This window comes from Erithacus rubecula, assembly GCF_903797595.1.
Source record: "Erithacus rubecula genome assembly, chromosome: 3".
Lineage (NCBI taxonomy): Eukaryota > Metazoa > Chordata > Aves > Passeriformes > Muscicapidae > Erithacus > Erithacus rubecula.
This window is the reverse complement of record NC_136689.1, coordinates 85,528,173-85,813,286: the sequence shown is the minus strand read 5'-3', so window position 1 is coordinate 85,813,286 and position 285,114 is coordinate 85,528,173. Positions and strand designations below refer to the sequence as shown.

The following is a 285,114-nucleotide window of genomic DNA, read 5'->3' as shown; positions in this document are numbered from 1 at the left end:
AAAACTAAAACTGAGCAGACCATGAAGACTTCCCAAAGAAACTTTTTTTTTTTTTTTTTTCCCCAAGAACTGCCTGTCTTTGGCTCAAAACAGCTTCCTCTGGTGGGTGGAGCAGCTCAGCAGCTGGCAGCACCATCACATTTTTTCTGTCAGAAGTGCACGGCCACAGTCCACTAAAGTGGACATCTCTTCAGGATGTAAGATTTTCCTGTGACATCTGGAAGATCACCATTTACAATTGTCACTGTCACTGGAACACTGCTGATAAAACAGTTGTGACAGTAGTCCACCATGAAGGAGCAGCCCACAGTGCTGCAACACATTTGGAAAGACCACATAGTCATGTGGGCTGCTCGTGAGACTAATATATCCAACACACTGAGTTTCCTCAAGGAAAGAATACTTCTCTGTTGTTTGATAGAGTTATAGAGAAGTCTAGTTATTTTAGCACTCTTAACAGAGAAGGACAGTTTGTTTTCCTCTCTAGCCTTCAAATCCCTTTAATAATTACTTTGTTAGAAGAGAGGAATGGCTGGCCAATAGTGAAATCTGTACAGACAGCAAATGAGAAATATGAGGCTGAGTCTGACAGATCCATTTAACCTATTCTGGGTAAGCAAGATATAGAGAAGAGAGAGACAGAGCTGCCAGAAGTTTGAACTGCAGATATCCTTCTATGATACTTTGTGACTGATGGGGAAACCACTTTTCCTTACCATGTTGAGCCTTGACTCCATGCTACAGACAGCACACCTCTGCACCTGGTAATGATTCCTTCAAGGGAATGAATCATCATGGACATGGAGTGCTCAGAACATTACCCAAAATAAAAATAGCTACACATCCTCTCCCAGATTTATGGCCCTCACTACAGAGTATCTCCTCCTTTGCCTGTATTTTCCCCTGCCCTATGCCCGAGTGCTACCTTGTAGAGCACCTGGTAGAACAAGAAATGATAGCAGTGGTCAGAGTTCTTTCCAGCATATGACCCTCACAAAAACAGTTAGGCTGCATTCCCCTGTCCAAAGGAACAGAAAAGGCATTGAAACAACTGCTACAGTTGTGTATTTCTGGTTGCAGAGATGGCAAAAAAACACCTTTCATTGAGGCAAGTAGGGATGTCTTATGTTCATCTCTTTTCAAAGGGATTTTGAGACAACATTGGTCTCTATTGCAGAGCAGAAGTCCTCGGATTCATTCCATTACTCACAGAGCCACCAGGCTCTATGATGTATCCTTTTCCACCAGACATCCACTTGTTGGATTGATTCACCCTGGTTTGAAGAGCCTGTGATGAAAACATGATGCAGGCATACCACACTTTGCTGAAGCTGAAAGTGCTCTCAAGGGCCAGGCAGCCTCCTCCCATGACTACCACATCAATGCACATGTGCTTGCAGCCTCTTTGATGACTGCTGCCAGCTAACAGGAATTAGCACTTACTGGAAACCCATCAAAGAAGGACAGATATGCACTGTGCTACCCTTTCTGGAATCTCCTCCTTTCAGGAGTTTCCACATGCAGATGTAGAATTCAGCTCCTTCTTTCATTGGCACAGAATAACGCTGCCCCAATGTAAATGGTAATGGATGAAAAATAGTTTTGATTTAGTTATCAAAAGCTGCACACTCCATGATTCAAGATTAAACTCAATATAAAGACTGGCCAAAAAAATTAACCCATAAAATAAATGCCTACTGTACAATTTGTCAATGCATCTTTACTGCAAAATACAGTGAAGCTGACCCTCTTTGGGTTTTTCCTATGTGGAAAGAACCTTAAGCAGCAGTCTTGAGTGAAGAAAAGGAACATGCCAGTGCAACAGAGGTTTGGGGGTTTCAAACAAGAACACAAGACATTGTGGGTTAATTGACCTATAACTTTTGAAAGGAGATATGAAACTATGATTTTTGTATGTGGTCTGTGGCAACAAATTACCTGCATACAACTAGTTCCTGTATGGTAAATTATGTGAGACCAAGAACTGAAAGTATGGTGTGTGCATTTGTGTGCATGAATATATATATACATTATTAATTATTATTACTACTACTACTACTATTTAGTATCTTTTTATAAACATGATGCAGTTGCAAAGCTTCAAGCTTCTGCTGAACTGAGTAGGAGGATTTTGAGCTATATTTCTTGCAAGTCAAAATAAACCATCAGAAGGCAGTGTGTTAATGGTTCAAAAGAGACATAAGTAGGAGCATAAACTTTTCTCAAGTTTCCTAAAAAATCCCAAAGAATAATTAAAAAGGAGGAGAAAAAATGTTTACACTATGGAAGCAGTGTATCTGAAGAAAAAGATGTTTTCTGAGAAACCTTCTTTCAAGTCATTGCAATTCCCTGACTTTCACAAACACTTCATGCAACAAAAACAATCTCATCCATGCTACAGATAGTGAACATGAGAATTTTAGGGCAGATAAGCCTTGAAATATATTTCAGCTTGGCTACCTGTCACACTTTGCTTTTTGTTTCTGATGCTGACTGCTACCATTGCCCTGGCTGCTGGCAGATTTTCTGTGCAGTTCATTAGTTTAACTCACTAGTCAAAGAGGTAAAGTCCACCACTTCTGGAGCAATGGCCATTCAAGCAGAACACCACATGACCACCTAAACTGATCTCTATAACTCCTGCCCCCAAATCCCAGACAGTGACTTTTGCATGAATTTCTAAATCCATTAAGAAAGACTGAAAATATTTACTACAACAGCTAATGTGAGAATGCAAGCATCTTAAAGTAAACCTTTGAATGTTTAATTATTTTTTTCACTAGCCTTTTCTCAAATCTGCTCTTCTCCAAATTAATGTGAATCTGGATGCTTTTAGCTTTTCTTCCAATCACTGCATCTCGTTATGATATTGTTTTCTGTGGGGTTAGAGTCATTTACCATTGGCAATCACCTTAAGTGCCTGTAATTATGAATCCTACAAGATACATCAGACTAATTTTCTCACCAGCTGTTTTGTTTTTTTTTTTTTTCCAGACCACAGAATATTCTTCTGTTTTCTGGCTGCAACCTCATTTAAAACTATTATCATTTATGAGGCTGTGATCCTCGGGTAACAATCTCACTCAAGCTGCAAAGGACTGTCCCATGCTCAATCCAAACAGGAGAGCCATGTTAATGCATGCTTGTGGCATGAGTTGGAGCCTGAATGTTGTGTAGGGAGGATCAGTTGATTCTGGGCTGATGATCTCCTGGTCCTCCAATAAATACATCATCTCTGAACACTGTTTCTCTTCTCTCTGTGAGGTGAGCCAGAGAATTACAGCGCATGAATCCAAGGACACAGATAGAGTTGCTCTACTGAGGGGCTACAGCCAGCACGCAGGTAGTGCAACTACCTCTGCCTCCTGGGGACAGCATGTGAGGAGCTCTGTACAGTTAGCAAGGCACAGGGGCAATAATCTCCCCTGCTCCCTTTGCAAATCCTCTGCTGGCTGGCTTGTGATTACTGTTGGTTGTGGGTGAAGTTGTGTGAAGTCACACAGAAGAGCTTAAAGCTTGTATAAGACATTTTGTTCAACAGAGGCTCATCTGTGGACCATCACTATGACTATTCTTCTCTGCCACTGAGTAGATTTTCTAAGATTTATCCATCCTTACCAAAGTTCTGGAAAAACTATCTGATCCAGCCAGCAATAGCACACTACAAATGAATCAAAAGTCACTAGTAGGGAGCTTCTGCAAACTGAAAACTGGATACTTAGTGCCATCTTTTTCCACTTAACACAAGACATAAAAAATCAATCACCTTTTGGCAAAAGGCAATGAAAAATGTTAAAATCTATTCTATACAAGATTAGTATAGAACAGGTCGGTGCAATTTACAACTGAATCATTTCAAGTGACTATTACTACTTGACAGGGTTTAAAACTCGCATCAAATTAATGCACTCTGAATAGCCAGCCTTATGGTCTGTCATCATGGCTTACTGTTGTAAAATGCTTCTTTTGAAATGCTACTAACATAAAATCTTCTATTGAAAGAATCATCTTTTTATTGGCAAGATGATCTTGAATTTAAGAAAAGCTGTAGAAAAGTTAGGTACAATCAGTCATATTAACTAACCACTCTACTCTCCAGCACCAAGTTGTTCACAGCATGAAGAACAGCTAAGTAATTCTGAGCTCATAGAAAAGCCTATCTAAATTTAACTGCTGTATCATGTTAATGAGAGATAAAACGCGCTGCATCCACAAACAGATGGTGCTAGCCCACATTAATAAACTCACTGGAGAACTTAATATGCTTAGATTTAGATGGGTTATTCCACTGGATGACGCAGCCCATGACGCATCCTGAAGCAATGTATCTGTATTTGGCAGCTCTTTATCATCTTACTTGGCTCTCCTGGATACACCGTCTGCTGTCCCTGCGTCCTGTCCTGCCTCTGGGCAATCCTGACTTACAGACATACAGGTGCAGCCCTTTGTGGTTCTTTCTTCTGGAAGCCAAGAACACTCACTGTGGCACAGTCCTATTTTGTAGTTTCACACAGTCCCTGGATTTTACTGACCCCATGGAAGATCTGTGCATCCATCGGTATTTGGAGAGCAGTTAGTGTATCCCTGCTCTCCCCAGCAACATCCTCACACATACTCCTTTCCCCAGCAGAGTGTGAGGAGTACAGAGGTATGAAAGATATGGATGCCTGTTTCTGCCTTGCCCTGCTCCATCTGAGGGCTGCAGCTGCCAGGGAACTGGCAGGGGCAGAGGCATGAGCTGGGCATAAGGCTGCTGGCACCACTGTGACTCCCATATGGGCTTATTTTGGCTTCAGGCTGTGATTTTGCCTCCCTAAAATCCAAGGAAACAGATTGAATCTGGACATTTTTGCCCAGGGATCTTTTGGCAGCTCATCCTATTTGCACTTCCAAAACCATAAAATGTTTGTATACTATGCCTTGCATATTTAACCAGTGTTATTAGCTTATAGTAAATAAATATTATTTATTTATTATAATAAATATATTAAATAAATATTAAGTATCATTCTACTTCAGAAAAATTGAATTAAGAATTCATGTGATTGGAAAACAGTATTGGATGCAATAGGATTGTGCTATTAATTTCATGAAGGCTGCTTCTGGTGATATCATTCATATGAATTTGATTAATCTTATCAGCAATCTCTATGACTCAAAATGACTATTTGTTATGCGAATAATGAACAAAGCTTCCTAAAATAAATCTTTGGATACTGTTTTCCTCCTCTTCTAAATAATGTTAATGTAGTACTCCTTAAACAAAGGTTGCCTAATACAAAGCCTCTGTAAATAAGTACAATAACTTAGAAACGAGAAATCATAGGAAGTGGGTGGAAGAGAACAAGTGCAAGCTACAGTTCAAATGTGTTGGAATTCAAAAAAATATTTTCGTAAGATATTGCAATATTTGCACAAAGACACAAGTGGAGTATTCAGAAAGCTTTAGATGTTCTTATCTACTTTATAATGGGATCTGGAAGACTGGAAGTATTTATTCAGTGTCCTAACTTGCAGATATTATCATGACTGTCATGGAGCTTTAGCTGCTATATAGCTGAGCATGGGGTTTACATGGGGACAAAGAAATATTCCTTCTTTTGAGCATAAGTACATCTGAAGAACTTGGTGAGCATGTGTAGTCTACTTGCAAACCATGGGTGTACCTGAGAAGGCACAGATAAAAAATCAGGGATTTCATTCCCTACCTCCCAAGATTATCTTATGTCAGGGGCATACTGTTTCATTTCCTGAGGATTGCACTTTTTTGACAGAACTAGAAATATAAAATATTTTCAGCCAAGACATTCAGAGAGAGAAGAGGGAGAAGATACATGAACATGAGAAAGAAGTGAACACATATATAGAGGGGTACAATCATAGTGAAAAACTGAAAATGTCTGCTAATTTATTTTGCACCTAGTTCCCTTTATGTGTGCTCTGTTTTTAACTTCCTATACCTTGTGTGTGTAGCTGTAGGATGTGGTTTTCCAAGTAGGAACTGAGAGAAGTGCAGTCTAGATATAAACCACCCCTTAGAACCACATAATTTTAAATGTCTCTGAGATATAATCAGAACTAGTATGGACTCCTTTCTGCATTTCAGTTTAAGAAAAACAAGAGAGAAATAAAATACATGGGACCTACTGGGATAATATTGATCAATTGATCAAGTATGAGGCAAATCTCAAATTGCACAGGAATTTGCTCCACAGTCTTAAATCAGCCTTTGAATGAGGTGAGCAAGGCTCCCACTGATCAAAATTTCTTTTCCTCAATGGGGAAAGGATGAAATCAGTACACTCTGCACCTTAAATTCACTCACTCTCATAAGGCTGGGTATTTCCAGTAGTGTGCAGGAGCAGGGTTTGTGCACCAAGTGGGGAGAGCTCAGCACCTGGCAGTCTGTGACACCTAAAACATCAGCCTGATCCTGCCCCAATACTAAGAGACCATCATCAGAGGGAACTAAAGAGTTTCTTGCTGAAGCCAAGATCATGTGTGAACTATGACTGTGAATCCTGAGATGCAACACAGGTATTAAGAGAACAATTATTGAAAATTCTGAATTACATTATGCTATGTTTCCTAATAATTTCTGAATGAGGGAAGTATCTTTCTGCTTTTTAACTATTAAAGCAAGAAACTGCTCTTCTTCCCATAGACCTGCCACTAACTTCATCCATTCCTTTCCTGATTCAAGAAAGTCGGATAGTGTTTCTTCACAAATCATAAGAAAAATGTTAGTGCATTTTCATTGCAAAAATTTGTACTACTTCTAGTAATTCCACATGAACTTTTATGCCTTTTCCCTTCACAAAATACTTTATTTTCTTCAAATTTTTTTAAAACCTTTCCTAGTTCAAACACAGAATAGATTTATGATGAAAGCCATAAGGGAAAAAGTAAGAAAGAAAACAAAACAAAAAAAAATCACCCTACAGAACAGGTGAAATCAACTGTAGAAAAATTGTTTTAAGGGTGGAATTGTACCAGAATCATGCTTGAATAGGTATCAGCTGATTCTGGACCAAATGGCCATCAAGGTCAATGACCATCATGAAAATCAAAGCAAGGACTTTTTCTAGGCAAGAATTTTTTTTTAAATTTTGAAATAAAGTTCAGGGCTACGGTCAACATATTTGCTTTTTATGAAGACTTATTTGATCTATTTTTGAGAAAACCACTTCAGTTTCACTGTTAAATATTGAATACTCCTTTTCCTACTTCAAGGCTCACAGAAGCAGATTTCATAATATTTGTATGCTTTTTATGTGTGAGTCCTCTTATTTATACAGCACCCTATAAATCATATAAAAGAATGACAGAAAGGACCAATTAAAGTTTTTTCTGGGTAGAATGGCTCTTAAATGGTTGTGCAGTCTCATTTTAATGGTTTCAGGTTCCACAGTTTCCCTGAGGAGATTATTTGAGAGCTTACTGCAATTTATTCTCATGATAGTCAGATTCAACATTTCCTTTTCCAGTTGTATCACAATACACTTACATCCAACATAATGTATCACATATTTTCTCCTCTTGTGATGCAAGATAGATTCCATAAATCCTGCAATAAATTTGTCACCTCTCCTTATGTCCTTACAAGTCTGTATTAGCTGCGTTATGTAGCACATACCAGCTTGAAAGCAACATCACAGTAATGCCTCTTTAATGATTTGCACAAAAAAGTAGCAGTTGAACACCAATACTACTGACATACTTTATTCAAGCTCCAAATTAATTCACTAAAATGATCCATGTTTTTTAAACAATTCTATGGTTCCATGTATTTTAAAATACTGCCCCTTTTTTTATGCATGCCTGCAGAGTCTTAACCCCATCCTCTTAGGGTCATATAACAAAATTTCAGGAGCAAGATTTTTATCATGTGTCTCCAGAAGGACTCAAATAAATGTTCCAGTTCACTACAAAGTAAGCAGTACTTCTGTGTGTGGCTGACTCTGCCCTGCCATGTAGGCTGGTCCCTTCACCCCTCTCTTTGTCATGTGCCAAACTTGGTTTGCCTTCAGATTCCTAGCCTGCCTTTCCCATTCAAGTCCTGCCACGGGATTGCCCCATTTCAGGACTCATACTCGGCTCCTTCACTGCACAAAATTTTATTACACAAGAAACAGGGCTTACATTCATCTTTTTACAATTTCAGATTAAAGGGACAACAGAGATAGGGAAACACATTCCTGCAAATTTAAGACTGGTAGGTTGTACATTTTTTAAAGTTACCTGTCTTCAGTTACACTGATCACAGCAGAAAGAACACATTTGAAGAAAACAAATGATAACAAGAAACCAGGAAAGCACCCCCTAACATCTTAGTTGTTTATGTATGTACATACAGCCTCTAAAACAAGGTAGGAGATGGTCATCAAATTACAATTCATAGAATATTATCCCTACTGAACAAATGAGTTCTATAAAACTACAAAGTCTCCTGGAAACTCTGTCAAGTGTTAATGTACTAATTAGAAAATAATTTACTAAACCCATGAAAGCAGTAATAAAAAGTTAGAATATTGCTGATTCACTCAGTAATACAGAACAAGTGCTCTAATAGCAAAAGTTTAAGAGCCAAAAGACCAGGCAGGTGCCTAATGTTTCATTAGATTTTATAACTGAGGAAGACACTACAATTACCTAAAGCTCTGGTGCAAATAATAATAATAATAATAAACCATTTTTGGAAGCTGGCCTTAGAAAACAAATAAAACACAACCAGCAGAAATAAAGAAGCCTGATTACATCTCACAGCTGAACCCATTCCAATACCCTCGTTGTCCCTTGTGTCCTACACCTTCCAGATGGGGAAGGAGGGCGTGCACCGGAGCGCTCTGAAGGGCCAGGTGCTGGTAGCCAGCGGCCACCACCTCGTCCTTGCTGACCTGCAGGACAGCTTCCACTGGCTGAAGAGCCTGGAAGATCCCTCAGGGGAGCTGCAGTGAACTCCTGCCTGGCTACGTGGCATGTGAGCCCTGTTAGAGAGAGACTCTCCTTCATTCTGCAAAAAATCTGTCGTTCATTACTGAAATCAGCCCCGTATGGCTGAACTAGCAACTGGCTTGAAGTCACTGCAGGGGGAAAAAAGGTGAGGGCAGCCGAAATGTTTGGAATGCAGCTAAAATAGTTCAGAGAGTTTAAGGTTAAAAGGGATCATTGGATCACATTCTCTGACCAGAGGGCAGTAAGTCTTACTACCAGTCCCAAACAGAACTAAAGAGCTTGTTTGTGACTGAAACCATTACATTTGCATTACATTATCTCAGCTCCTGACTACTGATTCTTCTTTTATGTTCTTTTCTACCATTTTAAAAAACTTTAGCACAGCAAATCTTGCAGATCTTTTTGACAAATCGACAATGTGTTCAGAATGTATCATTATAAGAGACTTCCTCCAGCACTATAATGTTCTGGCAGGTCTTTCCTGCACCACTGGATCTTTAATGTCAAGAGGCACACACCTTGTTGTGGGATCAGTTCCCATTGATACCCACTGTAATGCTGGTAGTACATCCAAGAGTCAGACTGGACACACTGCACTTATCCGTAACAGTTTGCTTGACAGGATTTTTAGACAACTTTTCCTAAGACATAAGCTCATTGCAGAGGCACGGCTTGTATTCCTGGGAAATTTGACAGTTAATTTGGTCTGCATATTTGGCTGTTTGAAAGTGTTAATTTTACTAAGCAGTCCAGATGACATTGCAGTTGCTCTCACAGTAGTTTACTAAGTGACCATTTAGTACACACATAGATTTTATTAACAGTGAGTTTATTTTGGATCTCTGGTACAAATCTTGAAAATGCTGAGTCTGCAGAAAATTTTACACACCAAAACTATGAAGATTGGCCTCTGAAAACTCTTCTATCTTTCAGAAGTCAAAAACTACTTCTCTATTTAACACATTCAACAGCATTAGCCATCAGAAATACATATGGTATTTACCAAAGAACTCAGAAAACATTTTGCAGTTCTAAGCCTATTAGATTAAAAACAGAATTCATGATGTTTCTGCAGTTACTTTTATCAATTTAATAATAAGTATATCAGAATTGTTTTATAAGTCGAGGTGACTGACATCAAGGATATCTTACTTCTTTCTTTATCAAACTATTTTAATATATTTTTCTACTGTTTTGCCTGTGGTTTGTCAGAACAGTCAAGAACAGTACAGGGCATACGGCTTGGTCTTTTGAAAATAGACAGAACACGAATTACTTTCTTTACTTCTTAATAACTTACTTCCCATTTAAAGATTTATTAAACCCCAAAAACTCAGCTACTTCCTCAGCCAACTCCGCCAAGATCCCACGGTGCAAATTAGCCAGACTTCATTAAAAACCGTCTAGCTTTGCTCGGAGCAGAGCTTTCCCCACGGACCCCAGCAATTCCACACCTGGCGTTTCCCAGGAGCGGCGGCGATGCTCCCGGCCCCGCGCTCCGTTACAGCCGCGGCTCCCTCGAGCCGCCTCCGGCCCGGAGCGACTCCCCCGCCCCGCCTCGTTCCCCTTTTTCTCCAAATCCCCCTCCGCTGCCGTACGCCCAGCGCAACCCCCGCTCGGGATTCCAGCGAGGTGCCAGCACCTGCAGGCCCCCCATCCCCGCCACATTCCCGCTCCCACCGCAGGGGATGCGGCCCCGGCAGCGGGCGGGCGGCGCCCCTCACGCCGCCGGGCGGGGCCGCGCTCCCGGCATGCCCGACGGGGCCGCTCCGAGGGTGGGTAGGTGGGCGGAGGGAAGGAAGGCGGGAGGGTGCGCGCCCACCCCGCCGCCGCTTCCCATTCCCAGGCGCTTCCCATTCCCACCCGACGCGGAAACCGGCGCGCAGCCGAGCCGCTGTAGCCGGCGCGCAGCGCGCATGCGCGGGCGGCCGGGAGGGCGGGGGCCGGCGTTCAGCGGGGAGCGCTCCGGCCGCCGGTGCCGCCCGCACTCCGCGCTGCCGCCCGGCGCCGCCGCTACTCGGGACCGGCGGCCGCCGCGCACAGCCCGCGCCCTCTCCGCCCGCTCCGCGCCCGCCCGGTGTCCTGCCCCGCCATGAAGTTGAGCAGCCGCGGCCGAGGATGCTGCGCGGGCGGCAGCCGGGAGCGCGGGCCGCCTCCGCGGAGCCCCTTCGTGCACCAGCTGCGCCTCAGCCCCCTGGAGAAAGCCAAGGTAGGGGCGTGCGGCCGCCGGGCCGCCCTTCGCCGCCGCCGCCTCCTGCCGCGCGTCCCCCGCCGCGCACCGGCTGCCGGGCCGCGTCCTGCGGCGGCGGGGGCTCCGCGCCCGGGGCTTTGTGAGCCGGCGGAGCCGGGCAGCGGCGCGGGGCGTGTGCGGGGCGAGGCCGGGCCGGGGGCTGCGGCGGCCGTGATGCTGTAGTGCGGGGCGTGCGCCTCAACTTGTGCTCCGATGCCTTCGCACAGGGAAAAGAGCTGTTGGTGTTTTTTGTTTGCTTGTTTGTTTGTTTGAGGGGTTTTTATGGGCTTTTTTGGCATGTTGAGGTTTGAGAGGTTTTTTTCCGTTTTTCTGGTATTCAGGGTTTTTTTATGTTGTTTTTTTGTTTGTTTGTTTTTGGGTTTTTTTGTTAAATGAGGGGCGGGGGCGCAGCCCTGCGGAGCCGCTCTTTTTCAGCGTCAAGTCAAGGTAGGGCCGAGCCATCCCAGTGCAGCCGAAGTTTTGCCCCTGGGTAAATAGTCCCTGCGGCGTAATTTAGGTATTGTGCAGGTAGCGGTGAGACTACAGGAAGCGGTATTAAAATGCAAATTTGCTGTTGCGTGGCTTTTCATTTCGTTGTTTGGTTTTAGGTTTTTTTTCCCCTCCCCGTGCCTCTACCTCGCTCAGTGGGCAGTAAGTGGTTGGATATTCAGAGGGCATGGCTCTTGTCTTAGGCTTTCAGTAAGATCTGGGTCACTTGCTGGAGGAAGAAATACCGTCAGAGGCTCACCTAATGAGGGGCTGGCCGTTTCTGCCTCTTCCATCACTGTAATACTAAAGCTTTGTAAAGCTGTTGTTTCGGGAGCCTTCAGTGCCTGTTAACATTGGAAATTATGTTTCACTAATATTGAGCCTCTTGGGTCAAGGCGCTTTAGATCCAGCTTTGATTTGCATTTGAGTGAAGTTCGTTGTTGCACTGCCCTGTTGCCGCCCAGATGCTTAACACAAGATATGTATGGCCTGACTTAAAAAACATCAGAATGTGCCTCATGTTGCATATCAAGCAGCCCAGGAATTATAGTACACTCCAGTAGAAAAGATGCTCACTTTTTAGTAAGCTGCCCACTATGTGTTCAGTGGTTGCTCATAAATTGTTGCTTGAGCTGGAAAAGGGAGAAAAAGCTTGTGTCATCTGCTTCATTTAGTTTATATCTAGAGCTTCCTCAATTAATTGCATAGTTGTAAAGGTTTCCTTTCCATGTACTGTACTTTGTTCCTGAAGTCATAGTTAATATGCAGTTAATGAGGTAGAAGTCTTTCAGGCAGCACAGAGAAGCGCATGTTCATATGGACTGGGGTTGTCTCCAGTTATGACTATTGTTGCTTTCTATTTGGTTATTTATAAGAAATTTTAAAAGCGCTGCTGGGAGAGGACAGCAGGCTCTTGTTTTATGTTTTTTGCAATAATAAGTCTCATAGGACCTACTAGCATTGCTGATCTGATGTTAGTCCTGACTCCTTGAGGAGCTCTGTCAGGCAAGTGACTGGTTGTAGAGCACCTGCTTTCTGTGTGGGCTGCCCTGCTTCTAAGTATGAGATGAGCTTTGCCAATGGATTTCAAGGATTTGTTATCCTCAGTGAAGATGAGGAGATGTGTTTAAACGGCTGTGGTTTGTCACAGTGCACAGGCCGAAGGAACAGCCTCCTCACCAAGGAGTGTCTTGGACTTGCTTTTAATCGAGCAGCCTTTCACTGATATACAGCATCATTGAGTTCTTTAACCCAACACTGCAGCAGTTTCATGAAGGCAAAAGCCCATAAGCTGGCATACAGAACTGTGGTAGATTTTTTTTCTTTGCCTTAGTCATGCTTTTCCAGCCTCTTTGCCGATTAAAAGTTATGCTTGAGACAGAAGCTGCTGAAGCAGAGCTGTGGAACTGCTCCACTAGAGAAGAAATGCCCCCCCAGGTGTTTCACAGAAGTGTGCATTCTCCTCTGTACAGCCTTGGAGGGCTCCGTGTGAACTGTTGCAGCTGAACTCACTTCCTGTTCAGCTGCAGGCATGTATTGTGTCACAGGCTTTTCTGTGTGTCCTGGGAATCTAACGGGGCTTTCTGGGATTGCACAGGCTATCGAGGAAGGTCAGGAATGTAGGTATGAGTAGGGGACCCGAGGGACTGGGAGACAAGGCTGCTTTGTCCCATGGGCTGGTGTCTGTTGCTGATGGTCTGCCAGATAGCCCCGTTATCTTCACTACAACCTCGTCCTGCACTCTGCAAGGGGTTAGATTAGCTTTTTTTGTTCATTAATGCAGCTCAAAAGTAGATGCTTTTTAGTATGTTCCAGCCTGAGACTGTGGGAGTGAAAGAAAGGTAGAGAGGGTAAAAAAAACCACAGGAAGAAAGAACAACAGTAAAAAGAAATACTCTTGACTGTCAAGGAAGTGTTCACGTCGCCTTTCCTTGACTTTATAAAAACTGGGAGATTACAAGAGCATAAAAGCAGTAAGTCTGTTTCTGAAATGAGTCTCATCAGTAGAAATTATGGCTATTTTACCCTAATCTGAGGGCGAAGTAAGAGTCATTCTTGAAGCTACCTGTTTTATTCCAGTACTATAATAAAAAGATTCTTTCTGGGAGAAGGACAGACATGATTTTATTAACCATGGATTTTGCTCATACTAACATTTTCTGGGCACCTGTCATGTAAGTCCAAGCTCTTGATTCAACTTGTTACCACTGCAGAACAGGCTGAAACATTGCTGGAGCTGTCACTAAGCATCTGTAGCTTTTCCCCCTGCTACTTCAAAATACAATACAATGCCATTTTCCACTATTCTAGTGTTTCTGGCCCTTTTATTTCACCACTGCTGGTGTTCATTTGGTGCCTTGGTGAGCTGATTTGGCTCATTAAACCAGCATATCATTGTTTTTGTGTTCTGATTATTTTCTTTTGCTGGATGGCTGTGTTTTTTCTCACTAATGAGCTATATTGGCTCATTGCTAGCTCACATAAGTGCTAGAGCTGACTCAAGGGGAGGATTGCAGAGAGAGTGAACAGCAGAGATCTGTTAGATTGGCTTAGCTGCATAGGAAAATTTCTTCTGCTGTATTTATCTCCATGGATGTGTCTGTTGGGGAACTTGCAGAGTGGGAAAATGGGTAGTGAGAGAATTGTTAAGGGATGAATTCCTAGCTCCTTCACTGCCATCTTTGAGTTGAGCTATAGGGATGATAATAGTGGGGAAGTACAAGTGTGGGATAAGATGTAATTTCTATCTGATACGTGTAAAAGAAAAATCAAAATCTCTGCCATGTCAAATAGCATTTCCTTTCTCAGTATTGTGACTGCTACTTTGTAAAAAGCCATGGAAATTTTGTTGGGAATAAACTGGTTTTAGTGATGTTTCTTATGGTATTGGTAATTTCCAGGTTGCATTTTTTAAGCTTTCCTATGCATGAGAGCTCTGATAGTGGTTTTCAAGTTAGGAAAGACCTAGAGAAGTAGAAACAAGGGTACTCTGTGATTCTCTTGCTCAGTGCTTAGATACGTGGGACTGGATATTTTAGAGAAGTGGAAACTTGAGTTCATGTTTTATACCTTCATTGTGAGATCATACTTAAATCTGGATGCAGTCTCTCTAAACAAGGAGAACATACAATACCTATTTAGTTTAAATGACTTGCCTTACATTTTCTGATGGAAGAAGGGAGATCAGTTTCCCAGGGCAGCCTTCCATTGCAAGCTGTCCATAGGTCTTTCACAGTATACACTGCAGCCTTTGAAAAATTGAGTTGGATGCTGTAGACCAGCAAATGTTAAATAAGCTGTAATCGACCCCCTCTTGAGATTTCTTTGGTTGTGAGCTGAATCCCTCAAAGTTCAACTCCAGGTGGTTCTTTAGGGGTTTTAAAATGTATCTCAAAACACAGGTGTTACGTGACTTACAACTTACTACCAAGCAGTATTCCTAATTTTCATGAAAGACATGTCTCTGTCAGCATCCCAAATATGTCATAATGTGATCATCAAAACAGTGTTCACATAAGGCCAGAGCCAGAGTGTATGTCTCCTGCATTCTGATCTCTGACAGTGGCCAGTGAGGACAGGATAGCCTCATTTTTTCTGTCTGACACTGTTGCTGTACATAGGTGGTTTTTCTTTTTAGGACAGAAGCTTTCTTACCTGGGAGATATCTGAATGTAGATATAGACTGAGCTAATTTTCAGATGTCAGCATCTTTCTTGATTCCTAACTTTCTTCAGGAGGTAGACCTACTTTTCTCTCCTGCCACATTTCTGTGTGAACAGGTACTGAGCTACTGCCTGCTAAAAAGAAGCTGGTGTCACAGCCAGACTCTGTGCATTTGGTGTGTTTGCTTCTTGCTGGCCATTGCCTGGTCTCTGGAAGACCAGGAGGCCTTTTCTGTGCATTTATGCCATCTGTTATGGCATTATGGATGCAACTTCTGCTTTCATTCTGTGGCATGGCACTAAGATGATCTTTAGCACAAAGGATTGGTGAAGAGAGGCAAGGGATGGAATCCCTCACTACTAGTCACCTGCCATTCAGCTTTGCCCTGTTGTAGGAGAAGACTTGGAGGAGTGAGAGGGAGGGAGATGTGAATCCCAAAGATGTGTGTCCTCACCTGCATTTTGTTTCACTTATTTCTTAGTGGCTGCTCCTTCTCATTTTACAAACTTAGAAGGTGGCTACTCTCATCTCCAGAATGCTCCTCTGTTTGCTGCCAGATGTGGTGATCTTGTCTGAATGCAGAGTTGTGTGAGATGGTGTAACTTTGATGCTCATCTGACCGTTGTAGTGTGTGAAGTTTTACTGGTTCATCTGGGAAACTAGACTATCTAAGAAAAAAAATTTCTTCTTCTGTCAGTTCTGCAAACTAAAGCCAAGTCTCTTCAGGGGCTGGATCCTGTTCTGGAGAGTGAGGTTGTGGTTGTTATGGGATGATAGTGCCGGTCTGAACCATCAATGTAAGATCCAGCTGCAGTGGGCTGGAAGCTTAGGGCTTGAAAGTGATATCTTGGGCTTTTCTCCTGCTGTGTGTTCCCTGCACCTACCCTTCATTTACAGATTTATGCACCTACAGAGTGAGTTGGTTGTTGAGCTGCTTTGGGAAGTGAGAGGAAGTGGAAAGTGACCTGCATGATGACTAGATCTGCATCAGGGAAGAGAAAAATATGAATTAATCTTTCCACAGCAGCCTGGAGATGCATCAGATTGAGCACAACATGAGACAGCACCTTATGGCTCGTTACTCATCCTTGCCCAGCTATTGTGATATTGAAAACTGTGCTTTTTTTTAACCTTATCTGGCATATCTGGAATTTAACAGCATCCTGCTGTTTCTACCATTGGATATTTTTAAGTTTAGAAACAGGATCAGTTTCTAGTAATCACTGACCTTTTAAGTCTGAAGTTGTGTTGGAATAATGCTTTTCTAAAATTATTTTTATTTTGCAGATTGCCTTCATGACCTTGACTCTGTTTCCTATCCGGCTCTTTTTTGCTGCTTTTATGATGTTGCTGGCCTGGCCTTTTGCGTTCATTGCTTCAATGGGATCTGACGAGCAAGAGCTTGAAAAACCCCTCTCCTGGTGGCGAAAGTGAGTCACTGATGTGGTAAAATACTAAGAGAATCATTATAGAGTTCAGCAGTTTGAAATAGAGGAGATGGGAAATACCTTTTACCTGTCTCAGAGATCTACTTTTGTCTTAAAAAAAATATATTAATATTATTCTCTTAATAAAAATTATTAAACACTTTCCTCAGCTGGGAAACTAGAAATGCCTCAGCTCTTTGATTTGCCAGGTGACCCAAGAATTGCAGTGGTAAACTCTGGCTTCTTATCTTTATTGAGGATGTAGTGTGAAGCTTTGTTGTGGCATCTTCAATTGCATTGATTCCTGTAATGTCAACTTTTGATTGTGAAGATTGACTTTGTGGAATGTGCCTGAATTTCATATTCTAAATTTTTGTTGTAAACTGCTTCACCCCATTGTCTTCTACCCTGTGATGAACTGACAAAACCTGTGTTGATTCCCTGAGGGCTTGCCCCATACTTTGGTGCTTATTAAAAGTCTGTGGTTGCTTTGATATTGCAGTGCTAATTAAGGTAGAATGTAAGACATTGTCCTCCCATCCATGAAAACTGCTATTTGAGGAGCAGGACTGGAGGGGTGTATCACCTCTTATATAGACAACTTTAAAATTAGGAGCTGGCACTACCATGAAGGATGCTGATTGTGTTTTGCATCACAGGAGGGAAGGAGGTTGAGAACACAGAGGCATATCACTTTACATTTCATTTGGAGTAATACCAATGCAATAACTAATGGAATAATTGGCTGCCTTCAGTCTTGCATACAGTTATTTTGAATCTTTTTTAGCTTCTCCCTTTTGCATTTAATCCAGTTTTCACTGTTACCCTGCTCTCCTTCCTCCAATCCCTATAAGTGTTACAATGTGTGGTATTCAATTTTTGTACTTTGTTCAAAATTTCTTTTTGTGCCTGTCAGACAGTTTAAAAAGACCGACAAACAAAACTCTACCAAAAAAACCACAACCTTTCCACCCCACAAAAAAAAAATCCACAAGAAACAAAATCCAAATTACTTCAGGACAAGATTGGGAAAGTGAAGAAAATAAAATATATCCATAGCTCTTATATGTATTCTGTAGGCCTTCCTATATTTGAGAATCTCTGCCCTGCATTTGTCCCGTTTTGTTTGGGTAAACTTGAAACCAAGAATCCAAGTAAGTGCATTCTGGTGATATCCTAATAGCATATTTTAGGACTCCATTTTTTAGAGCTTTTTAGGGGTTACTAGAAAACCTTGTTAGGCATTGTGTAGAAGAAACTTAAAAGACGATCTGTATTAAAATAAATTTTGAACTTAATGCCAGTCTTGGAGACTGTAATGAATTAGTGTTCAGGTATAAAATGAAGTTGAGCAGTGTATTACCTTGAAAGTGGTTTTAAATCAGCTGAGAAAGAACAAAGTGTGTGCAGTGCTCCAGCTATGTTTTAAGCATCATATCCTATCTGAGCTTTTGTCATGCAAGTAATTTTTCATTTCATTATTTAAAGGTGTTCCTGTGGCAACATAACTGCTTTCCCATTTCTTTACAGGATAGTGGATGTTTTGCTGAAAGCAATAATGAGAATGATGTGGCTTGCTGGTGGATTCCACTGGATAAATGTCAAAGGCAGGCGGGCATTGCCAGCAGAAGCAGCAATATTAACAGTGGCTCCCCATTCTTCCTACTTTGATGCCATTCCAGTAACTATGACCTTCGCCTCCATCGTGATGAAAGCAGAAAGCAAAGATATTCCTGTTTGGGGAAGTAAGTTGGTAGATACTTTATTTTTCAAGAACAATTAAAAAAGATTGCTTAAGAAGTTCACTGAGTGTGTGTGTTAGAGGGACTGAAACAGAAAGGAAATTTTCCTTTAATATATGGTGAAATTTTTTTTTTTTTTCCTGGTCTACTCTTAATGTCAATAGAAAAAATTGGGGCAAGAGGGGGAGGGGAGTGTTCTTTTTCCACTTTCTCCAAAGTTGAATCCTCATATGAAGTCAAAGCAATCCTACATGGTTTAATTTGCAGTCCACTTGTAACATTTTAAGACCTGCCAGATGGAAAAGCAAATTAGGATGGAGTTATGGAAGCAAAGGTAATGCTAGGAAGAAAGTCTGCTAAGATGGTGCGAGTTGGGGTGCCCTGCCAGGAATGTGTTTTTGGAATGTGGTCTGCTCTGAATGCTACCCTGCCTTGAGGGAGTGCTGCTAATCCTTCACACATCAGTAATTTAGTTTCAGGCAGAGTGTGAGAGATGAGCACAAGAGCAGATTGTTGTGCACTTGGATATAGTAATGAGGAAAGCAGATGCCTGAGTCAGTAATGGTTGAATACTATCTTTGAAATTATTCCTGTAAGTTCTCACAAGTGTTTGAGACACCTGTGATTTTTGGTACAGTTGTGACAAGCAAAAAATTGTGTAAGCTTTTGGGCTTGTAGACTTCTCACCAGAGTCTGTGTGGAAGCATTTTGAAGAAACCCATCATCTCATGTCTAGGATGAGCAAAGTTCAAAGAATATTCCTGTGTCTCCTTTTGTAGATTTTTGAATAATATGAAAGTGACAAAAGATTTTACTTTGACCATGGGTAGGAGTCTTAAATTTAAAAGTCTAAACAAAAGCTTTGAGTTCCTTTGCAACTAAGTGGAATTAGACTGCTAGTTCTAAATAAAATAAATTTAAATAAAATTTAGACAATGTGTTTTAATTGTTTCAATTCAAAACCAGAAGCTAAGAAAGGGCCACAAAGAGTGAGTGGTTAGATGTAGAATTTTCATTTAAGGAATCTTGTCATATAAGGACCTGCCAGTATGAGGTCAGGCCCAGTCTGTAGTTGTGTCTTAATTCCATTGAATATCTTAGTGATTAGAAATTTGTGGCAGTGAAAAATCCATGTAAAAATTAATAGATACTTTGAAGAAAAAGAATAAGCTCACAGGCAGGCTGTGTTTTTGAAAACAAGAGCATGCAAACAAGCATAGTGTGAAAACAAAAAGAAATTGAACTCCCTTGTTCAGTACTGAAAGAGGATACCCTTGTGAGACTGTAGGTTGGCAGTCCTGTACAGCATAGGTGTTTCCAGGCCAACTTGGGCCTTAGGAGAAGCGGGGCTGATTTATCTTCTTTCTCAGGTGCCTCAGTTGACTATTTAGTCATTGCTGACTCAGCAAAATAAAAGCAGTCTGTGTCTCTGACTTGAAGGTGGTCTGTCTGGAGGACCCAAATTGCATGAGGTAACTGCAGCCCATGTTGTGCTACTGCAATGTGATGAAATGGCAGAATGGCATTTGACAGTGCTATAATGGCTACTTAAGTAGCCCACGTAGCAGATTCAGTGGGAGCTGGGAGACTCTCTAGGGATATAGAGATTGTAGTTCCCCTGAATGTAACACAAATAATGTGTATCAAGTAGATCAAACTATTTTCTATGTATCTAATTTGAGGTGACTTTTACAGTATTTCATTGAAAGTCTAGACTTTCTACAATGCATTTTAAAAATTATTCAGTTCATTTAGTTCGTAACTAAATCCAGTTACAGAAAAAGAGAACATGTAGTGATTTGATGGAATATTACTGGAATGTCCAGTGCAGTCAAATAAATGAATGTTTTGTCTTGTATAGTTGCATTTTCTTAATGCTGTGAAGCCACAAAAGTTAGGTAGTCACTTGTGAAGGGTTCACAAAAATGCCACAGAAGTGAAGGCATACCAAAGGTCGTAACTGGGACTGAGAGTTCAAAAACCATTTTTGTTTTTAGGGGTGGACTTTTATATGAGCAACATTAATTAAAGCAGTTTATTTATGTAAATGGACCTTAACAGAGAGGTACCAATAACTATATTGATTTGTTAGGCTTAAAATTTAGTAAGAACTTTCCAGTAAAACTGGATTTATTTAAAACAGTGATTTATTTGTCTCTTCTACTGCTTTGAGAGAAGTTTTCTGTGAAGCAGATAGTGTTGACTATCCTCACCTTTGATCCAGTATTTTAATCCCAATGTTATTTACACCTCTCTACATGCACACACATAAAAAAATCCATTTCATGTTATTGGACCACTGATATTTCCTTTATGCTTATGTGATAATGTGCTCATGTTTTTATTGGATTGCCTGGTGAATTGTCAACACCCTAGACATTCATCCAGAATTTATCTCAGAGGTCAGAATTGTGTTGTGTTCATTGGTTTTGTAAGTCTTGCTAGCTTGGTATACCATCTTCAGTAAGGTTTTGGAGCCAGTCACTGATAATCCTAACTTTGTTATCTCTTGAGTCTTGTTAACAGTTATTCTGAATCTTCTGGGATGCTTTGAATAAAATACATTCATTTAACTATCTGAGCAGACTTAAACATGTAAAAAATGAAGTGGGAGAGGAAATATAAAGATAATCTCCAAGGATGAGGACTTTGAGTAAGGAGTACATCTTCATCCAGTATATTAAAGTATGATATAATTAAATTGGCTTTTTAATGACAGTGTTTATTGAGACATTGTACATTGTATACCAGAGGGATCAGGTGCTTTAGCATGCACAAAATGATCTGATTGCTAAATGGTTACTAAGATTGGTTCTGCAAGTATTTTAATAGGTTTCTGGAGCATCTGCCTATGTTATTGTTCCCTTATTTTGCCGGTTGTGGAATATTAAGCTTCTGATCCACTTGAAAGTCCAGATGATTAAAAGCCTGTTCTTGATGGGATTGAAAGTACCCCACAACTGTGTTTATGTGTGAGGGTTTTATTGCTTTTTAACTTGAAGGCAGCTCTCATCATTTGCAAAGTCCAATTTCAGAAGCAGACTTATGTCTTGTGACTCTTACAGGTACCTTCATCCTTTGTAGGAAAGCAAAGAAAACCAGATTTTAAAATGCTCTTTGATTTTGGGAGAAGACTTAATAACTCTTCAGTCAGTGCTTAGTAGTGAGAAAAATAATCCATTTGGCACACACACAAGGTTAACAAACTCTGGGGAGGAACTGCTTGCCCAAGTATAAACTATTTCAATGATCATTAAAAAAAAATCAGTATCTGAAAAGTAGAGAATGCGAAACAGATGGAATCTGTCATGATGCTGAAGGAAGATGTATGTTTCCAGGGTTTTGGAGACGTGAACTTTGCTGGACCACTTACAGTCTTACAGTGGGAAAATGACTTGTAGGAGTCTGTTATACCTTACATGGTCTGAAGAAGTCAGATCCATTTATCAGTACAGATCCTTAAACTTTACTGTTTTGTCTACTGAATCCCATTTCAAGTCAAGACAAGGTTTGTGCATAAATTCTGGGTAGTTATACTTCCCTGTCTTATTTTTGGCTGTTGAAGCACCCTGGATAAAAGTGGTTTTTCATTGCTGAAATGATTGGTCCTGCTGCAGAAACACTTTAGTAAGAAAGAAAAGGGATATATCGATAAATGTGAATTGATGGGGACTTGGGACCACTTTTATGATTTGAACATTTTCAGTGGTCTCAACTTTTAGAAGTTAATTTAAACTTTAGGCAACTTCAACATCTCTAACACCACTCTCTGAAAAGGAAGGAGAGGAAATTGGTTCCTGTGAAATGTACGGAATGATATGTTACCTTAAGTTTATAAAGGGGAAAGAGGTAATTTGTGTTTGGCAGAACACAGCAAACCTACAGTCAAAGGGAGAATCATATAGTACTATAAAACTATCAATTCTGTTTTAGATTTTATTTTTTTTTTTTCTGCATCTAGTGAACATGTGAATTTTTGTTCAATCTCATTTTTTGAAAGTGCATTATGGGCCTTTCTCAAGCATCATGACTAAAAGATGAGGATAAGTAATTCAGGGGAAAGTATTTGTGCTTGTGTAGCTGGGTATGTTTTAATCTCAAAAGATGTCAAATTACTCACCAGCTCTGTTGTGTAACCTAATCCTTTAGTCCTGCATTCTAAGTGCCCCCTCACCTATTCCAAGCACAGAAGAGAAATGTGGTAGACTTGTAGTTCTTCTGTGAGAATCTCACATTTGAATGTTTCTGAGATTCACTGAAACAGTCTGTAGACTCCTTATGAAAGGCCTGTTCTCAGGTGAAGGCATCAGATTTCTTATTTTATACACTGTAAAACAGGGATTTAAACACTGAGGTCACCAGGAGAAATGCTAACATTCTATGCTATGTCAGCATTGTAGCCTGCCTTGAGTACACACGAGTTCCCCATTTCTGAGGAGCATCTTGAAGTTGTTGTCAAGCTTATCCATTTCATCTTCTGCTTTAAAACCCTCTGTTTCAAAATTGATTGTTTTCTTTCAGACTCTGAGCACCCAGATGGTCCTGCAATATTTCAGTCTTACTGAAGCTCTCTGAGAGACTTAAAATACTTGTATTGTCACCTGTACTACATGTATGTGTTTGTCATTTGGCTTGGAGTCCTGGAAAATTCTGTAAAAATTATTTCTTATTTAAACTGCTGCTGGAATGATTAAACTGCCATCACTAGTTAGTATCATTTATTGAAGTTACAAACTGTAGTATATAGGAAACCTTTGAATTGTCAATTGTGCCTGACTTAAATACTTTTTAGATTGGCAGCAGAATGCTAAAACATAAAACAATGTCTTCATACAGGTTTTGGAGGTGTGAGAGCAAACAGCAATCTCTGAGATAGAAAAGTCTTTGTCCCTTAAGAAGTCCTTAAAGGAAATAGGTCACATTTTGAAAGACCAATCCAAATACCACAGCATTTACTTCTGTTACAGCTAAAGAGGACACTAATTATTTACTTCCTGCTACTGACCTTTCTTTGTCCTATAGGCTACATTGTTTCCTTCCTTTCCCTTTGGAAGTAAGGAGGAGAACTTTCCCATTAATACTGCCTCTATCCCAGGAATACTTGGTATGCTTTCAGTCAGGTGGTCCATCTGGTAAGCATTTAGTCAAACTTGGAGAAATTCTTCTTGACGTACATTTATCTTCAGTAGTTGATTCAGACTTGAGTCAAATATTATACATTTATTATACAGAAATGTATATATAGTAAGATACTACCACCAGCTTTTACAGAATATCGTGACCATAGTAACACTTCTGTAGGAGCAATGTAATTCCAAGTGCAAAAGATCCTAATTTTGGTTGTATTAAGTTTTGTGCATTGATACAGCTTTGTGTATATTCTTGAGTTTTTCCATTTTTAAGGTCTGTGTCCATATACACAGGAAGTAACTGTAATCTAGAACCTTAGTGGTTTGCTTCCCTCATAACTTTCAGAAGACTTTTGAGCATATTGCAGATTTCTTCTTTTCTCTACACTAAAGAGCAGTTTTCATATTAGATGTTACCTCATTAGAAAAGTTTTGAGTTCAGAACATTGTAAGCATGTATGTTTGAATAAGGCAGTTCTTGAAAATTAAGCCCAAGATAGCATTTTTTAACTTTTATCCTTCATGGGTTTTGTACCCCTAAATACACAATGCACATCATGGGGACTGCTGTTTTTATTTTCTTACTAAAAAAAAGCTGTAGAGTAAATACTATAAATGGATATCCCACTGCAGGCTACTTGTACAGCTTACCTCCTTGTTAAAGGCAAGCAGAGCTGGTTGTGCTGCCTCTGTAGGATTCCCTTAGAGTGTCAGACGAATGTAGTGATGGGGTTTTGTGTTCTTTAGGGGAGAGGCTAAGTGAAAGCTTCGAATTCAGCATTCTCTACTTTTGCAGCTGTCTCTTTGTTACTTTCTGACTCTACAGTGATGAGAATGTAACTGCCCACTCAAAAATGTATGGATACATTTTAGATGAATTGTGTGTAGTGCCACCGCTCTGTTCCATAGCTTTTTGTGTTCTCCGGTGCCTTGTAGAACCAGTGGTGATGTTGCCAGTATGAATGGTTTGCTACAATACTTTCTGCTGTTGTGTGTTATACAGCACTTTGTGTCTTGAATTGAAACAAGATTTCCTCATACATACTTGCCTGCAAAGAGAGAAGGGAAATAATGTTTTCCCTGATGTTGTCCTAATAATCTTAAAGACACCAACTGTATGTGTTCAGCTTATCAGGAAAAAGAAAAGGGTTTTGCTTATGCATTGAGCTGGTGCTGAAATTGATTGCATGGGAGTTATGATTCTGAAATCAGTTGGAGCTGCCACCCTGCTATTAATTAAAGCAATACTGAGTTTTTGCAGGCTCTCTTTAAAGAGGCTGTTTTGAACAACTTTCGGTTGGTTAGAGTTTCTGGCATTTTGGCTGCCCTGAGAGGCAGAGGTTTTAATTATTTACTGGCAGCACTATTTAAATTGAGGCACCTGCCTAAGAAAGTAGAATGTAGCATGTCAACTGTCCTCAAGACTTCTTTCATGATCTGAAATTGGGGATGAGAGTCACTAGATGAAATATGACTGACGCTGCTAGAGAAAAAGCTGGAATAATTTTGTGAATTGATGGATTGTCTGTCATTGCCCACTAGATTTGATAATTCAAGGGTAGTTTTAACGGAGCAAGAGGAGCTAGGCAAGCATATTTATCAGAATATCTGAACACTTGAGCTGTGTTCTTCACTACCTGGTTACAGCCAATCAGCCATTAAATTGCTGAGCAGAGAAAAGGATATGATTATGTTCTGTTGATTGAACATGTTGCAGAGTTCTATTTGTTTCCTTTAGTTTCTCAGTATGCCAGCTGTCTGGAGCATTTTATCCATTCACTTCTGGCCTGACCTTGCCCTAGTCTTGCATCACACACTACCTTAGGTACTGTCTCCCTGAATTTCAACTTGACTTCTGACCACAGTCTCATCTTGGCTGCCAATTTGGTGCCTTTCTCAGCTTCTCTTTTGAGACCTTTGGCCTTGCTCCTGGCTTTCTGGCACAGATTGAGTTGGTACAGCCTTTGAATTTTCAGATTTGTGTGTTTACTGAACATGAAAATATGATGAGAGTAAAGGTCTGTGTAGCCTTGTGCTCTGTTTTCAGAAGTGGTTGAGAAAAGGCTACAGAGTTAGCCTTATCTTGGTGTGAATTTTCAGCTTTTTACTGCTGACTGAGGGTTTCAAGTTCACATAAATTGTTGGATTAACCACTAACAGCCTGGTAGCTGGTGTCTCACAGGATCTTCAGTTGCTGTTTAATATTAAAACAAGAACTCTATCAGCTTTTTATTCCAATGCCTAAGGAAGTAAGGCTTAATATAGACACCCTAATAGGCTAATTCAACAGGCAGGACAAATCCATAGGGAGCTAGGATTTCAGTTGCCTCTCTCTTTCAGCGTACCACAGTAATTTTTCTTTACATGAGTGTGTAGTGCTGGTCATTTGTAAGATAGCTCACCTTGTGTTCCTCTGGAGCTTAGTAACATCACAATAGCTTGCTTTTGGGGAGGTTCTAACTGTAAAGCTCCCAGTTCTCACATCTTGCCTGTACAGTTTTCAGATACAAATGACATGAGTGTAGTCTGATGTTTGCTGTCGCACTGCCTGAAGAAAAATCTGTCTGCTCACTTAATTTCATGTGTTATAAATAAGACCCTGCTTGCAGTATGTCCTCAGAAAAGAGCCTGGGAGTTCTGGAATTATCTTATTCATTCCTTGGCCTGAAGTAACCTAAATTCTGTCATTTGGGCCTAATGTAAAAAAACTTCCAAGTGAGGGCTGGGGATGTTGCATCTTTTGCCTTCCTTTACTTTATAATGTTTTTGCTATGGAATAGTAATTTTCAAGATCGAAGCAAACTCAGGAGTAGAAGCACTAAGAAGATAATGATACCAAGTATTGTTTCCCATGTTATTTTTATTACTTGTTCTATGTTTGTGGAGTTTTTTTTCACTAATCTTTTTGTGTTAGTCTTTTTGTGGTTTGTTTTGGGGCTTTTTTGTTTGTTTTTACCTTGCCTTGGCAGTAACCCCAGCTGGTGAAAAATGATCATTGCTCCCCTGACAAGCATTATTCTATAGATATTGTCTAAGAGCAGGCATGTAGGAAAATGTATAAGAGTAAGGTAACTTTGCTGAGTTCTGAGGGGAGACTGTCTCCTGAGCTGTGGCTACTTGTGGAATAAAAGTAATAGTTCAGAGGCTGTCTGAATGTTTGGGAACTTGCTGTAAGATTTGACAGATTAGTTTCTCAGAACCTTCAGAACTGGAGGATTTTGGTGAATTGGTGGCTCACCTTCCAATGGGATAACACTATAACTAGCAGCTTTTGCAGAGCACAGGGCTGTAATTCCTTACACTGCTTTTTCTTCACACTTTAAGCACTGACTGATCCATTAACGTAGCAAGTCTATCCTTGACAAAAGCAGATTATACAGTGTCAGTGAACTCTTCTCACAGTGGCTGAAAAAATGAAAACTGTATTTGGGCCAAGTAGAATAGCTAATGGTTTAGTGACTTTTGAACCTTCAAGTAAAATTACATGATGCAAAAATTATTAAAATGTTTTTGGAGACAGCCTGCTTACATAAAGGCACGAAGCACGCTATATTTGAAAGTGTTTCTCTTGTAGTGCTTTTGGACACTTGCAAATGAGCTATATGGGCTTCTTATTATTTTGAAAGTTATCTTTGGTGTCCTTGTGACAGACATGAATGGAGAATATCTTGTGGATTGATTTCCAATTTTTGTTTGTGTTCATTTTGTGTCTGGCTATGTACAAGAGGTTTCCCACTGAGCCAGGAAGAATATGTCTGAGATCTAATTCATCTGGTATGAGGAACAGGCAAACAAGTGACAGCTGAGAAAATGAGCATGCCTTTCTTGTTGACACTGTTTCTTCACAAAAAATAACATCAGTGTATATAACATCTTTGATGGTCTACCTTTAGTGGAGCTGAGCTGTCATAGAAGACAAAAGCTCTAAAGACAGAGACAGTTTGACTGGCAGGATGTCTTTTGCAAGCACTTACGTAGCAGGGAGATTCCTGCTGCTTTGTTGGGTTGAGAGTGGCTATAGATTTTGTGATTTTTGTGGAAGGAGGAAATGGCCTAGAGACAGCCACAGAAAACTGCATAACATGTACCATCTTGTTTTATATTATCTGTGTTGTATGTATTGAGTTGAAAAAGTGCAAAATGCCAAAATTGCGAAAACTGTTTTCTTCACAGAAACTTATGAAAATATTTCAATAAAGCTACAATAATTCAGCTAAGTATTTGGTTTTGCAGTGTAATATAATAAAGTAGTTATGTTCTTCCAGCAAAGCTTTTTGTCCAGAGGACTAATGGCGGAGGAGGGTGGGCGATGCTAGTGCAGGGATGTATGGAGGGGGTGGAGGATCTTTTTTTAAACAAAGGGTAAATAAGGACTGGTCCTTGTTTTTGTTTTCCCTCACTTCAGCTCTGATCAAATATATCCGACCAGTATTTGTATCTCGGTCAGACCAGGATTCTCGCAGGAAAACTGTTGAAGAGATAAAGAGGCGTGCCCAGTCTAATGGTAAATGGCCACAGGTACTGTATTCTGCCACTCTGTAAGAGATGGTATTTGGCATTTCCAGGCTTTGGATATGTAGTTTACTTTTTTCTTAGTGGGTGGCTTTAGGTGGTTTGGGGTGGTGTGTGTGAAATTTCCCCCACTCCCTCTTTTTAGAAGATAAAATGTAAGATTCTCGTCTGTGTCTCATTACATTGTGTTTCAAGGAAAACTGGGTAAGTACATGGGTAGACATTTCTTAAGTGGTATGAAATGGACAGACCACAGCAGATGAGGAAGTCATCTAAGAAGAAAAAAATTAAGTACTCACCAGAATACCTGGAGAACACACCTGTGAAGGTGTGTTCTCACCCTTCACAAGATTTTGGGGCTGGCATTGTTAGAGATGTGATACTGGGCAAGGCAGCCTAAAGAATTTGGGTGTTTCAATAACAACCTCTATTAAAACACATGATGAATGCATGGAAAAAATAAGTGGCTCTGGGTTTGTATTCCGTGCACTTAAAATGTGGCTGTTTATAATGTGCCTTGAAAGAGAGTAATGGGAAGGAAAGGATCACTGTTTAAGATCTCAGATTCCTAGAAGCATGTGATTATTTTGGAAATTTGAAGCATTCCTGTGATTTTTTTGAGATTAGGGTACTGTATATTTTTTTATGAGATTATTGCTGCAACAATGCCTCTTCATACCGCACTACAGAAATATTATAAACAGCTATAAACAATGTGCTAGGTGATATATAGCTTTTGCATCGACTTTCATCATTAGATTTCAAAGTAAGCTTGGACAGAGTGAGCTATAAAACCAGTAATGTTAATTCTAGTCCATTGCTTTGTTCCCTTATAATATGAATTTGGGGAGGGAAGGGCTTTGTTTTTGTACAGTCTACCCTCTTCTACTGAATTGGTTCAACCTAAGTGTTTTTTGCTCTTTTTTGGTTTTTTTTTAGAATCGTGTTCAGATATTTTCAGTCTCTTTCTTTTGGGCATCTGTGCAGATGCCAAGTAATAGCAAAGAAAAATAGCTGTCTTTTCTTAACCTGTAAGCAGGTAGCCTGGAAGCAGGAATTTTTTTCTGGTACAAAACAAATTTGCCAGCACCAAAATCTTCAGTGAGAATACTCGTACTTAACCAGCATTTCCAATCACTGTCCCAATAAACAGAAATATTACTGGAGGGCAAGAAAGATACAAAATCAAAGATAAAGAAAACTATTTTTCCTATTAAGGTAGAACTTTACTTGACATCTTTAACACCTGTTTTTTTTTAACTCTGAACTGTTTTTCCCTGAGAATATTTTTGCTATAATCCGTTAATAACAGCTTTGAAGTGAGGTTTATAAATAAATTCACATTTAAATAGTTCTTAAAAGTCAACTTTTTTTTTTACTTCAAGATAATGATATTCCCCGAGGGCACTTGCACAAACCGATCCTGTCTAATTACATTCAAACCTGGTAGGTATTATGCTCATTTCTCTGTTCTCTACAGAATGTCCTTGTATCTTCATTTTCTGAAATACACTTGCGTTTTAATTTGCTTGCTGTTGCAGAAGTTGAGGTAAAAATGTGCAGTAGGGTGAAATTGGGATATAAATTTTTGTTGGTGCAGGAAGATTGTAATTGAATAAAACCTTTTCAATAATTCAGGTTTTTTCTTGGCTTCTGAGATGCACATGGGCTGGAGGAGTAATGTTTCTTCAGGGGTTTTTGTTTGTGGTTGTGTCTTTTTGCTTTTTTGGTTTTCTTGCCCCTTCCCTTTCCTATTTGGGTCCGTCACGTGACATTTAGATACTCATTGCTGCCTTAAGTTTTATAGTATACCAATTTGAGGCTGCCCAGTGTTTGTTGTTGTGCTGTATCTGGCTGATTCCTCTCTAGCTCTTCTGTGGAGTTGCATTCTGGTGAAAATGGCATGAAAATGTTTCCCATGTAACACTGTTAGAGAGGCTGCCATTTTTTACAGTTTTTATGTAACATCCATGTTCTAAGCTCTTTTCAGTAGTATCACCCTTTTAGTTTATCACATTAGTAGAGGGTGTAACACTCAGCATTGCTGCAGCTGTAAACTGCAGTTCCAGTAGGGAGAAATGCCAGTACTGCAGTAAACCACTAGCCTTTAATGTGAACTTGCCTTTATCCTGTAGATAGCAGGTGGTCAATGAAGAAGCTTTAGTGAGCAAGGTGGTTGAGAATGGGTTTTTTGGCTGCCTGGTTTCTGGTCTTACTGCGTATTTTGTTTGACTTGCAATTTAAATATCACTCTTAGAGTATTGTGCAGTCAATCAGCATTGTGGTTCCTTTCACTGATTCATTTGGCTGATCAGACTTTTCTCTCAGCTCTTTCCTTTTCAGTTGAGTGAATGGGGATTGGGGAAGCATCCACTTCTGCAGCTCTTTGCTCTCCTTCTCTCTCCACCTGAATCCTGACTGTGCTTTGAAACTGTGCCTTCATGTGAAGCCCTGATTTCCTGCCCTCCCTCTGTGCCATAGACATTCCAGGCACCATGTATTTCATCCTTACATTCTCACTCTATCTTCTTCTGCTCTGGTCTAGTACATGCTGCTGTCTGCCTCTTGACTGTCTCACTTTTCCTACTGAAACTTGCTTCTGTATCCATCCACCTTCTAGAAATCCTTTGCCTCAAAATTCCTGTCTTATATCACATTACTTTGGTCTCTATTCAAGTTAGTTCTATCAGGATTCCTTTCCCCACTCTACTAAAATGGCCTGTGCTCCTTGCTCTTACTACACATTTTCTTGGTTTTGTGTTTGTATTTAAATGGTGGTGTTGTCATCTACCACTCAACTTTTATCAGCTCTGGATTATTTCAGTAGTTGCTTAGACTGGTCTTTGAGGCTGAGCAGAAGGTACCACTGGTCTCCAAATCTCTTAAGGACTCTGTACAGACCACCTGCATTTAGAGACGATTATACTCCATAAACAATTATTCCTTTTATGTCTCAACAGTTACTTTGTAAAGCAAATGTTGTGCTAGGAATACAGTGTACTCCAATTATTCAATTCTTGGAGTATTATGGAGACCTTAGTAAATTGTAAGAATAACATACTTTGAGTGAAACACTTAATTTATTAATGAGAGAGAGATGCTAAAAGAAGTCTTGAACAAGATAGTTATCGTGCTTACCCAGTCTTGGTATTGGAAACCAAGACAATCTTTAGCAAATGATATAGAACTTGTGCTGCTTATTTATCAGAACTGTAGTTTTCCCATGAAGCAAAGTAATGCTTCTGAATAATAGCTTTAGTTCAATATAGCTCTAGTTCAATTTATAACTATTAGTTTTCCCATAGCTGCAGAATAGAAGTGACATTCTGTTATTTCAGAGATTATAAATTGTCCATAAATAATTGTTGTTCAGATAAAAATAGCTTCTTTTACATAAGAAAGCCTAAGGTCTTCACCAAAAATATTGTTGACCATGGGGAATAAATTAACCATCTTGTGTATGCTCATTTTTAAAATTCATTTATTGAGCTGAATTTGGTACTAAGCTTTGACTTGAGTTAATGATAATATATGTAAGTGGTAGATGATAATTTAGATAATGTAAGCAAACGTTTTTAATTACCTATCTGCTGAAAAGGAGGCTATATATACATTGTCATTGTCCAATGCTTGCTGTTTTGATTATTTTTGAAGCTACTTTCAGATCCTGTTTTTTCACGATCAGCTACTTCCTATCAGTCTGTTAGTTGTATATTTTTTTTCTTGTTGCAGTAAATTTACTCTATACCAAAATGCACTGTAAATTAATTATGTATCATATGTGCCTTCTAGGAGCATTTATTCCTGGGGTTCCTGTACAACCAGTGGTTTTACGTTATCCAAACAAACTGGTAAGTTCAGCTTGCAGTGTTGGAAATTCAGGGCATTTTCCTTTTAAGTGCATTGGCCCTTGTGTAACCTTTTAGGTTTAAAAATTCAAAAATCATTGCTAAGTTATTGTTAGTTAAGTATTTGTTCCTTAAGCCTCAAGCAATATAGGAGTCTTAACTGAGACAGTTAAAATGTTTCTGCTCTGAAAGTTGTTCAGGTTGTTACAAGAAATAATCTACAAATGATGAGACAAATGGCAATTTCTGTCTAGGATCTGCGTTCCTAAGTGCTCCCTGTTCCTGCAGTGTGTGCTGGAGAGTTTTCTTAATGTCATTTATTGCTGGAAGATGTTTCTGCATCTCCTGCCTTTGGGGGTGTTAGTCACAAATTTCTGTGACTGGCTGAATGGTATAGGATAATGTGTTGAGGACCTCTGCACCTTTTTAAAGTGTCATCTTGTCTGTATTACATTCACTGTGCCCTTGGCTAAGGAATTAGCTAATTCGGACTAGTCCTCCAATGTAAGTTATATTCGGGTAAAATGCAGATTATAATGTTTATTTACAATAGGTGAAGTTTCTTTTTGAGCCCACTGGGGCTATTTTCATGTGCAGTCTGTCCCCTTCTGATGTAGAAGCTCCTAAGGGAGGGTGTGAAGAGTGTCAGAAATAAAATAAGGACCACCTGGTCTCTCTTATCAATGCATGTCACATCAGAAGATCTCTGACTAGCCCATTAATAACCCCTTGTTCTAAGGAAGGATTTTGATTCTTCTTGGTACCTAAGTAGCTTACAAATATTTCTATCCACCGTTCTTTTTGTCATTTACAGGTTTATGTCACTTACATAAAACATATGCTTGATTAAAAAAGAAAAGAATCCTAGCAAAGTTAATATACACAGGCCACCATTCACTCTTTGCTGAGACAAAGTGTAATGGCAATCAAATAGTTTGCAGTAACTAAACTCAAAAATTATCTTTGGAGATGCTGTGACAAGAATAGCAGCCTGATATGCTTACATAGTGCATTGTAGCAGGCAGCCTGGGACTTTTCATTACATAATTGTTATATTTTCAGGAAGAAAGATTCTTTTCTAAAAATAGTTTGAGGTTTTGATGGCACTGCCATTTAAAATGGCAAACATGCTTATGGCTTATGTCATACTTAATATGCCTTATAACTTTGTTGATGTTAAGCCCATAGCAATATAGAGCTATCAAATGTTATTTTGTAAATACCTTCAAAATCCAGGTGCATACTGAAATGTCATCATTGCCTGTAGTACATAATATGCAATATTTGTAAACCAATAGTAAATGTTCCTAATATTTTATTAACAGAAATTTTTGAGCTTTTAACATTGAAGTAAACCAATATAAATGTAAATGAAAATTTTGATCGTTTTTGTTACTACAAAACTCTAATAAAAAAATTGTAGCTAGTTATATAGATATCCATTGTGAGTTGGCATGAGTTTGTGTATGGGACTTTACTTTTTCCTACTACTTTTAATTGCTGTAAAACACTTAGTTTTCAGGGCCTTACTGTGTCATTTAACCTCCTATGATCTAATTCCTAGAGACCTTGCAAAGGTCTAAGCATTAATGACAGGGGTAGTAATTGCTACCACTGCTTTATTTTTACATGAGCTTGGGGGTTGCAGAAGAGTTGCATCAGAGTTAGGAGAAGAGGCAGAAGGAATATGGTGTGGTACACAAAAGTGAGATTTATTTTGGTTAGGATACAGAGTTAGATTATTTTGTTTCAATTACTGAGGTGTTCTTATCTCAACCTACAAGGCAAGGCTTACCTTTTCTTCCCAATTCTCCTGCCCACCCCAGGGGAGGAGTGAGCAAGCTATGTGGTACTTAGTTCCCAGCTGGGATTAAATCACAACACATGTGAGAATAGAGTAGGGAATGAATATTGGTTCTCATACACTAAGATAACATTTTTAGCAAACTTTAATTGTCTCTGGCTTTCTATTTGCTGTCTTGTTTGACTGATGCATATTATAATTTTAGGTTTAGAAAGGAACTTCTTCAGATTTTTGCTTAGCCAGTGAACTCCAGATATACATTGTGTGCAGTCACCCCACTGTGTTTTGCTTGAAGTGCCTGCTCTGATCTGTGTTCAGAGCTTTGAGTTGCACAGTACAGATGAGAACAGTCTTGGATTTAAGTGCACCTGGCTGTTTTGAGGGGCTTTTTGAGATTAGAGCCTGGGGTGAATGTAGTAGGTGTGTGCACTCTGGCATGTTTATTTCATTGTAGTCTATTCAAGAGCTAGGGAAAGCACTACTGTTCTACAGTAGGCTGAAACATGGCAAAAGTGAAGAAGTAAATTCGGGGTTTTTTCTAGTAAATAAATCTAGTTCTGGTTGCTGTAAAGAACTCTGTTTTATATTTTTTATAGAGTTGCTCTCTGAGTAGCAGTCATTTTAGGGCTTATGATTATTTGCATTAGATGACATCTCTGGTCCTGTATCAGTGCTTTTTAGTAGTAATATTTTAGTATGTTGCTCTTCTTGATGCATTAGCAGAAAGAAATTTAAGGCTTAAAATGTTTAGACGAGTTATTCAAAATTTTCTATTGGTTGTCTAGATTGTTAGTATTTTAGGTATTGGTTGCCTGACATCTATTACCTATATTCTAATTAGAATAAATGCTCTGATGTCTTCACATATAAGGTTCTCTACTGCAATCCTTTCTACAATTTTCTATTTTTCTTTGTTTCTTCATTTGAATTTTCTGTCAGAGTGCTTTAGTTATGAACTTATGAAAATATTTAAACTGTATACCTGTTTAAATTTCACAAAGCCATTTAAAATATGTTTTACATCCAAATGTCTTCCACAAGTAACTGTTCTATTTGATAAGAGGTTTGGCAGCAGCTCTTGTACAGTTTTGGTATATCAGGCTTAACTGAAGCTGTGAGAACACAGCCCATCTCCTGTTTGAAGGTTGGCTTATGATTCTCAATATCTTCTTGTGTAAAATACAAACTGGAAGACGGCTCGTCTCCCTGTTTCCTCCCGTGCTGAGGGGAAATAACAGAGGGAATAACATTCAAGGTCAAGTTGGATGGAGCTCTGGCCAACAGGATCTAGTTGAAGATGTCCCTGTTCATTGCAGGGGAGTTAGAATAGATGGCCTTAAAAGGTCCCTTCCAACCAAGTTATTGTATCATTTTATGTACTTCCACACAATTTAAAACATTCATTACTTAGATACAATAGTTTCAAAGTGTATTCAGAATGCTGTCCAAGATAATGTTGTCCAGAAGCGGAAGCTGGTAGCTGTGATAAATATATAATATCAACTTAGTTACCTAAGGAAAATCCTATTTCCCTTTGTCTGCTTGTTGTTTTTATCATAAAGATACTGACTATGCTGGTAGGAGTCTGCTAGGACATGTGAATCTGCCTGTTGCAGATCAAAATCCTGTTTTCTCCCAGGCAGCATTTGTGGCCATTATCCCTGATGCATCCTGAAGTTTTGATCAGAAGCATGATACCTGTCTCCTGTGACATTCACATTGGGAATTTCTTGCAGGATTGTTGGTAGATAACATGGCTTACTTGAGTAAGACTTACCAGCTATTCAGCATATAAGGCTGCATTCTGAAAATGCCTATGCATTGTTCAATGATCCAGACACTTTGTGGAGATCACATATTTTTTTTATCTCCCTCTGCACTGTTGCAATTTAGAGAGCTGAGTTGGAGATGTGTAGTGCTTGGTGTTCTAGAAGGCAGATTTAGTCTTTAGATAAGTTATCAGCTATCTACACTGGTTTCTCACAGTTTGTAATGAAAGTTCCTTGTGGGAAAGACAAACACCATGATGTGTTCCCTTGCGGTGTTATCAAAGACATCAAAATAGCCAGAAACACTGTAACAGTGAAACTATCCACATTGTAGTTCTACAAGATCACTATATGGAGATGGAGTATTTTTAATGCAGATAAATTGATTCCTACAGATAGACTAATCCTCTGTCATATTTTGTTTGATTGAAAGTAATTGTTAAATGTCAAGTTTTAGAATTTTAGTGGATCTTTATGACATACTCTCCAAGCTGTTGATCTGTCATTAATTGCGTTTTTTGCCTTTTATGAGTTGGTTTGCTTTCTTGTATTTTTACTTTTGATGGCCTTTTGCTCCAAATGGTAATTAAAACTTGAGTTTAACTTGATTTTTCGTGATCATGGCACATGTGATCACCTGAAATCTCTAGAATGGGTTTGGATGGTAGCATAGAACTGAACTGGAACATGTTTGGGAGTTTGAAAAAAAAGTATTTTTCTGATCAAGTCTTTCAGAATCCTGATTGTAATGAGTCTTGTTGTCTTACACTTATGACTTGAACTCTTCTTCCCAGTTAGAACAGAACTAATTTCCAGGTTTTTAGATTGTTTCATGTACACTTACATCACATCTCCAAGTAGTATGATTATGTTTCTCTGTGCTGTTTGATAGTGTTATTTAAAAATGGGATGACTTTTATTGCCATATTCCTGCCTTTTATATATTCTTTTACAGGTCTCTGTTCCCTTTTTGCATCTTGCTAACTTCTTTTACTGCTGTTTGTCCTTTCTTACTGTTTAATTTTGTCCATATAGCTGTATGAAAGATGGGCTGATACCTAACAGGGTTAAGAACTTTTGCCAAGATAGCATAGAAGTTTCCATGAAAACTTCTTAGTCCTATATTGTCAGTTATGCTGTGTGCAATGTAAAAAGTTGAAAGCACAATAATTAATTGCAAATTTCACACTTCTTTTCTTAGGACACAATCACATGGACATGGCAAGGGCCAGGGGCGTAAGTGGTTCATGTTTTATTGCTTTTATCATTGCTTTCTTCAATTAATTTTTATTTATATGACTTAGATGCATATATAGTCAACCATTTGCTATTTATTTGATTATTCTTTAGGATTCATTTCTCTTTTATCTATTATTCTGTAATTATACTAATAGTCATTAGGAGGAATCCAAGTGTAAACAATATACTTCTGCTTCTATGATTCTGTTGGTTTGCAGAATGAATTTTGCATTTTTATTTCAATTTTTTTTTTTTTTTGGCCAAGTGCCTGAAGTAAAACAACTAGCTTCTGCTCTACATGTTCTATATACTGCAAGTGGATTTGGTATCTTACTGTATAAAATCTAGGGATATTGTTTGAAATTGGTGTAATCTCACGAAAACAGTTGACCCATTCAAAGAATTTGGAGATGCTGTTTCCATTATCTTGTCTGAATATAATTTTGACCTTTTTTTTAAACAGAATCTTATTCTGGAAGTTCTTAAGCAAATTTATATAATATAAAATATTAAACAAAGCATTTCTTCCTTATTTAAAAAGTTTTAAGCATTATTTTCTCATTGGGATTTGAGTAGAAATTCCAAAATGTTGGTTAATGCTTTGTATTGTTTTGAACATCCCACGTGAGATGCTATATTTTAGTAGTAATGAGGAAACCATGGGGATTAGTCAAGGTTCAAGTAATTTAGAATTTTGTCATTTAAGTTTTGCACTTAGGAACCAGGTCTAATCAAGGACATGATTTGGAGACTTGAGGAAATTGCTGATCACTTCCAAAGTTTCAGCTTACAATTAATTTGTCTCTTTGGAAATAGAGTCCATGGTTGTGTATAACATAAATAGACACTGCAGCATTTGTGGCATAAAGGGATTTCTGTTTTCATGATCTCCTACCTCTTCCCTTGCATTTGCACTGCTATTCATATAAAAAAGTAACTCAGCCATAGGAAGAAAGGCGAGTAGTTTACTTCCACTTTAGTATCCAGAGGACTCAAGAATATATAGGAGGAGGGAAGAAACTTGTAGGTGTGTTGCTTCAGATCACTGTAATGTCTACAAAACCCTTCTTCTGAAGTGTTGACCTCTGCTAATAAAGTTACATTAAATTAAAGCTGAATCAGAATCTGCCACAGCATGTGATGTTATACAAATTGACTGGGTCAGTTTAAATTACAGCTTGGCTTAATTAGGATTAATTCTCCTGGGTGACCTAAAATGTATTTGTGATGTCTTAGCAGAAAATACCATTAAGACTGATAACAGGCTTCCTTTTCTCAGCAAACGTATATAGTGTTAGCCAAAACATGATCTGGAAATGTTTCTCTATCTAGGAGTATTCTGTTTATTTAAAGGTGCTGTAGCTTGTCAGATGGTTTGACAACTTGATACATGCAAACTTAAACACTTTCTTACACTTATTGAAAGTAATGTTTTTACTACTGTGACAGTATTCAGAGCAGATCAACTGAATCTTCCTTGAAAACAAAAAACTACTGTAGTTGAGTTTGATACAGTTCTATCAGTTTTAAATCTTTATTTAAATTCAGGGTTTAATCTTTGAGGATTATAGCGATGGCTGAAAGAAAAGTTTACTTGTAACTTACTGGAGGTTTTTAATGCTCTTGAACAAGGACCTAGAAACTAGACTTTGTGTTTCTGTCACGGATGTAAATTTCAAATCACAGGCTGCATTGTTGTTCCTTTTTTTTTTTTTTTTTTTTCTCTAGTGTGTTGGAAGCTCAATAAGGAGGAGGGTGAAAATGTTTTGCAGCCCTACATGGTTGTATAAAAAAAAATGAGTGGGGTTTTGCTTCTAGGAACTGCACTTTATCTGTATCAGAGGATTTTTGACCAGTCTTCCCCTCACAATGATTGACTGCTGTATCTACTTAGCTACTCTGTGAAAATATGGCTACTTGACACTGCTCCCTAATTTAGCCTTACTAAATCCTTTCCTGGATTTGAATCTTAATGCTTTCTAAGGTCAAGTTGATTCCAGTTATCTTGTATCTTAGGCTATTAAAACACAGGTACTGCATTCCATTAGCAGGCTTTGGAAGTATAATGAACTTTGGTCCCGATCTGAGGTAATGATAAAATCTAGAGGTTGCATAATTAATCTTGTCAACTCTGTGCTGAAATCAGCATTTTTCTGAAACAGTCTTACTCTTCCTTTAACATGTTATGCATATATTACCTTTCACTGCTTGTCTTCCTGATTTTGACTATTTTAAGATGTTAATTCAGTGTAAACTACTTTTGTTCCACCTTACAGAATGTAATGTGTAGAAGTACTTTCAAAGGCCTTTTCTGTTAATTTTTATCTGAATATGTTTGTACCTACATGTAGGGTGCTATGCAAAGACTTTGGAGCATGATGTATTATAGTTTCATTGCCTTTTTTTTTCTCCATCCTTCCCTATCTTGTTCCCCTTCTAGGTTTGAAATTCTGTGGCTTACTTTATGTCAATTTCACAATTCCGTGGAAATCGAGGTCAGTAAAAAAAACTTCAGTGTATTGAAGCTGTTGCAGAATTCATAATATTGTACTTAATTCCGTAGTAAAAGTTTGCATTCACATCTTGTATGTCTCTGTAAAAGAAGGTTAAGATACCACATATATTTTCGACAAATGGCTTCTGCCTCTGAAAATACAGTTTCAAAAAAGAAATAACAAAATACAATTTTCCTGTTGGCATAAGACTTTATTTTTTTACTGATTTGAATTGAGTTGATACATTTCTGGCTCAGTTTAAAGAGTCTTTTGTGAACATATTTTTTGTCTTCTAATGGCCTGATTGCTGTTTCGAGTAGTGTACCAACTTTGTATGTTAGACATTCAAGTGTGTGAATGCTGATGTACAAACTGAGGACTGTCTCGTAGAGATACACTGTAGGTGGTTTCTCGTAGGCCACAAAAGTCATTTAATGCCTGGCTAATATTTTTATTAGGCTGCACTGTTAAGAATGTGAAATTGGAAAACACAAAGAAAACTTATCTATATTCTTAACTTTGTTTTGAGGAAAATACTGTAATTTTAAGGCTGAAGACTATTGTAGTGAAAACATGGAAACAATTACAGCCTTTCCTTTCAACTTGTTGTCCTTATGTATTTTACACAGAGTAATGACATGTCCACATTTTTGTGGACAATTACAGTATTTGAAAAGTGTTACATAGGATATTTGACAGATGTTGTGCAATTCTTTTTTTTGAATAATGAAGCAGCTATTTATCTCTGACAGATGGAACTGATGGCAGGGTAAATCAGTAGGAAGAACTATTGCATGTTTGCATACAGTGTTACAATAGTAACATATATTGCATGCTAATAACTGTACTTGCCATTGCTCTGTGTTTGCTTATTTTTGCAATCAATTATTCTCAAAATTGATGGATGTGCAAAACACCAGCCACTCAATAGTTGTATATGTTGCAAAAATTTGTGGCTTATGTTATCAATTTAGTTGGATGAAAAACAAATGTGATTTCCAGAATAGCGGCCTGTGTTTTGCAGAAGGGCTAAGACAAACCAGCTGGCTGGCAGGATTTCTACCCTCTCTCAGGAGCATGGTTTTCTGCCCTAGGCAAGTAAAATGGGTTCTTTCACACAGGAGTGAACACTGCTGAGCTTTCTTGATTTTTGAGGCAGCAGCTGCTAGCAGATGTTGAGTTTCTGTAGCTCTTACAGATCTTGCATAACAAGCTATGATCTTTTGTAGATCTTGGGGGGAAAAAAGCAAACTGACTAGTGACCTTCTGAAATACTCCATCCTAAAACAGGAGTTGGCAGATGATAGAGGAGCAGTCTGCAAGATTGCTTTCAAGTATGAGGCAGAGTATTTGAGAGCTGCTTGTTGAATCTGTTTTTGTAAGGAAGTGCAGTGAGGACTAGTAACATATAGGAAAAATTAGTTGTTTTGTGTTCAAAGTCTTATTTTTCCCCTGGTCTCTGCAGCTTATTGATTGATACTCCTGCTCTGTTCCATCAACACATGGCATATACCTACCAGGCTGGATACCACAGTTAGAGCTGGTGATCCAATAACTCACAAAACAACACAACTTCAGTGTTGGTTTTTTTTTTGTTTTTTTTTATTAAATGATAGCCAGTAAGATTTAACAGCCAGCAATCAGGATCCAAAGTTAGCTAGTCTGGGCTTCTCTGCATATGATACATGTTCTGGTATATTGTGTGTCCATCCAGTATGTGTATTGAGAAGCAAGCATCTATGTAGGTTTTATAGTAGATTTCTGTAAATATTGGCCCATCCACCCATCCTGTACTTAGAACTGGCATGCTGGCAATGTTGTGAAGAAGAAAGAATATATGATCATCTGCACATGTAGTTTGTTTTGGCTCGTGTCTGTTTGTTTTACTGACCTGTCAACTTCAGTGTTCATACATCCACGACAGTCTGCAGCAGCTGAGAATTCTTCTCTTAGTTTTGTTAGTGATGTTGAAATAATTGTGCTATTTATGTCAAGTTAGGCACAGACATGTAGAGCACCTCTGAAATCACCACATATTCAAACTTCTCCTGTGCTTGGACAAATTACTTAATAGCCATTTAAAACACAAATAAGTGGAATGAGGTTTGGAAGCTGAAGGAACAGTCTTTCCATCTCTAACTTCACAGCCTTGGTGGTTTTGTATATTACGTGTGGCTGGTGTACCTGCTTGTAGTGTAAACCTGGAAGACAGGAGTCATGTTTTCAGCTGCAATGGTGCATATATGGAAAATTCCAGCAAAATTCAGAATAAATCCAGTATTTGTCTGTTACAGGAAACAGATCAATGTCTAATGGCAGTGTTTGGGTACTGTTGATCATACTGTTATGTGATTTTAATAATACAGCTAGCTTCGTGGTTATCGAGAAGTATTTGCTGAAATTATAAACTTGAAAATAGAGACTAACAACTGTATCCAGTTGTTAGTTTCTGTTTTAAAGACCAGTGTGAAATTTCTGGATCATAATTACCATTTTCACTACCCATAGGTAATTATATGTACCACAACTAAGCTTCTTGCAGCATTTTTTTTCTAATTCAGAGGCTTTGCACGGGATTGTGTAAGCATTTTGCTCAGTGCATAAATTATCTCATTGTGATGTGCTACTAAGAGAGTTGTCTGTCTGGTAGGAGTAGGAGTGGTGATCAGAGTGCTCCCTTCTTGTTCCTCCCATCTGAGAAGTTAGTTACTTGGCAGAACGAAATGTTTTGAAGTTTTTTTATGGGTGAGACTGGCCATGATCTTGGGGCTTATGTAATTTTTCAATGGGCACTTAAAAACAGCTTAAAATGCTGGAAGATATTTTAATGTAGGCCATGCCATTCTGAAAGCCACCCTTTCTGTTGTGGGTCTCCAGCAGTTCTGGTTTAATTTTCCACTTTCCAACACCAACTGCTCTGTGGTTCCCTGGTCATCTGCATTCATTTAGATTTTTTCTTTCAGTGCAGTGTTAATGGCTGATGTCCAATTTGAAGGGAGAAAATTTTCAACACATCTAATAGCAGGAAATAAAAACATTTCTACATACATTAGGCAGTCATACATGATTTCAAAAAGTGCAGAGGGGATAGTAAATACCTCTTGTCCTTAAAATTTGGATTCTTAATATTTAAGCTATAGAACAATAGCACGTGCTTTTTTTTTTTTTTTTTTTTTTTTAATCTGGAAAGAGTTGAATAATACAGGATGTAAGTGAGGTTTGTGCAAGAAAATGCTAATACTTCTAAATTATTAAATTCTGAGTCTCACTTAGGGAATTAGGATAAAGCTTTGCTTGGATTCCATGAGGTAAGAAATGAGCAGACCCAAAGTTATATGAATTTCTAGGACCCTGACATATCCTTAAGTATTTAGAAGTTTAATTTTTAATATTTTCTGTAGTCTTAATATAATTTTGTGAATAACAACAAGCTGTATACAAATTTCACCATAGTGCTGTGAGAGATTGTTTAAAATGTTAAATATTTTTGGTATAATTCAGTTTTCTGTATGCAGTTTCTACCCGTGTATACTCCTTCAGAAGAAGAAAGAAAAAATCCAGTGTTATACGCCAATAACGTCAGACGTGTAATGGCAGAGTAAGTATGTTTCAATTCTGCATAAAAATAGATGTGTCATTTTAAGTTTAGACTGAAGAAAAGATCAAGTCAATGTGGTTGTCTGCCTACAAAGAGCCTTTTAGTCTGCAGGAGTGTCTGCAAGACCTCTTACATAGCAGTTACTTTCCCCTCTGAGGAGGCCAGGGAGCCACAAACGCAGCAAGAACTGTAGGGGTTGATGGGTTTGGAATATTTTTTGGGGTTGGTTGTTTTGGTTTGGTTTGGTTTTTTGTTTTTTTTTTTAACATGCCTTCAAATGACAAGCCAGTTGTGCTTGCTCCAGTGGGTATTTAGTATTTTGGGGGAAGGATATGGTTGAATTTTAGGTAAGTTAATGACCTGAATTTTGTGCTATTGGGGTTGCATTTTAAGCTGTGACTGTTTTAATGAGGTTAAGAGTAGTTTCATGTAATAATTGTTAGCCTGTGGCTATTTCAAACAATAAAGCACAATGAAGTGGCTTTACTTCCATTGGAAACAGAGGGCTGATGCAATGCAAATTAATTGAAGTTAATGTTAACATTTTTCTGTAGGTTATAATAAAGGCAACATTTAATATTTTCACTCTTGTTGCATTTTTATTAATGTCTTTTTATTTTATGTACTTTCAGTAAATCCTCCATTAGTCAGTAGATAACTCTTTTCCATATTTACACTGAACCCTCACACCTGTGGTCACTATGAACTCTTGAGAGGTTTATGTATCTTCCTAATCCTGATTTTGAAAGAACTTGTAAAATTGTAATTCCTTTGTTTAACTTCTCTTCTGTTTTCAAGTGTCCAATTTAAGCCAAAAGCCAGTTTGTAGGTAGTAACTGAGAATTCTTGTCTGGTTGAACCCAGGTCTGTTAATTTCCTTAAGGATGTTGGGACAGTAATTTAACAATAGATCTATAATACAAAAGTACATTCCTCACAAGAGAAAATAACAAAAGGACCTGTTGGAATCATCCTGTCTTGGAGTCAAAAATCTTTGAGGCACTGGCCTCTAAGACTTCTGTATTTAGTTAAAGACCATCACCTGGCAGGCGTTGTCCTCAGATTTTGTGTAGAAGGCCAGGTTACTAAATCTTTGTTCTGAACTCTGCTCCAATCACATAACAGAGATTGTTTGCTATAAGGAAAATTTTTGAAAGTGTACGAAAGTTTACAAGTGACATGTCACAAGCCTTCCTTCCCAAGTGCACTTGGGAGGAAAGATGTGATTGTTTCTCCCTCCTACCCCTGAAGAATTAAGCATTTGTGGTCACAGAAGAGGAATGGCAGATGTAATGAGAAGATTGTCAGAAAGATGTCAAAAATGACTTGCTTTGGGATGAAGCAGGGGCTCTGGAAGCTGTGTTGATGTGAATGGGAAAACAAATGTGTTTGGCTATCAAAGTTTTGAAGTTAAAATGCAGATGGGAATGAAATGATGTTAATGCGTCGGTACCACATTTAATTGTAGAGCAGTTAACATCAACATAATTAAAAATTATTTACTTCTGACTGCTTCTAGGTGCTTTCTTGTTGTGTCAGTTCTCCAGATTTTCCCAGTTTATTCGTGCAGCTAGCTTTTGGTATAGGAGATTGCTTTACCAGCTCAAATGCTGTCAAGGCTGTTCTGGAGCTGTACCAGTTGCAACTCAAGTACCTCAGGTGCTGTTTGGTGCTAGCATTGCACTCTGAATTGCTGGATAAAGGACAATATTGCTGCTTTGTCTAGATTTGTCCTGCTTTTCTTGAGGATTGAGTCAGTGGCAATGTAGCATCTTGTTTTCAAGAGTTCCTTTTGGGATCTCTTTAAATGACTGCTTACACCTCCTCCCCATCATATTCCTCTGGAAGAAGAGTCTAATTCTGCTGGATATTTTACTGCATCAAAGGTGGCACTCCCAGGTAATAATGTACTTTTGAGTCTAGAACCAATGTTGTTGAAATCTTGTATCTTGCTCTTGATTTCAGAGGGGGTTGATAGAAGTTGAGTGCAGCAGTAGATACAGTTTCTACTCTTAAAATGGTTTGCCTGCATAATAATTTTTATTTGTGAACAGCTTCTATGTAGTATTGAACACAGCATTTGACAAGATGTCTGTATCTTATTTTGCTTCTGCTTGTTGGCTCTGAAGAATTTTTGGTTTATCCATATTTAACTAACTTTGCTGTGGGTGGCCACAGATGTGAGTGATGGTGGTCTTTAGATACTCAATTTATATATATCTATTTATATATATATATATATATGTGAACATGAGCTATTTTGTTGAGGAGGTGCTGTCATTCACAGAGATTGCTTCTTTAGGACATTAGTTTCTTGTATGTTGGATGAATTTACTTGTCCAAAAAGGGAAATCCAAAGTGTGCCTGTGTTATCAGAACTGAAAGTACTCCTACAGGGTAGGCACTGCTGCTGAACACGCTTGCCATCCTTTGGGTCATTTTCTTAATTTGCACAAAAGGTATGTGCAGAATAGATTAATCTGCTGTTTAAAATATGGCCCCTACTTATACCTTAACAATATGCTTCACTTTTAATTTTCTCATACAATCTATTTTTTAATAAGTCTGTTTTCTTTGGTCTTTCTGGCCTTGTTCTCACTCCTACTCATCAATGCCTGTGTCACCCACAACATGCTATCAAGAGTTGTGTTTAGAGTCACTTTCATAAAGTATGGTACTGTTCTGAGCTTTAATTCACTTATTGTGTTCTTTATTGCTCTAACAAAATTCTGAAACCACTCTACTAATAAATCAAGCCACAGAGGTAAATATTATATTGCCTTACTTTTGTATTACTTAAGCAAAATAATCGTTTTGGTCTTCATATACATAAGCTATTGTCATATTATGTTGATGGTAGTCAACATGGATTGTTTTGGTCTGTTAATTTATTGAGTTCCACAGTGTCTTCTATATATTTTCTACTTGAGTGTCAAACTTTCTGGCCCATGTTGTTTTTTGGAGGGTTTTTTTTTTTTTGTTATCTTCAAATTAATAAGTAAGAATTTATTGGAACTATGTTAAATTGTAAAATTGTCAGCCACTTGAGACTTCAATCTACTTGAGACTTCAATCTCAGCTTTTTTAGAATTATTAGGAACAAATCACCTACCTTGCTATCACATGTTTTTATTTATTTCTAAATATTTGTCAGTGGTATCTTTGCCACTCTTAGAGCATTGGGAAATATTCATAAGATATGTTGTCTTAATTGTTTCTCATTGCAAAGTATTGCACATGACAGTGTTTTTTATTGCCTAATGACAATTTTGCTATCCTTAGATAGTAGTTAGTTGTGTTATTTCTTGCATTTTTTTCTTATGCTTTAATAAGTGTTATGCTTCTTAGCTGCATCAGTTGCAACTTTTTATCCAGTTTTACCTTTCTTTGTAGTTTTGCTGTGTCATACTTCCTAATTTACTGATAGCTATCTAAAGAATGACTTGTTTTGTGGTTTGTTTGGAGTATTTTCCCCAAAAGAAATATATTAGTAGCCTCTTTTCATTGTGGAGTTGTACCTCATTTGCTACTGTTCTTAAATGCCTAATTTTCATTAGCAACTGTATTCTGAAAGACATCTCTTAGTTGTAATCAAAGCATTGTTTAGGGTATAGAAATCCTGTTTGAAGAAAAAAGTAAATAACTTTTACTCCCACTTTGGGGGGAAAAAAAGTTTGTTACCCTGCTGTTCTATAGGACTCAAATATGTTTGAAAGAACTATGTCCGTAGCTAAGCTTTTAGTTAGTTGCAAAATTTTTGTTCATTTTATATCAATGCATTCACTGGGTGCAATACCAGCCAGTGGTAGTGCAGGCAGGTGATGGGGAATATCTGCACTGCAGGCTCTTTGTGCAATTCTAAAGTAACCTCACCTGTAGTTATAAATACAAGCTGACTTGATGATGGTACACAGACCCACAGGCCACCTATTAACATGCAAACACAATTTGTTTTCCTTTAGTTTTAGTTTCTCCTAAAGACTATCTTCAAAATAGGGAAGAATATGGTTAGCTGGTACAAGTTAGGAAAAAATGGAAGACAAAATATTGCAAATTTGCTAAGTTTTTTGGGGTTTTTTTTTGCATGTAGCAGATGTTGAGACTGAAACTTGTTGAAAACCAGACACCTTTACCCCTTTGTTTTTCAAAACTGTAGCACCTCAGAACCGTAGTTCTTTTGGTACTCCTGATTTGAGCATTTTCTTTTCCTAGATCTTTTGAGTGTTAAACTCAGCATTGTAATAACATGTGTGATGCTGTCCAGGAGTTCTGAAGCTTCATTTTTGATGAGCCCAGAAAGGCAGCCTTCCTGTAGAAACAGCAAAATATCATAGTCCAGTTTGCATTTTTCCAATAATGTTGCTTTTCTTCCTCACTTACAGATATGTGTAGAGATGTGTTTTTATATTTACAGGTGATGCTGAAATTTATTAAAGTGCAGCATGTTAGACATGGAACTGCAAACATCTGTCCTCCTGATGTTTTCTGTCAGGTGCTTGCCAGGATCACTTTCCCCGTGTTGCAGCATGTCATACAGTTAAAGCACTGACTTTACCAGCTTGATATATGAGCTTTACATTTTGCATTTGAGAAAGTAGTACTTTTATCCAGCATGCTGGTAAAGGCAAAAAATATTACAGATAGTCTTCTGTGTCCATCTTCCCTTTTGTCATCTTCTACACAGTCAAAATCAGGGTTTGTTTTTATTCTTGGAGGCTCTGACAGCATCAGAATGTGATCTTTGCCATCATATGTGATAGAGCAATGCTAGTTGCTGAAGAGTAGCCTTGAGCCTGTGAGTTTACAGTAGCTTACTGGTCTGACTTGTGGCTATTTGTTGTATTCAGTGGCCTGTTGAATCTAGCTTTGGAAAAACTGCTGTGCTCTGTGCCTGTGCTGTCTGAAGTTGTGTGTGCAATTCTGCACAGGTACTGTTTGAATGCTCAGCATTCAACTTTGAAATCCGAACTGGTTTTTTGGCATTTTTGTCCCATTAAAGGCGTAAAATCAGTATAAGTGGAATTACTGTAGTACTGGAGTTAACACACATCCATTTGAACCATTGATGGTGAAGGGTCTAGAGGGTAAATCAAGTGAGAAGTGGCTGAGGGAGCTGGGGCTGCTTAGCCTGGAGAGAAGGAGGCTGAGGAGGACCTTACTGCTCTCTATAAACTGCCTGAAAGGAGGTTGTTCCAAGCTGTGGGTTGGCCTCTTGTCTGACACAGCCAGTGATAAGATGAAATAGCCTCAAGCTGCTCCAGGGGAGGTTTAGGTTGAAGATCAGGAAGAATTTCTTCATGGAAAGTGTTGTTAAATATTAGAATAGGCTGCTCAGGGAGGTGTTCAGGAAACAACTGGCTGTGGCACCATGGTCTAGTTGAAAGGACAGTAATGAGTCAAAGATTGGACTTGATGATCTCATAGGTATTTTCCCACCTTAAAGGTTATGTGCATTGCTTGGATTTCAGGCCATATACAAAAATGGAGATGAGAAATACATTGTGCACTCTGTTCATTTCTGTGAACTCTGAGTGTGGCAGGTGGCGAACATAATCACAGAACAGGGCTAACTCTGCAGCTTCTTGCTACGTTTATTTTCTCAACAAAGAAATAATTTTTTTAAAGTTAAGTAATACTTTGCAACAGTCTGGTTTGAACTGGTTTTTGAAAGCTAACAACACAAGGAGAACCTCCTTTGTTTTTTACCCTTTGAAGATTTGTGTTGGTCTAGAAGATCAACAATTACAGGACCCATTTTCAAACAACACCAGGCAAAAATACAGCTGTTGCCAACTTCTTTTTCTGCCTAAAAATTAAACCATTATGAGATAATAGATTCCTTATGTGAACTTCAGATTCATGACTGGACCTTCTCTTGCTTGGAGAATGTCACAAAGTTGTAGACTGAGGAGAGAAAAGGGACAAAGGGACCATCTACTCTGGCCTTCCAAAACGAAATAGTTGGCATCTCTTCAGCTTGGGAAAGGATGGGGGGGAAAAAAGAGTGGAGGGTTGTTTGAAGGTCAGGCAAATCTTCAGTGTTCTGGAAAAGCATACTAAAGTTTTGCTTTTCATAGCAGAAGAGATGGAAAGCACTCAACAGTAGATCAGCTGAAAGTAAATGGAGTAAGTCTTTAAAGTGTGCAAAATTGTGGCATTCATTACCAGATAGCTAAAATTACTTCATTGGAGCTGAGATGTACTGTAAAAAATGTGGTTAATTAGTGGTACCAAAAGTCTCTGGTTCAGGAAGTTAGTAGTGTCTGTACACAAATGTCCACTGTGTTTTGTGTGTCTTTTTGCTGAACATCTGATAATGAAGAAAAATACCAAATTAGATAGAATCCTAATGTTTTTAGTACCCAATACAGATTGTAGTTAATTTAAAGGGTTTTTTTTTGAGCAGCCTGTGAAATATTCCCTTGATTAGTTCACAGTTCTGCTTATGAACAATGTAAAACATTTTGAGAATGTTTTTGTTGAAATGTAAATTTCGAATGTCACAATATTGCCTGTACTAGTTTCTCTCACTTTACATAATATTCCAGCAGTCACATTCTGTTTTGTGTTTGGCATTTTGCATGCATAGTGGATTGGTATGCAGAAAATGAGGAAGTTAGTAATTCATCTTATATTATGACTGCACAAATGTTAGACATAGGGAGCTGTTTGGTGTAAGACACCAGGATATAACAAGTACAATTGTTGTGTTTAACAGACTGGGTTTGCAGGAAAGCTTTTGGGGTTTTGTTTCATTTGAGTTTATATTTTCAAGTAACTTGCTGACTTTGAAACTTAATGTAGTGTGATATCATGATGGGTAAATAGCCAGCATCTTGTAGAGGACAAGGAAGGAAAAAGTCTCAGACATTCATGTCAGGCCATATAAATCTGCTGGACTTTTTAAAAGGCTGAGCTCACATTAACTGAGTGGAAAAGCAGAGGTAGTTTGAAGAAAAGAGGAGGGGAAATGTTTCAAATGAAGTTATGGGAAAAGTTGTTTTATTTTTAGTTTATTAAAAACATGTGATTTGCATCTCAAATTGAAAATACCTTTTTGTTTTCTCCAATTGAAGTAGAAGATGATTGTCCTTGAGGATAAGTTAGAATAATTTGATAGCTGGTTCTGTAGAAAAAAAATCCTGTGAGTTGCAGTTGTACTGAGGCCTTACAGTGAACTATAATATGCCAAGTTTAATTCTAAGAAAATAAAAAATTCACTAGTCTTAACATAAATAATGAATTTTATATGTTCCCCAGCTTCAGTTTCTTCAACATTCTGAGCTGAAATCAAAGTCCTTTAAGCTGCTACCTCTATACAGCTTGTAATTTTTCTACTGAACTCAAGAGCCCCTTGAACTCCATCTGGCCTTGGCTGATTCTGTGATTGAACTTTGCTTTGAGCAGAAGTTCCTTCCTTGCTTCTGATCTTTGTTATTGTCAAAGTCTGGATGTATATGTACCCTGTTTAAGTTAATTTGGTTTTTTTTTAAGTCCAGCAGCTTGAAAATTACAACAGGTGAACAACAAAAGCTGCTTTTGTCTTTCTGAATCCCATTTTGTATGTGTTGATGTGAAACATACATGCAAGTATTAATTATAGTGGGGATTTTCCTTTACTGATAGCAATATAAGTCTGACCCAACTATCACCTTTTTTGTAAGGGGTAGACAAAGCTATAAAAAGATGCAGGTTGTGTTTCCCCCTTGTGGTTTGGCTGAGTCTGAAATGACCCTGGCTTTTGTTTGAAATTTATTTTGCATCTTAAGTTTGGTTTTGATTTTTTTAATTCCTCTTTGGCTAGACTCCTTCAACATAATCTAGGACCATAATTTAGCAGCTATTTAAATTTGGCATTGCTTCTGGGCTGGCAGTCAGTCAGACTTCAACCCTTCCTCCAGGTTGAGTGCCCTGATCTTTCTTAGTCATCTTTCTTTTGATGTGTTGGAGAAGCATCTTGCTGTTGGTTTTAACAAGCTGTTGTTTCTTGCTTTGGCTTGCCACCTTATGGTTATGTTTTAACTTGCCCATCTCCTCTGTATCCCTTTAGAGAATGCTTGAGTTTCTTTTGTTTCTTTAAAGTCTTTATTTTAATTGCCACACTTAATCCGTTTCAATGACACTAATTTTTTTTTTTTCCCTTTCATAATTTAAATGTCTTACCACTTCTTGTGATTACCTAATATGTCCCACAGAGGAGCACTGTTTCAGTTTCCTAATTTATTTTTAACAAGCTTCCCTTTTTGCATGTAGTTCCCATGCTTCAACTGATTGTCTGTACATTGTGTATTTCTGTTACATGCTATACTGAGTGTGGCCTGGAGAACTAAGGAATTTTGGTGTAATGTGCTTGGCTGGACTAGGTCCTTGTTTATTGCCCCATTGTTTTATGGAGCTGCTCTGGGTAGTACTACCTGTAGTATGTCCTTGTTGGAGACAGTTGGCATGGATGTCTGTAGGGATGATTGAGTGCACAGACAGTACAAAAGAGGGGAGTAGGAAGTAACCTCGACTGGCTGGACAGGCTCTACTTCTTTCATCTACTCCTTTTTCTTCTTCTGAGGAAAATGGATTAGGGATTGTAAAATACCAGTGATTTCATCTTGTATCATGCAATACTATATTGAATTCTATAAAACAAAAGTCTTGACGTGCTTACAAAACCTGATCTCTAAGTCAGGTTGAACTTGGAAATGGATTTAAATCCCCACAGCATGGAGGGATTCTTCATCTGTATTTTGTGCATTTGTTGCTATGTTAACTGTAAGTCTGTGGAGGAGCTAAGGTATCAGAACAATCTTGTCCGTTCCATTAAGGTGGTTTACTGATTTACAAATACTGCTGGAACACTTCTTAGGAGGAGTGGATTGATGAAGCAAGAAGAGATGAAGCAGAGAGAATTTTGGAGTAACTGGATTTAATTGCTTAGATCACCAGTATGAGGCAATTTAATCTTCAACACTCCGCTTTTAAGATGACTTTTCTATGTACATAAATCATTTGGTTTAGTTGGCTTTCTCCTTTTGTTCCTTTCTCTTTGTTCCTCCTTAGGAAGGGGGAGGCTGTTCAACCAAGATCACTACCTTCTAATTCCTTGTTTTGTGCATAAATAGCTTATAAATACTTTTTTTACCATATTTGGTACTTTTGAGTTTGAATATTTACTAGTGAGATGGTCTTCCTGAATGTTTAACCTTCTCAGCCTTAAAGAGAAGAGAGAAACCCTGATCAGTACTTGTTAAAAAGGTTTAGTGCATATCTATATATCCAAATTCCTGAAGTTAGATAATTGATTGGTGGACAGAATAGAACTGGCTTATGTTATTTACCTTGATATTCAAAGGCCTTGGAATGAGATTCTGAGGAAGAGACTGTTTGATAGAAATGGTTTGCTTTAGTAATAACTATTACAGATCAAACCATTTCTAATACATAGAAATGAATGCAGAGTTTTCATCAAAATTAGTGTGGCAAGCAATTGTCAAGATTTCATCAAAATAGAAAAGGTTGCCTAAAGGAGACAATGTTCCTTGCTACCATAAGTAAAATCAAGTATAATAAAAAATATGGCAGGTGAGTAACTTATATGAAGCTGTGTCGGCTTTCTAAATTGCATCTTATGTTTGTATGCTGAATTCTTAAAGACCTCTTTCACACCTCAGTGTCATTCTCTCAACTTTGCCACAGCAAATGCAGGGCAGCTACAATATCAGGATTTCCATCAATTATCTTTTGATGCTACAATTACTACAGAGCATCGAGTTAGAAGTGAAGCAAAAACCAATACTGAATTGTTTGGTGTATGAAGGCTTCAAAGTATTTTTTTCTGCCTTTCTTATGTCATACATTTAAAAATAACTTGTTTGCTTAGAGTTTAACACTACTTGTTTTTATATATTGTATTCTAGCTGTTCTTTATAGAGAAATGTTACCTTTTTGATAATATTAGCTGAAGGTAAAAGCTGTTCTGCTCAGGTGATTTTGCTAACACATTAATAAATCAATAGTAATAAAAATATTAGACACAGTTGTTAATAAATGTGTATTTTTGTTCTAAATTTAAAATTTTAAAACCCTAGTTATTCACCTGTATAATTTATATCTGTGAGAGTCTACACATTGCCTAATTTTTACCTTGTGTTCTTGCATATATTCATGGACTTGGTCAAAGCAGATGCACTGCTGTGGATCAAGTACCATATTTCATTCTATGTAAACTTACTTTTATGGGGTCTTCCTTATAGTTTTTCACAATAGAGAGCATAATTGTTACAGGATTTCTTGCTGTGAAAAAAGTGATTATTCTGGTCAGTTTTCTTAGAGTGTCTTGTTTACAGTGTTTCTTTGGTTTATTCAAGGGCGTTGGGAGTTTCAGTGACAGACTACACATTTGAAGACTGTCAGCTGGCTTTGGCTGAAGGACAGCTTCGTCTACCTTCAGATACATGTCTGTTAGAATTTGCAAAGCTTGTGAGAAGCCTTGGGTGAGCATATACAATATTTATGTGTAAGGTGCATCTTTATTATATATCTATGTTCATATTGTAACAATTGTCATGTAACAATATTGCATTTTTGAGTATAAATGGAATGTTATTGTCACACAATCAGGGAAACATCAGTATAAAATTAAAACAGTACTATACTTCGCTTGCAAGCAGCACCCCTGAATTCTAGTGAGTAGAGTAGGTTGTAAAGTGTTTATTTTCCATCTGACAAGTGAGCAGAGTGAATCTGAAGCCTTCATGAGCTAGAAGGCACTTTCTGAAGAGGATCCGGAATACTGTGGGATTCCTAATATTTGATAGAGTTAAGAGTCAATTGGCTTTTCCTGTGACATCTGTGGAGGTTAAACAAGTGCTACCAATAGCAATCTTGTGACTGGATTAACCTTGTAATAGTGAGGACAGATGGGTCACCCTTTCCCAAGAGGGACAAGGTGGTGCTTGATCTTTTGAGCAGGTCACTACCAGATGGCTTTTCTAATGCAGCTGTAGGTCAGTGCATGCAGCAAGAGTCCTCTCTTCTTTCTCCCCATTGTGCCATTTCCTGCTGGCTTTGGAACTTTCTGCTGTTTTCCAATTTTTCTCCTGCTTCTCCAGTGATCTTATTGAGCAACCATGAACTAAATGTACAGCCTCATCCTATTAACTCTCAATATGCAAACAATTTTTCATTTGCTTGTCTGATCATCTGAAAGTACAGAGCATAATTTAATGTTTCCATAAAAATGTATTTTGTTTCACTAATTTTTCCTTAGTGTTCAGCTTGTGTACATAAATGAAAGTAAAGAAGAAAAAGCTCTGTTGGAGTATAAGGAATGTAGGACAGCACACTTCAAGAATTCAGATGACAAGCATATATTAATCTATTGTCAGGAGTTCGATCTGAAAAGCTTCCATTAGGATAGGAGAGACTTCTAAAGGAAAAGAAAGATTCTCACTTTGTTTAAAAGGCTCTGAATTTACAGTACTAAGGAAGAAAAACAAGCAAAACAAACCAACCATCCACATCTGCTATTATGCAGTTGATAATCCCAGGATTCAGCTTAATCCTCTTGTTAAGTTGTCTGGCTTCTGTCTGCTCAATTTAAAGCTGTTCTTTCAAACTATGCTTTTCTAGGGTTTTGTTTTGGCCTCAAACAGTTACATGCATTTGTGAGTGAGGTTCACTGCAGCCCAGAAGCTCTCTCTCTGGTATGAGCAATTGATCGTGGTGAAATATAATCCTCTCTGAATTTGGGCATGTGCCAATAAGAAAAATATTATGATGGTATTTTTTGAGCACAATTGGATGAAGTTCTTAATATGACTTCATCACTAATGCACATTCAATAATAATGTAGTCATTTTGCTGTTTATTCAAAGATTTTGAGGGCAGGGAGGCATTAAGATCATCCACTATCATCCCTAAATAACTGGAACAGTAAATTTTATCCAATGGATTTTTCGTCCAGTGTTAATACTTGTTTTTGAGCAATGATGTACTTTCAAGGTAACATACAGTTTTAAGATTCCTGTACTAAGGCAAATTCAGAGTTCTTTTTGGTGTAGATTTTTTGAAATCAACTTACACCTCTGTTTGCTATACTGAAGAGTTACTTCTGTGCACATTGTGTCTACAGGATTCATTATCACTGTCTGTAAAATTTGCTAAGCCTGTGCTCAGCTGGATGGGATCCAGTCCAGAATCCATGCAGGCAGAGCAGTGAGTTCTCATGCTCTGTTAACAGAGCTGTACAGCTGGCTTGTAGCAAACTCTGTGATAAAATGACTGCTTTATCAATGAGATCAGTTGATCATAGACTTATATTCTCAAATTGTGCATTAATTAATTACTCCTCAAGGAGTCATGTTTCTCTTCAGTCTGATAATTTATGTCTGACCACCAGGCTAATTGCTAAACTGTGTGCTGTGTTACAGCTTTCATATTTTCATACATTTTAAATCCTCTGCTTCGTTTGATGATTTATGCTATAGTTAATTACCCCATTGTTGAAAGTGAATCTCTACTTGAGTTGGATCTATTACCATGTTCTGGACATTGAATCTTGTTTGGATTTTGTGCCTTACTAAAGACCTCTTTGGATATCTTCTTCAGGAAGTGTAATACAGTTAATTAAATCTAGTCTCTGTCTTTTTTAAATACCTCTCAAGAGCTGCTTTAAGATAGTTGCCTGCAAGGAGATCCTTGAGTTCTGATTTTAATTAATTTGCTCCTATTGTTTCAAGCTTCTGTTTGTTCTAATTCCCAATATTACCTCATCAAGTTGACCATGAGAATCCTTTCAGTCAGTGCAGCTGTAGGCTACAAAGATCTGCAAGGACCTCAGGCCTGGTGCCTGTCTATTCTTGCTCAACAGTCTCTACCATCCAGACTACATTGCAGACTTCTGCTCTCCATGTGTGCCTGAAATAGTGGTCCAGACTGTAGGCAGAACTTTGTGTCCCCAGAGTAATTGTCTTCACAGCTAACTACCTGTGCTGTGACTTCAGAGTGTTCAGAGGTCATCTATAACAAGGGAAAAAACTTCTGGAGGATGTTTACCATCTGCATTTGTCATAAAAGCAATGCTCTCCACTACAGGAGGTGATCATGGATCAGGGATGACAGCAAATGCAAACCATGATAGCCTCTGCTTTTCTGGATCAAGGGAGGCTGTGCAAAGAGAATTCAAGAATGTCAGTTTTGCAGTTTTTCGGTATACTTGCTCTATGATGGCAAGAAATTGCAGAGAAGTACATCAGCAGACATAAAACTCAATGTATTGTGCTTTTCTGGCTTAGGGCATGTTTCTGTGTGCTTGCAGTTTACAGTAGCTAGCTACAAGATCCAGCTGTTCTCCCAGCTCTCTGACACTAGAAGGTTTTTCACAGGTTCCCAGCATGCAAGAAATGAACTTGTTTTCAAATAGTCAAATATAGCTAAAACTAGCCTACTTGCTAAAAATAGTGATAATTATATTGTAAAATATTATACCTTCAGGGATCTGGTTTTCCTTGTGAAGTGTGCTGTGAAGGATTTAATGTTCAGAGCTGTTAATCTTGAAAAATGTCTTTTCCATCTTCATGGACTTAAGAATACTTATTGTTCTCTTTAGTGACCTAAAAAATGAAGCAAAACACCACAGTAGTAAATAATTTTATGTATCATAGAGCCTAGATCCTGCATGGAAACTATTAAGCCAACGAACATGATTTCATGAGGGAAGACATTTGCTGCTGGCTTTCTATAATTTAAGGCCTTCAATAGGATAAAAGTAACAATTGTAAAGGAATTGGGACATTCAAAACTTTTCACATTGCTTCAGAACCTGTTATGAGATTGGCACTTGACTTCTGACGACTTCAGTTTAGCAGCTTATGGTCATTGACATATTAATTACTTTCTGGTTTTGAAGGGCTAGAGGGAAGTGAGCCTACCTTAAATTATCAGAAGTGCAATGCTTCAGGTTGAAGCAGTTTCTCACTGATCCACGTACTGCTTTTGAGATTGCCTCACATCTCTTTCTAGATTTACAAAACATAAAAACCACAAGATGCCTGTAACATTTGTGGTGAGCTGTGTTACTTCCCATTCAAGATTTTGCCTTCCAATTTCTATAGCTTTTCAGGCTTAATTACTGGTGAAGAGGAGGTCTTGCATGTCTTGAGTGCTGCTCACCAAATGAGTGCTCCCTCAGTTCTAGGAGCTGAATTTTGAGACAGTTCTTTGTAAACAAAATCTCTCTGATTTAGAGACAAATGTTGCACTACATATTCTGCGTCAGTAGGGGCTTATCTCAAGGGAGGATTTAGGTGCCAGCTGTCCTCGTGCTACAGTTAAAATCCACCTCAGCTACTACTCTGGGATGCATTATCAGTGGCCACTTCTTGCATGTAATCCTGCATGTGAGAAGATGAGTTCTGTGTGCATCTCAGATCCTCTATGGATTTTTTTTGTTGTTGTTGTTCCTTCTACTTTTCTACTTGATCATGGAAAATTAATGTTTGCAGAAGGGTGTCTCACTCTTTTACACTGTCTAGGACTAAATCTTAGGTGCTTTAAAGCTAGGGTGGAGAACTTGTGAATGTTCTACAGGAGCCATGGGTTTCTAAAAGAATTCTTGTCAGGTCTTATAATTCAGAAATCCAGATCTTGGCATGGTTTAGTTAGTGCATATCGGTAAGTCAGTATAGGTCATGACAGACAATGTGGGAGCTGTATTTTTATTTAAAAGTTGTGATGTTCACAGTAAGCGGTTAAGTTCTGGAGCTGATGTGTCAGATCATCTTCCTAGCAGAAATGCTCTTTTCTTTTTTATAAGCTCCTCATAATGCTGATATTAAGCATTTTATTCATTCTTGTTACTGAGAGGAAGCTGCTGAGGAGTCCCAGCTGCAGTCTGGAACAGTTCTGGTGTAAGCTTCTGAGTTGTGTGAATAACTACTTTTCCTTGTCTGCAGCAGCAAGCAGCAAAACAGGCAACTGCAGGAGGACATTGTAGGAGACTTTACTTGCACCTTTTGTCTTCTGAGTGGAAAGATTTCCAAGTTACCCTAGATTAGTTCAGAGGAGACCTGATCCAGATCTGCTTGATATTGTATTAGGGGAGAAAGCTGCTTTTTTTTGCATCGTGTCTGCAGCACCATTTATTTTATTCATAGTAATATTATTCAGCAGGGCTTTTTTGTTTGGGATTTTTTGAGGTTTTGGGGTTTTTTTGGGGGTGTTTTTGGGGTTTTTTTGGGGGGGGGGGGGGGGTATTTTTTTGCGCTTTTTTTTGGGGGGGGTTTTTTGGGGTTTGGTTTTTTTTTTTTGGTTTTTTTTTTTGGTTTTGTTTTGTTTTGTTTTGGTTTTGTTTTTTGGTTTTTACAAAGCCAAAACAGGAAGCTTGACTTAGGCAAAAAAACTAACCAACAGCCATGCAGTAGATATCTAGGTAAGATTAAAGCTGTTCATTCATCAGTCAAAGTCTGGTTTTGCGATGGGGAAGGACTGAGGAAATTCTGTAGCTGTAGGAACTGTAGAAATTTTGTTTGGATTACCTCATAATGGTGTCCAACTCAAGACTGAATGTGAAAAATGAGGACTGATAAATAGGATTAACAGTATAATCACTATTACATAATCCTGATTTTTTTTTTTTTTTTTAGGTAAGATGCATCATGTCCTTCCTGTTCAGTGACATTAGTAAATATGGAAACATAATTGGTTTATGTTAGTGTCCTACAATACAGCCATATTTGGGTGACCTAAATTCCACCTAGTTCTCCATGCTTGGAATTTATTAGCTAGTTCTAGACTGTGTTTCTTCCTGTTGAACTGCTTACATGTATGGCTTGTAATCAAGGTAGACTAAAGGACTTGAGTTTGCCCAGGATTCTTAAGCCCTTGCAGTAATTCCTAATGCAGCTTGAGAACTAATGGGGGCTTTAAAATACAGAAATGCATTATTTTATAATAGAGTTGTGTAATAATTCTCTATCCAGACTTTGTAATGCTTTACACTGTAATAATCCATTTTTTCATTTGATACTTTGAAATATGTATTGTTAAAACTGGGTTGATTTTTAAAATGTGCAAAAATAATATGCTTTATATATAGGCTAAAGCCAGAAACACTTGAAGATGATCTTGATAAATATGCTGCAAGTGTCATGAAAATGAAGAAAGAAAAGGTTGATCTCAAAGAATTTTCAGCCTACTTGGAATTTCCAGTTTCTCAGACATTAGAAAGTATGTTTGCCCTTTTTGATGAGGTAAGAAACAACATTAAATTCAAAAACTTTACTACCAAAACTACGTTTGGGTAAACTCCACTTAGCCTACTTCTGATTCAGTTGAATTTCCTGAGATTTGATTTCTAAGCATTTCACCTTAAAATTTGCTTACTGCACTTCCCTTTCAGAGAGGTAAAGGCACCTGTCATCAGCTAAATAAATCATTCCCTCAGTTAGAACTTAAAAGGAATATCAGCTGGACAAAAACTTTTTTCTAGGTGCAAAATATGAAGAGGAAGAAAGGCAGGGTCAGGCTAGACCTCTGCTGCTACTTACTGCAGCTGAATACAGTCTCTGTTAGCTGATATTTCATTTACCTTGTAAATAAATTACTTGTTCTTCTGAAACCTGAAGAATCTTGGCAAATGAGCCCGTTTTTCATTCCTCTGGCAATCAGTCAGAATGGAGAAATGACAGTTATCTTTGTCTGGATGAGGTGCTGTCTGGACCAGAGGCTGGATATGTCCACAGTGGAGCAGATGTCATATATTCAGGGCTTAAATTAGGGTGCATTGTTCTCTGGTTTTCTGCTTTTAATTTCAGCCCAGTGATTCAGATGGTTTAATGGAAAAATCTTAAATAGGCGAGTGAAGGGTGACAGTAACAGCACTGTCTTCCAAGAGTATTTAAACTGTGACTTTTGACTGGGACTGTGAAAAGAATCTGCAGAGGTTTCACCCAGGTTCTTGTCCTCATGTGATTTCATTTCAGCGCGACTTCTTTTTTTGTCATAGCACATGGAACAATCTTTCTGAATATTCTGCATTTTTAGCAACTGTTAGTTATTTATAAAAACTCAGACAAACTGCACTATTTTGAGAGGAGGTTTTCCTTCACAGAAGGAAGATGGTGTAATTGACATTCGGGAATTTGTCATTGCTCTGTCAGTTGTCTGTAAGCCATCCAAAACTCTGGAAACAATTCAGATGGCATTTCAGGTAAGCTGCATTTTCTTGCTCTATGTAGTTTACTTATTTTTAGAAATTAATACTGGCATTAGACTCAGTAGATGTTTCCACATTTCCTTTTAATACTTATGTTTTGAAACAATATTAATAGAAGGTTAAATTAAGAGTTTGTGTTAACAGGGAATGCATTGCAAGTGTAAGTTTTGTAAAATTATTTGCTGTTTGAAATTGTTCTTTGTATACCTTTGGTAGAATCCTTTTTAGCAAATTAAGTCTCAAACCTCAAGTCCTTTTATTGATGCCTCTAAACAAACAGTCTGAGTTTTATAATGTTTCAATCAAATCTAATTTTTCAAATGAATAAAGTATTTTTTAAAATTTCCTGCATGTTAATAGAGATTATTTTTTATCTCCTTTTTTCTTGTTAAAATTTTCTTCCTTCTTAGTCTTACCATATATGTGTGGTGGTCCTGCAGTCTTTGTCCAGACTTGATGCTTCCCAGAAGTGCTCCTGATCTTGCTCTAGCCTCAGTGGTTTGTTGTAGCGTCACCATAGATTGTTAATGCAAGCTTTTTGGGAAAGTGACAGCAGCAATGCTTAACCAGTGGATTTCTGACACCTTGATTTATGAATTTTCAATTAATTTCTTTAATATTCCTGTTTCAACATATGAACTCTGCTGCATCCTGCATCATCTTGTCCCTTTGCCTTGAATTCACATGGTCTTTCACATTACTGAAACTGAGAAGTGCTAAGTCTTGATGCTGTCTTCACTATGGAATGCATGAAGCTCAGAGCATTCAGTTGCATGGTGCTACATTGCCTTATTTTCTGTGTAGTTGTGTTCAGGTTCTTCAGCATGACAACTTTAACTATGTTTTGCTGAAGAAATAAGGCTCCTGTGAATGCTTAGTGTTCACATGTATCATTCTTACTCTTTGGCCAGAATCCAATACATTTGGCAAAGGAGGAAGGAGTGAAAATATTTCATTCCTAGAAATATTGTGGGAAACCTGCCATTAGTAGCTGCTGTTATTTATGCTGCTTCTGAGGGAAAAGCAGAAAGAAAGGTCCCCTGACTCAGTCTGTTTCAGCTATAAAATAGCTTAGAAAATAGTCAGGTGCTGTTTGGTCAGCTCTGTCTTCATACTAAAATGAACAAATTTGAAGCAAATGTAAAGGGGCTTTGGGAATTTTTTTTTAAATTTAGCTGTTCGTGTTTCATAATGTGCAATATAATTTTGTCATTTGAGAAGGAAAAAGCTCAGACTGGATGGTTATTTTCTTTCTGCAAGCACTTGAAGTTAATTAAACTGTTTCTTAGGAGAATTTATGTTCTTCAATATCTGCTTCACTCTCCAACTCATAATACATAACTTTGAGTCACTTTGTTAATTACAAAATATAAAGTTAGCTGAAGAACTTCAAAGAAGCTCTATGCATGTATGAAGAAGGGGAATTACTCGGTGAGGGGAAACAGGTTTGCTCCATTTATCCTGCTAGTGATAATTTGAAGGATTAAGAAAAGTCTCAAGCTGAGGAAATTTTGCTTATTCTAGGATTTAAAAAAAAAAAAACAAAACACCTTGTTTAATCCTTTCCTACCTCCTGACTTCACATACAATAAGATATTCACACAGCTTACCTGGAACCATTGAAGGACATAGCTAGTACATGAGTTTCTGGCTTTGAACAGATGCTGTCCTCTGCCATGTGCTACTTCCTTCTGGAAAACATTTCACATTGCAACATTTCACCTAGCTACAAGTTTTTAAACTTGCTTAGTACCTGACTGAAGCACTTGAAAAATAGTATCATTATATGGAGTTCATAGGAAACTGGCGGGAGTGGGAGATTCATGTGAAGGCTGAGCTGCCATTCAGGGCCTCCATAGGCTGGAGAGTTGGGTGAAGAGAAACCCAGTGAGGTTCAACAAGGGCCAGTGCAGGGTCCTGCACCTGGGGAGGAAAAACTCCAAGTCCCAGCACAGGCTGGGGTCAGACAGACTGGAGAGCAGCTCTGTGAAGGAGGACCTGGGAGTCTTGGTGGGTGACAAGCTGACAATGAGCCAGCAGTGCCCTGGTGGCCAGGAGGGCCAGTGGGATCCTGGGGTGCTTTGGGCAGAGTGTGGCCAGCAGGTGGAGGGAGGTGATCCTGGCCCTCTGCTCAGCCCTAGTGAGGCCACATCTGGGGTGCTGTGTCCAGCTCTGGGCTCCTCAGCACAAGGAAGACAAGGAGGAGCTGGAGAGGGTCCAGTGGAGGCCACAAAGATGATTTGGGGTCTGGAGCATCTCTTCAGTGAGGAGAGACTGAGGCAGTTGGGAATGTTTAGTCTGGACAAGAGAAGACTGAGAAGGGATCTCAGTAATGTCTCATACCTCAAAGGGGGTGTCAGAACAATGGTGCCAAACTCTTTTCAGTGGTGCCCAATGACAGAATGAGGAGCAATGGCCATAAACTAAATTACAAGAAGTTCCACCTCAAGATGAATAAGAACTTATTTATTCTGAGGGTGGCAGAGCACTGGAACAGGCTTCCCAGGGAGGTCGTGGAGTCTCCCTTTGTGGAGACATTCCAAACACACCTGGATGCACTCGTGTGTAGTTGGCTCTAGGTGTACTCTGTACCCCTTGGCAGGGGGTTTGGACTAAGAGCAGCACTCTGGTTTAAGTGCTACACATTCCCTTCCAAACTGCTAAAGAAATGAAAGGCTGTTGTAAATCTTGTCAATATGGTGTTTATATTGACCACCCAATATTACCTGACTACTTTTTCTGTGGAAATGCAGCAGCTTTTGTTAAAGAAATATTCTTTGCCCTATTCCTGTGAAACAGCATGCAGGTTAGGTGCCAGGGGCAAAAAACAAAATTCCCAATTTGAGCATATGTTTACTTCCATAGAACTTCAATATTTTTATTCTGCTGAGGTGTGCTGTCTTGTGGCAACAGCTTCTGCTTATGTGAAAAATACATATTTATGCCTGTTTTGTTCAATCTCATCAGCTCCCACCTTCTTAGTGATGTAGAGAAATTAGAAGAATGTTTCCAAAACAGCACTTTTTACACGTTTTATGGGTTTTTTTATATTTTCAGTGTTGTCATGCTTGAAAAGGAGACAGAAATGTTTCAACAAGTCTTTTCTCTCACTTCACATTGTACAGGCAAATTGAGTTATTTTCAGGAAGCTTAATGAAGCTGCATTTGGTACAAATGTTTTGAAGTATTCAGATCCATTTCTCAGGGCAAAACACTGTACATATACAAAGATGGAATGAGACTATGAGCAGTTATTCTTAGTTATCAATCTGTCAGTAGTAAAGCTAGCTCTTTCTGCAAGGTCACTCTTTAGTATGTAAGATTATGCAAAAGATTGTTTTCTACAATAAATTCTTGTGCAAAATTACATGCCCATCACTGGTGTATAGGTTAGGATTCTCCTGATTAATACCATTCAGATACAGGTGTTTTATGCAAGCTGGGTTTTGGATTTTGGTCAAAGGAATCTTGAGTTTTACACCTGGCCAAGTGGTATCTGATTTAGGCTGACCTAAATATATCTCCCACTATCGCAAACTGTCTTGGAGTTTAGACACATAGCTCAATGGACTGAATATTATTCTCAGTTATATGTTTGCAAAACATGTTAATGTTTGACAGTCTTGTTACTGAATATCACAGTAATTCCAGTGGTTAGGCATGTAAATGTAGGACTTTTTTCTGATTATAGCCAGCTTTATTTTCTAAGCATACGCAGGTGAACTGATGATGATATTTTTTTATCCAGACAAATCTGGAATCCTCAATATATCTCATCAGTCTGAGAATGACAAGAATTTCTAATATTAAATTTTTATTTTGCTTTACTTCAATGTAGTGCTGATTATAGGAGTTGGCATTCAGCTTTGCAATGATTTATCTTACTTTTTTGATCCATAGCTGTACCAGTCAGAAGGAGGAACTGTAACAGAAGAGGATTTAGCTTGTATTCTGAAGACTGCCATGGGTGTGTCACAAATTGATGTTACACATCTTTTTAGAGCTGTAGATGAAGAAGAAAAAGGAAAGATAACATATGGTAAGTATTCTGACTGCATCTGAATTGTCACAAAATGCCAGTTGCCTACACTCATGTTAACAAAACAAGCAGTTCTATTTTTTATCAAACTTTACCTTTTTTAGTTGGCTTGGTGACTTGAATACTGATACCAACATTGTAAACCAAGTAAATTCACATTTTAAAAAAGGGTTTCACATTTGGTATCAAATGGCATGTTTTCAGTTTTCCCTTCCACATTAAGTCACATAGTAAGAGAATTAGCTCCTTCAGCATATTCTGTTCTGTGACTTCCATGTACGTGGATGTCTTTTTAAAGAAAGTTGCTTTAGCTCTGTCTTGTTTTGTCTCTTGTGTCTGGGAGCAGGAATGAGGGGTTAAGCAGGCTGCCTTTCTATAGTCTGTAATGTAGGTGGAAAGGAGGTGAGAAAATTGCATTTGCAAAATTGAGACCAAGGTGAATAGATTCTGCTGAGAGTCAGAGTACTTATATGTTACTTCAGATTTTATTTTATGCAGTAAGTTTCCAAATTTAGTTGTATCATTTGAGTATGAATTGAGTTGTTAATATTCAACATACTTAGTATCTCCAGTAGAGAACATACCCTGTTCTAATTTTCCCTCAGGTTAATCACTATATATTTAATTTGTAAAAATCTTACTAACTAATACATCAGTGTTACTAAATCATAGTTTCTACACTAGTAATTCCTCTGTTTTAATCATACAATATGTATGTGAAGCTTCAAATACACAAATATTTTAGACTTACTGAAATCAGTATCATTGCCACTGTCCTTTCCTTTTTTCCTGACTACTGTCTTCTCTCCTTGCTTCCTGCTATACTACCCCTTTACTTTCTGTGCCTCTCATCTGTCACATCCCAGCAATTCCACATCCATCCAGCTCCTTGCTTTTTTTCCTGCCTATTAGTGTTGCTCTTCCTACTCATAATATGCAGCGACTCAGCACTTCCCCCCACCTCCCAATCAGCAGCTTGAAAAATACCAGCACACATCTTAAGCTGGTAAGCATAGCAGAATTTTAATTTTGGCACATTTCATTGTTTGAGAATAGCTAAATTTGTAGTCATGTCCAAGTGAACTCAGACCAGGTCATGTGAGTTACCAAAGAATTCATATTTTAATGTTCATCTTTAATAGTTGCATTTAATCTGCACTTTTTCCCTAAGTGGTCATTGTATGTTCTCATCACAAGAAAATCTGGACCATTGAGCCACAGCAGTGGCTACTGGAGTGCTTGGCACTATTTTATGTCCTGTAGTCAAGAACAGTTTTTTGTGATCCAACACAAAGTAGGTAGTAAAATGGTGTTTGCACAATTTCTTTGAAACTTTTATTGTGCTTTTTCTGAGGTAAGTGCTCATTTTATAACAGAAACATGTCATTTTAACATATCTGAAGATTTAATAGTAGGAGTAAATATCCAAGTTATTAGATTAGAGAAATAGAAGTTGTAAATAAATTTCTGGTATGGCATTTCTATCTTAAGTTCCTGCCATAAACATTCAACTTCTTGCCTTTCCTGAGAATGTATGGAACTTCACACATGCTCAATTTGTTGCATGTAGTTACTAGAAAGGAGAGATGAAAAAACTTGCAGACCACCTGAGTCTGAAGATACAGTCCAGACAAGTTCTGAGAAATCAAAACATTGTGTCTGGTGGAACTAATGTTACTTTAGATACACACAGCAGAGAGTGTTGGAATTTAAAGCAGGAATATTAATTTGAGTCTTACTTGTAAGAACAAAAGACAAAATACCTAAGGTATCAAACCTGAATTGCTGCACTCACGGCAGAGTCCGTGAAGCCACAGATCTCATCCCAAAGGAAGAGCTCAGGTTGCAGGTAAACAGAATAATCAAGAGCAAAATCGAGATTGTGTAACTAGATTTGTAATTGTGAATCCGAGTTATTGGAAACCTGGATTTTGGTTGCATGGTTGCCAAAGATCTATGTATCAGTGCTCTTAAGCAGTGTGCAGTTGGTTTAGTTATTCTGATGTACTTTGATTGCAAAGCATGTTCTAGTCTAATGTAGATAGAGGCAAGATTGATCAGTCTTAAGAAATGATTGTGGAGAGTTTAAATAGGTTCTCTAGGAGGGCATGCCAAATTCTAGGAAACTCTCCACCAGCTCTTGATTGAATTGTCTATCTGTGAAAGTGTTCTGAAGACTTGCTGTAGCCAGAAAAAAGCGGGGGAATTGGCCATATTGGCTGTATCTCTATGGATGAAGAATCAGGAAAGGAAGAATTATTTGCTTAAAATAATTATATATTAACCACAGGATTATCCTATGATTTAGCTTAGTGGAAACAAAAACTAGGGAAGATTAATGAACACAGAGGTTCCAGGAGGAGCATCAAGTAGTTAGGAGTGTGGGAAAAACTTCTTGAAGTAGTATATATGCATACTTAGTGTGAAGATGTAGATGTGAGTCTTAACTCCACTTTGGGTTCTTTCTTCATATCTCTGTTTTTGGTGGAGGTGAGAAGTCACCTTCTTCCCCAGGTTAATGACTGAGGTGATCTTTTCCTTCAGTCTAATGCTTCACAGTTGCTTTCAATTTGAACTCCAAGATGAGACCTGTGATTAGAAGTTATGCTGGAATAGTTGGTTCTTTCTACATCACCTTGTTTCACATTTCTGATAAGGCAAATGGGATTCCAAGCACTTTTCATTGCACTCTGCTGAGTACAGCTTCAAAAAATATTCTTAATACTTTCAGGACTTATTTCAGCAGGACCTAAAATGAGATCTATCCAAAAGATTACTCTGTTCAATTTGGATTCTCTTTTCCTCATAAAGACCTTATTCATTTATATGATCCATCAGTCTGTTGTACATTGTTTTTCAATATAGATGGTAATGTTTGTTTTCATGACCTAAACTTCATCAACTTTTGTTGAAGTTATAGGTCCAGAATGCTCTAGATCTGTATAAACTGTGGATAAAGAATACTCACATTTTTGAGTGGAAGGATGAAGTTATGTTTATTGCCTTTTCCTTGCCTATCCCTTCGCAACAGTTCAGAGGTAGGGTTGCCCTACAACTTCAGTGCCCCTGTAAGCTATATGGCATTCCACTGCCTTTTGCAGTATTGAAAAATTATGTCATCTCAAAGAGTGGCAGAGAGGGGAAAGCTGCAGTGTTTCCCTTCTTCCATACCTGCCCATTTGTAGGAGACACTCCTTTGAAAGACTTCTTCAGGTGTCATCTGCTCTGCTCTTGGGAATTCACATCATCATCTGATCATGAGCTCTTCTGGGATAGCACAGTGAATTTGAGTGGGAGGTGTGTGATACACTGTAGGTGCCTGAATTAGTGAAAACATTCACATCCAGATTTTTCTAGTGTCAGTTTACATTATAAGAATAGTTTCTTGTTGCTTGGATCCTGTATGGTATCTTGTGTTCAAATCCTGTCTGAATAAAGTTATATGGGCAAATTGAGACAAAGTTTGTGTCTGATTTTCAACACAAAATGTTACTTCTTGATGTTAAGGCTTCCCTACTCCCCCAATAATTGATCTGACTTTTTTTATTATCCTGTTGTTATCCAACATTAAAATCAGGATTTTTTTCCTGTGTTATAAATGATCTCCTCAATATTATTCTCTAAAATATTGAGACTTCTAAAATGCTGAAATCTTTCTTGAAAGCAGAAGGCAGCCATGACGGTGTTAGGTTGAAGCAAACCAAGTGCAAAGCATTAAAGGGCATGTTTGCAAAAGACTTCTAAGAATTTAAGAAATGACTACTCTTGATGTTCAGAGATCTTCAGCTGGAGGGCTTCTGTATTTCCCTAGTGAATAATGAAATGCTGTGTCAGGGTGTGTGGTGCTCATCATGCATTTTAATACAAATCTGAGCTGTTTACCCCTTCATACAGCTTAGCTCTGGCCTGAAGTGTTTTCAGAGGGCTTAGATAACTCTTTGCAGTGTCTCAGCTCTGCAGATGTGGTAAACTTATGCTGAGAAGCTAAAACAAGCACTGGGGATAGCATTATGTTAACTGCTGCTATTTTTCTCCAAAGAAATCATGTGATTATATATGTGTAAGTATTCAAATTTAGCATCCTTCTGTTTCAAAGAGCTGATTCTGGGCAACAATTTTTTTTTTAGATGACTTCTACACATTTGCTGTGTTGCACCCACACTTTGCAGAAGAATATCTCTATGCTGATCAGATGGGAGCTGAGAGTGGCTTGGAGACTTCATCTCTTTCTGCTCCTAATGGTATCTGTACTGACTTCAGCCCTGACAGCAGTGGAGATCGAAGGAAACCCTTGCAGAAGAAACTGAATTAACACTACAACTGTTACCTTCCTCTCCTGGTGAGAGGGTTGTATTTTCTTGGGATTTTCATAAGTCACTCCAATTATACAGCAAATACCAGTTTTGTGTGTGAAAGTTCTACCTGAATACCATCTTTAAATCATATGTGCTATATTTAACAACATCTTCCAGGTTATTTTGGGAAAGGTGTTTTTTGGGGGTTTTTTTGGGTTGGTTTTTTTTTTTTTTTGGAAAGGTCTTTGAAAGGCAAAAATGTGAATGTGCTTCATTATTAATGTTCATATTTAAAAAGAAGCGGCACAACTTATTTATATTCCATTGGCTAGTTCCATGTACCAAGTGTCGCACAAACTGTGCATGTATAAAGAAACTGTAGCTACTATGGTGTAAAGTGCACTTTGGTGATTAGTGTTTTCCCTAGTTTTGGGGATGTTTATTTGGGGCCAAACTTTGCTGTCCATATCTAATAGTCAGTCTTGTTGATTTCGGTGGGATAATTCTTTTCAGCAAGGCAAGCATATTTGGCCCTTTGTTTTGGTTTCAGTGAACAGTTTGGAAACAGTAATACAAAAACTTGCTAAGGATTACTTTTTATTTTTATTGCTGAACGACAAAGTTGTTTCTCTTTCCATGGTAGAATGAAAAGGAAAGGCTCCTTATCTCTCACCCCAACACTTTTCTACTGTAATCTTCCGGATGCAATTAAACATGAATTCTTTCCAAACTGACATGCCACATACTGTTTGAAAATACATAACTGAACTGTTTGTGCTTTTCTCTTATAACCAATTCAGATCATGTCCACACAACATTTTATGGGAGATGTTTACAGAACTATATTTGATTTAGATTTATCAGGAATCACAGGTTTCTTTTGTAGCAAGCCTGTACAGGTAACATAGCATGGAATACATCATGAAAACTTTGGAGTATCAGCACAAGTTGGAAAAGGTTGCAGTCACTTCAGAGGCCAACCCAGCAACAAGTTGCAGACCATCATGGAGAAGTGCTAGTTAAATATCTATAGCAACATTATACGTACTTCATAGAACATACAGAATAGTTTAGAACTGTTAAAAAAACCCACCACACTTGTATTAGTAAGACTTATGGTTCCTTTTGTAAAGCCAGATGCCTTAATTGCTACTGGAGGTCTCAGAGAAAAATCTAGATGATTATAAAGCCACAGAGATTCATTGATTAGGAAATGTGACAAAAGCCTCAAAGAGTAGGAAAGAGGACTCTTACAGAATAACTGTAAGAGATGGCAACTCTGCTTCCAAACAAAAAAATCTTTTGAGTAATTTTTGACTAGTTTTGTAGGGTTTTGTGCATGGAAAACTATTGAGATTTGAGTCTTCCACAAAGGAATTTAAAACTAGATTTGAAAGAGAAGAATTTTAGCAAAAGACATCTGTTTGTACCAAATGCTTTTATAACTATTTTTAAATAGCAGGAGGTGTTTTAAAGCTCATTAGGGTATTGGAATGTGTCCTTAGAAATCCCAAACTATATGTGGCAGGTCTCCAAACTGGAACTGGCTTTAATAAAGAGGGTAGGAGGAAAAACTGTAAGAAAAGATCCTTTATTGGGGGTATGTGGAGGTAATAATTAAATTTTTGGTTTATCTAGGTAACAAAAGCCAAGCGCACAGGGCAGCAGCAGACTGGCTGGCAAGATCTGAATTAAAACTGATCATGAAAAATAGGAGAAATTGATTAAAAAAATAAGGCACATGAGAAACTACACTTAAATAAGAATAGTCAGATACAAAGAGGGGGGAGTGAGTATTACTGTGCTATATCTTAAGACAGGGATAACACAGAATATGTCAAACTGAGCACTGTTAACTCTTTGCTGCAGAAAAGATTCTCATGATGGAGGGATGCATCAGCATGTGGTCTGTGAGAAGTAGGGTGGTATTTCTGTGTTAGTAAGATGTGATAAAGTCTTACCTGGGGTACCTGTTCCTATTGGGGCACCTGAGAGAGATGGGGTGTAACGGAATAAAGTCTAGAGGACAGAAAGTACTCAAAATGAGATCAATAGTATCCTTTAATCTAAAGAAGAGGAGACTGAAGGAAGATGTGAACAGTCTTTAAATATGGAAAAAGTTGCTATAGAGAGAAAAAGGACACTTCTCCACAAGGATGGTAGATGCTGGCTATTAATTGAAAAGGCAAGTTAAGAATTAGGAAAAGTCTCATACAATACACCTTGTTAAGCAAAGGAGAAGGGTTATCTCAGGTGTGGTGAACAGCCTGCTTTCCTTCACTGGAGTTTCTGAAAACAGACAAGACAGACAACTCCAATAGAGACACTTGATTTTGTTGATCATGCCCCAGGGTTACTGGGAGATATCTCTGAGGTCTGTTTTCTGTAATTATACAGTATGTAAGGGAAGGCAAGTGTAGTCTGGATCCCTACAAGACAAGGGCATGTGGCTCAAGCTGGCTATATAAGATAGTTATCTCTTGCTTTGGATGTGAACTTGGGAGTTCGAGAATTTCAGAATGCAGGGAAGGACAGAGAGTTCCCCAACCCATGCCTGAGAAGAAGAAACAGGTAAGCTTAGAATCCCATGGACAACTCTGAAGTGAGAGAAGCTCCAAAGGAAGAAATATATTGACCACATCTGTGAAAGAGCAAAGAAAGCTGATTGAAGCTGCCTGAGAATGATTGTGTCTAATTTGCATGTGTGTTGTGAGTAACTTGCAGGGGTCTGTCTTATAAAAGCCCATAGGGTCATTGATTTCTTTTTTCTATTTATATTTGTGAGGTGTTTTGTAACTGTGATGAGTATAATAGCTGTACTTGTGTGCATCTAAGCTGTACAGAGTACATTGAAGGGTGCTGCAGCCTCTAGTAGGGCTTTAGGGGCTGGTCCCTTAAACAGGCACTAGTCACACTGTGTGGTGAAGAGGTGCTGAAAGTCTGTGCATGAGTGAGCTCAGTCCAGAGCTGCTGCTGGAGAGGCCGGTGACCAAAACAAGTCACAAGCAAGTACTCTTGGTGAATCAAAACTCATTTAAAAATGGATGGATTAAATCATTAAACAAAAAAAAACCAAAAAAAAAAACTGCATAAGACAAAACAACAGATTCTGGAAGGAAATGTGATTCTTCCTCTTTTGAAAAATTACTGAATGAGATAAAGACATAATAGAAAGAATGATAAGATGAAGGATCAGCCTGCCTGGAAACATTGTTAGATCACACATCATGTCACAAAAGCTGAAATTAATTAATATAATTCCATTAATTTTAGCATTTGTAGTTGTAGTATATAATACTAGACTGCCTTGTAGTGAGAGAGAATCCACATTACAGGGTGCTGAACTCGGGCTCCTGAGGGCCAAGGCCTGGAACACATCACATCACTGCAGCAGTACTCATTAAAACTCATCCGTCAAACCCCAGCTGCAGAAGTGTTCCAGTGTTCCCAATGAAAAGCTTTTCTAGAGGCATCTGACTGTGGAGCAGCTGGGTTGTGACAGTCAAGTTTCAGTGACTTGATGCAAAGTCACAGTAGAAGTGAAAACTTCCCTCTTCACCAAACAATAACGTGAATGCTTTCAGTTAAAATATTACCGATTTATAGGCAGATTGTTATATTTTAACAGGTAGTATCAATACCCCCTACATTTACACGGAGACTTATGCAGAAATTACTTTGGTTCTTTGCAACTATTTAACTTGAATTATCCTTACACAAAAAATGCAGGGGTGTGAAGGCATTTGACATTTCTGATGAGCATTTTTGTACTCTTACATAACACTGCCATCCCTTGCCAGTAGAATTCTTGCATCAACCTGAATTTTTACATATTGTATGAGATACCCAGCCAAGGCTGCTTCTCTTCTGCTGGGTATCTCTTCTCATATGCCTAACAAGTATTTAAAGTTACCCAGAAAACCACAAAATCCAAAATATCTGAAGTTTTGGGGAGTTGATTTGGTTTTTTATTGTTTCGTTTATATTTTTTCAACCATAATGAAACCCTACTAAAACCAAACAAATATTTAGTAGGTGCAAAGCATGTTTAAAACAATCTGAAACAATATGGCAAGTGTTATTACAGATTTCTGGGGGAGTCTTTTGCTGCAGCAGATAAATTTAAAAGGCTTCACAGGAAATTTATAGGTCTTATAGAGAAACTAGGCTGTACACTTAGTTTTATATTAATTAATTACACTATATATTTTGATGCGTTTATTGTAGCTAGAATGATCTAGGTGTGATAAATAGCAAGCAGACGTGTGTGTGTTTGCTAATCCCATTTTCAAGGTATAAATCCTTAGGTCACAGGGGTTGAAAAGGACACGTGTGCAGTAGGGAAGTGATGCAACCTCTTTAGTGACACAGCTGCCAGAAGTAAACAGCTAAGTGTCACACAGAGCTCTTTATTAATATCTTCATGCAAACTGAATACCTTTGTTAGCTAATTAAAGCATTGGGGTGGTTGGAGTATTTCTGTATTCATAAAATGCAGTAAACATTTTCCTGGAAAAGTCATTACTGCACTTTAATATGGGATAAATTCTTAAAGCAGGTGTGGTTTTATTTATTTATGAGTTCCCTGATAAGTTTGTCTTTAGGCATTAAATTATTCTTCCTACTTTTATATTACCATGTGGTAACTATAGCTTCTGGTATTAACTGTTTGAGTCACCTGCTCTCTGCTCCTTCCAAGATATCATTCTCATTAAAGGACAAATAAAAAAGAATAAATGAAAACAAGCAAAAAAACCTGCCCTGGCTTAAAAAAATACTAATTGCAGAACTCTAGTAGCATATGCTGCAGATTGTGTGATCTCAGAAAAAGAAAACCTGTAAGCACAGCTTTGCATATGTTACAGGACTAAACTAGGCTGGAGAAAGAGAAAAATTCTCATTAAACGTTCTGACCAACTAAGTTCAATTTTTCTTTAGGTCAGAGTGTGGGTCATAAGACTTTATGATATGTTGCATTTTATTTAATGTGAAGCCTGTTTCTTTTCTCTAGCAGAGGTTTCATAAGTGCTCTAGAAATAGGAAATGACAAATATGCTGGCCAAGACTTCTACATTAGCAAAATTCAAATCTGGCTCCTAAAGCCATATCGAGGCACAGAAGTTCCTTGTGAACCAGACACTTCAAAGAGTTTGCTACTTTTTAGGTATCTGAACTTCAGCTGATTAGGAAAATTTAAATTAACAAATTATTCTGAATAGATCATAACCTAAAAAAAGGAAGAATACAAAACGGAAAGTAGGAGTTATCATCAGTGCTGTTGATAGTTAATTACTAATTAATTAAATTATTAATTGATCAGTCCAGCAAAACTGCAAGATCCATTTCACATATGAGCAGAAAGGCTGACATGTTCATTCAGGTAATTTTGCTGTCCTGACTAGGTAAAATTTAAGCTGGGTGGTCTTTGCTCAGAAGGCGATTTTTTGAAAGTACTGCAGCATCTTGAAGGTACTGCAACATGCCAGTAATGTCTTGGTCACTGGCAGTGTAGACAGTGAGATTTCATCTTCTCACCCTCCCTTTTTTCTTTGAACTATGGAGAAAAGTATTCAAACCATGACAGGAACCCTAAGATCTTCTTACAGGTAAAAACCCTCTGGCACACCTCAGAGGCACAAAGGTGATCATTCTGTGGAATAGCTATGGTGGTGAACTGGGTATAAAATGCTGGTCAACACCTTGTGGTCAAACCGTGTATAAATGGTAATACTGAGGTAAAACTACAGAGGGAACACAGCAGCAAACAGGGCATTCTTTAGATGTGTTTGGACTTGGGTCTGTGAGTATTTCCTGCATCTCCTAGTGCCCAAGTCAAAACAGTTTCTTTCTCTAGGAAACATTCCAGGTTTTCTTTAAATATAATAAAGACTTTGACTTCTTCAAGTGGAAGAGTGATTTCTTTTGTAAAAAGCAGCTTCTTTTTCCCCAGATAGTGTGATGGGCTTTATCATGTGTTAAACTGAAGGGGGTGATACCAAGAGAGCAAAGGATATAAGAGGCTTATAAAACAGAGGGTTTATGTTTCTGTGAGATATGCTGAGACATTTCTACACAGTGGTTGACACTGCCTAGATTGTCTTGCAAGTTTGTTATGCAAAATCAGTTTACTAGTTGTGTGGTGGCAGTGGCTTTCCTTAGCAGGGTAGCAGAGCAGAGTACTCCTTTGCATGCCAGCTTTGGGGTATAGATGTATTCACAGTTTTCAAATGATCAGTGTCGGGAACACCTTAGCAATGATTGCACCTCAGTAAGTTATTCCTGTTACATAACTTAGCTCTTTGGGGTATTTTTTTATGAATACATTTATCATGCTTTATTCTGAGCTAAGTTGCACAGAGCCATATGAACATCAGAGCTCACTTGAGACAGCTTGGGGATCTCAAAAAAGGTGCTGTATGATAATCTGTTGGTAGAGTGTTACATTTCAGTTTTTTCACACTTTGACCAAAAATGTCAGAAGCAAGAAAAAAAAGTCATGGCTTCTGTAATTCTCTATTTTTATACTATCAATGGGGTGTTATTTAAGAGTGCCAGTTCTGAGCCAAAGTCAGCTGAAGAAAAATCAGTCTGAACTTCTGATCCCAAACCAGCAAGTAGAAAATCCCATCCATGCCCAGCATGGCAGCAAAGCTTTTACTCTGCAGTTGGCCTCTTCCCACAGTAAAGAAGGATCTTTTCTGCCTCTTGGGCTGGTGAATTCAGTTTACTGGATCCCTAGTTCTTGCTTGTGCTGTCTGTTCTTTGTAGGCTTGTTGCAGCCAGAGGGAGACACTGCTGCCTCTTAAGCTGAAATGACATTCATGTACTTTTCTCCCTGAGCTGAGAGCAGCAGGTGAATATTTGAGTCCTGTTCTAGTAATACTACCCAAAACTAAAAGCCCATGTACTATTTTAGCTCATGCCTGCCATCAGGTACAGAACTGCTTTTTCTTTTCATACACTTCAACCATTGAAGGTGTATCTAGGTGACAGCAGGTCTCAAAGAGCTTATGAGATTGTCCTTGTTCCTGTGAGCAACAACATATTAAATTAGGAGTATTAGAAGTTTACAGCAAAACCTTAAATTGGATTGACTCCTGACTTGCTATATATATATCTCTTTCAGTGTGAGCCTGTTCACTTCCATGTTCAAAATGCAGGATCTATAAATGTGATTGCAAACAAAGTCTTCTCATGGGTACTGAAGAAAGCTGATGCTCAGACACTTTTCATCCTACCATGGTACTGGAAATGAAATTCATCTGACAATAGGTTGTTGCTAAGTCTATGAATGTATATGGGGAAAACCCAAATACATCTTTTATTCACTATCCAGCATGAAGACAATTTTTTATTTTAAATGCTAAAGAAATAAACTTTGAAAGATCTTTTATGGCCTAAGTATATATTTTTTTGTCCTATGTTTTCTTTTATAATGAACTTCGAGCAAAATATTTCTTATATTTCAAAAAGGACATTTAGGTTAGCCAGTGCTGTATTTTCCAGACAACAAAAGCAGTTTTAAAGTAAACATCTAAAAATGAAATTGTATTTTTAAATATGAGACTTAGAATTCCTTTAAGTCAAACATGTCTCCTTAGCAACTGTATATACTTAGACATAAAGCAAACCCATTGCAGCTGCTTGTCTCTGTAGTTGTTTGTGTTTGGTGATTTGTTTATATTGCTTTTTCAGATTGCTGTAAGGGTATTAAGAGTCCATGTAAATCAGCAATGTTAGAAATAGAAGTCAGAAGTAAATTTCTTTAGAAGTGATAGAATTTGTTTCCTGGAAGAGGACCAAGAGTCAGCATCAGCTAACCTTCTGTTATGTACTATACTACTTAAATGTTGCAGCGTTGTGCTGAAAGTATTTGGCATCTGTTAAATAGGACCACTTTCTAAACTTTTCTAATTCCCAGCATCTCTCCAGGTGTGAGACATTTCTAATTTGATCACAGGTACTAGTTCATCTTTTTTTGAAAAATAAAATTGAGTAATCAACAAGCTGAGAAATAACTCAGAAAAAATATTAGTTTTGATCTCTGTTGTTGAACTTGCATTGAGGATATAATTTTTTATATTTTGGGGAAAAAAAATATCACAATGGTTTTGAATACACTTGAAACTTTAAATGCAAAACCGAAAAAGTTAACACTGAAATTATCAACATATTGAACTTCCTTATACTGCTACTGAATACAAGTTAGGCACTGCCATGAAAAGGATGCTTTTAGCTGGAAACCTGTGTTGACAGAGCAGAAAGCTGTTTTGTAGGGACTCACTTGTAAGGTATCACGTGGTTGTTCCATCAGTGGTACAACTTCTGTTGCTGACTTCAAGGCAGTTCAAACAGACCTGGTGTGTTTAAAGAAAAAAAAAGGTTTTTATTGTAAGAGCCCTTGGATGTGCAGTGTAAATCTGTAACAATATATAGTGCTACTGGATAATAATGATCTAAATGCATATTTTCAGCTGTAAATTTCCCTCATGTGGCTCTAATGATATGTGTACATAGATTATTACCTTTGCACTGAACTGACTATACTTCATAAAATGAAGAGCAAAAACAAGTATTGTACTAAAGATGACCATACCTTGTGGCTCCAATTGTGGAAATACTTTTGCAGAATGAAAGGTATAGCTTCAGTGTTATAAATTTGATTTTTATATTTTTTATTAACATGCATGGAAGACTAAGGATAATATTTTTTAAAAATGAACTTGGTTTTTGTAATTTTTTCAATGTTTAAAACTATATGATTTAACATTACCTCTGAATGCCAGTGATCAGTAAATTTTTAAAGGAAATACCTCAATTTGAGCATTCTTCTCTTGTTACCTGTCTGATAGGTTAAAATGGACTTCAGGGTGTGATGAAGTGAGCATATGATGTAGGTGCTTAAACTGTGCTATAGTAGCTGTATGGTGATTTACTGAAAGGGACCTAAATGATACACTACAAGTGTTGAGTGCAGTTACACAATCATGGCTCATTATGCCCAACTGGACATTTTCCTCATGAATGGCTTGTAAATTTAATTTTCAGCGTGAAGCCAAATTAAAAAACGAAACAAAAAATACTTGGTTTCCTCTGGATTTTTTTTTCACTTTTTTTTTGGTTTTTTTTTTTTTTTAAACAACAGAGTTTACAATATGGGAAAGGATAAAACTGTAATTGTAAAACTGATATTTAGGCATATATGTTCATGTGTGTTCTCTGTGTCAATGTGTGTAGAAAAACAGTGTCTGTTTACCTGACACCTGGGAGGATGAAATACAGGAGTTTAAAGGGAGGGAGGGGTGGGAAAAAACCCAAAAACATCAGAATTAGCTCTGGCTACCTATTTTCATCCAGGAAACAGACAAGAAGGGATCCAACACTCCAGACACCTATATACCTGGAAAAAATGATAATAGAGGGTGGAAAAAAGCCATCCTTTGAGGTCCAGTGGGTGTAAGCCAAAGCATTAATATGAACAGTATAAAGAATAAAAGTGAAACACTGGGGAAGCTCACCAGAGAAATGACAGACATTCAGGATGATATGAAGATTTCAAGGCGAGGCTTACTAGTGTTTTACCCAATGTTATTCTCTAATTTCAAGTGATGGAGTTGTGGTTAACCTCAGCTGGCAACTAAGTATCACACATCTGATTACTCACTCTCCCCCCACCCTTGGTGGGAAGAACTGGGAAAAAAAAAAAAAGGAAAAACCTGAGGATTGAGATAAGAACAATTTAATATTTGAAATAAGATAAAATAATAATGAAAAAGGTGAAAAAAGAGAGAACTAAAACCCAAGAGAAACAAGTTATGCACAACATAATGACTTGCCACCCTCTGACCACTGCCCAGCCCCTCACTGAGTAGTGATCTGCCCCGCCCAGCAATTCCCCCCAGTTTATATACTGGGCATGATGTTTTATGGTAAAGAATATCCCTTTGGATATTCTGGTCAGCAGCCCTGGACATGCTCCCTTCCAGCTTATCATGCACCTCCTCTGGCAGACCATGGAATTCATCCCACAAATGGGTTTGCCTTTGCCCAAGGCAGTAGTAACCCAGATTGCTTTCCCCAGCACATTTTTTGCATGCATTGCAGGAACTTTATCACCTTCCACACGAAAGAACATAAAAGTTTTGATTGGGTAGGGCTAGCCAAATTGGCAGGTTCTCTGGCCTTGATTAAGCATGTGGCCTTTGCTAAATATGTATCCCAATGCTGGAAGATCCCACCTTGTTCTGCCTCTTCCTCATGTTCTTGTGGTGACCTCAGTTTGTTCTCCTTTACTAAACAAGATGACTTTTGCATCCATGTCTCCTCGTGTCCAGGGGCAGCCGATATCAGCACAGGTTGGTGCTGTGCCTGTCACAGGGCTCAGAGTGGCTGCAGTGCCTTTTCTTGTCATCAGACCGAGAGACCTTCTCCCTTGAGGGTAATGAGTAAGGTTGAAGAGGACCCAGCAGGCCCCAGTAGACCCCAGCATGTTGCAATCATTTGTGTCTCTCTGGAATAGACAGGGCACCAGCATCCTTCTTCCAGATCTTACTAGTTTTTCCACTGTCTGCACTTGTTCAAGGGTGAAGTTCCAATATTTTGGAGGTGCCCGCTGTCCTGGGCACCAGCCCATGTTCCCCCACTGTAGTGGGTTGGCCTGGATGGATTCCAGGCTCCCACCAAAGCCTTTATCTCACATCCCTCCACAACTGGACAGTAACAAAGGATTCATGAACTGAGATAAGAATTGGGAGAGCTCACTCATGGAACACTTGTCATGGACAAAACAGGCTAGAATTACAGATGTTAATTAATTTTATCACTAACAAAGTCAGAGCAGTATAAGAAGACTCCCTGGGCTTCCCTGGAGTCCCAGCTTCCTCTCAGGTGTCCATCTACTACAGTGTCAGACTTCTCCACAGGCTGCAGGTGGATCTCTGCATCCCTGTGGATCTCCATGGGCTGCAGGGGCACAGCTGGCTCACCATGGGCTGCACCATGGGCTGCAGAGGAATCTCAGCTCTGGTGCCTGGAGCACCTCCTTCCCTTCCTTCTTCACTGATCTTGGTGCCTGCAGAGTGGCTCCTCTCATGGGTTCTCACCCTGCTCTACTCTGGCTGGAATTACAACTGCCCCAAAACTTTTTTTTTTTTTTTCCTTTTTCTTAAATATGCTATCATAGAGGCATTCCATTTCTATTTGGCCCTGCCTTGACCAGCAGCATATCCAGCTTTGGGACTACCAGGGATTGGCTCTGCTGGACATGGAGGAAGCTTCTGGCAGCTTCTCACAGAAGCCATCCCTGTACCCCCCCACCTCCTGCTCCCAAATCTTGGCCATGCAAATCCAATACATCCCCACATCCCACCACTCAGGAAGTATCCAGTCCCAGGGCAGGTCTCTGGGTAGGATTCTTAAAGCTGTTTGACCTTAGACCAGACCTGGAACACATGCAGGAGACATAGCAATAGGAACAGGCTAGTTTGAACAACCAATTCAAAATTTTCAAAAGGTGTCTCCTCCACGGATTGGCTCTGCAAGGAGAAAAGGTAAAAGGCATAATTATTAATAGTTTTCCACAGATGGCTCCCAAAGTCCAGAGCTGACAGCAGTGCTGAGTCCAAACACCAGGTTAGTTCCATGGTCAGCCATTCCATCATATCATACAGAGTTGCAAAGTACAACCAAATTATAACTTTGGCTCTGTCCCCACGGGTGATAAACAGCACAACAGGGAACATACACTACAAGTAAGGGAACACTTAATGCAACTTTAAGATAAAGCACACCAACTCTGAGACCAAATAAATCAACTGTGACCAACAATTATGAAACTAATATAATGAATACTTGTATTTGTTGTAATGCGTTCTATTCAGAGTTGTCATTTGAGATCATCGAGTCCAACCTACGCCATCAGCCAGACCATGGCACAAAGAGCCAGGTCCAGCCTTTCCTTAAACACCTCGCAGGGATCCATCATCCAACTCCATCTCGCTGGGCAGCCCGTTCCAATATCTAATCACCCCTTCTGTGAGGAAATTCCTCCTGAAGTACAACCTAAACTCCCACGTGCAGTTTAAGGCTCGGTCCTCTCATCTCGTTACCTGGGAGAAGCGGCCGACCCTCACCTGGCTACAGCCTCCTTTCGGGAGTTGTAAAGGTGCCCCCCAGACCCTTTTTCTCCGGGCTAAACACCCCCAGCTCCCTCAGCTGCTCCGGGCTGTTCCCCCCCATCAGCGCCCTGCCCTGGGCCGGCTGCGGCCCCTCAGCGTCCCGGGCCGCGCGCACCGCGCCCCCTAGCGGCCGCCCCGCCGCTCCGCAGCGCGCGCCGTGGGCGGGGCCGTTCGGTGCCCGCGGGGCGCGCGCGGCTCCCGGCGCCGGGGGGAGGAGAGGGCGGGGCCGGGGCGGAGGGGCGGGGCCTCCCCCGCGCGCGCCGGAAGTGACGCGCCGTCCGGTGGGGCGGGGTGGGCGGTGCGTGGGGGATGCGCGAGCGGCGGCGGCGGATCCCGAGCGGGGCTGCGGCGGGGGGCGGGGGCGGCCGCTGGCATCGCCATCGGCACTGTCAGCATGCTGAGCCGCAGCTCCTTCACCAGCCTGGTGGTGGGCGTGTTCGCCGTCTACGTGGCGCACACCTGCTGGGTCATGTACGGCATCGTCTACACGCGGCCCTGCCCGGCGGCGGCGGACGGCGCGGCCGGCGGCTGCGTCTGGCCCTACTTGTCTCGGAGGCCCAAGCTTCAGGTGAGCGGGGCGGGCACGGCCCTCGGCGCCACCCCTGTCCCTGCCCCCTGTCGGTGCCCTCTGCCCCCGCTCCTGGCCCTGTCCCTGCTCCCTTCCGAGCCAGCCGCTCCCACGCCCTCTCGGTAGTGCTAGGCCTTGTGGAGAGCTCCCTTGGCTGGCGCGCGGTTGGGTTCCCGATTTTTACTGATTTCGTATATCTGCTGTCACACACGCACTGCTAGGAGCAGCGTTGTGGAGCAAACGCTGGGCCTGTTCAGTCTAGAGAAGACTGAGAAAGTGTCTCATTGATTCGTATAAATATCTGGAAGGACGGGCGCCAAGGGGATGGTGCCAGACTCTTCTAAGTGGTGCCTGGCGACAGGATGAGGAGTAATGGCCATAAACTAAAACACAAGAACTCTCACTTCAATGTGAGCAAGAACTTCATTATATTGAGGGTTGCAGAGCACTGGAAGAGGCTGCCCAGATGGTGGAGTCTCCCTGTTTGGAGGCATTCCAAACCCATCTAAATGTGTTCCTGTGTTACCTACTCTAAGTTACCCTGCCTTGGCAGTGGGGTTGGACAAGGTGATCTCCAGAGGACCTTTCTAGCCCTGACAGAGACCCTTTCCTTTACTGACAGGGTCTCGGGTTCTGTGAAATGGCTCCACTTCCTTCAACTTCCAGAACAGGTCATCCCATTAAAATGTGTTTAATGTATTTGTTTCTGCCCCCAAAAGGAGCTGAAGGACTTTTTTTTGAGTACACTATTTTTTTTCCCTGTGTGTACAACCTTCCTGCAACTGGGAGAATTAGTGAAGCTGAAAGACAGACCTGTATTCTAAATTTAGTTATGCATGAATTTATTTCCATGCTCCTAATTTCTCTGTGCTGTGTTTTTATTTCAGTTGAGTGTGTACACTACCACACGGTCAAGCATTGGTGCTGAGAGTAACATAGATCTCGTTTTGAATGTGGAGGATTTTGATATTGAGTCCAAATTTGAAAGGTAAGGATCTGGACCAGTAGTATCCAAGGTATCAGAGTTCTTTGTGGATTCTGAAGTGTGCATCCTAACTTGAAGTGGATGGAAGTGTGCATGGAGCCAAGACAGATTTCAGTATTGGTTAGCTTGGATCAGCACGTTGTTCTCAGCCATATAGGCAAACATTTTGCAGAAGTGTGCCTTGCTTATAATAGTAAAAATTACTTTCCATTGAGAAAATTTAAAGAAAAATGTGCCTGGAAGTGCTTGAGATTTGCCTATAATCAATAGGTAGGGCACTGGCTACATGTTTTGTTTTGTTTTGTTCTTTATTGCTGTTGCTTCAGACCAGAAACAGGACTTGGGCATCAAACTGTGGTCTCCTGTCCTGTGTCCTAGCAACACACTCTTCCATAACTATTTCTCTGCTAAAAATCACATGAGAAAGGAATCACTTCCTTTCTGATAGTCTGGGGTTTGGGAATCTTCAGAAGGGATATTGGTGCCAAGACTGTGCCCTTAGAGAATTTTTTAGTAGAACACTGCACTCTACATATGCCTCTGAGCAATTAAAATGGCTGGAACTACTTGTTTTGTTCTGCATATTTGCTGTCTCACTTTCGTTTTGTTTGTTTAAAGTAATTGCCCAATTCTTGACTCTCTCATCATAGTCTCCAAGGTTATTTTACTCTCTTCATTTTCTATGACTAAAGAACTTGTTGGTTGCAGTTTAGGTCATATTGAACTTCATCTCTGACAGACCTTATAAGAATTGTTTAACTGACAGGGTCTGCTAAGCCATTGAAATTATTCAGAGCAGAATAAGCTGAGCAAGACTGCAGGAATAGAGGAGGCATTATGCAAGGGCACGAGTAGGATGATTTCTTGGCTAGTACAATGGGAGTGACTTCATGGTTTGGGGCTGCAGTTTAGAGTTCTGTGTTTGGCATGTCATAGCTGAGAAGATAATTTATTAATGCAAAGTACATGGCAAAATGTTATGATTTTCTTTTCTTCATTGTGTATATGATCTGTGATGCATCTTTAGCACATAAAGGCTGTTTTTTTTACAAGTGCTGTCATAATTCTGTCCCTGTGACCTATCAGTAGAGGAAAGCAACAAAAGAATTGATGATGCAGTCTTATGTTATCTAGGCAATGAAGTAGGAAGTGGACAAAGGTTAAACTATCTTAATATAGTACTGAAACTTTGGAAATGCATATATTGTGATATGTACTGGAGTATAAAAAACTATCCCATCCAGCCATGGAACATATGAGCCAGAAATAATTGTGTTCCAGGCAAATGTTTAGTAATAGCTAAATATTTCAGCATGTACTATGTCATCTCATAACGTATTTATTTTGTATTTTAGGACAGTGAATGTCTCTGTACCAAAGAAAACCCGAAATAATGGCACATTATATGCATTTGTATTTCTTCATCATGCTGGCATTTTGCCTTGGCATGATAGTAAGCAGGTGCATGTGGTAAGCCCTCTGACCACATACATGGTCCCCAAACCAGAAGAGATTAATTTGCTCACTGGTGAATCAGCCACACAGGTAGGTGTGTGTTCCACCTATAGAAAAACATCTGCAAAATAAGTAATTTTTTTAATAGACAGTTCTAGTGTTAGTATCTGCTGTGCTTGCACCTTTAAAGTAATGATGATACAACAGAAAAAAAAGTCAAAATCCTCTTCTTGATTATGATGCAGACCACTCAGCAGAGCAGAGGCAGAGCTCTTTAAAACACTGGCTAGTTATTAAAACACTTCCCTAGTTGGCAATAATTGCTTCACTTCAAGGATTCATTGCTTTGTAACAGCATGGTGCTGCTTTCTATAGTGAATTGAATTAATGTGAAATAATAAACTTTGCTGTTGTAAAATAGCAGAATAAGATATGAAGACAAACAGATAATGTTTGGTTGATCATCCACATCCTTTTGCCTGTTTTGAAGTAACATCTGATTACTGTAAAACGCTAATTTCAAAGTGATATTTTTCTTACTAGTATCCACATTCCTAAGGTATGAAGGTTAGTTAGATGAATATTCCTTCTTGATGAACAAGGCTGTGAATAGACACTGATGTTTTCCAGTGTCAGATTGTAGTGAGCCTTTAAAATCCATTGCTGTATTTGAGTAAAATACTTGATCTGATCAAAATTGAGGTAAATTGTTTCTTAGTGGGCTTCTGTTTTTTGATATAGTTAATGACTCCCTGTATTCTGTGAGCTAGATTATTGACCTCTTCAAAATTTTGAGTTGGTTAGCAGTATGTATTTTTCTTCTTTTTTAAAAGCAAATTGAAGCAGAAAAACAGACCAATGCCCTGGATGAACCTGTCTCTCACTGGAGGTCAAGACTAACCCTAAATGTCATGGTGGAGGATTTTGTGTTTGATGGGTCATCCCTCCCTGCTGATGTTCACCGTTACATGAAAATGTAAGTCGATGACTTAATTTTGTCAGATATGTTGTTAAAAACTTATGGCACATTTCATCAAAAATCTTCCCTGACCCTCTTTAGTATTTTATATTTAAATGGGCAGCTAGAGACAAGAACAGGTGCTCTTACTGCTTTTATTTTGTTAGTTACAAATTGCTGCTAAGATATATGTACTAGAAAGCCTTACTGGAGAAGCCTGGTTACTGGGCAGCTCAGAGTTTAGAATGCTTTTTCTGTGTGCAGTTAACTTAGTAAGGCAAAGAAGGACTACAAAGACACAGGCAAAATGCTACAGTAGATCTCAAACCTATTTGTTTTCCACCTGCCCTTCTGGCCTTCAGAGCAATTGCTATCCCTTGACCTTTCCAATTATCCTTCACCTGCAAGTTAGACTGTACAAACTGGAGTGCTGAAGAGGCACTGCTGATGTCCTAGGATATCTTTTTTTCCCTCCCTTTACAATTTGCTTTATTTTACTTTGACAGTGTGTGTTCCTACATTGTGTCATTTTCCTCAAGAAAACCTTAACAAACAGGGATGGGTTTTTAGGTCTCTAGGTACAGGCAGTAGCTTCTTACCTCTTACTTCAATTGATTCCCATGTCAAGGGTATAAGTAGAGCTGTGTAGCCTTGTGCTGCTGTATGTTGATGCCTTTCTCTACAAGTACCTTCTTAAATTCAGAAGTAGTTGGTTAACCAGCACACCCCAGGGTTCTGGAATAGCTTTCCAGCCAGGGGTTGTTGGACTGGGGTTGATGGATGAGGAAGTTCTTTCTTGTTCATTTGCATCAGTGCTTTTTTGTTACTGCATTATACAGGAAAATAGAAACAAAAATTATATTAAATAACCTGCTGCAATTTCACTAACTTCACTAATAGCTTTAATCATAGTTATTACATAGAAATCTAAATTGCTTCAGTTAAATAACCAAGCACTGTTTCTGAGCCTCAGTTTAGTACTTTTCTGTGTTACTGTTGGACGTTGTGTGTTTAATATGCAGTCTTTCTTAGCATGCATAGAGACTTCTTTCTTTTGTCAACAGCTAAAATTCAAATTTCAGGCTTTAAAAATCTCCATGCTGCTACTTCCATAGATTTTTACTGAGAGCATCACAGTGTAGATAACTGCCTTTCTAGTGAAGACTTTTAAGAATTTGTCTCTATTAGGGGATTGGGCTAAATACTTTTCTAAGATGCTGACAAAGCAACTGCATGTAGGTCATAATTTGCTGGATTACTTTACAGTAACCAATTTGGTAGAAGGCTTGAAGGCTAGGAAGTTTTTACTGGATTCATGCAGGTTGGTGAGGTGGTATAGCAATCTAAATGGGAGCTTCTGTAGTTGGCAGAGGAGATTTTTGCTCCTTGTACAGTCCCTCCAGTGGGATATGACCTTCCCATTTGTGCATCAGCCATCACATTCTTGGTCCCATGTTGGCCAGAGCATGATTGATGTCCTGCAGGCATCAACAAGTGGGGGAGATGGTGGAAGGATGTCATGGTCACAGTAGGAGGGGGATATTTGAAACAAAGGATACAAATATATGGTGGTAAACTTCAGCATGTTTCTCTTCCACAGACTTTTAAATTTCCCTTGGTCATGCAGAAGCTTCAGCATCATCACAACCAATTGCATTCGTATTTTTATTTGCTTATTCTGTCTTTCTGCAGAAGAGTGAAAATAAAATTTTTCAATACTGGTATCTTTCAATGAAAGAGTGTTTCTAGCCTAGTGGCTAATTTCCTACTGTGTGTTAAAAGAAAATATGCCTGAGAAGATGCTGGGAAATTTCTACATGGGTAGATCTGAAAGTGATGAATGAGTGCTAATTTGAATAATAGTAGTTTTCTTTCTGGATCACTATAGTGATAAAATCCATGTTTAAACATCCTAGGGTTCAGTTGGGGAAGACAGTGCATTACCTTCCAATATTATTTATTGATCAACTAAGCAACAGAGTGAAAGATTTGATGGTGAGTAATAGAATACTTTTAATTACATTTAACAGTTTTAACAGTAATCCTCAATGTTGTTTTAAGATTTTTTCATAGGTTGTTTGCTGTAATGGTAAGGTATAAATGCACAAACAGACTCAATGACCATTTAACTTAATGTGACCTACTGTGGTAACTGCAGAAGCTGGATCTGGATTTTGAGTCTTCTCTTTGGCAGAAGTATCTGTCAATCACTGTCTTCTGTTCCACCAAAGTTGTTTGGATTCCACTGCTTCTGCCTTTTGGGTGGATATGGAGGACATCACTGTAGCACCAGCAGTGGCAGGAGCAGTCTCTTCAGTAGTTTGACTTCCTGGTGTGAAGAAGTTGTGCTATCATCTCAGAGTAGCTTCTCATATCTTCTAGGCATATTGACAATATCCACAGCTGATAGTGGAGATAAGTCAGGAACTATTTTCTTTTTCTCCTCAAAATTCACTTGTGGTTAAATTTCTTGGTGCTGCTCTCTAATGTTAGACTAACTTGACCACCCAGAAGTTTAGTGTTACAATATGTTCAGTGATTTTGTGCACTCAAATAAAGCAAATAAATCAGAAAATCAGGGCTTTGAAATTTCGGTAACGAAATTACAGAAGGATGAAGTTGCGTGAGATTTCTGGAGATTGCTAGTCCAATTCTCCTTCTCAGAGTAGGATCACATGGAGTGAGTTTTCCAAGACTTTTTCTAGTTGAATTTTGGTTATATCCAAGGATGGAGAGGCCACAGTCTCTATGGACAAGCTACTTTAGTATTCAGTCACTCCAGCAGTCAAACAAAACAAAATTATATATATAATTTTCTGTATTGAGTTTTTGCCCAACTCTTGTCTTGTAGGAAATCATGCAGTTCCTTTGCTGCAGGTTACGCATGGCAGTCCCATGTATCTAAATCATGTTGATCTTAGCAGCTCTTAGTTAAGCTTTGCAGTTCTTTGCACTTGCACTGACTGGAATTTGGTAATTGGAGTTACTGAGAACAAGTCTTGGTAAATGTCTCATAATTCTTACATGAGCTCATCTGGATTATGCATCTTCTAGCCTTTGTAGATGTAAACTTCCCATAAACCTTCTAAATTGTCTCTCCAATTCATTATATTAGCTCAGGCAAAGAATTTTGTTACTTAGTGTTCAGGAGAATCTTTACAAATTTGTGTCCCTTCCACCCCAAATTTGTGCAGCAAAATAAACTCCTGGGCGTTAGTTGCAAGTCTTAACAGCAGATTGTTTTGTCCAGTATTTCTGTAGATATACATTTGTAATGTCTTTATTGTTGTCCTTTGTTTTGTCACAGCTCATCCAGTTCAGTACATTCATGTGGCCTTTTAACTGGTCAAGTCATGTACCCTGTTTATAAATAAATTCAGCATTCTCATGTTACTAATGACATTGCTGCAGTTGTCATGCATGCCACAATTAATGCTGCTGTAACCCACTGCCTTAGAAAGTCATTAAAGATGCTGGGAAGTGCTGCAAAGACTATACCACTGAAACCTGCAAACTTCCCCTTCAGTGCTGGCTTATGTGATGTCTTAGTAGTGACTGGCCAAACTGGTCTCAAGCCCTGCAGAAAGAGTGTTCTTGTAGTAAACATTCTCTGAGAGAATGAGGGGTAAGTGAAGAGCAGGAAAGAATAAGGAGAGAAAGTGGCACAGCTTTTGTGAAGCCAGATTAATATTTGACTGTAAGTAAGGGCACAGACAATGTCTGTTTCTATGCCTGACCTAAAATCATGGAGCTGAAGATACATTTTTCCTGGGCTGTATAGATAGTCAACTGACTCTCATTTTGATCAAGATGTAGGTCTTCTGTGGTTAGTACTGCAGTCTAGAGATTGTGTTCCTCATCTTCTTAGATGTGCTTAAATGCTGGTATTTTGGGGATTGCACAGAATTTATTAAAGAGACAATTTAAAAATTCATACCACTGAACTTGCAGTATTTGCACACTGTTTTGTAGTATTGATGAAGTAGAGTGCAAGAAGTAATGTGTGATGCTCTGATGCAAGAGTAGGTTGTAATCAGGGATTTGGTCACTGCTAGCTGTCAAAGGCTTAGCAACCATCACACTCACATGGAGATTGTGAGGCACCACTTGTGGGCTTTAAGTTGTTTATTGAGAAAGAATTAATACTTCTAATCTTGCCTTTATTTTAGCTTTTGTTGTTGGAGAATTCCAATTTCTATCTTCTATAATAATCAAATTTTCTTCCCTACACTACCCCTAATTTCTCCATAGTAATTCTTTGTCTGTAGAGAGTGCATTTGCCACATGCTGCAAAATTTTTATTTCTTGTCCATCCTCTGCAGATAAAATTTCTTTTCCCTTTCTCCCATAAATGTTAATGCTGTCTTTGACACTGAGAAATTGAAATGAGACTAATTGAATTACAGGAATGCTTTGAAAAGGAGAAGCAGTCTGGAAGATGTTTATATAGTTTCTGGTAAACAGCTGTAGAATCTTGCCAATGTTCTCTACATTCAGCTGTAACCACACTTGATTTTTTGTTCCATTCAGTTCAGAAATCCCTGACACTGTTCTTGTTTCCCAAGCTTTTCTCTCTGCTGTATTCATAAAACTTTCTCAGTTTCCCTTCCTCTCCCTCATGTGCCTGCACGTTCTGCCCCTCTGAAAAGCTCACACGATCTTAGGAAAGTGGTGAAATTGAGATTTGTTCTTACTCACTGGAGGAAAGAGTGATGGGAGAATAGCCCTCAGTTCCCATCTAAGTGATAAGTGGGGAGCCTAAAACCATGTTCTGTGTTGCAAGAACTAGAAGAAGTCCATTCACCTCAGTTAGGTGTCAGCTGACTCATTACTGTAGAAACAGATGCAGTGTGAGTAGCAGGTCTGAGATGGGAATTATTATTGGGAGTAATTAGGAGCCTGGAGCGATAGGTCTTGAACTCTTGCAAGGAGTGCCTGCCAATCTGTCCTCCTGAACTATCCTTGGACATGTAAAATAGACTGCCTGAACTTGTTCTGAGATAGCTGCTGAGTATTCTAATGTCTGAGAAGACAAGGTAGTTTTTGTTGGGTTTTTTTTAATCTTTTTGAGAGGTGGAAATGGACAGCTATCATGCAGAAAGAGCTGAGGCAATTTAAGAATTTTTTTTTTTTTTTTTCACCTTAAGTAACATGTAAATGATACAGTAGGATTAGCAGAGATTTAATTTTTGGGCTGCAGGAAGAAAGTTTTTGTGACACCCCAGATCCCAAAGTTATGTTACTTAGCTTTAGGTGTGGTGTTTTCATTAGTCTGAGCTAGGGGCATTGTCTTGCTTCCCTAGCCTTTCAATTTCTCTCAAAATTAGCCTCAATGAAGTACATTTGTGACTGGCCTTTGGGATACAATTTGTTTGTTGATTGAGTTTTTTGGGTTTTTTTGTGTAATATTCTAGTTTAGGTAATCTTCACATATGCATTCAGAGAAAAACTGTCAAAAGAGGTATCTTAAGCACACTTTTCCCACTTTATTCTGCCATCTCAGAGGCATTTGTATACAGGAAGAGGGAGGTTGCTATAGGAACTTGAACAGATCAAGCTGCTAATTTAACATTTCCTGGGAAAAACAGAAAGACTTAAGCATGGTACAGAAGTCTAAGATCTTATTCCCTTTAAAAAAAAAATAGTTCTTAGAATTGTGGGATCAAATTATAGTGTGATACAATCACTTTATTTTAAAAATTAATGGAAGTAATTGTTGCCATTTTTCTGCTATTAAAAATGAAACATGTCTTTTTAAAATGCAGGTTATAAATCGTTCAACAACAGAGCTACCTCTTACAGTGTCATATGACAAAATATCTCTTGGGAAACTCCGATTTTGGATCCACATGCAGGATGCTGTGTACTCTCTCCAGCAGTTTGGTATGCTTACCTTTAATAACTTGAGGCCAAGAAACCACAATTAACCCTTAATTTGTTTCTTTTATGTACATAGATGACACTTTTTTCTGGATAGCTGGTGAAGAGATTTGATGCTACAAATCTTGTGTTGCTTCACCTTAATATGAAAATATATGTTGACATGTGGTAGGGAACAAGAATGCAGAAGTGAATTAACCATATTTAAGATTAATTTTATTTGGATAGTAGTCTGTAAAAGCATTAGAGCACGTAATCAAGAAGAGTATTTTCACCATGGGTTTCCCCTATCATCCATGGAACAGAAAAGTTGCATCAGTGGATAACTTTCATATAAGGTATACACAGCTGCTCACTGTAGCCATATATCTGCAGTGAAATACAGGCCATAAGAAGTAAAATCCAACTGCTTCTCCTTAGCTTAGGCTAATGTATATTAAAGCTAGAAGTATGTCTGCTAAACATAACTGTCTTGAAAGAGTCAAGTAATTGCTTCCTCAGAGTTTGTGTGGGGCATTTGTCCACCCTCACCTCTCCATAATGTTTCGTGAGCCTCCTCAGAATTGAAATTTTCATATTCTATGCCTCAGTTGTCTTATGATAGACATAGATATCAGGATCTCTCATCCCAAGTGTACCTCCTCTGCCTGGAAAAAAGGCCTGTGTAAGATGCTGCGTGTTTCCCCTAAGTATGTAGATAGTAGAACATAAAGTTTGAAATTTTCCTATTGGAGTAGTTTCTGGAACAGTCAGATTAGTAGCAAAAGTCCAAAATCACTTGAGAATGGCCACAGTCTTGCTGTGATGGCAAAGTAAGTTGGTCCTAAACTCAAGCACTATTGCCATAAATGCAGCATTGTGTAAATCCACACATCTGAGAACTGTGGACTTCAATTATCACGTTTCTCACTGACTTTTGTTGTCCTTTACAGTGTAGTCCTTTTCTCCTTTATCAGCTTTTGATGTGAAGCTCACTCTTCCTGTGTATCAAACTAAAGTTCAGAGGCCAATTTGATTTAATGTGTCTTGTCATTTGTCTGTCAGATGGTCAGCTTCACAACATGTTAAAGGCACATTGCAAAACATATTGTAATTTCGTAAGTTAAAGTCTTCTAACTGATGAGTTTTGGACAAGCTAAACAACTTGCCAAAATATAGGTAGATTAGGATTTTACCAATAAAGCTTCCATTATGTTTTGGATTTATGATTCATTAACAAAACTTGTGCAGGTGATGTAAGATTCCTTTCATACTGAACTTGAGCATAACAGCAATGAACTGTCTGGTACTTCTTGCACAGTGACTTGTTCTTTTTTGTAGGGTTTTCAGAAAAGGATGCAGATGAAGTAAAAGGAATTTTTGTTGATACTAATTTGTACTTTCTGGCTTTGACATTCTTCGTAGCAGCATTCCATGTAAGTGGTTTAGGTTTTAGGAAATATATAATATGAAAGAAAAAAGAGGGGAGGGGGGAGTGTGTCTGACTTTCAGGTGTTTAATTTATTAAGAATTATTCTTGAAAATAATGATTTCATTAGAGCAGTGAAGCATTATCTGGTACAAGTCAGCTATATTTCCAATACAGAATTAATATAAAAACCTTAAATAAGACAGAAATTTGAGATAATTATACAGAAATTACCAGTCTTGACTGAAATACAAAATATTACCTTCATTATCACTATTTTTTACATTGTAGTTGAACCAAAGCCCCTATAATTAATATGCCTGTCAACAGTAGTTTAAATTTTGTTGACTTCTCACAAGATTTACCACTCCAGTGGTATAGCTGGGCCACCTATACTAGGGTTTGAGTCTCTAACTTCTAATCCCTTGAGAAATTTAGATCAGCTGATGCAAATTGCTTCCAGAAATGTTCCTGTGAAGTGTGGAGTTGTTTGGGTTTGTTGTTGTTGTTGTTATTTGTCCCTTTCTCAGCATTGGGTTAAATCTGAGTCTTGGTTTTAATGAGCAACTCTTTTTTTTTTTTTTTTAGACATTGGGAATATTTTTGTAATCTGCAATTATATTCAACACAATTCCCATACTCTGGGAGAGATAAGAACTTGCCTGTAATGTTGTGTTTCTTTATATTTACATTACATACTCTTAACTTGTTTGGAAAGCCTTTGACTTCCATAACATATTAATTTAATTTTTTTCACTCTGTTTATCAGGTTACAAGATAGCTGTAGACTGGGACAAGCTTTTCTGATACTTTTTTCTTTTGTGTATCATTTTCCCAAATAGTAATTTTTAAAAAACAAACAGAAAACCAACTATCTCCCATAAAGAAACAAACCCCCCAAAACAACTGAAAATTTCCTCATTAAAATCCACTGACCCAAGAATTTCTGGAATCTGTTCAATACTTTTAGACACTGAAGGCTTAAAGGAAATACCAAAAACTATACTGAATGAAAATACTGAAGAAAATAAAAAAGCTTCCTGCAAATAAATTGAATTTTAAAATGTCCTGGAAGTTTAGATCAAGTTAGTGACAAAACACGGAGAAAACCTGGCTTGCTGTATAGTATTTTTGATATCATCCAAATGTAAATTTACTATCAATCCAATACAGAGCTTCTTTAGCTTAATTTACTGTGCTTTTTCCTAGTCTCCCAAGGAGGTGTGTGGTTCCTCATGGTCCTCATTCTTCACCCTCTGTGCTGAGTTACCCTATATTGTCCATATACCTATAGGACAATGACTTTCTTTACAGGACACTGATTTGTGCAGCATTGCAATAGTAGTATTTGAAACTCATCCTGTCATTTTGCCCTGCTTTCAGAGCTTGGACTTCTACAACAATTTTTCTTTTTGGCTTTTATTTGTGAGCCTTAATTTTCCTTTCTGAAGCTTCTAAAGCGAGCTTTTTTAATACCCTGTTGAATGCATTGTTAACATTTTCAGTCTCTAATTTGGTGCATGTTTCAAGCAAATGAGTATGTTTCTTCCTATTTGCAGCTTCTCTTTGATTTCCTTGCATTCAAAAATGACATCAGTTTTTGGAAGAAAAAGAGGAGCATGATTGGAATGTCCACAAAAGCAGGTATGGACTAGAATGCAAAGTCTATATGCTGTCTATTTTATGGTGAGTGTTTCCAGTCTTGCTCTAGTTGATGCTTTGTAGGTTTACAGAGATAGCAAAATGAGATGGTTTGTGTACGAAGAAGAGATGGCTGACAGTCTACACAGATGGTTCTAACTTGGTTAGTTCTGTGCTCAGGTTTCACTTGAGTTTATGCACTCACATCACTACTGAACTGTGACTTGCAATTGGGAATTAGATTAATATTGAGTCAGTTACCATGTTTTCCTTGCTGAAGGAACACAGAAGTACTTTGAGAAAAGAAAGAAGACCAGAGAAAGTTCTGTGGGTGGAGAGAATGTGCTTTCATGAGTATTTATGTTCTGCAAGCCCCTTATGTTCCTTGTGGATAACTACAGGTTCCAGAATATTTGTGGGTGGAAAGTTCTGTATTGTAATGTAATGCTCCTGCTTGATTTGGGCTTTGATGTAAACAGGAGCAATAGAGGGATGGGAGGAGGGGGAGACATGGGAGGGTTAACTTGATTTGCATGTAGGAAAGATAAGAGAAACATAGTGATCTGACATCCTGCCAAGCCTTCCTGGAAACAGGTGAAGCTGTTTCCCATAGCTTGTTTCCAATTTTGATTATGAAGCAAAATTGTAAACCTGGAGTCACTTGACCTCTGAGACTATCCTTAATTCTGTCATGTTTACAGACAGATTAAAACATGTAAAGAATATCAATACCTGGGAAAAAAGAAAGGCATTTTAATTTATGTTGAACAACATTATTTATCATGTGGAGAATCCATGTATCATTTTTATGAGAGTGCATTTGTTTTTTAAAGTAGTTGTATTGCTGTTGGCATGTGTATGCAAAAAAGTTCATAAAAGTTCAAAACAGTCCATGGAATTTCAGAAATAAGAGTCATTTGCCAGTTTCAAAACTCAGTAAAGTCAAATTCAAAAGACTTAACATTTACAAATAATAAATTAGTTTCAAATACTGACTTATCTCACAGCCTTTCAGCTTCCTGGAGTCAAGAATCATGAATGTGGTTCCTGATTGCACTCATATGTTGCTGAAATGCTTCAGTGCAGAGGTTTTCTCTAAATGTTCCAATTTTTTCATCTCCTGAGATAAGGATTGCATAAAATTTTCTTGTTTCCTATTTGCCCAGAGATCACTGGCTATTTCTGGGACTACTAGATATATCAAGATGTACACAGAAGAAATTTATGCTCAAATTGTGTAAGACAGAATTGCACTAAATAGGCCATCAGTCTCCTGTCATCTCAGCTGTTCATTTAAATATTAATAAGCCTTCCATTTTCATTTTTTCTCTCTAGTGCTTTGGCGGTGCTTTAGTACTGTGGTGATATTTCTTTTCCTTTTGGATGAACAAACAAGTTTATTGGTGCTGATCCCAGCAGGCATTGGTGCAGTGATCGAGGTGGGTTCTTAAAGCTGTAGCACCAGATACCAGTATTTGCAGCAACATCCACGGTTTATGGTAGAAAAAAATGCTAAACTAGTTACTGGAAAATTCTGCTGTAGCTTGCATGTCCTTGGCTTTCAGTGACAGAGGAGCTTTCCCCCTTGGTCAAATAACTAAACTGAAAGTATAATTTTTTTCTGAGATGGTCCAGCTGATAGTGTATAAACCAAGCAGAGAATGATGCTGAGGTTCCACCTATCACATCACCCAATAGGCCTCACTCCTGGCCAAGCAAGTATAACCATGTCAAGAAGCCTGCACAGAAGTATTGTCAAAGAGCAGGCTGTGTGCCCACAGCCAGTGCCAGGACTGAGGTGATTGGGGAAGCAGGAAGATGAGGAGACTGCTGCCTGTGTGTATGATTCCAAAAGTCTGCATCTAGTCAGTGGGTTGCAGGTTGCACAGCTATCTCAAAGTGTCAGCAATCATATGGGTAGTACATATCAGAGGAATTTGTCTGCTAGGAAGAACTTTTTACAACTTGGACTTAACTCCTGTTTCTCATGCAGTGCTAATGTAAGAAATAATTTTCTCACTTGTATCAAAGGTAAAGGATCGTCTTTACCCTATTCTCCTTTTTTGGTTTTGGAATATATGATGAGTGACAAGAGAATATTGGTGTATCTAAACTTAAACAAATGAACCTTGTCCACAAAAAGCTTCAGGGAGTGTAGCTCTCCTGGGGATCTGCATTGCCTAAGATGTCAAATCTGTATGGCAATGTGGGTACATGAGTAAATTTTCAGGTGAACTGAAACTTCTGTTTTACATTAGGGTCAGGCTGTTACAGCTGTACAGTAGGTAACCAAACAATTCAGCAGATTCACTGATTTTTGCTTGTAGTCCAGTACTGAAATATAATGACCATGTAAGTGCCAACTTAGTCACTGTTAGGAGTTCTGAGGCACCTTCATCAAAGGCACATAAAAACTTGCTTGACTGGTGACTACTAGAATTTTCTAAATGCCTGGCCTAGGGTGCATGTTACTGCCAGCCCCACTTAGGCACTGCAATTCAGATATCCTGAAACAACTACATTACTTCACTTAAACTACCTCATCTGATAAAGAGGCTTAATAGTGCAGGCTCACGTTATACTTGTTTGATGACAGACATTTGGTTTGTGCAGACACAGGCAGTGTGTGGGTAGGTATTCTGGAATTTTGAGTCTAATTATCTGAATCCTTCATAAGATGTTTCTTAAAAGATAATAGTCTTTTATGTGCATGTTCTGTTTTTGCTAATCACAGCTCTGGAAGGTAAAGAAGGCTTTGAAGATGACAATCAGGTGGCAAGGTTTGAGACCCAAATTTCAGGTATAGTAGACATTGCCCCATTAATGCTCACAGTCTTGCATCATCCATCTCTTTCCAGGTTACTGTGCAATTTGACTTCTAGTGAAGTGAACAATTTTTTTTTTTTATTGTAAAAGTTTCCTGTGTACAGCTCTTTGAATGACTTAATCCAGTAGGAGGATGAGCATTTTCAAATCTGTTTCTTTCTTTGAGTTCTTTGGAAGAAGCAGCTATTTGTATGTATTTATGGTACAAGAAACTTCAGAACTACTCTGTCAGTCCTGCTAAATCTTTATAGATGGGACTGTGCTGCTGCAGCTGTGTTGGAAAGCCATTCTTAAGTGACATCATGTTTTGTAATAAAGAAACTGGCTTTTTCATGAACCTGTAGGTCTAACTTCTCCATCATGGAAGTAACAGGAGATGTGGCATGTTCAAGGGACACTCTTCTTCTGGGTAAAATGAAGTGCTGAGACTGCAGAGTTTGCAGTGGCAAAGTGCAGTTGACACTGAAAGTTTATCTTGTTGGTATAAGAAACCATTGTTTAATATTCAGTGTTTCTTCCCAAGAAATGCTGGCATGTTGTGCTGCTTGAAGTCTATGTGTCTGGAGTGACTGACTCTGCTTGTTCCTGTGTCAGTAATCAAGGAACTGTGTTTACATAGACAGAATGTCCAGACATGTGGAGATGATCCTTAACTGACCTCTTCATAGTTACAGCTTTTCATAAATGCTTCCTCTGTCTGACTAGTTTTTGGCTACTTGACTTTGCTTTTGCTTTGCAAATTCTGCTGTCTCAGCAGCACTTTTTTAAGCAAAGAAATCTTGGAAGTTTGGTATAAAATATGAGGTTAAAGGTTAATTTTTTTGTCTACCCTGTATTTAGTAGGTTGCACAGGACAAATATGTGACTCTCCTATATAGAAGCTTTTAAAAGCTTTGTTACCTGCTTAATGTAGGGAGTTGGACAGCAAATGCTTTCCCCATCTGGTCTGATGTGATTATGGTTTTCATGTGTCTTGCAGTTTGGTGCATACAATGACTCTGAGAAGAAAACTGAGGAATATGATGCCCAGGTAAGAGGGAATCCTATGACTTCTGATCTACGAAGTCTGTCTTTCACCTGTTGATTGACTTATTTTGCTCTTTTCTTCTGCAAGTGTGTTTTCCATGTCCTCACAGTTGTCAAGTGGATCATCATTGTGTAGGTGTAGTGAATATTCATTCTAATAATTTATGAAAGGAAACAGTGAAATAGTTCTTTTGGTTGTTGAATCTGGTTGCAGCCTTGCTCTGAGAAGCAGAATTGCAAGTGACTTACATGAAGAGATCTGAAACTGTTACCACTCACTATTTTAAAACCTGATATTTATACTTGTTATTTGTGCTTGTTACTTTTACTGAAGGAAAGTTCATGTGGTTCCTGATTTCTGAAAGGAGTTGAACATAGATGACAACATTGGTGCTAAGTAGGGAGCTACTTTTAGACACTGATCTTACTGCCTACACTCTAAGGTGATTGCTTGTCTGAACTGGGCTTTGAAATTGTCACCACCACTACTAGAAGTGGAAGCATAATGGAAATTATAGCAGACATTTGGGAACAGAAGATGATTTTCAGGAAAATATGATGTGTCTGTCTTTTATTTAATGCCATGAAAAATCTGTTCATAAAGAATGTAAACTGACAAACTATTTTTCTTGTCTATTAGGCTATGAAATATTTGTCATATTTGCTCTATCCACTGTGTATTGGAGGTGCAGGTTACTCCTTGCTGAATGTCAAGTACAAAAGGTACTGTAACTATGTAAATGATATGGAATTGAAACGTTCCCCATTTTTTCTACATTATGAAATGGTTATGGAAATTGGTTGTTAGTTTGATGCATAAGCCAGGAACTGGAAACTTCTTTGTCCTATCTAAAGCTGAAGAATCTAGATGGTTTTTAACATCCTGTAAGCAGCAAGCTGTTGTATTTCACAAGTAACCTGATACTACTTTAGCATAGAATTCAGTAGCTTACATACATGTCAATCAGAAGAGGAGGAAGAAAGCTGCCATTGTTATTCAGAGGACCAGTTGGTGATAGGAGAGATTAAAGGAATTCAGTGGTTGAACCTGTCCAATAGCAGAGAGGAGCAAAAATCCACAAAAATTATTTGCTTTGAAGAAGAGGCTTCTCTGTTCCAAAATATGATAGCTATGATGGCAAGCAAGCAAAAGCATTTTTGAGAAAGGGCTCTTTATTCCTTTGGAGCCATGGACTTCCTGCAACTTAGTAATACTTCAGCAAGAATGGACACTCAATATTTCGTGAACAGATGAAACTCTTGTCACCTTTCACTCAGCTGGTTCATTTTGTGTTGGAGAGATGCAAGCAAGTGTTCAGCCATGAGACGCTGTTCTAGAAAAAACCTGCAAAGACAAGCATGGTGATTGCCATATAGGCATTTTTTTATAGTCCTGAGGCCCAGATGGGTTGGGAGGAAACAGGCAATAGTAGTTTTTCCTAATGTTATTTTCAGCTGTTGCTGCATACACGAGCCGTAGCACTCATTCTAGAAACTGGGGCAATTTCTGGGCTATTAGAAAAGCAGTTTTTTCAGAAGGTTTTTGTCTTAGTAAGCAACTAACAAATATGCAGCGTTTTTAAATTCTGCTTTTCTGATAAAATTCTTGAATTTTGTATTAGTATTGTTTAGTATTCCAAAGTACTATATTTCACGTGTTTTATGAGCTGCAGCTTAAGGAAGTGAAACCAATTCATATAATAGAATTCTTGGCATTGTTAAATCGGTATGGAAATGTGACAGAAGATGTAATCTTAGCTGTGGAATATCCTTTAATCTTGGAGGGATTTTTTTTTTCATTCTTTAAATGCTTGTGGATTACTGAAATGCTGCTACAACTGTAATGTTGCTATAAATGTGTCAGTAACACAGCAGTGCAAGTTTAAAATTAATGATATAACCATGGCATGACAGTTCTCAGCTGTTCTCAGGATTGTAAGCAGAAATATGGAATTCGATCATTGTCTGTAGCACTACTGTTATTTTGTTAAGATTATGCTCCATTGAACATCTGGGAAGGTTATTAGATGTAAGGAGGGAAAAATGTAGATTCCTTGTATTTACTTTTTTTTTTTTTTACTGTTGTGGTTTTCACTGAATGGTACTTGTTTGAAATTTGGTAAGTCCTTTCTGTGCCATATTAAGTGACTCTTTAATATTTAGAATACAGTGTTACCTTTGCAGGCCTTAATACAGTCAGGGTTCAGTGCACAATATTACACGTACAGTGCATGTATCTCATGTCAGTTACCTGATTATCAACACACAAGTCTTTAAATGGTCTGTAAAAGTATAAAAACAGGTGATAAACCTCTCAAAATTCCTTGTATGGACTAATAAGCATCATTTGGTAAAACTACCTTCTCTGGAGCCCCTCCTAATCCAAGGAAGATGTGAGGTATTAAGTTCTTGCATGGAGTCATTTGTAACATAACCATTTCTTGGAGCAGTCAGTGTACAGTGGTGTATAGGATGTGTTACAAATTTGGCTGAAGAAAAATGTAACTGTGCTCTCTTCTTTGTTTGTAGCTGGTACTCCTGGTTGATTAACAGTTTTGTCAATGGTGAGTCCCTTCTGTCCTTTTTTCTATTCATATTTCTTGAAATGAGGGCCAGGACCCACAAGTACAATATTAACTGCTGTCATTTGGATCAGTGTAATATGGAGCAATAACTTATTAAATTATCACAGTGATTGAAAAAGGGAGAAGAATCAACCCAAAGTAAACAAAATAATTGGATGCATCTTCAGTCTTTAGAAAAAAATAGTGCAAATTACTAATTATGAAAGTAGAGTTGTGAGATAAACATCTGTGCATTTGTTTGTTTTCTATATTTCATCTTCAGGAGTGTATGCTTTTGGATTCCTCTTTATGCTGCCCCAACTATTTGTAAACTACAAGGTAAGATTGAAAAGTGATTGAAGTCTACTTTTCTAGTCTCTTCTTCTAGACTTTATTACAATTTGATATTTTTATTTTTAGATGAAATCTGTTGCACACTTACCTTGGAAGGCTTTCACATACAAAGTAAGTAAAGCTGTAATTTAAAGTTGGGTGCAGGCATTTTGAAAATTATTTTCTGTAAGAAGCAGTCTAAGAATAATTAGCTTAAGGATGGTACTTTTTTTGTTTTAAGAACTAAACTTGTTTGCACCTGTCCTTAAAAAAAAAAAAACCACACTGATTTTAATTTTTCATAATGACTTCCATATGATGAGAATAGAATACTTGCATCCTAGTTTTTATAATAACACTGCTTTTTGTATTGTTATCTGTCTTGCATGAGTGCAGATGTTGTTCCTGCAGATAAATCAGTTTCAGTTTAATGCATTATTTTAAGAAGATGTCAGTGAATCACTGACAAGTGATAGTTCCCAAGAAACAGTTAGGATTGCAAAAAGACCTTATTTTGGCAGCCTTCAGCAGCTACCAGAGGCTGAATTAATGTGCACAGTTCTGTGCCAGGGTGGTTATTGTGAACTTCTGGGCAAATGTGAGTGGGGTTATTCCATGAGGGAAGAAAGGCTGCACTGTGGTGTCCCCACTGCCTGGACTGCCCTGGTAGGAAATAATGCAGTCCTGCAGCCAAGTTCAATAGCAGACCTTGGAGGGGAAAGTGAGTGTATTTAAAAATAAAATCAGCTCACTGACCCTTGGATAGCTGTGTATATCCACCAGCACCCACTTGTGTGTCCAAGGTTCCAAGTATCCCAGTCAGGATTCCGTGTGGTGATATGGGATAACAAGGGACACCCACTGCTGGGTTTCCACATCTCCTATGTTCTCCTTCAATTAGGAACTACATGCTAGTTTTGTTCTTGTACCCCTAAAGAGCTGGTAGTGTTTTGACTATAATTTCCCACCAATCCCAGCCATTAGAATTTTTGTACTGTGCTTTGTTTGCCCAATCTTTGTGTCCTGAGAAACCCTGGCTGGATGTGCTGGGATCAAGACCCTGATGCTATCACTAGGTACCCTTTTTATTGTGCTTCCACTCATAAATGCATTCATTTTTTCTTTGTGCTGATATATTACAATTCTCCAGAACATCCGTACTTTAAAAGGAACAGTGTTAAAAGCTGCTCAAGAAACAGTGTCCAATTCTGAACAGATGGTTTGGGACAAAAGAACTAAAACATATACATCTAAAGAGACTTCAAAGGCTTTTCCATTTCTCTGAGCCTATAGCATTGTCCAGCTTCCTGCAGCCTTACTGTTTATAAGGAAACGGTGCATCTAGGAAAACAGATTGAAACGTAGCTGACAGCAGAATAGCAAATAAGCAGTGTTTGATGTGGAAATAGAGACAAAAGTAACAATAAACACAGTATTTCAGGCATATACTAGGCAAATCAGCATATTTCTTAAGAGGAGGGAGCAAAAGGTATATCAGTGAAGTAATTTCACAATTTTGCTTCACCAGAGAAAATAACTGAGCAGAGACATCAGCAGATAAATAAACAACAGAGGGACTTTATTCAAGTAAATAACCTTTAAATCAGTACAACCTTGCTGAACAGCCTTTTCTTACAGAGCATTTATGGTTCCTGTTTAGATGCCATAGGCTACCCACAACAGAGGTTTGTGTATGTGGAGAAATAAGTCTATTTTTATTTTCAATTATGTTTAATTTAGAGAGCTTTGGAGGGAGTATTTTACTTTTTCAAATGGATATTTAAAGTTGCTTGCTCTCTTCTTCACTTGAAGTGGAAAGAAGAGTCTGAGGGCTCACCTGTGGTCATGTTTTAGAGAGCTTTGTTGGGTTTTTACCTAAGTTTGAACTCTGATTTTTCCAGTTTCTGTGGGTTTTATGTTTTTGCCCTTCATCGTTAATAAAGAGTACCTTCACATGACGTAATCTGAAAAGAAAATTGAGAGCACTAGTCTGAACACTATTGGATGGGCTGCCTTGATGCATTCACTTACACTGGCTTATGAAGACTGCCTGTGTGCCTGAAGGATGCAGCATTTAGCTTTTTCTTCTCATTGTCATTGTAGAATCACTCACTTGGGTGTTGACTTGGAAAGGCTGTCTTTTCCAGCTTGCCAAAGGTTGTTTTTTTTTTTTTTTTTGCTCCATGACAAACCTTTGCACAGGCTTGAGAAGTGCCAGCCAAATTCTTCAGTTACTTCAGATTGATGGATTTGTTTTGACCTGACAGAAAGAGCTCTCCTGTGGAAACTAATCAGAACTCTCTTCTGTCCAACACCCCCATTTTCTGCTGGTATTTTCTTCCATCATGTAAACAAACGTTGCCTCTTTTTGTACAGTGAGTTTTGTGCTTACATCACTTGCCTCCTTCTTATGATATGGATTAGCATACAGCTTGTTAAACTGAAGGGAGCCACGTTACTGACTCAGTCTGTTAACAGTGAATATTCTTTGCTGGATTTGTTTCCTGGTGTTTTTAGGACAGTTTATTGCAACATGAGTACTAGAGCTGGTGCACTGTAAGAGTTGATGTGTGCAGCCTCCCTGTTAGGCAAGAGCCAGATCCAGAGGAGTTGGCTTTTGGTTAAATTACCTTTCATTATTGCTGCAGAAATAGAGCCTATAGTATGCCTAGTTGATTGGAAATGGTGTAGAAAATGATCCATCCCTTATTCAAGACATGATTACTTCCATGAAAGCATATTTTAAAGTCTTTCCAAGGCTGCCAAGTTAATCTTCTTAAGAGCAATAAATTAACAAATTTTTACACAAATTTCTACAGAAAACGAAAATGAAGTGACATTTTGTAAATCTTGTCATTTGAGTAATGAATGAACAAAAAGTCTGGGGGTTTTCCAGTTTCTTTTGAAGTTTTCTCTGAAATTGAGTCTGTGTTTTTCCCCTCCCATGACAATACTCTCACTTACCCAAAACAGTCCTACTTCCCTTTTACTTGTAACTTGTGGTCTGTAGTAGACAGTATGATCTTCATTAAAAGAAGGCATTTTAAAGTTTGCACTCAGTAGTTTTGCAGCATAACATTTAAGTGTTGTTAAAAATATGGAGGAAGTCTGTGTTCCCACAGAAAAACATAGGAAACTTCTGACTTTGTATGACTGACGACTTCCTTTCTTCACAGCCAACTAACATATACTTTTTTTTTATTTGTAGGCATTCAACACCTTCATTGATGATATATTTGCTTTTATCATCACTATGCCAACGTCTCATAGACTGGCATGCTTTAGAGATGATGTTGTATTCCTGGTCTATCTCTACCAAAGATGGTACAACTTCCTTTAATATTTGTTACAGTTTTTACAATGCTGTAGATGGTTGCAGTCTTGTTGCTATAAAGAATTATAGATTGGGATAGACTTGGAGCAGAAGTTTTATACTATAATAATCTATAGTATAATATAGTATGGTCTGGATAATGTTAGTTGAGTATATGCCTAGTGAAGGGAATGGTGAGCAGAGCACCCTGCAAAGGAGATCTTAATACAAATAGGAGAAACAAAAAGATTTCTCCATAACTGACAGTAACCCTGGGCATGGTACAGAATCATCAAAAAATTCCTCTTCTCACAGTACTCAGAATTTTTGTCAGTTACCCCTTTTCCCTCCCCACAACATTGTTCTTTCCACCAGATTTGGAAGTCACAACCCTCCCCAAAAAAAAAAAAAACCAAACAAAAAAACCCAAAACCAAAATAAAAACCAAGAAAAACTAAAAAAATAAAACCACACCAAAACAAAACAATCTCTCCCACAAATCAAATGTGAGACGTAAATATCTGAAGTAAGGGGAAGGAGATAAATTCCTAAGTTTGTATTCACAAACTCACTTAGGAGTTCTAGGCTTCTAACCCTTGCTGAGGGCCACATCTTCATGTGCTCAGTGTCTGAGGCATATTCTCCAAGGTGCTCTGCAAGGCAGTAGTGAAGGGTATTGTCTGATGGGGGACTGCCCTGCTCTGCTTTTCTATTTATCTGGATTGCAAAAACAGGTAATCAGGTTCTCTTGTAAATTGAGTACCTGTTGAATTTTGGATTCTTTAAGTAACTAAAATCAGATAGGGGAGAAAGCCATATGCACTACTTATGAAATACTGTTCATAGTGAAGTTAGAGAAAGTGTAATCTTGTTCCCAAGAATAAACATTTTTGTTTATTGTTATTTTTGTAGAAATTAAGCAGTCAGAAGCTTCTGATAGGGGCCAGGCATGGGTTTCAAGTTTGAGAGGTTGGATCCTGGATTGCTTTAGAGAAGAGTCCAGCCAAGCTTTAGGGACCTAATGCATCTCTTAAAAAGTTCTGTTATGACACAATGGTTGAGTCATATTGTGAAGAAGCTGATATGTCTGTACAAATTTTTAAAGATGTTAGGTTTTGCCACAAATGGGAATAGAGAATATGATGACAAAGAAATTTACTTTTAAAATTAAGCATCACAGAACTACTTCATTCCTTCAGATAGGAGACTGTAATGTAACTAAAGATTTGGTTTTTTCCTGCCAGGCTTTATCCTGTGGATAAGAGCAGAGTTAATGAGTATGGAGAATCTTATGAAGAAAAGTCAAAAAAAAAAAGCTCATAGAGAATAACTAAGAACTGAAGAAGATTCTGACCCCTGGACTCCTACTTGCTTTGTGTATTATCTCGTCTTAAGGAAGGAAAAACTTATTTAATAAGAGTATTTTTAAAGCTTATGACAGAAATACATGGACAATACATCTTCTTTATTGCCAAAATCTAGTTTTGATACCCTCCTCTTTCAAGACCCTCTTTTGTCCTCACAAGGTTTACAGTCTGCCAGATGATATTATATGAACTTCCTGCATTTCAGCTTCTCTTCAGTGAAAACCTAAGCATCCTGACCATTGTAATTAAGATCCAAATCTGTGTTTTTAAGACAACTCACAAACTGAAACTGTGGTGCCTATGCCACTAGGCTATGAAAACTGAAAAAACAAGACACTGTGTTACAACAGAATCAAGGATTATTGCCAAACTGGGGGCTGTCAAAAATAAAAGGTATAATTTTGGATTATATTCTACTTACAAATCATTCTCATTTCGTAATGGAGATAATGGAAATTGTAGAAATGATTCATTCCTAGCTGAAAAAAATACATTGTTGGAAATATAGGATAAGGTAGGTGGTGTTGTTAAACTTCAAATCCTGCCATGTTCTTGGCCCACAATATGGCAGAGGGTTTCAGTTTTTTTGAGATGAATGAAGATGTGAATAAAACTGTAACATGGTTTCTTTCAATATGTATGCAAGTTTATAGAGATCCTTCTGCATTGTTGACAAACCTGATTTCTTGGCATAGCAGGTAATCCTGTAATGCAAATCATTGTTATGTGATGGGAAAGTCTCTTAACGCCTCTTCAATTCTTCCTGGTTTGGTACCACAGTGACCTGTTAGGCCAATTCTGTCATGTTTCAAGGGGAATAAGTGCTCAGTCTTTTCTCCTCTCTCTCCCTGCCCCATCCTGTTTTTTAGATGAAACACACATCATTCAAATGGAATTATTTTGCTCCAGTACAGGTTCAACAAACTACACAGATACAGGGGAGAAAAAAAATAGCCTGGTAAAGAACAAATCATACCTTTTATACAGTTTAAAATCTGATTTCCATGGGAATGGAATTCATTAAGGGAGGTATTTTGATCTGTTTCTTTCAAATTTGTAAAAAAATAATCAGGTTGAATTAGACAAAAATCCAAACTCCACAGCTGTATCTAGAAACCACTCTTAAAATTGGTTAGAAGAATTTTAAATTTAAAATCTTCAACGATTTTTAAAAGCAAATTTCTTAGTAGCACTAAGGGATATAGAGAGTGCATTCCTTTCAGCAGCAAATAAAATACAATTTAAAACATCTAAAAGGCAGAACTATAGTTTCCAATTCTAGTTTTGCTTTGGTAAGTTTACAAATAAACCATAATGATTCTTAATTGCATGCTGTTTGTACAAGACTGTTTAACCTCAATTTGTTGTAAATTGAAAATATTCATTGAATGACCTTGAAGAACATAGGTCAGCTCCTGTGTTCTGTAACTACTTTGTGAAGTGGATTTCATCCAGTTCTGATACTGCAGAAGTCTGAACGTATAAGCATTTGGGTCCCAAAAAGATAAGTGTGCCTGCCTATTGTGTTCTGCTACAGACTACAGTCTTTACTATACTGAAGTCCTCCTTACACACTGCTGGCAATGGAAAAGAGTCTTGAAGTGAATATTTATCTCCTGTTAATGTTAAAGGCTCTTTATGCTGTTACTTGTAACTACAGATTATTGATTTTAGCATTAAACACACCTGAGTAAGTCTATGCAAAACTGGGGTTGCATTTGCTATATCTTTTATCTGTTTTTAATTTGTTTGGAATGAGCTCTTTGCAGTTAAGCAAACTAATATTTCACAATAAGTTAAATGTGTGTGAAAAGTTTTCCTGATACAAAGAATGCATATAGCAGGTTCCCTTTTTGTGCCATTTCAAAACAACCAAGTCATTGGTTCTTCTAGAGTAGCTGCTCAAAGTCCAGAATACTGTGCTTGGGTACTTCTGATGTTCATTGCTTGTTTTTGTATACAGCTGTTGAATAATTGCTCTTGCACCTTTACATACTGTGAGTTTACTGGTCTTCTGTCTTGCATTTCTTGACACTGACCTCATGATGACCTATACAATAGTCATAAAGCATATAAAATTAGCACATTTAAAGTCTTTAAAATGACCAAGACTTTCCTGTTCAAGTAATTGTTTTATGCATTCCATTTCCAAATAAAAGACTTGGTATATGGGATAAAGAGTTACCTTTTCTTACTGGAAAGAAAGGCAGTAAAAAAACAGTAAGTAGTAACTTTGGAGATACTGCATTATATGTTTTAACTTTCTAGTTGTGGTAATGACATCAGCTAAAAATGTGGTTCTGTATGTGAATCAATGGATAAACAATATCTAGAATCTCTTTAAATGTCCAAGAGTAACTTAAAAACTTCCTCACTTCTAATAGGATTTACTGTTGCAAGCAACCAGGTGACCATCTCACATTCTCATCTTCATTAAGCTTGTAATATCTTTGGAAATTAAGATTACTGTGATTTGGGATTGGGGCTGTTTTATAATTAATTAAGAAAACCATCATATGCTTCTGGAAGCTGCTCTTGCCCAGGACTTAGCACAGCAGTCCTGATTCTCTAAGGACATAAGTGACAAAAGGCAGACTTGCCTTGGATGCACTCCATGGCACAATGCCTCTGAGCTCTGACAAAGACTGTGCTCTATTCCTGCACAGCTCTTCACTTCCATATCTTGCTACTTCCTGCTCATCATTTCCTACTGCTATTCTCCAGGAGGTGACCTTCCACCTTTTGGACTTTTTCCCCAGGAGCTACCAGATAAATGGGTTTACAAAACAGCAGCAGCACAGGCAGGTTTTTCTTACCAGCCGAGTTCAAGAAGTTTGCTGTGCTGTGCTTCCGTCCCTCTGGAGCAGGGGCTATGGATGCTGCTAAGCTGTAGCTTGGCACCAGTACATGTTCACTTTTAACATGATGCTCCAGTAACTCAGCCACAGCACCTACAGCTCAGCAACACAAGCATTAAGACACATAATTCTGTAGTTTGTCTGCAAGCACCATGCTTTCCAGTTTTTTCCATCAGAAGATAAATCTCGAAGAAGTGGAATGTGGCAATTTCTTGGTAATACTGGTACCCTTTTGCAGCTTACAGCTTTTTCTTATAGTACAGTTTAAAGCAGGTGGGAAGGGACTTGAGGAGGCTGCCCACTACCAGGACAGCCTCTTATCCCTCTTACAACACTAATTTCCTGATAGTCCTGTGAAAGACCCTCTGAGTGAATAAAGCTAACTATAGGTATTGAGAAATGGAAGCAGAAAGAGCCCAGCCTTCCCAGATGCCCAACGACAGTCTCTGACTCCTCCCCCTCTCCCACTAAGAGACCTTTGGCCCTGTGTGAGGATCGATGCACTTTTCCAGTGGTTACAGAAAGAAGACATTAAGCTGTTAGAGAGCATCAAAGGAGGGCAATGAGGATGGTGAAGGGGATGCAGGGAAAGCTTTATGAGGAGCAGCTTGAGGTCACTTGGTCTGTTCAGCCTGGAGAAAAGGAGATGGAGGGGAGACTGCATCACAGTCTAAAACATCCTTGTGAGGGGAAGCAAAGGGGAAGGTTCTGATTTCTTCACTCTCATGACCAGTGAAAAGACTTGAGTAAACAGCATGAAACTGAGTAAGGGGATGTTTAGGTTGGCTGTTAGGAAAAAGTGTTTCACCCAGAGGATGGCTGGGCAAGGGAATAGGCTCCCCAGGGAAGTGGTCACAGTACCAGCTTAATAGAGTTCAACAAGCATTTGGAAAAAGCTCTGAGGCACATGGTGTCAGTCTTAGAAATGGTGCTGGGTAGGGCCAGGAATTTGACTTGATCATCCTGATGAGTCCTTTCCAACTCAACATGTTCTATTATTCTATTTAAGAATTTTCTCTTAGTATAAAGGGAGAACTGTGATGTTTCCCTTTTAAGGATTTTTGGAGCTAGTCAGTTTGCTTCAACTTTTTCTTTAAGCTGTTCTATTTCTTACTGCTCCTTTTAATAGTGGGTCCCTAAAAATCTTGCTTTTATTGGGTTTTTAAAAATTATTCTTTTTAAAACTCCCCCTCCTTTGTCAGAAGGAACAAAATAGATTCAAAAGGCGCTTTTGACACTGGGATACTGTGGCTCATGCCTGCCTATGTTTGGTTAAAAGAGTAGGATAGCTTCTCCCCTGGTGCCTCCAGCTTTCTGTTTAGTGGTGCTCTGTCCTTATAGTCCTTGACATATGGTACCCATAAAATGTCCTGCAAGCTGTTTTGAGTCTATGTATGTATTCGAGTATAGTTGCCTCTCAGTTTCTGTCCTCTAAGGTTCTCTTTTTTCATCTACAGCTCCACAGTCTGTATTAAGAGAGAGCTGATGGTTGGCTTTATGATGATTTGTCCTATTTCTTCCACACCTGCGAAGATTTGTGGACTTACTCTTATATTGGACTTTGAAAAGTTGACTCTGAACGTTTTTACCAGACATATTTGACTGTAGCAGTCTCTAGCCCCAAGTTAGTCTGTCAAGCAGCCTAAAGCCAGGTAGGTGTGTCGCTGGTGTGGTTCATCTGTGTTCTTTGGCCCTGCTAATCACAAGCCAAATGTGACCAGGGAGCAACTGGGAATGAAAAATGCCAGTTTCCCCACTCATGAGATATTAGACAAGAAGGGGTTAGAATGGATTGCAGGTCAGAAATTAAAACAAAATATAAAATAAAATAAAATAATAAGAAAAATAAAACCCAAAAAAGAATAATTATGCAAATTTAAGCAATTATGCCACCAACCATCAGATGCCCAGCCTCCTCCTGCACACCTTCTACCCCTGCCCCCCAATCTCCCCTCACTTTTTATGCTGAGCATGACACCATATGGTTTGGAATATCCCTTGGGTCAGTTCGGGTCAGCTTTCCCATCTGTGTCCTCTCCCAAATTCCTGTGTACCCCCAGCCTCCTCGCTGGTGGAGTGGTGAAGGGAGCAGAAAAGGCTTTGGTGCTTTGTAAACAATGCTCAGCAGTAACAAAAACATCTCTGTTATCAAGACCCTTTCTGGCACAAGTTCAAAATACAGCCCTGTAATAACTACTATGAAGATACTTGCCTCTGCCAAAACCAGCATGGAAAATTAATTTCCCCTCAAACTCGCTAACTGAAAGGCAGTGTGAAACCTGAGGAAGAATGTGCCTTAGGAAGAGAGAAATGTGATACATTTGGGCATGGCTGGATACCAGCCAAGAGGCTGAGATAAGGATCAAAGAACTTGGGGAGGAAATACTGGGACTGATGTGTGTAAAGCAGGTAGGGAGAAGGTGAATCAAACAGTAAGTCTGGGGCTGATGTTAGAAGAGTGATGCCATTCTTGGACCATCACACAGTGTGAGAGACAGAGTGCCTGGAAAAAGCATTTAAGAGGTGAAAGGACTGCTGCAGCTCTGAGGGAGAGTCCCAATCCAGAGGATTGTGGTGGACAGACATGGGAAGATCCAGAACCACCTAAGTCTGGTTTCTGTGCTAACAGTGCTAGAAAGAGCTTGTTTCCCCAGACCAGGTGCCCTCTGCACAGGGTAAGCGAGGGAACCAAATCACACCTCCATTTACCAAGACTATTGTAAGGAAAACAAATACTGCAGATGCAAGCCAACAAAGAGAGCAAATTACTATCACAACAGGCTTCATTCCACAGCAGATAAAAGTCATGACATGTGACAGGTGCTCTAAAAAGGGATTACACCTAGCACTGGTTAAAATGAAATTATGTCCTTGATTAAAGGCACATGACATGTATGATCTGTCTCAAGCAGTAGCCTCAGGTGAGGCTGGCAACAAGATCAGTCACACCAGCTGAAGATCCCTAGTTAGTAATGACTCAGACTGATAGATATGATGGGCCAAAAAGGGGTGTTACTCTGACAAATTATGCTGGGTCTGGCAAGGACAGAGTTAGCTTCTTTCAAAGCAGTCTGTGTTCTGCTTTGGATCTGTGACTAACAGACAACACACCCACGTCTTGGTATTGCTAAGCAGCGCTTGGACAGCATCAGGATTTGTTTTTTCCCCACTCTGTCTCCACCATGAGGAGACTGGGGTGGGCAAGAAACTGGGGGTGGACACAGCTGGGACAACTGATCTGAACTGACCAAAGGAACCTCCCCTTCTATAATATAATGTCATCCTCAGAAAATGTAATGTTTACTCCTCCAATGTGCCACAGTTATCCATGTGCCCTCTAAATCCATTCTCTACTACAGAGTTGTGAATTTTCACAGCTGAGTCCTCAGATTTACTGCTAGGTAGTCCCCATAATATTCTTTGGGATCCTTAGTGTCAGGTTACGTATTTTCATAGCTTGTGATACAGAAACATTCTAGCTTGACATGGGTAATCACTGAGTTCTTCATCTTATGACATTTCTTGTTAGAGTTTCCTTTAGCCTTTTCAAATGGAGCTTTGAAAATAGAGGCACATTTGCAGAAAGCTTGCCTCTTTAAGTGGCCATTCCTGAAGCTGGACCCAAACACATCTCATTTCCTTTCACTTTGTTGCTTGACCATAAAAGCAGTGCTTTATTTTTAACATTCCATTATCATCGTCCATTCCCAGGACAACTCACTTTCACAGAAACTGGTTGTGAAGCAGCATGTGAATAAGGTTAAGCATGCCTTGAAGCACAAATTTTGTTGAGGAGAACTGTGACCCCATTATCTGGCTTCCTAGTAAAAGAGTGGATATATTGTAGTGAGCAGAGAGAACTTTTCACTAAGGGTCATTAAGGTGATTAGGGAGCAGGACAATCTGACATACGAGGAGATTGTGAGACAGCTGGGATTGCTTAGCCCAAAGAGGAAAGGCTCAGTGGGGATCATATCAAAGTGAATAAATACAAGATGGGTCCAAACTCTTCTCAGTGGTATCCAATATCAGCAAAAGAGGCAGTGGACACAAATTGAAATAGAAGAGATCCCATTTAAGCACAATTAAAAAAAAAACCAAAGTGTGATAAAGCACTGGAGCAGGCCGCCCGGTGAAGTTGTGGAGTCTCCATCTTTGAGGGTATTAAAGCCTGATTTGACATGGCAATCTGCTCTAGGTGACCCTGCTTTGAGCAGCAGAGTGGACTAGACACTTGCATAGAGCTCTTTCAGCCTTAGCTATTCTATGTCTCTGTGATTCTATTATTTTCCTTATTCATCCTGCCACGCGTCTAAAAAACCCCCAAAAGCCAAAAAATCAACCTTACTCTTTTTCCATGTAACTTCATCTCCCTCCTGAATTCTCTCCCCAGCTCAATGGTAGACACACAGAAAAACATCTGTGAAAAGAGAGAGGAAAGAGCCCCCCTTAGCTTGGCTGCAGCAGCCCTCTCCCCCTCCACCACTGCTGTGGTCATTGTCACCAAGCAGGCATCAGGAAGAGGCACAGGCAGGAACCTGCCAGCAGCCCGTAGAGATTAATTAACCCCTTTTTCTTCCTTTTCCTCTAACTTTCTTCCTGAACATGTTTCTCACAGGAAATGGTGAACCTTGTGTTCACCATAGGCAACATTCTACCTTGAGAATGCTGTCACCTTTGGAGCAACGGAGAGATGGGGGGAAATACATGTGAAATATATTCCTGCAGAGGCCAGACCAAGGGCATCAGCTTTATCCCTACCCGAGGTGCAGATGCTGATGGATTCAGACTGTGTACAAATCCCCTGCCCCTCAGCATGCAGTGGCAGTGCAATATTTCAGTTACAGCCTTGCTAAGGTCCCATGAAGCCTGGTGTTACTGCTTTCCCTCCCTTGGGAATGCCAGCAGGTGCCAATCTCTGTTAAAGGCTAAAAGAGTCTGATGAGCAGGCAGTGCTGAACTGAAAGTGATGTAGGAATGCCTCAACTTGTGTCACAAGGTGCCAGGGAGTTGACTCCTCAGCCATGCTGATAATAGGAGATGAGCTGCTTTGCTCCCAGGAAGAAATTAATTGTAGTAGGAAAGGAGGGCAGTTGTCCATGAGCAGTGGGATGCTGACCTCACTCCCTAGTCTGTAAAGGCTTCACTTGAGGAAGGGAAGGTACATATTGCTCTGCCTCAGCAGACCCACAACTTCTACACGTGTGTCCCCGCCACTGGTGAGAATTACTCACTGCATGGCATCACCACTGCCAGGGACAAGACTGTCCATGACCACAGGGACACTAACATGTCCTTTCACCCAGTGACACACCTGAAAAAATAACCTTCTCCACGACAGGATCTGTTGGATGATTCCTCAAAGATGAGGCACTCTCTAATCTTTGGGAAGGAGAGAACTCTGTTATATTTCTGCAGGATACTTGCAGCAACCTAACTATGAAGCCTGGGTAGAAGGCAGTCACCTCACCCTCCATGGTGGAGTGCTAACTCCATATTGCCCAAATATTTACTCAAAAGTCCTGGTTTTTTGAATTTATGTCATACCACATCTTGCAAAGGTTTTAGAACATTCAAGTAGCATATATCAACCAGATGACCATAATTTTTACATCTTTCCAACACTTCACAGAACTCAAGGGCAGGACTCCTTATGGGGGTAATCTTGGCCGAGCAATTGAGCAATTTGTATTTCTCCCAGCACCCCCTAATTCTGTTATTGCACAGGTATTTCACATATATTGTCTTTGCCCATGGCAAGGGGGTTGGAACTAGATGACCTTTGAAGTCCCTTTCAACCCAAACCATGTTACAATTCTAGGATTTCGACTAATTCACTTGGAATATACATAGGTCCTAGAGACCTGCACTTCCCCAGGACTCTCCTGCAATCCCTTTCATAGTCTGGCATGAGGTCTACAGATACCAAAGAAAATTTGGAGTAGGAGGTTACATACTACCGCAAGCGATTTGGCTTCTTCATTCATGAGCTTGACGAGAAAGATGAAAACAACAGCGTGAGCTACTTCGGTATTTTTAGAGTTTAGCTTGTTCATCTCCACCATAATCTCTCCCAGAGTTGCTCTCGTTTCAGACAGACCCTCAGTGGGGCTCAGATCTCGAGGGAAAGGAGCGCTGCTCGGGCAGGAATCCCGCCGTGTGTCCGCGCGGGGAGCTGGACAGCGGCCGCGGCCCCGCCCGGCCCGGCCCGGCCCCGCCCCGCCCGCCTCTCCGCGGCCACGCGGGGGGCACGGCGGCCGCGGCTTTAAAAGGATGGTTTGCCCGGCTTCTTGTCCTCACGCCCCTCCAGCGAATGCTTCTATTTATCCGTTCATTCACCGCTAAGCAGCCGCTCCGCGATGCCCGGAGGGGCGGCGGCACGGGCGGAGGGGCGCCGCGGCGGCCCCCGGTGTCCCCGTGCCCTCTGCGGCCGCAGCATGGCGGGCTGGGAGCCCTTCACGGCCGTGCTGTCCGCGCTGCGCCGCTGCTACGCCGAGGCCGTCCCGCTGGAGACCTTCGTCCGGCGCCTGGGGGACGGCGGCGCCGGGGACGCCGAGGTGCTGCGGGCCGACGACGGCCCCGGCTACCGCACCTTCGTGGGACAGTGCCTCGTGTGCGTCCCCCGCGGCGCCCGCCCCATCCCGCGGCCCTTCACCTTCCAGCAGGTAGGAAGGGGCCCGGGCCGAGAGCCCTGCCGGCGCTTCCCGGGACAGCGCTCCCCGCGCTGCGGGGCCGGCGCGGCGGCCCTTGGCCCCCTACGACCGCTGCCGGCCGGGCCCGGCCCGCTCCCACAGCCATCCGCCCTCCATCCCGGCCCCGGGGCCAGCGGGAGCCCTGGGAACAGCCCCTGCCTGCGGCTGTGCCTGCGGCCGGCAGAGCCGGGCCGGGCGATAGCGCTGCGGGTCTGTGTGCCTGCGGCTCCCGCACTCCATGTGGCGCGGGGTGAACCAGCCCAATGTGGCCGGGGATGGAGAGTGCCCCACTCTTGAGAGACCAGAGAAGAGGCGGGTGGAACGGGCTGCTGCTCGGGGTTTAAGCGGAGGAAAAGCTTTTCAGAGAGGGAAGACCACTTTTGTCTTAGCGCCGTATGAGCAAAAAAAGTGTGCTGTGGTAGGAAGCAGATGTTGTAAACCCAGGATGACTTGTTAAATGGATTTTGGAATTGTGTGCCGAGTCGTTTGGTTGAATTTTCCTTCACACGAAAGGAAATGGAGGCCTCAATAAAATTAGCGTTATTTCCCTGGAGGTTAGAGCCTGCGCGAGCACGTATGTACGGGTGTGTGCCGGCAAACGGGGATCTGCGAACACGGAGGCTCGGAGTCTCAGGGACTCCAGGGGGACGGTGTAGGGCGTTTCCTGGGCGTAAAAACCGAGATCAAAAGGGCAGATGATGAAAAGACTTCCTTCAAGTCGTCGGCTTACGTTTCTACACGTTAACATCGTAAACATCTTGTATTACGCTTGGAAAATCTGAATTTTTGAGTATGATGCTTGTGCATCATTAACACTGTTTTGGAAGCTGATGTCTAGGGCTGTGTATCTTTGCATGTGTTTATATTTAAAGGGTATATTGTGGTTTATGGAGCAGTAAGTGAAGAAAGCTAATTTTCTTTTTTCTTTGTCTCTTCAGCTATCTAGTCAGAGTGAAGTTACGTCGAGAGTCGTTCAGAGACTGTGTGAAAAAAAGAAGAGGAATGTCCTCGCATATGGATACTCCTTACCAGATGAAAACAGTTCTCAGTTCCCAGTTGTGCCATTTTCAAAGATACACAGCTACCTACCCAATACTGCCACGGAAACTCTTTGTATCAGTGGCTTCTGGGAGACATTGTTGAGCCGGATAGGGGATGATGTGATGATGTACTTATTGGAACACTGTGCAGTCTTTATGCTGGTTCCCCCTAGTAATTGTTATCAAGTTTGTGGGCAACCAGTTTATGAACTTATTTCATATAATGTAGATTCACCCCTGGTATTTTTTAGACAAAGGTTCTCAAAGTATAAATGTACTAGCTTGCTTAAATATGTGCGGAAAAGGCTCATGTTTCATAGAAAATATCTTTTAAAGTCATATGAGTGGAAATACAGACTAAGATGTGAAGATAATGTCTCCAGAATGAGAAATGAAGGAATTAACAAGAGACGAAGCTTAGTGCCTGCTGACCAGTGTTCTGCAAAAGCTGTTTCTGAAGCAAGCAAACAGATCAGAATGGTTACTGAACATCAGGAAATAAGGAGTAGCTCTGGTTCATGTGTTTCAGCTACAGCTCAGTCTCGAAAAACAAAGATTCCTAGAGAACAACCTGAAATTCCAGCCAAGAGGGCAAAAATAGGGGAGAAAGTGAGAGAGGAAAAGGCTTGTAGTCTTGTTCCTGATCTAAACCAAAGTAGTTCCGAGAGATCTGAAACTGAGTATGTAGCACCACATAATGAAAGTGTCATTAAAACCCCCCATATTTCTGAAAGAAGTAACAGTGCTGTGTCTGGTCCTTCTTTGGTTTACACATCTCATGGCAGGAAGAAGTTTGTGGCAGTTAAAAGCTATCTTCTGCAGGGACTTCAATGTAACAAACCTTTAGGCTCCAACACTGAAATGCCAGCAGAATCCCACAGGAAAAAAGTAGAGATGCATACCTATCAATCTCAGTTGCCTTCAGGACAAACCAAACCCATGGAGGGTACCTCAAAATGCAGAGGAGGGGAAAGTCCCCAACCTCCTCTATCTAAGAAGTTACCAAATAGACTCCTGAGTTCTGCAGTATACATTGAGAAGAAGTCTCTTCTGTATTCTTGCAGGAGTTTCCATGAATGTTTTCCTAAATCATTTATATTGAATCACTTGCAGGACTCTGAGGCAGGTGGAAGACGCCTTGTAGAAGCTGTATTTTTTAACCAAAATCAGGTGCAGCAGAGGCATAACCAAAGTCTGCCAAAACGCAAGCGGAGAAAAAAGGCGTTGCCCAAACGCTACCAGCAAATGAGGCATACATTCCAGCAACTGCTAAAGAACCACGGAAAGTGTGCTTACTTAGCTCTCTTGAGAAAAAACTGCCCCATTCGCATATCTGATACCACTATGAGAAAAATCAATCTGTCTTGTCAGGCAGTCTTGCCTGGGGAAGCAGAGGTTCAGAAGCAAGCAGAACAGTTTGGGAAAGAGCCTGCTAAGTGTGTGACAAGCAGCAGATGTGAATCTGGTCACACTGATGTGCCAGACAACTTAGGAGAGCCCCTTGCAGAATCTGTGCATGGGGAGTCATTGTCAAGTGAGGAGCAAAACCCAGGAGAGGCACGTGATTCAGCCCTCAGGGAGCTCCTCAAGCAGCACAGCAGCTACTGGCAGGTGTACATGTTTGTGAGGGATTGCCTGGAGAAGGTCATCCCTGCTGAGCTTTGGGGTTCAAACCACAACAAGTGCCGGTTCCTAAAAAATGTCAAAGTGTTCATTTCCAGGGGGAGGTTTGCTAAGGTGTCATTGCGGGAGTTGATGTGGAGGATGAGAGTGAATGACTGCATGTGGCTTCGTCTAGGCAAAGGTACTTCTTGTATTCAAGAACTAGGTGGTGGGGCTGTCACATGATTGGTGTTCATGTTTAAGGTGGGAAGGGGAGGTTATTTATCTGGACTCAGAATTACTGAGCTCATTTGGTAATAACCATAGCCAAGATAGCAAACCTGTTAGTGTTTGTAACTAATGGTGGAAGAATGCTTGTCTTCCTTCCAAAACTTGTTTGTGCTTTTTGTGTTTAATAGAATGATGTTTCCACAAACATGAAGTCAGAACCTGGGCTAAACAAAAACCAAAACTTTTTCCCATCCAATCCTACTATCCAAATTGCAGTAACTCTGAAAATCCATTGAAGTCTGACCTAGGCATGTTAGGAATAAACACTGTCTGCCTGTATGTTACTGTATGAGTTCAGAAAGAGGTAAAAGCAAATCAAGACATTTGCAGTGGCATGTGTTCCTCTGCTATGGGAGTGAAAAGACCTAGATTTTTTTACTCACATCAACCCTGTGAGAAAGATGTATGAGACCCATTCAATATAGGGATTGCCTACTAGAGAATCACAGAATGTTTTGGATTGGAAGTGACCTTAAAAATCTAGTTCCAGCCTCCCTCCCACAGGCAGGAGCACCTGCCACTAGACCAGGTTGCTCAGAACCCCATTCAGCCTGTCCTTGAATGCTTCCAGGGATGGGACATGCACAATCACTCTGGGCAATTTGTTCCAGTGCCTTACCACCCTCACAGTAAAGAATTTCTTCTTACATCTAATCTAAACTTACTTTCTTTCAGTTAAAAACTTTCCCCCCTCATCCTATCGTTACATGTCCTTGTAAAAAGATCTGTCATCATCTATCACCTGTTCTAGAGTCCTCTAGGATCAAGAGAGCCTTACTGAGCACTACTTCAGTCTGGCTTGTTGGTGGTGCAGAAGTCTCCAGGTGAAGCAATCCCTGGCTAAAAAGCTTTCATGAGGGCAACAGCTGATTGCTCCAGATTGTGTATGAATACATTACTGTTAAGTCCTCTTTTCAAATGACAGGTGAATCTTCCTTTTCTTGAGTTTCTTCTTCAGACACTATCCTAGGTTTTAAATCTAGGCTGAAGCCATAGTTCTGGGATTGGTTGCTGTACGATCTACTGCATGTTTTTGTTTTTCTGTGCTTCTTTTCTTCATCTATTCAATGTGGGTTGCACTCCCTTATCTGGTATGCTTACAGTGTTTATTCTTACCTGTACTTGGATCCTGCAGTAACGTGAGCTGAAAATGATATTGCTTTGTTAAAGGTGTAATAAATTCTGAAACTAGGTTAGAGGTTCTTTCAAGTGTAGGAGGAAAATCAAAAGTCTGAGAACTGATGTCAAAAATAAGGGAGGTTACACTTTCATAAGAAACTCTTAATTCTAGGAAACATAATTTCTTTATTCAGAAACTATTGTTCAAAACCACACAGCAAAATGCTGAGGAGTTAAATATTTTAAAAGACTTTACTATAAAATATGTGTTTGATTCATAGTAATTTGGAGCATGTTATCTTTGGAAAATACAATACCCTCTTCTTCTCTGGTCATATTCTAGGTAAAGCAAAATATAGACTTGTTTTAATTTTTATGGAAGTACTCCCATTTGCTTGATGTTTAAATGGAATTGCTTTGCTGCACTGTAGGGGGTGGTGGTTTTTCCTCCAAAAATAGTAATGTTTTTTTGACAATTTCCTGAATTGTAGTCATTGTTTACAACTGTTGACAAGAACTTAGAAAAGAAATAATCTATTTCCAGAGCAGCTACCTATCAGCATCCTGATTAAATTTGCATATTACAACTGCATTATTTCAACTCTTCGGTTAGAGAGTTTCCCAACTCTGAATTTTTTCTCTGATGTTAACTGGCTTCTTTTAAGTGGAAATTTATTTCCATTTGATAAATTTTACTCTCAGGTCTATTGCATCAAAATTAAGCTGTTTTTAATGCAGTCATGCCATAACCATGATTTGTGATAAGCAGCTAAACTAATATTTCTGTGTAGTTTGTTTAAGAATCCTGTTGCATTTGGTCTAAATTCTACTCTTTAAATCTAATTAGAAAAATTGTTATTGGAAGTTAGCCAAAACATCAGTATTGTAGCCCGGGGTCTAATCTGCAGATTAGTTGCTGTGTTTATGCTTTAAGCTTGGGTCAGTCCTGAAAATTTGGAGTGGCATCTGTGTAATGGTTTGTACTTACCTTTTTTCTTTCTCATGACCTCAAGCTAAGTCAAGAATGTTGTGCAAGTTTCTTGTTTGTGTGTTCTGTTTCTTTAATCACGCTAAGAATTGATAGTTACTATAACTACCTTTGAATTGTTTATTGAAGGTGATTACTTTGTTCCTGCTGATGAACATTGTTTCCGTGAAGAACTTTTGGCCAAATTCCTGTACTGGCTGATGGGTACCTATGTTGTTGAGTTGCTCAGATCATTTTTCTATGTCACCGAGACGATGTTCCAGAAAAACATGCTGTTCTACTACCGAAAGTTTATCTGGGGCAAGTTACAGAACATTGGCATTAGGTAATGCTAGAAAACTAATTAAACATTAATGGATATATAGAAATCATGTGTTTTGTAGTGTAAAGGTATATGTCTGCTTTGATTTATTGCCTATTTATCTTCATTTTATTTGCTTCACTTCCAGAGGAAAATTCAACCTGTGATTGTAGCATGCAGCATTTCAGAAATATTTTGTGTGACAAAACTAATTCAAATTTAGATTTCTTTATTAGAAGATAAATCTTTGGAATAACAAAATCCAGTATGAAGAGGATTTGGTTATGATAAGTCCACTTTTTATAACTTTTAACACTGAGTAAAGCATAGTGATAAAATCCCAAAGTAACCTTGTGAAAGTTTTTAAAAAATACTCAAGTTGCTTTAATTACTTTAATTTAGAAACAACAAGACCAAAACCAAGGCTCTGCTGAAATGCTGTACTACTCTATTCATAAAAATCAAGACAGTAGCCTAGTGGTTTTGTGGTTTTGTTTTTTTTTTTTTTTTTATGACTAAGGAATTTAGAATCTGCAGCTCCTTTTTTTATATGGCTGGAATTTCATGCTGGTTTTTTTTGTCTTAAAAATGCATGCATTTAAGTTAGGGCATTATTTAAGGTAAAATTTAAAACAATTATGTGAGAAAATAGGAAAGACAATTTTAATGAGCAGTTTTGTCCACCTGTCTCCATGGTTCCCATCTTTCAGGTTTTCATTATAAATTGCTGGTGTCAGAGAGCTTTGGAGCTGTGAAAAATTAGCATTCTTTGTCTTGTGTTTTAGTGGCTGTTTTGCATGGTGAACCTTTTCCTTTTGCTCTGAATTCTTGGTCCACAATGTTACATGTGTGATTTTTTTTTCCCCCCTCCTGCCCCATCACTCCCTGATTTCAGCATTTGTATTTTCAGTGCCACTCTTTGCATTTATGTTTGCACTTAATGGATGTTCGATCTTGTTTGCAGTTGTAACACAGAAAATGCACTTTGAATAACAGTTGAATGTAATTTTCAGTCCCACATACTCTGTCTTGTCTTCAGACTAACAGCTGTAGTGTTGCAATTAGTGTTTTAATGTACTTAAAGACTATTTTTTGGCACAAAATGTGATCAAGTACTGGCTTTCACATGGTAGAGATACAATAAAAAATAATAGAAGTAGTGAATAATAGATTTTTTTTTTTTTGGTGGTGGTTTGTGATTAAAAGAAAACAAATAACTTGGGATTTAGCTCTTTTGTCCACATTCCCAGTTTCCCAGAAAAGGACAAGGTGCTTTGAAATTTGAAAGACCTTAATCTAGGGTTTTGTTTTTTCTAATTCTCTTTCCCACATATTTCCTTATCTTGCAGGAAGCCCCTTCTCACCTATGGTGTGAAAGGTCCCTAAAACTGCAGGTAGTTGGAAACTGGAGAAACATTCCAAGGAAGTGCTGCTGGGTGCTTGCCAAAGGCGTGTTCTAAGAACAGGATGTTTGCTCTTGGCTGTAGCAGCCATTGTTTATAAGGACTTTATACAGCTGCAGTTAAGCTTCATTGACAGGGCTTTTAGCGCTGCTCTTTGAAGTATGATATGTTATGTGACGTCTGCCACGAGTCCAGCTTTTTGCATTCATGCAGGTGGCCAGCTGCCAGCTTCACTTAGGAGGAAAGAAATTGGGATGGATACTGGGATGCAGGTGCTTCTGGCAGCCTAAAGCCATTTTGAGCTGTTCAGACACTGTCTGCTCTTAACCAGCCAAGCACTGCTGCTGCAGCAGTGCCAAAGGCTGTTGAACTGCTTCTGTCTTCTGTGGAGGAAGAGTGTCTGGTGACCTCAGTTGTTGTAATGGATATTTTGTGGTGGTCTTGTTCTCCTCAGCTGAAGCTACTCAAGCTGGTTTGCAGGAAGGCATTGGTAGCCACTGATTCCTGTTGAGTTCTTTTGCATCCTCCTTTGGAGGAAGAGAATGGATGGAACAGGCTGGACTTAAGTGCACCTGCCTTTCCTTGTGAGCTTACCTTTGCAGAGACTGTGCTGTCATTGGGGAATAAATCCTCATCTTGAAGGACTGTCCTTTTGAGTAGATCATCCTGGGCAGAATCTCACTCAAGCATATGAAGCAGGGTTCTGAGAGGAGCCCTAGATATCTATATTAGCCTTGCTGTATAGGACATTTTTGAAGCTATACCTTACCAAACTTCATTCCCCAAATTAAAAGCAGAATTTACTAAGAAAAGTTCAGTATTTTGTGAAACAGTTGCTTCAAGTTAAATAGCCTGCAGAATGTAAAGTTGTGTTTTAGAAATAGTGAATCTGATGTTGTGGTGAGAGCACCTGTTTTCTTAAAGCTTTTGCCCTCCCTGCCTTGCCACACACAGTGACTGCTGCGGATTGGAAGCATTGCAGAAATTCTGAATCTTCCCCATCAGATTGAAGTGAGATGTCAGAAGACAACAGGATCATCCAGTCAAGTTCCTTCAAGTTTCAGTGCTTAACAGCATTGTGAGTGCCAGTGGGGGCAGCATGGTTCAGTGGCTGCTAGATTAGTGCTCTTTCAAAATCATCAGTGCTGGTAAAAATGCTATGAAATAAGCAATGAATGCTGCTGCAGGCAAAATGACATCCAGTTCTCCAGCTGGCCAGAGGTAGTAGCAAAGATCTGCCAATAACTGGCCTTTGTCTTCCAATGGAAGCCAAATTTTTAAATATATTGATTGAGGTTCGTTGTTGTTTTATTTTTCCTTCTGGTCTTGAGTGTGAGCTGTAAAGGGATTGAAATCTGATCATTAAGTTTTTTCTGTTGAACTGGAGTTACTTGTTTTGTCCTGGTTATCTGTCTAATAATATAGTAGATACTGTGTTCAGCAAAGAATGTAGTTCTGTGAAGAACAGTAATCCCTCGCTTTGGAAAAGCAATCATTTCTGCTTTCCTTTGGGCAGCATCTGTACCAGGAGTTTAATTTGAAGTTTTGAATTTAAATCCTCAAAACCTTTTTTCAGCAGCTCAACTCACTGGTTCTGCATGCCACTATACCTTCTAGTAGGCATTGTATTCCTCAGACCACAAGTGTCCCAGGTAGCTGGATCATGAGCTTGTATTTGAGTTGTGCAGATATACAAAAGAGGCGTCTGTGTGCCTCTCTTACCTGTATTCTTGGCTTCTCAGGTGTCTCCTAGAGTGTCTTTACCAGATTTCTGCCATTCACCCACTGCCTTTTGTAATTAGTGTGGCCTCCTTTTGCCTCCTTTTGGATTGTGTGGGATGTAAACAGTCTTCATGCAGATTTAGATCAATGTCCCATCTTTTTGTGAGGACTTGAATTGCCTCACTTCCCAGGGTAATATCATATCCAGTAGTCTGTAGGGCACATTTTGTCCATCTGAACAATACAAGAAGTGCTGGAGATTGATCCAGGTCTTTTATGTTGCAGGTAGGATATTTTTATGTTGCATGTATTTAACTCTGCATCTTAAGTAAAAACAGGCTTTTGCTCCACCACCATTTCCTGATTCATTGTATGGAAAAGTACTGATTTTGATGAAGCTTTGTGGAACTGTAAATTCAGAAGTGGGGGATCTGAGGGGAAAACACATTTCCCATTAAGGTGAAGTTGGGAAGCTCAGAACCTGTGACTTAGTTGCCTTTGGTTTTTCATTATTTTCTGCTGTTTACTGCAACTGACACCTGCTCATCAAAGCCCTTATGTTGTCTGTGTATCCCAGCCCCTGGATTAAATAAAGCTCCTAGTAAGTGGTAGATTCTCAAAACTGTTGGAAATAAAACAGCTGTTGCAATTTGTAAGTCCTTCCCAGGAGCTCTCTTAGAATAGTTTTCAGAAGGTTCTTTTCAACTTCGTTAATGTCTTTTAAACTTCTGAAACCATGAGCAGTATCCAACTTCCTGTTTCTTACATAAAACATATTTCATAATGTTCATATGTATTCCACTAATCTGTGCTTAAATTTTAATTTGTGCTAAAATGAGTTTTTATTTACATCAAGTAGAAATGTGGTCTCATATTTTATGACATTGTCCTTTAAGATACTGTGATATTGTTCTGAAATTGGGAATTTCATGTCACTTTCTGTAGAGGTTAGTATTTGTATTGTATTAGAAAAATATTTTAGTTATCATAAAGACATTAAATGTTTTAGTTTTCTGCCTTTCCTATTGCTTACACTAAGTGTGTATTTGTATTTTAGAAACCATTTTGTCAAAGTACAGCTACGGCCTCTGTCTTCAGAGGAGATGGAAACTATCCGTCAAAAGAAGTTTGTTCCTGTGGCATCCAAGCTGCGGTTTATTCCCAAGCCAAATGGGTTGAGACCCATAGTGAAAGTGACCGGTGTTGTCGAGCCACTAGCACTCAGCAAGGAAAGCAGAGAAAAGAAGGTTTTTATTTACTTCATTGTTTTATGTGCATTTGATGTAGCTAGCTAATAAATGGAGTAAGGGTTTTTGTTACATAAAGCTGGCTTTAACATGGTGGACTGTAAATTCTGATCAGAATGGCTGAATGGGTCTGTTGCAGTTCAGCTTCTCCCTTTCCAATGCTTAATTACCACAAGCCTCCAGTTCCAGAATCACAAACTTCTGTTTGCAAACCTATCTTAAGGAAATGAGCCCAATAGAATGGGATGGGTTGTAAGGTAATCCCGTTATTTTGGTATGGGTGAGTCTGACCTGTTGGCATTTGCCTGAATACTGATGGTGCATGTTGATCTGTGGAATTGCCTGTGGAGCCAGTGAACAGTGGTGAGCTGGATGTATTACAGAAGAGGGTCTAAAGATGGGCAAGGAAGCTGGAGCAAGCACAGTAGAGAGATTTAAAGGAAGCTGAGAGTAACTGCAGTGTAGGAACAGCGACAGAACATTCAGTGCACAGAATAATTGATTTAACAGGGCAGTTAATCAGAAGACATAGTGGCAGCCCAGTTTCACTATCTTGCATGGCTGCATTAATTGCTTTTCCTTAAGGCTGAGTCTCATTCACAAGATTGAATGTTCCCCAAATGGGTGAGGTGTCAACAGCTTCTTAGCACTAGCTGTTCATACAATGTGATCCCAGACCAGATGAAAAGAGCATCAGTTAAAAGCACCTCTGGACTGTGAAGTGTTATTTCACATAATATTCTACATTATGGTATTTACAGAGCTAATTGACCTGCACGACTTCAGTGCTGCTCTGATGTACTTAACTATCTCCACAGCTGAGTTAAATCTTTTTTCAATTACTTGGATGAAGTATCTCCAGAGACCCAGGTGATGGTGCAGCTGGAGTTAGCATAAAATCTCAGAACACACCTTCTCTTTGCTGTTCTTGTTGCTGTCAGTATCTCCATCAGAGAAAGTGAATTATATTTATGAAGTTATTTTCAGATCAATGGTATTTTATTTGTAGGCATTCATCTATTTATCACTGTAACTATTACACCTTGATTTCCAAGAGTTAATGATAGGAACTAAAACTAAATATTCAGTAGGATTTGGCTGTACCAAAAAAAAAAAAAATCAGAGACTGTTGTCACTTTGAAGTAGTTATGGCAGTAATATTCAGGCTTTCTGAAAGCTTCAGTTGAACAGAATAATATACTAAATGCATAAATTTAATCCCAAACTTCATGTAAATTTGTAATCTTTGTATTGCAAAGAATTAAATGTGTTCCAGCATATTTTAAGGTAATTCTCTTTGGTCTCTTTAGATGAATCATTACAACACTCAACTAAAAAATCTGTTTAGTGCGTTGAATTATGAACGGACTATAAACACTAGTTTTATAGGCTCTTCAGTGTTTGGGAAAGATGATATCTACAAGACATGGAAGCAGTTTGTTACAAAGATTCTTGAATCTGGTGGTGAAATTCCTCATTTCTACTGTGTAAAGGTATGTATATTTAATTGCGTATTCAAAGCAGCTTTTCAAAATCAACTCGTGCAGATGCTTTTATACCTCTATTACCTGTAATCTGACTTTTTTTTTTTTTTCCCAAATAAAGTTTTGTGCTTACCTTACAGACTGGTTAGTATTTTGGTGGGGGTGGTTGATTGCTTTTTGTTAATTGCTTTTTAGTGCATGACGTAGAGCTTCCTTTACATGTGTGTTTTTTCATCTTTCTGTTGTGCAGAAGCTCCTGCTTCTATGCATGCACTGACTTTTTTGCAGTTACATTTAGCTGGGTATAAAAGTAGGAGAAAGATAGAAGCTCAGCCTTTTGGGCCATATGAAAACCAGAAGAAATGTTCTATGTGCATTTGCATAAATTCAGTGTCTCCTGATTTTGTCTCTTCTATCTCAGTATCATTAGTTTCTGTTGAAAATGAGCACATGACTTCTGGTTGGTGCCTTTCCAAGAAATTTCTTCTCCCACTTTGAAAAAATCAATGCTTGTGATAGCCCATTATTTAAAGGATTTTGTTCTTTATCTTCACATTTTTGTCAGTTCTTTCTAGCAGGCAATATTTTGTCTGATTTTAATTCATAGCTTTGAACTGGGGTGATATATACAGAAATACGTAAATTACACAGGTTTGTGTGTATTATGGGGGGGGGACTCTGTTCTCAGTTCTCATGTTGCTTTTCATTCTGCCCTGAAATAACTTTTTCATAATTCTGTCTTGTTATCAAGTCAAAGGGTCAGGTCTTTGACATAATTTGTGTTATAATAAACCTAAGATGTTGCTTCTACAGAAAGTTTGTTTTTACTATGACAAATAAAAGCAGAGGTAGGTTATCAGTATGAAAAGGAAAGGAAGGGGAAAGGTAAAATACATAGGTTTGCAGCTTTCCAAAAGTCTGAGATGTCATCTCCCTGGCCATATGATGAGGCAAGTTCCTTAAAATATTTAAACATAAGAATGCCAGCCATTAAGTTAAATGTTTGGGGGTTCAGTGTTAGATGTAAGGTTGCATATGGTATAATCTTCTGTTAATACCAAAAATTGTGTTAAAACTGATGATTTAGATATTCCTTTCTAAGGAAATACTTGATGAGCAGGAATTTTTTGTTTTTTAAGATAAGCAGTGAGTTTTTATTTTGTTACAGATTTGGCCTGAATAATGCAATAATTTTACTCCCATGTGCTCTGTCCTTCAGCCTTGCTTACATACTACAGCAATACTTCTTTTATACTACCACAATGTTTGCAGCAATATTGCTGAATGTGTAGTGAAAGCTATTTCTTCTATTTCAGGCTGATTTGTCCAGGGCTTACGATGCCATTCCTCACAATAAACTTGTGGAAGTGATTTCGCGGGTCCTGAAGCCTGAGAAGAGAACCGTGTACTGCATACGGCGCTATGCTGTGATTATGATCACCCCAAGTGGAAAAGCCAGGAGGCTCTATAGGAGACATGTATGACTTCCTGATTGCTTCTGTTTGCTGTTGTAAACATATTTTGGTCCAAGGAAAGTTTTTCCTTTGTAGCTTTTCTTTCACAATTTCAATTGACCAACAGTATTTTTAATACTGTTAGATATTTTACATGGGTAGAAAAGCTTGTTTTCAGTCCATACCTTTTAAAGTTTTTACTCACTCTTAGTAAAAATAAAGGTAAATGTGTTGTGGAAATAGAGATTTGTGGGTGAGATGTTTCATTTTAATGGCAGAAGAACTGCTGGATTAAAGTAACACAATAAGGCTGGTCTTTTGACCTTCACTGAGTAGAAAAGTCAGTTACTGAATTTTCTATTGCTTTTATCATTTGTTTCTTTACAATTTAAACAATTATACAGGTTTCTACTTTCAAGGACTTCATGCCAGACATGAAGCAGTTTGTGTCCCAGCTTCAGGAGAGTGCCTCATTGCAAAATGCAATAGTAGTTGAACAGGTAAGTATTGAGGTTTCTTTTCAACTGGAAAAGAAAACTACAGAAGAATTAGAAGATGACTGGGATTTTTTACTTATATGTACATATTGTGTGGTCACACTACTTCTCCTCTAGTTAACCAGTACCTTCTATAGAAAGACTTCTGTCATCTCTTCTTTGATGTTTGTAACAGTCTGACTGTTCAGTGGAAGGAGTGCACCAGGCAAGAAATCTGGCAAAATTCCTTCTAGACTTTTCCTAGATTTTCTTGTTATTTTATCAAACTTTTATTTTAGCCAATGTTTTCTTTTTCCTTTCCTAATTTCATTGTTTCTTGCAACAGTCCTCAAGTGAGAAATTATCTAATATAAGCGGGCGTCAACACTTCCTGTCTCTAAAACATACGGAAGTAAGAATCAAAAAAATGTATTATAAGCCAAGTATCTAAGGATGTAGGATATTGACTAGCAAACTGTACAGCTTTTTATTTTGTTTTGTTTTGCTTTAAGGTTATATTTTATGCCTAATTAAAAATAAAAAAACTGCTTTTAAGGATTACCTGCCAAGGTTTGATGTGAATGAACTCTTCTCTAGGGGAGTTAAGTGCAACACAAACAAAATCAACCCTTTAAGTTTTTGCTTAAAGAGATTTCTTGTTTTCAGTGAATTAAAATATGCTTAAAAATTGCACATTTTAAATTTACTCCAACTGATGCTTTTGTGCAAGAAGCAAGCATCCTTCTGTTTTAATTCTTGTCATGCAAGTGTTTATTCTCAAGACTTCCTTTTGTGCAAGGAGCATGACAAGGGAATAGAAGTAGGTAATAGGCTCAGACAGTTTCTTCATGCATTTCCTTGCTTGGAATCATGGTGTTCCATAATAGCAACCTACAAGATTTTCTGAGCATCAAGTGAGCAGACTGTTATGTTCTTTCAGATTAGTAATTCCTCTTTAAATTTTTCTTCTATAAACCTGGCAGTGGGAAATTGTGAGGTTGGCAGAAGGTGATTTCTAACATACAATTGAAATAATCTTTGTATATGTGGACATAATAGTAGAATGTATAGTGTGGCTGATGTACAATTCCAAGATCCTACGAAAATAAAGTCTAATGAGTACCTAGATGGAAATGAAAACTAGCTGGATCTCTGATGTATAAGTACATTTTGTTATCTTTTTTCAAACTGATTTAGAGAGCTATGTTAGATATTGCATGAGTAGCAGCGTCCTATTTAAAAATATTTTATGTTTGAAAACAATTTGTGTGTCATTATTTTAAAAGAACGAAGTGTTGAGAAAAGTGTCATGTCAGGCTGGGTGTGGTACCATTGGTACATGACATCTTTTCAATGAAAGTAATTGTGATTTTGCATGACTCTGTCAAAAGCTGGGTACATTTGCCTGCTGTCTAATCTATGCAAGTAGTAAGTAATTTATTTAAATTTGAATTAAGCCATTATTAAGGGTATTTAAACTGTTGTAAATGGATTTTTTATCTTAGAGTTGTTAACAAAATATTCCATAAATATTGGGTGGGCAGCAGTGCATGGAGAAGTGTGTTTTGCAGCAGAATGGGCAAGTGACTATCAAGTCACTTGCAAGTCTGTCAAGACTTCAGAAATCCTAAAGATCATGGCATACAGAAATTGTCCTACAGGATAGAAGGTGGCCAAAAGAGCAAGGTCTTTTATGTTGTAATAATCCAATATATTATGCCAGTACTTAAAGTGGGTTTAGATGTTATCTTGATTTCTCCTAAAACAAAACATAAAACCACCAACATCCAACATAAATTAACTTGTTGGGGTGAGTAGCTTTTTAGTATGTATGTTCAGATCTTGGGTCCAGGGTTTTTCTTTTCCTTTACTTAAGGTTTTGAGCTGCTACAGTCTACTTTTTGAAAGATTTTTGAAAGTTATAGTGTATTTTGCATTTCAAATCTTCTTTTGTTTTGTCACATTTCTAGAGCTTAACTTTCCATGAGACAAGTTCCAGCCTGTTTAATTTTTTCCTTCAAATGATTCATAACAGCATCCTGAAGATTAGAAACAGGTAAAAAAGAAATTAATTATTCTTTATATATCTTGCTTGGTTTGTTTGTTTGTTTCCTGTTCAGAGGATACCTGTAATTGACTCTGGGGACTTTTGATAGCTGTCTTTTAAAAATTTTTTGTTTCATATTAATGTGAAATTTGTGTATTGGCTTCAGCTTCAAAAAAGCATGAAGAGTCAGCTTTATATTGAATAAAATTTCTCTTCCCTACCTGGATGATGTTAACTATTTACAATGCATTATCCATAGAATGTGGAATAACTGTGATAATCTATTATTTCATAGAATGTGGAATAATCTTCATAGAATGTGGAATAATCTTCATTTAAAAGTGCAAGTGTAATTCCAAAGGAATATACTTTAAAATTATAGGATCCATAGTGGTGAGCAAAAGCAAGAGTAAGCAGTCATGCAAAAGCCGTTCCCTGTAGTGAAATGGTTTTGCTATTTGGCAACTTGTATGAAAAATAAAAGGCAGTAGCAATAGGAATTTAAAGTGTTGGCATCTCCAAAATTAAGATTGAGGTGTTACAATAATAATGCATATTTCATCTTGTGTTGGTAGAGATAGTGACTTAGTACTTATATTTTGCCTCTAGGTGGCAAATATGTACCATGTCTAAAGAAGGAAGTATGTATGTGATCATTATTTGTAAATTCAGAGTGGTTTATATTAGAATGAATAGATTCTTTCTCTGGAAAAAGAATATCTTTGTTTTAGAATATTTATTTTAGAATCTCACATGGCTGCGGGAGACTGAGAAATGCTTTCAAGGGGTCACACAGAAGCATGTTTATATTTTTTTCTAGCATTGATGCTTACAGTCCCTTTGGCAGGATCTTAAGAATGCTCTTGTGGCATACTTTAATAATGACTAACCAATGTGAATATATTTCATGGAATTTTAATGGTTTCAGAGAATGTGCACCCTGACAAAACCAGCTTCACACTTTCACTTTCAGTCACCACTTGACTGAAAAAAAAAGTTGTGTGTCCTGAAATGAACTTACACCTTTTAAGTAGCTTGTTCTTCTTTGTCCAAAAAATCCCCATATGTTCAGTAAATAGACTCTCTTTCTCATTAAAAAAATCAAAGTTGACATTAATATGATGTTTTGAGAAAAATGATGATTATTGAGCTGGGGACCTCTAGGAAATCTTTTAATACCATTTGATACATTTAACAAAAGTTTGTAAAAAAATTGCTGCAAGGAATATTTTCAGATGACTGCAAATACAGGTAGGATCAGTGCTCAAAAGTAGTATATGGTCTTAATTTATTCTCTTCAGCATCTCCAAGTCATTCATGCAATGGTGAAATGGACATTATAGTATCTCACTGCTTCAAAGAAGTGTTGTGAAAAAATTCCCTTGGGTTTTGTGATTCATACCCATTTGGTTGATGCCAGCATAGAAGATTCTCTCAGTGCACTTTGTTTTATGTATAAGAACGCTTCTCTTGAAGCTGTCACAGTAAGATGTATCATACAGAATTAAAAAATTTCAAGTACAAATGTGTGTGCAGCAGGAGGTGGCCTTGTGGTTTGAGATGAGTTTTACAATTTTTCGTTTAATGGCAGCTGTCTCCTGGAGTCCCTTAATGCGAAAGGAGTATGTGTAGTAGTGGGGTTTTTTTTCACTGTAAAAGTTAAAATTAGATCTCTATGTAGATTCTTAGAAGAAAGAACAAAAAAAATTTAAGGCTAATTGCCAAAATATAGTATTTTTCTTATGTTCTACTTAGAAAAAAAGTATTTAACAGCTATTGAGATCTTGTTGCATGTTCTGATTTTTTGTTTTCTTTTGTTCTTTGGTAGGTACTACTTACAGTGCTGTGGAGTTCCACAGGGCTCCATTTTGTCAACCTTACTTTGCAGCTTATTCTACGGAGATATGGAAAACAAATTCCTCTCTGGAATAAAGCAGGATGGGTAGGGATGCTTTCTTCTGTGCTCTGTTACAGTAATTCATAATATGTGGTATATTTGCTAGTTATTTTCTCTGATGTTTAGTTTTGGATTTCAAGGACTTCCAACTTCATTAGGAGTGTAGTATATATCTCTGCAGCTTCAGTGAAATAGTGGTTGGGTTTTTTTGGGAGAATTTCCCTATTACAAGATTGAGAAGAAAATGCAGAGAAGCTTTCCTGTATCTTTGGTAGGATATTTATTCTTAGAGCGAGCACCACTTTTAGGGATGCTATAAGGAGTCTTACAAACTGCTTTTGTGCTTCTGAGAAGTTTATGGCTATTTATTACCATACCATATTATTACCACGTCATCTGTGGTCTTTTCATCCCAGATAAATGAGATGTTTGTTACAGACTTTGATACTCCAGTTTTCTGCCTTAGGTCTTACCAATCAACTGTTGGCAAATCTTAACATTTTATGAAGGTCAGAGCTTCATAGCAGATTTTTTATGGGATATATTGGTTCTTGTTTGAAACCCTGTGTGATTTTTGGTAAATCTTCTCAGTCTTTGTGTCATGTATGTGCTTGCTCCTTAGGAGCTTGACAGAAAGCTAGCCTGATAAAAGCTTTACCTCTTTATTAGCTGTAAAAATTTTGAAGATTCCTTTTACCTTTGTATGAACAGATCCCCAACTGAATAGTGGATTTTAGCATATTTAGTCATGAGCTAGAGCCTGAAACTTATGTTCAAACATCTCCCTTCATTGCTGTGAATTCTTCCCCAAAAGAATGCAAAAGAACTGTGGGAATACTCCAGATAAGTGCATCTGTCTGGTCTCTCTTGGGAGGATTGCTGGGTGTCAGAATTTTAAACATTTCCTTACAAAAGTAGTAGCTCTTAGAGGCTTTTGAGAATGTTCTAATGTGAGTATGTCTGCTGCCTTCAAAGGTTATTATTTACAAAATGGAAATTTGTAAACTGGTTCAGAAGAAGACACTCTTTAATACCGCAGCTGTCTTTATGTAGAGCAGATTTTAGAATGTTGCTTAGGTGTCTGTTGAATGATCTTGGTCATTTAATGTCCTTTAAGTCAGAAGAATAAGGTGGTTATTGACTTGGCTGGGCCAAGGTGCAGCTGATGGCAGTACTTTTGCTTTGAAGACGAGACTGTACATCATCTCCAGAACTACTTCTCTGTGATCTGCTAAGCAGGATTTACCAGAAAAATATGGGCATGTTTGGAGTCTTAATTCTGTCAGAAAATTTCTGCCTTTACAGTGTCTTCTGCTTTACATTCAAGCTATAGCTTCATAAAAAAGTTATTAGATAGAAGAAGATAGAGTTGGAGCCCATCAACAATCTGCTTGTGTCCTTGGTCTGGCACCTATTTTCCTTGTCTTGTAGAGAAAAATACTGCAAATTTTCCCTTGGGAAAGTGTAAATACCTGTATCCAGGGAAGCCACTGTGGAATAGTTCATGTGTTGTAAATTCTTTCATGCTTCATCTAGGCAGTCTCATTGCTTTTTTTATTTAATTTTTTATTTATCTTTAAGAAAGAAGCAAAACTGAAAATTTCTTCATGAGTCTCAATTTGGAGTTTATATCAGCCTCTACCATCTTGTGAATTAAAATAGGCGGGCACATAACATGTTGCTCTGAAGTGTATGAAAAACTTTGAAAGGATTACATATTGAAAAATCTAACATTGGTTTCTTCTTGATTACAGAGTCCTAATACGTCTCATTGATGATTTTTTGCTGCTTACACCACATTTAATGAAGGCAAAAACTTTTCTAAGGTAGGCTATTAGAGACATAGTCTTCAAAGTAGTGAGCATCGTTACCTTTTACATAATTCTTTTTCATATTTATACACCTAGGTGTATTGATTTTATGAGTTAACAATCAAGGGCCATTTTGGAGTCCTTGGTAATAGTCTGTGATTGGGAAGAATCCTAAAACTGCCTTCCTGATAGCCAATTAACAGTCTGCTGCAGTTCTCATGGTGAGCTACTCCTGCTTGAGTTTGAATTAGGGACCTACCAACTAACCATGGTGGAGCTTCAAGCAAAAATTAGTTTTGCAGCCTAATCAAAGCAGCTGACAATTGTCTTTCAAAATTATTTTCTCTAAAATTTTGGTATGTCTTATTTGCATTCTCAAAATGTTTTTATTGGGCAGTCATGGTACTGCTTTCTGTTCCCAGGGAAGGAATGCAGCTCTGGTCTGATCCAATATAGCTAAGAATTTTCTGGTCATTAACATTCCATGATGAGTATCTGAAGATACCAATAGCATGGTAATATGCAGTTCACACAGAAGTTTTTAAACAGTAATTCTTTATTGTGCTTCAGAACTACCTTTTCTTTAAAAATTGAATCTCAGAAGAGGCTCCTGGTTACTGAGAATAAGAGTGTACAGTTAGTCCTAAGGGAGTTCTGCTGATGCCAAAATCAATTGAAAGGATCCAAAGGACAGGTCTTGAAGAAAAGCTCAGCATGTGCAGTGTAGTCCGTTGCATCATGCTTTTCAGTAGTTAAAGTTGTGAGCCTGAAAGGTGATGGATCAATCAGTTAAGCACAGTTTGAAGTATAAATTGTATGAAATAATGGATATTGTATTTTGAAGACTTCATTTGTCCTCATTTCCTTATCAGAACAGAAAGAAATATCTGGGATCTGTGGGTTTACAGTTCTGGAAACGATAAACTAACAGTAAGGGCCTCAAGCTATTAATCTCTAGCATCCTTTCAGCACAATGTCACTTCAGCAGCAGTGCAGATATTGTCCTTTTTGCCCTTTGAAGTTGCCTGCATCTTGGTTCTGTATCATCTTCTGTACCAGATATGTTGATTTTCTGTAGAGAAGTAGCCTTTTCTGTGAGAGATGTCCAGAACTGTTAACAGATCAGATCCTATCAGCTCTCTATCACAAATGCAGTACCAGTGTTTGCTAGAGTAGTGTTAGAACTAGGGGACTCAATAAATTAGTTTTGAGGAGACAGCATTATGACTATGACTTTCGAAGAAGAAGAGCCTACCTCTTCCTCTCTTTGAAAGGATGAAGCCTGCACATAAGTACATTGCCAAGTAAGACAAAATGCTCCTTGTCCATGACACTGCTGATCCAGTATGTAGCAGGTAATCAATTCACTGGCATTCTGGCAGTGAAAATATTCGCCTCAAAGTTCAAAACTTTTCATCAGATAAGTGAGGTTCCTGTTATAGGGATTCTCCTTGGTTTTGTTAGTCTCCAAAAACAGTAACTTGTCATCTATCTTTTTCCAGTGATTCTTGTTTGAGGTTTCCATGAGTGTGGTTCATATAGTTTGTCTCAGGCATTGCATGGCTGATGTGCTTAATTTGCATTAATCTGTAATTTTTTTTCTCCATAATTCTCAAGTTTATTTATCTTATGTATTTATTTACCTCTAATGTCTTCACTTTCTTTATTTCTAGCTGTGTTCCTTAACCTGAGGACTTGGCTGTGGTTCCCTTTACTCTTTGATTTCTGCCCTTTTGTTCAAGATCTTGTGTCTTGCTGCATGGTGCCAGTTTTTGTCTGCTTTGCTTGGGGGGGGCTTAGCCTAACTGTTTATATCTGTTTTAGGACTCTAACATCAGGTATTCCTGAGTACGGCCTTTTAATAAACCCAAATAAGACAGTGGTGAATTTTCCTGTTGATGATATCCCAGGATGTTCCAAATTTAAACAGCTGCCAGATTGTCGTTTGATCCCGTGGTGTGGCTTGTTATTAGATATAAAAACACTTGAGGTTTACTGCGATTACTCCAGGTAAATAGTTGCACACTCTAGTGTCAACTTTCCAGTATTTTGTGCACAGTGGGAGAAGCACAAGGGTGTGTTGGGAATCGTGTAGTTGAATTAATTGCAAAATAGATTGGGATTTGTTTGGTATAGAGTAGAGGGATTAGCAATCCTTTTGACATCAGAGGTGTTCCCTCTGTTACACTTCAGATGGGAAAGAATGTGTGGGGAAGAGAACTGCTCTTTAAAATAGCAATCTTGACCATTTAGACAAAACAGTCTGAAATGACACAGAGCTCAGGACAGGATAATGTATCCTACTAAAAAGAGATGTAGATCCTTTACATGGACTACTAGAGATAGCATTAGATATTTGCTAAAGATTGAAAAGAAAGAACTACTTAAACTCAAGAATAATATTGCTGCAGTATTGATCATTTTTGGTATAAAAAGCCCTTAAGTACTTAAGTGGGAAATTAGGAGGAGGTTTTCCACTGTTAGGGTGGTAAAGTTCTTCAGTAGTTTGTCTAAATAGTGAAGTTGTGTCATATAAATTCCTTTCCTGAAATGACCAAGTTTCCCATAGCAAAGGACCAAAGTCAACAGCAAAAGAGATTTATTTGCTTGCTGAGTTCGTTAAAGAAACAGTTTATGTTGCAAAGGGTATTGATGCTACTGGTCTGGGAGACACTAATCAGAATCATAAAATCATAGAATTGTTTATGTTGGAAAAGACCTTTAAGACTGAGTCCAGCCATTAACCCAGCACTGCTAAGCCCACCACAGTGTTTGTTTCAAGGCTTTGCTTTTGCTAAGTAGCTGGGACATCAGGATTCCAGTAACTAAGGTGCCTGCAAGCCAAGCTCCTGCATTGCATGGATCATAGATGTAGATAACATGATTGTCACTGGACTAATTAATAATGTTCTGGCTAGACGATGTGCTTAAGAAATACATTTAGTTTGTTTAAATACATTTGTTTTTAAGGTTATTGATTTGGCTTTTTTTAGCAGGGTGAATTTTTCAGCCCTGAGGAATTGAAGTCAGCCCTTAGCTAATACCCTTTATGACACAGGGCCTAGTCTCTTTCAACATTGAATTTAATTATGGTTATCTTTTAGCTACTGGCTCATTGATTAGCAAGAAATCTCTGTAGCATGGGAAATTAAATGAGGCTTGCTTTACAGAATTTAATTTGGTCTATTAGCCATGGAGTTTAACTACTTTTCTACTTTTTTTTCTAGTTACACCTGTACTTCCATCAGATCAAGTCTTTCCTTCAATTCAAATATAACAGCTGGGAAAAACATGAAATACAAACTGAGTGCAGTCCTCAAACTGAAATGTCATAGTTTATTTCTTGATTTGCAGGTGGGAATATGAAAATGGATGTTTGGCATTATTGTGATTAGTGATGAAGAGCATTAAAACTGCTTTGAGTTCTAACATGCAAGTTTATTTTGAGAGGAAATCCGCATAATCTGAAATGCTGACATCAAATAAAATGTAGGGTTCCAGAAGTGATCCTTCACAACATTGTTAAGTTAGTTGCATAAAAGAAATCTTTAAAGTTTAGCATAAAATATCTTTTGTCTAGATCTTCAACAAATCCAATTATGACACTAAAATATTGTTATAGCTCTGTTTCTGTTCTGTTCTAGATCAACAGCCTTAGAACAGTTCTCATTAACATCTACAAGATATTTTTGCTCCAGGCTTACAGGTAGGTCACTGTCTTCTGAAGAAAGTGTTAGCATTTCATTCCTCTTTCTTGACACATGGAGGAGCTATGAATTAGAAAAAAGTGTGCCATGTGAGTGTGCAGTGTGTGTATATATATCTGTGATGTATGCAGTCGTAAATGTCAGTAGTAGGTCAAGTTATTCTCATTTCAACACTGTTCTTAAGTAATACTGGTATGTTTCAGATACAGAAATATATTTGGTTTGTGTGTTTAAGTGATACTTCACCAAATGTTCAGGGTCTTGGTTTTGACAGCTGACCTCAAGATAACCAGCCTGTTTTGCTTCAGGAGTATTATAAGAAGCCTGATTAATCTTTTTATATTTAGGTCAGTTAGAACTTTGTATCTGTTAAAGTCATATCGAACTTTGACCAGTATGACTTCAGGTAAAGTGAGGTTTCATTCTACCAAGTTAATTGCAGTTTCTTATTGCTGACAATGTTTTAATTGCTCCTTAGCTGGTAATATCTTGACATTTGTAAGCTGGGCTTGATCAGCAGAGGAAGTGAATGTTTTAAACAAAGATAAGGGAAAGAAATTGAAACTAATAAGTTTGAAGACAATACTAAACAATGAACATTGAAAATTTTGAATGATTGGCAGCAGCAAGTAATTGTGTTTTTATTGCCTTAACACAGAAAATGTGCAAGTTCTTCACTCTTCACAGAAATCAGATGTTGTTCTTTTGCTATGTTCACATTTGGTATGAAGGAACATTTTGGTTTTGTTCTTAAATTCATCTTGGTCCACATTCAAGCTGTATTCTTTGTCCAAGAAGTGTAATTGGGTTTGCCTAGCACAGCACTGATGTGTCCAGCTCTTAAAACTTTTGTGTTGTGGGTAATTTAAGATTTTTCTCTGATAGATATGATCATGTAGTTACTTCTGTTTGGTTTTATGGTAACCTTCTAACAGTGGCCTTCATATGTTATTTAACAGACTGTCCACCATGATAACTGTGTGTCAGGTTAAATCAGTCAATGACCAATTATGTAGCATGGTACTTGGATCTATCATTTAAATATTGGAAATGTCACAGTTTCCTTAAGTGATTGCAGTATGTTGGGTTAATTTAATAAACAAGTATATACATTGTTGACTAATTTAAAAAAAGCAATATTTTAATTGGCTATATTCAGCATAAGCAAGATTCTAATTCCAGCATCTAAAGGTAAAAAAAGTCAGCAGTTTTAAAATATTTTCAAACAGGTGTAAGGAAGCATACAGTACATATAATTTCTATAGAGTTGGCTTCCAAATAGGCAAAGGAGCAAGCGTTCTGGTCTGTGGAATCATTTGGAAGTTGATTTTCCTGCATACCTGAACAGAATTTGTTGTGGGGTTTTGCTTTGTTTTTTCTTCCTCTCACATTCTCTCATGTGAGTGTTCTCTGGTGGTATGGTCTGTGATGGAATTGGTGACAATGGGTAGTTTCATTGCCCCTGCACATAGCACAGTTATGCTGTCCTCAGAGGAGAAGTTTGTTACCAAGGCTGGTGGCTTCAAGATCATCTTTCAGCATAAAATTTAGAAACAAATGTCATATATATCTGACATTCCAGGAATGTGTATATGTGGGAGAGGTGTCATGCAGTAACAGTGCTGATACAGCTAAAGACTGATGTTTGTGTAGTGCATAAACTGTGTAGGCATAGTTTCGCTTGAAATTGCAAATGACTTTTGATTAAATAGGCTGTTTTTGTGAACAGGTTCCATGCCTGTGTTCTCCAATTTCCATTCAACCAGCAAGTTAGAAAAAATCCTTATTTCTTCCTAAGGATTATCTCTCAGACTGCATCATGCTGCTATGCTGTCCTGAAAACAATAAATGCAGGTATAGGATGTTAATGGCAATGAAGTAGTGGGTTTGGATTTGTTTGCTAGTGGGTTTGGGTTTGTTTGGGGGTACTTTTAGACAAGTAGAACATCTTGAATGTGCAGTCTGGTGTAATTTTGGGATAAAGATCAGGATTTAATATTATGAAGTTCTTTATAAGAATCACAGTTCATTTTTCCTCTTAAACTCAGTTTTCTGAAGATTGAGTTTCAGGTGCTAGTTTTGTTTTCTGCTGATGTATAAGACTTCACTAACTACACAGGTTTCTAGTAAAAAATCCTGGGGTGATTTTATAGAAGGAGAGGAGAGACTGGACATACTTCTTAGTGCTCATCATTATTTTCCTGCTTACATTATTTTCCTTTTCTGTATCTAGGGATTGCTGAAGGTAACAAAGGTGTATCTGGCATACTCCCTATTCAAATAGCAGAATGGCTCTGCTACCATGCCTTCACTGTCAAACTGTCAAATCATGAAGCTGTTTACAAATGTCTGCTTACGTCCTTAAAAGTCTGTAAGTATTCAGCTATTTTTACAGTTTTGTCTCTTGTAATTTTGTCTATTGGTTAATTGTAATAAAACTTAGAAACTAATGGATTTAAAAAGTTTTCTAATCCAAAAATGTTGTTGTCAGATGTACATTAACAATCTTTCTGATTTTATTCAAGTTTACGAAGTATAAGTAGGCAGATTAAAATGTTTTTCTAGAGTCTTATTCTCACAGAAGAGCTGATGCTTTGCACTTAGTAAGCTTGTACAGTTCAGAAGGCTAAATAAGACTGTGTTAATCATGTAAGTATTCTCAGCAGGTTTAACTAAATGAAATACAAATGCTCAAGCTTCTGTTTTAAAAAATGTGGATTAACTGGCTGCTAAATAAACTCCTCCTACAATTTAAACTCTTACCCAAAAAAGTGTCACCAGGGTCACTTGGAAACAGAAGCACTGGCTCTACTGCATGTGTATTCTTGTAGAGTTGTGGTGTTGGTGTATCTCTGACACTTCTGTTTGGTAAAAGAAGCTGTCTGTGTCCCTGGTTCCTGGGTAGCTCTTTCCTTAAACAGTTGTGCAGTCTGCCTGTAGGCCAGTCCCATAAATAATGGAACTTTCAGTTTTAAGATATTAAAAGTGGACAACAAGAGGTTTTCCTGAAGTAGCCTGTACTGTTCGTGAATTTAAGCTGTGGTGATGGCCAGACTCTTGATGCTGACTCTATAATTTGCACTTTGAATGAGTCATTGCTTGGGCAGCTTTATTATGCAAGACCAAAAAATTCTTGGGTCTCATTCCAGAATAATACCTTTTTGATTTGAAATGTGTCCTAAGCTTTCTTTGATAGCTGCACTGAGTAGGGTGCCCCAAAAAGAAAGCAGCTCTCCTTTTGGAAGGGAGCATTTTCTTCCTATTCCAAAGGCTTGTAGCAATGCCTAAGTGCAGAGCCTGATTTTTGGTGGTGCAGTGTGAATGTATCACAGCAACACTTACACTTTCACAGGAAAGCAACTGATGGTTTGGATTTTGCCAGCCACATTCTTGAGAGCTATGGACTTTCTGTATGGAGCAGAGTTTCAACAGCCTTTCCCAGAGGAACTCCTCCCGAGTTTCTCACTGACACCAAAACCAGAGGCCCCAACTCTCCCACTGCTGCTGAGAAACCAGGGCAGGGCTGCTTTCTTCACTTAGAGGGGTCAGTGGCTGAAGAACAAAGCAGAGAATGCAGTAGGCACAACCAGTAGGACAATGGGTTCCCTGAGAACTGCCTCACTTCTGTAAGATCCATACCAGGCACATTTGAGTTTTCATCTCTAGTGCTAAAGGTTTTGCTCTTGGGATCTTTGACTGGCAAACCACAATCCAAGTCAAAGCTCCTCCATCCTTGTCTGTGCTTTGCTGTTTAATCTGATAATACTTTCAGGGTGGAGGCACAGCCCCAGGCAGCTTTATTGCTCAGCAGAATCTCACCTTCCATGGCTGCATGCATCAGCCATAAAGGTGATCTCTGCTGTCCACAAAGACACGTCACCATAGATGCCAGGGAAGATTGGGAAAACTTTGCCTCTACTTCCCAGCCAGTTTGACTAGCAGTTGTCAGTATGTTCCTTCTGCTGTACCCATAGAGCTGCTTGCCTAACTGAATACTGAGCTGAAACTTGCATGTGGTCCAGGCCTAACTCTGTGCAGTTTCCAACCCAGGAAGGAAAAGCTGGCCACCTGTCAGTTGACCTCACTGGCAGTGAGAATTGTCCTTGAGAAAGGGAATAATCTTTCTTCCTAAATTCCTAGGGAAGCCTATCAGTGTTGTACTTCCTGAGTATTTTGGAAGTGGAGCAGGAAAAGTCCAGAGGTCATTGGAAGATGTTTTCTTGAAAAGAGTAATTTTCAGTTATTCTTTCACAAATCTTACCTTCTCTGAGGCAGAATCTGTTCTTCACATCCGTAGTGTTAAGACAACCCACTATTTTTATCTACAGTGTCCTGTTTCTTTTGGAAATATCTGAGACTTCAAGCACATTACTGAGAGATCAAGGCTTCAGAAATCTTTGCTTAACAGCTGCCTGAACAATTAGCAGGCTGTGACTTGTGACTTTACTATGAAACTTCTAAGATGGAAACTTTCATTATGATTGGTTGACAGATCACTGGGGTCCAAGTAATTCAAATGCTATCTCTCCATTTGTTTATAGCCACCTGAAATCTTACCTGTACTTCCACTAGTCCTGTTTCACCAGTGCAGCAAGGGTTAATACAATAATTGGTGGAGCTGTACAAAGACATCTTGTGGTGATGAGTCACATTCATTCTCTTGGTGTGAAGGAGCATCATTAACTGTATCCCCAAAGTCTCTGGTAGAGATGAAGGCTGTTTTTTGGTCTCTGATTGCATGTGGTGTTTATATTAATATTTTTTTCCTGAATTTAGTACAGTGATAAATGTCCTGATCCTTTGGGCATACATTAAAATACAGAGATATTGGTAGTTTTCTATGCAGTTGCAAGTTAGTTTTGTTTGCCCTCCACCAGGCCTAGTCCTGGATAATGTTATTGTAATCAGAACATCATCTTGTAGAGAAGGTTACTAGAGAACTAAAAATTATGTAGAGATATCAGAGCTAATTCCACATATGATATTTTAAGTTTTGTCTTGTGGAAATCAGGTAGCATGTGTGGATGCCAGTAGTCATGACAGGGAAATCACTGAATTTCAGGTGGGATCCTCTGAAGTTAGCTCAGTACTTCTGTATGTTACAATAATCTGTAGCACAGAGATAAGGTTGGTAAAAGCCCCTGTATTGACTTAACAGCTGCAATTTTTGTTGTCATTTTGGAGTTTGTCTTGGCTGTATAAAACCTGTTATGTCTGCAAGATCGTGTTATTGACAGGAATTGATATAAATTTGGTTTTCTCTGTGTCCCTGCACATGCCTTTCCACTACACTCAGTGGGAATCAATATCAAGCTCATAGGTTTTGGAGAGGAGGTTCTTCCCACTATTCCCAAACCTATTAAATATCAACATCGGGCTTGTCATGAGTTGTCATCATTCTTCAGAGTTAAGTATTTAAAGCACAGTTATTGTTTAACATCTCTCCTGTTATTACCAGTGGGGAAAGGAGCAAGAGTCTCTCCTTATCATGATAAGATATAAATACATCATCTGTCTCCTTTCCAGATATAGGGAAAATGTTTATTGAGTACTTCTGGCTTTCTGCACCATTGACAATTTTGCCGACTCTGTTTAGTGATGGACTTAAACTGTTGCTAGGATTTTACATGTTCTTCCTAACCTGTAAAAAGTCCTTTTCACTGTCTGTATTTCTATTGATGGGACATTCAGTCTTTCAAAGTAACTGTGGTTTAATGGAAGGCCTTATTTGGTGGGTAGAGTTGTTGAACAAATGGGCTTATACTTTTCAAAATTTAATGAAGTTCTCAAATAGAACAAAAAAATCACAAAAGCAAGTAGGAAGAATTTGCTCCTTGATTTTCTTTGTTAATATTTTCACATACAGTTTTGAACCTTTTTGTTAGCCTGATTTAACTGTGGAAGAACAGTAACATAATTTATTATGGCTTTTTTATCCCTGTTTTCTAGGTGTTTTAACTTTTTAGTTGGTTTTAGCTAGTATTGATTTCATTGCTTCATTAGCATTATCCCTAAACCAGAATTAATAATTATTTGCAGTTGTAATGAATTGTTTCTAATATTTTGGTAGGTAAGAGGCAGCTCATCAGGAATATCCCAGAGGATACTGTGGCACTACTGCGGACAGTGACAGAACCAGCTCTTTGTCAAGATTTCAAAGCTATCCTGGACTAACTGATTGAGGTCTATTTCATAATCTTCTCAGGTTTGAAAATAAATGCTATGTATTTAGGTGACTTCTCTGTAGTTTATTTTGATAAAGTGGGTCAAAAACAAGTTCACTCAGTTTTATGTGTCTGTTTCTCAGATACCATACAAGCATATAAAAAGAGCAGACAGTTTTATTAGTACCTCTCGTTTGGGTTTTTTGTTCATGGGTTTTTTTTGTAAACTCAGTCTGTTTGAAGTAATTTACATGGTTAGGTTCCATGACTTGCATCTTCTTGATCATTAAACTATGTACAAAATTTACTTTCTTGGCTCAATGAGTTGTCTTGAAAGTTTTTTTTTTTTAAACTTCTGTGTTACAGACTATTTTATAATAAATTGGTTGGTTAATTGCAATAGCATGTATTTTTTTTCCAAGGCTTTTATTTTATAGCAATCTTTAATATGCTGGTTTGTCATGAAAAGCAGTTACCTACACAGGACAAATGCATTTCATGACAAGATGCAGAGGCTGGAAATTTTATGCTTTGCAGATCACAACTAATATATGCCAAAATTTCACTGTCCAAGCTGATTATTTGGTATATGTTTTATTTATTTTGAATACTTAGTGATATTTTTACTACTGTGTTGTACAGAATGATGCTGATCCATTTATGCCTACAAAACAAAAGTTCTCAATTAGATAATATACCAAGTATATTGCTTTTCTGTTTGCATATCTTTTGGCTCTGTAAAAACAAATTTTTTACAAGGATATGTAGTGATAGAAAAAAGAATAGCTTTAAACTGGGTGCTGGTTTACATTCAATATAAGGAAGAAATTATTTAGTGTTGGGTGTTGACATGCTGGAAGAGGTTGCCCAGAGAAGTCTTGGTTGCCTCATCCCTGGCAAATCCCCCCAACACAGGGTTTGGTGACTGATTTGCAGTGTTCAGTCTTTCCATTAACATCATAACTCAGTTCAAAATGTTCAGTCAGTGATACATGTTTGGGTTTTTTTCTGTCTGTGAAGTGGCACTCTTAAAATTCATTTTAAAAAGAGTCACAGAGCAAATTCCTACTAGAGATGAAGAACAACACTATTGCTCTCTCTCTCCAGCCAGCAGCTCAAACATTTAAACACCCCCATGCCCCTTAGTGGTCTGCAGTGATGCTGGATGAGGGAGCACTATCAGAGACAACATTGCATGAGAGAGGTTTGGCAGGGCAGAAAGCTTTGTTTTAAGGGTTTATGTGGCAGGAAGAGACAGCAAGGTGGTCTAACTGGGAAAACAGAGGGCATGCAAACTTCACCAATGGCTTGGATTAGCCCATTTTTCTCTGTGTGAATATAACCTTATGATGTGGTCTCAGCTGAAGGTGTAGTTTTATAAAAATGAATATTGTGTAATGCTTGCAATTCTCCGAGCTGTTATTTGTCTTTCCCAAGAATAGCTGGTTGAGTCATCAGTTTCAAAGAGTACCTGTTTGTAAACAGGTACAAATACAGTAGAAATCACAAGAGAAGATTATTTCATTTAAAATATCCTTCCCTCAAAAAGGCAAATGAAAGTAAAGCTGAAACTGGTATTGTTTTAGCAAGTGGTGAATTTGGAGACTTGAAGAAGAGTTGGCAGTCTGTACTGGAAACTTGAAGTTGCTGCTGTGGCTTATGATAATTGGAAAGAAAATACTATGAGTATATATGTAAGGAATAGATTAACCATAGCAGGGGCATACAGTTTTTACTCTAAAAATAGATGTTGGGAAGGTAGAAATATTCCATAAAGCTATTCTGGCACAGAACTGTTCTAAAAGAAATAGTATGATCCCTTATGGTGGTAAAATATATTCTACTTAATTGGTAGCAAGGGCAGTGTGTTAAACAGCAACTGCTGACAGGAAATGTTTGGGTGAATAACTTGAATCTAGAAATATTAAATGAATTAGGAGCATTCTGAATCTGTAATGTGGGTTTTCAACAATCATTGTACAGCTGGGAAAACTTCAAAATATTTGAGAGGTTGTGGGGAAGGTTAAGGTCTCAGTATTTAAGAGAAGGTAAGTAGAGAGATTGATAGCTAAACCACTGATTGTACCTCCCTGCTCAACCTGCCCTGCAAGTGCTGCAAACCACTCAGGAAGTTGAGTTTGCTGGAGGGTTTAAATGGGGAGAGAGAGAAACAGGGCTGAACACTATTTTTAGTGTATCTACAAAGCTGTAAGGAAGGAATTTGACAGAAGCCCCAGAAGGGGAGATCAGTCTCTTGGATGCCTCCATCAAATACATCCTTCTTTTCCTACTGTTTCCTTTTGGAAAGGAAATATGGACTGGGAATCTCAGGTTAAGGTAGGTATCAAATTTCACAGTGTAGGAAACTGCCTGTGTTCCAGAAGGATTGTGCTTTTTTCTGCATCTGTTTTCTGTTTATTGTATTATGATAATTTTGATTTGTCTTTATTTATAGTGTGTTCCAATGCTCCTGAGGCTTTTTACTTTAATAGGCAATTGACCTCCTTGTTCTAGGGCTGTGGATTCTGGTTAAGGCTGAACATCACCATGGCTGCATTTTTGTCTTTTACTGATTTACCCCCAAAGAGCCCAGGTGGTTCTTGCAGCCTGGACAATTCTAGGAAAGTCTTGTCTGCCAGAACTTTATGAGTTCACAGCAGCATATTGGAGCAAAGAAGATTTGATGAATATGGAGATAAGACTGGGAAAAGAGTGAGGGGAAGGTGTTTACATACATGTGCTCCCTCAAGTAACACAGTTGAGCTATTCAGGAGAAAAAGGTACCTACAGGATATAATCTTATTCTTCATGAATAAGAAGGGGAACTTTATTGGAATAAGCCTAGAATTTTGGCACAGGAATTTTGGTAGAAGTAATATCAGAAGTGCATTGATAATAGAAAAATAGTGTTCATGCAAGAGTTGCTAAACACATTTTTCTACATGCCTACTTGAGCTAAACAGTAACTTTAGCTTGTGTTTTCTAGCCATCATTTGTAGTTACTGGAGCTGAAAATTGTCTTCCCTCAGAGTCCTGTCCTGGGCTGAACTGCATGTCTGGTGATCCATAAAGTCTCCCTTCTGGTGAATGGAAGGGACAGCTCAAAAGTCAAGTCTAGATACCGTGACAGTGACTCAAGATGGATTTATAGCCTTGAAAGTCTTCTAGATCTAGTTTCCTTATGTTCTCATCTTCTGTCAGTATTAGCTGGATGTGTTTTTGTTGCCTATAGGATTGTAATGAACATTTATCTTGCTGTAGTCAGAAATGTGAATATAAAATGTATGCTTTAGTTAAAAATTCTTATTTATGTATTTACAGATTTATAACCCTAGTCCTTTCTCTTCCTTGACACCTGAAGGTGTTGTCATACTTAACCCTCACATACTTTCCCACTTTTTTTTCAGAGGCTGCTGGTTCCTCAAGTATCATGACAAAGGGAAGCCTCATCTCTCAGCACTACACAGTGGCCAGGATCTGCAGCCAAGTACAGGAAATCCTGGTTTTCAATGAAGATTAATTTCATGTTCTGTAAGGTTGCAGCTCACTGAAAGGCTGCTATGCATCTGCATTTTTGTTATGCTATTCAACTATTGTGTTTGGTATGAAAAATAAAGGGGGAAAAAATGGGGAATTATTTTTTTACAGTATTTTCCACTACAATAAATTCTGGAATATGCTAAGATAAGAGATTTGTGCACAATTAATTGCTAAAATTTACTTAACATACATTCTTTTACCTGTTGATGCTTTATCTTTGCTTCTTGCAATGCTTGAGAATATGAAATAATCACAAAATGCTGTATAAGTATGTATAGGGATTTACAAAAATTGGAGTGTAGTGTAAAAGAGCACTTAGAGCTCCCATTCTGCATCTCCTGGAGCAGGGGGGCAGGGCAGTGAATGAAACTGGAGGTGCTTGTGTTTATCAGTTTGTGTTGCTGATCCTTAGGAACAGACCAGTTTTTTAAAAGTGAAGGAAGACATAAGCTAGCAGCAATACTTAACAGGCTTTCCAAGTTTAAATTCTGGCTGGAGAGATAGATGCAGCTGTGAAACTGGTTGAAATGAAAGGAAACACAACAGCATTGTTTACAGGGTGTAGTGATTGCTGTAAGCATGTGAACCGTGTATAGCAGGTTGGATGGATGATACCAAATGACAGCTAATAATGTCTAACAAAGGCTGTCTTATTTGTGCTGACAGACAGGTACAATGGGTATTTATTCTTTTGGATGAGAAAAGTTGATGTTAGCCCCCTGACAGGAGAAGACTTCTGGTTGCACAAGGCTTGGGTCCTTGCTCCTGCGCTTTTGCTTGACCAGGTGGAAGAGTGCTGCCAGAGGTAGGCACACGCAAGGAAGGGCCACCAACAGCACACAAATGGCCTGTACCCAAGGTGGATAAACTTTCTCCTCTTTCATGGGGAAGCCTTCCTGTGGAGATAAAAAAAGCAAGTAAAAGAAATAATTTGTAGGTACATTTAGATTTTGCTGTGATTTCTATTTTATTTTCTTATGCTGTTTTAGTAAGGATAGCAAAAGTTTTACTCTGCAGTAGCATTCAGTGGCCATGTCCTCTGCAAACCCTTGTGGGTCTGGAGACAGCTGTAAATGCTTTATGGTTTCAAAGATGCATAGCTGGAATTGTGACACATTCCTAGGGATATAGAAATTACCCAAAGTGTTACTAGACCTTCACCTTCTCTTGGTTAAACTGTGATCATTCTTGTTGTACTCAAAGCTTACCTGCAGCAATTACTGAGCATATTCTTTGTCAAATAGGGAAGATGTATATCAGAAGTTTGGAGAGAATAATGATAAAGCAATTTCTGCAAGTCTTGCTGTAAGTTTTATTTGGGATGATAGATACTCGATGGCATTTGGGACAGATTCTGCTGGTGTGTGTAATTCTCATATAGTTTAAGACCAGAACTGATCTTCAAGCCCCTACACAGGGTGTATTTGAGAGGGGTCAAAGAAATTGCAATTGATTGAGACAATGACATCCAGATCAAATGTTTCAGCATGGACATGTCTTTGTTGCTGAATTAACCAATGCTATTCTCAGACCACTGCCTCCCTGTCTGCCTGTCAAAAGTACACATTCATATATTCACCAGGCCCCCAGTGATATTGGTAGTTTTTGCTGAGAAATGCCTTCATCCCTGATGTGTGTTATGCAGCTGTAAAGCTCTGCTCGGGCATTTGTTCTATCTCTGAACCCCCTGTGGGTATGGAATGTCTGTGACATGTTTCATTTCAACACTTCTGAGCATTACATATATCCATAAGAAATAGGGAGCCTGGACTAAGCAGGACCCCTCAAGAACAAACTTTTGTTAGTATGTGTAACCTCTCTGCACACTGGAGCCTTTTCATTCCCAGCACTTCATCACTTCAGGCTATATTCAATGGGTAAGCAATAGATAACAATGATCTTAAAGGATCTGGTAAGGGAAGAAGATAATTCCTTTTATTAGAAGTTCTGAAAATATTGGAGAACATACATATTTAGGGTTCCAGGCTGTGTAGCTGGGTGGCTTCTGCAGCTGGAGAGTAATGAAGGCTGTGAAGACAATTAGCAGGAGCAGAGGGCTAATAAACCTCCATGTGATCTGCCAGTAGAGATTGAGTTTTCGTCCAGTCATCCATTCCACATCTTTACTGAACCTTGTAAAAGAAGGATTGTTTATGATGATGTCAGATCTAGAGTGGTAACAGTTTCCCTTTTTAATGGTTTCCTATAAGTTGGAAACACAGAGTACAGCACTGTAAATCTTTTCTATTCCATACCATTCTTTAATAATGCACTATTTCCTTGAGTAAATAATATAATTCAAATAGGTCTTTATTGATCCATTCCAGAGATGAATGTCCAATTTGCATTTTCAGTTTAATTACCTGAGCACCTAGTGTAATATTTCTAAGCATCAATAAATTATGATAATATTGCAGCAGTTCTGTAAACTATTCAGATATTTAAAATAAAAAGACAAAATTGCCAAGGGAGCAAACATAGCATAGTAGGAAGATGTCTCAGTTAGCCAGCACCAAATCAGGTCAGGGATAAAGTTACTGCAACCTGAGCTGCATTTATATCTTACAATAAAAATATACCATCTCTTTCCAACCTACCTTTTAATTTTATAGATGTACACAACTCCAATCACTTCAAAGAAAGCAATGACTAGAAGAGGCACTGAGCTTGCATATCTGTCAAAAATGTCAATCCAGTAACTCCCTGAACCCAGTGTAAAACACAGAGCAATGAGGAAGCTAATTAGACATATTATACCTGAAAGGAAAAAAGATATCTTTGTTACTGGAGTACTGAATTTGGTAGCTTTATTTTTTGTTCTAAATTGCTTTGTTCTTGTTCTAAAAATTTTTATTCTCTCTCCCTTTATGGAGTTACAACAAGCTATTTTCTCCTTAGGGGAGCTAATACCACTTTCCAAACTCAGTTTTTCCCTGTGTGTTGGCCAAGAGCACCACTTTTGCAGGAGGAATACATTCATGTGACTTAGAGCATCCTACAGTTGTTGGTACTTCCTTCCATCACAGCCTGGCCTGTGCTGTGACTCAGTGTTAATTTTTGACTGCTGTAGTGAGTTTCAAGTGCCTCATTTCCATATTTCCATGCAGCCATAAGCTTAAACCACAGGCAGGTGGCACCTTGGAAGTGTAAGGACTCCCTGAATTTCTGCCCCCATTTCCTCAGAGAGCCCAGAGCTACAAATGTGTGTGTTCCTTGTGTTCCAGCATGTATCATTTGGGTTTCAGCACACTTCTGTACAGCCAGTTCCCCTTTAGCCGAGATTTAGATTTGGGTAATTGAAAGAAAAAGTGGGAAGGAAAGGAGGGAATAAAGATATTGCTGGACACAGGCATGGGCTACAAATCAGTTTGTGTGTCTTTCTAATGTGTTGCTAATTGCTTCTAACTCTGAGATGGCCTTTGGTTCAACTTAGTAAAATGTTGGCTCCAGACTTTTTTTAAGTTCACAACTGGAAACTCAATTTTAAAATAATATTGTTAACTCATCAAGTTGGGAATAAATTTGTTTCTATATGAAAAATTGTAAAATTAGGGATACAGTTTAGATGCCACAGGAATGCTCTACAAAAGACATGACAGCAATATTTCCCATAAGAATTTAAAAGGCAACTGCCATGGATTTTTCTGACCAGTTTTACCATAGGATCTCTCAGATTCTCAATGAGTCTGGTTCTTAAGGAGCAGGTTTTGTTCAGTAACTGTCTCTGGTTAAAAAGATTCCGGTTTTGTTGCCAAAACAGGATCACACACCTTCATTCCTCATTTTCAAGTCTTAATTTTCTACTCTGACATATTCACAGTAAATGTGAAACAATCTGTAGCAGCATAAAGCTGGGTGAAATAGGGGTGAATGATCTCTCTTACAGTGGTAAATAGTGCAGGTGATTATGGCAAACCAGCTGATGTCACTGGGTGCTTTAAAGTGATTTGTATCAGTTCCAAGGGCTTAAGGGAAGACAAGGCTCCTCCTGATGACTGCAGCAGCTCAGAGTGAGCCTGACTCCAGGAATAGCAATTTAACAAGCTTTGTCTAACTGGAACAGCTTGACTTGCAAACTGAGAAAAATACTGGTGAAGGCAATATGATATTGTGACCTGACATCTTCTGCCATAACTGCTGCCTCGTCTCTCTGCTTATCTTCTGCAAACACAACTCACTGTCCTTACTTACACTGTTAGATTCAGCTAAATTAATACTACAAATTATTAATTCCTCTGTGATATTAATTAAGCAGTTGATAGTTTGTGCATCTGCAGGGAAGCCACCTTCTTTGAACAAAGCTAATACCTTACCAGATAATAGCTCTTTAGGTGCTGATTTAGGTACAATTTGAAGCTCTAGAAGAGGAGTGAAGACGCCCTCAATGTTTCCAAACATCGAAGAAAGGCCCAAGCTGAACAACATTATGAAAAACAGGATGGCCCAGGCTTGGGAGCCTGGCATGAGGATGATAGCTTGAGTGAAAACTATGAAAGCCAAGCCAGTTCCTGAGACACTCTGCAGAATTCACAAACAAATAGATAAAAATACACACTACAGTGTCATTTCTCATGCATAAAGTAATTATAACACACTGCTGTCCTCTGAAGTCAAGGTTGCTGGTCAGCCTGTGTGCCCTTGGTGGCTGCCGGCAGTTGAGAAAATGGTCAGTGTGGAGATTAATTTTAAATGTTCTACTAGAGATATCTGGATGGTCATGGAGCAGAATTTTAGCCTGCAGAGAGATGGGTTCAGGGTAAAGCAGATTGGAGAGTTGTAATTGTAATAGCAATTGTTTTGCTAATACCATCTTAAATGTGTGTTTTAAAAATCTGTGGTATAGTAGCTTCTGGAAGGAAAGAGGTGTAAATAAGGATATGATTACCAACCACTCTTAACACCAAGAGAATTAGTGAGTCATTGGTCACAAAATCCCCTATAATGGCCAAGGCAGAAAAAACTAATAGGGAAAAATTTCAACCAAATTTCTTTTGATTTAGTCTCTCAAAGACAATGATATTTAAATCTAAGCATGGAAAAATGCTAATGTTACTATGATTTGGAAGTAAAGTATTTCAAACTGTAAATCAGAAATGCCATCAGAAGAAGTAAGGCAGAAGAAACTGACTTCTACCAGGGCTGGAATATTGTCCTTGGACTTCTCCATCACGTGAGTTAAATAGCCTGCTTTACCATTATTGTATTTTAGGCCTGTTGTGCATTGGCACACACTGACTGTGCCAAACAGGAGCAAGTGGAATGAGGCAGGACAAGAAAACAGTGAAGAAACATCTGTGTTTAGTGATAGGGAAATGTTTTAGGAGGGTTGGAAAATAAGGAGAGGAAGAGGATCAAGGTGTATTTAACAGTGTACATTGTAATGGAATTTTTGATACTTCCCTAAATACAGACTTAGGAAATTCCCATTCAGCATCCTTTTCCTATAATCTTTCATGTTGAAATTTTGATATTGTAAGCTTAATCTGTAACCAGCAGTTTCTGCCCACATAGCAGAACAGGCTACATGTACTTAAAAGAAAAAGGAAGATACTGATCCTTCTACATAACTTTGTTTAAGGATTACCTGTTGAAAGCAGTTATGGTACCTGATCAAGGAATTCTTGAAGATCACAGCTTTTCAGTTTGAGTCCAGCAATTTTTTCTGGATATGATGAATTCAAAAAACTAATCCAGGATGTGTAGTTCTGTCGCATGATGATTTCTTCTGGAAGATCAAATTCATTGATGATATTGATAATATTCCTGCCAGAGAAGCCAACATATTAAAACTTTAGTTTAAAAGTTTGCAGATGATGTGGCTGGAAGTGCTATGCTGTGTATTCAGATGCTACTCCAAAGTGGTGTTTACTTTCTGTGCTGCTATTTACAGTATAAAGGAAAATATTAATTGACAGCTTATATATAAAATAATAGAAAATATTCGGACAATTTAATGTTGTCTCAGAAAAAAACTCTTAGTGGTTTATGCAGATGCAGTCTCTAAAATATTTTTGTTTTATCAGGTCTCCAGACCATTTCCGCTACTTGTGTTTAATAAGTTAGTGAAATAAATTTCCGGTGAAATAGAAAAAGTGAGGATTTTTATTGCCTCTAATGCTAGCCTGAGAGTAGGGTGCAAGCCTTGATGCACCACTTGAAGTGGGTTATTTTATAATTTGTCTTGCTTTTTACAAACTATTATCCTTGGCTCAGTCCTGTAGTACTTTATATTTTTACGTTATACTTCTCCATACAAATGCTTTTCCTTTCTAATGAAAATAAATTCTCTAAATACATAAAAAAAATTGTCTTTCAGATAAGAAATTATCACGTTATCTATCTAGATAGTATAACAGTATAATTTTGGGAACAGAGCTTTCTCACCTGTCCAAGCAGTCCCAGTAGGCTGTGGTTGCTTTAAACCCCAAAACAGAAAAGACCGGGATGGAAGCGTAGAGGGATGTCATGCTGTTCACAATTGCTACTGTCACAGCATCCTTTTCACAGTCATTTCTAGAAACAGCATTCAAACAAGTGAAATTATTTGAAAAGGCAGATTTTTATCTGTGATAAAAAATTCAGTTCAAGAAATTGTATTTCTACAAACAATTAAAAAAAAATTCTCCCTCCCTCTCTTTCCCTCTTCTGTTAGAAAATCTCCTGGGCCTTTCAGAAAGACAGATTCTTTTCTAAAGATCCTCTGGAAAAATTAAGGAAAGTGTTTTGGAAATTTAAATAAATTGCACAAAATGCAGCAAGAATTCAGCCACCTAATAAAGGCTGCAGTCCTACTCACTTTGTTGGATTGTAGCTCGCGAATGCAATAAGCCCTCCAAAACCCAAAGAGAGAGAGAAGAAAATCTGGGTAGCTGCATCAAGCCATACACGGGGATTTTTCAAAGTGCTCAGCTGAAATAATTGGAAGAAATGCATGTAATTAGGCTTAAATTAAAATTTCCTTTTCTCTTGCCGTTCTCATAGATTATCTGCTATTTCACTTCTGAAATTTTGAGCTGTGTTGCCATCTAAATACTATGAAAATGGGAATAGGTACTAAACAGGTCAGTAAAACAGGTGTTTCAAGAGTATAATTGAGGCTATTTAAATGTGTGCAACAGTTATATGATCTTCTTTACTTTGTCTGTCTGATGATAAAAGTTTGGTTCCAAATGATAGACACTAAGGATACAATAGGGAAAATACATTTTTCCTCACTTTCTTTTTTTAAAAATTCACATACTTATCCTGCAGATAAAAATAATAAAGAACATTGTCCTTCTAAAACTATATAAACAAAACTTATTTGTTTTAAGACAGAAAGTGATTCCACAGCTTTCCAAATTTGTTTTAAAAATAATTTAATAGAAGCAACTAAAAGCACAAGCACACAAGAAGAGAATCATTATTAAAAACAGCATTTGCAATTCAAAGTGCTGGTAAAACAGCAATAAAAGATAGAAGGTTAGCATAGGAAATACAAGAAAAGGGGATAAACTGACAATGAAATTTGAATTTTGTTGTAAGGGCAATGTGATACAGGAAGGTAAATTAAAAAGCAATGGTTGGTGGATTACACAGAACATTAAGCAGTTTTAAATAGCTGCATAAGGAATCTTGGCATTGAAATCAATATAAAAGAAAGATAAAATATGAGTAATGTGCAAAATGTAAACGTGATCAATGAATATTACTTTCCTGCAGAAACTACAAAGTGGTGTGTTATACCCCACCATGTGAATTGGTCTCTGATCCATTATCAAGGAGGGGGAATTGAAGAATTTTTTGCTAAGAACATTTTAAAAACTAGATAGCTCAAAAGAGATGCTGGGGCTGTAGACTATTTTACTGTATTTTACAAGAGTCTGAATCAAATCTGCATCCCAGTCATGCAGAGGATTGTGTGTTTTGTGTGTGCCTGTGCTGGTGACCCATGACTGGGAACATATGTAGGAGTGAGAGATAAGTACACCAGAAGACTCTTCACAGCATTTTGGGTTTTCTCTGAAGCTGGCCCGAGCTTGAAGAGCAAGAATAATTGGTCCACCTCAGTGTGATGGATTTGGGCAATCCTCAGTGCTCTCCACAGTGCTTTGACCACAGCAGAACTGGTGTCACCTTTTGTACAACACAACATAGCAAGCAGATTAATGGAACCATTGCTGGCTGAATGCTCCAGCAAAGGGAAACCCTTCTAGAGGTTTATTTTGAAGGATCACAATCAAGCCCTCAAAGGCCAGAGTGTTCACTGGCAGGACTTGGTGCTGCTGCAGTGCAGAAACTTGGCACTCACGTGGCTCTGTGGCCTTCACACTTTGATTAAGTGCTGCCAAGTCAGCTGGTGCTGACAAATGTGACTCCTAAAAGTCTGGCTTTCTGACTGGGAACTTTGGCAAATGAGTCTGGAGATAGTTTAGACTGATGTTAGGTGCAGTGCATTTATTGACTCCAAAAGATGCTAATTAACCTCCAAACTTGAAAAGATAATGGACAGGCAAGCATGTCGTGGCAATGTCATTATCTGGTCTTCAGCAAATTACTGAAAGTGTTATTTTATATTTAGATGGCATACAGATTTTAAAAGCATATCTTCAGAAGAAAAAAATGTGCTGATGCCAGAAACGTGGATGAATATATACAATCAGTGTTAATGAATGAACAGGGGAGTAAGGAGGAAAGGTAATATAATTGGATTTTTGAGTATGTGAAACACAGACAGAAACAGCATTTAAAATTACTGGAGTCACTGGGATGTGTAATTTTTGTGTAGAAAGAGCTAATGGTTTTGTGAATAGATAATTCGAGGCCTATGCTGCTTCTTTGCTTCTTTTTTTTTTTTTTTTTGGGTTTTTTTGGTGTGGGTTTTTTTTTTGTGTTGTTTTTGTTTTTGGTTGGTTGGTTGATTGGTTTGTTTGGTTTGGTTTTTTGTTTGGGTTTTTGTTTGGTTTTTTGTGGGTTTTTTTAGTTTGTTTGTTTGTTTTGGTTTTTTTTACCATTTTCACTGCTTCTTAAATAGCTGCTGAGTTCTGGGCACAAGCAATAGTTGCCCAACCAAGTTCTTCATTGCCAAGAATTGTTCATTGCCAGAGAAATGTCCAAATATTTACAATCTCTGAAGCTCTTTCAAGTGTGAAAGAGACTGGAGAAGAGACATTTGCATTCCTTAGGTGACCCAGGTGTCCCCTGAAGCTGAACCATGCAGTTTGTTGCTGATATATGATAGAATCTCATTTATTCTACCTCTGCTTATTTATTTTTCCAAAAACCTTTCCAAAACTCTGTTCCATCTCCTGTGTAGCTTCATTGTTGTACAACTTCTGCTTTCCCCTCAGGTGTCAGTTCAGGATACTTTTTTGTTTTCTTGGCAGCTGCATTTTCCAAGAATTTCAAGAAGGTGACTGAATCATCAGATTCTCTATGTCTGAAAGTGAATGAGAAGAAGTAGTCATTATTTATTCTGAAATTTAGGGTGGAAAGTGTGTCAGATGACAAAAGCTGAAAATAAAAACAAAGCCTCACATAATTAAAATTCATATGCATGCTTTTATTATTTGTGGTACTTACTAACAAGAACTAAAATACAAACTTGGAAAGTGAATAAACTTTTAAAATTGTGGTTTAGAAAAACAATTAAATTTGGTTGGATGGTCATAAGATGGGACTTTTTATACTAGGTGTTTCTTTCACAGACTTCAGAAACAACACGGATGTAGCATCTGTTACAGAAAAACTACAATTTCTGCTGCACTGTAGAGTTGGAAAGAAGTTGGAAAATATTGCCTCCAGTCAAGAAAGAATGTCAATAAGGTTGATTTTATCTATTTTAAAAGCAAGCTGAAACAGACAGTAGTTGATTTAATTCTTACTTTATTTTGATAAGACTTTTTCTCCAAAAAGACGGGAAAAGAAGAAAACAGCACACATTTAAGAAATATGGTCTGGGTGGGCCAAGTAATTCTCTGCCAAAAAACCTAACAGCCCTCCTGTACAACTCACTTTGGGACATCCCCTGTGGAGAAGTATAAAAAAAACCTGGAGTTTGCTCACAGGAAGGGTGGGAATAACCTAACAGCAAAGGCAGTACTGGTACTGCAGTTGTAGGATAAGGGGACAAAGAGAGAAGGGCAATGTTGGAGCTGTGTGATTACTGTCCTTTTGAAGTCCTTGAAGTGCCACAACCCTGTGTAGCCATTGGTAGGTTAACTTAACAAAGTCATCTGTCTTACACCAACTTTCTGTGCGATGGCAACACCGATAGCAGGTATCACTTACCAGGCTGTTGCATCAGCTTTTCCACATCTGTAGATAAGAACATCACTGAAACCATCTTCAGATGACTTTTCAAGGATGTCCCCAAGATCTGCTTCCTCAAACCAGCTAACCATCAGCTGTAGGTTGACTGCAGGTGGATTTTCATTCTGACTTCTGTTGCCTGTGTACGCATCCATCCGGCTCTTTTATGATGATCTTCTCCTCAGCACTGCAATACCTCCAGGATTTGTGAGTACACACAAATCTAGTGCTCTGCATTCAGTTCAGGATCATTGCAAACTAAATCCCAAAAATGCCTGAGTTCTTCCACAGAAACCTGACAGGCCAGCAGAGAACACATGATGACAGGCCAAGGTGTGTTTTGTTTGTGTTGTCTAAGATGCTTTCTTCCTTAAAACATTTCACCAAGCTTTTATAGTCCTGTCTGGGCCCCTCAAAAATGTAAGTGTGAAGTGATCTTCTGTAAAAACCAAGCTTGTCCTGGAGCTCTGACAGCATTTTGGTGGGTGTCTGTGCCACTGGGCTTGTAGAAGGAGGGATAAAATCGTATCTCATCTGAGCTTTCTCTTGCTCTTGTCCCTTTCCAGCCTGGCCTGTAAAGTATGTCTGAGCTTCTTGGCTTATGTTTTCTAATGTCTGTGTTCTTGTTGTGGGAAAGGAAAGGAAAGGCAAAACCCAGTGCTCCTGTGTTTGAAACACTACTGTGGCTGCAGAGGCAGTGGATGCTTGAGAACATGTCAGTGAGTGCTGCTTTTCCTCCTCTATACCCTTCATTTCATGGAGCTTTTTAGCCATGAAGGCAGAGTTGTGAGGAGCCTACAGTGGATAGCAACCACTGTCTGACTTTGCATTTGGGAATGCTGCCAAGGACAGTGTAGAAGAGGTGCTTCTGAAATGGCCAGCATGTGGAGGGATCTGGAACTCCATATGAGAAGTTTAGAAAAATGGGAGAGGGGCTGTTCTCCAGCAGTTCAATCTTTTAGGAAGAGATATGGGGGAGGGGAGAAATGCTATGAAGAAACAGGGGAACTTTCAACCTTCCATAAAATCACTGTGCAGTGTAATTCCTCAGTAGTTTTCTTTGTGACTTCTGAAAAGATTAAAGCTGTAAATTCTATAGCAGTGGCAGAGAAATCCCATCTTTCTCACATACATGTGAAGTACATCAGTTTCACTTGCACATTCAAGACTGAGGCACACATAACATTCTTAAACTTAATTTTCCAGTATTTTCTAATATGTTTACTACTGAACTGTTAAATTCTTTGCTGCTTCTTTTCTTGTGAAAATATATTAAAATACTTAAGTCACTTCAGACAGAAAAAGAGCTTAGCTGAGCTCCTTGATAGACATCTAAACCAGGAGTTGTTGGAAATTGGGTAAACAGTATTAAATCTGAGGGGAGTAGGAAAAATACTACTAATACTTACATTAGGGGTGAAGAGGTAAATCAGACCTTCTGTGGCTCCTGGTAGAGTGAGTCCTTGAATGAGGAATATAGTCAGGACCAGATATGGAAATATTGCTGTCACATAAATTGCCTAAGGTAAGGAGGTCAGAAGACAGACAGTTACTGGCAGTAAGTTCAATAAATCCTATTTAAATTATTGCAACATACAATCATAATAATATTAGATCAGGCAGCAAGAGGTGAATATGGCCATCTTTCAAATAAGCAGGGTGTACTTTTGCAGAATAGATTTGTAACAAAATGGCTCTTAAAACTGTGTGAGGGGAGGCTGGTAAGGCAGAAGTGTTTGCAATGGAAAAGGAGATAAGCATCATTTTAAGCCATTTTTACTGCTGCTCTTTGTTGGATAAGGAGCACACTGAATGGTGCCAGTGTGGTAAATGGGGAAGGCTTTCCTTGTGATAAAAACTCAGTGTCTGGAGGGCAAGATTTCAAACTGTGGGATAATCACTTCTCTGCCCTTTCCATACCTTCCCTGTGGTTTCAATTCCTCGTATGGTGCAGAGATAGACAATTGCCCAGCAAGCTGCCAAGCACAAAATGAGCCACCACTGTAACCTGCCACTCTCAGCAATATCAGGTGTTATGTTCAAAGTTTTCCTGTACCAAAAATAATTTACTGCTGTGCTTTCATAACATTCTTCATTGAACCCTGAAAAAAAAAAAAAAAAAAAAGTAGCAAGTGTTAAAATAAATTGTGGGCTGGAAAATCAAATACAGAGATGGACTTTCTGTAATGTTTAGTAAGACAAACTCTCACAGCAGTTGGAGACTATGAGACCTTCACCAGAACATCACCAGTATTTTATATGGGGGATAACTTCCTAATTAGAAACAGTGTTGTACTCAGTGCAAGGTAAAATCTAAACTAATTGTAGTGAAAACTATGATTTTTTTTAGCTGTATAGCTACAAGTTGGTGGAGCCATGACAAACTTCAGGCACCTGAGGACACATCTAAGTCCAGGCTCCCCAGGCTATGTCATGGCTCTGTGATGGGGAAATATCCAGGCTTTGGCCGCTCTGGTTTGAGTTTCCAGGGCTTGTGTGAACAGGAACCTCAGGCATCCACATGCAGGGGAGTAGGCATTCCCCAGCCAGGCTCTGTGCCTGAAAAAGGGAACTGGGTACATGGTGTACACCACAACTTGGGATGTCTATTTGCCTTCCTACTCTAGAGTAGTCCCAAGGCCTCCAAAGAAAGTTGCATAATTCCTCTATGCTTTGTCTTTTTTCTTAGCTTTTACTCAGGTGATATTTCTTTCCGTGCCCTGGAACTTGTATTCTCTCATGCTCTGTGAAAAAAAGGAAGCTGAAAAATAGTTTAAAAAACCTGAGAGCAATCTTCCTTATCTTGCTAATGTACACTGTCTCTCTTTAGTCTTACTAAAGTTTTTATAATAGATAACAGGACTTGTTCTTTATTTTGTTTCCCATTTTAAAGTCAAGCAAAAGGACTCATGGACTTCCTGGCTATTGTTATTCCTGTGAGGATGATGACTTTGAGTAGGCTAGCATGACTCTTGTACCTTTTTAACAAGAAATCAAACCAGGACTTGTGCACAACTCAGGGCCAAATAAAGTGTGGTTTCTTGATAAGCCCAGAGTCTGATGTTTGTGATCCTTCTTTTGTTAGCAGTGCTCATGCAGGTGTTCTTACCTGTCCTGTTTTCGTTTAGAGGACAAACACTCCAAGGAAGAGGTTCTTGGAAGGAGTTTATGAAATACCACATCACCCAAGTTAAAACAGTGTTGTAGTACAAGCTTATCAGAACCGACACCATCCACGAAGCAACTCCTGCAAAAAACTCAAAATATCACTTTAGAAAAGCTTTGGAAAAAGTTATTAGTCAGTCACAGCACTAGCTCTTGAAAGCTTGCATTTCCTATTTTTTCAAGATTTTCTTCTCCATCCCCCTGACCCCATCCTGAGATTTTCCCCATGAAAGATGGGCATTTGTGTCCTCAGTAGCCAAACACTTGTGCAGTCCCCCAGATCACCAGCCCTGCTGTAGGAATGCTGAGGCTCTCTACTTACACAGGAGGTTAGGGTTGAAATATTTGTTCTAGTACGTAATCCATTGTTTTCTACAATTGTAATAGTAGAGAGCAAGAGAGACCAAAGTTTCATAGTGTGCTGTAGCTGCTTTAGGCTACTCCCAAATAATGCACATATGCCCTAAGTTGGTAACTGTTTTACTCCTGTGATGAGGAGGGAAGCATACCAGCATCACAGTTTCTGCTTGCTTGCATTTTTGTGTGAACATGCCTGATTGTGGGAGATGAGTTTAGTGGAAGCACCACCTGCTGCTTGCTATTTCTTCCTTGTTGCCCTCTGGCCCTCAGATGACACCTCTTACCCACCCTTCTCCTCCCACCCAGGCCACAGGCAGGGCTGTCAGTGCCAAGCCCATTTCAGGCACCTCCTTAAAGCAGTTCATGAACAGCAGGGCTGGCTGAAGCATCCAGGCACTGCCCCTTGCCCTGCAGGCACAAGGGTGTCATCTCAAATAACCAGTGGAGTCAGGGCTTTAAACTCCTCATGGTGGCTATTCTGGATCACCTTTTGCAGCCTAACGATGGGCACAGGGCACCAGATGTGTTTTTTCATATATCCAATAAGTAGAAAAGGATTGGCACACCAGTCTGATGCATACTACCATGTACACTGTCCCTTGTGCCCAGCGATGTTGATCAAGTCCCTTCAGTAGCCCCACCCTCTTGTGGAGGGGAGCCTTCCCATGTGCCTGGGACTCATCAGGAGGTACCAGCATCCTTCATTTCCTGTCTTTCTGTCCTCCTTCGAGCCTGACTATTCATGGACAGAGAAGACTGGGTCCTGGAGGGGCTGTGGGGGAGAGCTGTGGGCAGGCAGATCTCAGGGTATGGTTGGACTGGGGCAGCATTGAATAGCAGAACCCATGTTCATTATGCTCCCCACAGCAATGCTTATTAGGTTTGCATTTTAGATTCCTAAAATGAGCCTAAAATGTGCCTGGAGTAATGCCTGATGAGAGCAATACAGAATTACAGAATCAGAATGGTTTGTGTTGGAAGGGACATTACAAGATCATCTAGTGCCACCCTTCTGCCATGGACAGGGACATTTCAACTAGACCAAGTTGCTCAGAACCCCATCCAACATGGCCTTGAATGTTTCCAGGGAAACCACCCCTCAATATCTCACCAGCCTCACTGCAAAATATTTCTTTTTAATCCTAAGGCTTATTTCTTTTTATATTCTAAAAAGCATCAGGCACAGGTCTGTAGGAAGTGAGAGCTGTCTGCAGTTCCTTGAGCTGGCACTGAAGAGACATACCAATGCCTCCAAGGTAAGGAGAGATGGTGTTCCAGGCTCCAATGCTACCTTTCCTCAGGTACTGCCCTAGGGCCAGCTCCAGATGTAGCAGTGGGATTCCTTCGAAGAGAAGAGCAATGAAGTATGGGATCAGGAAAGCCCCTGAAAAGACATTTAAGTGTGATTAAGCCACGTGATTATCTGCATCTCACTGAAATTACTGGTTTGTAATTAATCTGCTTTATGAGCCTAACAAAGTCCTTGTAGGATGTGTTGAGAGAGGGATCATTGCTAGGGACCTACTGAGTAACATCTGTTGCTGTTAATTTGGTAGTGAAGATGGGGGGACTGGGATGGTTAGTGCTGCAGGACCCTTCCCTCAGGCATTGCTGAAGCCCAATTATAAGTAGCTCACTATTTCATCTATTTCCCTTTCTTTTGAGCATTATCTTTTCTCTTCTCATAAAGCACATGGGTTTGCCTGTCCCCTATACCATCTCTTTTCCCTTCAGTGCATTGCCTCATTTATTTTCTTAAAGCTCTCAGCCTGTGCTCCTCCATCTTGCACCGGAAAAGCAAAATTAGGTGCTGTATACCCCCAGGTTTTTTGTTTGCATGATGCTCTGCTCAGACCACAAAGCCTCTAATGAAAAACTGAAAGCAAGGCTGAAGTTGTTCTCTGAGACATGTGAGCTGTGAAACTTCATTTCTTCCCAGTTTGTATCCTTTGAATCCTTTCCATTTTCCAAGGGACAATGTGTCCCTTGGGCCAGAAGCAGCATGTCCTGTTGGTTGCTCATGGGAAGGGACCAGTCCTGCCAAGGGATCAGCCTGGCTGGTTCCTGCTAAACTGTGTGCAATGCCCCATTTCCCCCACCTTCCCTCAGAAGGGACAGACATTTGGGTCTGCCTTCTTTTGCATCAATGCTGATTTTTGAGAGATCAGAAGTTTCATCAGTGTGTTTGTACCACCTGCCCAAATGTCCCATTAAATTGAAATAGGTTGATGTTTATTGCCGTGATGAACAACTACTGTGGCCACAAAGCCTCTTTTCTCCAAGGAAACAAGGACAGGAATCCTGCCTCATTCACCTCCCAGTCCTCCTACAAATGTGAACAGATTCTGTGCCCTTCATAGCTTTATCAATAAACCTGTGCCTCATTCTACCATTTCTGCTTTGCCTCCTGGCCTCATATCTGGGTCTGCTCAGCTCTGCTCTTCCAGCTCTGGAATCTTTCTTTATGCTTTGTCTTTGGCCCTGAGAGAGGGGTGAGGGAATGCACCAGGATTTCTGGTCTCCACCTGGAATGGCGCCTGGGTTCTGCAATCACTGGCTATTTAGGAAGGCTGGGCAGATAAAATCTAATCTCATGAGCTATTATTGTATTGCAATAACTTTGCTACCTCTTGTTGGGTGCTGCAATAAGTACATACAACACCCAGAGAAGGTGTGTTGTTGGATGGTTTAGCCTTTTATCAAGTTATGCATAGGAACAATCACAAAGCTCTTCTCAGCAAAGAACTCTTAGTGAACTGCCAAACTTGGAAATAAGTGTCTGACCCTGAGATCTCTGTTCTTAAAATGTTTTGAACTGAGGCGCAGATTTGAAAAAGGAACCTCAGAGTTAATTCTCAGCATGTTAAATCCTCAGTTTGAGCTCCCTTCCAGAAGAACCCAGTAACCTCTTGCCATGCTCAGTCCTGTGGTCTGTTTCAAACCTGCTGCAGTATCCCTCTCCACAGCACATCTGAGGGAGCCAGCCCAGCCCTTCTGGCAGTCTGATACCTTGGACTGTCTCCTGGGAAGAGCAAAATATTGAGGCAAGTGACCAGAGCACTGCAGGATGGAGCACTCCACTTCTTCATTCATCTGCCAGGCCCTCCACAGGCTCTGGGCAGCAGCTGTCTGCTGTGAGCCAGGCTGAGCCCTCACTAGCAGAGCACTCCACAAGAGACCAGCCTATCTCCCATATCATATCTCCTGGGAAATAACTGTGTAATAATTAGTGCAAGCTGTTATCTCTCTCCCCCTTTCTGTTTGCTAGTTGAAGCACTGGCAGCAGAACGTGTTTAGACATTCTGCTGATAAAAGCATGTTTACTTTGTGCTGGTTTGTGTGTATCCCCAGGCACATTTACAGCATGGCAAAACATAATGTCACACTTGGAAAAAGAATACTGGTTTTCCATAAAAATCATATAAAGTAATGTGAAATCTGCAAATATGAAAATATGGCAAAAAATGGGTTAACAAGAATAGTTTATGAAGCAAATCTTTCTCAAACCTAATTCAAGTAAATGCCTTGTAGTGTAAAATAAGTTTTTAGTTATTGATTCCTTTGCATTATAATATTTTTAGGCAAAAAGAAGAGAAGAGCATACAGTCTGCTGAAGCACTTAAAGCTTATTCTTTTCCACAATAAAATTCCTCACCTATAGAAAACATGAAGAAACATTAACAGTAAGCTATCAGATACAGAATAGTGAGTAGGAACTCACAGTCAAGGGCTCAGATTCATAGATAGAGGAGGATTTGCCAGAAGGCCAAAAATGAGTACCTTTTCAGAAGAATACCATGAGAAATCTAACCATGAAGAAAATTAGCAGAAAATCCAAGCAGCAGAGAACCTAAGACACAGCAGGTATCACAAACCAGAGCATTCAAACACAAGCACAACAAAACCTCAGCAGAATTCATATGATGTTAAGCACAGGCAGAGCAGAACTCTGTAGATATGGCTTCCATGGGGCATGGGAAAAGGAAACTTCAGCAGAAAAAAACATAAAGGACAAGTAACAAATTATCTTGTATCTGTATATTCTACCTTAAAAAATAAAGTTTAGGGTTTTTTTTCCTCTTGAAAAATGAAAGAGGAAAATTGTAGTGGTGAAACATTTTTAAAGTACTTTAAAAGCCTGGAGAAATGCCCATGAAAATCAAAAGTATTGCCAAAGCATGATTTAGTTGCATTCCTGGGGTGTGACTTAGGAAAATTTTAGTCTACAACATTCCTTCTGTCAGAAAGATGCTGAAGATTCATAAAGTATCCATCCTGCAAGTAGATACATGTGGTACTAAAAGAAGGTCAGCCACAAAACTCTCCAAAACTTCCATGAGTTAAAAGTTGTTTTGGAAAGAGTCCTGCATCCTGCAAGGCTGTCACAAAGCTATGGAACAGTCCCTGTGCACACGAGAAGGCACAAAAGCTTTTTCAAATCAGTCTATCAGCAGCTACAGCTGCTCCAGTACTGCTGGTGTCATTAACAGAGTCCCAGGGGGCGAGGAGCCCCAGTGTGTAACAGGATTTCTGAGGAACCACTGGAGTGGAGACAGCTCCACAGGCACAGCAGTAGGAGAGAAAGGAGCAGGTGCACTCAGGACACACGGAGGGTGTTTTGAAACCTCACCCCTCGACAGCAATGCACGGGCAAATCAGGTCAGAATAGCAACTGCCCGACCATATCAGCAAAATGACACTTGGAGGGCACAACCTCTGCTCTGTCACCTGCACGTGGCAGGTGGGTGGGAAGTGCAGGAACCACTGGGCAGCCTGGGCAGAGCTGCCAGAGCTCCACGGGACAGAGACCAGAGGCTCCGGAAGGAGCACAGTCTAAAGCTGGTTCTCAGCGACCAGCAGACAGAGTGAAGCAGCCAAATTGGGTTTGTCACTTGGAAAGAGGGACCAACAGACTGGACTAGTGGGAATGTAAAGCAGTTTGAAGTATCAGCCAGGTGACCTCCTAATCTACTTGTACCAACACCAGCAGAAATCGATGCGCCTCAGTGAGAAACAAAGAAAAAGACCCAATAGGTTTTCTTATATTGGGATACTAAGACTTCCTAAATGGTGGAGAAAAACTTGGAAGGACTGATCCATGTGTTCGATCTTGCATCTCACCAGTGCCTGTGGATCAGCTAGAAGAAGAAAAGCAAGTGAATTGAAATGAGGATTTGAAGACACAACAGCAGCTGAAAAGCTGGAACATGAATAATACTTTTCCTTCAGATAGAAATTTAGGAGTACAAAAAGTAATTATAATAAAGACTGAAATGCCACTGGAAAGTGGCAAAATAGTAATTTTGAAGGAAATTCATCTGTAGAGTCTGAAAAATTCAGAAAGTGTATCTCAATGTGATAAAAGGCAGCAAGCATTCAGAGATCCACTTCATTAGATCTGTTGGTGCATAGGAGGAATGGCAATGGGTGCACTTTTCCAAAAGACTAAGAACTTAATGGCAAGATACCTGTGGCAATTTATGCAATTTTATGCAATAGGTGGCAGCTACTTGTTCAGATACAGAGAAAAAGGTAATAGCTATTGAGAGGGGATTTTCAGACCTGTCCCACTCTCTCCATGGCAGTTCAGCTAAGCAGTGTGGTATAGTTAACACAGCAAGGAATTACATCAAGATATCAGATAGGAAAAAAGCAACTGAATCACACTCTGCCCTCTCTCTAGAAAATAGCACTTCATGACCTCTTTTATGCCTTCTGCACATGCCTCAATCCAGAGGGAAAGTATGAGCTACTCTAAGCATTGTATTTATGCAGCATACTTATAGTAGCACTGATATTGCCTTGCAGATCACATTACACATCTTACTGACTGAAACTTGGTGGGGTTGAATTTCTCAGGTAAATTACTTTATCTTCTTGATCAACAGTGAGGGAGCTAAGGCCATGTCCAGAAAACCAAGGGGACAATGGCCATTTCAAATGAAGGTGGGTAGCACCCACAGATAACTCATAAAATAAGCCCGGTGAACTCCCTGTGAAATGTGAAGGATGGAAGCAGGCAGCTTTCAAATACAAACATGCACCAACCTGAGATGTAAAGGGCAATAAAATACAACAAATTATGAAAGGATTGATGCCACATGTCACAGCTTCTCACCAAGGGTTTAAGCAGGACATGGCAGCACACCAGAAAATGAAGTTTGTTACTTGCTGTAACCAAATTTTTCAGTCAGAGAGTGTCAGAGAGTTCTGCTCTTTCCAACATACTATGTTTGTTTGGGTTGGATTTGGTTTTTGGTTGTTTTTGTTTTGTTTTTTTACCGTGTCTTCCAGTTATACAATTTGTTCCTCTTAGGTTTTGTTTTCCTTTTGAGGACACAGTGAACCAGGCATTTCACAGCCTGTTGTAGCTCAAATTTGAGCAAAAGGTCAAGTAGGCCATGGGTTATGAATGTCTGTAAATGGTTGTCCCAGAAGTAAACAGTTCTCTCTTTGCAGCATGACTGTAGTGTTTATGTGTATTAATTTTCCTAGAAAGAAGCTGTATTTTATATTGAAGATATTTTTCAGCCACTTTATAGGTTCAGGCACTATACACATTTTTAATACCCATGGGTTAAGCAAGCATATATATATATATGTATGTGTATATATATACAGTATCTATAATCAGAAGTAAATCACTGCAGTCAATTCTAGCTAGAATTGGGCAGGTTTCTTTAAGTATACTCAGATGACTCTGCATGTACACATGTAGATGTGTGACTTGTTGATGTCTCTTTTTTAAGTGACAAACTCTATACTGGGCTATTTAGAGACTTCTTTTCAATCCCAGTTGCCTGGGAACGTTTGTGTTTGTCTCCACTGACTGTGGCAAACAACCTTCATACCCATTAGTCATGAAAAGTAAATAACTAACTTAACTCAGGCAATAAATCCAAATAATCAGTAACGGCAGCAGGTGATAAATGTCAGCAGAACTGATATTATATTAGATACAAGTTACTGAGTAACACTAATGTGCAATGAATCAGGGCCAGAGGTCTGATGGGAACAGCTGACGTGAGACAAATGTACAAGCACTTGTTTTCATCTCTTGTTTTGGAAAAGATGCAGAGATGAGGATATCACTTGAACCAGCTGTAAAACTACCCCAGAAGCCATTCAGCCTTCAAGCATGTCCATGCCATATCCATACCTGGTTTCTCCATGCTTGTGATTGTGGCTGTGGGCAGAAAGCCTCTCAGGGCTCCCAGTTAAACACAGTGCTGCTGGTCTCTCCCATGTGCACATCTTCACATGCACACAGGCAGGATTTATGCTCCAGTACCCCTGAAAATCTATTGGGCTTTTGCACCTCAGTTGTTTGCTTTTGAAAATGCAATCCCAAACCATGTCACTGCTTTAAATTAACAGAAGAATAATGCAGCTACCTTACACACAGATGTAAATGCAAGAGCTCTGTCTTCTCAGTGATCTTCATAATTCATTCAACTTTTCCAATGCCAGCTTTCTATGATAAATTATTCACAAACCTCACTGCACTCTGTTACAGTCCATCCTGCTGTTGAGCTCTTGGAGCCCTTTATTGAAGCCTAGTGACCGAACACCATCCATACATTGACCTTAATTCACCACTGTCTTGTGCCACTGTTGGTGGTGATGCAAAGCAGCTGTTTGCCATTACTGAGTCTGGTGCCTATTTTAAGCTGTTTTTTCACTGGCATCATTACTACTCAGGGAGCAAAGGAGCAACTCAGCCCTTGCCCCTGCAGCATTTTCCTGTTTTCACTCTCTTTAAACCTGCTGTATCCCCTGTCTTTTTTGTCCCTAGAAGTTCCTGTGGGAAATAGTTCTGGAGCTGGATACACAAGCAAGCAGACTCTCTGAGCACTGTTAAGTCCATAGGACAAGTGACCTCCTTGCAGTCACTTCTCTTGGGGCAGTGAGGTCTGTAAGGCAGGGGTGCAGGGGACCCCAGAAGGGAGGATGGAGGGGAGAGTCCAAATCCAGGAGCAGAGAAGCATTGCTATCTGCTGAAGTGAGGCTGGGACCTGAAGATTTTGAAACACCCCTGGCCCCAGAGAAGCAAGAACTGGTGCTTCATAGGGAAGTGTGAGACCTTTTTTATGGCCAGTAGAATAATATTTCATCTTAATCCTGATTTTGCACAAATTTTGTGCAACCTCTTGCAGCTGGTGGCTCCAGAAGCTGCTCTGTGCAATGAAATGTGTGGAGGAGCTGCATCTTGCTATGACCCTGCTTGGAATTTTCAAACTTTCCACTGAACACTTTGTGTTAATCATTCGCTACATTACAAAAACATCACATTATGTTTGCTTCATTATGTTCTTTGTTAATCCTGAATGCTTTTCCCCTTGCTTTCCAACACAGAAAGGCCACCTCAGATGTTGTAGAAGATTTGACCTACAGCTCCTGCTCCATAAGAATATTTTCCTTGCAGGTCTCATGACATACCTGCTGTGAGGATGTCTCTCTAAAGATGTTCATCATGTCCCATTAATGCCAGTATCATTAATTGAATTGACAGGGTTTTTCTCAATAATTCCCATGGCCAAACATAGAGAAACAGTGCACTCCTGGCTTTCTAGTCACCCAGTGATGGTATTTTTCTACAGGAGTTTCACTGGGTGTCACATTTTCAAAATGAATGGTGGAAACCATCAAGTACCCTGGGAAGAATCTAAACTACTGCTTCTTGTCTTTTCTTATTTCTCCTTATGTAACTGTTACTCTCAGCTGTTGCATATTCAGCCTTTAAAAGCTCCTTGCCACCAAAATAATTTCCATTTTCTTGTTTTTAGGCTATGATAAACATTCTCTTTATTTTTCAACTTCATGATCTACGTAGTTTGAATTAAGTTGTTTCTTGTCCCAGAAGTTTTCTAGCCCTTGAATAATTGCTGGGGTTTTTCTGCATTTTGCCCAATTTTTAAAGTCCACTTTGAAAAGTGGACTTTTAAAAACTGTCAGAGGTTCAGAAGTTGTCTTACTATAAGCAGAAGTATCCATTCCTCCTTCCTAGTGTTCTGATGACATCTGCCAAGGTTCTTTCTCTTGATACAATCTGCTATAGCTCATTCACTGAGCCACTTATCATAGTCCCTAAGTGGCTACTTCTCTCTCTGAACCACCTTCCCAGGCTACATCCATCCTTGGTTCCTTGGTTGATTGAAATATGTGTAGTTCATTGAGTAATACAGACACCTCATAAAGCAGATTTAGATGTGATAGTATTTTCTGTCATTTGACAGTTTCTCCAGGTGTGAATTTTTGGTTTCTCCAATTAATTGAAAGATAACAAATAACAATGGGCTGAAAAAAGTCGTTCACTCTTCTTTAGGCAGCTTACCATGGCAGATTTCAAAAGCTTCTATGAATGCTGAGTTACCAAGTACTCTTTTCAGATCTGTTTATATTTACCAAATTGCCTGCTTCTAAAGCAATTCTTTGTGGAACTGGTGCCCAGGCACAGGCTTAGGCAACTGTCCATGACACCTGGCAGGCTGCTGTTGCTCTCCATCTGCTGAGCATTTTGAACAGCCTCACAGACAACCGAAAACACAATTTAGTTTTGTGCAGGGGCAATTCCAGATGATGAGGTGGCTCATGAGAGCACCAGAGGAGGGTGGGGAATGACTCACTGAGTATCCCAAAGGGAAGTTCAGTGGCCATTTGTTTAGGGGCCAGTTCCCTCAGGCCTTCCCAGGACTTCTCGTTTCTCCTTAAGGTAGCCAGCTGCAGGTTCAGTTTCCTGCTTCCTTTGGGACTGTAGTAGCAGTATAAAAACTTTAACATAGATTCGTTCTATCATCACTCTGGTCAGCATCAGTCTGGTCTTCCTAAATGAGCGTATCGTTTTGTAATTAAATATACTTCTATAGAAAGAGCTAATTAACTTGTTCAAAACATTAGTGACAATTAGTGCTTTTCAAAAAGGGATATAACTGATACAAATCATGTAATTCCCATGCCCAGCAGAAGTTAGAGCAGTTGTATGAGTTGCAGCTCAGTGCTTTGGCAAAACCCCGTTCCAGTCTTACCGCCTCCATGTATCTGGCACAAGTATGGAAATCGCCACACGTTCCCCAGGCCAACAGCAAATCCAATACAGCTCAGAATATACTGGAACTTATTGTCCCACTTGGGTCTGCCATCTTCTGTAGGGATTTCGGGTGCTGCTGATAAATCTTTGGACATTTTTATGAAATATCCGTGGCTCCTTAGCCCCTTTCCCTAAAAATGGGAAGATGCTTCAAAATCTGTCTCTCCTACAGGTTTTATGCAGGGTGACAGAAGGATCTTGGAAGAGAGGCGGAGCTTTCTTTTTATCTGATGCAAAGGCTTGTGTCATTGCCAAGGCTGCAGTTTAAAGACAAAACCAGGAATTATTATTATATAGAGAGTTACCACTCTTGCCTTTTTTGCAGCTCCTCCTATAGTTAGCTTGGGAATATGTTGTTAATGGGTAACTCAGGATCAAGCAGGTTTTTATATTCTGTTCTCCTTATGTTCTTAGACTCTGTCAGAGAAGTGTGACACTGAATATAGTTAAAAAGAAACCCTTGCAGTGGACTAATTAAAATTGCAAAATACCTATAAAAATCTGTGAATAAAATAAAAATAAAATCTTAGTTTATTAATAGAAGCAAATAAATGAAGGCATCTTTTCCAAATGCAAAAATCAATTAGAAAAAAAAGCCAAGAAAAATTAGACCTTGTATATTCAGACATTAGAATTTGGTCCATTTTCACAATAGTTGATAGAAGTTAATGACTTCTCACCTGTAAATGAATCCCTAGTGACTATTTTTTTATTCATTAAATAGTTACTGATGAATGCAAAAAATAAATGCTTTCCTTCAATTGAAAGTATGTGAGAATATTTTTCTGTTTTCTTTGACTCATACCACGGTTTTGCTGGTGTGCATGCCAAATCAGTTCACTCCACACTGAACAGAGCAGCCAGTCATCTTGCTTGCTTCAGTAAATCAACAGTTTAATGCCTGGATTCACTTCTCTAAAGTGGAAGAGTTTCCAAGTGAAGGTGAGTTGTTTCCCTGAAAATAAAAGCCCTGCTCTGCAGCTAAGCACACAAATGTGATCAGATTGCAGCTCATCCAACCAGAAGCTGGTTTCAGATCAAAGCTACATGACTCTCCCTGGGCTTACACCTCTGCAAACATCCAGATTCATAGAAGGAGCAACTCAACTTCCCAGTGTCTTATTGGGATTGTCCCAGAGGGCACACACGAGCTGGACACACAGGGTGGTTTGGCAGCACTTGCACAACATCAGGAGTATCAGGGCACACACCACCATTGCTCCTTCCCCTGCTGCTCTCCTGATCAGGAGATGCCTGGGCTGGGCTTGGACCCTTCCAGCAATAGCCTGAATCCCACACCTGGCACCTGCAGCTAGCCACTTCACACATGGTGTTACTCATTCCTGGTGGCTGAGCTTTCTATCAGCAGAAAAATCAGACAAAAAATGTCATTCCAATTAAAGTGCAACATCTTCAAATAGTTTAAATAATTAGTTACATTAATGTAATTTTTAAAAATTGAAAATTGAATGTAAATTAGTTTAATCATTCAGATTCTCTGGAATGGGTTGCCCAGAGGAGCTGTGGATGCCCCGTCCCTGCAAGTCTTCTTGTCCAGGTTGGATGGGTTTTGGAGAAACCTGGCCAAGTGGAAAACATCCCTGACCAAGGTCGGGGGGTGGGAACTGGATGATCTTCAAGGTCTTTTCCAACCCAAACCATTGATTCTATGATTCCATGAAGTACACATACAATGTCTGGCACTTTACTCTCAATTTAGAGGAGCTAGATTACTCTAAAGATACATTCTGGAGTAAATATACTCTAAGTGTACTTATTTCTTTTAAGAGAGTGTTCTGATTATAACCAGTATGAGGGTCTAAATTGGGTCCATTCTCCTTTCAAAAGGTGGGAATTGCTGCAAGGTGATACAAGTGCTGTCCCTATACACAGACAGCTGGATGAAGAGGATCACCCATCCAGAGGAGATGTGGACACTGTCTGCTCCAGCCACTCTGCCTGGGTGCTCCAACAGTGCCCCTTCCCCTCTCCAGTGGCCACATGAGGGATAGATTGGCATCTTTGTGTGCCTTGGATCTCCCAACAGCACAGATCCCCTGGCACCCCTGGCTCATGGGTGCACAGAAGGCAGATTTTCTGTTTCCAGAGCCACTGCTGCCCCATTGCAAGATTGCCTCTGCTGTCACCAGCAAAAGCAGCACTATCGGCAATTTATAAAATATATAGAATTCTAAATTAACCATGTTGTCATTCTCATACATAGAAACATTTTTATTAAATATTTTAAACTTCTCTATGAGACAAATAATATTAGTGGTTTTGTCCAACACAGTGGAATGTAAAGTAAAAACAATTTAATGTGCAAGAGAGGACAGCATTAAGTTACACTTCATATTGGCCACCCACCCAGAATAATTACACGTGTAAGAGTCCCTTATGGCATTTCATGCACAGTGCATCCCCAAGTGGAGGGGATGGAAGCCAGTTTCAAACAAGCTGGCTTCAGAACTAGAAAGAGGACAAATGATTCGGCCTTGTGCCCCAATCACTTGCAAATGTCACTGTCTGCTTCCAGGAGCCAGGGCATCAACTCTTCACTCTGCATTGCATTGTTAAGCAGGTGTTTACCTGGAAACAGCAATGGTTATCCTTTCACGAAAACAAAATTAACTTTGGATTCTTAAAAAAAATATTTTTTTTTTACTTTCCCCACTGCCACAGCATCCTTCCACATTTGAAAAAAGTAAAAAAAAAAAAGGTTTTATGATGAGTACTTTATGTTTCCATTAATGGAAGTCTCAGATGTAGTGATAAGACCAGCACGATCATTTTTTTTCTGACAGTGGTTCCTGATGGCTTTGTAGATAGCAAAGGTAGGGACGGCCAAGCTGGGCACTCCAGCGAGGATTACAATGATGACATACACCCAGGGGGGATATTCAACCTTCTCTGTTTTGGGGAACTCCTCCTGAAAGAGCAAACAACCAAGTTGTAGAAAGTCATGAGGAGCAAAAGCCTGGGAACATGCACACACTGGATAATTCAAGAGATCAAAAATGTAATTGGAATGCTGGACAGCCATAATGGAACAACAGTTTGCCAATTCCACAGCAGTTTTCAGCACAAGGGTTCCCAACCTCAGATGTTTTGCACTTATTTTACTTAAAAATGATGAAAATAAAATGGCATAAAAAGAGTAAGAGTCAGGAAGGGAGACTGGGGCACTAGAACACTTCCTTGGCACAAAAGAATGTGGGAATGGGGGTCCTGACAAACTACCAGGGCCTTATGGCAATCAGCCTTTCTGTGGGAAGGCTGAAATCAAAGAGTGAGGAGGGGCTGAAACATTATTAAGAACGAAGTGAGGCTGCAAAGGAGGAGAAAAGAAAGCAGTCCCATTTCCATGTCTTGTGGCAAGTTTGACAGAAAACTGTTTCAGATGGAAGATGAATATAACTGACAATGACTTTTACATTAAAGAAGAATATTAAAATAATTATAAATAAATACTTTGGTTTGCACACTTACATAGCTAGGGTTCCAAACACTGTAGAGCAGTTCTTCATTGACTTTCACCACAAAATAAAAGAAAAAGATAACTAACATAATGAGAGGACTGACAAGTCTCCAGGTAACCTGCCAGAAAATGTTGGGCTTGTGTCCAATCATGAACTCAATATCCTTGTTAAACCTAGAAACAAAAATAGGAAGTTCAGACTTTAAAGCTAGCCAGGATCAAAGAATACTTGCTCATAAACAGGGAAGTCCAAACTACCCCTAACTGTGGTTCTCAGGAATTTGTTAATGTCAGTTTGAGACCAGAACTGACAACATCAGGAGTTAGCCTTCAATAGTTCAAATTAAGGCATGTATCATTACAAATCTGGAAAATTTTTTTTGGAAATGAACTGTCTTGAAGATATCTGTGAGGCATATGTGAAATAGTTTCAATAGGGAAGAATCAATGCAGATGGACTTTCCCCAAAACATATTGCAGTATCACTTCAAAAATTTTTTATAAATATCTCAGTATTGCATAAACTAAAGGGAGTGACACAATATTTTAAAAAGGGAAAAAGCAAATAGAAGTAATTTGATAATTAGATTATAATGTAATGTTTGCCTAATTTGGATATCTACCAGTTTTGTCAGGCTGAATAATGAAACAATATTTAACTTTACATGTTATTAAAAACACACTAATAACAATTGTGTTATTTACATTATTCATGGAACATGGTGTCTTAAAATAATGTGGGGCTCCATGTCCTGACTGCAGCACAGGTTCAGGTGTAGTTCATGTGTGTCATGGATAACACACATGCTCTCCTTCAAGCAACAGAGCCATCTTTCTACCAATGTCCCTTTCCCAGAAAAAGGTCACAGAAACTCATCTGGAGCAAACAACACCACTTCTGGGCAGCTCTGAAAAGCTCTGCTTTCAAAGAGCAGAGTGTGTGTGCTGGCCAGGAATATGAAACTTTAGTTATGAGGCTCTGTTCTGAATCAAACACAAACACAGACACACATTGCTCCACTTTATGGACTCAACCCATGCTTGTGTCCTGGGAATAATTTTAATTTACTTTGCAAGGAGTTCTGAGATCTTAAAGGGAAGGAAAAGTGATCAACACAGGCTTTTCCACCCTTAACAAATTAAAATAAGCCTTCTTTCCCAAGGGTACACCATCTAATTTTTTTAACCTGATTCATGCTTCCTTGAGCATTATAGAAATATGGGAAAATGGGCCATAAGGGCATTCACCCCACTGCCAGGAGCTGCTGCTGAATCTGGCACAAGTTCAAGTAGAACTTGTGGGTGATTGAATTCCCTGTACTTAATTTCACATTTCTTATGTATTAATTATAAACATTAAGATGCTGAAACTTGATTTATTACATCTGTAGAAAGCTGAGAGGATAATTACTCACTGCTACAACTGATAAAGTCCTGGATTTATCAGCTAAGAATGTATGTCAGTAGCCTTGGATTTGTGAGCTGCTGTAAACTATCTGCAGCCTACCTGGAGATCCTTGTGTTGGACAGAGTCATTTAGCACACCCTGTAATTACTCCTGGGATATACTCTGTATGTTAAACTTTCAGCTCAGTGCCAATGTGCTTGTACCTTGCTTCTGCTAATTAAATGTTTATAATGCAATTATCCTGAAGAAGAGCTATTATAAATGTCACCATATTTAAAAGGCTCGTGAGCTACAGTGGCTCTTAAGTAACTATTGCAAATATCTACATTCTGATGCCTACTTTAAAAAGAAATTATTTGCATTCATACTATCATATTCCAGGGCTCTTGTTGATGCTTACTATTCTCTTCCAATATCTTAGGGATGTCTTTATTTGAACTGGTTGTTAAACAGCATTATTTAATATAATGTATTAGTAAAGTGGAAAGCTTTAATATATAAATTCTTAACAAGCACTATTTCTTTTTACTGAGAACTCTTTAAGAAACCTGAAACATATAAGCAACCCTAAATTACAGCTGCATAATTTCATTGATTTCTAGAACAGAAATTCTGTGCACAGAGATGCAGCAAGATTGTAGCTATGCAACAATAATCACTTTATGCATTGATATCAAGTAATGGTTAAGCTGTATTTCATACCTGTCTATTCCATAAATGTAGACGACTGAAAACATCTCACAAAATGCAATTATCAGCAGAGGAATAGAGCCAGAAAAACCATCAAATAGAGTCAGCCAGTAATTACCAGAATTCAGCACAAAAATGAAAGCTATGAAATAACACACCAAACAAACGATACCTGTGGGGAAAACACAAAGCAACAGCACACTTAGGCAAAGAAAGCTAAACCAAAATGAGAAAGAAAAGTATTTCCCCAGCACCTATAAAGCTTAAAAAGCAACTCCTGCAGCCTGAAGGCTACCACTTCATTTTTCAATGGCACTCTTGGCAGGCTGGCTTCTGTTTGGGTAAAACTCTCCTAACATTGCACAGGTGGCAGATGTTGCAAACAAAAAGGGAGAAAGCTAAGGAGATAAAGCAGGTCCTCTTCCTCACAGCTGCTGGGATTATTTTGCTCTGAGAGAAATCCTGCCTGGGTGAAGGACTCAGGTCCTCCAAGCTCCCAAAGGAGGAGACAGTGGTTATCATGAGCAGGCTGATGGGCAAGCCTAAGGGGTAACAGCTGCCTGCAGGCTCAGAAGGAACCTCACTCATTTGGGAACATGAGAACATCTTCAGTAGGTTATCTGGGAGTCTGGAGACCATTCCAGATCACAAGATAGAAGCAGGGTGGGCTGCTTTTTGAGCACACAAGCTTCTCTCTGAGGGGGGCAGGGTGGTCACTGGTCTCTAAAGCACTTACCAGTAATAAGTTCCTTAGGCACTCTGGAGGGTATAATCTTGAGATCTTGTAAAGGTACAAGCACACCTTCCATATTTCCAAACATAGATGACAAACCCAAGCAGAAGAGCATGATGAAGAAGAGAACAGACCACAAAGGTGAGACGGGCATTTTGGTGATGGCTTCAGTGAAGACAATAAAGGCTAGGCCAGTTCCTTCAGCTCCCTGGGGAAGATTTAGGATCATTAACATCACACAGCACTCAAATTTAAATTGGGAGTCACTAGACTTGGCAATTAAATAGTTGCTATATATTCATACCATATTTAAGGTATCAATATGTGTTAGGGTGTTAAACTTACATCATTCAGGAAAGTTTCCAGATCACAGGTTTCAAACTTGAGGGTTGCAAAAGTTGCAGGATCAGTCATGTTGCACAGCTGCTGCATTTGTTCAAAGTTATCTTGGGTTACATTACCTTCTGGCAAATCAAATGCATTTATCAGAGTAAGAATATTTCTGAAAAAGAGAAATGTAAGTATTTTGAAATTATTAATTTGTAAGCATCATCAGGATTCTTTTACATCATCAAACAAGTTATTTAGAGTACAATCTCAAGATCAGATTTGACATTGGAAAGTCCAGCAGATGTGCATGTGCAATTCTCTTTCTTCCAAGATGAATATAACCCTGTCTTTCATAGCATAGATGATTCTAAATGGATGGGCACTCTGGGAACCTGTGCAGGAGCTGAGAGACTGTCTTAGCACTGCAGACTAAACACCAGTCCCCAGACAGGGCAGCTCATGGGAATGTCTAAGCTGTCTGCAGCTGTGAATCATGCACTTTCACAGCTGAATGTGGAGGAACTAGACTGGAAACCACAGAGTCTGACTGCCCTGGTGAAATTTAAATTGGGAGTCTCATCTCTGATGAGAACCTGAGCTTTTGAGCTCTCCAGGAGGAAACCTCAACATGGAGCTAACACAAGAACCAGGGAATATTGCATTCATACTGTACATCAGCGTGAAGAATAATGTAAAATAGAGCTGCTTATGTAACATTCATGTAGGAAATAAGGTGACTTAAACAATAAGCACTTTCTATGTGTTTTTTTCCACAAGATTCCATATTTTTATAAGTAATGACTAGTTCTGATACCATGTGGCAAGAGCTGCAATTGTTCAGAAATGATAAATCCATTATCAGCAGACTAACAGAGCTGCCTCAGTCAAACAAACACCTGCATATTCTCTGGGGGTTTTTTTCCCAATAACCCACCTGTCAAAACAGTCATCATATCTTTCTGTGGCTCTGAATCCAATGATGGAGTATATAACAGTTGCAGCGTAGATGGATGTGAAACCATTGATCACTGAAACGATCACAGCATCCTGCTCACAGTTGTTGCTGCAATTCAAAGAGAAGAAACAATGGATGTCGATCACATTCCCAAAATAAATAGTAAAACTGGCTGCCAAGACTAAGAAAAAGGTAGTCTAGGATGCAAAGTTACATCAGAGTGCCCTCTAAAACACACAGGTCATGCTATTAGATTTAGTAAATTGAAACTTGGTGCCTTAAGCAATTTAACAGCTAGGGTCTTGGTTTCTTTTGGTGTTTTTTTCCCATCAAATAATCCTGTTCATAAGGAATAATTGTCTTAGCTGTTTTCATGTTTGGCTCATGGGAGTAAAGTGTGAGGGGCAGAAGAGTCCCCTCCTTTTCAAGCTTGTCATGGATGTGTGCAGAAAGACATTGCCATGGGCTGAGCCTTCACTGCTGGTGTATTGTGCTGCACGGTGAAAGACTGGGGCTTGAATTCAAATACCCAGATAGGAAAAGTGAGCAGAAATTCACTTAGGTACGGTGAAATTGCAGCAGCCAAGAGCACTTGGGGACAGTTTTGTTTGACTGTTGACCAAAAGATGGTTCAAAATGATCTCAAGTTTTGGAAGATCAACAAAGTGTTATGTTGATAAGATGGGACAGAAAAACTCTTTGCAGAAATGCCTCTGCAGCAAGCACTTTTTGGCAGTGTGCTGGTGCTAATACAAAGAATTTGTGGAGCCTGAAACAGACTTTCATCTGAGGAACAAGATAAAATATCAGTATTAAATTAGTTAATGTTTTTAATAGAAGGATGTAAAATGGTAGATATCTTATTTCTCCTGGACAAGAGAGGGCTATTGAGATAAATTTGATGTTGTCATATTTAATTTTCTGAACATGTCAAAGAGGAGAGAGAAGTCTGTCCAACCAAGACCTACCACACTATCCTTTCCCCCTTTATATCCTTGCAAACAGGCTTTTGCTGGATGTAGGGAATGAATGGAAATTCCTTGTTGTAGCCTTGTGTCAGTTTTTGCAATGTAACACGAGATTCTCAATGACAGGCTTGAAAACCCTTTCTTTTAAAGAAAGTAAGATGCTCAAGCTCCTTCTAATTATGAATTAGCAAATCCTTGATGGCTTGTATTTTCTGGTGGTTTTGTACTCCCCAACCATCCAGGAGCAGAGCCATTGACACTTGGTCCAGATAGTGCTGGATTGAGGTGGCTCAACACCACAGTGTAACACTATGGAATTTGCATGGTTTTTTTTACTTATATTTCTTGGGAGTTTAATTATTTTTTTCAGTTTCCTCCATAAGTAATGAATCATTGAGCATTGAATCAACACAGCCTGAGTGAAACTGCCCTGTGTGTTGGGAAACCCAGAGGACACTGCTCCTTTTCTTTGTGCCTTTTGGAAAGGTGGATGCTCTCAGTTCTAACCCCATGGCTGTAGGACACTGACCTGAACCTTAAGCAGGGCTTGGCACCTCACAATGAGACTTGCAGGCACCAAAAATTCCAGGTGATCTTTTCAAAAACACCCAAAATCAAGCATGGCGACAAGGAACTCCCTCAGTGACTGAAATGCTGATGTGGTGTAATTGAACCCAAGCCAAAACTGAAACACAGATTTCTGAATTCATGACCAAACCCCATATCCAAAACTTAATTCAGAGATGTTTATAAAAAAGAATAGGTTTAGTGGATGCCACACAGTTTTCCTTTCAAGAGTGCTGAAGGATGTGAGGCATCAAGAAGCATTGGTGGTTGCTCCAATATTTATGAGGGAGAGTGCAGAATGCAGCAGTGCATCATAATTTGCAGTCTCTGGGTGATGGCATTTCTCACTCCCTGCCCCATAGCACACATATAAAGGAACTGAATTTAAATTTCAAGATTAGATATATCTCTTCATCTCAAAGCTAAAGTTTTAAACTTAGTTCTGTGAATTGATTTAAGTGCTTTGCCACTGCTCTGAGACCCAGGACATCACCATGCACCAAGCACTCCTCCAGAGGAAATTCCTGCTCATCACCTAGGGGTGGGCAGCCAGTCCCCTTCTTCCTATCCTGCATCACCACTTCTTTCTCTAGCAAGTCAGCAAGAACAGGGACCTGAAATCTTGGTTTGGGAGAGCCAGGAGCAGCCAGAGGAGATGCACCTTACATGTCTGAGGGGAGGCTGTCCCAGTCCCAAGTAGCACAGTAGTAGGACAAAATAGAGGTGTTTCATTTGAAAGAATGAACTATTCACATAAAATTTGGGGTTTGCCCGGCTACTTACTGAACAGAGTTGTAACTGGAGAATGAAATGAGGCCTCCAAAGGCCAGGGAGAAGGAGTAAAACACCTGAGCTCCTGCATCCAGCCACGTCACTGGGTTCGCCAGCTCGGTAACCTGAGGCAGCAGACACACAGCTTTAACACTTCCAACACTGCTATTTAAACTGAGTGTGAGAGATTTAAACAACAGTTAAAACAAGATCATTACCATGCAAAACACCTGTTTTCAGAAAAGGTATTTATTATTTAGCATTAATAATAATGATTCAGAGATCTGCTAGTGGAAAATGATCCCTCTTTCAATTTTGTTTAAATACTGTTATATAATTAAACCTTTCTCTCAGGTTTTTGTTCATATGGCAATTAGGTGGGTTCTTCTCCTAAATACATGATTTATGCTTTAAAATTAGGCTGGTTCTTGTATGGAATGCAGGAAAAGAAATCAAACCAAATAAATGTCAACCCTACAGCTCTGTGATGACCATTCAATTTGTTAGAACAGATTTTAATGGAGGATGGAGAGAGAGAAAAAAAGTATTTGTGTATATGAACACTTGTTATATCCAATGCAGAGGATTCACCTCACAGAATCAAGATTTTTAGGATGTTTGAGGGATAATTAGAAAAGCACTAACGGGAGGACTAATTTCCAATCAGGTGTTAATTACAGAGATAACTACAGCAGGTTTCACTGAGCAGTGACCAAGCAGTGACTTACATTAGGGGTGAAGAGATACACAATTCCATTGGTTGATCCCTTCAGTGTCAAGCCACGGATCAGGAAAATGGTAAGCACCACATATGGCAGAGTTGATGTCACATACACAGCCTGCACCAAAAAAGATGTAAATAAACCACTCAAATAAAACAAAGCACTTGAATTTAAAAAAAAAGAGAAGAAAATAGGGAAATAATCAAGGTGTGGTGACTAGCAATAACAACAAGTTTCAAGTGAGTCATAATTTAGTATATAATGAAATGGTATTTGTGGTACATTTTGATAATAAACATTTTGTAGCAATAGTAGTCTGTTTAAGAGAAATTGTTGTCGTTGAAATTCAACTCAGATCATTCAAAAACAGCATAAAAAATAATCTACACCCTGAGACCAAACCGATGCAAGGATGGACTCTCAGGGCTTTCCTGGGCAAAAGAACATTGGTCACCCTTTCATAGATATAATATTATAACTTGCACAAACCCAAATAAATCTATATAGGTATGTTTTGAAGAGAATAGCCATAATAAAAAGAGAGTCCTTTGATCCTGCATTAAAGTTTAATATTAGTGTTTAAGTGATAATACCTAAAAATGTGGTACTAGAATCTGTAAGGACACAGAAGACTCACAACAAATTGGTCACAAAAATACCCACATAAACCAAATCAAGACAGATTCCATCTCATTCTTCAAAAAGCAGTCCTGGTGATGACACAAAATTTTGGACATGCTTTCACTCAAAAACGAGGCAGCTTCTACCACATTATTAAATCTGTACAAATAAGGTATCACAACAGCATGATTAATATAATCTCATCAAAAGTCCCTCCAAGGTAGAGTACCTTTCCTGTTGTTTCAATGCCTCTGATTGTGCACACATACAGCACAGCCCATGCACATGTTAAACACAGCAAAAGCCACCACTGGATACTGCCAGAATCCTCAATGGAAGTGGAGATGTTCAGGGTTTCTCTGTACCAGAAGTAATCTACAGGAGAGCTCTTGGCACACTCGTCTATATAACCTGTAACCACAAAATGGTTGTCATTCTGTATGTCTTTTAGTTACCTGGAAAAAAGGAAGCTCAGTAATAAACATCAATGTTTTAAATTGTTCCACTTAATGCCAATGGGTTTATTGTTGGCAAATTTTCAGGTTTTTGGAGGCTAGTTTCGTGGGGAAATGAGAGATTTAAAAGACAGCTGTCTAACAGGTATTTTAATACAGTGGCTCTTCCTCTCCCACACCTCCTTCAGCAATATTTTTTCTTCTGTTTTGTGGGGCTTTTTCAAGGTCTTGTCAGCTCAAGTTGCATTCCTGCACTGTGCTGGCCTGTGCAATATTCTGCCCTGGCCTGCCCTTAAATGAGGCTTTCCATGCTTCTCCTGGGACTCCTCCAGCAGCAGAGCACTCTGAACAGCTGCTCCCAGACCCAGCAGAGACACTTGCTTCACAGTGTCATGCAGGGCTGACACTGGAAAACAAAGCTGCTGTCACCAAGCAGTCTCCAAGGAGCTTAGAGTTGTCATATTGACAGATACAGGTGTTTCAAATGGATTATGCATCTTTTTTTCCTTTTCAAAGTGCTAACAGAGGACTGCTGGTGAAGAGATGGATGAAATACATTCCCTAGATCTGGAAAATGTTAATGTTTATTAGTTTATTACTAGATCTGCACTTAGTGAATATTCTGTATAGGAACACATCTGTCAAAATCTACCATGAAGTTTCATTAAAGAAAACAAAATTTGTCTCAAAGATTAAGTGCCGGCTGAATTTTATTTAATGTGAGTTTGCACAAAACACAAGTATCAAATAGTACAATGTGCCTGACAGGACTGCCATGCCTTACTGCTGTTTCACAGAAAAACTCATTTAGGGTAACTGTTAGACACAGAAATCTGTGCTGTGCAACAAAATACAGTATTTTATAAAATATACCTGTTCTGTTTTCATTGAGAGGACAGGAACTCCAAGGCAGGGGCTCTTGGAAGGAGTTGAAGAAATACCACATCACCCAGGCAATAATAGTATTGTAATACAAGCCCACCAGGAAAGATACAAACATCGATGCTATGCCTGAAGAAAAAAACCAAAAAAAAAACCACTGAGTCAATTGCAACACTCTTGTATTCAAGATATATCAAAGTACATGGTATCAAACTCCACCTTTCCTTCCTCCCCTGTTACATTTTGGATGTAGTTTTATCACTGTGAATTTGTTCCCTAAAGGCTGGATAGGTGAATCCTTTGCAGAGTTACATCCTACAACCTCTCTGAGAAGGTGATGCCCACTTAGGAACCAGTTTTATGAGATGACTAAGTCCCCACAGGCACCACACATCCTCTTCAGCCTTGCCAGCTGATATCCAGGGAGTTTGGGATGCTGGGCACATGTAAAGCTCAACTAACTTGGGATTTTGATTAAATGAGACTGGCATATCCCCTTCTTCCACAGTGTCCCTGCAAAGGTCAGCAGAGGTGCTGTTGTACAGGATGGGTGGCTGCCAGGAGGCACAGTCTGTGTCCAGGTACAGAATTCATGCTGGTATCTGCCCTCCTCTGCCTGTTCCCAAGTAATCAACCTCTGATGACTTCTCTGGCAGACAGTAAATGCTAATCATTAGCTCCTGAGAGCTCTTAGGTTCTAAAGAATCTTGAAAAATTCCAGATGCAATGAACAATTATCCTTTGTAACTGATTTACAAATGCAGTGGGTGCCAAAACCATCCTGTATCTTCCCTTTCAAGCCTGTGGCTGAGGCTGGAAGGGGTCTCTGGAGGTCACCTGGTCCAACCCCCTGCCTCCACCCAAAGTGGGATGCCCAGGACCAGTTCAGGCAGACTTTGAGTGTCTCTGAGCTGGGCACCCCACAGCCTCCCTGGGCAGCCTGGTCCTGCAGCTGCTCACCCTCACCCTGTTTCCTGATGTCCAGAGTACATTACATTTCCAGTGTAATGAGGCACTGTGAGACTTCCATGTCATGTGCATAATGCTGCTTTTACTACACTTTCAAATGGACTCTTAGAATACTCAGGAGATTGATACAGAGGTGAAGAAGTATTTTCTGCAAAATACCATTCCTATGGCTTTTGGAATGGTAACTCTCAGATGCAAAGAAAGTAAAATTAGGTGGGTCTGAGGTCTATCAGATAAGGATTCATCTCATGTTTATCCACAGGACAGTTACAGAACAATTTTTGGCACACCTAAAGATTCATCCTAATTGTAAAATCAGCCAGTATGGATAACAGAGAAAATATCTCTGAGGCCTGAAATTGGTCTCAGATTAGAGAAGGGTCCACAGTACTTGGGAATGTGAACACAAAATTGTCATTGTGCTTTATCATGATTAATTTCACCTTTCAATGGAGAGTTAGGAAGAGGGGAAAATTAATAGATCCTGAAATCTCTTATGGCACACCAAAATAAAACCCAGAAGATTTTTTTAGATTTTTTTTTTTTTAAGATCTTTTAGATCTTTTCAGAACTTTCTTAGATCATCAGTTCAGAGACATGTGCTTTCTCAGGTGGCTTTTTGACTTACCAACCCCTTTCAGCGTAGGGTGGACAGAGCTCCATACACCCACACTGCCCTTCCTCAGCCTTTGACCAATGGCAAACTCAAGATGAAGCAGGGGGATACCCTCCAGGACTAGCAAAATCAGGAAAGGGATCATGAAGGCTCCTGGAATGGATAAAAAAAATAACAACTCCCATCAGTGAATTACTAAAACAAACCCAAAATATTAGGTTTTTGAGACATTGACATGGTAAACAACCTGTAAGCATCTTTGTGGAAACCCTTCCTTGTTTTCTGGGCAATGCTTTTCCTGATTGCCCAGGCAGGGCACTCAATTATGTGTGTTGTTTTAGGTAGGAATTCTTATTCTTCCCAAGTTACACACATAAACAGAAATTATACACTCTCAAGGTTAAAATGTGAAAAAGCCACCTTTGAATTGCAAGTGAAGGAAAGGTAGCTATTCTCCTGGAATTCTTAATTACTCCCCCCCCCCCACCTTTTTTTTCTCTGTAAAATATTATGGTTTTATAACTGTGACTCACACAAAGTATATGAAATAGTTGAATGAGCTAAGCAAAATACCTCTAAATATTAGGCAGGAGCCTTGAGCTGTCTGCCTGAAACAACAGTAAGTTCTTGGCATCTGTATTCTACAAATTTTGTGCTTGATTAGAAGATATTTGAACAGGGTTCAAACCCTGTTAATTAAAATAAAACTGGTTAGGATTGGACAAGTATTCTTAATTAATTTTTTCCTGAACAAGGTGTCCCTTGGGTACTGGAGGTAACAGATCACCACAGTGGAATATGAAAGTGCAGAGTCAAATGCTTGAATATTGCTACACATTAGAATTATGGCTATCTGTCATTATAAAACAGCTTTAACTTTGTGATCTAACTAGGAGCAAATAATCTGAATGCAATGCAAAGAATGCAGACCAGAATGTTAAGGGTTCAGGTCTGGGCATTTACTGACTTTTCTCATGTGTGCAATGAAAATCAGATAGCAAGTGAAAGAGGAAATCTGAAGAATAAAAACCATTCCAGAAACTAAAAAGGACTTCCTGGGGATTCCAGGCTGTCAAGAAAGCAAGTGAGCTGTGAGCACACAGCACAGCTATTTAATTTTTTCCCTTTCTTCTTTTTGTGTCTGTGCAAGGATGGTCATGGGACCCCTTTGTCTGACTGCTCTGTCATAGATACATTATGCTTAAAGACTTCTACAGCATCTTAATAAAGGCACCTCTGTAAGCCTCTGGAGGAAATCCCCTGAGGCTGAGAGAACACTCTTGCCATGTCCACCATAGAAGATGGTTCAACTCTGAGAGCCCTGCAGCAAATTTTACACACTATACTCTCCACAGGGAGAGCTGTGGTATTGGGTCTGTGATGCTGTTGAATCTCCTTGTCTTGGAGGGAAAGCCACATCTGCCCAAACTGCTAGAACTGTGTGAGTGGAGGTGAACTGTGCACTTATGATTTGTGATAAAAAATGGAGCTTAAATCAGAATATCAGTCTGCCTGCTGTCCACTGAAAGCAAAAGGTTCAGACAACCTTTGAATGTTTTCTGAAGCTGCACAGGGAACAGCCTGATCTTCACCCCTTTTTCCAATAGAGATGGTAGCCATCAAAAAAGATTTTTCTTAAATAGGTATGATAAGGAACGATTTGTTATAGCTTGAAAAGACTATAAAGGTTGTACATTTCATTATTCAATAAGATCTTTGACCAGGGAGATAATTTCTAATCAAGTCCTCAAATGACCTTACTGTGACCTACAAAAAAAGGTGCTATGTCTCCATTAGGAGCACCTCAGCTGAACTAACTGCCAGTCCATGCTTAAGTTTCAAGGCATGATCTAAAATCACTGCAACCTGAGTTTCAAAGGGTGAGAAGGACTTATCCTGTTTGGACCAGGTAGCTATACAGATCCATCTGGATTTAACTGTTATCATTGCTCAAGAGAGAATTGAGAATTTACCAGAAAGAACTGGGAGTGTGGTAGAGCAGAGACTATATGGCATCTGAAAGAGCAGGTAACAGGAAAAGATCCAGATGAGGCATGTAGTTTCCCTTTCAGATTCTTATGAGGTTGGGCTTGAAACAGAATACTCTGGAATTTAAAACTGCTGGTATAAACACAATGACTGTATCTAGCTCCTGGTCAGAGTGTGACATGAGGGAAACTGTCAGACTGACAAGGGGTTGAGCATATTTTTGGCTGCTGGCACTTCCATGTAAGTAACTCTTTCTTTGTGAGAAGCCAGAGACTCTGTGTGGGGAAGTTGTCCCACTGGTACTCCCATCAGGAGGGGGAGGATGGGTTCCCTCCCATCAGGAAAGGAAGCCATCAGGATGTAAAGGGATGGAAAGCAACAGTGAGGGTGTCCTTGTTGCATACACTGCAAAAATCTTGCTTACTATGAAAGCAGAAGTAAAACAGTTATGAGAAGTGTTATTCACAGAAAGAGGGTGGAGAATCAGCAGAGAACAAGCTACTTGAAGCCAAAATTGCATGCACTGCATGTCTAATCAGATTAGGTGCACATTACTGCATGTTCCAGCACAGCTAAGGAAGTCCATAAAGACAAAATGGGACAAGCCTTTAGAAACTGAAAGGACAAGACAGTCAGTTCCTTGCAGTGACGGAGCCTGACACAGTTTCAGTGAGTCCCAGAACCTCTGTCAACACTGGCAAAACCTTTGCACTGTCAACAGTGATGCCAGGGACAGTGTTCATTGCCATTCCTGGATTAGAAGCCTTTCAGCTGCCAGTCAGCAAAGTTGGGAGAGAGGGCTGCCCTGTCACATCTGGCAGAAGTAGCTCCTGCAGTCAGCAAATTGGTCCTCACAAAGTGAAATAAGCCCTCTATGTTTCACAGGTTTGTGACATGAAAGTACAAAGTCAGAACAATATAAGTCAGGAATTGCCTGCTTTAGCACTGACACCACTTGCAACAGTATTTCAATAAGACCACAATGCTAAATTTGAATTTTCAAATAGGGGAGTTCACTTTCCTCAAAACTAGGGAGGATCATCACAGTGCACACTTTTCTGGCATTGCAAAATAGCCACTTTTCTGCAAAGTGAGACAGCACCAGCCTGAGGTTCCTAGATCTGTCACAGAGCTGCTCCACACTAATGCAAGGCTGTTCTTGCAAGGACTAAATGGTCTCCTGAGGAGGGGATGCACCTAAGATGTGAGAAGTGAGGAAGAAAATAAATGAGATTCTCTTCTTGGAGATGATGTTCACATAATCCTTTCTCTGAAGGGATAGACTGATCAGAAGAAAGAGAGGAATAGTCAGCAAAGGTGGAAGTTTAGCAAACCTCTCTACAAATAACAAATAATAATGAGTCTTTCAGTCATTGATTAACAAAAAATACATTTCAGTTTTTCTTCTGGCTTTGCTCTGAAACATTTTCAGTTTGTCAGCCTAAATTTTTACAGTAGTAACTAGGTTTTAATGCGAGCAAGATGAGCCATGCTGACTTTAAAAATTGGTAAATTTTTAGTAAAAAGGTTTTTGTGTGTGGATAAATGACATCCTTTATGGAAATCTGAGAATACCATGTCTGTACAGCTACCTTTGGCAATCAGCTCAAAAAAAACCCCCTCTTCCGGTGCACTAATCACTCTTCAGTGATTATTCATTCATACTGATAAGTGGCATGTGCCACAAAGGACTCAGCATTTTGAATAGCATTTTATATATTTGCAACTACCAATATTTAGCTGCAAGAATATTGTTATATTTTCAAGAGAAATAAAATGGTAGCTCTCAGTTATATATGACACCTCTTTTCTCTTTCTTGGGTTCTTTGGTTTCTAGGGTTCAATTCTAGCAGCCAGCTCAGAAATCCACCTGTGCTGCATTTTCCCTTTCACTCAATTTCTCCCCAACCTTTCTGAAAGCTGCTAAAATGGAAAAACAACAATTTGACTTGGAAAAGCTGCTATATAAAATCATAGTGTCATTATGGTTGGAAAAGACCTCTAAGATCATGGAGTCCAAGCACTAACCACACAGTTCACCACTACACCCTGTCCCCAGCTGCCACACCCACACACGTTTAGAACACTTCCAGGTTTACATGGGACACAAAAAACCAAACTAAGACTTTTTAAGCTGCCACAATTTTATGATCTTAGCAAATGAACCAATGATCTGAAAATAAACACTGCATAGATGTACACAAACAATGATTGATATTCCAGTCTGAAAACCTTACAACTGAGATATTAGATTCTCCTGCTGGTTCAATAGTGTATTTCAAAACAAATAATATTTGTTTTGAATATCTGTATAGCTGTTATTCACTCTCTAATCTAAGAGCTTCTTATGTCATATCGGAAAAAATCCTTATTGCTTGCACATAGTTCCTCACAAAGGGAAGGAAGGCAGACTTCTGATGGAGATGTTTTACTATACTAATTTATTTCTTAGACCTCAGCTGCATCAACATGTTATTTCATCAACTGCTAAGGGAGGAATTGCTGATGTCATTATTGTCCCTCCTTTCAGTGTGGCATGCACAGAGATAAAAAGTGGCAAGGTTTCCATATGTGGGCTGTAGAGTTCGAGACTTTTTTTTAAATCAATCGTTTAAACATTAAATATGCATCCTTTTTTTTATAATGGTCATCAGGGATAAACTGAAACAGTTCAACAGTTGATTAAATGACATGTTGCTCAATAAAGATTAAACAAAAGCTATGAGCCATGTCAGAGAGCTATCAAACGAAGGGGAATTTCAATCTCATTAAGCTGGTGAAATCATTGAGGCAAACACCACACCTTTTAAATTGTGTGCATATTGGACTCTATTTCACCTTTGGTAATGATGGATTTGTCAGCTTTTAAGACATTAAAGGATAAAATGTGCTTTGCTCGACTAATTTTCACTGGAGTAAATATTCCATTTTAAAAAATATAAACTCATTATCTATGACAACAAAAGTAAGTAACCACCAATTTATTTTTGTGTGTTTGGGTATCTCAGTGTGGAAACACTATCATAGTATTCTGCTTAGGAAGAAGCAGCTCTTAAATAATTCCAGATTTAAGTTCAACATTTGAAAATAAGCATTACTTATTACTCAGGGCTCCTAACTACTTTCACTGCAGACAATTTGCAGAGAAAAGTTTCACCTCTTTAAAGTCCAAGTACCACACAAGGACAATTTTTTTTACTTTGCTGTAGTCCACATATGTTTCATGAAGAATGTAACATGTACAAATGCTGGTTCACAAGGCAGTGGACATCCAGCCACATTCAGAAGTGTTCCTGGCTGAAACACTCTCCACATCATTGCTACCAGACCTCATCCATCCAAAATGATCCAAATGCTCATCCATATGACTCATATTCAAAAAGAAAGAAGTTAAGACAGCAAAGCCAATCCTTAGAAGTCAGAAACAATTTTCAGGAGACAGTCTGTGTAACCTTGATTCTGCGCACAACTGATATCTGATATGTGGCCACACAGAACTTTTTCCCATCTACAGCAGAAAATTCCTGCACAGCAAATAGCTGGGTTTTTTTTGTTTTGTTTTTGTTTTTTAATATCTTAATGCACAACCATAATGCACCATTATATCCAATGTGAGCTTTAGGACTCTAAAATAATCACTCCAGCAATGATCTGAGGAGGAACATAATCCCCATTTCCAGTGGGAGAGCAGGAACAGAGATTCCTGCTGCTCTGCACCCAGGATTCAGTGAAAACACACCTTGAAGACACAAAGTATGAGGACAAACACCATCCAGGGTAAAGGCATTTGAACTACTGGGGCAGAATGGAATTTCCTCAGTAAACTCATGTTTGCTTTCTAGTGGATAATTTGGAAAAAGGTGCATAATGTTACAGTTTTACCCTACTCTGTTATAAAGGCACATCTGTGCCCTGGGTGGACCACACACGTGCAAAGATGAGTGAATCATCTTGGCCACCATGTTGAGGGGCAAAGATTAAGGCAAAACCTGCCCAAAATGTCTAGTAAATACACATTTCCAGCTGGATGTAGGTGAAACTGGATAGAGAGAGCACAGCTGAGCTGGGATATCACACACAATGACATCCACAAGCATCCTATTCTGCAGTGGTGAAAGGGAGTTTCCTTCAGCTGTCTCACAGCTGCAATCCAAGATGCTGCAGTGCTGCCTCCACTGGGTGCCTGCTATGCTGCAAACACAGCTGAATGGGAATGAGAGATGCAGGGGCCAGAAAGTCTCATCAGGCAGAAATTGCCTCAAGACCAAAGCATCCTCAGAAATAACAACTTACTATTTTTACAGTACAAATAATCATATGTTCAAATTGAAAGGCATCCATCCAAAAATCAGACAGCTTTTTTTTTAATTTATTTTTTTTTCCTGATTTAAGGGAGAAGCTTGACATCAGAAGCTGTAAAGGGAGGAGGACAGTGGTGGCAAGAGTTGGATTTAGACCTGCCATGAGAGGTTGAGGTGCACTGTACAGCAGAGGAGGAGGAGGAGGAGGAAGGGGAGAAGGGGGAGGAAGAATTACACAATAGCTCTCCATCCTTGTGTGATTAAATTAGGGAGTCCTTATTAAAAAGTCACAGGAAGGCATTTTTCTTGTGGTTATTGATATGAGTCACAGCATTTGCTGCAGAAGAATATTAGAGAAGGTAGCAAATCTAACCAGAAGGACACATATCTGTTTATCAGCTTATAACTCCTTTGCTCTGTGCTCCCTTTCAAATTCTGCCTAAAACTTGAGTGAGAGAGTCCCAGAGAAAAAAGAATCCAGGGTTCACTGCTGTCAGTGTTCCTGACAGGAGAAAGGACAAGTTACAGAATGATGAGAAATAAAAATAATTGCTGCCAGACGACTGACACACACACAAGCAATTAATAAATCTTCACTAACATCAGTGATAAAACCAATCCATTCTTTGCATTTGTTGGGTGCTTGCTTTTCAGATGCATTTTACATGACTACAACACAAGGAAAAGAAAGACTGAAAAGCAGGGAAGTGCCTGTAAATCCACCCTGGAAAGCAGGGCATGTTCACTTTCTAAAACTAAGTTAAAAAACCTGAGAAGCCAACGAGTGCCATTGATTCTGGAGATATACGTCCACTTTTTAAAAATTAAAATTGTCAAATATAGAAAAGGGCTTCTGACTGTATGTGTGTGTGTGTGTCTCTGTGTGTGTGTGTGTGTTGTACCTTTTTGCTACACAAGGTGACTCTGGTGCAAATTACTTCAATTTTGCACTGCAAACTTTAAACACCAGATTATTACAGAATATTACTTTGAAATACTGTTCCTTAGGCCAACATTTTTTTTCTAAGACCAAACATTGCAAAGATACAAATACATTTTACACTTATCCCAGACAATAACCAGATAATAGACAAAAAATTCTGTAAGAAAATGAAAAATTTATGTTGTTGTAAAATATTTAAGCAGTGGTTCATCTTAAAATTACTTTTTAAAACAAACTCTGAAAGAAAACAAAATTTTTAACATGTCATTCAGTCCTTACCTAAACCTTAAGGAGTCCCAGTAAACTATACAGTAAATAATAAATGCTTGGATTTTAAATGACTTAATAACACCAACTGCTAAACAAATATTCTTAATGTTAACTTCATTCATGGTGTTAATCCTAGCACAAATTGCACAAACACTGACTCTATAGGTGATACATCAGGACCAGTCCAAGCCCAATGAAAAACCTATTAGAAAAAAGATCATTTGGTATCACAAGCAGAATCATAGCCCCAAGTAGTTTATTAATATTTTAAATACTATACTCATACTATATATGTATGTATGTAAAGCAACATTGGGTTTAGACTGAGAAAATAAACATGACAGTAGAAGACTCACTTGTTCAATCCTATGTCCTGAAATAAAAACAGTCCTTTTCTTCCATCACTAATGTGACTCCAGTGGGAGATCATGATCTGTGAAATTACCTTCTCTGTTATACAGTGTTCTAGAGAGAGCATCACTGTTCTCACAGGACCTCAACAGCTCTAAACATATTCCATTATTTGCTTACCAAAAGAGATTAAACCTGGCATATACCCAAAGTTAGTTAAGATGCATTAAAGACATACCTCCTCCATGGCTCTGACAGAGATATGGGAACCTCCAGACATTTCCTAAGCCCACACAAAACCCTACACATGTCAGCATATACTGTGCCTTGTTGTCCCATTTTGGTCTGGAGTCTGCCTCTTCTTTCTCAAGGACCTCAAGTTCAGCATGGGAAGGTATCCTGTCCTCCAGGCCAGGATTGGGCAGCTGCAGCTTTACCATGTTCTAAATTTTCTGCCTGAAAGTGCTGCCAGTGAGGAATAATGAGAAGGGCAGCTTGTCAGAGCCCTGCTCAAAAAGAGACCATCTATTTGCTGTCTTCAGCTATATATACTGAACCTTTGGCACTGGACTTGTAAGTGCAGGCTTGTGGCAAAAAGAAGTGTCAGCAAATCATTCGATTGACCAAGTCAGCTCTGACACTTATTAATGCTTTATCTGCCAAGGTTTTTACTGAACAGCCTGTTCATCCAGTAGAAGACATTGATTTCAGCTAATGTAATTCAGGAGATAATTTGGCTATAAACCCTAATTGCCTATAAGGATATGTGAAACCCCTTGCCACTCCCCTGTTTAAACTCACTTAAATACAAATACAGCCCTAGCAAATGAGGAGCAGTAGGATTCCGCTGGCCTCAGACTAAATATAGAGATTTCATATCATTTTTTATCAGGAAGATAAACTGACTGTGACTCACCATCACGTTCAGTCTCCAATTGTCTATGCTTGCAAAATTGTATGTTTCATGATAAATGTTTCTCTGTAGTAGATTATACTCTACTAAACATTCTGACCAAAAGGATGGAGAATGAAAGGGATTATAAAATCTGACCTTTAAAGTCATAAGCATAATCTGCTTACCCCAACACCTCTAATCAGTACAGAACAAGGTCTGAAGAACATCATGTCTTTCTTATAAATGGGTTTGAAATCAAAGGTCCCTTCACCTTTTCAGTGACCCTAGATATAGTGGTCAAAAATAAAAAACAAGATACTGGTTAACAAATATCACAAATACTATTCTTATCCTCATTATTTCAGCACAATCATAACAAAACTGCTCCCTTTGAACTTAGTCGTTTCCAAAAGATAAGTCACTTGTCACAGAAGACAATTTTATATCTAAAATCCAACACTGTAAATGTCATAAGAAATGTTGCCAGCTACAGGCTCATTTCATGCAGTGATACAGGGTGGAAAAGTAAAGAACTAGGAGGGGTCTTGTAAGTCTAGCCCCTGGAAAAAAGGTGAACACATCATAGCATCCTTTGCAATCTTATCATGTTTATTCAAAGTTGATTCCAAAGGCTATTCAATATCTTTGTAATAGGTACTAATATTTCCCTAACGTGACTTTAAATACCTCTTAGTCTGCCTATTGATTGCACCCGCCTTTTTCACCACCCTATCAGGTCTGAGGATGTGCTATCTCCTGATTAACCATGGGAGCAGCAGCTTTCTTCTCCTTTACTGATTCCAAATAATGATTTCCTAGCTTGTGGCAGAACTTCCTTTCATAAATTGCTGAAATCATATGTTCAATTTTACTCCATTTCTGCTGTTCCAGTGCATTGAGCTCCACAGCTCTCCCTGAATGATACTGTTACATCATTCCCAATCCTTCTGAGAATATTTAGGAACATTTAATTACCTTACTACTATTTTTTTACCTTAGTCATTAGTAGAAGAAGGACAAAACATAATTCCTAAACTGATCCTTCAGGAACTGCCCTAGCAACTCCCCTTAGACTACCATTTGTGCTTTCAAGCACAGATTACTATCATAATTAGATTTTTACCTAGTTCTTTGTTCCCAGAGTCATCACAGAATCACAGAATGCTTTGGAAAGGACTTTAAAGATCATTTAGCTCCAACATCCCAGCCATTGGCAGGGGCACCTTCCACTAGACTGAGCTGCTCAAAGTCCCCACCCAGCTTTTTTTGGGGATGGGTCATCCACAGCTTCTCTGTGCAACCTGTCCCAGTGCCTTGCCACCCTTGTAGTGAAGGATTTCTTCCTATTATCTAATCTAAACCTACTCTCTTTAATTTTGAAGCCATTACCACATATCTTATCACTGCATTTCTGGCTTCTTTGCAATCCATCCCTTTAGGTGCTCTAAGGTCTCGCTGGAGCCTGCTCTTCTCCAAGCTGAACAGCCCCAACTCTCAGCCTGTCTTCTTAGGAGAGGTGCTCCAGCTCTCTGATCATCTTTGAGGACACCTCTGGACTTGCTCCAACAGGTCCACATCTTCCTTGTGCAGAGTCACGCAGCCCCAGAGCTGGATGCAGTACTCCATGTGGTGGCTCAGGAGTGCAGAGTACAGGGAAGAGTCCCCTCTCTTGGACTGCTGGTCACACTTTTCTTGATGCACAAGTTGGTTGATTCATCTCCTGGCCTGCACATGCACACCGTTGGCTCACATCCAGGTTTTTGTCCACCAACATTCCTACAGTCCTTCTCTGCAGGTGTGACCTTAGCCCATTTACCACTCAGCAAATTTGTGCTTGGGATTGCCCTGATCCAGGTGCAGCACCTTTCACTTGGACTTGTTGAACTCCAATCTGTTCTCATGTGCCCACTTCTCAAGCTTGTCCAGGTCACCATGGATGGCATCCCTTCCTTCTGTAGTGTCAACTGCAACACTGTGTTCATGCTGTATCTCCGTTTTAATTCAATTAATACATCTAGTTGTGGTCAGGTGGCAACTGATCAACTGAAAATCTCTCTCTGCTAAGTCTCATGAGCAAGCAGCTTCTATCAGGACTCAAAAATACAGTCATGATTGCCTTATACTGAGTAAATCCTCTTTTTGAAGACTCTTATCTTCCTCTGGTAATGCAAGGTGCCAGTGTTTGTTAGTTATCTATCAGTTGTTAAATATTTGCAGAAGCAAATACGCTGGTCTGGCATCTTGCTCGAATGTCTTTATCAGTGAAATAGCATGGCTAATGAACTTGGAAGGTACTGTGCCTTTTTCTGAAGGGCTTACAGTGCCACAGCTCCAATATGATCAGGTGCTCAGAGGTGTTGTCTATATTGCCACCCTGTGGACTGGAACAGGCAAGTTCTGCTCTTCTCTCCTCACAGTCCCTGATTTATTCAACAGGGTCCTTTCCTGTGCTCTAAGAGATGCTAGGCAGGTCTCACAGGTTTATCAGGGCTAATAAACCTCTATGAAATTAATCCTTTAATGAGATAGGCTACTACACAAGAAATGTATTGAATACTGCTAATTATAAATGCAGGAGAAAATGGATCTTACATTTAGATTGGATTTCTTGTGTTAAAGCATTACTAATGACACATCTGGTTTTTTGTCTCCTATCCCCATATTTTTAATGTACTATTTTTTCAAAATTTAAAAAAGTGAAATAAAAGAAAGCCAATTAGTCTGTAAATAACACACAATTTTACAAAAACCCAATCAAAAGGGAAATATCTCCCTTATAAAAATCCTGTATTTTGCTGGAACATACACACATAGGCATTTGTGGAAAAATGTGGGTATACTCCTTTTCTTAGATGAACATGCCTTTCACCTTGTAGGATGATGATGATGTTATGAAAGAGTATGAGAGAGGGTGGCAATAAAGAAGAGAAAGTTATTGGGGATATAAATCAAGGCCACAAGAAGGGCAGAGCCACTCATTTCCTTTTGTGGGACCAGGGCTGGTCATGGTGTGGTCCCACCTGAGCCATGGGACTCCTGACTATGGGCAGCCCTCAGAATGTTATGGCAGCCTGGCTCCACAGGAAGCTATCCCATATGGAGAGGGACCAAAAGCTGGCTGTAAAGAGGTGGGAGTTGGTCTCTTCTCCCAGGTAACAAGTGACAGGGCCCAGAGGAAATGGACTGAACTTGTGCCAGAGGAGTTTTGGATTAGATACTTGGGAAAATTTCCTCCTGGAAAGGGTGGCCAGGCTTTGGAACAGGCTGCCCTGGGAGGTGGTGGCAGCACCATCCTTGGAAATGTTCAAAAGGTGTGTGTATGTGGCATGTGGGGACATGGTTTAGTGGTGAACCTGCTTGGGAAAGTGATTTGACTCGATGATCATAGAAGTCTTTTCCAACCTCAGGGATTCCATGTTTCTGTGGCTTTAAGGACAGGTTCTTCTCTTCCATGAGAGAGTGGGGGTGGCAGACTGAAGAACCTGGCTGAAGTGCTTGTCTGGAGTGCCTGACCTGGCCTCCTCCACCATGGAAGGAGCCACGGCCATCTCCAGGACCTGCACTGTGCCAAGGGTGCCGGGACCCTGCAGGCACCAGCAGAGCTGAGCCAAGCACTCTGGGGCTGGCCAGAGCTATGGCAGCAGCTGGACTTGGTGTGGCAACTGTTCTGTGCACAGCTTCCACCTTTGGAACTTGAGAATTTCATTGTAAAGGAGGATTTGAACAGAAAACAAGTGCCCAAGCAGCTTGTCTTCTTTTAGGTGTGAGTCCATCTGCTGACAAGGACAAAATCAGAACAGCTGATAGAATTAGCAGGATTTTGAAACATCCTGATAAAGGTGGATCACCAGACTTGGCAGCAAAAATAAATTAAGCAAACGACTGGGAGTCCAGTGCTAAAAACTGAAGTTTGAAGCCTTGGGTCCTAAAAGATTCAGCAGATTCCTTGTGCAACAGCTTTCAGATCAACTTGCTCTGCACAGTTTCATAATAGTGCATTAATTGTTCCTATTTATTGTCACAATAAAACATTTGAGACAATTTAAAAGCAAACTGAAATCTTTTACAGCTACATAAAGTTATGTGCAGCTATGCTCCTGTGAGGAGCAGGGAATTGGAACTGATGATGCTTCTGGGTTCCTTCCAATTCAAGATATTCTATGATTGTATGATTCTTCTGCCCTCCGTCACAGGCTGCAGGAGATTGCCTCGGGGCAAGTCTTTTTATCTGGATCCTGTGAAGGGAAGGACAAATAGGAGGAAGAAAGACAGGACAACTCTTTTAAAAAACAATTCCTTTCATATAAAACCATTGAGAAAAACAGAGACCACTGGCAGTAGACATTGTTTGCAATTAGATTTCAGGTTGCAACCAATAGTTTCAGGCATGAAATGTAGTATGATCCTTTTGTTGTGATTATGGACAAATCTGTAAGTCTCCAGGTATTTTCATCTTTCCTTGAAATATAGCAAACTATTAGGATTAACTACATTATTTTTTACCCTTTTTAGTACTGCAGCAGATACTGGAGTGAAATCTATTACTCTAGTAATTCTATAGCAATATCTTAGAAGCCCTAATCCCATTTTCTTTCCAGTCAGCTTCTACTTGATAGTCAAAGCATCATATACAGCAATAAAATTACTCTTGCTTGTGTAATGAGCCTAAACCAAAAGGAAAGGATGGAAATGTAAAGATAGTGAAGAAGGAGGAGAAGGAGAAGGAGAAAAGGGGAAGGAGAAGGAGAAGTAGAAGTTATTTAATTAAATAGTCTCTGTGACATCCCATCCTTTAAAATAGGTGGAGAAAACATAAAATCCTTTTGCAAGCTGCCAATGAGTAACATCCTTGACCAGCTGTGCAAAAAAAGGAGCTGCAGGCTCAACAGCAGACTCAAAATCTCCAGCCTAGGGGACAGCAATGATTATCTTAGAAAGGGACATACACAGGCAAAATATTTCAGAGTTGCTTAGTTTTAAGGGTAATAAACAGTCACAGGTGGTCATGCAGTTTACCTTGCCAATAAATGATCTGTAGATCTTTAACTTGATCTAAGTTTTATGCTCCGTTGTTCTCAAACTCTACCTGATAAATAACCAAAAAGGCACAGCTCTCACAGTTCCTCCCAGGCATGACTGGATTTCCTATCTGAGTGCTTGAAAGCTGCTGCCACCAGTCCACAGCAGTTCAAGAAGGGATTCCTGAAGACTTTGGAGATGCCCAATAAACTTTAGAGCCTAAATTTCTTCCCATGAGATTGTAAACTTTTCCAGATTGGAGAGACGTTTCAACTTGTGCCAACAAGTGTCGCTGCAAGGGAGAAGTATGACAGCACTGAGCTGTTATTGGAACTCTGCCCCAGACTCCTGGGAACACAACAGAGGTGGATATCACAGACCCTGACTTCCACATGCATCCCATTCTGGAGTGGATTTATGGTGTCAAGGAGTTTCCTTCAGCAATCTGACATGGCTAGTAACTTTCAGTTTATGTTTATTGTGGAAGTAGCAGTGTCCCTAGTTACAGAAAAATTAAATAGACCAAGCTATGAACAGCATGTCTGGTGTAGTTTTTCCAGAACTGAGCTGACACTGATGCCCACATGGCCTCTTTTTCCTTTTTATCTCCCAGAAAGAAGCACAATCTTTATGCTTGTCTATACTGGTAGTTTGCCTAATATTTGCTTCAGTTTATATATAAATATTTAACTGAAGTAATATCAGCTTCAGCAGCAGCAGTTTGTTCTTTTTGACACCAGGGAGGGAGATGTGTTGTCTTTAATATTTCACTATACACAGTCAAAAGATCACCAAAATATTGCTTTCATCTTTGAACATATCTCACCTTTGGAATAACTTTGGGGGTAAATACAGGTAAGAAGCATAGGGGTAGAAATGCTTTTGTGTAGAGCAACAAATTGTCTGATCTCATGATCAGAGAGCTGAAGTGGTTCTTCTATGAAGACAGGCTAAGAGAATTGGGGTTGTTCAGCCTGGAGAAGAAAAGATTCAGGGAGACCTTGCTGTAGTCTTTCAGTACTTCAAGGAGGCTTATTATGAAATAGGGATAAATTTTTAGCAGGACGTGTTGTGGTAGGACAAGGGATAACAGTTTTAAACTAAAAGAGGGTTGGTGTAGATTAGACATAAGGTAGAATTTTTTTACAACAAGGGTTTTAAAACACTGGCATAGGTTGCCCAGAGAGATGGTAGATGTTTCATCCTTGGAAACATTTAAGGTCAGATTGGATGGGGCTCTGAGCAACCTGGTCTGTTTAGAGATGTCCTTGCTCATTGCAGGTGGGTTAGACTAGATGAGTTTTAAAGGTCACTTCCAACCCAAACCATTCTATAACGGTCAGCATCCCCCTAAATTTCTTAGCCAGTGAAGTGCTATTGCTTGGGATCTGTCTCACCACAAATGTTTCTCCTCCAGTGGGTAGCAGAAGATATTGACAGATGTAGATTGCTTCTTGCCATCCTCATTAAACAATGAATCCAGTTTGTCAAGGTTTTCTTTTCCAGTGCTGCAATGTATAATGAGGTGCTGATATATTGCTGAACTACACCCAACCCCTGCCTGCTGCCTTAGCACAGCAGTCTGCTGCAGCACACACCTCAGTGGAGATTGAGTTTGTTCATTCTGCTTTGGTCACCCAACACCAAGTTTTGCTCACCTTTCTTGTTTACTGCCCCCGGAGGTGTTTGGGCCAGAGAGCTCTGACTGTGTAGCATCAGGAGGTTGCTCCAGCAGAGCTCATGGAACAGAGGCTGCCAGCTGGAAGAGCCATCAGCCACGAGGGGGAAGCAGCATCCAGTGGCACAAGCACCAACCACAGCAGCCGAGGATTTGGCTCTGACTGCGGTCAGTTTAGAGGTGAATCTCGGAAATATAAACCTGTTATGAACAGAAAAATGAAGAGGCATTTTTTCAGCAGCTGGACAGCCCGGGTGATCTCATCACAGGGTGTTGGGTGCATGACTGTGAGCAGCTGCCACCACTGCTCCCACAATCCACCAGCTCCCTGCAAGCTCATCCATCCACAGACTCCTTGCTTCCAGAAGCACATTTACTTCCACTTTACCTCCGTTTACTTTCAGATTTTGTTGCAGCAATCACTCAGCTGTTTTGCTGTGAAGAGGCCATTGCTTCATTGCCGAGTTATGCTACATTTCAGGGAGTTACTTCTTAGCAGGTCCATCTGTTATCTCAGACATGCAGTGACCAGGGAAAGCTCCTGGACCTGGTAATAAATTAATGACCAATAAATATGGGTCTTGGAATGCACACCAGCAAAAATTTCATATCCAGCTGCACCACAACTGCAGCCATAAACATGCCTTTCATCCCTTTTTTCAGAGCAATAATTCAAATTTATTTCTTTTCACTACAGTAACTGAACTGTTGGTCACTGTTTCTGCTTTGCATCCTCCACAGAGGAACAGTCAGTTTTCTCATCCTCACACAGGAGTGCCCAAACCCACGCTTTAAAGAGACAGAGGATGGTGACAGATTGTGTCAAATACAAACAGACTGAGCATCTTTTATTAAAGGAACAAGGATTTCCAGAGTGTCTGAACACTGTCCTAGAGCAGCTGCACTGCAGTTCTTCACAGAGAGCAGGAAGATGAGGGAAATGAAAAGTAGCTAACATGCAGGATGAGACATCAGAGGGATTCTGGAGGAAGGTAGAATATCCTACACAACAGTGTCGAAGGAATGTCCCCAGTCTTTCAGAGGGATGGTCACCTTTAACCCCAGGTCTTTAGTTAATGCTCTGCACTTATGTTCTTCCTACAAAAAAAAAAATCTTTGTAATATATTCTTTTCCCTGCACCAAGACCAAAACTTTTTACATGCCAATTTAAAAAAATGTAGTTCGTAAACCTAAAATGGTGTGATTAGTTTAGGAGGCTTGAATAAAGTAGCAAATTCCATTTCTCCCATCTTGCCCAAGTTACAAAACAGTACAGAAATATGTAAAGGTTTTTATTAATTGTTATTGTTTTACAGCTGAGTGACAATTTTATAATAAAACTAAGTTCATTAAATACTTTGAAAACAAATGATTCTTGCATTCTGCACATGGATATGGGCAGTTCCAACAAATTAACCAATTCAGAACAAGTGCTGGGCAAGATAAAACTTACATTAGATTTTCAGTATAACAACCTACAAAGGGTGAAGATTTCAGAAGTACATTGCATACACACAGATATGAGTTTTGGTAGAAACGAATGGGACCAGTGCTTCTAAATCAGTTATACACTTATAAAAAGCCTTCTGAAATAACCCTTCTGTCTTGATACAATGATCTGCAAAGAGTCCACGAACAATAGCTCTATCAGTTGTACAAATAAAAATGACACTTCTAAAAAAGAGGAAGTGAATACCAAACTTTTACTACATTGCATTCAACCCTGAACATTCAAGTGTGTAAGGCTTCATTGTACATATTCATACAGAAAAAACCAGTATTTTACCCTTGATTACATTTTCTTTAAATATTTTGAGTGATATGAGTGACAAACTAGGAAAAAATGAAAAAGCATAAAATTGTTGACCTTTTAATGCTAACTTGTACAAATTCAAGGCATGAATCTCAAATACACTGGCACTGATTCACTGTCTGCTCTGTCAGCAGAGTGGTTTAACTGCCTGCAGGAATGAGTGAAGTGTGCCACAGCTGGACAGCCACTTTTCACATCCTGAAGGAATTACACATGGGCTTATTCAAACTACAGGTTTGAATAATTACACACAGGTTATGCAAACTCATTTTTTCTCCCGAGCAATTAGACTGTGTGCCTATGTCCAGCTGTAGCAGCTTGGCTCAGAGTGTCCCACACAAATAGCAACTAAATTGTGTTCTCATCTCCCAACCTGCATACACTTGGCACCCAGACAAACTGTGGGCCTTCTGTGACCTGTCTTTTTTTCTCCAAGTTTGTCTACTAAAACTTCATTCAAAAAGTCTGTATGAAAAAAGGATTAATAAGTCAACACAGCAGTATAATTGGTACTACCAAGGTGAGCAAAATCTCCACCAGAAAATTGAGTAGTTGGGAAACATCTATTCTGCTCAGAAATTTTGTTCCATGTTAGATATTTCTGCTCAGTAACTTGGATTTATTTGTCCACATTGTTTCAAAAGATTTATCTGCTGTCTTCTGTGCTCAGACTAAAATGAGACCAGGAGAAAATTGTAAAAGAAAAACGCCACATCTGCAGGAAGACGGGGATTCATTTAGCTTGGATTGTTTCCAAGACATGGTTCTACATGATTGCCTAGAGCAAATGCATTTGTCAAGTCTAGCCATCAGCAGATAATAAACTGCTAATTAATTAACTGACAACCTACCAGCACCAATCAAAGTCAGGTAACAAAGACTAGATGTCTAAATGAAAGGGTAAACACTCCCCCTTTGAGATCTAAGGCTGGATTAGAAAGGGGGAAGAAAAAAGTTGTTACTATTTTAAATACATGGCACATTTGAAAAAATGGTAGTTCCTACTGCTAACATGACCCAAAGTATACTCAAAGTTCTAAGAAATTGAAATGCACTGGGTTTTTAAAATGTGTTTATTGTTGGATTTTTTAATCTGGATCTGTTTATTTTCCTGTATTATTTCACTGTACTTATTATTTTTACCAAACCTATTTTATTTTACTAGCTAAATTAAAAAGCTCCCTTTCTTAGAAGTTGGTAAAGTTTGTGTATCTGTAGACTTCCATGGTCGTGTATGTAAAGTGGTGAACCACAAGCACAAAATTTCAGAGCTGCAGAAAAGAGTATGTACTTCAGTTCTGGGAGAAGAGAGACAGGTGCAGAGGGAGTAGTGGCTACCAGTGCAGGCTGCATTTATGTTCCCATCTGCAAATAACCAACAGCACCTGTCCAAAGTGCAGAGCCAGGTGCAATGGGAAGGTTCCTGCAAGCAAGCCAGGAGACAGCCAGTGTCCTGAGAGGCAGAGCAGCAGCATGGGGACATAAATAAGGGTGGCACATTGTTGGGTTACAGCTAAAACCTTGCCTGAGGGAATAGCAAGTATTCTTCAGGTATCTCCAATATATGAAAATACAAGTTCCAATTTATACACTCCTTAGAATCTGAGAATGGGTCCTAAGTGCCAATGAAACACCATTCTGTTTTTTATGTGTTATTTGAATTAGCATCTTCTGGATGTTTCATTTATAAAGAACTATTTGTATATTAAGCTGGAAGACAATGCAAGACTGACTAATCTGAAACAGGATCAAACTACTCCCCCTCTCAGAACACTAACACATACACGCACACATGCACTCACACACACATATATTTATATAATTGTACATACAGGCACATAGGATTTATGTGTCAAGCAGCTGGCTCCAACACCATCTCTCCCAAACATCTGCCTCAAAATCAAGTCTTGCTTAAACAAATGTTTAAAAAATAATAGCAATAACAAAAGACAATGTCGAGACACCATATACAATGTTAGGGATAAGGAACATATTGTGCTGTCACACCTGGGGGAGACAAATGACCATTCTCTGTTGCTGGAGTGTGACCATCAATGAGGCAAATCCCTCTACACTGAGTTCTGTTCTGCTGCTTCTGATACCTGGGGAGTTCATGTATCCCTATACTGCAACACAAACACACTCATGGAGTTTAGGAGCATGCACAGCTCACCAGAACATGTGTTGTTAGTGAGAGGAAAGGCACCAGCACTGCACATGTCCCATGCAAATACAAGTGCAAGGAGGAGGAGAGATGGCAACACAGCAGAAGGATTTAACAGCTTCAGACTACAACTGTGATTGTCCCTACCATGCACAGTGGATCACACGGAACCCCACTGCTTCCCCTACCTAGCGTTTTTCCAACATGGCCTTTTCTACCCTCTTGAATTTCTGCAGTTCAACAGCCAGTTCCCAGTATCGCAGATACAGCCACATAAGCTTTCCATTTTGACTTCTGGTTCTGTTCAGCACATTGCCACAGTAGTTATCATGTTTGAAAATATCTTTTAAGCCACTCTCCACATCTAAAGCCATAGCAACAGGATTAGTTGCCGCTTTAACTAGCAGATTTTTCTCTATTTCTAGTCTCTGACTTCTGGGTACAACAAGACTGCAGTAGATGTCCTGTCTTTCCTTCAGTCCCTCTTCAAATTCTTTTAGTAAAATATTGGCTCTCTGTTGCCACTCTTCTTCCTTTGCCAGGTAACTCTGGTACAAGGTACCTTCTGCCCCAGAGCGCATAAGAACTTGTTTTTCTTGCTCCAGCTTCTCCTGCTGCTGTTCCAGGAGCTTCCTCTCTTCCACCAGCTTGCGGCTCTGGGACACGAGGGCTTCACGGTAACTCAGGGTCCTGTTGCGCTCCTTTTCCAGCTCCACCTCCAGATGAGCAACTGCCCGACGGTTCTCCGTGATTATATCCCGGTATTTGCCTTCCAGGTCTTTCTGTAAAGTTGACTCTTTTCTGTAGTACTCTTGTTTCTCTTTTTCTATTTCTTTCTGACATTCTCTGGTCCAGATCCAACCTATCACATATAAATGAGACTTCAGAATCAAATATAACATGTAACAACGAAGGGTATGATTAATTAGCTATGCCTGAAATGAAGCTACTGAGTGGTAAAAAACTTAGTTTCTTGCCCTTCCCAATGACACTCACTTCTATTTACATGTCCCAACAAAATGTACTTCTGTGGTCCCTATTTCACAGTGAGCCACTCCAAATGATCATGCTTTCTCTGAAATAAAACACCCCTATTCTTTTATTGTCTATAGTATCACTACTGGATTAGAGAAGGAAAATAAAATCATGGAGAAACAAACTGAAGGTTTCCAATGCAGATACTGCATGGAGAACTTTCTAGGCCCAGTAAATAAATACATCAGCAACATCTGGCATTGTTACCTCTGGGCTCTTCAGCACAAATTGTATCCATTTTTCTTGGAGAGCTTTGTATATTGGAGCTTATTAAATATGGATTCAACTCCGAGCATGCAAAGTGGTCTTTGCCTCGGCGGTGCCAGCAGTGCTGGCTGTTTACAAACAAGAAGGCCCAGAGAAGTCCCCAGTCACGGCCCTACACCGCACTCCGGGAGCGCCCTCGCCCCTACTCACGGAAGGCGGCCAGGCCCAGCATGGGGACCAGCAGGGCGTAATTCCAGCGGCTGCCGTCATCGCCGGGACCGCGCCGATTGGGCAGGATGTTCCAGTTGGGAGGCTCGTTTAAGTTATTCATGAAGGCACCTGCGATGCACGGAGGGGAGACGCGGCCTCAGCAGCGCGCACAGGGCGGGGCCGCTCCCGCTGCCACCTTCCCCTCCCGCTGGGGGACTGGGAATCCTGCCCGAGCCCCTCGGACGGCGGCCCTGACACTAGGGAGCTTGGCCGCGCTCTGAGCGGCAGCCCCGGCCGCGACACGGCGTTCCGGGCCCGTTCCCGTTCCCGTTCCTGTGCCCGTTCCCGTTCCCGTTCCCGTCCCCCCCCCCCCCCGGCGGGACCCCCACGCACAAGCCCAGGAGCGCGCGGACGCCGCGCGCTGCCACTCACCTGCCGGCCCCGCCCCCTCCCGGGCCGGCCCATCAGCCGCAGAGAGAGGGGGAGTGGGCCGGGCTGGAGCGCCGCCGGGCTGTGTTCCCGCCCCCGGCCGGCGCTGTTGGCTCCATTAACGCCGGCGGTCATACTCGGCCGGGAGCGGCATCGGAACGCACCGTCTGGAGCCGCTGAGTGTGCTTTCTGTCCTAGAGGGACAGTACGGTCTTCACCCTCCTGTCCAAGTCTAATGTCTGTGAAATGGTCTTTCCCACAACTTCAGAAAATGATTCTGGCGTGTTTATTACGCAAAATTTCAGGCGCTGTCAGAGAGACAAAGAGGCTGAATCTTATAGTATTGGAGAACTACACTTTTCAGTATTTCACCAAGGAAAAATAGTGGCAATAACACAATTCTAATTTTGTTGGCTTTTTTTTTTTTTTTTTTTTTTAATTTTCTTCACTCTCAAAACAGGAGCTGTTTTGGAATCTTCCATTGCGCAGTTCTCTTGGGTGGAGTGATACCGCCGTGGGTGCCCCCCCCCCCCGCGGCATTGTTGGTCTGTTCCGCCATCCCCGCGCGTGCGCCCTTCGCGCCCCGCTGCCCCCCCCTCCCCCGCCCGAGGTCTGCGGTGCGTGATGGCGGCGGCGGCGGCGGCTGCGCGGGGGCTGGCGAAGCGCTGGCTGCGCCCGGCCGCGGCTTCCCGGGCGGTGAGTCCGTGTCCCTGCCTTTGTCCCTGTCCTTGCTCCTGCCCTTGCCCATGTCCTTGTTCCTGTTCTTGCCCTTGTTTTTGCCCTGCTTTCCCCCCGCCGGCGGCGGCCCGGCTCCGCAGTATCCTCCGTGACCTTGACCCGCCCGGTTATCTCCCCAGCCCCGGCAGGTTCGGTTTCTCCGGCGCTACTTTAGAGCGGCACAGACCTCGCAGCTCATGTCCCGGGGGCAGGTTCCTGGGAGTGGGTGGCTGTGGGCATGGCTGGCCGCGCCTCCCGGCTCGGGAAGCGAGCGCCGTAGCCTGGGGCCCTGAGCGGGGTTTGAGGGAGGCAGCGGCATTGGGATGTGCGAGGGAAAGGCCCTGGGGCAGCCTGGCCCGTGCGGCCCGAGCACCGGGATAGAAAGCTCGCTCTAGGCTCATTCTGTATCAGCAGTAGTGTGCACAGGAGGACCAGGGAAGTGATGGTGCTGCTGTACTCGGCCGTGCTGAGGGCACATCCCGAGCGCTGTGCTAGTTCTGGCCTTCTCGATTCTGGAAGGACACTGAGGTGCTGGAGCCACTTTGAAGAAGGGCAGCGAAACTGGTGAAGAGTCCGAGATGAGCCCTGAGAGGAGTGGCTGAGGGAGCTGGGGCTTTTTAACTTGGAGAAAAGGAGGTTTAGAGAGCAGTCTATCCCTCTCTACAAGTGCTTGAGGAGAGGCTGTAGCAAGATAAGAGTCAGTCCCTTCTCCCACGCAGCTGGTGACAGGAAGAGAGGAAACGGCCTCAAGCTGCACCAGGGGCCGTTCAGGTTGGACATCAGGAAGAATTTTTTTTCCCAGCAAGGGTGATTGGACATTGGAATGGGCTGCCCAGGGAAGTGGTGGAGTTACCATTCCTGAAAGTGTTTAAAGAAAGGATGGATGTGACACTTAGTGCCATGGTCTAGTTGACACGGTGGTGCTTGATCATTGGTTGGACTCGATGGTCTCAGAGGCCTTTTCCAGCCTGATCTGTGATTCTAGACCTATGTGGGAAGCCAGTGTATATTTGAGTTGTTTCAACCTGGCTGGTGATTATGCCCAGAAAGGGCTGTTGAGGAGTCTGGCATGTTTTTGCTAGGGGGCTGTAAGTTGTGCCTGAAGGATGATTCTTCTCCTTGGTGAGGTGGGAGTTTTCAGTTTCTTCCCATAGTTCTCATCTTGCTTGCCCATAATGAGCTTGGGATTACAAAAGTCAGCTGTAGTTGTATTTGTGTTACAAATCAAGTGCAGAAAAGACAACTACAGAGAGAGGGAAAGGCTTAAAAAGTGTCTCAGTATCATAGATGGCAGTGAACTGGCCTGATTGGACTTCTAGTTCAAAAGGGCCATGATCTTCCTGGTGCCCTAACAATTCAGGATTACTGCAATCAGTGTTTCCTTTAGACTTAGTATGACATCTTTTTCTGCTTTGTGGACTTTTGTTCGAACTCAAAGCCTGGTAGTAGCAATGTGGAACAGGGAGAGAAGAGCTTCCTGAAGGAAGGTATTGGTGGAACTCCTTATGAATAGGTATTAGGAACTGATCCAAGAAAACTGCAGAAACCAGAAATGTGCTAGCAAGTATAATGACACAGTAGATTTGCTGTTATGCAAGAAGATGATTTGAGGAAACTGGTGTGAGAAATGATAAAACTAGGTTGGTGAAAGTGTACTGGAGTTCACTTCAGAGATAGGGAAAGAGGTGGACATTTGGGGAGGGAAGAGCTGGTTGTTAACATATTGTAAGGCTTTGGGACCATGAATGTAACAGCTGCAGATATTATGCCAGTGCATTTTAGGTTGTATTTCAAATAGGGAGGTGCTGATGTTACTGGAGAGATCAGTAATGTGGCTTTGTGTTGCTGTTCTCAGCAATTGTACATGCTGAGTTGGACTTAATTTTTGAACTGTGTAACAAAGGCATACCAGGTTCCGATACATGGGAGAGGTGGAGACTAATATTCTGGTTATTTTAATCTATCAAAGCAAAGACTGCATACTGAGTACGTTTGGGTGTGGTGTTTGTTGGTTTGGTTTTGAGCAAGTCAGGGAGTAGGGAGTGACATTGCAGAAGGGTAAAACTAGCATCCTTGTATTAAGTTTGTGTATTAATAGATGTTTCTAAATTGGTTGCTAATTTCGTAAAGAAAAAGAGAAATATCTCTGACTTTTGAAGCAATGCTCAGCTGGAGGAGCAGTCTCTAAGACTGTTTTTTAATTTTCAGTACTGTGACCATCTGAAATATTCCAAATTCTGAGGATTACTTGTCAGGAGAGTAATTTTCCATTACTTCCCATGGTTCTCACGAATCTTCATCTTTGCTTAATTATGAAAAATGTGCAAGAGTACTTCAGCATTAATTGCAGACATGTTTTTCTGTCTGTGCAACCTCAGGCAGGTCTGAGAGGCTGGTCACTGTTGGGGAAGTCAATAGTGGATCATCTGGGACACTAACTGCAGACTATTCTCTCATCAGTCAAAGGTTATTTGTTTATATGGCATTATTATAGGAAAGCCAGAACTCCAGTGCAGGTACCTCTGATATACATTAATACTCTTGTGCATGTGGTACCAGTGGTAAGTGAAGATTTGTTAGAAATGTAGGGCAGCTGAGAATGCCATAAGTGTATCCTGTGGAGACATTTGTTCCGTAATGGTTGTCTTGGCTTCTTTCCACAGTGGCCAGCAGCATGCCAGGCTCCCGCACGGAACTTACACTTCACGGTCTATGGGAAGAAAAATGCCTCCACAAAGGTGTCTGACTCGGTATGTCTGTACTTTTTGCATTGTGATTCAATAATGCACTTAATGCTTGACTGACATAAAACTTTCAGGCTTTTAGTGGAGCGCTGTGTTCAGGTGCTTGTGAGACTGAGTTGCTGAAATGTGTGGCTCTTCTTAATGGCTATTTCCAATCAAGAGAGTATAACAGATATTGCAGTTGTTGCAAAAGTCTGTTGAGGACATTACACTGATCCTGCTTGTGTTTTTATGAAACTTGTTGGACTTATCTTGAGCTATCTGTGGTCATAACAGTGGTTTATTTTTCCAGATTTCTACGCAGTACCCAGTAGTGGACCATGAGTTTGATGCAGTTGTCGTGGGTGCAGGAGGAGCAGGTCTGCGGGCAGCCTTTGGTTTGTCAGAAGCTGGGTTTAACACAGCCTGTGTTACCAAGCTGTTCCCCACCCGCTCTCATACTGTTGCTGCACAGGTGAGAAATGAGGCAGAGTGTTTAAAAAATGCTAGCTGACAGAAAACTGATTTGGATGCAGGATAATGATAAAATGGTTTGGTTGGAAGGGACTTTAGAGATTGCAATGCCTGTGCCATGGGCAAGGATTCCACACATTACATTAGATTGCTCAGAACCCCATCCAGCCTGGCTTCAAGTGTTTCTAGGAACGGGGCACTTGAACCTCTTGTTTCAAGGCCATGCTTCTTTCTATGAAAATCGCATTTTTAGTTGAAACTTTTTAGAGAGTAGTATTTAATAAAATCAGAGCATCATTAAGCTCTAAGATCATACGAGTTTAACCATGAACTTACCACTGCCAGACTTTATATTAAGTAACAGTTGCATTTAATTTTGCTTCCAAGCTAATGACATTGCAAGTTACATTTGTTAAATCTCACTTGCGGTTGTTCTTAAAATCCTTATTTCCCCTTATGCTTTTATTTTGTTATACTGCCTCTCTTTTCTTTCCCATGTCTGAACATTATCAAGATGCAATGCTGCTTCTCTGACTACAGTGTAACTGTGATTCACTGTGTTACACAGAAAAGCAGGACAAGCCATTGTGAAACTGTGGAGTTTCACAGGTTTTTCACAGTCACATTAAATCTGGCTTGCCTTTGTTTCTTGTACACGGGTGTATATCTGGTATGTAATTTTTAATAGAAAGGAGGTAAACCTACTAAAGCTGTATTTGAGTAATGTAATTCCAGGAAAATGGATTTTCATTTTCAGGGAGGGATCAATGCTGCCCTGGGGAACATGGAGGATGACAACTGGAGATGGCATTTCTATGACACAGTGAAAGGGTCGGACTGGCTGGGTGACCAGGATGCCATACACTACATGACTGAGCAAGCCCCAGCTGCAGTGATAGAGGTGAGACTTAGAGGATTTGATGTCAGCTGTAGTTATAAATAACACAGGCTAGCTTCCAAAGAGATCTCCTTAAAATAACTTGTCGTATTGTGATACACAAGTGTTTCTGATGCTTGTATTTGGGTTCCACAGCTGGAAAATTACGGGATGCCGTTCAGCAGAACTGAGGAAGGAAAAATCTATCAGCGTGCATTTGGTGGACAGTCTCTTCAGTTTGGAAAAGGAGGACAGGCCCACAGATGCTGTTGTGTTGCAGACAGGACAGGACATTCACTCTTGCATACCCTGTATGGCAGGGTAAGCGGTTGTGACGTTAACTTGGTTTGGATTTTTGCATTTGTATTTACTGGGTTTTGTTTTTTTCCTTTCTCCCCCAGAGTTTGCAAAAAAAAAAAGTCAAAACAAACGAACATATAGCTGTTTTAAACAGCTGTTTTAAATAGCTGTTCACATATGAATGAGGAATCCAGGGATATGGCTTATAGCAGTTTTGGGTTATCTTCCTTCATGAGGCAGAGTGGAGAGATGAAGACAATAGGTGCTAGTTAGTGTACACTGTCAGCTTTGTGGTCTGGACTAGTTCCACACTGTTATGTAAACATTTTCTCAAAAGCCCTTTATTTCCAAAAATTTGACGCAGCAGCATTGGGGAACTGTGAAAAGAGGTACAAGCCAGCATTTTTTTCACTCATCTTCGACCTGGGAGGAGGGGGAAACAAGATGTAAATAAATTAAGGCTTCTTATGCATTCCTGAGCTTGTTGTATGGCAAGTAGGTGACTAGTGTTCCAGCATGTCTGCCTATTAGTTCTACAAGCCATAATTGAAGGAAGTGCTGTCTATTTGAAAATGGTAATGAGCTTGAAACCAGAAATCCAAGTACCTGGTAGCTACTGTTTTTTATTTACTTGGTAGCCAGCTAATTGCTCTCCTCCAGGTTCACACTGTGTATTCTGCTGCAATACAAATTCTCAGTGCTGCCAAACACTGCTGTAATCCCTGAGGGCATGAAAGAATGTTTGACTCAGTGCCTGCTGCTCCTGCTGGTTTATTGGGCTCCTGGAGGTGTTTCTCATTTCTCTGGGAGAGCTTAAGTGCAGCGTGCTTGTGCTTGTATGGAGGACTGCAGCTGGCTAACTTGTTGCCAGATGCAGAGTGAAATGTCAAGTCCTGCTGCCTGGCTCCTGGCTGCTCAGAATTAAGTGCTTGTGCCGCTACTTGTATCTTTTAGAGCTAGCGTAGATGAATTAGGAAATTCTTTAATAAATAGTAATGAGGAAATAGTCTTCCCTGAGAGCTGGTGAGGATGTTTTTTTATCCTGATACAGCCCATGTGCATTGACAGTTTTTAAGAGAGATTACTTCACTAAAAATTCCTTTTCTAATTTTCCTCCAGTCTCTTCGATACGATACGAGCTACTTCGTTGAATATTTTGCCTTGGATCTACTTATGGAGAATGGAGAATGCCGTGGTGTTATTGCCCTCTGCATTGAAGATGGAACCATACATCGTTTTAGAGCAAAGAACACGGTCATTGCCACTGGGTAATGTAACATTTGTGATGAAGGACCAAAACCTGGGAGTGTTACCAGTTAGAGTTTGTGTGCTTGTACATGTGTTCGGATCCACAGTGAGAAGAAGATACATTGACTAACAGAACATAATTTATGAGTTCATTCCCCCCACACTAAAAGCAATATAACTGAATTCAGTCATTCCCTCTGAAATAAGGCACATGCTAATTTTGTGACCAAGTATAATTTTGGTATGAGGTCTTATTCTGAATTCTAGTACAGTGTCATAAAGTAAGAATGTGTAAGAGTAATATATATGATTCACATAGTCTTTGATTTTTAAAACATGCTGTTTAAAACAGGCATTGTTGCAATGCTGCCAACATGTCTGTCTGTAGAGTCCTGAATTTCCTGTAGGAAACAGCTTTTGTCAAAATCCCTCTATTTCATTAAGATACTGCCACTGTAATTCTAAATGTTCTAGGATAAAATTATCATACTATGTGTGAACTTAACATTACTTGGTTGCAAAGTTTGTATATGTTTATTAGAATGCTATTTGAATTAGTCTTTTGCTGCTTATGGCTCTCTCATATCTATTTCAAGATAAAAAATATTTATCAATGTATCTGTAAAAGATACACTTAAATAAATTTGTAAAAGGTTGCCTACATAATTTGTTCTTCTGATGTGTTTTGCATGCTTGTGTACTTTGAAGTACATGGAATGTGTACATTGCTATTTCTTCTGGGAGTTTGTCCTGAAATTGGGCTAATTGACTGTTTTCAATAATGTTGGAGGCTAACTAGATGTTTGTAGCATAATAATTCATGTTTAATACCTGGACAACTGAGTTTTAAAATCTAAGAATTTAAAACCAGGGCCATATGGGCAATCTAAACCATCATTATATGCTATTTTTTATAAAACTGCTAGTGATAGTTCAAACGAAATGCAATGGTATGGATTGAAAGAACTTTCTGAAATAACATTTTTTTTTTCTGGCAGAAAGGCTTCTAATCCTAACCCAATGATCCTGCTTTGGAATTGGTTTTCTTTTTCTTCAGTCTTCTGTCACCAGCCATTTTTCGAGTATGGTTGAGCAAAACTGGGCTAAATTAGTTTTGTTTTCTTTTGGTTGAACTAGCACAGGAGGTGATAAAACTGAGTACTTTTCCTATTAACCCTTTCCACTGCTGTGCAAAGAGCATAATTTAGAGGTATGTTGTAGTGATGTTTCAATTTTTCTTCCTGTTAATTCTATTAACTTTTGTGTTCTGCAGTGGGTACGGCCGCACTTACTTCAGCTGCACATCTGCCCATACCAGTACTGGTGATGGCACTGCCATGGTCACACGAGCTGGACTCCCTTGCCAGGACTTAGAATTTGTGCAGTTTCACCCTACAGGTATAGAATATTAAGTAGTGCTTACAGCATTAGTTCTAATTAGTCAAACAGATTTTCATGTTATTTTAAAATGTCACAGAGTCACACGTTATGCTGAGTTTGAAGGGACCCATCAAGTTTATTGAGTCCAACTACTGGCCCTGCACAGGACACCCCAAGTCACACCATTTGCCTGAGATCAGTGTACAAACACTTCTTGAACTTTTATCTGGCTTGGTGCTATAACCATTCCCCTGGGGAGCCTGTTCCAGTGCCCAGCCACCCTCTGGGTGAAGAACCTTTTTCTAATACCCAACCTAAACCTCCTCTGACACAACTTCAGGCCATTCCTTTGGGTCCTGTCACTGATCACCACAGAGAAGAGATCAGTGCCTGCCCCTCCTTTTCCCCTGCAACAAGGAAGTTGCAGACTGCAGTGAGGTCTCCCTTCAGTCTCCTCCAGTCTGACCAGACCAAGTGATCTCATTCAACTTCCCCTCAAGGCCCTTCACCATCTTCGTTTCCCTCCTTTGGATGCTCTCTAATAGTTTAATGTTTTTCTTATATTGTGGCACCCAGAGCTGCCCCCAGCCCTGGAGGTGAGGCTGCCCCAGCTCAGAGCAGAGCAGGACAATCCCCTCCCTTGCCTGGCTGTGATGCTGTGCCTGATGCCCCCAGGACAGGGCTGGCCCTCCTGGCTGCCAGGGCACTGCTGGCTCATGGCCAACTTGCCATTGACCAGGCCCCCCAGGTCCCTTTCCATGGCACTGCTTCCCAGCATCTCCTTCCCCAGTCTGTCCAGGGTTGCTCCATCCCAGGTGCAGAATCTGGCACTTTGCCTTCTTTGACTTCATACAGTTGGTGATGGCCCAGCCCTCTTTAATTTGTCAAGGTCTCTCAGCAGGGCCTCCCTGCCTGCAAGGGAATCAGCAGCTCCTCCCAGTTCTGTACTGTCTGCCAACTTGCTCAGTACCCCTAATAATCCTGTGTCCAAGTCATTTATGAAGGTGTTGAAGACGACCTAAGATAAAGCCCTGTGGAGCCCCACTAGTGACAGGTCACCAGCGTGATGTTGTCACAAGCATTATGTTCAATTAGCTCAAGGCAATTTGCACTTTTCTGTAGCGTCTGAGTAGTTGTTTGTGACATGTATTTAGACTAGTCTGCAGGTGTTGCTGAATATAAATTTGAGAGTAAGACATATAATGTGAGAAAGTTGTCAGCTGTTCTATTTTAAAAAACAGTGTTTAATTAATTTTGAGGTACTGTCCTTACAATACTAAGAAGTTTTATGAATTACAAGTTGAAACTACCTCTTAAACTTGTATTTCCATTGCCTTTGATATTTTATGGGATGTGATATCAGATACTAGATACTAGAGCAATGGGATAGGTACAAATGTTGGGAAATTACATACTAGCATCTTCAGTGAAGTGGAGTAGTTGAAGTTAAGGTATATATTTAGAACTATGGTTTTCTAGCACATGATCAGTATCTAAACCATGAATAACAGTGATCACAAACTAGATTTGTAGCTAATTAAATGCTTCATTTTACCTCATAATGTGATTTTTTTGTAAATGGTTTGCATTATTTTACAGTGTTACTGTTTATCATAGAGATCCAATGTTCCTTTTACTTAGTTAAGGTTTTTCTAGTTAAAGGAGCTTCACCGCATGTATGATAATTCCGTAGTTTTTAAGATAATTATTAAGTGCATGAGTTAGTTTGCAATTTTGTTTTCTGTGATGGCCAATGCTGCAGAATAACAGCAATTTCCTTTCTCTAAAGGAAAAGGATACCAAGTAAGCTTTTATGTTCCACAGGATTTGAAGCCATCGTGTACTGCTTCAGCACAAAAGAGGGAACAAAAATGAGGAAATGGACCTTGAGATAATCAACTTCCATTTTATTAAAAATCTTAAAATAATTGCTGAGGGTCAACAAGACCTTCATATAATTCTCCTGACATATTGATAGGTGCAGATCACTTCCAGTTTTAATATTTGAAATATTGTGGGTGTTCCCAAATCAACTTAATTATCTTTCAGAAAGAGTGTTCAAAAAGAGTAACAAGACTTGAGGGACAGTTCCTAGACATATGATTAGGGTGGTATAAAATCTGCACCTCTTACTATTTTGAGAAGACCTTGATTATTCACTGTTCATCCTATTGTGAAGCTGTGTGGAAATACCTCCTTTGATGGCATTTTTGTTCTTGAACAGGTATATATGGGGCTGGGTGCCTTATCACAGAAGGATGTCGTGGAGAGGGAGGTATTCTGATCAACAGTCAAGGTGAAAGATTCATGGAGAGATATGCACCTGTTGCCAAGGATCTGGCTTCCAGGGATGTGGTGTCTCGTTCTATGACCATAGAAATCCGTGAAGGAAGGTTAGTTAAATGTTCTCAACAAAGCTGCAGAATAAACTCTTAATCGTACTGGACTGTGAAGTGCAGTAGTTCATTTGATAAGCACATGGCAATTCATGAGAGTGAACTTTAATGACTACTAAGCTGATTTTCTGTATAAGGCAGAAATCTTTCTTGCTACTTCCTGATGATACTGACAGAGAACAGATGATGTTAAGTCTCCTGTTTGAATTCAGTATGTCTGGAGACAGTTGCTCAAACAAGTTGAATGCATGTGCTCTTACTACAAACAAAATAATTCAGTTCTCTGTTCTCTTGACTAATTGCTAAGTTTTACAAGTCCTAAATAATATGAATTACTGTGAAAAGAAAGCTGGGAATTGGAAAATGGCTTTAATTCATCCAAATGCCACAGTCTTATTAAATATGCTAGATAATTTTTGTCAGATAAAATTTGAAAAATAACGTGTTTATTTTCACAAATGAAACAACCTGGATTAGAAATGCTACTAGTGTTTGTAAATTCCAGTTATGTATTCCACTGTTGCTTTTTTTTTTTGCTAGGGGTTGTGGTCCTGAAAAAGACCATGTGTACTTGCAGTTGCACCACTTGCCACCTCAGCAGCTGGCGACCCGTCTCCCAGGGATTTCTGAAACAGCCATGATATTTGCTGGAGTTGATGTCACTAAAGAGCCTATCCCTGTCCTGCCTACTGTGCATTATAATATGGGAGGTATTCCTACTAACTACAAAGGGCAGGTGAGCAACACATGGGCTGTCTCTTCATTATCGTGCTAGGAAATTACTTCCCAAATAGAAAAGCATTAAGAATGTTTTTCATAAATGTAAGGATCATTAATACAATTCCTAATAATAATAATATAGTAATGATGTCAGATAACTTAAAACACACAATTGTTTTGTTTTTTAAAAAAACTTGATAACCACGTTCCAGTCCATCTGGAGATGGGAGTACCAAAAAACATCTAAAGTGAAGTTACTCTGAGGTCTGACAACAATTGAGCTGAGAATGATACAATTGAACATTGATCAAAGTAGGGCTGTGTTGCATTCTGTAACATGAGTTAATGTGTATTAGTCCTTTGTAGTTCATGTAATCTAAATGCTAAAGCAGATCTTCCAACTGGTACTAATTGGAAGTCCATGTGGTGGTGTCAACTGAATTCTTCTCTTTGTGTACTTGTTAAATTTCAATGTAAAATTTTGCCCTAAAACCATGTGAGATCAGATTTTATTCCTTTGCATTTCTGACTTGCTGCAGAATTGTGGTGACACACAACTATGCACTCTTCATAAGCATATGTAAGGAAATCTTGGGGTTTAGTTGTGTCTGTATCTACATACAGATGCAAATGTACGTATGCATACATTTCTGCTTGCCCTTTAGAACTAGGATAATTCTGTGTTTAGAGTTGGAGGAAACTTTGGGTTGCAGTGTTCAATCCTTACATGCACGTGGCCTTTGCCAGCAAGGAGGTTTGCAGTGTTTCAGTGTTCTGAGAGGCTGAGTGCTAATGGAGTGTGTGCAATGCCAGGTGATCACACACGTGAACGGTGAGGACAAGGTGGTGCCTGGCTTGTACGCCTGCGGGGAGGCGGCCTCTGCATCCGTCCATGGCGCAAACCGACTGGGGGCAAACTCCCTGCTGGACCTTGTGGTCTTTGGCCGTGCTTGTGCCCTGACTATTGCAAATACATGCAAGCCTGGTAAGTCTCACTTTTCTAGAGACATTTGCCTTCATGATGCTATTTCTGCCCGACGAAGACTTGTTGCTACCTGATTCAAATTAGAATGGTACTCATAGGCTCTTGTTAGAAAAAGAAAAAATAGATTTTTATGCTTTTTGTAGGTGTGTTCATTGTCAGGAAAATGTTTTGACATTACTGTTTGCTTTGTAATTGATCCTTTTAAAACTTTAATTGGGCCAATGCTATTGGCAGGAGCAGTTAGGATTTTTGACAAATTAACACAGAATCTGAAGACTGTATTCTCTACATACTGCACCATCTTTTACATCAAAATACAATCTCTCTTACACTTGGTGCTTTTATATAGTGGAATTTGCTGCCACCTTGCTGATTTATTTATAAGAAGGACTGATATGCAAGTGGTGGCAGATGGATACTAAAAATTGCAGTATCTCATTCACTGGATTCTCACTGCTGAATCTTAAATATTTTTAAATAATCTGGTTCAGCCACAGTTGTTGATCTGAGAAAACAAAGAAGCAACCCCCAACCCCAACAAAATACTGGAAGTGGCAGTTACATTGCCAGAGCAGCTGGAGTCCTCAAGTAGTCATCTGTTTTCTTACTGCTTCATGTCCAAACTGCAGCAACTGCAGAGACCGATGATTCCTCATGGAATCTGCCTAGATCTTGTAGTGCCTATTTGGTCTAGCTTTGTTCCAACATTTTTTGTAATCATTCTGTGGCTCTTCAGAGTTAGAAATTGTAGAAAGGGGTTTATTAATCTGAATGCAAAGCTACATGTGAGATGAACTGTGCTAGTAAGATGTTGTGTTTGCTTTGTTGCCCAGTAACATGTGGTTTCCAGTATTAGAGGCAAGATAAAGCTTATATCTAACTGCCAGGTTTATTGACTGGCCCTGGTCCCTTACACATCCAAGAAAAGGTGGGAGATTTGGATGTAAGGAGACAAGGAAAGCATAGCTGAAGGTGGTAAGAACCACAGGCTTATTCTATAGTTTAGATGAATTTTCATCAAGTGCTTCTTGGAAGGAATGAGCAGCAGAGTTTAGGTGAACCTATAAAATCTTTATTGATTGTTATAGGAAAGAATGGGATTCATATTCCACTGAGAACTTCAAATATATGGATACAATTAGTGGAACTTTAGCAAAGTGACACTTAGTGTGCAGCTCAGAGGAAGAAAACATAATCTATGTTTTACTAAAATCTGATTTTTAGTAATTGATAGTCTTTGAAACTGCCAGAATTCAAACCCAAGCCTGAGTACCAAACTTACTGAAATTTTCTCATTAGGAGAGCCAGTTCCCCCCATTAAACCAAATGCTGGTGAAGAGTCAGTTGCTAATCTGGACAAGTTAAGGTTTGCTGATGGAAGCATAAGGACTTCAGAATTGCGACTTAGCATGCAGAAGGTAAGCCTGGGGAAACTCTCAGGGATAGGGTGGGACAAGCTGCAAGTAACTGTGGGGTTTGGCAACTTGGCAAAATGTGCTTCAGGGTTTGCCCTGAAGTGTAAGGAGATTGTGTGTGCAGCAAAGGTTGTATCACTTGTGTTAATTCCCTTCATGGTCATTCCCTTGTGTAGTTTACCGTCTGTATGATACAGTGTTGTTTGGGGTGGCTGGAAGAATGTGGGGTTTTTCAGGCTGCAGATGAGTTTGAACTCAGAACAGCTCCGTATCAAGCTCTTCTGGAGCTGAGGAAGTTTCATGCTTTCCTATGCAGCATATCAGCAAAACTGATTTTGTGTTACTGTGTTGCAGGCAATGCAAAACCATGCTGCTGTATTTCGTACTGGTTCTGTACTCCAAGAAGGCTGTGAGATACTCAGCAAAATTTATGGTGATCTGGCTCATCTAAAGACTTTTGACAGAGGTAATTTGATAGCAAAGAACACACGTTGCCCATAGTACTCTGGGAAGAGTGTTGGTAGCTTTGCTTTTGGTTTGTTTTTTTTTTTTTTTTTTCTGTAAACTTAACATGTTTCTTGAATCTTTGGGTGAAGATTTTGACCATTTTGAATCTTGCAAAATATTTGGTAGAGCCCTACTTACAGAACACGGTAATCATGTAAAATACTTGACCTTAGCAGTCATTTTCTGGTTGAAAAATCTTTAAAAGAAGCAGAGACTGAAATTGGATTTAAATGTGTAAGGTACAAGCTGCCCTCAGAACATGATGTGAAGTTGAGGTGAATTATGAGCTTTGTAAGAATCTTCTGAAAAGGCAAAGGAGTTGCAGAAAGGTAGCAAGATTATTCATAGGCTGAATGCTGGGTCTTCATTCTCCAGCTGAGCAGATCACCATGCAGACAGATACTGCCATGTCTTGTGGTCGATCTTAAAGAGAACTTGGTTATTTAAGTGCAACTGATGAGGCACCTTTGGTTCACCCACATGTGTTACTCCTGTTTGTAGACAATCTTCCATAGTATTTTAATATTCTACCAGGTATTGTGTGGAACACTGACTTGGTGGAAACCCTTGAACTGCAGAACCTGATGCTTTGTGCTCTACAAACCATTTATGGTGCTGAGGCTCGCAAAGAGTCCCGGGGTGCCCATGCCAGAGAGGATTATAAGGTATAAATATTTTCTGTGACCTGAATGTAGGATTGAATCTCCTTGTTATGTGTCCTCAGATGGATTATTTTAAAGTTGTAACGTCTTCAAAGTACAGTCTTATGTATTAAGATTAGTATAGTATTTGTTTGGGGTTCTATTTGTTCTGCTCTATCTCTTCTTATTTGTCATTTATAAAAGGACCAATACATAGAACACTGAGGATGATCTTGAGTTGTTCCATGTGCACATCTGAGTGATTAGAGACCTGTAAACCAGGACCATAGTAATAATATTATGGATACATAAACAGGATGTAAAGATGCATAAATAGAATAATTGTCCTATGCAAGGAAAGTTGCCTTAGAACCCCTGTTAAGGCTGAGCATTTCAAACTGGACACAGGCAGTGTTAAGAGAAAGCTTGCTGTCTGTTCAAAGACATGCTGGCTTACAGGTATAATTGAAATGCAACTAATCTCGTGGTTGTGAAGTGATTTACAGATACACCTTCTAGTCTGTACTAATCTCATTTTCTCCCAGTTACGGGTAGATGAGTTTGACTACTCTAAGCCACTCCAAGGGCAACAGCGGAAGCCATTTGAGGAGCACTGGAGAAAGCACACCCTGTCGTACGTGGATATCCCAACTGGGAAGGTACTTTGAGCTTGGTGCTTGAGGATCTTTTTTGCTGTTAACAGCTGTTCTCATAACAGCCTTGGAAATTGTGATAATTCTGCACTGTTGATCTTTGGGAAGTGACTTTGCTTTTTGAGCTGGAATTGTGTTTCCCCTTGTGTCAGGCTAGTTCAAAGGCTTTTTCTTTTAATGGTGACAAAACGTATTGGGTGTATAGTAGAACAGCTTCATGGTATTCCAAAGATAGAACTGAAAACTGAATTCTGACCCTGTAAAGATCTTAACTATTGGGGTTGTTTGGCTGTCATTCTCTGAATCCTGTTGTCCTGAAGCTCTTTGTTCCCTTTTCCTTTAGGTTACCTTGAAGTACAGGCCAGTGATTGACAGAACTCTGAATGAGGAAGATTGCCAGACCGTCCCGCCAGCGATCCGCTCCTACTAGCAGCTTCCATCTCACTTGAAGCCCTCTCCCTGGGAGAGGTGTACATAAGCATAGCACAAGCAAACCAAAATAGTGTTGGCACCTAGCAGTGAAGGGAAAATGCTGACAAAACTTTTCTCCAGCTTGTATTCTCTTGTGGCTTACTGTACATTTATTAAATGTGGAATTGCAGAACAGTTTATGTTCTTTCACCAATCTCTCAAAAGGGACAGCAAAAACACAAAATGTGTCTAAATAAAGTCATTACAAGTCTTGTATTTGTTTGAATACTCTGATCTCTCTATAATTAATTACAATGCTCTTATTGTGAATGTGTAATTATTTCCATATATTAAGAGCAATAAATGTGCTCAGTGACAGGACAAGAGGCATTGGGCACAAACTGAAGAACAGAAGTTCCATCTAAATATGAGGATGATCTTTACTTTGAGAGTGGTGGAGCAGTGGAACAGGCTGCCCAAAAAGGTTATGGAATCTCCTCCTCTGGAAATACTAAAAGCCTGCCTAGATGTGATCCTGTGCAACCTGCTCTAGGTGAACCTTGCGCAAGGAGGTTGGACTAGATGACCTCAAGAGATCCCTTCCAACCTCAGCTATTCATTGAAATAGTTTTAGATAAGACAGAGGTGCTGAATTTTGTGATGTGGGGACTTAGGCATCTTAGTTGTTGACTCTAAGTTATACTTGAAGGAGATGATGTTTAAGTAGTAGTTATAATTTTGTATTGTCATACTATTTTATTGAATGAAAAAAGATACTTTCACTTACTTCCTCTGAATAACACATATTATTAGAATAATATAATATATAATATTATATAATATACAGAATAATATAGATAATAATATTGCATCCCATCTTCATTGTCTCTGGAACTTCTGAAGCCATTTTTGTGGCATGCCCTGTGTATTTCCAAGACTTCTCAGAGGAGCCAAGGGGCAGAAGATTTGTTTAAATGATAAAGCTTACAAGACTGTAATTCAGTGTGCTTTTAGTGCCAGGATGTAACTTGTAAGGCATTAACAGCATTTCTGTGAATAACACAGTTGTTGTAGGACTGAAGGGGGTACCTATGGAGGTTGCAATGGAAGATGTCAGACAAAAAAAAATTTCTTACCGAATGAATGTTGGCTGCTCTTAAAAAAACCCCAAAATGTCAGAAAACCTGGAATGCTGGAATCTTGCGGCTGGGGGGTGGAAAAATGAAATTTACTTTCTTTCACTCTCGAAGGGTTTCTGCACTTACCCCAGGGCGACACGTAGCACCTCAGAGCAGTAGGTAAGGGCAGGGGGCTGCACCTTGACTTGGCTTTTTTTGCAAAAGGAGCCTTGACTGTCATTAGGAAGGCGAGAATAAGGCTTTGTACGTCTTTGAAAAGGCTTCAGTAAGGCAGAACAAGCCCACACGTTTTTCCCCCTCGTGCAGAAATCGCTGCCGCAGCGCTTTTCGCGCTGCCCTTTGCCCGGGGCAGGCGGGTTTTCCCAGGCCGGGCAGAGCCGCCCCGATGCCGCACTGGGCGCTGCTGCAGCGGCCGCCGATTGGCGCGGCGGAGGCTCCGGGCCGGGCGCCGGCGGCACCGTGACGCTCGTCCGGGGCGGTGCCGCCGCTGCTCCCGCCCCCGCGGTGCTCCCAGCCCCCGCCACCATGCACCGCTCACTCCGCGCCTGCCGCCGCCTCGGCCGCTCCGCCGGTCTGCTGCTCTCCCACCCGCCGCCTCCCGCCGCCCCCGGCCGCTGGATCCCGGCGCCGCCCCGCGCCGCCATGGTGAGCCCCGGGCGGGGAGCGGGGAGCCGTGACCTCTAAGTGCCACCGCCGGCCGCCGTCTCCCTCGCTCCGCCCCCGCCCTGCAGGGAACGGGGAGCGGGCGGGGACGGGGGAGCCGCTGGGTCGGGGCTTTAATCCCGCGTGTTGCTCCGCCGGCTCCGGGAAGTCCGCCATCCTCTGCCGGGTTCTTGAGGCCATTTCCCGCATCCTCCCTGCGGGCGGCCCCGCTCGGCAGCCGCTCCCGGGCAGGCCGGGATGCGCAGCGGGAGCTGTCCCGAGGCGCTGCCCCGGCTGAGATTCGCCGGCTCCTGAGCCCGGCCCTGAGCCCGGTGTGGCCGGGCAGGAAAGGTGTCGGTGCAGGCGGGACCTGCTGCACAGGGCTGCGCTCTGCGGCGGCTGCTTCCGCAGGAGTTTTGGGCGCGTTCTTGACGTGCACATCATAAAAAGCTGTATCCTAACGGGAGTGTTCGTCACTGAAATAGCTTTGGGGCTGCCTGAAAACTAGGGAGCTTGCGGCTGAGAACTGCCGAGAACTTCTAGCAGGCATCATCAGTAGTTAGTTGTTTAATCAGTTGACTGTCGGGCTTAGGCGTGAGTGGAATTTAATTGTTGCATGCAGTTCAGCATAGAAATAGAAGCACTCTTTGGCTAAGGAACTTCAAATCTCAGTACTAACACGCTGGATGTTGCATGGAAGCTTTAGTCTCAGGTGTATCTTTGTGAGTTACTCCTTAAAACTCCTTAAAATTACTCCTTAAAATGAGGTAATGTAGACTGTGGTAAGAATTTCAGCAGATGGTGCTGATGGTGTTCGGGATTTTATCGCTTCCTTAGTTTACTAAATTAGTTAATAAATTTATCTAGCACATCACTTTCCAGTCTGTAATGTTGGTGAAGGTGTAGAAAATAGCATATACAAGCTTTCCAGCAAGTGAAAAACTTCATGGTGGGTGAAACTTAACTGCATAAGAAATCCGGTGTCAGAGCAGAACATAGCTCAAAACAGTGGCCTGTTGGATGGTTTCTTTTTCTGTTTTGCCATTTGTCATCATCTGAGAAAAATATTATAAATCATGGCCTTCATTAATTTGCTGAAAATATGGTATTTGTAAGTCTGGTCTGCAATCTCACAAGAGGTGTTTCACTTGTTGCAGGTCAGAAACGTGACCAGTACTGTGTGTGTTGTGAGTTCCTTGAGTTTAAATAACTGCAGTAATTAAAGTAGTGGATTCAGTGAACTTGGAAGTCAAGCAGCTGTTGAATTCTTACAAGAAAAGTTCTGTATGTTTTTATGTAAAAGAGGAACCACCAAAAGATGTACTGACCAGTATTTAAATTTAAAAAAGCAGTTACCCAACAAACCCAAGCCATCACTTTTTGATGTTTGTAGAGGTTTTCTCAGTAGCAAGAGTTGTTTTAAAACACATTGTGTATGTAGATATCACCAAATATTCATGCTGTCCTGGTATGTTTATTGTGTTGCCTTTAAGTAAAGCTAAATTGCTCAAGATGTTTTAAATTGAATTGTAATGGTCATTCTATAGCTAAACATTATAAAATATTAGGGTTTGGATTCTAAAGTGTAAATTTCAGAATTTGTGACTCAAATTAGGATATGAAAGAGAAACTATGCTTAAAAATTGAGGCAGTCTTCATCTGCTAAAGGAGAGCAGTAAATCATGAATTGCACATTCTGATGGTCTCAAAAGACTGCTTTTGACATGCTAAAAATGATGGTTCTTTGAATTGAAATACTTACATCCAAGAGTTGCTCCATCCATCAATGAGAATGTAATTTTCCACAGGAAGCATTAGTGCAGCAGTTCTGGTGTTTGAGAATCTCTGGTGTGTTATGGTGCAATCAGTTCCCTGCAATAAGGCAAAAGTACAGTTCTATTTGCCTAACTGTAAGCTTTGGACTGTTTGGGTTCTAGGGATTTTGGAGGGCTGAACACATCTTGTCAGGCCTCCTAAGGGAAAAAAAAAAAAAAAAGTTTTGTAAATGTGAGGAACAGTAGTTGAGAGCTGAGCCTTGCTTGTAGTTTGGATAGAAATTAGGTGAGCACAGGAGCTCCCCTTGGCTGCTGGCAAGAGTTTCCAAATCTCCTTTTGGCTTCTCCCAAGATCCAGGGATGGGGGAGTGGATGTTTGACGGAGTGTGCTCCTGATGCTCCATTTTCCAGCTGGTCCTGTGGGTCAGAGGGTGACTCCAGAAATCGATTTACATACAGGAACTGGCACCTTCAGCTCATAAAGCAGCTCAAGAGGTTGAATTCTGGCCGAGGAGCGAGGGGATCGTGTTTGTTACATTCACACTCAGTGGCTGCTGCAGGCTGCTAAGCCAGTCTGAGAGAAATGCTGCAGCTCAGTTCTGCAGTCTGCATGAAAAACATCACTTTGCTTTTTTACCTGATGGCACCTGTCACACTTGGAATCAGCAAATGACATTCTTCTTAAAGCACCTTGATCTGTTAACTTCATTGGAATTTATGAGCATGGAATTGGCTAGGAAAATGGGGTTTTTTAAAATAATGATTTCATTGTTGAAAGGTACTTTAATGAGGATGTACTGATCTGTTTATCTTTGTTTCACCACTGTTGACATTGGAATTATGTAAGTTTGAAGAATCAGTTGTGCAACTGCTAGCTTTGTTGTCTGAAAGGTTACAGGTAGTTTAACTTTTCATATTGTTTGAGGGTAGATACTTTTGGCTGTTAAACCAGTGATGGGCTTGGAGCTGATCGGGCTCTGCTCATGCAGAAAGCTTTGCACTGTGTGCTTGTAGTGATGTGATGATGGAGTTCATTCCAGCCATCCAGGGCCAAAGACAGGAGCATGGAAGGGTCTCCACGAGGGTGGGGAATGGGACAGGGACCAATGGGAACAGGGAAGGTGGTGCATGGGGGGGCCAGGGACTGGGGAAACCACTGGGGAACAGGGGCGGAACAGTGCAGGAACTGGGGCCAGTGGGGATCAGGGGAAGGGAGAACATTCTAGACAAAGCCATGTAGGGGAAACAGGCGGTCTGGGCCAGTGGGGAAACAAAACAGGGTACATTAACATAAAACTGAGTAGGTCTGAGGACTGTGGTTGGGTAAAGGACCCAACATTGTATCTGTATATACCCTGCCTATGGGGCTGACGTTGTTTTACTCTATAATAAAGAAAAGTTCCAATCCCCTTCCTGAGGACTCTGAAAGAAGGTAATCTCCTCTCCTGAGAAAGGATGAATACCTTTGTCACAGAAAATTGGGACTTTGCTGACCAGGGTGTGGGAAGAGGAAGAGTAAACTGTTCTTGCTTCCTGTCAATTCCATAATCTTTGTAGAGCTGCATATGAATGGGTCACATCATCACAAATTAATTAATTCATTCTTTACTAAAAGTAAAGAATTACTTTTTTGAGGGTCTGTCAGCTAAAATTAATTTAGCTGTGCCTGTTTTTATTTGTTAGGTAATAACAGATGCTAGGTGAATACATGACAGAAAAAAATTACCATACATAAATATTGCACAAAATATACCTAGATATAGTTCCTTTGTGTTGCACAGCTAGAGAACATCTGTGTTGCTGGTTTATTAGGCTAGAAAGGATAATTAATGGTCAGAAACTCAGTACTGGGTTAGTCAGTTGCTCCCTTCCAGTATTAAGTGTCCTGTACAGTGTGGATTTCAAATAGGAATTATGTTACATGTGTGTCGATTGCATGGATGCTGCCCAGATTCTTACCGTGCTACTTCTTCAGTTGCTCTGTAAATTGTGAACTGAGTTACTGATTCTTTGAAAAGGAGAAACAGTCTCTCATGAGGATGAGGTTTCATGCAGTAGGCACGGAGGGTCTTAAGCCTTGTAGTGCTGCCTGTCACCATGGGTCAGCAATGGTACACAGTTTGTAGTTGTGGCTTTTGGTGAGACAGCTGCTCAAACTAAATGAATGTCTCAACTTTTGAAGATATAATTAGAAACATTCTGTGACTAGATGCATGTCTTGGCTTTGTATTTTTCCCATCTTTTTCTTGTCTACCTGCTTTCAAAAAGAATAGACTGATTGCCAGTGTTTGATTTTTTTTCCCTTTTATTATAGTCTTCTCAAGAGGCTTTCAGGATAGAATATGATACCTTTGGTGAACTGAAGGTTCCAAGTGACAAATACTATGGTGCCCAAACTGTGAGATCTACAATGAACTTCAAGATTGGAGGTGTTTCAGAAAGGATGCCAGTAAGTAATTAATATCTGTGTTCTCTTCTTCTGTGGAGTATGTTTTTTATGTGAAAGTGAATACTTTCTGAATACCTTCTTCTTAGGCTTTTGCTGGAAGTGTGAGCAACTTTGAATTTTAATGAAAGGTAGAAATTTCATGGCAATATATTATTGTGGTAGAAATATTTCTTGTTGTATTTAAATAAATTGAATATTGCTTATGAGTAATTTTATGGTGTTGCTTATTTTTTAAAAACCAGAATGAATAGAAATCTGTCTTCCATCTTTACAAAAAGGAAAAAGCAAATGGAGTAATTTTATGTAGCATTTATACAGTTAGCTATTGAAGTAGTCTAGTATAGAATGAGTTGATATAAACTTAATTTGTCACATGTAGCTGTGCATATGCAATTAATGTGCACGTGCTTTGTCATATACTGACTCTCCATGTACTGAAATTTGTCAGTTTTCCCTCAAAAGGCTGTTTTAGAAATGGAACCAGCTCAATTCTAATGCATGTGACTTTTGATTTATAGAGCAGCATACCTGGGCTTGTAAAAACAGTGATGTGCTGCTCACTGAACTGTTTGGATGAATGTTACTGTTAGTGGGAGCTTAGGTGACCTGATTGCTCTCTGGCTTTGCTGATGGACTCCTGCTGATTTAAGATCAGGAGGAGTTTGGTTTAGAACTACACATGCATTATAAATTGATAACATGTCCTTTGGGGGAAATTGTGTGTTTAAACTTACCCTTGTGCCTCAGGTCCAAGTCATAAGGGCTTTTGGCATCTTGAAGAGAGCAGCTGCTGAAGTAAATCAAGATTATGGTCTCGACCCAAAAATTGCTAAAGCCATTGTACAGGCAGCGAATGAGGTAGGAACGAGCTGTTTGAAATGCAGCAACTGTTACTGTGTTTTTGTTAAGCTTTTCATGGGAGGTTGGGGGATTGCATTTCTCAGATTGTTAGAGGAAGGCATTTCCTGTTAGTAAATCTTGTTCTCCAGAGATTATTTCCTTAATAGAATATTTGACTGTTTTCTTTCTTGCATGTAAAGAAATGATAGAATGTTCAAATGCACGTTAATAAATGCCACTCAATTGCAGAGAGTTGTGAGTGACCATTATTTGAGGTGTAATAATACCAGGTGTTCTGCTTTGAACAAATCAACAGATTTGTTTATCTAGAAGCATTTTTAACAGAGTTTTCTTGTCCTGATTACCTTAAAAATATTTCAGTGGTGGCAGAAGCTGTATCCTCTTCCTATCAGCTCTAGCACCTTAAGTCTTGAACTTTGCAGTTCTCCAGAATATGTCCAGGCTTTTCTTCTGGTTTCTAGGGTTGGATAAAGGTGGTTTAGAAGTTTTGGTGGATTAAAGCTCCTTAGTTTAGATTCATAAATTCTGAAAGTTGTTTGTGGCTTTCTTTATTGTGTTTCAAAAATACCCCTGCTACGATACCCTTTCCCTAACCTCCAAAATAAATTTTCTAATACAACTTAAATTAAAAGAGGAATCGAGTTACTCTTGGAGGTGTGAATGTTGCCCCTGTATTAGATGGGAAATACAGAAGATCCTTTCTTGAAAAGCATGATTGCAGGAGGACTGATGTATTCTGATAGTCTGATTGTCTAGCCTCAGAGTTGTGACAATAGCTCCTTTTTTTTCTGAGGCTAATATGCACAGGGGTGATACTTCTGAGCACAGATTTTGATACTATCACAAACACATGCTTAAAACACTCTGAATGTGTCTAAGATTCAACAGGCTCCAAAAAATGTTGCTCAGGAGAGTGCCTTACAGGAAGGAGATGTTTGATACTGGCAGCCATCTGCTGGCTTAGTTGATGCAACATGTAATACCTACAGGTGTAAGAGCTCTGGAACTTCTCTGTATGAGATTTCTTTATTGAGAGATACCAGAGTCTGGTTACATAGAGAGAAGATGTAACCTAAAGTCTCTTTTAAAAGTATTTTCTGTCTATGTCTGTAGAATATAAAATTTCTGTATATCTCTGTATCTCACAATTCAGTGTCTTCAAAAATCATAGCAAATGTTTTTTTTTTTCTCTTTTAATATCTGGTATTACATAAAAACATCCCAATTATTCTAGAGTAAATTCACTGATTGCTATATGTAGATTAAAAAATATAATGGAGAGCATGATTTTAATTATGGCAATAAAATTTTCAGGTTTATGCCTTTTTTTCCTAATGGAACAATTTTTCTCTGTTTTTTTCATTATAGGTAGCTGAAGGAAAACTAAATGATCACTTCCCATTGGTGGTGTGGCAGACTGGGTCTGGAACTCAAACCAATATGAATGTCAATGAAGTAATCAGCAACAGAGCTATTGAGATAATGGGAGGCACACTGGGAAGCAAAAAGCCAGTGCATCCAAATGATCATGTTAACAAAAGCCAGGTTGTTACACTTGTTTTATACTGCTTTTAATTTCAAAAGTCTTGTGTCTTTGAATTGTGAATTTTGAGTTAGCTTGTATCCACTGTTCAGGTTAAAAAAAAAGAAAAGTTTTGTGGACAACTTCAGCAACAATTTTCTGGGGTTTTTTTCAGTTTAAATGAACTTTAAGATGTTTTTCAGTAACAGTTTGAGCTTTTCAGATTAATAACTTGGAACTCATTAATGATAAATTCACACATAATGTATTAGACAGTGGTGGCCTTGTGACAACCACTCCTGCAGTCTTAAAGATATTAAATATAGGTCCAATTTCTAAAAGTTAGATCATGGTAGACATTTTTATTATACTTCTCTCTTAAACTTCACCTGCCTTGAAGGAAAGATTAAGCCACTGATTTGGTTGTTTCCCTTCCTGATCCTTTGTGCTTACTCAGTATCCTGTGAACTATGAATTTACCATTATCAAAGCAGTATGTGTGTTTCAGAGTCACAATTCCTTGGAAATCATATGTCCATTTGTTACCCATCTCTCATAACTACTATAGTAATTGTTTTTTTTTTCCCAGGGTTGTTGTGAACAATCTATTAAATGTAACTTTCTGCGGGTGTAGTCATAAAATGAGGAACTGACCTTGTGGAACACCCTTAAGTTGTTTACTCTTAGTTTAGTTTCTAATAGTTTGAGATAAAGAGAATAAAGCCACACTTGTACATCTTACAGCAGCAATGATGAGAAAAAGTTTGTAATTAATTTCTTTAATTTTCTCCACAGAGTTCAAATGACACTTTCCCAACAGCAATGCATATTGCTGCTGCCCAGGAGGTTAATGAGGTCTTGTTACCTGGACTAAAGAAGCTACAGAATGCACTTGAAGGGAAATCCAAAGAGTTTTCCCAAATCATAAAAATAGGGCGCACTCATACACAAGATGCTGTTCCACTGACACTTGGGCAGGTAAAACAAAATAAAAAATTATGCATTTCTTTGGAAAATCCAAACTGAAGTCAAATTTAAGAAAGCCTAAATTTAGTTGATAGTTCAGGATAAAATATAGGAAGATGGCTGAATCAGCCTGAGTATTTTCAGTCTGCACTGGAGTTTGCTGGATATGCTGTACTCTAATATATCCATCTTCATTTTTATTACTTTTTTTCCAATGTGTTTTATTTCTAACAGTAGTAAAATATAAATTATTTTAAAATTATGTTTCATTACCAGATAGCACAACACAGTTTTTCTGTTAAACTGACATTGCAGGGTAGTTGTTGTCTGTAATCTGTAAATTTATGTAAGTTATGTTTTGCCAACATACAAAACTACTAAGTACTGTGAATGAAAAATTTCAATGCATAATTTTGTGTGTATAAATATGTGTATATATATATATGTAAAAGATGGCAAATGTTATCATATAGTAAAAAATGGCTTATATTACAGTGATTTAATAATGAATTAAACTGATTTAATAGCAAAGCAGGTAGAATTTATGGATTTTTTCCAAGAATGCGTGAGTGGGGATTTTACTAACTAAAATAAGGTGAAAAAAGCCCAACATCCATTTCTCTATTTGTACTTTGAGAACATTAATATAATCTTGGAGCTGATTTACTATGGAATCAGATCTTGCTAAGCATACAACTAATATAAAAGGTGTGAGAAGGATGCATTATGTATATGCTTTTGTATATTAAGATTAGTTTATTGTATAATAATTTTTGTAGCGTGGGAGCAGTTCTTTAGTCCCTCTTAATGAAAACCTGCTTAGATTTAGCATTTGGGTGAAGTTCAGTGCCTTCAAGTTTTTAAAAGAATTAGTCAAATCATGTTAAAAATCTTAAGTAATCTGGATTCTTATTCTCGGTTGTTGTCTTTTTTCCTTAAATTTGTCCTCCTTTCTTTCAAAGGAATTTAGTGGCTATGTGCAACAAATTAAATATGGTGTGGCTAGGATTGAATCCACCATGCCAAGGGTGTATCAGCTGGCAGCTGGCGGGACTGCAGTTGGAACAGGATTGAACACAAGGATTGGCTTTGCTGAGAAAGTTGCTGCTAAAGTGGCTGAACTGACGGGTGAGGAATGATGTTTGGGAGTGAGTTATCAGTAAAGCAGTGTATGTAAAATGCACTCACATTCAAACTAAATCTGTCCAGTTTCCATACTTTTCGTAACTTAACTGTATTTATGGTTTGATGTGCAGCTTTTGTTAATGCCATGTGTTTTATGCCTTCTACTTTGGATTTTTTGTGCAGTGTATTTTTATGATTATACTCAGTGCACTGAAAGTGACTGAAATGAGGGTGTTTATCCAAGCAAGGCTCTTTGAACATGGATACAGTTTCAGACTTCTATTATTAGCCCAACTATAATGCTTCTGTTTTGATCTTTGCTCCTCTAGCTTTCTTAATTTATGTTGACTTGGCGCAAAAGAAGGAAAAAATGCTTCCAAAGCCACTCTGTTTCTTTCATGTGAAAGAGTAAAAGTTACCAGTCTGAATTTTTTTGATTCTGTCTTTATAGATCTTAAAATTTAATTTACAGTGCAGTTGAGTTTTTTGATCTGTAAACCAGATCTTTTGTGTCACAGTATCAGTTTTCGAAATGCCCCCAAACAAATGCATACATCTGTCACTTACATTTGCTGTAAAATATGAAATTGCTCAGTTACAGCATTTGTTTTTTAATAGATCTATTATTCACAGTCTTTCAGAGAGTCAAGACTGTCTTGTACCCTGAAAGAGAAGTACCTTGCTGTAAACAACAGCTGCCAGGAGCAATACAGGGCATGTTTTGGTGGTGTTAGAAAACTCTCCTGTATCAATGGATGTTTTGTGTCCTGTATGGGCAGGTTGTATCAGTAGGGCAGACTACTGAAGTTCCTCATACTCTTACAGAGGGTGGTTATTGGCAAGAACAAAAGGACAAGTTTGGGGGGATCTGTGTAACTAAAAGGCAGTTGTGCAGTTCACAAACCCATGCAAATTGGGTGGGATCTGGTGTTTGTCAGGAAGTGCAAAACACTGGAAGTTATGGGAATTATGCTGCTCTCCTTTGAGCTGGTGCTGAAAGCTCAGATCAGTCATTCTGAGAGGCAGAAGTCCAGCCCAGTCAGTCCTTAGTGATGTCTGTAATTTTTTACAGTCCCATTCTGCTGGGGCTGTCCTTCCAGGACAAAGTCCTGAAGGAATGTTTTTCATCATGGAACCTAGGCTTACATCTCAGGCATTTAATTAACATAAACAGAGCTGTGCCTTTCATTGCTCCTGTGCTCTTGTTGTTGGCAGGCATTCTTCTAAGTCTGATCCAGCTTTCCCATGTTCTGGCTGGTTTATTATTCCCTTCTCTTGTGATTATTTCTTACTCACCTTAATGCCTGCACTGTGCTGCAAAATCCTCTATTTTTATCACTGGAAGCACCACAGCCATTAATAATCTAAAGGTCTAACTTCATTTAATGTAAGAAGCCTAAGCTGGGCTAACTTTTGGAATACTATTGGCATTCACAAAATACTGTGGTGCAGAAGCAATGCTTAGAATGCAATACACTATGAAGGCTTGAAATTTGTATGTTTGTTGTAGGTGGATGCTCAAATTTTAAAATCTTCTATATTTTAGTGGCTTTCATTGTGTCTTTTTGTATTTAATTTACTTAATGAAATATGTGTGTGAAGAAAGCTCTAGAGGGAAGAGATGATCTTACAGGGTTGTTAATTTTTAATTTTTTATTAAGCCAGCTGTGTGTTTGATTATCTGGTTAATGTCTGCAAGGAAGTGCTTCACTGGTTTAATGTTTACACCCTCTCCCTGTAGGTTTGCCTTTTGTCACTGCTCCAAATAAGTTTGAAGCTCTTGCAGCTCACGATGCTTTAGTGGAGCTCAGTGGAGCCATGAACACAGTGGCCTGCAGTCTGATGAAAATAGCTAATGACATTCGCTTCCTGGGCTCTGGACCACGCTCTGGGCTGGGAGAGCTCATCCTGCCTGAAAATGAGCCTGGGAGCAGCATCATGCCAGGTACAGAGAACACATATGGAGAGAAATGACCTGTTTCTTTTTATTTTTTTTCACCATCTTTTAACAAATGTTTACCAAACACCATCACAAATGTCAGTAAGTCCATGATTCTCTCAGGCTTTATCTACTGCCCTATTTTACCAAAACCTGTGTTCATAAAAATGTTTGCACAGCTGTGTGTTGGCTAGTGTATGGGGGAGAGTAGTATCTGTAAGAATATGGCTTTATTACCACAAACATACTTCTCAAAATTTTCTTTTAGAATTGCAAGATCTCTACAATTTTTAGGTAAAGGCTTTTCTGAAATAACCTTTAATCTCTGAGTTGTAGCAATACTGTCATGTAACTTGCCTTTGGTCTCTACTTCCTAGTGTGATTAGTGTTATGCACTCAAATTTTCCCTTCTGCAAGGGTCTTATTGTATGGGAGGATAAGAAAGAAAGGAATAATACTCATAATCATTCCCATCCTCACCTAAAAAAGTATGTACATATGAATATTGTACATCCAGAACTATTCTGAGATTGTTCCTCCTGTATGATAAACTAGAAAAGAAACAGGTCATGAACATATCTGGCTTTAAAAGAGCAAACAGTGAATGTTCTTACTAGGATTATGTCTAAAAATTAAATGATAAAACCATAAAACAAACTTGATTGGAGGCCACTCTTAGTGTGTTTCTTGGGGGGGTTGGTTTTTTTTTTGGGTTTTTCTGTTTTGCTTTTTTTTCTGACAGAGTGTACTAACTTTATCACAAAGTATTTCTAACAAATCAGTGATACTTTTCTTGAGCTGAGTGAAATTTGTCAGTAGTCTCCCAGAAATGCCAACTTGCATGTGCAAAGAAAGGCAAGTTCTAATCTCTTGACTGTTAAGAACTGTGGTACTGAACAGCTGTTTAGCTCATGCACATGTTGAGCCATTGAGTGCTCAAGCTCTGAGTCTTTAGACACTGCTGAAGCAGCCACAGCTGTTTTACAAATTCTCACTGAAAATACTGAAATAGTACAATCAATTTAATACCATTTGTGGAAATACCTTATTTTCTGTGGTGTGGAGATACAGATGAGTAAGACAAGTTCCTACAAAACATTGTCTATTGGCTGGTGGCTGGTTGGTTGGTTTCCCCCCTTCCTTCTCCTTTGATAACCTTTTTCTCTCCATTCACAACCAGGAAAAGTGAACCCTACCCAGTGTGAAGCTGTGACCATGGTGGCAGCCCAAGTAATGGGAAATCATGTTGCTGTTACCGTAGGAGGAAGCAATGGACACTTTGAACTGAATGTCTTTAAACCCATGATGGTAAGTTCATAATGCTCTACATATCTAGGACTTTTTAAGTAATTGTATGTACACTCAGATAACTTATGGACAGAAAAAACCCTTAGTGAACACTTGAACACTGCCAAGGTTGGGGCTCTGCAGTATCCCTCAGGTACTGTTCCAGTATCATCACCCTCACAGTAATGCATTTTTTCCTGATACTGAGTCTAAATTCCCCCTCTTTTTGTTTGTACCCATTGCTCCTTGCCTTAACACTACAGGTGCTGAGAAAGAGTCCCTCTCTGCCTTCCCTGTAGGCCCCCTTCAGATATTGGAAGGAAAATAGCCTGTTAAATAGGTTGAAATTGCAGGGAGGGCACCTGTCATGAACAAAGTTGCCAGCGTGTGCAACTAGTAATATCTGAATTAAATAATTGGTATTTCTTTCTTTGTCTTGTTAGATTAAAAATGTTTTAAACTCTGCAAGACTTCTAGGAGATGTGTGTGTTTCTTTCACTGACAACTGTGTGGTTGGAATCCAAGCCAATACGGATAGAATCAACAAACTGATGAATGAATCTCTGATGTTGGTAACAGCACTGAACCCACATATAGGTAGGTTTAAGGCTCAAAAAACTTCTCAGAAAATGCCAAAATATTTTGTGGTAAAATTATTTTGTACATTGCATTTGTATTGTCACAATGCTTGTGAGGCCAAGTCAGGTCAAAAGTTACTTACTTCAACATCACCAGTGACTGCTGTGAAAGCTGTGTTCTCCTTCCAGTGGCCATGCCAGGATATTATAAAAATAACTGATTAGAGTAAAAAGGAGATTGGGAGAGTTTATGTACCTATTTTCCTAAATTTTCATTATTAGAGGTAGAGTGAAAGATTACAATTAGAGAAGGTCCCATAAATTTTTTGATCTAAATTAATTAAGACTAGAATAACAAAATTTACTTCAAGTAAGAAGTAAGCATTTGTTGTGCATTTCCTGCAAAGTGAGCGAGTTAAGCAGTAATAGTAATACCTAGCAAATAATTTTCCAAAGACTGTCCCACTTCTCTGTCACCTCTAATGAATCATCTAAAATTGCAAATGGATAACTTGTTGGTTTTGTTTTGTAACAGGATATGATAAAGCAGCCAAGATTGCCAAAACAGCGCACAAAGAGGGGACAACGTTAAAAGAAGCTGCTATAAAGCTGGGGTTCCTTACATCAGACCAGTTTGATCAGTGGGTGAAGCCTAAAGATATGTTAGGTCCTCAGTAACTCCTGTAAAAAAAAAAAAGTGTTCTTAATATAAAATAAATAAATAAAACAAATATGATATAATATAATCAATTTGTTGGAAAAGGCCTCTGAGATCATAACCTGTGACTGAACACCACCGTGTCAATTAGCCCATGGCACTGAGTGCCACATCCTGTCTTTCCTTAAGCACCTCCATGGACATGGACTCTACCACCTCCCTGGGCAGCCCATGTCTAAGCACCTTCTCTGTGAAGAAATTATTTTAATGTCCAGCCTAAACCTCCCCTGGTGCACCTTAAGGCTGTGTCCTTGTCCTGTCACTTCTTATCAGGGATAAGAGGCCAGCCCCTTCCCCACCGGCTACACCCTCCTTTCAGGCGGCTGTAGAGAGCAATAAAGGTCTCTCCCGAGCCTCCTTTTTGCCGGGCTGAGCACCCCAGCTCTCTCAGCAGCTCACGGGACTTGTGCTCCAGACCCTTCACCAGCTTCATTGCCTTTTCCTGGGCTTTCTCCAGCACCTCCATCCTTCCTGATCTGAGGGGCTCGGAGCGGGACACAGCACTCGGGGTGTGGCCTCAGCAGTGCCAACTACAGGGGACAGTCACCGCCCTTACCCTGCTGCCCGCACTACTCGGTTTTGGTACACTTGACTTGTTTTCCTGGCATTGCTGGCACATCAGTCAGCTCAGCTGTCGCTGTGGGGGCGATCCCACACTGCGAGCAGCCCCAATCGGCCTGGCGGGGTGTGCTGAGGGAGAAAAGCGTGCCCGTGTGCGCGGCTGCAGCGCTCCGAGCGGCCCCAGGACCGGCACCGGCGCCGGCACAGCGCTTCCTGCTCGCCGGGCCCTCCCTCCGCGGGGCGGGGCGGCCGTGGGGTTCCGGGTCGGCCGGGAGCGCTGCCGCCGCCGCCGGGGCCGGGAGCGACTGGGGGCACCGCCGCCATGAACCGCTTTTTCGGCAAGGCCAAGCCGAAGGCGCCGCCGCCCAGCCTCACCGACTGCATCGGGACGGTGAGTGCCCGCCCCGGCGCGCCCGGGCCCGCTGGGCGCTGCGCGGCCCGGCCCGGCCAGCGCCTGGGAGCGCCGCGGCGGCGCTAGGGACCGCACCTGTGCATAGGTGTGAGTGTGTGTGTGGGGACACCGCGGTGAGTGGGCACAGTGTGTGTGTATGTGTCCGTGTATGTCCAGCACAGAACCGCGGAATGGCTTGAGTCGGAGGGGATTTTAAAGATGGCCCGGCTCCAGCCGCCCCGCCATGGGCAGGGACAGCTGGCACAGGTTACTCAGAGCCGCACCCGGCCCGTCCCTGAGCGCTGCGCTGTGCGGGGACACACGGTGTGTTTTGGTGAGCGTGTTTGTGTGTCCGCACACGCACACAGGGATGTGCCTGGAGCCCATCCCATAAAGGGGGCACGCAGGCATGGCTGTCCTTACACCCGCAGGGGTCTCCTCAGCATTTCCCGCTGAGGACTTCTCTGATTGCACTAGCTAACTCTGCCGTGGCAGCTGGTGGCAGGGCAGGGGCAGGAACAAGATCGGTCTCCCTGTCCAATTCAGAAGAATGTCTCTGACTCTTAGGGGTGAGTAGGGTTGCTTTAGGGATGCCAAAAGTGTGTGCAGATGGACAGACGAGCAAGCTCAGACCAAGTAAGAAATGCTCAGGAAACAAGTGGAGAAACACTTTACAGCTGTTGTTATGTTGGCCTGCCTGCAAAGAGGTTTACGAAAAAGTGTTAAGATTTACCTTGTAATTTTATAGTCTTTTTTTAACTTTATGAAGTGTATGAAGAAAACTGTAGCATGGTTTTGCAGCTTCTTTTGTTGTAATCTGATTTTAAGAAGTGAAGAAAGAAAATGGAGTTTCTTGAGTGTTTCTGTCAGTAAACAAAGGTCAGTAATGGTTGTGCTATAAATGTAGGCTAACTGAGCTTTGTCATTGGAACCTAACAACAGTTCCCATGGAAAAGTCACAGTTTTCCTCTCAGAAGGTTTCTTTTGCTACCCAGTGAAGAGACTCTCTAAATGAAATATCTGATATTTGTCAGTGCTACCTACACATCAGTCTCTCATGTATGTCACTGGCTGGTATGGGGAGAGAGAAGTGCTCATAATGTTTGTCCCAGTACTTTATTTACTGACAAAAATCTGCATTGCTTTTTAGCAGTATTAAGCCCTAACATAACTTTACATGTATTTCATTAGAACAGTGAATAAAGCATCTGATTGAAAATCAGGATTAATTTTCCCATTGTTGCCAGTAAATACTTTGGTGGATGACTTCAACTGCAAAATGCATCTGAGATACTATGTGCTTCAATTTGGTATTTTGGCAATATAAGTGGAAGAGCAGAAAGCCTTGTTTCCCTCACAACAACTAACTCCTTATTAGTCTGTCAGATTGTTCATGCTGCTTTTGTCAGTTTATGTCACGTTTTCTAATGTTGAGTAAATCAAAAGAAAATTTAGGTCAGTAGTCTGTCTTCTGCTAAGAGCTTGTTCAATCCTAGAGGAGTTCTAGGGTACATAAAAGTGTAATTTAAACAGATGTTTTGATTTGCAACACCAGGAATTTTCTTTTTCTTAAAATATCCCGCTGAACGCAGTTTTGGTCCTCTTCTAGCTGTTTGTAATTGCACTGTCTGAAAGTTTGACAGTAGATTAACTCAAAAGAAGAATTTCAGGTTTATTTTATACATGAGATGACTTTGGCAACCAGTGATGAGTTACAGGGTGGTTACTAGTAAGCATGGGGAGAAATGCTTTCCTCTACTAGTTTGAAGCTTATTAATAAACTTCTTGTGCCAAGTTATATGCAGTAATCTGATTTGTGAAAGACTTTTCACAATAGTGGTGTCTCTAGGATAAATCCTGCTCAAACTACAGACATGATTAGCTTGTGTAACTTAAATTACACATAAGCGAATTATTGAAAAGAGTTGTGTGAGATTAAAATGTTAAATCCAATAGTTTGAGGCTCAACTACTATTGCTTCTGAGGTGTTTTCTGTCTTAGACACATTTTGCTCTACCATTTGTAAGATCTCTGTGGTAATTAGCCATTAAATGGCCCTTTGGAAATGTATTTGGTGAGCAGTGATTAATGCAACATTTGTTAAAAACATAGGCAACTCTTAAGCAGTAATCATGCCTATGTTTTGGATGTTTTATCCTGTGTAGACAAGTTCAGTTGTCTAAAAATCATTGCATTTAAAGGCAGGGTGTTTTTATGCCTGATGGCAGAGCACAGTCGGATGACTCAAAGCTGTCACAAGGTCAGTAGGAGGAAAGATGCACCAGGAAGTGAAGCATTAATAATGTTTTTACTTTTTCTTCCTTGCAAAAACACTAAGCTTACGTTTTTTCAGAGTGGTAAATAGGAAACATAGGAGCAAAAGGCTGATAGTTGTGACAATAGTGTTAAAGCTCAGATTCCCTTTCTTTTGTGTAAATTGGGGCCCTTCTGTAGCAATGAAATGTTCCTCAGTGTGCTTTATTTGTGGGTAATACACAAGCTCTTCAAGTCCTCATACACAGTCTAGTGTTTTGGATAAATTAGATCCATTCTTCCCTCTTCTGTCCAGTCTCATTTTTAAAAGCTGAGGTCCCATGTCACGTGTGTGAAAAATTTTTACATAGTTAGTCCATGTGGGAGGTTCTGTCTCTGTTTCCTGCTAGTACTGCTTGAAAGAGCCATTATATAAATAAAACAAGTAATTTTTTTTCCCCTGCAGAGGCTGACCTCAAAGATGCAGTAAGCTGATAAAGATCTTGAGGAGGTGCCATGCTTTAAACGTACAGGAGTTTCAAAATCCTAAATTTTTCTCTTTCTTGCTATTAGTAAAATATTTGGATACTAGAATGCTTAATATAAATTTTTCAATGCTGGCTGTGCCCAGGCACTTTAATGTCTTGTGTGGAATGTTCATATCAGATGTTCTGCTCAGAACAACTCTGGCAAATGCATGTTGCTGTCATAGAGCAGGGATTTGAAAGGGTCATTGAAACACTGAAATCAAAATCAGTGATTGTACATGCTTAGCCATTAGCAAGGCAGAATTACAAATTTGCACTGATCTGTCTTAGGCTATAATTGGAATGTCATTATAATCTAATCCCTAGAGAGGCTCCTTGGAATTAGAAGTTAATAAGATTTATTTTGTTGTTTCCAGAGAAATGCTAGGGTAGTCAGCTCATTTTAAAAATGCCTTTTATGAATTTGTGTATGCTGTTAGAGCTACCTGTACCCATGCTATGTAATTTTTAAACCTCTTTTGGTGAAGGGTTAAAATATATCCCAAATGTGGAATGCCAGCAGGGCACACCTAGAAGTTTTCCATTCCACTTTAGTCCCTGGCACTGTGTGTTAGCAGAAGTTCTGGAATAGAGAACTGCCTTGAGTGGGTTTGCAAGGGAGCAGCTCAAAATGATGAGAATACGTTACAATGGCAGAGCTTCCTGCAGCCTCAAGAGTGTTTTTTCTTGTGCTCCTTGTAGAAGTTGTTTCACTTGATTATGGTTCTGGATTCTCACAAAATCTAAAGAGTTTATAAAACCACTGAGTGAGAAAACAATACAGTTAGAAACACAGCAAAACAGAGGCTGTTCTTGTCCCATACCTGAATAAAAACTTAATGAATGTTGTTTTCTTTGTTTTGCCCCTCACATATTAAAGGTGGATAGCAGAGCTGAGTCAATTGACAAGAAAATTGCTAGGCTTGATGCAGAACTGGTGAAGTATAAGGATCAAATGAAGAAAATGAGAGAGGGACCTGCAAAGGTAAGAATCTTCTGTGGAATTCTTCTGTGGAAGTTAGGCACGAGAGGACGTGACTCACACTTCTTGTCATGTGATTTAGCCAGTTCTTCAGGTTCTTAAAACTGCATCTTGCCCTACAGATGAGAGATAAGATTCTGAAGGAGTATTTTTATTAGACATACATCTTTGAACAGTGTTCTCATTGGTTTTTATTTGTTCCAGAGTATAATGTAATTCCCCCCTGAGAAGGAACTTGTTTCCCTTCTTCCTCATTACCTGAATTAAATCTGGCAGAGAGGCTGTTTTGTTTGTCATCCAAAATAAAAAGCTCCACAATATGACTAAGTTCATCCCCATTTTTAAGGGGATGAACTTACAACATAAAATCTATCTGAAAATAAAAATATATGATATAAACAGTGTTGTTCATGTACCTGTTGCAGTATTATTTTATGTTGACCATTAAAATGTATTAATCAAAGATAATTCTGATGGACTAAGTTTAATTTTATTCTCCTTACTGAAAACATAAATCAGAAGCTAGAAACTGAAAGTATTTTCTGAAAGAAGCTTTGTGTATCTCCTCTTTTGTTAATCATGCCAAGTGCTGAATGTAACTATACTTAAACTCTTGGCAGTAGAAACTGAGGAATCTTTTGGAAAACTTAAATCCAATGCATTAGGTTTAAACAGCATAATCAATCAGTCAGATGTTTTATCTAATGTAATGCTATTGTGTCTTTCAGAATACTGTAAAGCAGAAAGCATTGAGAGTGTTAAAGCAGAAGCGAATGTAAGTTGAAACCTTTCTCAGTTTGTGTTTAATAAAGGGTTGTTTTCTTTATGGAGCAGTGGTACACTTTCATTTCTCTTTCTAGTACTCTCCTGAGCATTGTTTAAAGAAAAATGCTGAAGAAGCCTTTCAGAAGTATTGCCTTACATATTTTGCACCAGCATATTTGTGATTTGTATGTCAGTATATAAATTTGGATTGGTACAAGATGACCTGAATCTGCTCATTATTACAAATATATTTGGCTCTTAAACTTTATGAGAGATTGCCTCATTTTATATTATTAATTGATTACTGTCAATTGTGTATCCTTGCTGTGGTTTACTGGGAATTTCCCTGTTCTCTCTGGTCACCTTTGAGAACTTGAGCAGATGCAGTGCAGGTTAATTATGTCTACACAGAAACCCCCAAATAGACAGGATAGATGATCCTGTGGTCTGGTCTTGTCTAGAATACTGTCTTGAAAGTGTCCAGCAACAGATCCAAAGGAAGGAATATCACAGCATGGCAAGTGTTCAGGAGTGTTTCATTGGAATATCTCATGGTCCATGAACTGCAAATCTTAGAAGCTGTTCTGAGCCAAAGCTCCCATCATCTTGTATTTCACATCCCTCAGATGAACTATACCTTTATGGACTCACTCAGCTACTTGTTATTATTAAACTCTTACAGTCCAAAATATCATCCAAATATCATATGGCAAGGAATGTGGTACTTTGGTTAGATCTTGTGAGGACTGCTTGATTCTGGCTTTAGGGGTTTTTTTCCCTGGTTTTTGATCATGCTGCCTGCTAATCTTCCTTGGTGGGATTACTGGGCCCCTCAAAATAGATAGGCTATTGACATATCCCTCAGTCATTTCTTTCTGATTTTGTGGAACAGTAATAGATGCAGTCATTAGTTATCCAGAAGGTTTTGCTTGTGGATCCTCCTTGTCTTTCAGACCTCTTGCTTTGCATGTTGCGACTCATGGTTCATTTTTATGCTTTTGTTCTTTTGCTTAACTTGACATAATTTACATGCTTGATTTGATACAAGTTTAGCTTTGAGAAAGATGGTTTCCTAATTTTTAAAATCTCTTTTTTCTGTGTGGTTAGTCTTAAAGGTTTCCTTTTGGCACCCTATCCTCCTCTTCACCCCTGCCCTGAAAAACTCCAGGGTGGAGCCACTGTGGTTTGAATAATCTTCCAGCTCTTCCATTCTCTTTGCAGCATTAGTGAGCATGACATGCATGTCTACCTTGTGGTGATTAAACTTTTGCTATATCCTTACCTAGTTTGTCAGTCTAGGCAAATGTGGTGTTGCTGTCAGTTAAAACAAAGCTTAGTTCAGGAATAGCTTTGTTGGCTTCAAGTACAGAAATGCATAATGGCCAGATTTTTATGAAGCTGTTTATTCTGCAGTTGTGTATAATAAGTGAAAAAAACCCCTAACAAATCTGTTCCTATCTTTAAGCTACTGCTGCTGTTTTTTCAACTCTTAAAAAATTAGGAGTATTTGTGGTAATAAATAGTGTAGTGTTTTAAAGCCATTATTTGCCTTTTCTTTTTTTAAACAGGTATGAGCAACAGAGGGATAACCTGTCACAGCAGTCTTTTAATATGGAACAAGCTAATTACACTATTCAGGCACTGAAGGATACAAAGACAACGGTACGAGTTTGTTTATCACACTTGTTTAATTTGTTTACTCTGTGCTACATCAGATACAAGAATGATGTTTGACTCTTCTAGGTGGATGCAATGAAACTGGGGGTGAAAGAAATGAAGAAAGCTTACAAGCAAGTCAAGATTGATCAAATTGAGGTAAGCTTTTATACTTGAAATAATTAAAGAACAAAAATAATGTACTGAAATAATGGTGAGTAGACAATGAACTTGTAGGCAAGATGACTGTTTCTGTTCACATGAATTTGTTTGCCTTTTTTATGGAACCACCATCATAATTTGTTCCTGATTTTTCTGGTACTGCACAATCAATGGTTTGCCTTATTGTAGTGATTATTGTTTCCTTGCTGAGCTAATCTTTAATCTCACCTCTCTTTTCCTTGCACTTTAGCATAAATGTTAGTGGATACCTCCTGCCATGGCTTTTTTTGTGCTTTTTTGTTTCCTTATACTAGTAACATGCAGATTCAAGGTAGTGCCTGATGAGAAAGAACGAAACCTAAACCAAAAACAAACAACAAAAAAACCAACAACAACAAGCCCCTAAACCACTAACCAAACATCAACAAGGGCTGGCCCTGACTTCAGAAAATGCATAAAAAATATCCCATATGGTCTCTAAATATAATTTCAAGTATGCTGCACTTAAGCTTTTACCCAATGCCAGTGCTGAATTCCTTTCTCTTTCCTATTCTGTCTTTTATAAATGGCTTGCACTGTAAACCTTTAGGTAAGTATTGTTTCCTTAACCTCTGCTCAAGTAGAGTGTCAGTAAATGTGCTAATGTATCTTCTAAATTCTGCTATGGCACAACTTAGTTTAATGGTTATTTTCCAGATGGCAGATTTGTCTAAATTTCATACTTTTTCTGCTTTTCAAGTACTCCTGTCCTGAATGTGTATGTTTTGACTTGTATTAATACTGCTTCAAAAAAATTGTTTATGCATTAAAAGAATCGAGTGTTTTGTATGTTGGATTTACTAAACTGAATTTGAGTAAATATGGACCAATTGAAAATGATTCTTGCTTCAGGACATACAAGATCAATTGGAAGATATGATGGAAGAAGCCAATGAAGTCCAGGAGGCACTGAGTCGTAGCTATGGAACACCAGAGATTGACGAAGATGATTTGGAAGCAGGTTAGGAAGGGGGAACATGATTTTTTTATATTACTGAATATAAAAATCATCATACTGTCATACAGTGCTTGTTTATTTCCTTGGTCAAATGCTTTAAAAGTGTTTTAAAGAGCTTTGATAGCTTTTTTTAAACACTAAAGCTGCATTTCCTTTAAGAGAAGTAACAAGAGCATAGGCAAATGTGAGATCCCACTGGAATGCTACAAGGCAGGGAAGAAGGTTCTCTCCAGTGTGTGTGTTTATTTCTGACTGATGACTGATGCTGAGTCTGAATGTAAACGTCCAGTAGGAATCCTGAGTTTCTGAAAGAGCACCTTTTCTCTTGCCAAAGGAACTTCTTGCATAATGTTTCAACCAACATAATTCAATTTCAGAACTGGATGCATTAGGTGATGAGCTTTTAGCTGATGAAGACAATTCCTACTTAGATGAAGCTGCATCCGCTCCAGCAATCCCAGAGGTCACTCCTACAGACACAAAAAACAAAGTGAGTCCTTTCCTTCTTAGCAGCTAAATCCATTTTTGATTGGTTTGGGTTAATCACATTTGTGTTGGTTGCTTGATATTTGGGATCCTTAATATTTTGAACAAAAAAGTGTGCTTAATGTTATGTATGCTATTTATGTATTATATGTATGGATGCTAAAGACAGAGAATTTGAGAATACAGTGTACTGAATGCTCTTAACTATGTTTAAAATCACTAAAATGACATTTTGTCACTCCTGTCAAACACTGTTGGACTGCCAGTAGAATTTAAGTGTACCATTATGGCTCTGGTCTTAAAACCAGAAGAAAAGTTTCTGTATGTTTGCTTTTGAGGCTTTAATCAAGCCTCACAGTGAGGAAGAACACCAGTGCTCTTGTTTTGATTCCAGCTGTCACACAGTGGCAATTGCAGATACAGACACTACACACAGAAGTAGTAAGGAAGCTTCTGTGAAATGTTCTAGTTGCTGGAGAGTTGTTAACCCCTTATTTCTTTTTCTTTCCCATAGGATGGCGTATTGGTGGATGAATTTGGGTTGCCAAAGATCCCTGCAACATAAATGTTTCAAAAGCACAATGGATACAATGAACTATACTTTTTGAATTGTATTAAGAATCTTTTTTAATTTAAAATTCTGGAGAACTTGTCCTTCCAGTGTAACCTTAATATCACTACATCCTAGAATGCAATGAGTCTCTGGTGGTGTTCTTTCTTTGGAGAAAGTTGTTCTACTACTGACTTCTGTTAAGGGAAAATTCATCCCAGTTCCCTTCAGTGGAAGCAGTCAGTCTGATAGGTTTTGATTTCCGTATCTTATGGACAAAGTAAAACGTGAAGACTAGTGGTGGCTGTCAATAGCTGAGGTTTATTTTGACTTTGTACTATGTTTCTCTTTCTTGAGACTGACTATACATTGCTGCTTAACTCTGTAAAATAGCTCTCTTATTACTACGTCTGTTTGATAAAAGAACTGAAAGCAATTTTTAAACTACTGCAGTCCTGAGACTTTCATGCGATTGTACTTGTAACCTTCATGAAAACCGCTCGGGTTATCATTGACTTTATGTATTCCATGGAGACATAAAATCACGTAGATTAGCAGATCCCTTTGTGTGGCGTTCTTGGCGATGGATTCGGTGCGAAGACCGGCGCGGGGGGCAGGTTTCAGCCTTACGGGCACGGGGCTGGCCGAGGCGGAGCCGGGTTTGGGATGGGGGGAAGCGGTGCCGTTGTGGGCAGCGCGCCGCGGGGCGGCGCTTTCCCGGCCGCTCCCGTGCTCCTGCTGCGGAAGTGACGCGCTCCGCCCGCGCCGCCGACGGTTCTGTGGCGGGGCGAGATGGCGGCGCCCGGAGCCCCGGTGACCGTCACCGTCACTTACAGTAAGCGCCCGGCGCAGGGGCAGCGGGCGGGGGGCGCATCTGCGGCCGCGGGGGCCGCTCCCGGCCCTTCCCCGCCCCGCTGCCCGCGATCCCCGAGCGGCACCGGGAGCCGCGGGGCGGGCGGGCCGCGGCGGCACCGGCGGGGAGAGAGAGCGGGGCGGCCTCGGCCTGGGCTCCGTCCCGGCTGCGGAGGGAGGCTGCGCTCCCCTCTGGGCACGGCGTGCCCGTGTCTGCAGGCGTAGGTGTGCTGAGGGGTGGCGCTGGGAGCAGTGACACGGCGGCCTTCGCCAGGGAGCGGAGCAGAGATCGCCTGAGGGCGATGGGGGTCATGGGGCTGAGCGTCCCTTTAAAGGAAGAGGCGAGGGCTGGGCCTGTTCAGCCTCGAGGAGACGGGACAGAGGGACCTCACTGGTGTGGATGAGTGTCTGAGGAGGGGATGAGAAGAAGATGGAGTCAGGCTCTCGGTGCTGCCGAGCAGTAGGACAAGAGGCAGTGGGCAGAAACTGATGCACAGGAGGTGCCATTTCAATATGAAGAAAAACATCTTTATTGTGGGAGTAAGTGTGCCTTGGTACGAGTTGCCCAGAGAGGTTGAGGAGTCTCCCTCACTGGAGATACTCAGGAACTATCTGGATACCATCCTGTGCCAGTTGCTTGAGCAGGGAAATTGGACCAGATGACCCACTCTGGTCCTTTCAAGCTGACCCATTCTGTGATTCTGCTGTTTGGGTCATCTTCATTTAGATGAAATATACTGCTGAAGTCAGCACTGCATGTTGAAAGCAGGTGCTACCTTGTAGGCTTTCTTCTGGTTTGTTGAAGAGACTGGGATGTTTGCAGCTAGTGGGCTGCAAGGCTGCAACAGAGAGTGGTTTCTTCAGTAGGACCAGGTGGGTGCTGACCTGATGGAATGGGTCACTCAAAGGTCAGCTGACACAGTTGGGCTTTTTTCCACCTCGGAAAGAAAAACTGGAGGAGGGAGAAGAAGGTGGAGAGGAAGATAGGCTTGTATCAATAAATAAATATAAAACATTACTGTAGAAAGGTGAGAATAGCTTGGACTCTGCAGTTCTTAAAAATAAGATGAGAAACACCATGGTTAAATTTTGAAGTGGATCTAAGTGAGACAGGAGGAGGAATGAAGTGGATAGTAAGTATTAAATCAGCAAGCATTTGGCTGATGTTTTTCAGCAAAACTTAGTAATGTTTGTTGTATTTCTTTAAAAATTACTGGATAATAATTTCTGCCTTTGTTTCTTTTTCACTGTGTTGGTAATGTTCTTTTCATCTCTAAAGCTTATTGTTTCTTTCTTTTTGCTTGCTCATTCATGTTTTCAAATTGTGTTTTAAATTGTTTTGTTAAAATGTTTCCTTTTACCGCCTGGTAGTTTTGTTTAAGAGTCTTTGGTGAGGAATTTTGTAGAATAATCTGTTTGAATCATCATGATTCATGTGCTCACTGGTTCCTTCAGAGAGCTCCATTTGATCTGAGGGCTTTTCATTTTGCAAAGATGTTAGTAATTTAATGATTTGACGTATTTATAATCCCAATGTCTTGCTGTTTGCCAGTGGCTTGCTTGTCTGAGAATGTTTCTGTCTCCCCAATTGTTTTCTTACCTGATAATGACTTTATCATTAATAGATAGAAGCCTTTGTTCAGCTTGAGCTTCATCTGTCTGGTTTACACCTTCAGCTGTGGCTTGATCACTTCATACAATACACATTTTAATAAAGATTTTTGTGCATGAGTGAAAGTGGGGAAAGATGGAAATTAGGGCTGAGAAATGGAATGACAGTACACCTACACGTGTGACTTGACAGTCTGCAGATGGAGTGGGTGGACCTTGGCTGGACATCAGATACCCACCAAAGCCACCCTGTCACTCCCCTCCTCTGCTGGGCAGGGGACAGAAAATACAGAAAAAGGCTCATGGGTTGAGAGAAGGACAGGGAAAGAACACTCACCAGGTCACTGGCAGAACTGACTTAACTTGGGGACATGTAGTTTATTAACATTCAAATCAGAGTAGAACAAGGAGAACTAAAAGAGAAAAAACGACTTTTTCCCCAGGCTTAACTTTCCTCCTGAATTCTCTAATTCCTCCTGCCTGAGCAGTGCAGGGGAATGGGGGCTGGGTCAGTTGATCACACTTTGCTGTTCCTTTCCCCTCAGGGGGAGGACTCCTCACTCTCTTCCCTGCACCAGTGTGGGTTCCTCTTACAGACTGCAGTCCTTCAGGAAAAAAACTGCTCTAGTGTGCATCCCTCACAAATCCTGCCAGCAAACCTGCTCCAGTGTGGGCTCCTTTCCCTATGGGTCTGCAAGTCTCTGTCAGCAGCCTGCTCCAACATGGGCTTCCCACAGGGTCACAGTTTCCTCCCAGGCATCCACCTGCTCTGGTGTGGGATCCTCTGTGGGTTGCAGAGGCACAGCTGCTTCACCATGGTCTTCACTCTGGGCTGCAGGGGACTCTCAGCTCTGGCACCTGGAGCAACCCATGAGTCGTTTGTTATGGTGATTTCACTCTGCTGTAAATTTACAGTAGAATTTGTTTGCAGTCTGCCCAAAGTGGTACTCATAATTTGTAATTAAACTGGTTCTATTGTTAGACAAACTTAATTTGTTTCTTTTCCTCGGTTAACATTTGTTTGTTTTTTTTCTCTCAACCCCTCAAGGGCAGAGCTCTTATACAAAGCAGTTGTATATATCAGGATGGCCTTTTGAAATATATTGAGGTTGTGTTTTGTGGCTTGTTATTTTTTTCCCCAAAACAAACTGGTAAGAAGGGCTGTTTATGGGAAATGCTTAAGTGACAGAGGCATAATGGGATTTTAATCTTGAAATTGTCTTGGAATAATAAATTTAGTGAGTACTTTAAAATTTTTGGGGCTCCAGTGTCACTTGTCATGTGACTATGGGGGGCTGGAGCATTTTAAAATCAATTTTTCTAGCACTCTCCTGTGTGAAAGATGTGTGCACTTTAAATTAGTGGCGTGAGAATAGTTTTCTAAGTTCTCTCTTGCAGAGTAAAAAAATGCCTGTTTTGATTTCCCTTGCAGCCAGAGGTGGTTGATTCCTGTGGGTGCTTTCAGATTGACAGACTTTTAAGTGTGTGGAAGCAGAGGGTTGTAAAAAGGGTCTGTTGCAAAGCAGAGATTAATAGGCATACTCCCTTTTTTTCCCCCTAAGAACTACCTCCTGTTTGCATGCAAGTAATCTTAGGGAGTCTGAATAGGATGCTCCATAAGTGGAAGGTGACAGATAAGCTGGGACTTCTCCAAGTGGTTTTGTCTGTTTATCAGTAGAATATGGGGAGAAATAGATTTTGTACTCTGAGAATTCTCTGTGATTGGTGGTGGAGATGAAACAGGGTAGACAATGATTGCCTGTTTCTCATGTTTGAAGAGAAGGGAGAAAAGGAAGTGATAAATTGTCTCAGATACCAAAGACTCATGTCATTAAAAGTTACTAGAAGTAGGAAATGGGATACATCAGGAAGGTGTGGGCTTTCATGCTTTAGCGTGTAGGATGTCTGGACACCATCTGTACTCTTAAAAAGAAGGAATAATATTTAGCAGGAGCTAAATTATGCCAGTAAAAGACTCAAAATCTAACTCTTCAGGTTATTCCACTGTAAACCAAAATTTTCAGCTGGGGTCCCTTCTTCAAGAGGAAAAAAATGCAATAGAATAATTTGATTGAAAATTATGATTCTGAATGCGAATCTGTTTGAGAACTTTATTCATTGATGGTAATAAATATCAGAGATGAATTTTCTGTAATATTTTCTCAGTTACAATAAGTGTTACTGTTACTCTGTTTTTCTTCTAGGTAATGAAAAGCATAGTATTCAAGTTGCTTCTCAACAAGAAAATGGTGAACCTACACTACAAGATATGGCTGTACTTATTGAACAAGTCACTGGAGTCCCAGTTCCTTTTCAGAAACTGATATACAAAGGTAACTTATAAATTTGCCATGTTTCTTATAGATGATAAGCTTTCATCTTTGTCACTTTCAGGTGTCCATGTTTTAAATGTCTTTTTTAAGACATTCCTATGCTGCTAAATGTACTTTCACTGGTTTTTCCTCTTTCATTCTTCATTTAGGAAAGTCTCTGAAAGAATTGGAACAACCATTATCAGCACTTGGTGTTAAAAATGGTTGCAAAGTCATGTTGATTGGGAAAAGGGTAAGCATTGCCTTTGGACCTTTTTCCCCCCTTAAGCTATCATCATTTTTGTCAGTAAGTTAGCTGCTGAACACAGGAATTAGCTGCAGCATTAACCTAATTTTGTATACCTATCCACAGAGCTGATTTCAGTCTCATGTTGCACTGCAAATAACTGCAGTTTGTACTTTTCTAAAATTACATTGTTGACTGGCTTCTGCTTTACATTATTGTCAAGACTGCCTAATGTGTGGTTAGTGCTCATGAACTTTCTGTGCACTGATGATTTTATGTGCTCATCTTATTTTTCTGGTTTAAAAAAAACTTCCCCAATTGTAGCTACTGAGTCTTGATCACCTGGGTTATTTCTGGTGAAGTGGTTTGGGGCTAGCTATGCAATTTGAGGATGAGGTAATAATCTTACAATGTAAATACTGGCTATTTAAAAGAAAAAAAAGTTGACAAAAAAAAAAAAAGTACTTTTCTTTTTCCCTTCAAATTAATCTCATTAAATGTGCTTATATACATTGCTGATATACTTGTAATTAAGCTTTGGAAGAAGCTTATTTGGTAGGTACTGAAATATGGAAAAATAGCCACAGTGTAGTGTGTATTCTAAACCCTCAGAAGCCTTTATGTCTGAATCAGCACTGCTGCTTTTTAGCTGCATTGTATCTTTATTTGTTCCTTAGTTGTGAATGTTGTACTTTTGCATACACAGAATAGTCCAGAAGAAGAGGCTGAATTAAAGAAGTTAAAAGATTTGGAGAAGTCAGTGGAGCAAATAGCTAATAAGTTAGAGGAAGTTAATAAAGAGTTCACAAGTATCCAGAAGGTATGCCAGTTTTGTATCACTTTATGCTTTTGCCAAGCAGTTTTGTAGGTATATCTATTTTAAGAGAACCCAAACAAAACAGTTGAAAGTTTTGAGTAGTCAGTAATAGTGTCCAAGAGTCAGCAGTAATTCTAGTGAATTCCAAATGCCATTTATGAGTTTGCAAAATAGAGACATAGCACTGTTTGGAAAAAGGTAAATACTGTTTCATATTCATTCTTTATATCTGGAAAAACTTAGACTTCTCTCAAAGTCCAAAGAAAAATATCTATTACATGTTCATCATCTTAGTAATCCTAACAGATCTTACATTTACCATGTCAAGAATTGATAAAATGCAGAAGAACACAGTTAAGATTGGAGTCCCTATCATGCTTGAAAATACAGAAATAGTAAAAGATGTTTTCTGCTATTGTGGATTGACAGATTTTATAAGGTGAGTATTGTGTAGGGTATGGAATAATTTGTTTTTTTTTTTCTTCAGGGATTTTTAGCAAAAGATCTCCAAGCAGAAGCACTAAAACAGCTGGACAAGAGGATAAAAGGAACTGCAGAGCAGTTCATGAAGACCCTTGAACAGATTGATGCCATTGTAAGTAACTAACCACAGAAGAGGGTCAAATCCCAACAGAAACTTACTTGATATTTTAATGTACTAAGACTTTTTTTTTTTTTTGCTATCTGAGTGCTTCACAGTCATTAGTGGATCATAACCTTACATTAAATTTCCAGAGTATAATACACATATTCCTGTATCATGTAGTTGCTGAGAGCTAGATGAGAATAAGGGTCTTGTACAGAGATAAATAGAAAATTGCCCCAACCAGGGTATTTCCTTACTCTGTTTCTCACTCTGCTGGTTGTTCTTTGTGAGCCTTATTATATAATTATGTTACATATAAAGATCATAATAGTCTGCTCTGAAGGAAAAATGCTGCTTTTCTGTGGTAGTGGTGTGTTTATGTCTCCTCCTTGATACCTTTAATTAATTTAATTAAAGTGACCTTTTATTGAATTTTGTTTCAGAAATACGCCGTGCAAATACCTATAATTGGTGAAGCAATTGTAGTTTGATTTGATGGGCTCTTTGAAAAAGTTCAGCAGTAGACTAAGAATAATAATTTGAACTGGCCATCATCAAATGCTTTATAATATGGATGGAATAGGAATGGTGGGAAGCTTAGTAACTAATTTCCTGCTTTTGTATTGTAAGCCTATGATGATAACATAGTCTTTTCTCGTTGTTGTAGCCAACAGTTCTAAATACTTTCTTTAAAAAAATTGCTTTATTCTAAATATTTTGAAGTCTTCAAATTTCTCTTTCTTTTTTTGCCTCATATAAAGGAGAATATTGTGCTGACTTGTTATTGAATGCTGTTAGACATGAAGATTTCATATCACTGATTTCCTGTTTGAAGTGGCAGATTTACTTCGTGCTGTCCTGAAAATATCGATCAGATAACAACTGTCTCAATTGAATAGGATTAAAGCTTATTTCTGACCTCTTCCATTTTTGATACCAAATCCTATTTAGAAAAATATCTCAGCACTTGTTATGTGCAGTTCTGGAACCCAGCAGGCAGCCTTGTAAAACTGTTTCACTACTTCCTGATTAATCCGAACTCAATTTCCCAAGTTTACTTTTAATTCTGTTACTTTCTGTGTGATTTAACCAGAAAGCATCTCCTTATCCAAAATACTGTAAATAGTACTGGACAAGGGATTTTAAGTCTAGTACAATGTTTTAGAAGACTTATAATCAGTGACCTAGTGTTTAGATTTGGGAAATAATGGAGTTCCCTGTACTTCATTTCTTGAAGTCTTCTTTCTTGAGAAAGTGGAGCAGCCAGAGCAAAGACTAATTGTAATTAATTTCTTTCAAAATCTGTAATAGGTGTTTGTACTTTATTGTATAAGAGCGTATGATGTTGAAAAGCCATTTTAGTAAATGAGGGTTTGGATTACCAGTGATTGCAGTTGCATTGCACATATTTATTTCTTTTAATATACAAAGCTGACTGTGAGATGTATCGTGAAAACTGGATTAATATGCAGTCTTGCAGATGAAATACATGTAGGTGGGTGGAATCTTCACATAAAATGTGGGAATACAGAGTGCTGGTATTACACCAGGTTAGATGAACAGACCACCAGGTTACTGAGGCAGCATTGAGCTGTATTGTGGTTGTTCAGTATATGGAGGCATCAGTACAGACTGGTAGTGAGGAATGTGTGTGAACAATAAATTCCACTGGAGTGAAAAATGGCAAATAGAAATGCAAAGCAGTGAAGTATTTTATCTTATCGTAGAATTGGTTTATACAAGTAATTAGCATTCTTTTTAGCAGCCAAGTCTAAAGCTAGTTCTGACACATCTGTTAAATGCTATTGAACATGTAGAGTCAACAGCGTGTTAAAAAATTCAGGGAGAAAAATGTGACTGACTGAGAAGAATGGATGATGTATTGTAGAAGTCAAACATACCAGCAAGCTCAAACTATAAATGTTCCATATTTTTTCTTTGGCAGAATTGTCACAGCTCATTAAGGTGTCTCAGCTGCTGTGTGTTATTTGGATCACTCAAAACCATACAGCTTGATGTAAAATGAGATTTGGTTTGTTACAGAGACATAAGGGTGAGGAAGCCTGCATACTGTTTTCTTTCTATTCTAGGCATATCACTCTCTTACTGGTCGCAGACAAGCTCATCAATTAGAGGAGCTGGGTTTGGAACTAATTACTTTCACTAGGCACCATGCGTTCAATAATGTGAATTTAAAAGATGGGATTTGGAAGATGGAGGAGTAAGTTTATAGTCATACAGTAGAGGGGAGTGAGAGAAAAAATGCAGAGCTGTCACTGCCAGAGGTATGAAAGAAAAGATGCACTACCCAAAAGCATGAAAGGATGCTTTTGGGTAAAGCATCGGTAACTTAAGCATTGTAACATAAATGTGTTTAAACATCTACTGCTTTCACTGCATCTTACAAAATTTTGTCTGACACAGTCAGACATTGCCATTAGCCATAGATCTTGTTAGTTTTCTTTGGGAAGAATGCAGTTAAGTCTTGTTCAATACTTGAAGATTCGTGTGTGTGCATTCACAGATGTGCTATTTCATCAGTTAAAACATTTAGTCCAGGAATAGAAGTCCAAATGCACTACTGATTACAAATCTCAGTGAGAAGAACACAGGAAATGCTTTACTTGGTCATCTGGCTCAGATTTTTAAATATCTGAAAGGCTTTTTCAAGAAAAAGCCAAGTTTTTATGAGGTCTGTAGGAAGATTTGAATCCACAGTCATGTACTTATGAACCAGCTCTGATTTAATGAATGTTTTCACCAGTACTGCAGTGTGAGCACTCACTTTGTCCTTAAGATGGTTGTCTGTTAAATGGCAGATTTTTTAATCTAGAAAGACAATATTGCAGAGAACAGATTGTTCTAAGAATTGAAAAAAGCTTTCTCTTCTGAAATACCAGTCGCTGATTTTGTTAACATAAGTTCACAAAAATCTGTCAAATTGCGTCTTTCAATATTGAGGACATTGATAGTGCCACTGACTCATAGTTATGCTCTGATGGTCCATCTTCCTTCCTGAGATTTTCTAAAATTATAGTTCCTCTGTAGAATTTACTTAAATTACCATGCTGTTCTGATGAATTTAACTGTCTCCCTGTCTCTGCTATACCTGTCATTGGATAAATCCATATGAAATTAACATTTCAAGGATTAAAAGAAAGAAGTATTCTGAAAAAGCCCCATGACTGTTCCTGTAACAAACATTTCCCAGATATTTGAGAAGTTTTTCAATTTACAATAAGATGAGATCCTATTACTAAACTTCTTGAATTTATCTGGATCAATAGAAAATGTGATAAACATTTCTTATTATAGTTCTTTAATCTCTTAGCATGAGTTGTAAACATGAAATTGAATCTTCAGAGAAAGGTATTTCTAAAGCTAAAGGAGCATTGTCACGTGACAGCCATTCTCCAACCATTTCTGTTTGATTTGTGTGTCAGTGCCCCAGGTTAGCTGAGACCCTTGTGCCCCACCCGTCTGTCACCATCTGTGAATAGGGACCCTTCCCTGAGCAGCCCACTTGATGCAGGGATGGTTCAAATGACTTGCTTGGAGTCACATACAAACAGAGAGGCCCCTCCTGGACCTCCACACTTTTAATTGGTCTGTTAATGCCCCGGGCAAGATTCAGGGACAAATTCAGGACCCAGCAGCATAAGAGGGGACCCTCTCCTGGGTATCCACAGTCAAATAGTCACCTGCTGTCAGTAACTGTAAGGAATTACTTTACCAGTTTATGGAGTAGCCCTCCTTTATTAATACAGTAGAAAATTCTGACAGGTTTGCTGGTGGTAGTATCTGGCTGCAAAAATTTCCATAAAGCAGTAAACTAACCAGCTCTAATCTCCAATAATGGAGTCTTCCCTATTTTTATGCCATTTTTAACTTAGTCCTATACTGTTTTTACATTTAGATGGAGCTAGAGTGACTCTGGACTGTTTCATATTTGGTGGGGGGTGGTTGTACTTTGGAGGTGGGTGGTGTCAGTATTACATCTGAGGTGACCTTTGGGGCTGGAGTTATACATTAGTATTGCATCCAAGGTAAACTTTGGAATGAAGTTGGGCATCTGTGATCTTGCCACGGTTGCTGGTTCAACAGCAGGAAATCTTTTTCCTTCATTTACTGACAGCTGTTAGGTGGCTTATCAGCTACAAGGTACCACCATGTTCCCCCCTGCAGGATTTAGACAGACCCTGGCCATGATGTCTCCAGTCCACCCTCTCTTTAGGCCCCCTTAGTATGTATTGTGTGTGGGAAATTGGACATGCTGACCACATTCCATCCAGGAAGCAGAACCTGCATTTTCTCCCTATAATTTTCCATATTGTTACATCTGGGTTGGTAATTTTCCAACCTGCTCCATCCTCCATTTCATCCCCCCTTAGCCTGTATGCTGACTGCAGTTCTTGTAACTTTCCTACCAAGTTTCAGTAATGGAAACTTGTAGCCTTCTACTGCAGCCATCCTGCTGTTGGGGCTTAAGAGGGAAACACCAGTGAAATACCTCTGAGGAGATAAGGAGTGTTCCCATAGGAAGATGACACTGCCCATAGCTCAGCTGAAGTGCCTCTCACCAGCACACACAGCATGGGCAACAAACAGGAGGAGTAGAATCCGTTTGTCTGAACAATAAAAGAAAAGAGCACCTTTTTTTTTTAATTTGTTCTTTGATTTTTACAAAAGTTTATGTATCTAAACCTCCCAGCTGTGCTCACATTTTGGCTGAAATGAAATAGATTAGATTAGGGAAACCTCTATTCTTGGTCTGGAGCTAGTGTGGAAAATAAACTAGTGAGAAACTTCCAAGATTTTTATGCATCTTCACCAGTGAGAGCACAGTGTTTTTAAGAATGTTCACATAAACTTTATGTAATGATAATAATTTATACAGGTGTTTTACATGTTAAAAAAAAAAATCATAAACCTGAGCACCATTCCTCAGCAGCAGCCCCATTTCACATAGCTTGGAAAGGACAAAGCATGTAACACTTGCCAGGATGGCATACATGAACATGATGGGTGGTAGGAGTACAGAAAATTATGCACTTTGAATTAAATTGAAAGCTGACATTGTGTAACACTTTACATCTGTTGCCTTCCATGAGTACTTTGCAGAGATGATCAGATGTACAGCTTAGACTGGCAGTGGATACATTGCTAATGATGCATTCTAATGATGACAAGTGATTTAGTTAATGTATTTGTAACAAATTTGTTCATGTTGCAATCTCTGAAAAAAACCCTGAAGATGAAGCTCAGCAGAACAATTAACATGCACCACAGCAGAAAAAGCACTGTGTGTAGTCTGTTGCTGTATATTCCCTAAAGACACATGGTAGATTTGCTAGCTGGGTTCTTTGCAGTCAGCATGCTGCATCCTTAACTTTTGAATAACTTTTTCTTATATATTCTTTCCTGTGTAATCATCATTACTGACTGGGCATGGCATTTTCAGGATGCCTATTTAGAGACTTCTTTGATAATTCCAGTTTTTGCTGTAAGTCTAATGCATTCATTTCAGCATTAAACTGCATCAGCTTGTTTGCTTATTTTGCTGCAGAATCTGCCAGAGAATTTCAGTGACTGCAAACTGAAAAAGAAGGGATTGGTCAAGAGGGTCCAAGTAAGTTTTCTTAGTTTGTTCTTGGTGGCTTTTTTTTTTTCTATTTTTTTCCCCTCTTAAATGCTGGGCACTTGTATACCAAGAGTTTGTGAAAATGAGCTGTTTAGATTTTTTCAGTGTTTGTTCTTACATTGGTATTTTGTATAACCTCGCTTTGAGAGGTATTTAATAGCTTTATAAAACAGCACACAAAATACAGATTTTCATAGTTCATGCTGTTTACAGATAATGTTTGTCATTTGCATTAATAGTTTGTTTTATGGCTGCCTGATGATGTGAAGAAATCCTGTTAACTTGTAAAGACAAGAGGATTGATTATTTCTCCTTTTTGGAATCTTGGTGGGCTGGAGACTGAGGTCTGGGCACAAGCAGTCAACTCTAACTCCTGCTGACCTACTCCTGACCTTGCCAGAGAGTGTGATGGTTGAGGAGCATTCATGTTGCACAACAGTTTGCTGCTCTAGAAAGAGAATGCTTTCTTCATGTCATTTTAATGTAAATAACATAAAATGTCTGGTTTGACTGTCAGAGTCTGGTGCAGACATAGCAAAAACAAAGGCAAGACACGAAAAGCTAATGGAAAAATCTTTCTCAGAAAGTGCAGTATGCTTGCATACCCTGGGGTTGGCCTAAAACAGTTTATTGGCTTAAACTGCTGTGTGTTGTGCTGTGTACAGGCCTAGCAAAGTGACCAGGGGCTGCTGGCTCCCAATTGCTCTCTCTGTGTTGCTCTACTTGTAAGAATTTGTGGGCAGGTTCTAAGAAAGCATAATGTGCTGTGGACTGCCTGTGTTGGAATGGAGCCTTCTGTCCTTTGAGAAACACCAGCTACTGATGAAGATGAAGGTTCAATGGTGCCTTGTAGTCTTAAGAAGTAGAAAAGGTCTTGGTTTAATGAAAGCTTGTTTTAAATTTGACTGAGCAGGTTTGTCCCTCCCAGCCTTGGCCTCTGAAGTATGTGTTTTAGAAAGGAGCTTAGAAGTCGCGTTCCAAACTGAATGAGGCACTAACTTGTCTGAACCTTCATGTTTCCTATTGCTTATGGACTTTGGATCAACGGAAAATATGTCAGCATCAGGACTGGTGGTGGTGGGCAGCCATGCATATCCTTATTAGCCTTATCCAATTAATGTTTCTATTGGATTTTGGGTGAATGCAGGTGTGCATAAGGTATTACCAAAACCATGGAAAGTGGCTGTTGAATTGACATCTCAAATTCATGATAGAAACTGCACTTTGAGTTCTTCAGAAACACCTCCCAGTTCCAAACTGTGTATCAATAACATGTTTGTTTTTTATTCTCAGGTTTTTCTTGCCCAGTGTGATACCATTGAAGGGAATATTGGTCAAGAAATGGACAAGCTACAGTCAAAGAATTTGGCACTGGCAGAATGAGGCATTGCCTTACATAAATAGGAAACATAATTGCTCTATGAGCAAGAAGAAAAGTTTGCTCTTTGTTTTGGAGCACATATCCAGCTTCCTTTTTCTTTTTTTTTCCCCAAAGCCCAGTCTGTTAGACTGGTACCAGTCAATCATTTCTTGCTGGTTGTCTTGTTTGCCGCTTGGTTAGAACTATTATTTTGAAAAGAAAATCCTTCCTGAAGAATGGCTGAACTAATCTTTGTGATGAATTGTGTATCTCATGGATGATAAGATAGTTTAGTTAACTAAGTTATGAAGTTTTCAGTGGTGGGCAATTTTGTCTGATATATCTTTGAATTTATTTACAGCTCAAATCAAAGAAGGTCTATAATTGTACAAGTGCCATAAGTTGCAGTTGTAGGACTTCATCTTGATTGAAAAAGGCAAACTGAGACAACAAGAAAGTTTAACATTCTAATAGACAGTTCAGAGCAATAAAAACCCCCTACGCATTTGTATCTACTTAATGTTTGTATGCATTTATAAATATAAGAAAGCTTGACTATAAGGGAGTCATACCTATTTTAGCCTTAAATTGTCATAATAAATGGAATGTACTGTAACATGTATGGTACTTAATTTTGAGTGGTGCTTTAAGTTGTTACTGAGCTCCTTGATGCAGACGTATGTTTTTTACACAGATTTCTGATGTACTGTGGTTTTTATAGATTATTTGTATTTTTATTATTTGTGTTCTGTCTTTTGTTGAGAAATGAAATGAGATGACTCATGCTGCTCAAATACCAAGGGTTTAGTTCAAGCAAGGTGTAACTAAGGAGCTATTTTGAAAGTGTTTTTTAATACTTTTTTCTGAATTTACTGAATTCATGATGCTATATTTAACAGGAAGATGCAGTGATTATTCCAGTATGTTAAGGCAATCAGTGAATTTTTATGGCCTGTTGCAAAGAGACACAGGTTTATTTTAGCAATGCCATCTGTGTGAGGGTTATGACTGAGTCACAGTCAGATACACGCTGTGCTTTACCTTCTCCGTTAGGTGAGAAATCAGCTTTTGCAGGAGACAGAAACTTTGAGGGGGTGCAGCCAACTTTGCAGTGGTTGCTCAGAGGTTGTGAGCAGACTGTGGAGCATGTCAGCCTGTAGGTAACATAAATGTTCAGGAGCTGCTTTTTCACTGATGCTCCTCATTGGGAGGTCAGCCAGATACACAGCGGCTGGTGAAGCAGGGACTGGTGAGGAGCCTCTTTCTGTGCAAGAAATAAACTCTTCATCCCAATTGAGTCAGATTGAGAATGTTTAGAATTGGCCCTTAGGTAGTGAGCCATTATCCATGTTTTAAGGTTAGCTGTCTTTTCAAGATAAAAATAGGAGATGTATGTAAAAAGATTTTAACTTCTTGTAAGTTATGAAGCTTAAATAATTCCTAAGGTGTTATTATTACAGTATTGTCTTTGATGTTTGTAATTGGAGGAACTTTTTTTTTTAGTGAAAAATGGCATTGAACAAATGAAGTGATAGCTGTGCATTAGAAAGGATCACTTACATTCTAAAAATGCTGGTTGACCATACCAAGATTTAAGTTGCCATGTTTTTTGCTGTTAGCCAGCTACTCCAAGTTTATATTTTTTCCTTATGAAATTCTCTTATCAGCATCTGTGGAGAATTTCATAGTCTAAACTTCCAGGAACCTTATCTATCATGTTAGGATTTGGTATGGTAGGACTGTGGAAGTTTTTTCCTAAGCTAACTAGTCTTTCATGCTGCATTTTCCCAGCACTTTAAGAGGAAGAAGTGTTGATTGTAGGCATTTTTGTGAAGCCCTGCCTAGCCTGTGGCTGTTTCTGTACTAGATTCAGCTGACTCTTAAACCACCAGCAACACTTGCCTAATTCAGGGAATGCAAAATCAACCACTTTCCTGTGATGGAAAGGATCCTCAGCTCCCAGATGTGGGTTCTCTATGCGCTGAGCTTTCACAGGTGCATGTACAATGAAAGTATCCTCCTGTGTCCATGGAGAGAACTGGGAGCTGTGGTCATGGCTAGGACTTTGTCCATTTCTGCTGCTCCTGTGTAGTTTTCTCTCTTGGGTGAGAACATTTACAGGCAGACATAGTCTTCCCAGTCTCTCCCAGAAATTGCTGCTTCCTTAGATGTGCTTGTGTGAGTACATCCTCAGCCTGTCTCAGAGCAAGGTGGATTAACTTCAGGATGTTCCCTACAGATCTCTTGATAGTCTGGTGCTTTGAGGCAAAGAGAGTGATGGTGAACCTCTCCCACCAGTACATCTGTATTCAGCAGAGGGTGAGTGTTCTGACCCAAACTTACCTTGCAGTGCTAAGTGGTTTGGTTTATAGAACAAAGGTATTTGTATGAGGACCAACTTCTGCAGTATAAATTGTTTTGTCTTCCAAATATAAAAAGGAGTTGATTTGTTTTAGAAAACAGATGGTTGTATTTAGAGCTATCCAAGACATTCTAGAGTGAATTGATATATTTGGTTTTGGAGAGGGGGGTTGTAAACATTTTTTTGTCATAATAGCCTTAAATTCAGTAAAAGCAAATGTCTGTGCTTTTCAAAAGTGCAGCAGACCGCAATTGTGGAAGGAAGGGGAAGGAAGAGGCAATTTTAAATATTCAGAACTTGTAGATATAAATAATTAAGCTTAAGCTGTAGTCTCACTGATTCTGTAGTCCAGGTGTACCTTTTTTGCTACTGAATCGTTTCCTCGGCCCAACAATCTGCCATGATCATGTCAAAACAGAAGTTCCTCCCTTTTGCCGTAGTTGCACTTATCCCATCGTCTTCCTCCAGTTGCTGTGTTGCTCTGGCTGTGTTTACACATCTTGGACTTGCCATCCTGGCAAAATGTACCACAGGATTTGTCTTTTATCAAAATGGAAATTGAATTGCACGTGCCCTTGGCCCATTTTCTCTCCCAGATCCCGTGGGCTGGTGTGAGATGAACCAAACCCAACTCGGGGAAATGTGGAGGCTGGAACCATGGGATGGGTTGCTCTCTGGAAACAGCACAAAGCTATAGTGGCATCCTCCATGGCCAAGCCCTCTGGAAGGTAATGTCGCTGTAAGCTTGGAGCAACACTTTTAAACTTCTAATGGACATTGGTGGTTTGGAGTGGAGCACTTGACACCATGGAAATTGGCACTAGATTTTTTTTTTTTTTTTGTTAACTTACATTATTGTACTGTGATAAATGAAAAGATAAAAATAAAACCTGTAAAGTTCTGTGCTGTCGTTGGTCGTGTAGTCAGTAAATGCTGTATTTGGGCTGTGTTTAGCAGGGAAGGCACACACTGCTCTGGCTGGTGCTGCCGTGCGCTGTGCAGGGCAGCGAGCGGGGCTCACTGAGGGTGCCGTGCCTTGGGGCCTCCAGTGCCCCAGGGCTGGCAACGAGACAGAGCTTTAAAAAAGATGGGTTGGTATTTGAAAAACAAACCCCAAAAAGCCAACCCCAAAACCCCAAAAAGTACTTTACACAGTTGTGTTGCACGCCGTGCACTGGACAGGTTGTCCAGAGAGGCTGTGGAGTCTTCCTCATTGAAAATATTAAAGAACCACCTGGATACAATCCTGTGCCAGGCACGTTGGAGCAGATGACCCACTGTGATGCCTTCCAACCTGACCCACCCTGTGATTCTGTTTTCTGGATCTGGATGTATGGGATGCAATGTATACTATTTTTTACTCATTTGGGTGGTTTGGCGTGAGGGGTGGGGGACGTTTCAGGCAGTTTATTCAGAGACGTGTCCCGCAGCTGGACTGCTGTGTCCATCGAGCTCTGTTGGTGCTCCAAAGGCTGAAGTAAGGAACATTCTGAGGAAGGTGACAAAGGAGACAGATCCATCCATCCATCCATCCATCCATCCATCCATCCATCCATCCATCCATCCATCCATCCATCCATCCATCCATCCATCCATCCATCCATCCATCCATCCATCCATCCATCCATCCATCCATCCATCCATCCATCCATCCATCCATCCATCCATCCATCCATCCATCCATCCATCCATCCATCCAGCCATCCATCCATCCATCCATCCATCCATCCATCATCCATCCATCCATCCATCCATCATCCATCCATCCATCCATCCATCCATCCCTTTCTCCTCCTCCGCCGCCCCCGCCCCTTCCCGGCGCGCTCCCGGCGCGTCACGGCGCGCGCCGGCCCCGCCCCAGCGCCCCGCGCGCCGAGCGAAGATGGCGGCGGCCGGGGCGGGCGCGGGGCGGAAGCAGGTGCGGCAGGAGGAGCTGCGGCGCCTCATGAGGGAGAAGCAGCGCCAAAACGCGGGCAAGAAGCGCATCGACTCGCCCTTCGCCAAATATCCTCGGCACTGGGCTCCCTAGAGCTCTGCGGGGAGGGAGGGGTGGATGGAGGGAGGGGGTCCGCGCCCCGCACGGTGCTTCCCTTAACGCGGCCGGCACGTACAACAGCCTGGGGCACCTGAGCTGCTCGCTGTGCAACGCGCCCGTGAAGAGCGAGCTGCTGTGGCAGACGCACGTCCTGGGCAAGCAGCACCGGGAGGTGAGCGGCGGCGCGGAGGGCGCGGGGCTCGGCCGGGCTTTGTTGTTCGGGAGTCCCGGGACAGCCCTTGGGAAGGAGGGGCTGGGCAGAGGCGCAGCGCCGGAACGGGGCCTGGCTGGCTGCGCCGGGCTCTGGAGTGCGGGAGCGCCGCCGGGGTGCGGGGGAGCCGCCTGGCTGTTCGTCTGGGCTCTGTTCTCTGAAAGGCTGTGCGGGGTGGAAAAGGCAGCCTTGAGAACGACTGCCGTGTCCATCAGGGTCCGCTCCTTCCCTCTTAGCCACAGCTTTTGGCTGCCACTTGTCTGCAGCTCGGACTTGGAAACAACCCCACCCCATCGCCGGGCTTGCTCGGGGACCCGTGAGCTGACAAGTGACAGCTTATGCGGGGTTAAGAAAATACGCTTTTTTTTTCCTTTGTAATTCAGCAATAAAGATGATGAACTTGTAAAGCAAATTAAGGAGTTTTTAACTTGGATGCAGCTATTTTTATTTTTAAATCCTTTTAAGTTCTGCTGCTACTTCCTAGCAAAAACTGGAAGACGGTTTAATTTTACAAGTACTTCCAGTTCACTGCCTGCGTTCAGACTAGATGACTGTGACAAGGCAGGGTGATCTCTCTCATGCTGTTGGAGTGCTGTGTTTTAATTTTAAAACATTTAATATTCTAGGACCTTAGAATAAATCCAGCCTTCCTGCTCTTTTTTTCTCCAGTGCCTTACTGCTGTCAGTGTCACTGCTCTGAATCTTTTCTTTCTTACTGGTACAGCCTCCCTTGTGTGAGTGTCAGTTCCTCTTCCTCCATGTCACACCATTCCAGAGACTGACAGAAACACTGGTCTTTGTTTTGGTACCTGTGGTGTCTGTTTCAGTGATCTTGTTCCAGAAAGGTATTAGCTCACTTTGATGAGCTGTTGTAAAAGCTTTGTATTTTAAGCTGCAATCCAGAAATTACTGCTAGTAATATGTCCTGAATTTTTATTTCTTTACAGAAAGTTGCAGAATTAAAAGGCACAAAACAGACGGCCACTGGCTCAGCTGCTGCCACATTGTCTCATCCAGTCAAGAGAAAAACAGTTGAGGCAGAAAATACAGACCTAAAGAGAGTAAAAGGTAATGAGAGAGAAATGCTTGCCAGAATCCATCCATTTTACATCTTGAATGGTTTTGGTTTGTTTTGTTCCTGTGGAAGTGAGTATGAATACACCAGACTGTTGAGTTACTGTCAGCCTGTTGCTGCTGAAAAGGGAAGAAGTTTGCTTGCTCTTTCTCAGTGAGTTCTGTGTCAGAAGAAAACTGTGTTTTGGAAGTTTACCTGGTTTTCTTCTGGATTATTGGGTTAAATTAGCTCATGGAACTGTGGGCCTGGCAAACAGATCGAGATGCATTGTAAATTAAGCAGTAGGAGCACTTGGCTAGGAGTGGTGTTATTCCTTTTCAGTGAGATCAAGTCACTGATTTTCCTCAACCATGCAACAAATTTCTTGCCAAAGGAAAAACAGTTAAGTTTTTCCCTCAGTGCTACCAGACATGTAAATATATGACATATGTTAAATACACATGCATTTGGGGGCTTGGTGCTGTCATAGATGTATTAGGGGTGTTTCTTTTAAAAGTGTGGATTTTAAGAAGTGACTCTTGGCTGTTGTACAGGTACAGATGAAAAGCCACACACATCTTCATCAGGGTAAGTAGATCTTATTGCATATGAATTTTTTTCTAACTGCCAATGGCTACATTCCCACCCAGCTCTTCCTTGTCTCTGCTTCCTAGACAAGGGCAAAGGTTCAGAGTTAGCATATCCCTGCTTCTGCCCGTTTTCTGACAGAGTTGTATATTCCTGAACATGACAGCATCTTCCTGGGTGGAGATTTGTATCAACTCTTAAGACTGTCTGAGAAAACAGGAATTCTTTTACTGTCACTGACAGACTTTAAAGGATTGACGTGTGCTATTACACAGCTTGAACATAACTAGATTGTAGCATGTACTCTAATAATGCTGGCATCCTACAGAAGAGGTTGCAGTCTGAAATTAAGACAATTTTTGAATGTACAATTAAATTATATTTATTAACAAAAATTACTAAGAAATTAGAGATTTTCATTAGGATGGTTTTTGACACCTAAAATTCATGTGGGTGCATATGCTGAAGTTGAACCTGTACAAATATAGGGCTGTATTTGACTTCAAGGGGTTGGGTTAAGCATCTTAGCTGCCCCTAAAAATTTCTGATGATGTTCGGACATCTTTGCAGGGTTGGCAGATGTCAGGTGGGTCTCCTCTACACTTCACAGGATAAATTACTAGCTTGCATAGTTTGTGTGCAAAATTAGCACTTCAGAGGTTTGTCCATTTTTGAACTTGTTGTTATGATTAGTTTAAAGTATAATGTGGAAGAATGTTTGGCTTGCAGGCTGCAGTTAGTCCTGCAAATCTGTATTTTCTTATTGCTGAGCCTGTGTGGCTGTTCTAAATTGCAGTCCTGGACAGCAGGTACCCAAAGTAAGTAGCAAATTACTTAGTAGGTGGAAAAAAAATAACCACCATTCCAATTTGTCACTGGTTATTTTCATTAATGTTTCTGATAGTGAATATGCAGAATGGATCTAAAATGTGTTTTTAGAATTAACCTGGGAATTTCTGGGGCAACTGTGCAGTTCAGGGTGTTGCTCAGTATCTCAGAGCCTGTACTGCTCACAGAGGGACTGGACTGGAGTCACTGGTGTGAAGTTTCAAACAATTGTTTTGTGGGCTCTTTACCAGGCTGCCAGCAGATTTTTTTGATGAAGCAGAGCAAGACAGCACCAGTGTACAGCATTCCAAAGGCCCAGGTCCCAGTTTATTGGCTGGGAATTACGATGACGACGACGATGATGAAGAGGAGGAACAAGAACAGTCAAGCAAATCTTTTGTTGTGCATAAAACTGAAATTCCACCTCCAACTCAAGAAGTAATAGCTAATTCTCTGCCTGCAGGTAATGCTGACTGAAATAGTAAGTGATACTGTAAGGAGAACCTGTGATTTAACTGATGATGACAGGTTTTTATTTTATTTTATTAATTATTGTCATTAGGTGGTGGGTAATTAGGTGATGGTGAGAGTGTGTAATACTGGAAGTAGAGATAAACTGTCAAAGACTCTCGTTATTGTGTGGTGGTTGCTTATTGATTTTATGTTGTTGTGCCAAGGGAAGTAACATCTGGCTATTCTCCCCTTGATTTAGTAAGGTGCTAACTGAAATTCCTGTCAAGTAGAAATTTTTGGAAATGCCTGAACAGCTGTTCTTTTTGTCACAGACTTCTGTCCTTTTCTATAGATTTTTTTGACACCAAAACTCCGGCTGCTCCTATAGTTTCCCATTCAGGATCCATACAGAAAGCAGAGATACAAGAAAAGGTAGTTGAAAGGTAAGCAGTCAAATAAAATACTGATAGTCCTAGGAATGGTAAATAAAGATTTATCTTCCAGGAAATAGAGACTGTGACCACTTAGAAATCTAAACTTATTGCTAGGTTGTATTCAGAATAGTTTGCATACATGTCAGCCTTAGGCATTGTTTCAGACAGGTTCCTTTCAGCATAGGGGCAGGAGAAGAGATGGAGCAATGTCATACAGAGTCTGTTTGACATCTCTTTGCAAACTTTAACACAGAGTACTGAGGAAACTTAATGTCAACCACTGCTTTCTAGTGTTTAAAGGAAACTGCTTTTCTGTAGTAATGGTTCAGCTCACTTGAGCACTCCTTTAGACAGTGCTTTAGTCTCTCAGAAGTAGCAACTGTACTGTTGCACACTGAATAGTTCAAGAATCATAAGCTTCAGCTCTTGTTTTATCAGTAATATTTAAATCCTTCTGTGCAACCTTTCTTGGAAAGATCAAGCTGAAGGAGGTGGTTTTGATGGTTGTAGATAAAACTAAGGGCTTAAAAAGCTTGCTGTGTTTCTGCAAACTTACACAAAGGATTATGAATTTCATTCTTGAATCTGTTTAACTCTGCAATAAAGCAGAATGTAAATTGTTAACTTGGGCTAATAATAATTAAATATTTCAGGAAAGAAAACACTGCTGAAGCTTTGCCAGAAGGTTTCTTTGATGATCCTGAAGTGGATGCAAAAGTAAGTGATCTACTCATTTTATGCTACTGGATTTATTTCTGCCAGTTGTAATGATTTTGTGAGTAGTAAGGATGCTTTTCCATTTAATCAGTCATACTGGCATGTAAGTAGATGACTGAACTATTTAGACTAGAATAGACTAAATGTTTCCTTCTTCCCAGTCTGAACCTCCCCTGGTGCAGCTTTAAGCATTCATTATGTGTGAATTAGAAAACATAAAAAGGGATGGAGATGGGCAGGAAGAGCTTGTTAAAATCATCTCTTGGAAAGTATTTTTGATTATGGTTCTTCTGTGGCTCTTAAAGAAATGTCATTTGTTGGCTGGAATACTGAAAGGAGATGTTGACAATTTACCTTTATTTCTGTGAGTCATTCCAGGAAAAGCAGTTCACTTAATTTGTATGTTCAGTTTTGCTTTGGAATTGGGAATATAACAGCTCTATAAGTCCTTTGTGAGATCCTGCTGAAAAGTGTTGAGTTACTAGGTGACTGATAGGGTGCATCCTGTTGGAATGAAAAGAGCTCTGTTATGCACATGCTGTAGTACTGGTTACAAAACAAGAGTGAACTTGGTCTTCAGCCCTCTTTTTTTTTTTTTACCACTTTGGGGTTTTGTGATGCTCAGAAAAGAAATGTGGGCATTCACCTTGTTTCTCAAAAAAAACCCCACAACTAAAAAACCTGAAATTGTGATCAAAAACATTCATACTTCCTTCAACTTGCACAGTGCCAAATGAAGACCAAAATAAACACTGGTATTTGAAAAACAAACCTTTTTTTGTTTTTTAAAATTTGCCGCAGATTTGATGGCTTTCTTACTTTCTTTTTTGAAATATAGTGCTGTAGGCTTAAATATTTTTTATTTTCTTTGAGTGTATTTCATTCTTCACACAGTGGAAGGCTGCTGGTGTATGGCATTGTGAGGCCAAGCCATAAGATCTAGTTTGGAGACCTTCCAAATAATGCTGCTTCATATTCAGTTAGTCCCACTGGCCCCAGCTAACAAGCTTAGGAGTTTTATTGGCTCTGCCAAGACTCTTTTGGCACTACTCATGCCCATGTGTTGCCACAGTGAATAGCTTTGAATGATAGTTCAAATATTAAAATAGGTAGATGAAAAAGCTATGATTTGGCTGTTGGGTGTTTTCTTTTGTTTTTGGTTTTTTGTGTCTAATTGAAGTATTACATTTTTCAAATACTTAGTTTCATCATAAGTTGGGAATGCAGGACTGCCTAACAGGCAAAGGAGAATCTGCTTAGATCTCTGAGGATAATGGTTAGTGACCTTTGTTCATCTGTTCTGGTTATTGCCTCCACTGATAAATTTACAAGTGGTCCAGTCAGCTCTTCCTTGAATTGTTTGCAGAGGCTCAGCCCTTTCTGAGTGTAACTAATACTCAGAGCCAGGAAAATGTTTGTGCCATCACTTAGATTGAAGTGGCTGTGGTGGTTCTGTGTTGGATTCATACACAAAATAATTATTTTAAGAATTAACTGGGCATTTGAAAGGGAGATTGTGGGCATGAAAAATGCTTGTTATTTGCATCAGGTATTTGTAAAGCATGTAAATTCTGGATTAGATAAATATTTCAAGAAAAAATAGTAACTTGAGCGTTTAAATTTATTGTAAGAAATACAAATAATTATGAATTACAAAAGACAACCACAATGCATAATAACACAGTACATACACATATGATAGAAATAATAACAGAACAGAAAAATGAAATGATGACTATTGCTTCCCAGTATGAGTTTGCTTGGAAGCTTCTAATTTATTCTATAAACTTAATTCTTGCTACTTAATTTTGTATAATCACTCAGGAACAAAATTTAATCACTCAGGAACAAAATGCACCAAACTGTTGTCTTTACTAAGGTGATGACTGACGTGTCACCAGAAGAGCAGAATGAATAAAGGGAAAATAAAACTAATGCAAAAAGATGGTGTCATGACTTACTGTGTTCAAACTGCTTAGTTCTCCTAGCTATATAATTTCTACCCAGTCCTGAGTCAGGCATAATCTGTCCTCTAAAATACATTATATGCCACATCTTCCAGTCTTGAATTGTGGAAGTTTCAATTACACAGGTAGACTATCTTGGTTATTTATCTGCATTAAAAGCACAATCTGGCTTTGATTACCTTGGCTGTAGATCTTTAAACACGTTCTTACCACTACTACTTTTTCAGACTTCATGTTGTAGTACTAAATGCCATCTACCACAGAATAAAAAGCTTTGCATGTCATTAAAATTGGTTTGTAGCTGTACAGTTTTTTTCTGTTAGCCAACAAAATTAGACTAGATTTGACATAGAGTCAGGCTACCTAACACCAGCAGACTAGTGACTGAAAAGTTTGATACTTTACGTTATGCCAAAGGCAAACAATTCACTGCTTTTTGGCTTGTGAAATGGCTACTGTATGCAATTGTACAGGCAGCTTACAGAAGAATTTAATAGTTGTCACCTGACACAGTGAAATGACAGACCATCAAACTCACTTTTGTTACTCCAGACATTCCACACCAGCCACTTTTAGTCAATAATTACTTTTTAATGCTGCAGTCACAGATGTTGTTTTAACCCAGGAGTAGAGTCAGATTTTTCGTTCCGAAACCATTGTGCAGCTGCACTCTGTCACTCATATCCATTACTTAAACTGAAGTACATCAACCAGATTTTTCTGCTAACACAGTATAATTATTCCTGTTTCTCCTGGCTTTTTTTTACAGTGCCCCAAAGAGTCATTAGACTTAAATTGTTAATTTATAAATTTTTATGTTCCTTAGGTGAGAAAAGTTGATGCTCCAAAGGATCAGATGGACAAAGAATGGGATGAATTTCAAAAGGCAATGCGACAGGTCAACACAGTAAGTAATGGAATCTATATTTATTGATTCTAAATACTATACACAATAAGGAAAACAACAGTTTCATGCAGCTCTGCAGAATGGCTGACATCTGCAATTGTCAGCTGTTTGTTTCAATGCATTATGTGGTTAAATGCACTTTATAAATGAGCAAAGGATTCCTTGTATTTTCCACTTAAAGGAAATTAAGTTGAAAACTTTTAATCAAGATCCAATCATATGTATCTAGTTACATTTGTTACACTGTGTTTTATTTAAATACTATTTAGCTATCATATACCTCAGATCAGTGTCCTGTATCCAAACAGGACACAATCGTGGGCTCTTCTTTAGATCTATATTCACATTTTAACTTTTAAAACACTACCCATTTGTCTCTCTTTTAAAAAAAAGTATCTATAAAGTGTAGGTAACCCGGATTTCGTGTTTAATTTAAATGTTCTGGAAAGGAACTCCAAAATCTGGGAAAGTGACAAAAGTTTGAGACACGTAAATTGGCCACAGTTTTTCTGTACTTCCATTTTTCACTCCTTACCATTGCATGGAAAGTCTTCCTGCAGCAGGTGTTCATCTGCCCTTGCGTACAATATATTAACTGTACTACAGATTACCTGGTGTTTTCAGTCTTCCCCTAGAGTATTTGCTATCCTTTTAATTATTTTAATTGTAAATAGTTAATCATATGTCAGCTGCTGAGAAAAGTGGTGCAGAAAAATGTATCATTGCTCATTTTAAAGCAGTCAGCACTATAAACAGAGCAAATGTTCATACAAAAGCGGTGGTGGATACATTTTGCTAGCATAAGCCATTCAGATAATTCTTCAGTTTAGGAGGAATCTTCTCAGTTATGCGTGGACCATTGATTGCATAGCATCTCCCAGACATTCAGATTTGAGAAAGTATATGCTGAAAAAAATAACAGGTTAGAAACACTTCGGGATCTAGTGGGAATACTTAAACAGTATGTTCAATAAGAGGTGTGTATTCAAGTCCCAAGCACTGGGAAAGAGCTCCCATTTCAGCCTCAGACTGTGGGTGTGTGTGTACTTTATGCTCAGTTTCAAATCATAGTGTATTGAAAATTTCTGAAGATTAACTCCAAGGCAGCCAAACTACTTTTGATTTTAAGAAAAAGCATTTCCATTTCAAATTAAACCAGACCATTTTTTTTCTGTATTTGCCCTTGTGAAGATGGGAATATACATAGAGGAGACTGACTTAAGGTAGAGGGGAGCAGGGGAGGACACAGACATTGTAAAGGAGTGGAAGCGGAATTCAGGATGAAGGTGGATTTTCTAAATTTGCTTTTCTGGTTTAGATTTCAGAAGCAATAGTGGCAGAAGATGATGAGGAGGGACGACTAGATCGCCAGATTGGAGAAATTGATGAGCAGATGTAAGTAGATCAATTTTTCCTCAAATTCTCTGTTCTCCAGCAATAATGGATTGCTCTTTGACTAGAGTGATAAAAACACTTTTAATTGCCATACTGCCTTTCATTAATCATCTGAGTACTTGAAGCACAGACTCCCTCAAACTGCAGAATGATATCTAATAAAGACATGGATTTTGGTAAAAAGTTATGTAACTTTCTCCAAGGAGAGAATGCACTGGAATCACTGAAAGTACACAAGGCAAATTCTTGGAACAAACTGTCCCTCTTCTCCTGTCAAATGTCTTAATGTCTTAATTTGTATTTCCCTGGGAATTTTGATGGATGTAGAATTTATGTGAACATTTTAAAAAAACATTTCTTGTACTGAAAATGTCCTGTCTTGGTGAAAACTCTCTTTGATTCCAGTAGAAGTTTACTTAAAGGTTTTTGTGGAGTGATGCACTTCATTACACGAAGTGGTTTGTTCAGTTCTGTTTTGCTGAAAGGGTGGCTGTGGTGATTGGATGTGCATTGGTTTAAACTCCAGTAACCTGAGATTCAGGTCAGTGGAACAGTTTGTTACCATTTTCATGTAGCTCAACACACTGATATTAACAGTGATAATAGCAATTGTAGTGACTGAAAAGAAAGAGATGAAAAAAGAAATTAAAGCAACACTTCAACCATTTAGGCAGATTTACATGTTGCACATAATCAGTGTATGGTAACAACAGCACTGGGTTAAAACTGAACTTTGTTATTACAGGAATGTCTTTTAACCATGTTAGTGTAATTCTGGAGAGGGCTTGAGCTAAATCTGCCTCTCTCAGAGGATTTATTTTTCTCACTAGATAAGGCTGCTGTAGGTACGGAGAATCAAATTAAGAAATTTGTAGAGTATTTCAAGTTTGTTTGTGTAATTGTTTTTCCCCAAAATAAAAGTTCCAAATAGATTTTTAAACACTTTTTGTAACTTTTGAGTTATTTAAATGGAGACTATATCAAATTAAGTTGAAAATTAAATAAATTCCTTGGCTTTCAAATCTTCAGCTATGACTGCCTGTAAGAATCATATTGGTCATATGCCAGGGGAAACAGGATTGAGATAGTAACCCCTCCATGTTGACCCTTCTGAGCAAATGAGAATGAAAGGGGCAAAGGTGAATTTACATCAGGCTGGTACAACTTGGCATTTTCAAAAAAATACCCTGTTTAAAATGGCTGGAATAGTCATAAAACAGAATTCAAGGACAGAACTTTTTAAGTAAATGGAAACCTGAAGCTTTTGGATTGTATTTGCTTAAAATGTTCTGTTACAGCATAGAGGAAGCAGATGAAGGATCTGAACACTCTGTGCTGCTTTTTTTTTTAATTTCAGAAATGCCATCACTAAGTTATCAAAATTAACAATTGATGTCACACCTTTCTCTCATGAACACCATAAACAGAGCAAGGAATTGTGTTCCTTCTTGTGTGGAAATGGATATTGGTTCTGTGCTTTTTGAAAAATGGTTTGTGACTGTAATGCAGTTGGTTAAGTATTTGGATTAGATTTCATTGCTAGAGAACTGACCACACCTCTCCTCTCAAGAACTGACCACACCTCTCTTCTCAGTCCATGTTCACTTGGTGAACACTGAGAAGGTGCACTAGCATCTTCAAAGCTTATTTCTTTGTCATTGATGGGAATCTGTAAAGTTTCTTTATCCAAAATTGTAGAAGCAAAATCCAGCACTGGAGACACCAAATTAATATGGAAAATCCCCAAATGTTAAAGGTGTTTCACTTTCCAACAGCGAATGCTACCGCCGTGTCGAGCTTTTGCGGAACCGCCAGGACGAGATGAAGGAGAAGTTAAAGGAAGCCATGAGATTAAGAGCAGCACAAGAGAAAGAGGAGGAGGATGTTGGCAGTGAAGATGAAGAAGAGCTGCAGGATTTGCTGTCACAAGACTGGCGGGTGAAAGGGGCTTTGTTGTAGCATTTCTGCAACATGCTTGATACTCTTTTTATCTGTGGTCTTACTTCCATTGTTAGAAGGGAGATTCTTTTGTTAAATATTTATTTAAAAAGGATCGTGAGGTAAAGAGGCAAGCTTATTAAAAAAATTTTGTAGATATACAGTGTGTATTACTTATTAAAAAATTGTATATTGCAAATGTTTTACAATACTGAATGCACCTTTCCTATTAAAATGACTGGTTTCCTACCAGAAGTATTTTAATAGGATTACTAAATCTGTAAAGAATCTCTAGGCTTTTGGAAGCATTAGCTCAGTTTGGTAATTTTGAGACTTGGCCTATTGTCTATAGAAGTGCATAGTCTACAAAGTTTTCCCAGACTTGGAGTTTAGGGAAAGGAAAATATTAAGCATTTATGTTTTCTTAAAATTTGGAGGTGCCCTTCTGTCCATTGTCCCAGCTCCCAATAAAATATGTACATTTTTTTTCAGGGTCTGTTACAGTTTCTCTGTGTATATAAGGACTAAGCTCAGAAATACTGACCTACAGCTTCTCCACAGTGTATATCCTGTGATGTGCCATAGCACTTGCTGCATATTTTTCTTTATAGTGTCCTGTTTAGCTTAGTGCAGCCATGATGTAGCATACCTCCCATTTCTTGAACCACAGGGATGAGAACACAGTGGTTACATATCTGCATCACTTAATGAACAGGTGACAAAATGCCTGAGGAAGGTACTGCACTGGAAACTGAGGAGGTAAAGTAATAGCTGCAAACACTGGAAATTTTCTTAAAGCACTATCTTAGGCACAGAAAGTATCTAAAATTGATTCTGTTCTGATAAACACAGATTAAGTAAAACCAAGAACAAACAAACTTGACAAGACTGGGACATAGAAAACAGAACTACCTTTGGTAAGTGTCTATTTAATTTTTTTTACTTTTGCAGATCTTCAAGTATTTCAGATTTGTTGAGGATTTTTTAAAAATAGGAGGGATGTGTGGTTTGACTGATACAAAAAAAAGTTGTTAAGAACAGGTTAAACTTTTTTTTTTTAATATTCTAGATTTTAAATTAGTGATATTTTAAAGGGAGAAAACAAGCTTTGGTCTTATAAAGCACTCCACTTATTTGCCTCAGAGATGGTTATCAATCAAACAGTAAAGATTAGAACTAAACTTAGATGTTTCCCTGTTTTGGAGGAAATATTTGATATGGCAGAAGCCCTTTCTTTATAGTGAGATGCTTTTTTATCACTCCTGAATTCCATGATCCTTGGGTTCAGTTCTTCCTATTTGTAAAGCTGTCAAAATTTAGGCAGTGGCCCTTAGTGGTTTATATTTATTGCATCCACACATTCCTGCTCACATGTGTTGGTGTACAGCTGATGGTAAGAGTAAGTGTAAGTAGCTGTTGCTGCTAAAATGTTTGATGTGACACTGAAGTCTTACATGAATTAGGACTGTCACTGAGATAGCAACATTCAGAGAGTATTAAAATACAAAATAAGTGTTCAGAGAATATTGAAATAAATAATGAATGTTTGGACAAGTTGGAGAAAGCTTAGTTGGACCAAAACTGAAATAAAATGTCTTTGTATAGCATGAAGCATTCAAACATCAATGTCTAAGGTGTCTGTCATGCTGCAGTGAAAGATCTCTAGATTCATTTATCCCTGAAAAGAGAACTTTCAGCTGAGAGGGTGGTGCAGTATTACAGGACAGTCTTTTTCAAAACAAACCAAAAGAGGCACTCGCCCAATTTCCCTCTTAAACACTAAACTAAATTTCTAACCATTCTGTTTATCTTTGCTTTTCACTGACCCCACTCACCAAAGTACACAAGGTTATTAACACTGAACTTCAGAACCACTCTGCATTTGGCTTAATATCAGAGAAACAGAGGTAATGAATGGCAGGTTACACAGAGCATCATGGACATACATGTTTGGACAGTATAAAAATGCTAATCTCAGAGTCTATTAATGACGCTTTTTTGGTACATTTTTCTATAATTTTGCTTTCATCTTGCACATAAATCTGCAAGTCAAGGTTTCACCTGTGGATGAGTAGGGTTAGGATTAGGCATGAAAACAGTTCAGCTGTTTTAGTCCAGTTGCCCTCATCTTTAGAGGTATCTTGTGGTAAGAAGCTGAAGGCAGTGAGTTTAGTTACAGTGCAGGGATCTTGAACCTTCAAATCCAAACCAGTGCAGCCTGTTGTTATTAGGAACAGATGACAGGAAAAAACCACCAGATCCCTCATCATTCTATTTGTTGTCCTTGCACATCTAGCTGGAAGGGTAAAGATGGGACGAGCCAGAGGGTGTGTGCATTGCTGGGGAAGTGACAGCATCCATCCCTCTTGGTTCTGTCTTGTTTAGGAGTTGGTGCTCTTTTCCTTGGAGGAATCTCAAAGATCTCCAAGTAGTGCTGTGTCCAGGTTTTTTACAGCTTACTGAATACAACTGTAACCTTTCTTCAGTATTTGAAACAAAGCTTTTAGAGAGCTTTGTGAAGTTGATGGGAGTGACTATCCCTTGTGACCACTGCCCTGCATGTGCTGTTGTGTCAAAAGGGCAAAAGTCATCTTGCTTTTTATCAATGAAAGTGGCATGGCTATAAGGGAGAAGAGGGAAGTATCCTAACCTCATTTAGTAGTCAAGCTAATTTATTAAGGGAAATAATCTCCTGTATCTTAGAAAAACATAGGGATACTTAGTTTATAATCTTAAGTATGTCTTCAGTTTTAGAAAACAATTTTATGTTCTTCTGATGAGTTATTCAGCTAGGTTATTAATCAGAGGAAATGATTGTTTTTAAAAATATGCCCTTCCTTAATTTCTTTTCTCACTTAACTTCCTTGAATTCTATTTTTTAACAATAATGATCAGATTAATCCTAATAACTAGCTCTGTCAATAGTCACTATTAAAAAGGAAATTTTAATTTGAATTAGGACAACTATTTTAATTCTCTGATCTCCAGGACTTGCAGAAAACTGAAGTATCTGAGTTAGGGAGGAAGACATTTGTAATCCTTATTTACTCATACAATAATGGAAAATGTTGTCCAGACTTAAAAACTGTGGAAGTTCATGCCACCAGAAAGTAATTGAGATTCCTGAGCTCGATGGTTTTGGAGTTGGTGCATGACTTCCAGGGGCAGAACGTGTGTGCCTGCATGTCTGAAATGCAGTTCCAGAGAGCAGCTCCGCAGGGAGCAGCTCACCTCAGCTACAGTTGCTGACAGTGAGCTCTGCTCTGGCAAGGAGAGTCACAAATGGTAATTGCTCTGCTGACTTCTGTCCTGCCCTTCAAGAAATAAGCTGCTGCTGTCTTGCCTTAGATGTGGAACAAGGTCTGCATTTGGTACAGAGGAGCCCAAAAGTGACCGTGCAAAGCAACAAACCTGAATAACAACAAACCAGTGTTCTCATTTGCTAATAATTGTTTTTCCTCTACTACAGCATTTAATTTTAAAATTTGCTTCAAATTGCAAATACTGATTGAAAAGAACATTAACTTTGGCCAGGCCCCCTGCCAGTAAATTCAGTTTGAGGAGAAACAGATTTTGCTTATTGCATTCCACTATCTTTGCATTTTATCATCTTAAAAACAGTGAGCTAGAAATTATAAAAGTCATATTACTAAAATATTTTCAGCACTTAAAAATACTTTTTTCTTGTAATCCATAAAGATTGCTCTATAAAATCAGATGTTCAGCATGCATGAATAATGTAACTGTCATTAGAAACTGCAGTGTGAGTATGTAATGTTACAGAAATTCCCTTTTGTTCAGTACCATCAAATGACTGTGACTCTTTAATTTCTATTACTATCATAAGACACATGCCAGTCTGTGAGACACATGTATTGATGCAGAAACTGATTTAATCAATATTACTGCATTCCTTCCTGGAACCAAGTAATGAAGTACACTTCAGTGCCAAGAAAGGCCGTGTGTACTTACATCCCTAGAAAGTGTTGCTTGGGCCAAGAGATGGAAATTTCAGGTGTGAAGCAGTTTTTCAGTATCTGCCTTCATTTGATCTTCTGTTCATCAGTGCAGTTAGAATTATCCTGGGCCAATAGCTGGAAAAACAAATGTGAGCAGTTCCTGTGTGTAGACATCTAAACCAGGTCTTTCTTCCAAAAATACAGTGGAGGCACTAATGCCTTGCACCATTGGTGGCTGCAGAAGTTACAGGGGACAGAAGAGATCTCTGTTCAAATGCCTCCTTTGAACACACTTTGTGTCACTCAGTTGAGGAGCCTGACAATGACAGTCTTCCCTGCAGAAGCTGTGCCACTGTTGAACCACTGATTAGTGAGCATTTTAGATAATCATGACACTCCCTCCAGATGGGGAAGGTCCTGTGCCAAGAATACAAACAGTGCTGAAATACATTCAGCCGATATTTAGGCTGTGCAAGAAGTTGGATTGTCAAGACTGTCTTGTGAAACTCGACAAACAGCACCTTGCCTGTGCAGCCTTCTGAGGCTGAGACACTTCCCAGGTGTCTCTGTTCATGGCACCAGTGAGACTGTGCTGCTTCCTAGGAGCTCGACTGGCACAAATGTGAACCTTGGAGCCCAAGATGCCCTCTGGCTATGCCTGAGAACAGAAAGCACTCTGTGCATTAGCAGAGGACTAACTTTGTTTATTTTCCTTCTGGTTCCAGCCAGCATTCATGCTGTCAATGTTTTTCACTTCAGAAACACAACAGAACTGCTTGAATTCATTTGAGATGTTTCCAGAAACCTAATTCCAATTTGATGACGCAAAAGCTGCGGAACTGCTGCTGTCTTTCATCTGGAAACTCACATTTGTGTGGGCAGTGACCTTTTCACAGCAAGTACATGCTTCTTCTTATCTACCTTTGGGCATCAGTGGTTTACTTTTCTGCATTAGTTACTCTTATTCTTTCGCCATTTTTTTTCTTTACCACCTTGTCTTTTGTTTGTCTGTTTTGTATAGTAAAGCTATTAGGAGCTGTTTCGTGCCATTCAGAAATATTTTCCAACTAAAATAATGGAATTAAAATAAGCTTAGATTTTATCACATTTCTGCCTGTATTTTTGCAAAAACCCGCTCAGAAGACTTCCTTCTTTGTCCATGTGTTTTTATTTTACATCTCCTCATTCCTCACACAAACATGCCCTTGCAGTAGTTTGTTTAAATCTTTCAATTCTGCAAGGCACATGTGAATTATTAATGGGAAAGATACTATACACCCCAGAGCTGCTGTTGCCCTTTGCCTGGCAGCTTTACTGGAAGAGCAAAGCTTTGACCTACTTAGTGTTAAGCTGTAATAATGTTCATTTTTTTTTTTTCATTTACAGTAGCTAGGCTAGCCGTAGAAATGGCTTTTGCTGTTGAAGAAATGAGGACTTACTAAGGTCTCTCCTGTGAAAGCAGCTTCATCTCTCCTTTCAAGAATGAGAGGTTAAATACATTTTAAGTAATAAAAATATATTTTAAGTAATAATAACACAGAATTTTATCAAATTAGTATTACAGCCTATAGTTTTTCTAAGGGTTGGAGTAGCTAATTGTAAACATTGGGTAAGGCCTCCTGGGTGCTGGGGTGCAGTGAGCTGTTCTATAATGCCCCTTGGCACCCTTCATCATCAGGGGTTGCTTTGTGGCTGCATCTGTATTGAGAAAGCTGTTTGATTTCTACAGGTCTCCAAGTCTGCATGCACATCCTGGTCATGTCCTAGTTCCAGACTCAGACTGGAGAGCTTTGTGTATCCTGGAGACCACAGAGGATAATGGTGGTATGCCCCAAAAGCTCAGCAGGGGCAGGGAGGGGAAGCAGAACCCCAAGCTAAGTCCCTGAAGCCAGGCAGAGAGCTTTAACAGAGTGGGGAGATGGAGGTTGTACAGTCGGTTTTGTGTCATTAAGGATGCAACTCCTGCATTGCCAAAAAGCTGCTTTCTCATGAGGCCAGAGCAGCAGGTGTGACAGTACTGCCAGTGCCCTAAGAGGAGAGGTGGCCAGAGCACGGCCAGGGAGGCTGTAATGCAGCAGCAGCTCAGGGCCAGCCCCTTTCTTTGCTTGTATGTGAGGAGAGAACTCGAGGCAGCTCCTGGGCCTGCAGAGCTCTCCCTTCCCCCTCCTGCTGCACATTCTGTGCTCCTCCCCGCTGCTGGGCTGGCTCCTGGCAGGATGGAGGGTGCTGACTAGAAGCCTTGCCACTGGGCAGTGCTGCTGGGAATGGGGAGGTATGAAGGGCCTTAGCAATACAGTACTCAGCATCCAAATTCATTCTTTCATTCCTGTTTTTGTCTCCCCAGTATCTGATCTATAGATCAGTCTGGGGAAAGACCAGAGATACAAATCAGTGGCTGCTTGTTACATAAAGCCAAATTTGTCTTTTTCTATGCAGTATGAGTTCTCAACAAACAGCTTTGTTAAAAACCAAATCAAGTCTTGTAGAAATACTGCTTACTCTATCTACTAACTGCACAATCTGGCTCCCACTAATCCTGAACAGACTCATCATCCCTGACAATCCCTTACTAAGGTTTCCAGTCTTGCACAGATGTTACACTTTCCCAATGAGCACTGGGACCTTAAGCATGATGATATGAAACCTTTAATCATTAATTGAAAACAAGCAATTTGTCTGTGATTTTAGTTTGACAATCCATAAAATAGTGCTTCTTCAATGACAAGTTAGCAACTCGGTTACAAAGAACAAAGTTTAAACAACACAACAGTTGTATGCACAAAGCTACCACGTCTTTTTTTGTCTTTTAATCAGGAAAAAAATTTATTTATAAAAACGTCTCATGTAACTTACTGTCGAGTCTCTAGCTGAATACAGTGGTTTAGAACACTAACGGCCCATGCTTTTATACAGATTAGCCAAAGCATGAACATCAATGAAAATTAACCCCCAAAAATAACTTGTCTTTGCCTTATGTTATGAGCCACAACAGTGTTAAAACTGGAACAGTAATGAAAGCAACACAAGAGTTAGGAAGCACAGTTGCTTAAAGAGTAAAGTAAGTGTTTTCTTTTGATGTCTCAGAATAATAAGAAAGTTAGAAATGGCAGAAACTCCTCTGTAGATTAGTCCATAGAAAGCATTGTCTCATGGGGCTTTGGAAAAGTCCTGTCTGGTGGCTAATGCACTAGGGCATGATGAGATACATTACAGAGCCCCCAGGCCAGTAACTTCTGAAGACAGCCTAAAACGTAGGAACAAAAACGAGGAAAAAAAAAAGAAAAAAAAAAAAGGCAAAAAAAGAAAAAAAAAATCTTCTCACTATTAAAAAAATACCACTTGAGTACAACCAGCATAGAACAGCATTTCAGTGTAGGCAAGTTTTCTCACACATAGGTTGGTGATTTTTTTTTTCTTAAATGTCAATTACTGAAACAGTTACAATAGTCCAGAAAAATTTTACAGCAGATTTCTAGAGCTTTTAAATAATGGCTGTGGTACCTTGACATTATTCCCGGTTTTTCCTTCATTATATGCAACAAAAAAAAAAAAAAAAAGAAAAAAAGAAAAGAAAAAAGGAAGCCACAAACAAAAAAAACCAAAACCACAAAACCAAAAAACCCCCAACAAAACAACCAAAAACCCCATTTGGATAAGTGCAAATTGTAACAATGGCAGTTCTACATATGGTTACAGTGACAAAATTTAGTGCAAAGGTGCTAAGGTGAAGAAAAGCCCACAGAATACAGAAATGACACAAAATACTGAGATAGTACTTAGCCCTATACAATAACACACTTTGAAATACCATGTTTTAAAAAGTATTGCATTTGCATTGTGTTTTTAGTTTATATTAAAATGCACTGAATACAGTTCAATTGTTAAAGCTTTGTGTCCAAGGAGTGCAGAGTGGATGAACATGGCAGGCTAATGGGACTCTGGATTTGGAAGTGGTGAGGAAAACAATATTGCATTACTGAGTTATGCAACAGAAATTAAAAAGAAGGTGGATGGACAAACATAAAATGCAGTTAAGAACTAGTTCCAACAGCTGGCAACCAGCCACTCCATTCCCCAGCTCTCTTGGCTTTGGCCAACATTACCTGTCTCATTTTAGTTAATCTGAACATCCTGAAGTGCTTGGTAAAGGGATGGGATCTGTCCAGGCAGCAGCCTTTGAATGACCTCTAAAATGCTGCATGCTACTCATGATTGCCATACAACCTGACTGCATGATAAGTGGCGAGTTAAACAGGGATGTATTTTGTACAGAAACCTAACGAAAAATGGTCATTTTGGCTGAATAAAACCTACACGAGAGGAAATATCAGATAGTGATGACATCAGATTTGTACTTGCTCTGAAGCACTTAAGTACTTTGTCAGTAAGTAGTGTCAGTATATGTAAAACATCTGAGTGCTAAAGGAGGAGCCTGCACTCTCTCTGTCTCTCCCTCCCTCCCTTAAGCAGAGTTCTTGAAATTATGTTTTTCCAAAGCAGAGAAAAATGGTTGCACCCTTTAAAAGAATCACATGGAAAGGCACAGGCACCTGATGTTTTCTCCTTACTGTTTTACAGTCATTTTAATTTAGCAGTTTTACTCAGACTAGAAGGATTAATTGGATGCAGAAGTACCTGAAGTCAGTACCTCCGAACCTCCATCTCCTGCTCACAGGCAGATTTTGGGACAGGGAGATGGGGTGTTCAGACTTTTGGGAGCAGCAGAATGACTGAGAGGGCCAGCAGCACTTCACAGGGCATTACAGGGGCACCGGTGATCATGAAAAGTGCTGGATTTGCACATTCTAGCAACAGAAAAAATACACCTAAGATGCCAGTTTGCCCTAAGGAATTATTCTGCAGTTGGAGGGATCCCTGCAAATGGATCTAAGTGTATTTTTATGCCGGGCAGCTTTGCTGGAGCAGGACCTGGCTATCACCATTTTGCCTCACTGGTGTTTTGCTCTTCATTGCATCTCCCCTGCTGGGCTTGGGGGCAGCCCTGCCTTGCCGTGGGGCTGCCGAGGGTGTGCCCTGGCCCAGCCCGTGTCCGGGACAAAGAGGCCAGGCTGGCACTGCTGGCTGTTGGAACTAGTTGGCAGGTGGTGCCTGGTGTTAGGTGTTATGGAGAGCGGAAGACGACTTGAGTCGGAAACAGTTAATACTAGCAATTGAACAGAAAATAAAAGATGCCGTATTGTTTCCTTGATAACTAGGATCTACCACAGACTCTTGGCAGAGCTGGCAAAGCTTGCATTGTGTCTCATCCCTTCAATATGGAGCAAACTTCTGGCGGTCAGATTTCTTAACCCCGCTCGTCGAAGGAATTTTGGCAGTGTAAGCGGACAAACTCCCCGTGGCCCCCGCGGCGGCCGCGGCATTTAGTGCCAGGAGTGGGACAGTTTTCATGCCAAGCAGACTGGAGACAGGAACGGCATAGTGGGTGGTTGGCAGAGTTGGTAGGGGAGGGGGGGTACTGACGGTAGCGGCGGAGGCGGCCGCCAGCACGGCCATGGAGGTGGGGGTGGAGGTAGGGGTGGCAGACTGAGAGAGGTTCATGTTGAGGTCAACAGGGGTCGTGACGGAAGCGGTCTGGGTGCTGACTTTAGCCATCTCTAAGCTGCAAACGAAGAGAGGAAGAGGAACAAACAGGTTGGGAGGGTTCAGCCAGGGCGGTGGGACCGGGAGGAGGAGGAGGAGGAGGGAGGGACGGAGGGAGGGAAGGACAGCAACCACGAAAGGGCAGAATCCAGGATTAGATCGGTGGACGAGGGGGACAGACGAGTGGGAGGGAGGAGGGGGAGAGAGAGAAAAAAAGGGAAAATGAGGGTCAAAGGAGGAACATGTTATGTGTTAAAGAAGAGAAATAACAAAAGGGTTTTCCATGATTTGATGGGGAAAACATTACTGAGACTCTAAAGTTCTTTCAGAACAGAAAAAAAAAGAAAAAGGAAGAGGGTATGGGGGTGTTGCTAGTTTATTTTACATATGAAAAAAAAGGAAATCTAAGGAATGCAGGTAATGGCAAAAAGATGGAAAAAACGAAACAAAAAAGAAAACTTAAAATAACTATGAAGTTTACTCCCCAGCACTGATATGGTGAATTTTGCTTTTCAAAATTAGGATATTTCTGAAAGGGGGACGCGGGGGGTTTTGGTCATTTTTTTCAATTTGTCAGTTTTGTGACATAAATAATATCCTTTGTCATTTTGCTAGGATGAGAGGAGACTGAGCAACAATTTGCTGCTTTCATTTAAGGCATAAAGTTTTGGCTGTTTTGGTTTCTTTGTTTTTTAAGTGAGTTAGTTTTTCATTTCATTCACTGTGAGGTCAATGTGCATTTTTCATATAAAACAAACCAGATTAGCCAGTGTGTTCACTTTGGTTTGTACTTTCCCCAGACCTTTTTTTTAATATCACAACAAAATATTTATGCAATCTAATTATAAGTAAATTAGTAAAAAGGAACACTGAAGAACACCCCGGCTTGCACAGCAGTGGTATCCTTCCTGAGCTTGCACAGTGGTTACAGTGAACATGACAAAGCTTTCCAGCTGACAGACAAGGTACTACATGGATACAACAGACATCCTCAGACAGACCCCACCAGCACCAGGAACATTGGGACTGACCCGACCTCTGAGCCCAGGCAGTGATGGGCTCTTGGGAGGGTGTAGGAATAAACCACCTTCATTTAATCTAACTCCATCATCAGCAGGCGAGATGAGTTTGGCCCACATACTCCTGCTTTTCTGTACATTTTCAGACATTAAAATACAGTAATTCCAAGGACACACTGATTTCTTTGTGTGCTGTGTATGATTTTTGGGCATACAAAATCCTCCCTTTGCCCATTTGCTTGTTGCATCTTGTGCACTGGCTTTTGGGTTGGCAAATAACACAAATA

The 285,114-nt window shown here is 39.6% G+C and overlaps 12 protein-coding genes and 2 long non-coding RNA genes across 33 annotated transcripts in view; 8 read left to right on the top strand and 6 right to left on the bottom strand.

Moving 5' to 3' along the window:
• The first annotated feature begins 10,789 nt into the window (after positions 1-10,789).
• On the top strand, positions 10,790-69,174 carry LPCAT1 (lysophosphatidylcholine acyltransferase 1). Its single transcript, XM_079302497.1, has 14 exons — positions 10,790-11,164; positions 16,625-16,767; positions 18,295-18,509; positions 28,041-28,153; positions 29,533-29,593; positions 31,940-31,998; positions 36,770-36,804; positions 39,248-39,302; positions 42,818-42,900; positions 53,259-53,384; positions 58,988-59,141; positions 60,002-60,100; positions 64,007-64,145; positions 68,273-69,174. Exons 1-14 carry the CDS (start codon positions 11,048-11,050, stop codon positions 68,455-68,457), a joined length of 1,584 nt encoding a protein of 527 aa, XP_079158623.1. The 5' UTR covers positions 10,790-11,047; the 3' UTR covers positions 68,458-69,174.
• Positions 69,175-75,402: 6,228 nt separating this feature from the next.
• On the bottom strand, positions 75,403-80,600 carry LOC306800418. Of its 2 annotated transcripts, XR_013773824.1 has the most exons (3): positions 80,548-80,575; positions 77,959-78,130; positions 75,403-76,797 (listed from the first exon to the last, which is right to left on the bottom strand). It is a non-coding gene; the product is annotated as an uncharacterized lncRNA (long non-coding RNA). The 2 variants fall into 2 exon arrangements; XR_013773823.1 differs by lacking the exon at positions 77,959-78,130 and having other exon boundaries at positions 80,548-80,600.
• A 302-nt stretch (positions 80,601-80,902) lies between these two features.
• Positions 80,903-105,356, top strand: CLPTM1L (CLPTM1 like). The gene is made up of 17 exons (XM_079302496.1): positions 80,903-81,184; positions 82,072-82,172; positions 83,525-83,714; positions 84,458-84,600; positions 86,499-86,577; positions 90,348-90,465; positions 91,783-91,877; positions 93,430-93,514; positions 94,847-94,950; positions 96,246-96,311; positions 97,317-97,367; positions 98,004-98,086; positions 99,893-99,927; positions 100,211-100,266; positions 100,348-100,392; positions 103,469-103,584; positions 104,818-105,356. The coding sequence occupies exons 1-17, from the start codon at positions 81,011-81,013 to the stop codon at positions 104,894-104,896; spliced, it is 1,620 nt and encodes a 539-aa protein (XP_079158622.1). The 5' UTR covers positions 80,903-81,010; the 3' UTR covers positions 104,897-105,356.
• LOC306800419 lies at positions 105,214-112,209 on the bottom strand. Its single transcript, XR_013773825.1, has 2 exons — positions 112,147-112,209; positions 105,214-107,891 (listed from the first exon to the last, which is right to left on the bottom strand). It is a non-coding gene; the product is annotated as an uncharacterized lncRNA (long non-coding RNA).
• A 1,566-nt stretch (positions 112,210-113,775) lies between these two features.
• TERT (telomerase reverse transcriptase) lies at positions 113,776-146,936 on the top strand. 4 transcript variants are annotated; one of them, XR_013773821.1, is made up of 17 exons: positions 113,778-114,463; positions 115,429-117,334; positions 119,660-119,855; positions 124,014-124,203; positions 125,514-125,696; positions 127,004-127,165; positions 127,546-127,641; positions 129,588-129,673; positions 131,493-131,606; positions 133,316-133,387; positions 135,197-135,382; positions 136,600-136,726; positions 137,017-137,078; positions 138,809-138,933; positions 139,313-139,450; positions 143,150-145,580; positions 146,651-146,935. XR_013773821.1 is itself a non-coding variant. In XM_079302493.1 (16 exons), the coding sequence occupies exons 1-16, from the start codon at positions 114,158-114,160 to the stop codon at positions 143,251-143,253; spliced, it is 4,053 nt and encodes a 1,350-aa protein (XP_079158619.1). In that variant the 5' UTR covers positions 113,778-114,157; the 3' UTR covers positions 143,254-146,461. The 4 variants fall into 4 exon arrangements, 2 of the variants coding, with proteins under 2 accessions (XP_079158620.1, XP_079158619.1); XR_013773820.1 differs by lacking the exon at positions 135,197-135,382 and having other exon boundaries at positions 146,651-146,936; XM_079302493.1 differs by lacking the exon at positions 146,651-146,935 and having other exon boundaries at positions 143,150-146,461.
• A 480-nt stretch (positions 146,937-147,416) lies between these two features.
• Positions 147,417-170,780, bottom strand: LOC306800085 (sodium-dependent neutral amino acid transporter B(0)AT3-like; the record flags this gene model as incomplete). Its single annotated transcript, XM_079301884.1, has 12 exons — positions 147,417-147,679; positions 148,753-148,915; positions 149,381-149,540; positions 151,097-151,301; positions 152,390-152,546; positions 153,168-153,296; positions 153,580-153,692; positions 158,483-158,593; positions 158,994-159,175; positions 160,183-160,320; positions 161,842-161,982; positions 170,624-170,780. The coding sequence occupies 12 exons, from the start codon at positions 170,778-170,780 to the stop codon at positions 147,467-147,469; spliced, it is 1,869 nt and encodes a 622-aa protein (XP_079158010.1). The 3' UTR covers positions 147,417-147,466.
• Positions 170,781-172,890: 2,110 nt separating this feature from the next.
• LOC306800084 (sodium-dependent neutral amino acid transporter B(0)AT1-like) lies at positions 172,891-193,718 on the bottom strand. Of its 2 annotated transcripts, none has more exons than XM_079301883.1 (12): positions 193,621-193,718; positions 184,863-185,003; positions 183,257-183,394; positions 182,158-182,339; positions 181,314-181,424; positions 180,598-180,710; positions 178,259-178,387; positions 177,340-177,496; positions 176,998-177,202; positions 176,274-176,433; positions 174,175-174,337; positions 172,891-173,614 (listed from the first exon to the last, which is right to left on the bottom strand). In XM_079301883.1, the coding sequence occupies exons 2-12, from the start codon at positions 184,993-184,995 to the stop codon at positions 173,408-173,410; spliced, it is 1,698 nt and encodes a 565-aa protein (XP_079158009.1). In that variant the 5' UTR covers positions 184,996-185,003; positions 193,621-193,718; the 3' UTR covers positions 172,891-173,407. The 2 variants fall into 2 exon arrangements, with proteins under 2 accessions (XP_079158009.1, XP_079158008.1); XM_079301882.1 differs by lacking the exon at positions 193,621-193,718 and adding an exon at positions 192,943-193,229.
• A 7,854-nt stretch (positions 193,719-201,572) lies between these two features.
• CCDC127 (coiled-coil domain containing 127) lies at positions 201,573-206,243 on the bottom strand. The gene is made up of 3 exons (XM_079302515.1): positions 206,159-206,243; positions 205,727-205,855; positions 201,573-205,136 (listed from the first exon to the last, which is right to left on the bottom strand). The coding sequence occupies exons 2-3, from the start codon at positions 205,845-205,847 to the stop codon at positions 204,463-204,465; spliced, it is 795 nt and encodes a 264-aa protein (XP_079158641.1). The 5' UTR covers positions 205,848-205,855; positions 206,159-206,243; the 3' UTR covers positions 201,573-204,462.
• Positions 206,244-206,578: 335 nt separating this feature from the next.
• SDHA (succinate dehydrogenase complex flavoprotein subunit A) lies at positions 206,579-221,878 on the top strand. The gene is made up of 15 exons (XM_079302495.1): positions 206,579-206,851; positions 209,536-209,622; positions 209,909-210,070; positions 210,827-210,970; positions 211,103-211,267; positions 212,366-212,514; positions 213,768-213,892; positions 216,099-216,267; positions 216,811-217,006; positions 217,804-217,975; positions 219,275-219,393; positions 219,745-219,856; positions 220,432-220,562; positions 221,084-221,197; positions 221,535-221,878. The coding sequence occupies exons 1-15, from the start codon at positions 206,780-206,782 to the stop codon at positions 221,619-221,621; spliced, it is 2,004 nt and encodes a 667-aa protein (XP_079158621.1). The 5' UTR covers positions 206,579-206,779; the 3' UTR covers positions 221,622-221,878.
• A 1,345-nt stretch (positions 221,879-223,223) lies between these two features.
• FH (fumarate hydratase) lies at positions 223,224-236,635 on the top strand. The gene is made up of 10 exons (XM_079300053.1): positions 223,224-223,386; positions 227,473-227,607; positions 228,355-228,465; positions 229,837-230,013; positions 230,786-230,968; positions 231,919-232,084; positions 233,823-234,026; positions 235,201-235,328; positions 235,751-235,904; positions 236,421-236,635. The coding sequence occupies exons 1-10, from the start codon at positions 223,267-223,269 to the stop codon at positions 236,561-236,563; spliced, it is 1,521 nt and encodes a 506-aa protein (XP_079156179.1). The 5' UTR covers positions 223,224-223,266; the 3' UTR covers positions 236,564-236,635.
• Positions 236,636-237,396: 761 nt separating this feature from the next.
• Positions 237,397-246,492, top strand: CHMP5 (charged multivesicular body protein 5). The gene is made up of 8 exons (XM_079302965.1): positions 237,397-237,555; positions 241,216-241,320; positions 242,046-242,092; positions 243,651-243,744; positions 243,826-243,897; positions 244,792-244,900; positions 245,275-245,387; positions 245,898-246,492. The coding sequence occupies exons 1-8, from the start codon at positions 237,487-237,489 to the stop codon at positions 245,946-245,948; spliced, it is 660 nt and encodes a 219-aa protein (XP_079159091.1). The 5' UTR covers positions 237,397-237,486; the 3' UTR covers positions 245,949-246,492.
• A 163-nt stretch (positions 246,493-246,655) lies between these two features.
• On the top strand, positions 246,656-262,622 carry BAG1 (BAG cochaperone 1). 2 transcript variants are annotated; one of them, XM_079302516.1, is made up of 7 exons: positions 246,656-246,768; positions 250,601-250,729; positions 250,879-250,961; positions 251,662-251,775; positions 252,260-252,367; positions 257,925-257,987; positions 259,293-262,622. In XM_079302516.1, exons 1-7 carry the CDS (start codon positions 246,726-246,728, stop codon positions 259,380-259,382), a joined length of 630 nt encoding a protein of 209 aa, XP_079158642.1. In that variant the 5' UTR covers positions 246,656-246,725; the 3' UTR covers positions 259,383-262,622. The 2 variants fall into 2 exon arrangements, with proteins under 2 accessions (XP_079158642.1, XP_079158643.1); XM_079302517.1 differs by lacking the exon at positions 251,662-251,775.
• Positions 262,623-263,575: 953 nt separating this feature from the next.
• Positions 263,576-274,739, top strand: ZNF830 (zinc finger protein 830). The gene is made up of 10 exons (XM_079302514.1): positions 263,576-263,725; positions 263,829-263,928; positions 264,915-265,035; positions 265,576-265,609; positions 266,689-266,900; positions 267,243-267,333; positions 267,978-268,041; positions 270,835-270,915; positions 272,234-272,310; positions 274,086-274,739. The coding sequence occupies exons 1-10, from the start codon at positions 263,604-263,606 to the stop codon at positions 274,267-274,269; spliced, it is 1,086 nt and encodes a 361-aa protein (XP_079158640.1). The 5' UTR covers positions 263,576-263,603; the 3' UTR covers positions 274,270-274,739.
• LOC306800413 (poly(rC)-binding protein 3-like) overlaps positions 270,921-285,114 on the bottom strand; it is a 492,346-nt gene continuing 478,152 nt past the window's right edge. For 11 of the 14 annotated variants that reach the window (XM_079302498.1, XM_079302513.1, XM_079302499.1 and 8 more), the window contains one exon: positions 283,205-283,827. In XM_079302498.1, the coding sequence (XP_079158624.1) occupies positions 283,479-283,827 (349 nt within the window). In that variant the 3' untranslated portion in view covers positions 283,205-283,478. Of the gene's footprint in view, positions 271,822-280,339; positions 281,452-283,204; positions 283,828-285,114 lie in introns of those variants that run through there. The other 3 variants (XM_079302502.1, XM_079302503.1, XM_079302504.1) reach the window with 2 other exon arrangements.

Excerpts from the sequence above, each read along its gene's own strand:
- CCDC127 (XM_079302515.1), bottom strand. The coding sequence starts at position 205,847 with ATGAATAACTTAAACGAGCCTCCCAACTGGAACATCCTGCCCAATCGG. Across the intron at positions 205,137-205,726 it reads GCTGGGCCTGGCCGCCTTCC|GTTGGATCTGGACCAGAGAA; the intron begins GTGAGTAGGGGC and ends TATATGTGATAG.
- LOC306800084 (XM_079301882.1), bottom strand. The coding sequence starts at position 193,144 with ATGGTAAAGCTGCAGCTGCCCAATCCTGGCCTGGAGGACAGGATACCT. Across the intron at positions 183,395-184,862 it reads CCCTACGCTGAAAGGGGTTG|GCATAGCATCGATGTTTGTA; the intron begins GTAAGTCAAAAA and ends TTTTTTCTTCAG. Across the intron at positions 173,615-174,174 it reads GTGTTTGGAACCCTAGCTAT|GAGGAGTTCCCCAAAACAGA; the intron begins GTAAGTGTGCAA and ends TTGCTCTTTCAG.
- ZNF830 (XM_079302514.1), top strand. The coding sequence starts at position 263,604 with ATGGCGGCGGCCGGGGCGGGCGCGGGGCGGAAGCAGGTGCGGCAGGAG. Across the intron at positions 265,036-265,575 it reads AGACCTAAAGAGAGTAAAAG|GTACAGATGAAAAGCCACAC; the intron begins GTAATGAGAGAG and ends GCTGTTGTACAG. Across the intron at positions 270,916-272,233 it reads CAATGCGACAGGTCAACACA|ATTTCAGAAGCAATAGTGGC; the intron begins GTAAGTAATGGA and ends TTTCTGGTTTAG.
- LPCAT1 (XM_079302497.1), top strand. The coding sequence starts at position 11,048 with ATGAAGTTGAGCAGCCGCGGCCGAGGATGCTGCGCGGGCGGCAGCCGG. Across the intron at positions 29,594-31,939 it reads TCTAATTACATTCAAACCTG|GAGCATTTATTCCTGGGGTT; the intron begins GTAGGTATTATG and ends TGTGCCTTCTAG. Across the intron at positions 59,142-60,001 it reads TGTTTGCCCTTTTTGATGAG|AAGGAAGATGGTGTAATTGA; the intron begins GTAAGAAACAAC and ends TTTCCTTCACAG.
- CHMP5 (XM_079302965.1), top strand. The coding sequence starts at position 237,487 with ATGAACCGCTTTTTCGGCAAGGCCAAGCCGAAGGCGCCGCCGCCCAGC. Across the intron at positions 243,745-243,825 it reads TGAAGGATACAAAGACAACG|GTGGATGCAATGAAACTGGG; the intron begins GTACGAGTTTGT and ends TGACTCTTCTAG. Across the intron at positions 245,388-245,897 it reads CTACAGACACAAAAAACAAA|GATGGCGTATTGGTGGATGA; the intron begins GTGAGTCCTTTC and ends TCTTTCCCATAG.
- SDHA (XM_079302495.1), top strand. The coding sequence starts at position 206,780 with ATGGCGGCGGCGGCGGCGGCTGCGCGGGGGCTGGCGAAGCGCTGGCTG. Across the intron at positions 212,515-213,767 it reads AACACGGTCATTGCCACTGG|TGGGTACGGCCGCACTTACT; the intron begins GTAATGTAACAT and ends TGTGTTCTGCAG. Across the intron at positions 216,268-216,810 it reads ATAGAAATCCGTGAAGGAAG|GGGTTGTGGTCCTGAAAAAG; the intron begins GTTAGTTAAATG and ends TTTTTTTGCTAG.
- CLPTM1L (XM_079302496.1), top strand. The coding sequence starts at position 81,011 with ATGCTGAGCCGCAGCTCCTTCACCAGCCTGGTGGTGGGCGTGTTCGCC. Across the intron at positions 81,185-82,071 it reads CTCGGAGGCCCAAGCTTCAG|TTGAGTGTGTACACTACCAC; the intron begins GTGAGCGGGGCG and ends TTTTTATTTCAG. Across the intron at positions 83,715-84,457 it reads CTGGTGAATCAGCCACACAG|CAAATTGAAGCAGAAAAACA; the intron begins GTAGGTGTGTGT and ends CTTTTTTAAAAG.
- BAG1 (XM_079302516.1), top strand. The coding sequence starts at position 246,726 with ATGGCGGCGCCCGGAGCCCCGGTGACCGTCACCGTCACTTACA. Across the intron at positions 246,769-250,600 it reads GACCGTCACCGTCACTTACA|GTAATGAAAAGCATAGTATT; the intron begins GTAAGCGCCCGG and ends TTTTTCTTCTAG. Across the intron at positions 251,776-252,259 it reads AGTTCACAAGTATCCAGAAG|GGATTTTTAGCAAAAGATCT; the intron begins GTATGCCAGTTT and ends TTTTTTCTTCAG.
- TERT (XM_079302493.1), top strand. The coding sequence starts at position 114,158 with ATGCCCGGAGGGGCGGCGGCACGGGCGGAGGGGCGCCGCGGCGGCCCC. Across the intron at positions 119,856-124,013 it reads TTACAGAACATTGGCATTAG|AAACCATTTTGTCAAAGTAC; the intron begins GTAATGCTAGAA and ends TTTGTATTTTAG. Across the intron at positions 136,727-137,016 it reads GTTTATTTCTTGATTTGCAG|ATCAACAGCCTTAGAACAGT; the intron begins GTGGGAATATGA and ends GTTCTGTTCTAG.
- FH (XM_079300053.1), top strand. The coding sequence starts at position 223,267 with ATGCACCGCTCACTCCGCGCCTGCCGCCGCCTCGGCCGCTCCGCCGGT. Across the intron at positions 228,466-229,836 it reads TTGTACAGGCAGCGAATGAG|GTAGCTGAAGGAAAACTAAA; the intron begins GTAGGAACGAGC and ends TTTTCATTATAG. Across the intron at positions 235,329-235,750 it reads ATGTCTTTAAACCCATGATG|ATTAAAAATGTTTTAAACTC; the intron begins GTAAGTTCATAA and ends TTGTCTTGTTAG.